The 288358-nt window shown below is 46.0% G+C and overlaps 1 protein-coding gene across 2 annotated transcripts; it reads left to right on the top strand.

The window, feature by feature from the left end:
* The first annotated feature begins 53277 nt into the window (after window positions 1–53277).
* LOC134348978 (Kv channel-interacting protein 1-like) lies at window positions 53278–276202 on the top strand. 2 transcript variants are annotated; one of them, XM_063052795.1, is made up of 8 exons: window positions 53278–53812; window positions 123303–123427; window positions 124939–125008; window positions 166494–166564; window positions 170506–170613; window positions 255301–255405; window positions 257145–257207; window positions 275231–276202. In XM_063052795.1, the coding sequence occupies exons 1-8, from the start codon at window positions 53755–53757 to the stop codon at window positions 275276–275278; spliced, it is 648 nt and encodes a 215-aa protein (XP_062908865.1). In that variant the 5' UTR covers window positions 53278–53754; the 3' UTR covers window positions 275279–276202. The 2 variants fall into 2 exon arrangements, with proteins under 2 accessions (XP_062908865.1, XP_062908864.1); XM_063052794.1 differs by lacking the exons at window positions 255301–255405; window positions 257145–257207; window positions 275231–276202 and adding an exon at window positions 174176–174762.
* The last annotated feature ends 12156 nt before the right edge of the window (window positions 276203–288358 follow it).

The following is a 288358-nucleotide window of genomic DNA, read 5'->3' as shown; positions in this document are numbered from 1 at the left end:
AGGTGGGGTTTTTACACCGTGAGGGGTGGTGTGTGGGTCATATTGCCAGGGTGTACATCAGGTACGGTTTTATACCGTGAGGGGTGGTGTGTGGAACTGGTTGCCGGGGTGTACATCAGGTGGGGGTTTTACAACCTGAGGAGTGCTGTGTGGAACTTGTTACCGGGGTGTACATCAGGTGGGGTTTTTACACTCTGAGGGGTGGTGTGTGGAACATGTTACCAGGGTGTACATCAGGTGGGGTTTTTACACTCTGAGGGGTGGTGTGTGGAACATGTTACCGGGGTATACATCAGGTAGGGTTTTTACACCGTGAGGGGTGGTGTGTGGAACATGTTGTCGGGATGTACATCAGGTGGGGTTTTTACACCGTGAGGGGTGGTGTGTGGAACATGTTGTCGGGATGTACATCAGGTGGGGTTTTTACACCGTGAGGGGTGGTGTGTGGAACTTGTTACCGGGGTGTACATCAGGTGGGGTTTTTACACTCTGAGGGGTGGTGTATGGAACATGTTGCCAGGGTGTACATCAGGTAGGGTTTTTACACCGTGAGGGGTGGTGTGTGGAACATGTTGTCGGGATGTACATCAGGTGGGGTTTTTACACCGTGAGGGGTGGTGTGTGAAACATTTTACCGGGGTGTACATCAGCTGGGGTTTTTACAGCGTGAAGGGTGGTGTGTGGAATATGTTCCCGGGGTGTAAATCAAGTGGTGTTTTTACAGCCTGAGGGGTGGTGTGTGGAACATGTTTTCGTGCTGTACATCAGGTGGGGTTTTTACTCTGTGAGGGCTGGTCTGTGAAACATGTTACTGGGGTATACATCAGGTGGGGATTTTACACTGTGAGAGGTGGTGTATGGAACACGTTACCGCTGGGAATATCAGGTGGGGTTTTTACACCGTGAGGGGTGGAGTGTGGAACATGTTGCAGGGGTGTACATTAGGTGGTGTTTTTACACCGTGAGGGGTGGTGTGTGGAAGATGTTGCCCGGGTGTACAGCAGGTGGGGATCTACACCGTAGGGGGTGGTGTGCGGAACATGTTGCCCGGGTGTACATCAGGTGGGGTTTTTACACCGTGAGGGGTGGTCTGTGGAACATGTTGCCGGGGTGTACATCAGGTGGTTTGTTACAATGTGAGGGGTGCTGTGTGGAACATGTTGCCGGGGTGTACATCAGGTAAGATTTTTACACCGTGAAGGGTTGTCTGTGGAACATGTCACTGGGGTGTGCATCAGGTAGGGTTTTTACACCGTGGGGGCTGGTGTGTGGAACACGTTACCGGGGTGAACATCAGGTGGGATTTTTACACCGTGAGTGGTGGTGTGTGGAACATGTTGCAGGGGTGTACATTAGGTGGTGTTTTTACACCGTGAGGGGTGGTGTGTGGAACATGTTGCAGGGGTGTACATTAGGTGGTGTTTTTACACCGTGAGGGGTGGTGTGTGGAACATGTTATCGGGGTGTACATCATGTGGGGTTTTTACACTCTGAGGAGTGGTGTGTGGGTCAAGTTGCTGGGGTGTACATCAGGTGGGGTTTTTACACCCTGAGGGGTGGTGTGTGGAATATGTTGCCGGGGTGTACATCAGGTGGGGTTTCTACACCGTGGGGGGTGGTGTGCGGAACATGTTGCCGGGGTGTACATCAGGTGGAGTTTCTACACCGTGGGGGGTGGTGTGCAGAACATGTTGCCGGGGTGTACATCAGGTGGTTTGTTACAATGTGAGGGGTGGTGTGTGGAACATGTTGCCGGGGTGTACATCAGGTGGTTTGTTACAATGTGAGGGGTGGTGTGTGGAACACGTTAACAGGGTGTACATCAGGTGGGGTTTTTACACCGTGAGGGGTTGTGTGTGGAACATGTTACCGGGTTTTACATCAGGTGGGGTGTTTACACCGTGAGGGGTGGTGTGTGGAACATGTTACCGGGGCATGAGGGGTGGTGTGTGGAACTGGTTGCCGGGGTGTACATCAGGTGGGGGTTTTACAACCTGAGGGGTGGTGTGTGGAACATGTTACTGGGGTGTACATCATGTGGGGTTTTTACACTCTGAGGAGTGGTGTGTGGGTCAAGTTGCTGGGGTGTACATCAGGTGGGGTTTTTACACCCTGCGGGGTGGTGTGTGGGTCATATTGCCAGGGTGTACATCAGGTAGGGTTTTTACACCGGGAGGGGTGGTGTGTGGAATATGTTGCCGGGGTTTACATCAGGTGGGGTTTCTACACCGTGAGGGGTGGTGTGTGGAATATGTTGCCGGGGTGTACATCAGGTGGGGTTTCTACACCGTGAGGGGTGGTGGGTGGTGTGTGGAATATGTTGCCGGGGTGTACATCAGGTGGGGTTTCTACACCGTGAGGGGTGGTGGGTGGTGTGTGGAATATGTTGCCGGGGTGTACATCAGGTGGGGTTTCTACACCGTGAGGGGTGGTGTGTGGAATATGTTGCCGGGGTGTACATCAGGTGGGGTTTCTACACCGTGAGGGGTGGTGGGTGGTGTGTGGAATATGTTGCCGGGGTGTACATCAGGTGGGGTTTCTACACCGTGAGGGGTGGTGTGTGGAATATGTTGCCGGGGTGTACATCAGGTGGGGTTGCTACACCGGGATGGGTGGTGTGTGGAACATGTAACCCGGGTATACATCAGGTGGGGTTTTTACAATGTGAGGGATGATGTGTGGAACATGTTGCCGGGGTGTACATCAGTTTGGGTTTTTACACCGTGAGGGGTGGTGTGAGGAACATGTTACCGTGGTGAACATCAGGTGGTGTTTTTACACTGTGAGGGCTGGTGTGTGGAACACGTTACCGGGTTTTACATCAGGTGGCGTGTTTGTACCATGAGGGGTGGTGTGTGGAACATGTTACCGGGGTGTACATCATGTGGGGTTTTTACACTCTTAGGGATGGTGTGTGGGTCAAGTTGCCAGGGTGTACATCAGGTACGGTTTTTACACTCTGAGGGGTGGTGTGTGGGTCATATTGCCAGGGTGTACATCAGGTACGGTTTTTACACCGTGAGGGGTGGTGTGTGGAATATGTTGCCGGGGTGTACATCAGGTGGGGGCTTTACAACCTGAGGGGTGGTGTGTGGAACATGTTACCGGGGTGTACATCAGTTAAGATTTTTACACCGTGAAGGATTGTCTGTGGAACAATTAACCGGGCTGAACATCAGTTGGGGTTTTTACACGGTGAGGGGTGGTCTGTGGAACATGTTGCCAGGGTGTACATCAGGTGGGGTTTTTACACCATGATGGGTGGTGTGAGGAACATGTTTCCGGGCTGTACATTAGGTGGTGTTTTTAAACCGGGAGGGCTGATCTGTGGAACATGTTACCGGGGTATACATCAGGTGGGGTTTTTACACTGTGAGAGGTGGTGTGTGGAACATGTTGCAGGGGTGTACATCAGGTGGGGTTTTTACACTGTGAGAGGTGGTGTGTGGAACATGTTATCGGGGTGTACCTCATGTGGGGTTTTTACACTCTGAGGGGTGGTGTGTGGGTCAAGTTGCTGGGGTGTACATCAGATGGAGTTTTTACACCCTGAGGGGTGGTGTGTGGAATATGTTGCCGGGGTGTACATCAGGTGGTTTGTTACAATGTGAGGGGTGCTGTGTGGAACATGTTGCCGGGGTGTACATCAGGTAAGATTTTTACACCGTGAAGGGTTGTCTGTGGAACATGTCACTGGGGTGTGCATCAGGTAAGATTTTTACACCGTGAAGGGTTGTCTGTGGAACATGTCACTGGGGTGTGCATCAGGTAGGGTTTTTACACCGTGGGGGCTGGTGTGTGGAACACGTTACCGGGGTGAACATCAGGTGGGATTTTTACACCGTGAGTGGTGGTGTGTGGAACATGTTGCAGGGGTGTACATTAGGTGGTGTTTTTACACCGTGAGGGGTGGTGTGTGGAACATGTTGCAGGGGTGTACATTAGGTGGGGTTTTTACACCGTGAGGGGTGGTGTGTGGAACATGTTATCGGGGTGTACATCATGTGGGGTTTTTACACTCTGAGGAGTGGTGTGTGGGTCAAGTTGCTGGGGTGTACATCAGGTGGGGTTTTTACACCCTGAGGGGTGGTGTGTGGAATATGTTGCCGGGGTGTACATCAGGTGGGGTTTCTACACCGTGGGGGGTGGTGTGCGGAACATGTTGCCGGGGTGTACATCAGGTGGAGTTTCTACACTGTGGGGGGTGGTGTGCAGAACATGTTGCCGGGGTGTACATCAGGTGGTTTGTTACAATGTGAGGGGTGGTGTGTGGAACATGTTGCCGGGGTGTACATCAGGTGGTTTGTTACAATGTGAGGGGTGGTGTGTGGAACACGTTAACAGGGTGTACATCAGGTGGGGTTTTTACACCGTGAGGGGTTGTGTGTGGAACATGTTACCGGGTTTTACATCAGGTGGGGTGTTTACACCGTGAGGGGTGGTGTGTGGAACATGTTACCGGGGCATGAGGGGTGGTGTGTGGAACATGTTGCCGGGGTGTACATCAGGTGGGGGTTTTACAACCTGAGGGGTGGTGTGTGGAACATGTTACTGGGGTGTACATCATGTGGGGTTTTTACACTCTGAGGAGTGGTGTGTGGGTCAAGTTGCTGGGGTGTACATCAGGTGGGGTTTTTACACCCTGCGGGGTGGTGTGTGGGTCATATTGCCAGGGTGTACATCAGGTAGGGTTTTTACACCGGGAGGGGTGGTGTGTGGAATATGTTGCCGGGGTTTACATCAGGTGGGGTTTCTACACCGTGAGGGGTGGTGTGTGGAATATGTTGCCGGGGTGTACATCAGGTGGGGTTTCTACACCGTGAGGGGTGGTGGGTGGTGTGTGGAATATGTTGCCGGGGTGTACATCAGGTGGGGTTTCTACACCGTGAGGGGTGGTGTGTGGAATATGTTGCCGGGGTGTACATCAGGTGGGGTTGCTACACCGGGATGGGTGGTGTGTGGAACATGTAACCCGGGTATACATCAGGTGGTTTGTTACAATGTGAGGGATGATGTGTGGAACATGTTGCCGGGGTATACATCAGTTTGGGTTTTTATACCGTGAGGGCTAGTGTGTGTGGAACATGTTACCAGGGTGTACATCAGGTAGGGTGTTTACACCGTGAGGGCTGGTGTGTGGAACGTGTTGCCGGGGTGTACATCAGGTGGTGTTTTTACACCGTGAGGGCTGGTGTGTGGAACATGTTACCAGGGTGTACATCAGGTGGGGTTTTTACACCGTGAGGGGTGGTGTGAGGAACATGTTACCGTGGTGAACATCAGGTGGGGTTTTTACACCGGGAGGACTGGTGTGTGGAACACGTTACCGGGTTTTACATCAGGTGGCGTGTTTGTACCATGAGGGGTGGTGTGTGGAACATGTTACCGGGCCGTGAGGGGTGGTGTGTGGAACATGTTACCGGGGTAGTACATCAGGTGGGGTGTTTACACCGTGAGGGGTGGTGTGTGGAACTGGTTGCCGGGGTGTACATCAGGTGGGGGTTTTACAACCTGAGGGGTGGTGTGTGGAACATGTTACTGGGGTGAACATCATGTGGGGTTTTTACACTCTGAGGGGTGGTGTGTGGAACATGTTACCGGGCCGTGAGGGGTGGTGTGTGGAACATGTTACCGGGGTGTACATCAGGTGGGCTTTTTACACCGTGAGGGGTGGTGTGTGGGTCATATTGCCAGGGTGTACATCAGGTACGGTTTTTACACCGTGAGGGGTGGTGTGTGGAACATGTTGCCGGGGTGTACATCAGGTGGGGGCTTTACAACCTGAGGGGTGGTGTGTGGAACATGTTACCGGGGTGTACCTCAGTTAAGATTTTTACACCGTGAAGGATTGTCTGTGGAACAATTAACCGGGCTGAACATCAGTTGGGGTTTTTACACGGTGAGGGGTGGTCTGTGGAACATGTTGCCGGGGTGTACATCAGGTGGGGTTTTTACACCATGATGGGTGGTGTGAGGAACATGTTTCCGGGCTGTACATTAGGTGGTGTTTTTAAACCGGGAGGGCTGATCTGTGGAACATGTTACCGGGGTATACATCAGGTGGGGTTTTTACACTGTGAGAGGTGGTGTGTGGAACATGTTATCGGGGTGTACATCATGTGGGGTTTTTACACTCTGAGGGGTGGTGTGTGGGTCAAGTTGCTGGGGTGTACATCAGATGGAGTTTTTACACCCTGAGGGGTGGTGTGTGGAATATGTTGCCGGGGTGTACATCAGGTGGGGTTTTTACACCGTGAGGGGTGGTGTGTGGAACATGTTACCGGGGTGTACATCAGGTGGGGTTTTACAGCATGAGAGGTGATGTGTGGAACATGTTGCCGGGGTGTAAATCAAGTGGTGTTTTAACACCGTGAGGGCTGGTGTGTGGAACATGTTGCTGGGGTGTACATCTGATGGGGTATTTACACCGTGAGGGGTGGTGAATGGAACACGTTGCCGGGGTGTACATCAGGTAGGGTTTTTACACCGTGAGGGTGGTGTGTGGAACATGTTGCCTGGGTGTGCATCAGGTGGTTTTTTACAATGTTAGGGATGGTGTGTGGAATATGTTGCCGGGGTGTACATCAGGTGGGGTTTTTACAGCGTGAAGGGTGGTGTGTGGAATATGTTGTCGGGATGTACATCACGTGGGGTTTCTACACCGTGGGGGTTGGTGTGCGGAACATGTTGCCGGGGTGTGCATCAGGTGGTTTTTTACAATGTTAGGGGTTGTGTGTGGAATTTGTTGCCGGGGTGTACATCAGGTGGGGTTTTTACAGCGTGAAGGGTGGTGTGTGGAATATGTTCCCGGGGTGTAAATCAAGTGGTGTTTTTACAGCCTGAGGGGTGGTGTGTGGAACATGTTCCCGGGGTGTACATCAGGTGGGGTTTTTACACGGTGAGGGGTGGTCTGTGGAACATGTTGCCGGGGTGTGCATCAGGTGGTTTTTTACAATGTTAGGGGTTGTGTGTGGAATTTGTTGCCGGGGTGTACATCAGGTGGGGTTTTTACAGCGTGAAGGGTGGTGTGTGGAATATGTTCCCGGGGTGTAAATCAAGTGGTGTTTTTACAGCCTGAGGGGTGGTGTGTGGAACATGTTCCCGGGGTGTACATCAGGTGGGGTTTTTACACGGTGAGGGCTGGTCTGTGAAACATGTTACCGGGGTATACATCAGGTGGGGTTTTTAAACTGTGAGAGGTGGTATATGGAACACATTACCGCTGGGAATATCAGGCGGGGTTTTTACACCGTGAGGGGTGGTGTGTGGAACATGTTGCAGGGGTGTACATTAGGTGGTGTTTTTACACCGTGAGGGGTGGTGTGTGGAACATGTTATCGGGGTGTACATCATGTGCAGTTTTTACACTCTGAGGGGTGGTGTGTGGGTCAAGTTGCTGGGGTGTACATCAGGTGGGGTTTTTACACCCTGAGGGGTGGTGTGCGGAACATGTTGCCGGGGTGTAAATCAGGTGGTTTGTTGCAATGTGAGAGGTGGTGTGTGGAACATGTTGCCGGGGTGTACATCAGGTAAGGTTTTCACACCGTGAGGGGTGAGCTGTGGAACATGTCACCGGGGTGTTCATCAGGTAGGGTTTTTACACCGTGAGGGTGGTGTGTGGAACATGTTACCGGGGTGTACATCAGGTGGTTTTTTTACAATTTTAGGGGTGGTGTGTGGAATATGTTGCCGGGGTGTAAATCAGGTGGTTTGTTGCAATGTGAGAGGTGGTGTGTGGAACATGTTGCCGGGGTGTACATCAGGTATGGTTTTCACACCGTGAGGGGTGGGCTGTGGAACATGTCACCGGGCTGTTCATCAGGTAGGGTTTTTACACCGTGTGGGTGGTGCGTGGAACATGTTACCGGGGTGTACATCAGGTGGTTTTTTACAATTTTAGGGGTGGTGTGTGGAATATGTTGCCGGGGTGTACATCAGGTGGTTTTTTACAATGTTAGGGGTGGTGTGTGGAATATGTTGCCGGGGTGTACATCAGGTGGGGTTCTTACAGTGTGTAGGGTGGTGCGTGGAATATGTTCCCGGGGTGTAAATCAAGTGGTGTTTTTACAGCCTGAGGGGTGGTGTGTGGAACATGTTTTCGTGCTGTACATCAGGTGGTGTTTTTACACTGTGAAGGCTGGTGTGTGGAACACATTGCCGGGGTGTACATCAGGTAAGATTTTTACACCGTGAAGGTTTGTCTGTGGAACATTTTACCGGGCTGTACATCAGGTGGGGTTTTTACTCTGTGATGGGTGGTGTGTGGAACATGTTGCCGGGGTGTACATCAGGTGGGGTTTTTACACTGTGAGGGCTGGTGTGTGGAGCATCTTACCGTGGTGTACATCTGGTGGTGTTTTTACACGGTGAGGGGTGGTGTGTGGAACATGTTGCCGGGGTGTACATCAGGTGGGGTTTTTACACGGTGATGGGTGGTGTATGGAACACGTTACCGGGGTGTACATCAGGTGGGGTTTTTACACTGTGAGGGCTGGTCTGTGAAATATGTAAACAACAGGAATTCTGCAGATGCTGGAAATTCAAGGAACACACATCAAAGTTGCCGGTGAATGCAGCAGGCCAGGCAGCATCTCTAGGAAGAGGCGCAGTCGACGTTTCAGGCCGAGACCCTTCGTCCTAGAGATGCTGCCTGGCCTGTGAAATATGTTGCCGGGGTATACATCAGGTGGGGTTTTTACACTGTGAGAGGTGGTGTATGGAACACGTTACCGCTGGGAATATCAGGTGGTGTTTTTACACCGTGAGGGGTGGTGTGTGGAACATGTTGCCGGGGTGTACATCAGGTGGGGTTGCTACACCGGGATGGGTGGTGTGTGGAACATGTAACCCGGGTATACATCAGGTGGTTTGTTACAATGTGAGGGATGATGTGTGGAACATGTTGCCGGGGTATACATCAGTTTGGGTTTTTATACCGTGAGGGCTAGTGTGTGTGGAACATGTTACCAGGGTGTACATCAGGTAGGGTGTTTACACCGTGAGGGCTGGTGTGTGGAACGTGTTGCCGGGGTGTACATCAGGTGGTGTTTTTACACCGTGAGGGCTGGTGTGTGGAACATGTTACCAGGGTGTACATCAGGTGGGGTTTTTACACCGTGAGGGGTGGTGTGAGGAACATGTTACCGTGGTGAACATCAGGTGGGGTTTTTACACCGGGAGGACTGGTGTGTGGAACACGTTACCGGGTTTTACATCAGGTGGCGTGTTTGTGCCATGAGGGGTGGTGTGTGGAACATGTTACCGGGCCGTGAGGGGTGGTGTGTGGAACATGTTACCGGGGTGTACATCAGGTGGGGTGTTTACACCGTGAGGGCTGGTGTGTGGAACGTGTTGCCGGGGTGTACATCAGGTGGTGTTTTTACACCGTGAGGGCTGGTGTGTGGAACATGTTACCAGGGTGTACATCAGGTGGGGTGTTTACACCGTGAGGGGTGGTGTGTGGAACTGGTTGCCGGGGTGTACATCAGGTGGGGGTTTTACAACCTGAGGGGTGGTGTGTGGAACATGTTACTGGGGTGAACATCATGTGGGGTTTTTACACTCTGAGGGGTGGTGTGTGGAACATGTTACCGGGCCGTGAGGGGTGGTGTGTGGAACATGTTACCGGGCCGTGAGGGGTGGTGTGTGGAACATGTTACCGGGGTGTACATCAGGTGGGCTTTTTACACCGTGAGGGGTGGTGTGTGGGTCATATTGCCAGGGTGTACATCAGGTACGGTTTTTACACCGTGAGGGGTGGTGTGTGGAATATGTTGCCGGGGTGTACATCAGGTGGGGGCTTTACAACCTGAGGGGTGGTGTGTGGAACATGTTACCGGGGTGTACATCAGTTAAGATTTTTACACCGTGAAGGATTGTCTGTGGAACAATTAACCGGGGTGTACATCAGGTGGGGTTTTTACACCATGATGGGTGGTGTGAGGAACATGTTTCCGGGCTGTACATTAGGTGGTGTTTTTAAACCGGGAGGGCTGATCTGTGGAACATGTTACCGGGGTATACATCAGGTGGGGTTTTTACACTGTGAGAGGTGGTGTGTGGAACATGTTATCGGGGTGTACATCATGTGGGGTTTTTACACTCTGAGGGGTGGTGTGTGGGTCAAGTTGCTGGGGTGTACATCAGATGGAGTTTTTACACCCTGAGGGGTGGTGTGTGGAATATGTTGCCGGGGTGTACATCAGGTGGGGTTTTTACACCGTGAGGGGTGGTGTGTGGAACATGTTACCGGGGTGTACATCAGGTGGGGTTTTACAGCATGAGAGGTGATGTGTGGAACATGTTGCCGGGGTGTAAATCAAGTGGTGTTTTAACACCGTGAGGGCTGGTGTGTGGAACATGTTGCTGGGGTGTACATCTGATGGGGTATTTACACCGTGAGGGGTGGTGAATGGAACACGTTGCCGGGGTGTACATCAGGTAGGGTTTTTACACCGTGAGGGTGGTGTGTGGAACATGTTGCCTGGGTGTGCATCAGGTGGTTTTTTACAATGTTAGGGATGGTGTGTGGAATATGTTGCCGGGGTGTACATCAGGTGGGGTTTTTACAGCGTGAAGGGTGGTGTGTGGAATATGTTGTCGGGATGTACATCACGTGGGGTTTCTACACCGTGGGGGTTGGTGTGCGGAACATGTTGCCGGGGTGTGCATCAGGTGGTTTTTTACAATGTTAGGGGTTGTGTGTGGAATTTGTTGCCGGGGTGTACATCAGGTGGGGTTTTTACAGCGTGAAGGGTGGTGTGTGGAATATGTTCCCGGGGTGTAAATCAAGTGGTGTTTTTACAGCCTGAGGGGTGGTGTGTGGAACATGTTCCCGGGGTGTACATCAGGTGGGGTTTTTACACGGTGAGGGGTGGTCTGTGGAACATGTTGCCGGGGTGTGCATCAGGTGGTTTTTTACAATGTTAGGGGTTGTGTGTGGAATTTGTTGCCGGGGTGTACATCAGGTGGGGTTTTTACAGCGTGAAGGGTGGTGTGTGGAATATGTTCCCGGGGTGTAAATCAAGTGGTGTTTTTACAGCCTGAGGGGTGGTGTGTGGAACATGTTCCCGGGGTGTACATCAGGTGGGGTTTTTACACGGTGAGGGCTGGTCTGTGAAACATGTTACCGGGGTATACATCAGGTGGGGTTTTTAAACTGTGAGAGGTGGTATATGGAACACATTACCGCTGGGAATATCAGGCGGGGTTTTTACACCGTGAGGGGTGGTGTGTGGAACATGTTGCAGGGGTGTACATTAGGTGGTGTTTTTACACCGTGAGGGGTGGTGTGTGGAACATGTTATCGGGGTGTACATCATGTGCAGTTTTTACACTCTGAGGGGTGGTGTGTGGGTCAAGTTGCTGGGGTGTACATCAGGTGGGGTTTTTACACCCTGAGGGGTGGTGTGCGGAACATGTTGCCGGGGTGTAAATCAGGTGGTTTGTTGCAATGTGAGAGGTGGTGTGTGGAACATGTTGCCGGGGTGTACATCAGGTAAGGTTTTCACACCGTGAGGGGTGAGCTGTGGAACATGTCACCGGGGTGTTCATCAGGTAGGGTTTTTACACCGTGAGGGTGGTGTGTGGAACATGTTACCGGGGTGTACATCAGGTGGTTTTTTTACAATTTTAGGGGTGGTGTGTGGAATATGTTGCCGGGGTGTAAATCAGGTGGTTTGTTGCAATGTGAGAGGTGGTGTGTGGAACATGTTGCCGGGGTGTACATCAGGTATGGTTTTCACACCGTGAGGGGTGGGCTGTGGAACATGTCACCGGGCTGTTCATCAGGTAGGGTTTTTACACCGTGTGGGTGGTGCGTGGAACATGTTACCGGGGTGTACATCAGGTGGTTTTTTACAATTTTAGGGGTGGTGTGTGGAATATGTTGCCGGGGTGTACATCAGGTGGTTTTTTACAATGTTAGGGGTGGTGTGTGGAATATGTTGCCGGGGTGTACATCAGGTGGGGTTCTTACAGTGTGTAGGGTGGTGCGTGGAATATGTTCCCGGGGTGTAAATCAAGTGGTGTTTTTACAGCCTGAGGGGTGGTGTGTGGAACATGTTTTCGTGCTGTACATCAGGTGGTGTTTTTACACTGTGAAGGCTGGTGTGTGGAACACATTGCCGGGGTGTACATCAGGTAAGATTTTTACACCGTGAAGGTTTGTCTGTGGAACATTTTACCGGGCTGTACATCAGGTGGGGTTTTTACTCTGTGATGGGTGGTGTGTGGAACATGTTGCCGGGGTGTACATCAGGTGGGGTTTTTACACTGTGAGGGCTGGTGTGTGGAGCATCTTACCGTGGTGTACATCTGGTGGTGTTTTTACACGGTGAGGGGTGGTGTGTGGAACATGTTGCCGGGGTGTACATTAGGTGGTTTTTTTACACCGTGAGGGGTGGTGTATGGAACATGTTACCGGCGTGTACATCAAGTAGGGTTTTTACACTGTGAAGGCTGGTGTGTGGGACACGTTGCCTGGCTGTACATCAGGTGGGGTTTTTACACCGGGAGGGCTGGTGAATGGAACACGTTGCCGGGGTGTACATCAGGTGGGGTGTTTACACCGTGAGGGGTGGTGTGTGGAACATTTTACCGGGGTGTACATCAGCTGGGGTTTTTACACCGTGAGGGGTGGTGTGTGGAACTGGTTGCCGGGGTGTACATCAGGTGGGGGTTTTACAACCTGAGGAGTGCTGTGTGGAACTTGTTACCGGGGTGTACATCAGGTGGGGTTTTTACACTCTGACGGGTGGTGTGTGGAACATGTTGCCAGGGTGCACATCAGGTAGGGTTTTCACACCGTGAGGGGTGGTGTGTGGAATATGTTTTCGGGATGTACATCAGGTGGGGTTTCTACACCGTGTGGGTTGGTGTGCGGAACATGTTGCCGGGATGTACATCAGGTGGTTTGTTACAATGTGAGGGGTGGTGTGTGGAACATGTTGCCGGGGTATACATCAGGTGGGGTTTTTACACTGTGAGGGATGGTGTATGGAACACGTTACCGGGGTGTACATCAGGTGGGGTTTTTACAGCTTGAGGGGTTGTGTTTGGAACATGTTACCGGGGTGTACATCAGTTGGGGTTTTTACACCGTGAGGGCTGGTGTGTGGAACATGTTGCCGGGGAGTACATCAGGTGGGGTTTTTACACCAGGAGGGCTGGTGTGTGGAACATCTTACCGGGCTGAACATCAGGTGGGGTATTTACACCATGAGGGGAGTTGTGTGGAACTTGTTGCCGGGGTGTACATCAGGTAAGGTTTTCACACCGTTAGGGGTGGTCTGTGGAACATGTTGCCGGGTTGTACATCAGGTAAGATTTTTACACCGTGAAGGGTTGTCTGTGGAACATGTCACTGGGGTGTACATCAGATGGGTTTTTAAACCGTGGGGGCTGGTGTGTGGAACATGTTGCCGGGGTGTAAATCAAGTGGTGTTTTTACAGCTTGAGGGGTGGTGTGTGGAACATGTTACCGGGGTGTACATCAGTTGGGGTTTTTACACCGTGAGGGCTGGTGTGTGGGACATGTTGCCGGGGTGTACATCAGGTGTGGTCTTCACAACGTGAGGGGTGGTGTGTGGAACATGTTACCGGGGTGTACATCAGGTGGGGTTTTTACAACGTGAGGGGTGGTGTGTGGAACATGTTACCGGGGTGAACATCAGGTGGGATTTTTACACCGTGAGGGGTGGTGTGTGGAACATGTTGCCGGGGTGTACATCAGGTGTGGTCTTTACAATGTGAGGGGTGGTGTGTGGAACATGTTGTCGGGGTGTACATCAGGTGGGGTTTTTACAATGTGAGGGGTGGTGTGTGGAACATGTTGCCGGGGTGTACATCAGGTGGGGTTTTTACACCGTGAGGGGTGGTGTGTGGAACATGTTGCCGAGGTGTACATCAGGTGTGGTCTTTACAACGTGAGGGGTTGTGTGTGGAACATGTTGACGGGCTGAACATCATGTGGTGGTTTTGCAACGTGAGGGGTGGTGTGTGCAACATGTTGCCGGAGTGTACATCAGGTAGGATTTTTACACCATGAGGAGTGGTGTGTGGAATATGTTGCCTGGGTGTACATCAAGTGGGGTTTCCACACTGTGAGGGGTGTGTGTGGAACATGTTGCCGGGGTGTATATCAGGTGGTGTTTTTACACTGTGAGGGCTGGTGTGTGGAACATATTGCCGGGGTGTACATCAGGTGGGATTTTTACACCGTGAGGGGTCGTGTGTGGAACATGTTGCAGGGGTCTACATCAGGTAAAGGTTTTTACAACGTGAGCGGTGGTGTGTGGAACATGTTGCCGGGGTGTACATCGGGTGGGGTTTTTACACCGTGAGGGTTGGTGTGTGGAACATGTTGCCGGGATGTACATCGGGTGGGGTTTTTACACCGTGAGGGGTGGTGTGTGGAACTTGTTGCCGGGGTGTACATCAGGTAAGGTTTTCACACCGTTAGGGGTGGTCTGTGGAACATTTTGCCGGGTTGTACATCAGGTAAGATTTTTACACCGTGAAGGATTGTCTGTGGAACATGTCACTGGGGTGTACATCAGATGGGTTTTTACACCGTGAGGGCTGGTGTGTGGAACATGTCACCGGGGTGTACATCAGGTGGGGTTTTTACAACGTGAGGGGTGGTGTGTGGAACATGTTACCGGGGTGAACATCAGGTGGGATTTTTACACCGTTAGGGGTGGTGTGTGGAACATGTTGCCGGGGTGTACATCAGGTGGGGTCTTCACAACGTGAGGGGTGGTGTGTGGAACATGTTACCGGGATGAACATCAGGTGGGATTTTTACACCGTGAGGGGTGGTGTGTGGAACATGTTGCCGGGGTGTTCATCAGGTGTGGTCTTTACAACATGAGGGGTGGTGTGTGGAACATGTTGTCGGGGTGTACATCAGGTGGGGTTTTTACAACGTGAGGGGTGGTGTGTGGAACATGTTGCCGGGGTGTACATCAGGTGGGGTTTTTACACCGTGAGGGGTGGTGTGTGGAACATGTTGCCGAGGTGTACATCAGGTGTTGTCTTTACAACGTGAGGGGTTGTGTGTGGAACATGTTGACGGGGTGAACATCATGTGGTGGTTTTGCAACGTGAGGGGTGGTGTGTGCAACATGTTGCCGGAGTGTACATCAGGTAGGGTTTTTACACCATGAGGAGTGGTGTGTGGAATATGTTGCCTGGGTGTACATCAAGTGGGGTTTCTACACTGTGAGGGGTGTGTGTGGAACATGTTGCCGGGGTGTACATCAGGTGGTGTTTTCACACTGTGAGGGCTGGTGTGTGGAACATGTTGCAGGGGTGTACATCAGGTAAAGGTTTTTACAACGTGAGCGGTGGTGTGTGGAACATGTTGCCGGGGTGTGCATCAGGTGGTGTTTTTACACCGTGAGGGGTTGTGTGTGGAACATGTTACCAGGGTGTACATCAGGTGGGGTTTTTACACCATGAGCGGTTGTGTGTGGAACATGTTACCGGGTTTTACATCAGGTGGGGTGTTTACACTGTGAGGGGTGGTGTGTGGAACATGTTACCGGGTTTTACATCAGGTGGGGTGTTTACACCGTGAGGGGTGGTGTGTGGAACATGTTACCGGGTCCGTGAGGGGTGGTGTCTGGAACTGGTTGCCGGGGTGTACATCAGGTGGGGGTTTTACAACCTTAGGGGTGGTGTGTGGAACATGTTACTGGGGTGTACATCATGTGGGGTTTTTACACTCTGAGGGGTGGTGTGTGGGTCAAGTTGCTGGGGTGTACATCTGGTGGGGTTTTTACACCCTGCGGGGTGGTGTGTCGGTCATATTGCCAGGGTGTACATCAGGTAGGGTTTTTACACCGTGAGGGGTGGTGTGTGGAATATGTTGCCGGGGTGTACATCAGGTGGGGTTTCTACACCGGGATGGGTGGTGTGTGGAACATGTTACCAGGGTGTACATCAGGTGGTTTGTTACAATGTTAGGGGTGGTGTGTGGAATATGTCGCCAGGGTGTCCATCAGGTGGGGTTTTTACAGCGTGAAGGGTGGTGTGTAGAATATGTTCCCGGGTTGTAAATCAAGTGGTGATTTTACAGCCTGAGGGGTGGTGTGTGGAACATGTTTTCGTGCTGTACATCAGGTGGGGTTTTTACTCTGTGAGGGCTGGTCTGTGAAACATGTTACCGGGGTATACATCAGGTGGGGTTTTTACACTGTGAGAGGTGGTGTATGGAACACGTTACCGCTGGGAATATCAGGTGGGGTTCTTACACCGTGAGGGGTGGAGTGTGGAACATGTTGCAGGGGTGTACATTAGGTGGTGTTTTTACACCGTGAGGGGAGGTGTGTGGAACACGTTACCGGGTTTTACATCAGGTGGGGTGTTTGCACCATGAGGGGTGGTGTGTGGAACATGTTACCGGGCCGTGAGGGGTGGTGTGTGGAACATGTTGCCGGGGTGTACATCATGTGGGGTTTTTACACTCTGAGGGATGGTGTGTGGGTCAAGTTGCCGGGGGGTGTACATCATGTGGGGTTTTTACACTCTGAGGGATGGTGTGTGGGTCAAGTTGCCGGGGGGTGTACATCAGGTGGGCTTTTTACACCGTGAGGGGTGGAGTGTGGAACATGTTGCAGGGGTGTACATTAGGTGGTGTTTTTACACCGTGAGGGGAGGTGTGTGGAACACGTTACCGGGTTTTACATCAGGTGGGGTGTTTGCACCGTGAGGGGTGGTGTGTGGAACATGTTACCGGACTGTGAGGGGTGGTGTGTGGAACATGTTACTGGGGTGTACATCATGTGGGGTTTTTACACTCTGAGGGATGGTGTGTGGGTCAAGTTGCCGGGGTGTACATCAGGTGGGCTTTTTACACCGTGAGGGGTGGTGTGTGGGTCATATTGCCAGGGTGTACATCAGGTAGGGTTTTTACACCGTGAGGGGTGGTGTGTGGAATATGTTGCTGGGGTGTACATCAGGTAGGGTTTCTACACCGGAATGGGTGGTGTGTGGAACATGTTGCCGGAGTGTACATCAGGTGGTGTTTTTACACCCTGAGGGGTGGTGTGTGGAACATGTTACCAGGGTGTACATCAGGTGGTTTGTTACAATGTTAGGGGTGGTGTGTGGAATATGTTGCCGGGGTGTACATCAGGTGGGGTTTCTACACCGTGGGGGGTGGTGTGCAGAACATGTTACCGGGGTATACATCAGGTGGGGTTTTTACACCGTGGGGGGATGGTGTGTGGAACATGTTACCAGAGTGTACATCAGGTGGGATTTTTACACCCTGAGGGGTTGTGTGTGGAATATGTTACCAGGGTGTGCATCAGGTAAGGTTTTCACACCGTGAGGGGTGGTGTGAGGAACATGTTACCGTGGTGAACATCAGGTGGGGTTTTTACACCGGGAGGGCTGGTGTGTGGAACATGTTACCAGGGTGTGCATCAGGTAGGGTTTTTACACCATGAGGGCTGGTGTGTGGAACACATTGCTGGAGTGTACATCAGATGGGGTATTTACACCGTGAGGGGTGGTGAATGGAACACGTTACCAGGGTGTACATCAGGTGGGGTTTTTACAATGTGAGGGGTGGTGTGTGGAACATGTTGCCGGGGTGTACATCAGGTGGGGTTTTTACACCGTGAGGGGTGGTGTGTGGAACATGTTGCCGAGGTGTACATCAGGTGTGGTCTTTACAACGTGAGGGGTTGTGTGTGGAACATGTTGACGGGCTGAACATCATGTGGTGGTTTTGCAACGTGAGGGGTGGTGTGTGCAACATGTTGACGGAGTGTACATCAGGTAGGATTTTTACACCATGAGGAGTGGTGTGTGGAATATGTTGCCTGGGTGTACATCAAGTGGGGTTTCCACACTGTGAGGGGTGTGTGTGGAACATGTTGCCGGGGTGTATATCAGGTGGTGTTTTTACACTGTGAGGGCTGGTGTGTGGAACATATTGCCGGGGTGTACATCAGGTGGGATTTTTACACCGTGAGGGGTCGTGTGTGGAACATGTTGCAGGGGTGTACATCAGGTAAAGGTTTTTACAACGTGAGCGGTGGTGTGTGGAACATGTTGCCGGGGTGTGCATCAGGTGGGGTTTTTACAACATGAGCGGTGGTGTGTGGAACATGTTGCTGGGGTGTACATCACGTGGTTTGTTACAATGTGCGGGGTGGTGTGTGGAACATGTTGCCGGGGTGTACATCAGGTGGTTTGTTACAATGTGAGGGGTGGTGTGTGGAACATGTTGCCGGGGTGTACATCGGGTGGGGTTTTTACACCGTGAGGGGTGGTGTGTGGAACATGTTGCCGGGGTGTACATTGGGTGGGGTTTTTACACCATGAGGGGTGGTGTGTGGAACTTGTTGCCGGGGTGTACATCAGGTAAGGTTTTCACACCGTTAGGGGTGGTCTGTGGAACATTTTGCCGGGTTGTACATCAGGTAAGATTTTTACACCGTGAAGGATTGTCTGTGGAACATGTCACTGGGGTGTACATCAGATGGGTTTTTACACCGTGAGGGCTGGTGTGTGGAACATGTCACCGGGGTGTACATCAGGTGGGGTTTTTACACCGTGAGGGGTGGTGTGTGGAACATGTTGCCGGGGTGTACATCAGGTGGTGTTTTCACACTGTGAGGGCTGGTGTGTGGAACATGTTGCAGGGGTGTACATCAGGTAATGGTTTTTACAACGTGAGCGGTGGTGTGTGGAACATGTTGCCGGGGTGTGCATCAGGTGGTGTTTTTACACCGTGAGGGGTTGTGTGTGGAACATGTTACCAGGGTGTACATCAGGTGGGGTATTTACACTGTGAGGGGTGGTGTGTGGAACATGTTACCGGGTTTTACATCAGGTGGGGTTTTTACACTGTGAGAGGTGGTGTATGGAACACGTTACCGCTGGGAATATCAGGTGGGGTTCTTACACCGTGAGGGGTGGAGTGTGGAACATGTTGCAGGGGTGTAAATTAGGTGGTGTTTTTACACCGTGAGGGGTGGTGTGTGGAACATGTTACCGGGTTTTACATCAGGTGGGGTGTTTGCACCGTGAGGGGTGGTGTGTGGAACATGTTACCGGGGTGTACATCAGGTGGGGTTTTTACACTCTGAGGGATGGTGTGTGGGTCAAGTTGCCGGGGTGTACATCAGGTGGGCTTTTTACACCGTGAGGGGTGGTGTGTGGGTCATATTGCCAGGGTGTACATCAGGTAGGGTATTTACACCGTGAGGGGTGGTGTGTGGAATATGTTGCCGGGGTGTACATCAGGTAGGGTTTCTACACCGGAATGGGTGGTGTGTGGAACAGGTTGCCGGAGTGTACATCAGGTGGTGTTTTTACACCCTGAGGGGTGGTGTGTGGAACATGTTACCAGGGCGTACATCAGGTTTTGTTTTTACACCATGAGTGGTGTGTGTGGAACATGTTGCCGGGGTGTACATCAGCTGGGGTTTCTACACCGTGAGGGGTTGTGTGTGGAACTGGTTGCCGGGCTATTCATCAGGTGGTGTTTTTACACCGTGAGGGGTGGTGTGTGGAACATGTTGCCGGGGTGAATATCATGTGGGGGTTTTACAACGTGTGTGGTGGTGTGTGGAACTTGTTACCAGGGTGTATATTAGGTGGTGTTTTTACACCGTGAGGGGTGGTGTGTGGAACAGGTTGCCGGAGTGTACATCAGCTGGTGTTTTTACACCCTGAGGGGTGGTGTGTGGAACTGGTTACCAGGGTGTACATCAGGTGAGGTTTTTACACCATGAGAGGTGGTGTGTGGAACATGTTACCAGGGCGTACATCAGGTGGTATTTTTTCACCATGAGGGGAGGTGTGTGGAACACGTTACCGGGTTTTACATCAGGTGGGAAGTTGCACCGTGAGGGGTGGTGTGTGGAACATGTTACCGGGGTGAACATCAGGTAGGGTTTTTACAACGTGAGGGCTGGTGTGTGGAACATGTTGCCGGGGTGAACATCATGTGGGGGTTTTACAACGTGAGGGTTGTGTGTGGAACATGTTACCAGGGTGTATATTAGGTGGCATTTTTACACCGTGAGGGGTAGGGTGTGGAACAGGTTGCCGGGATGTACATCAGGTGGGGTTTATTACACGGTGAGAGGTGGTGTGGGGAACATTTTACCGGGGTGTATATCAGGTGGGGTTTTTACAATGTGAAGGGTGGTGTGTGGGACACGTTACCAGGGCGTACATCACGTGGTGTTTTTACACCATTATTGGTGATGTGTGCAACATGTTATCGGCGTGTACATCAGGTGGGGTTTATACACCGGGAGGGCTGGTGTGTGGAACATGTTGCCGGGCTGTATATCATGTGGGGGCTTTACAACCTGAGGGGTGGTGTGTGGGTCAAGTTGCCGGGGTGTACTTTAGGAGAGGTTTTTACACCCTGAGGGGTGGTGTGTGGAACACATTGCCGGAGTGTACATCAGGTGGTGTTTTTACACCCTGAGGGGTGGTGTGTGGAACATGTTACCAGGGCATACATCAGGTTTTGTTTTTACACCATGAGTGGTGTGTGTGGAACATGTTGCCGGGGTGTACATCAGGTGGTGTTTTTACAGCGTGTGGGGTGGTGTGTGGAACATGTTACCGGGGTGTACATCAGCTGGGGTTTCTACACCGTGAGGGGTTGTCTGTGGAACTGGTTGCCGGGGTGTACATCAAGTGGTGGTTTTACAACCTCAGGGGTGTTGTGTGGAACATGTTGCCGGGGTGAATATCATGTGGGGGTTTTACAACGTGAGGGGTGGTGTGTGGAACATGTTGCCGGGGTGAATATCATGTGGGGGTTTTACAACGTGTGGGGTGGTGTGTGGAACATGTTGCCGGGGTGTACATCAGGTGTGGTCTTTACAACTTGAGGGGTTGTGTGTGGAACATGTTGCCGGGGTGAATATCATGTGGGGGTTTTACAACGTGAGGGGTGGTGTGTGGAATATGTTGCCGGGGTGAATATCATGTGGGGGTTTTACAACGTGTGGGGTGGTGTGTGGAACATGTTGCCGGGGTGAATATCATGTGGGGGTTTTACAAAGTGTGGGGTGGTGTGTGGAACATGTTGCCGGGGTGTACATCAGGTGTGGTCTTTACAACTTGAGGGGTTGTGTGTGGAACATGTTGCCGGGGTGAACATCATGTGGGGGTTTTACAACGTGTGGGGTGGTGTGTGGAACTTGTTACCAGGGTATATATTAGGTGGTGTTTTTACACCGTGAGGGGTAGGGTGTGGAACACGTTGCCGGGATGTACATCAGGTGGGGTTTATTACACTGTGAGAGGTGGTGTGGGGAATATTTTACCGGGGTGTACATCAGGTGGGGTTTTTACAATGTGAAGGGTGGTGTGTGGGACACGTTACCAGGGCGTACATCACGTGGTGTTTTTACACCATTATTGGTATTGTGTGCAACATGTTATCGGGGTGTACATCAGGTGGGGTTTATTACACGGTGAGAGGTGGTGTGGGGAATATTTTACCGGGGTGTATATCAGGTGGGGTTTTTACAATGTGAAGGGTGGTGTGTGGGACACGTTACCAGGGCGTACATCACGTGGTGTTTTTGCACCATTATTGGTATTGTGTGCAACATGTTATCGGGGTGTACATTAGGTGGTGTTTTTACACCGTGAGGGCTGGTGTGTGGAACACGTTGCTGGAGTGTACATCAGATGGGGTATTTACACCGTGAGGGGTGGTGAATGGAACACGTTACCGGGGTGTACATCAGGTGGGGTTTTTACACCATGAGAGGTGGTGTGTGGAACATGTTACCAGGGCGTACATCAGGTGGTGTTTTTTCACCATGAGGGGAGGTTTGTGGAACACGTTACCGGGTTTTACATCAGGTGGGGTGTTTGCACCATGAGGGGTGGTGTGTGGAACATGTTACCGGGGTGTACATCATGTGGGGTTTTTACACTCTGAGGGATGGTGTGTGGGTCAAGTTGCCGGGGTGTACATCAGGTGGGCTTTTTACACCGTGAGGGGTGGTGTGTGGGTCATATTGCCGGGGTGTACATCAGGTAGGGTTTTTACACCGTGAGGGGTGGTGTGTGGAACATGTTACCGGGGTGAACATCAGGTAGGGTTTTTACACCGTGAGGGGTGGTGTGTGGAACATGTTGCCGGGGTGTACATCAGGTGGTGGTTTTACAACCTCAGGGGTGTTGTGTGGAACATGTTGCCTGGGTGAATATCATGTGGGGGTTTTACAACGTGAGGGGTGGTGTGTGGAACATGTTGCCGGGGTGAATATCATGTGGGGGTTTTACAACGTGTGGGGTGGTGTGTGGAACATGTTGCCGGGGTGTACATCAGGTGTGGTCTTTACAACTTGAGGGGTTGTGTGTGGAACATGTTGCCGGGGTGTACATCAGGTGTGGTCTTTACAACGTGAGGGCTGGTGTGTGGAACATGTTGCCGAGGTGTACATCAGGTGTGGTCTTTACAACGTGAGGGGTTGTGTGTGGAACATGTTGCTGGGGTGAACATCATGTGGGGGTTTTACAACGTGTGGGGTGGTGTGTGGAACATGTTACCAGGGTGTATATTAGGTGGCATTTTTACACCGTGAGGGGTAGGGTGTGGAACACGTTGCCGGGATGTGCATCAGGTGGGGTTTATTACACGGTGAGAGGTGGTGTGGGGAATATTTTACCGGGGTGTATATCAGGTGGGGTTTTTACAATGTGAAGGGTGGTGTGTGGGACACGTTACCAGGGCGTACATCACGTGGTGTTTTTACACCATTATTGGTATTGTGTGCAACATGTTATCGGGGTGTACATCAGGTGGGGTTTATTACACGGTGAGAGGTGGTGTGGGGAATATTTTACCGGGGTGTATATCAGGTGGGGTTTTTACAATGTGAAGGGTGGTGTGTGGGACACGTTACCAGGGCGTACATCACGTGGTGTTTTTGCACCATTATTGGTATTGTGTGCAACATGTTATCGGGGTGTACATCAGGTGGGGTTTTTACACCGGGATGGCTGGTGTGTGGAACATGTTGCCGGGGTGTATATCATGTGGGGGCTTTACAACCTGAGGGGTGGTGTGTGGGTCAAGTTGCCGGGGTGTACTTTAGGAGAGGTTTTTACACCCTGAGGGGTGGTGTGTGGAACACGTTGCTGGAGTGTACATCAGGTGGGGTTTTTACACCGTGAGGGGTGGTGAATGGAACACGTTACCGGGGTGTACATCAGGTGGGGTTTTTACACCATGAGAGGTGGTGTATGGAACATGTTACCGGGGTGTACATCAGGTGGTGTTTTTTCACCATGAGGGGAGGTTTGTGGAACACGTTACCGGGTTTTACATCAGGTGGGGTGTTTGCACCGTGAGGGGTGGTGTGTGGAACATGTTACCGGGCCGTGAGGGGTGGTGTGTGGAACATGTTACTGGGGTGTACATCATGTGGGGTTTTTACACTCTGAGGGATGGTGTGTGGGTCAAGTTACCGGGGTGTACATCAGGTGGGCTTTTTACACCGTGAGGGGTGGTGTGTGGGTCATATTGCCAGGGTGTACATCAGGTAGGGTTTTTACACCGTGAGGGGTGGTGTGTGGAACATGTTACCGGGGTGAACATCAGGTAGGGTTTTTACAACGTGAGGGCTGGTGTGTGGAACATGTTACCGGGGTGAACATCAGGTAGGGTTTTTACAACGTGAGGGCTGGTGTGTGGAACATGTTGCCGAGGTGTACATCAGGTGTGGTCTTTACAACGTGAGGGCTGGTGTGTGGAACATGTTGCCGAGGTGTACATCAGGTGTGGTCTTTACAACGTGAGGGGTTGTGTGTGGAACATGTTGCTGGGGTGAACATCATGTGGGGGTTTTACAACGTGTGGGGTGGTGTGTGGAACATGTTACCAGGGTGTATATTAGGTGGCATTTTTACACCGTGAGGGGTAGGGTGTGGAACACGTTGCCGGGATGTGCATCAGGTGGGGTTTATTACACGGTGAGAGGTGGTGTGGGGAATATTTTACCGGGGTGTATATCAGGTGGGGTTTTTACAATGTGAAGGGTGGTGTGTGGGACACGTTACCAGGGCGTACATCACGTGGTGTTTTTACACCATTATTGGTATTGTGTGCAACATGTTATCGGGGTGTACATCAGGTGGGGTTTATTACACGGTGAGAGGTGGTGTGGGGAATATTTTACCGGGGTGTATATCAGGTGGGGTTTTTACAATGTGAAGGGTGGTGTGTGGGACACGTTACCAGGGCGTACATCACGTGGTGTTTTTGCACCATTATTGGTATTGTGTGCAACATGTTATCGGGGTGTACATCAGGTGCGGTTTTTACACCGGGAGGGCTGGTGTGTGGAACATGTTGCCGGGGTGTATATCATGTGGGGGCTTTACAACCTGAGGGGTGGTGTGTGGGTCAAGTTGCCGGGGTGTACTTTAGGAGAGGTTTTTACACCCTGAGGGGTGGTGTGTGGAACACGTTGCTGGAGTGTACATCAGGTGGGGTTTTTACACCGTGAGGGGTGGTGAATGGAACACGTTACCGGGGTGTACATCAGGTGGGGTTTTTACACCATGAGAGGTGGTATGTGGAACATGTTACCGGGGTGTACATCAGGTGGTGTTTTTTCACCATGAGGGGAGGTTTGTGGAACACGTTACCGGGTTTTACATCAGGTGGGGTGTTTGCACCGTGAGGGGTGGTGTGTGGAACATGTTACCGGGCCGTGAGGGGTGGTGTGTGGAACATGTTACTGGGGTGTACATCATGTGGGGTTTTTACACTCTGAGGGATGGTGTGTGGGTCAAGTTACCGGGGTGTACATCAGGTGGGCTTTTTACACCGTGAGGGGTGGTGTGTGGGTCATATTGCCAGGGTGTACATCAGGTAGGGTTTTTACACCGTGAGGGGTGGTGTGTGGAACATGTTACCGGGGTGAACATCAGGTAGGGTTTTTACAACGTGAGGGCTGGTGTGTGGAACATGTTGCCGAGGTGTACATCAGGTGTGGTCTTTACAACGTGAGGGGTTGTGTGTGGAACATGTTACCAGGGTGTATATTAGGTGGCATTTTTACACCGTGAGGGGTAGGGTGTGGAACACGTTGCCGGGATGTACATCAGGTGGGGTTTATTACACGGTGAGAGGTGGTGTGGGGAATATTTTACCGGGGTGTATATCAGGTGGGGTTTTTACAATGTGGAGGGTGGTGTGTGGGACACGTTACCAGGGCGTACATCACGTGGTGTTTTTACACCATTATTGGTGATGTGTGCAACATGTTATCAGGGTGTACATCAGGTGGGGTTTGTACACCGGGAGGGCTGGTGTGTGGAACATGTTGCCGGGGTGTATATCATGTGGGGGCTTTACAACCTGAGGGGTGGTGGGTGGGTCAAGTTGCCGGGGTGTACGTTCGGAGAGGTTTTTACACCCTGAGGGGTGGTGTGTGGAACACGTTGCTGGAGTGTAATCAGGTGGGGTTTTTACACCGTGAGGGGTGGTGAATGGAACACGTTACCGGGGTGTACATCAGGTGGGGTTTTTACACCCTGAGGGGTGGTGTGTGGAACATGTTCCCGGGGTGTACATCAGGGAAGGTTTTCACACCGTGAAGAGTGGTCTGTAGAACATGTTGCCGGGGTGTACATCAGGTGGGGTTTTTACACCGTGAGGGGTTGTGTGTGGAACACGTTACCGGGTTTTACATCAGGTGGGGTGTTTGCACCATGAGAGGTGGTGTGTGGAACATGTTACCAGGGCGTACATCAGGTGGTATTTTTTCACCATGAGGGGAGGTGTGTGGAACACGTTACCGGGTTTTACATCAGGTGGGAAGTTGCACCATGAGGGGTGTTGTGTGGAACATGTTACCAGGGTGTACATCAGGTGGGGTTTTTACACTCTGAGGGGTGGTGTGTGGAACATGTTACCAGGGTGTACATCAGGTGGGGTTTTTACACTCTGAGGGGTGGTGTGTGTGGGTCTAGTTGCTGGGGTGTACATCAGGTAGGGTTTTCACACCGTGAGGGGTGGTGTGTGGAATATGTTGCCGGGGTGTACATCAGGTGGGGTTTCTACACCGGAATGGGTGGTGTGTGGAACAGGTTGCCGGAGTGTACATCAGCTGGTGTTTTTACACCCTGAGGTGTGGTGTGTGGAACATGTTACCAGGGCGTACATCAGGTTTTGTTTTTACACCATGAGAGGTGTGTGTGGAACATGTTGCCGGGTTGTACATCAGGTGGTGTTTTTACACTGTGAGGGGTGGTGTGTGGAACATGTTGCCGAGGTATACATCAGGTGTGGTCTTTACAACGTGAGGGGTTGTGTGTGGAACATGTTGCCGGGGTGAACATCATGTGGGGGTTTTACAACATGTGCGGTGGTGTGTGGAACTTGTTACCAGGGTGTATATTAGGTGGTGTTTTTTCACCGTGAGGGGTGGTGTGTGGAACATTTTACCGGGGTATACATCAGGTGGGGTTTTTACACCGTGGGGGCTGGTGTGTGGAACACATTGCTGGAGTGTACATTTGATGGGGTATTTACACCGTGAGGGGTGGTGTATGGAACACGTTACCAGGGCGTACATCAGGTGGTGTTTTTCCACCATGAGGGGTGGTGTGTGGAATATGTTACCGGGTTTTACATCAGGTGGGGTGTTTACACCGTGAGGGGTGGTGTGTGGAACTGGTTGCCGGGGTGTACATCAGGTGGGGGATTTACAACCTGAGGGGTGGTGTGTGGAACATGTTACTGGGGTGTACATCATGTGGGGTTTTTACACTCTGAGGGGTGGTGTGTGGGTCAAGTTGCTGGGGTGTACATCAGGTGGGGTTTTTACACCTTGCGTGGTGGTGTGTGGGTCATATTGCCAGGGTGTACATCAGGTGGGGTTTCTACACCGTGGGGGGTGATGTGCAGAACATGTTGCCGGGGTGTACATCAGGTAGTTTGTTACACTGTGAGGGGTGGTGTGTGGAACATGTTACCGGGGTGTACATCAGGTGGTGTTTTTTCACCATGAGGGGAGGTGTGTGGAACACGTTACCGGGTTTTACATCAGGTGGGAAGTTGCACCATGAGGGGTGTTGTGTGGAACATGTTACCAGGGTGTACATCAGGTGGGGTTTTTACACTCTGAGGGGTGGTGTGTGGAACATGTTACCAGGGTGTACATCAGGTGGGGTTTTTACACTCTGAGGGGTGGTGTGTGGGTCTAGTTGCTGGGGTGTACATCAGGTAGGGTTTTCACACCGTGAGGGGTGGTGTGTGGAATATGTTGCCGGGGTGTACATCAGGTGGGGTTTCTACACCGGAATGGGTGGTGTGTGGAACAGGTTGCCGGAGTGTACATCAGCTGGTGTTTTTACACCCTGAGGGGTGGTGTGTGGAACATGTTACCAGGGCGTACATCAGGTTTTGTTTTTACACCATGAGAGGTGTGTGTGGAACATGTTGCCGGGTTGTACATCAGGTGGTGTTTTTACACCGTGAGGGGTGGTGTGTGGAACATGTTGCCGAGGTATACATCAGGTGTGGTCTTTACAATGTGAGGGGTTGTGTGTGGAACATGTTGCCGGGGTGAACATCATGTGGGGGTTTTACAACATGTGCGGTGGTGTGTGGAACTTGTTACCAGGGTGTATATTAGGTGGTGTTTTTACACCGTGAGGGGTGGTGTGTGGAACATTTTACCGGGGTATACATCAGGTGGGGTTTTTACACCGTGGGGGCTGGTGTGTGGAACACATTGCTGGAGTGTACATTTGATGGGGTATTTACACCGTGAGGGGTGGTGTATGGAACACGTTACCAGGGCGTACATCAGGTGGTGTTTTTCCACCATGAGGGGAGGTGTGTGGAATATGTTACCGGGTTTTACATCAGGTGGGGTGTTTACACCGTGAGGGGTGGTGTGTGGAACTGGTTGCCGGGGTGTACATCAGGTGGGGGTTTTACAACCTGAGGGGTGGTGTGTGGAACATGTTACTGGGGTGTACATCATGTGGGGTTTTTACACTCTGAGGGGTGGTGTGTGGGTCAAGTTGCTGGGGTGTACATCAGGTGGGGTTTTTACACCTTGCGTGGTGGTGTGTGGGTCATATTGCCAGGGTGTACATCAGGTGGGGTTTCTACACCGTGGGGGGTGATGTGCAGAACATGTTGCCGGGGTGTACATCAGGTAGTTTGTTACACTGTGAGGGGTGGTGTGTGGAACATGTTCCCGGGGTGTACATCAGGTAAGGTTTTCACACCGTGAAGAGTGGTCTGTAGAACATGTTGCCGGGGTGTACATCAGGTGGGGTTTTTACACCGTGAGGGGTGGTGTGTGGAACATGTTGCCGAGGTATACATCAGGTGTGGTCTTTACAACGTGAGGGGTTGTGTGTGGAACATGTTGCCGGGGTGAACATCATGTGGGGGTTTTACAACATGTGCGGTGGTGTGTGGAACTTGTTACCAGGGTGTATATTAGGTGGTGTTTTTACACCGTGAGGGGTGGTGTGTGGAACATTTTACCGGGGTATACATCAGGTGGGGTTTTTACACCGTGGGGGCTGGTGTGTGGAACACATTGCTGGAGTGTACATTTGATGGGGTATTTACACCGTGAGGGGTGGTGTATGGAACACGTTACCAGGGCGTACATCAGGTGGTGTTTTTCCACCATGAGGGGAGGTGTGTGGAATATGTTACCGGGTTTTACATCAGGTGGGGTGTTTACACCGTGAGGGGTGGTGTGTGGAACTGGTTGCCGGGGTGTACATCAGGTGGGGGTTTTACAACCTGAGGGGTGGTGTGTGGAACATGTTACTGGGGTGTACATCATGTGGGGTTTTTACACTCTGAGGGGTGGTGTGTGGGTCAAGTTGCTGGGGTGTACATCAGGTTGGGTTTTTACACCTTGCGTGGTGGTGTGTGGGTCATATTGCCAGGGTGTACATCAGGTGGGGTTTCTACACCGTGGGGGGTGATGTGCAGAACATGTTGCCGGGGTGTACATCAGGTAGTTTGTTACACTGTGAGGGGTGGTGTGTGGAACATGTTCCCGGGGTGTACATCAGGTAAGGTTTTCACACCGTGAAGAGTGGTCTGTAGAACATGTTGCCGGGGTGTACATCAGGTGGGGTTTTTACACCGTGAGGGGTGGTGTGTGGAACATGTTACCAGGGCGTACATCAGGTGGTATTTTTTCACCATGAGGGGAGGTGTGTGGAACACGTTACCGGGTTTTACATCAGGTGGGGTGTTTGCACCATGAGGGGTGTTGTGTGGAACATGTTACCAGGGTGTACATCAGGTGGGGTTTTTACACTCTGAGGGGTGGTGTGTGGGTCATATTGCCAGGGTGTACATCAGGTAGGGTTTTTACACCGTGAGGGGTGGTGTGTGGAATATGTTGCCGGGGTGTACATCAGGTGGGGTTTCTACACCGGAATGGGTGGTGTGTGGAACAGGTTGCCGGAGTGTACATCAGCTGGTGTTTTTACACCCTGAGGGGTGGTGTGTGGAACTGGTTACCAGGGTGTACATCAGGTGAGGTTTTTACACCATGAGAGGTGGTGTGTGGAACATGTTACCAGGGCGTACATCAGGTGGTATTTTTTCACCATGAGGGGAGGTGTGTGGAACACGTTACCGGGTTTTACATCAGGTGGGAAGTTGCACCGTGAGGGGTGGTGTGTGGAACATGTTACCGGGGTGAACATCAGGTAGGGTTTTTACAACGTGAGGGCTGGTGTGTGGAACATGTTGCCGGGGTGAACATCATGTGGGGGTTTTACAACGTGAGGGTTGTGTGTGGAACATGTTACCAGGGTGTATATTAGGTGGCATTTTTACACCGTGAGGGGTAGGGTGTGGAACACGTTGCCGGGATGTACATCAGGTGGGGTTTATTACACGGTGAGAGGTGGTGTGGGGAATATTTTACCGGGGTGTATATCAGGTGGGGTTTTTACAATGTGAAGGGTGGTGTGTGGGACACGTTACCAGGGCGTATATCACGTGGTGTTTTTACACCATTATTGGTGATGTGTGCAACATGTTATCGGGGTGTACATCAGGTGGGGTTTTTACACCGGGAGGGCTGGTGTGTGGAACATGTTGCCGGGGTGTATATCATGTGGGGGCTTTACAACCTGAGGGGTGGTGGGTGGGTCAAGTTGCCGGGGTGTACGTTAGGAGAGGTTTTTACACCCTGAGGGGTGGTGTGTGGAACACGTTGCTGGAGTGTACATCAGGTGGGGTTTTTACACCGTGAGGGGTGGTGAATGGAACACGTTACCGGGGTGTACATCAGGTGGGGTTTTTACACCCTGAGGGGTGGTGTGTGGAACATGTTGCTGGGGTGTACATCAGGTAAGATTTTTACACCGTGAAGGATTGTCTGTGGAACATTTTACCGGGCTGAACATCAGTTGGGGTTTTTACACTGTGAGGGGTGGTCTGTGGAACATGTTGCCGGGGTGTACATCAGGTAAGGTTTTCACACCGTGAAGAGTGGTCTGTAGAACATGTTGCCGGGGTGTACATCAGGTGGGGTTTTTACACCGTGAGGGGTGGTGTGTGGAACATGTTACCAGGGCGTACATCAGGTGGTATTTTTTCACCATGAGGGGAGGTGTGTGGAACACGTTACCGGGTTTTACATCAGGTGGGGTGTTTGCACCATGAGGGGTGTTGTGTGGAACATGTTACCAGGGTGTACATCAGGTGGGGTTTTTACACTCTGAGGGGTGGTGTGTGGGTCATATTGCCAGGGTGTACATCAGGTAGGGTTTTTACACCGTGAGGGGTGGTGTGTGGAATATGTTGCCGGGGTGTACATCAGGTGGGGTTTCTACACCGGAATGGGTGGTGTGTGGAACAGGTTGCCGGAGTGTACATCAGCTGGTGTTTTTACACCCTGAGGGGTGGTGTGTGGAACTGGTTACCAGGGTGTACATCAGGTGAGGTTTTTACACCATGAGAGGTGGTGTGTGGAACATGTTACCAGGGCGTATATCAGGTGGTATTTTTTCACCATGAGGGGAGGTGTGTGGAACACGTTACCGGGTTTTACATCAGGTGGGAAGTTGCACCGTGAGGGGTGGTGTGTGGAACATGTTACCGGGGTGAACATCAGGTAGGGTTTTTACAACGTGAGGGCTGGTGTGTGGAACATGTTGCCGGGGTGAACATCATGTGGGGGTTTTACAACGTGAGGGTTGTGTGTGGAACATGTTACCAGGGTGTATATTAGGTGGCATTTTTACACCGTGAGGGGTAGGGTGTGGAACACGTTGCCGGGATGTACATCAGGTGGGGTTTATTACACGGTGAGAGGTGGTGTGGGGAATATTTTACCGGGGTGTATATCAGGTGGGGTTTTTACAATGTGAAGGGTGGTGTGTGGGACACGTTACCAGGGCGTATATCACGTGGTGTTTTTACACCATTATTGGTGATGTGTGCAACATGTTATCGGGGTGTACATCAGGTGGGGTTTTTACACCGGGAGGGCTGGTGTGTGGAACATGTTGCCGGGGTGTATATCATGTGGGGGCTTTACAACCTGAGGGGTGGTGGGTGGGTCAAGTTGCCGGGGTGTACGTTAGGAGAGGTTTTTACACCCTGAGGGGTGGTGTGTGGAACACGTTGCTGGAGTGTACATCAGGTGGGGTTTTTACACCGTGAGGGGTGGTGAATGGAACACGTTACCGGGGTGTACATCAGGTGGGGTTTTTACACCCTGAGGGGTGGTGTGTGGAACATGTTGCTGGGGTGTACATCAGGTAAGATTTTTACACCGTGAAGGATTGTCTGTGGAACATTTTACCGGGCTGAACATCAGTTGGGGTTTTTACACTGTGAGGGGTGGTCTGTGGAACATGTTGCCGGGGTGTACATCAGGTAAGGTTTTCACACCGTGAAGAGTGGTCTGTAGAACATGTTGCCGGGGTGTACATCAGGTGGGGTTTTTACACCGTGAGGGGTGGTCTGTGGAACATGTTGCCGGGGTGTACATCAGGTGGGGTTTTTACACCATGAGGGGTGGTGTGAGGAACATATTTCCGGGCTGTACATTAGGTGGTGTTTTTACACCGGGAAGTCTGGTCTGTGGAACATGTTACCGGGGTATACATCAGGTGGTGTTTTTACACTGTGAGGGGTGGTGTGTGGAATATGTTGCCGGGGTGTACATCAGGTGGGGTTTTTACACCGTGAGGGGTGGTGTGTGGAACATTTTACCGGGGTGTACATCAGGTGGGGTTTTTACACCGTGGGGGCTGGTGTGTGGAACACATTGCTGGAGTGTACATTTGATGGGGTATTTACACCGTGAGGGGTGGTGTATGGAACACGTTACCAGGGCGTACATCAGGTGGTGTTTTTCCACCATGAGGGGAGGTGTGTGGAATATGTTACCGGGTTTTACATCAGGTGGGGTGTTTACACCGTGAGGGCTGGTGTGTGGAACTGGTTGCCGGGGTGTACATCATGTGGGGTTTTTACACTCTGAGGGGTGGTGTGTGGGTCAAGTTGCTGAGGTGTACATCAGGTGGGGTTTTTACACCTTGCGTGGTGGTGTGTGGGTCATATTGCCAGGGTGTACATCAGGTAGGGTTTTTACACCGTGAGGGGTGGTGTGTGGAATATGTTGCCGGGGTGTACATCAGGTGGGGTTTCTACACCGTGGGGGGTGATGTGCAGAACATGTTGCCGGGGTGTACATCAGGTAGTTTGTTACACTGTGAGGGGTGGTGTGTGGAACATGTTCCCGGGGTGTACATCAGGTAAGGTTTTCACACCGTGAAGAGTGGTCTGTAGAACATGTTGCCGGGGTGTACATCAGGTGGGGTTTTTACACCGTGAGGGGTGGTGTGTGGAACATGTTACCAGGGCGTACATCAGGTGGTATTTTTTCACCATGAGGGGAGGTGTGTGGAACACGTTACCGGGTTTTACATCAGGTGGGGTGTTTGCACCATGAGGGGTGTTGTGTGGAACATGTTACCAGGGTGTACATCAGGTGGGGTTTTTACACTCTGAGGGGTGGTGTGTGGGTCATATTGCCAGGGTGTACATCAGGTAGGGTTTTTACACCGTGAGGGGTGGTGTGTGGAATATGTTGCCGGGGTGTACATCAGGTGGGGTTTCTACACCGGAATGGGTGGTGTGTGGAACAGGTTGCCGGAGTGTACATCAGCTGGTGTTTTTACACCCTGAGGGGTGGTGTGTGGAGCTGGTTACCGGGGTGTACATCAGGTGAGGTTTTTACACCATGAGAGGTGGTGTGTGGAACATGTTACCAGGGCGTACATCAGGTGGTATTTTTTCACCATGAGGGGAGGTGTGTGGAACACGTTACCGGGTTTTACATCAGGTGGGAAGTTGCACCGTGAGGGGTGGTGTGAGGAACATGTTACCGGGGTGTACATCAGGTGGGGTTTTTACACTCTGAGGGGTGGTGTGTGGAACATGTTACCAGGGTGTACATCAGGTGGGGTTTTTACACTCTGAGGGGTGGTGTGTGGAATATGTTGCCGGGGTGTACATCAGGTGGGGGTTTTACAACCTGAGGGGTGGTGTGTGGAACATGTTACCAGGGTGTACATCAGGTGGGGTTTTTACACTCTGAGGGGTGGTGTGTGGAATATGTTGCCGGGGTGTACATCAGGTGGGGGTTTTACAACCTGAGGGGTGGTGTGTGGAACATGTTACCAGGGTGTACATCAGGTGGGGTTTTTACACTCTGAGGGGTGGTGTGTGGGTCTAGTTGCTGGGGTGTACATCAGGTGGGGTTTTTACACCCTTAGGGGTGGTGTGTGGGTCATATTGCCAGGGTGTATATCAGGTAGGGTTTTCACACCGTGAGTGGTGGTGTGTGGAATATGTTGCCGGGGTGTACATCAGGTGGGGTTTCTACACCGGAATGGGTGGTGTGTGGAACAGGTTGCCGGAGTGTACATCAGCTGGTGTTTTTACACCCTGAGGGGTGGTGTGTGGAACATGTTACCAGGGCGTACATCAGGTTTTGTTTTTACACCATGAGAGGTGTGTGTGGAACATGTTGCCGGGTTGTACATCAGGTGGTGTTTTTACACCGTGAGGGGTGGTGTGTGGAACATGTTGCCGAGGTATACATCAGGTGTGGTCTTTGCAACGTGAGGGGTTGTGTGTGGAACACGTTGCCGGGGTGAACATCATGTGGGGGTTTTACAACATGTGCGGTGGTGTGTGGAACTTGTTACCAGGGTGTATATTAGGTGGTGTTTTTACACCGTGAGGGGTAGGGTGTGGAACAGGTTGCCGGGATGTACATCAGGTGGGGTTTATTATACTGTGAGAGGTGGCGTGGGGAACATTTTACCGGGGTGTAGATCAGTTGGGGTTTTTACAATGTGAAGGGTGGTGTGTGGGACACGTTACCAGGGCGTACATCACGTGGTGTTTTTACACCGTGAGGGGTGGTGTATGGAACATGTTACCAGGGTGAACATCAGGTGGGGTTTTTACACCGGGAGGGCTGGTGTGTGGAACATGTTGCCGGGGTGTACATCAGGTGGGGGCTTTAAAACCTGAGGGGTGGTGTGTGGAACATGTTACTGGGGTGTACATCATGTGGGGTTCTTACACTCTGACGGGTGGTGTGTGGGTCAAGTTGCTGGGGTGTACATCAGGTGGGGTTTTTACATCCTGAGGGGTGGTGTGTGGAAGATGTTGCCGGGGTGTACATCAGGTGGGGTTTCTACACCGTGGGGGGTGGTGTGCAGAACATGATGCCGGGATGTACATCAGGTGGTTTGTTACAATGTGAGGGGTGGTGTGTGGAACGTGTTGCCAGGGTATACATCAGGTGGTGTTTTTACACCGTGAGGGCTGGTGTGTGGAACATGTTACCAGGGTGTACATCAGGTGGGGTTTTTACACCGTGAGGGGTGGTGTATGGAACACGTTGCCGGGGTGTACATCAGGTGGGGTGTTTACAACGTGAGGGGTGGTGTGTGGAACATGTTGCCGAGGTGTAAATCAAGTGGTGTTTTTACACCATGAGGGCTGGTGTGTGGAACATGTTACCAGGGTGTACATCAGGTGGGGTATTTACACTGTGAGGGGTGGTGTATGGAACACGTTGCCGGGGTGTACATCAGGTGGGGTTTTTACAACGTGAGGGGTGGTGTATGGAACATGTTGCCGGGGTGTAAATCAGGTGGTGTTTTTACACCGTGAGGGGTGGTGTGAGGAACATGTTACCGGGGTGTACATCAGGTGGTGTTTTTACACTGTGAGGGCTGGTGTGTGGAACATGTTACCAGGGTGTACATCAGGTAGGGTTTTTACACCGTGAGGGCTGGTGTGTGGAACACGTTGCTGGAGTGTACATCAGATGGGGTATTTACACCGTGAGGGGTGGTAAATGGAACACGTTACCGGGGTGTACATCAGGTGGTGTTTTTACACCATGAGCAGAGGTGTGTGGAACACGTTACCGGGTTTTACATCAGGTGGGGTGTTACCATGAGGGGTGGTGTGTGGAACATGTTACCAGGGTGTACATCATGTGGGGTGTTTACACTCTGAGGGGTGGTGTGTGGGTCAAGTTGCCGGGGGGTGTACATCAGGTGGGCTTTTTACACCGTGAGGGGTGGTGTGTGGAATATGTTGCCGGGGTGTACATCAGGTGGGGTTTCTACACCGGGATTGGTGGTGTGTGGAACAGGTTGCCGGAGTGTACATCAGGTGGGGTTTTTACACCGTGAGGGGTGGTGTGTGGAACATGTTACCGGGGTGTACATCAGGTAGGGTTTTTACACCGTGAGGTGTCGTGTGTGGAACATGTTGCCGGGGTGAACATCATGTGGGGGTTTTACAACGTGAGGGGTGGTGTGTGGAACATGTTGTCGGGGTGTATATTAGGTGGCATTTTTACACCGTGAGGGGTGGTGTGTGGAATATGTTGCCGGGGTGTACATCAGGTGGGGTTTCTACACCGGGTTTGGTGGTGTGTGGAACAGGTTGCCGGAGGGTACATCAGGTGGTGTTTTTACACCCTGAGGGGTGGTGTGTGGAACATGTTACCAGGGCGTACATCAGGTTTTGTTTTTACATCATGAGTGGTGTGTGTGGAACATGTTGCCGGGGTGTACATCAGGTGGTGTTTTTACAGCGTGTGGGGTGGTGTGTGGAACATGTTCCCGGGGTGTACATCAGGTGGTGTTTTTACAGCGTGTGGGGTGGTGTGTGGAACATGTTGTCGGGGTGTATATTAGGTGGCATTTTTACACCGTGAGGGGTGGTGTGTGGAATATGTTGCCGGGGTGTACATCAGGTGGGGTTTTTACACCGTGAGGGGTGGTGTGTGGAACATGTTGCCGAGGTATACATCAGGTGTGGTCTTTACAACGTGAGGGGTTGTGTGTGGAACATGTTGCCGGGGTGAACATCATGTGGGGGTTTTACAACATGTGCGGTGGTGTGTGGAACTTGTTACCAGGGTGTATATTAGGTGGTGTTTTTACACCGTGAGGGGTAGGGTGTGGAACAGGTTGCCGGGATGTACATCAGGTGGGGTTTATTATACTGTGAGAGGTGGCGTGGGGAACATTTTACCGGGGTGTAGATCAGTTGGGGTTTTTACAATGTGAAGGGTGGTGTGTGGGACACGTTACCAGGGCGTACATCACGTGGTGTTTTTACACCGTGAGGGGTGGTGTATGGAACATGTTACCGGGGTGAACATCAGGTGGGGTTTTTACACCGGGAGGGCTGGTGTGTGGAACATGTTGCCGGGGTGTACATCAGGTGGGGGCTTTAAAACCTGAGGGGTGGTGTGTGGAACATGTTACTGGGGTGTACATCATGTGGGGTTCTTACACTCTGACGGGTGGTGTGTGGGTCAAGTTGCTGGGGTGTACATCAGGTGGGGTTTTTACATCCTGAGGGGTGGTGTGTGGAAGATGTTGCCGGGGTGTACATCAGGTGGGGTTTCTACACCGTGGGGGGTGGTGTGCAGAACATGATGCCGGGATGTACATCAGGTGGTTTGTTACAATGTGAGGGGTGGTGTGTGGAACGTGTTGCCAGGGTATACATCAGGTGGTGTTTTTACACCGTGAGGGCTGGTGTGTGGAACATGTTACCCGGGTGTACATCAGATGGGGTATTTACACCGTGAGGGGTGGTGTATGGAACACGTTGCCGGGGTGTACATCAGGTGGGGTGTTTACAACGTGAGGGGTGGTGTGTGGAACATGTTGCCGAGGTGTAAATCAAGTGGTGTTTTTACACCATGAGGGCTGGTGTGTGGAACATGTTACCAGGGTGTACATCAGGTGGGGTATTTACACTGTGAGGGGTGGTGTATGGAACACGTTGCCGGGGTGTACATCAGGTGGGGTTTTTACAACGTGAGGGGTGGTGTATGGAACATGTTGCCGGGGTGTAAATCAGGTGGTGTTTTTACACCGTGAGGGGTGGTGTGAGGAACATGTTACCGGGGTGTACATCAGGTGGTGTTTTTACACTGTGAGGGCTGGTGTGTGGAACATGTTGCCGAGGTATACATCAGGTGGGGTTTTTACACCGTGAGGGCTGGTGTGTGGAACACGTTGCTGGAGTGTACATCAGATGGGGTATTTACACCGTGAGGGGTGGTAAATGGAACACGTTACCGGGGTGTACATCAGGTGGTGTTTTTACACCATGAGCAGAGGTGTGTGGAACACGTTACCGGGTTTTACATCAGGTGGGGTGTTTACACCGGGAGGGGTGGTGTGTGGAACATGTTACCGGGGTGTACATCAGGTGGGGTGTTTACACTCTGAGGGGTGGTGTGTGGGTCAAGTTGCCGGGGGGTGTACATCAGGTGGGCTTTTTACACCGTGAGGGGTGGTGTGTGGAATATGTTGCCGGGGTGTACATCAGGTGGGGTTTCTACACCGGGATTGGTGGTGTGTGGAACAGGTTGCCGGAGTGTACATCAGGTGGGGTTTTTACACCGTAAGGGGTGGTGTGTGGAACATGTTACCGGGGTGTACATCAGGTAGGGTTTTTACACCGTGAGGTGTCGTGTGTGGAACATGTTGCCGGGGTGAACATCATGTGGGGGTTTTACAACGTGAGGGGTGGTGTGTGGAACATGTTGTCGGGGTGTATATTAGGTGGCATTTTTACACCGTGAGGGGTGGTGTGTGGAATATGTTGCCGGGGTGTACATCAGGTGGGGTTTCTACACCGGGATTGGTGGTGTGTGGAACAGGTTGCCGGAGTGTACATCAGGTGGGGTTTTTACACCGTGAGGGGTGGTGTGTGGAACATGTTACCAGGGCGTACATCAGGTTTTGTTTTTACATCATGAGTGGTGTGTGTGGAACATGTTGCCGGGGTGTACATCAGGTGGTGTTTTTACAGCGTGTGGGGTGGTGTGTGGAACATGTTCCCGGGGTGTACATCAGGTGGTGTTTTTACAGCGTGTGGGGTGGTGTGTGGAACATGTTGTCGGGGTGTATATTAGGTGGCATTTTTACACCGTGAGGGGTGGTGTGTGGAATATGTTGCCGGGGTGTACATCAGGTGGGGTTTCTACACCGGGATTGGTGGTGTGTGGAACATGTTCCCGGGGTGTACATCAGGTGGGGTTTTTACACCATGAAGGCTGGTGTGTGCGACATGTTGCTGGGGTATACATCAGGTGGGGTTTTTACAACGTGAGGGGTTGTCTGTGGAACATGTTGCCGGGATGTACATAGATGGGGTATTTACACCATGAGGGGTGGAGTGTGGAACACGTTACCGGGGTGTACATCAGGTGGGGTTTTTACACCGTGAGGTGTCGTGTGTGGAACATGTTGCTGGGGTATACATCAGGTGGTTTGTTACACCGTGGGGGGTGGTGTGCAGAACATGTTGCTGGGGTGTACATCAGGTGGGGTTTTTACAACGTGAGGGGTGGTGTGTGGAACATGTTGTCGGGGTGAACATCATGTGGGGGTTTTACAACATGTGCGGTGGTGTGTGGAACTTGTTACCAGGGTGTATATTAGGTGGTGTTTTTTCACCGTGAGGGGTGGTGTGTGGAACATTTTACCGGGGTATACATCAGGTGGGGTTTTTACACCGTGGGGGCTGGTGTGTGGAACACATTGCTGGACTGTACATTTGATGGGGTATTTACACCGTGAGGGGTGGTGTATGGAACACGTTACCAGGGCGTACATCAGGTGGTGTTTTTCCACCATGAGGGGAGGTGTGTGGAATATGTTACCGGGTTTTACATCAGGTGGGGTGTTTACACCGTGAGGGGTGGTGTGTGGAACTGGTTGCCGGGGTGTACATCAGGTGGGGGTTTTACAACCTGAAGGGTGGTGTGTGGAACATGTTACTGGGGTGTACATCATGTGGGGTTTTTACACTCTGAGGGGTGGTGTGTGGGTCAAGTTGCTGGGGTGTACATCAGGTGGGGTTTTTACACCTTGCGTGGTGGTGTGTGGGTCATATTGCCAGGGTGTACATCAGGTGGGGTTTCTAAACCGTGGGGGGTGATGTGCAGAACATGTTGCCGGGGTGTACATCAGGTAGTTTGTTACACTGTGAGGGGTGGTGTGTGGAACATGTTACCGGGGTGTACATCAGGTGGTGTTTTTTCACCATGAGGGGAGGTGTGTGGAACACGTTACCGGGTTTTACATCAGGTGGGAAGTTGCACCATGAGGGGTGTTGTGTGGAACATGTTACCAGGGTGTACATCAGGTGGGGTTTTTACACTCTGAGGGGTGGTGTGTGGGTCTAGTTGCTGGGGTGTACATCAGGTAGGGTTTTCACACCGTGAGGGGTGGTGTGTGGAATATGTTGCCGGGGTGTACATCAGGTGGGGTTTCTACACCGGAATGGGTGGTGTGTGGAACAGGTTGCCGGAGTGTACATCAGCTGGTGTTTTTACACCCTGAGGGGTGGTGTGTGGAACATGTTACCAGGGCGTACATCAGGTTTTGTTTTTACACCATGAGAGGTGTGTGTGGAACATGTTGCCGGGTTGTACATCAGGTGGTGTTTTTACACCGTGAGGGGTGGTGTGTGGAACATGTTGCCGAGGTATACATCAGGTGTGGTCTTTACAACGTGAGGGGTTGTGTGTGGAACATGTTGCCGGGGTGAACATCATGTGGGGGTTTTACAACATGTGCGGTGGTGTGTGGAACTTGTTACCAGGGTGTATATTAGGTGGTGTTTTTACACCGTGAGGGGTGGTGTGTGGAACATTTTACCGGGGTATACATCAGGTGGGGTTTTTACACCGTGGGGGCTGGTGTGTGGAACACATTGCTGGAGTGTACATTTGATGGGGTATTTACACCGTGAGGGGTGGTGTATGGAACACGTTACCAGGGCGTACATCAGGTGGTGTTTTTCCACCATGAGGGGAGGTGTGTGGAATATGTTACCGGGTTTTACATCAGGTGGGGTGTTTACACCGTGAGGGGTGGTGTGTGGAACTGGTTGCCGGGGTGTACATCAGGTGGGGGTTTTACAACCTGAGGGGTGGTGTGTGGAACATGTTACTGGGGTGTACATCATGTGGGGTTTTTACACTCTGAGGGGTGGTGTGTGGGTCAAGTTGCTGGGGTGTACATCAGGTGGGGTTTTTACACCTTGCGTGGTGGTGTGTGGGTCATATTGCCAGGGTGTACATCAGGTGGGGTTTCTACACCGTGGGGGGTGATGTGCAGAACATGTTGCCGGGGTGTACATCAGGTAGTTTGTTACACTGTGAGGGGTGGTGTGTGGAACATGTTCCCGGGGTGTACATCAGGTAAGGTTTTCACACCGTGAAGAGTGGTCTGTAGAACATGTTGCCGGGGTGTACATCAGGTGGGGTTTTTACACCGTGAGGGGTGGTGTGTGGAACATGTTACCAGGGTGTACATCAGGTGGTATTTTTTCACCATGAGGGGAGGTGTGTGGAACACGTTACCGGGTTTTACATCAGGTGGGGTGTTTGCACCATTAGGGATGTTGTGTGGAACATGTTACCAGGGTGTACATCAGGTGGGGTTTTTACACTCTGAGGGGTGGTGTGTGGGTCATATTGCCAGGGTGTACATCAGGTAGGGTTTTTACACCGTGAGGGGTGGTGTGTGGAATATGTTGCCGGGGTGTACATCAGGTGGGGTTTCTACACCGGAATGGGTGGTGTGTGGAACAGGTTGCCGGAGTGTACATCAGCTGGTGTTTTTACACCCTGAGGGGTTGTGTGTGGAACTGGTTACCAGGGTGTACATCAGGTGAGGTTTTTACACCATGAGAGGTGGTGTGTGGAACATGTTACCAGGGCGTACATCAGGTGGTATTTTTTCACCATGAGGGGGAGGTGTGTGGAACACGTTACCGGGTTTTACATCAGGTGGGAAGTTGCACCGTGAGGGGTGGTGTGTGGAACATGTTACCGGGGTGAACATCAGGTAGGGTTTTTACAACGTGAGGGCTGGTGTGTGGAACATGTTGCCGGGGTGAACATCATGTGGGGGTTTTACAACGTGAGGGTTGTGTGTGGAACATGTTACCAGGGTGTATATTAGGTGGCATTTTTACACCGTGAGGGGTAGGGTGTGGAACACGTTGCCGGGATGTACATCAGGTGGGGTTTATTACACGGTGAGAGGTGGTGTGGGGAATATTTTACCGGGGTGTATATCAGGTGGGGTTTTTACAATGTGAAGGGTGGTGTGTGGGACACGTTACCAGGGCGTATATCACGTGGTGTTTTTACACCATTATTGGTGATGTGTGCAACATGTTATCGGGGTGTACATCAGGTGGGGTTTTTACACCGGGAGGGCTGGTGTGTGGAACATGTTGCCGGGGTGTATATCATGTGGGGGCTTTACAACCTGAGGGGTGGTGGGTGGGTCAAGTTGCCGGGGTGTACGTTAGGAGAGGTTTTTACACCCTGAGGGGTGGTGTGTGGAACACGTTGCTGGAGTGTACATCAGGTGGGGTTTTTACACCGTGAGGGGTGGTGAATGGAACACGTTACCGGGGTGTACATCAGGTGGGGTTTTTACACCCTGAGGGGTGGTGTGTGGAACATGTTGCTGGGGTGTACATCAGGTAGGATTTTTACACCGTGAAGGATTGTCTGTGGAACATTTTACCGGGCTGAACATCAGTTGGGGTTTTTACACGGTGAGGGGTGGTCTGTGGAACATGTTGCCGGGGTGTACATCAGGTAAGGTTTTCACACCGTGAAGAGTGGTCTGTAGAACATGTTGCCGGGGTGTACATCAGGTGGGGTTTTTACACCGTGAGGGGTGGTGTGTGGAACATGTTACCAGGGCGTACATCAGGTGGTATTTTTTCACCATGAGGGGAGGTGTGTGGAACACGTTACCGGGTTTTACATCAGGTGGGGTGTTTGCACCATGAGGGGTGTTGTGTGGAACATGTTACCAGGGTATACATCAGGTGGGGTTTTTACACTCTGAGGGGTGGTGTGTGGGTCATATTGCCAGGGTGTACATCAGGTAGGGTTTTTACACCGTGAGGGGTGGTGTGTGGAATATGTTGCCGGGGTGTACATCAGGTGGGGTTTCTACACCGGAATGGGTGGTGTGTGGAACAGGTTGCCGGAGTGTACATCAGCTGGTGTTTTTACACCCTGAGGGGTGGTGTGGAACTGGTTACCAGGGTGTACATCAGGTGAGGTTTTTACACCATGAGAGGTGGTGTGTGGAACATGTTACCAGGGCGTACATCAGGTGGTATTTTTTCACCATGAGGGGAGGTGTGTGGAACACGTTACCGGGTTTTACATCAGGTGGGAAGTTGCACCGTGAGGGGTGGTGTGAGGAACATGTTACCGGGGTGTACATCAGGTGGGGTTTTTACACTCTGAGGGGTGGTGTGTGGAACATGTTACCAGGGTGTACATCAGGTGGGGTTTTTACACTCTGAGGGGTGGTGTGTGGGTCTAGTTGCTGGGGTGTACATCAGGTGGGGTTTTTACACCCTTAGGGGTGGTGTGTGGGTCATATTGCCAGGGTGTATATCAGGTAGGGTTTTCACACCGTGAGTGGTGGTGTGTGGAATATGTTGCCGGGGTGTACATCAGGTGGGGTTTCTACACCGGAATGGGTGCTGTGTGGAACAGGTTGCCGGTGTGTGGAACACGTTGCCGGGGTGAACATCATGTGGGGGTTTTACAACATGTGCGGTGGTGTGTGGAACTTGTTACCAGGGTGTATATTAGGTGGTGTTTTTACACCGTGAGGGGTAGGGTGTGGAACAGGTTGCCGGGATGTACATCAGGTGGGGTTTATTATACTGTGAGAGGTGGCGTGGGGAACATTTTACCGGGGTGTAGATCAGTTGGGGTTTTTACAATGTGAAGGGTGGTGTGTGGGACACGTTACCAGGGCGTACATCACGTGGTGTTTTTACACCGTGAGGGCTGGTGTGTGGAACATGTTGCCGGGGTGTACATCAGGTGGGGGCTTTAAAACCTGAGGGGTGGTGTGTGGAACATGTTACTGGGGTGTACATCATGTGGGGTTCTTACACTCTGACGGGTGGTGTGTGGGTCAAGTTGCTGGGGTGTACATCAGGTGGGGTTTTTACATCCTGAGGGGTGGTGTGTGGAAGATGTTGCCGGGGTGTACATCAGGTGGGGTTTCTACACCGTGGGGGGTGGTGTGCAGAACATGATGCCGGGATGTACATCAGGTGGTTTGTTACAATGTGAGGGGTGGTGTGTGGAACGTGTTGCCAGGGTATACATCAGGTGGTGTTTTTACACCGTGAGGGCTGGTGTGTGGAACATGTTACCAGGGTGTACATCAGGTGGGGTTTTTACACTGTGAGGGGTGGTGTATGGAACACGTTGCCGGGGTGTACATCAGGTGGGGTGTTTACAACGTGAGGGGTGGTGTGTGGAACATGTTGCCGAGGTGTAAATCAAGTGGTGTTTTTACACCATGAGGGCTGGTGTGTGGAACATGTTACCAGGGTGTACATCAGGTGGGGTATTTACACTGTGAGGGGTGGTGTATGGAACACGTTGCCGGGGTGTACATCAGGTGGGGTTTTTACAACGTGAGTGGTGGTGTATGGAACATGTTGCCGGGGTGTAAATCAGGTGGTGTTTTTACACCGTGAGGGGTGGTGTGAGGAACATGTTACCGGGGTGTACATCAGGTGGTGTTTTTACACTGTGAGGGCTGGTGTGTGGAACATGTTACCAGGGTGTACATCAGGTAGGGTTTTTACACCGTGAGGGGTGGTGTATGGAACACGTTGCCGGGGTGTACATCAGGTGGGGTTTCTACACCGGGTTTGGTGGTGTGTGGAACAGGTTGCCGGAGGGTACATCAGGTGGTGTTTTTACACCCTGAGGGGTGGTGTGTGGAACATGTTACCAGGGCGTACATCAGGTTTTGTTTTTACACCATGAGTGGTGTGTGTGGAACATGTTGCCGAGGTGTACATCAGGTGGGGTTTTTACACCGTGAGGTGTCGTGTGTGGAACATGTTGCCGGGGTGTATATTAGGTGGCATTTTTACACCGTGAGGGGTGGTGTGTGGAATATGTTGCCGGGGTGTACATCAGGTGGGGTTTCTACACCGGGATTGGTGGTGTGTGGAACATGTTCCCGGGGTGTACATCAGGTGGTGTTTTTACAGCGTGTGGGGTGGTGTGTGGAACATGTTACCGGGGTGTACATCAGGTGGGGTTTTTACACCATGAAGGCTGGTGTGTGCGACATGTTGCTGGGGTATACATCAGGTGGGGTTTTTACAACGTGAGGGGTTGTCTGTGGAACATGTTGCCGGGATGTACATAGATGGGGTATTTACACCATGAGGGGTGGAGTGTGGAACACGTTACCGGGGTGTACATCAGGTGGGGTTTTTACACCGTGAGGTGTCGTGTGTGGAACATGTTGCTGGGGTATACATCAGGTGGTTTGTTACACCGTGGGGGGTGGTGTGCAGAACATGTTGCTGGGGTGTACATCAGGTGGGGTTTTTACAACGTGAGGGGTGGTGTGTGGAACATGTTGTCGGGGTGTACATCATGTGGGGTATTTACACCGTGAGGGGTGGAGTGTGGAACATGTTGCCGGGGTGTACATCAGGTGGTGTTTTTACACCGTGAGGGGTGGTGTGTGGAACACATTGTCGGGGTGTACATCAGGTGGGGTCTTTACACCGTGAGGGGTGGTGCGTGGAACAGGTTCCCGGGGTGTACATCAGGTGGGATTTTTACACTGTAATGGGTGGTGTGTGGAACATGTTATCGGGGTGTATATCAAGTAGGGTTTTTACACCGTGAGGGGTGGTGTGTGGAACATGTTGCCGAGGTGGTACAAGAGGCAGATATGTTAAGGACATTACGGCACATGAATGAAAGAAAAATTGAGGATATTTGGGAGTGAGGATTTAATTGATTTTAGAACAGGTTAAAAGGTCAGCACTACATTGTTGGCCGAAGGGGCTGTACTGTTCTGTGTTTTTCTGAGAGTTGGTACCTGTGACAAAGCTGAAGTTTCTCAGTGCTGCAATAAGTAAGAAGGCTGGCGGACTGGTTCAGTGCTGGTGATGGTTTCTTAGCAGCTGGCTGGAGAGATAGAGAGAGTCTCCATTTATTTGGGATAGAAGGAAGGAGGTCTCTCAGCTATAACTCTGACAAGGTTGTCAATGAGGATACGATGTGCAGCAGATGTCCACATTGGCCAGGTCAGAGCTCAGGCACTAGAATCAGTGCTACAGTAATAGGAATGGTGGGCAACATTCACCCTATCCTGGACAGACTGGAAGAAGAGCAGGGGTATATGAGAGGATGTGGGATGAGTAAGAGAGAAGTGGTTCTCTTGCTCTTCCTGGTTTCACAGAGAGAGGATCCAAGAAGCCCCGCTGACCTTCCCAACAAGCTTGCTGTGGCACTGTGTTCTTGATTACCCTGACTGTAGAACCCTCTGTCTCGCTCACTTCATCAGTTCACCAGGGTGGGCCCTGCTGTCTCAGCACAAACCTGGATTTCTTTCAGGCTTATCGCCCATCCTCAGCCCACCAGCAAGGTTCGGACCTAGTGGTCTGGAGATTAGTTGACAGTACAGATCATGGACAGTTGTTGGACATTCCCTTGTGGGTGTGACATTGAACCACAGTGCCTTTGGGAGAAATGACGTATTCTACTGTTAAAATGTAAGGTTGTGTGGAGGTGTCAGTTCCTTTTAAATCCTCTTGTCTGTTCCCCAGCCAGCTTTATATGATGGAGAATAACTAACAGGCAGGGAAGAGGCTTCGATTAACTTGTAATAATTTGTGTGGGGAGGGGGAAGGGAGGAGAAAGAAGTATAACAGAGCTGTGAAAGGAGAAACAGACAGGGAGAAAAGCTGCGGAGGGAGAGGGTGAGATGGGAGAGCCAATGGATGGTCAGAGAGAATGGACAGGCAGAGGACGTGGGGACGGGGAGAAGGAAAACAAGCATGGGCAGGTGGGAAACTAGGAAGAGGGTTAAGAAAGGTAAATATTAGACAGGAGAGTTATGAAGTCATACAGATTGGAAACAGGTCACACTTGTGTCTATTCTGACCAGTGGCCCCCATCAACATTAATCCCATCTCGCAGGCAGTGCTCAATGCTCCCTGAGTTAAAAATAGCCCTCTCAGGTTCCCTCAAAATCCTCTTCCTCGCAGTAAATCTCTAATACATGCCAAGATTTCTGCAGTCTACCCTATCTATATATCTTCTAATTTTAAATACTTCAATCGTGTCTCCTCAAGGTGAAGTGATTCATAAGATAAGTGGGGAGGTGATGATTTGAGAAAAATGGGAGGGGGTGAAGAAAAAGCACAAGGAAGCTGGGACGGGATTGATGAAACAAAAATAGCTGGAGCAGATGGAATAAGAAATCAGAAAACCTGTTGATGGAGGGAGGAGAGAGCAACAGATGAAGACAACAAGGCCACCAAGACCTGCGCATCTGCCTTGTGGGTGAGGAAGTATTCTCGCTCTAGTGAAGGACCACAGTCTGTTAGGATCCACAAGACATCGGTGGAATGAGGTGTCTCTATAGCCTGCCACCCTACTTTTGCACACAGTACATTTAACACACACACATAACACATAGGAAATAGTACCACTAGTAAATTAACAAACAATAAGAAAAGTTTGGGGTCTCTCCGCCTAATAAGTGGATGCCCCTAACTTGTCTCTATCCTGTGCTACTCATTACCTCTCCCTTCCCACTCTTAATCTTAGAATTATCCCAGTGTCACTGCGGTGGATTGAGTGATTTGTTAATGTAAATACTGAAAGTAATTTGCTGATACCTGAGTTGGTGTACCTAAGGTGGGAGATAAGCCTAGGATCAGTGGTCAGTGTTACTGGTGAGTTAGTGGTACTAATCGTTGACAATGGTTACTAATACTAAAAACTTGTTTATGGTTGCAATAACCAATGCTGGGCTCGGAGTGACTCGTGTTACCGCTAGGTTGCTGAGGCAGCTAAAATTGGCGGCAATACTCAAGTGCAATGAATTCAGGGTGTGTGAGAAGTGGTGTCAGTGAAGCTGGAGTTTAGATTAGAATCACTGGACTGGAACATTGGTACCATGTGGCAGTGTATGCTTGACTGACCCAGTACTATCTTCCAGGATCTGAGATATACAGAGATTACAGCTGATTTAGTCACAGTCGAGGACCACATGGGATTGTGGAAATATATCTGTAACCCTGAAGTCTTTATGAATTTGTAACTTTTGTAAAATGTAATGTGACAAAATAGAACCTGTGAGATCCAGAGTGCTTTTCTGGTTTGCTGATTTTGATGGGAAACTTACAAGAAATCTGTATGTGTGTGTTCCATCAAGATGTATGTTTTATGGAATGGGCATATTTTGACAACTGAGAAAAACAGGACACAGCTCTTATGGCGGTGGTGGGGAGACACCTCTAAAGACAAATGGACTGCTTAATAATAGATGCCAGGAACCAGTGACATTTACATATAATGGAGGAATGTCATTATGGAATGGAACAATCTAATTACTGTTCTCCATAAAGTATAAAAGTGTTTGTTTGAGCTGTAAAGGCTGATTTATACTTCTGCGTAGTAGCCTAAGCCGTAGCGTACGCAAGTGGCCTATGCCGTTGTGAGCATTTATACTTGTGCATTGGTATGTCTGCGTCGCTCTGCAATTCACTGCCAAAATGCTAGTTGGCAGTGGGGTTTCTATACCACTGTGTTGAGTTTCTTCACACAACACAAAGAAACTCAAACTTCAAACAATGGCAACTGAAACTGAATGAGGGTGAATTTTCTGTGCTTGTCCGGCCACTGAGAGACATGGACAAGGAAATGCAGTTCAAATATTTTCAGATGTCGGCAGGTAGATTTGACAATTTGGTTCATCGTCTCCAACCATTTATTTTGCATCAGTGTATGCACAGTATACTCAGAGACTGGCAATCACCATTCGACTTGTAGCTTCAGGTGGAAGTCAACAGGCTGTAGCAGCTAGCTACAAACTGGCATCAAGCACAGGGTCCTCCATAATTTTAGAGGTCTGTAAAGCTTCATGGAAAGCATTGTAGCCAGAGTTCCTTCCCTGCCCTTCATTCGCCCAATGGGAAGCTATTGCAGCGTAGGAGGAAATGCAATGCTACCAAGCGGACCAATCACAGTTGTTGCAGTCTGCATCGCTGCGAGGTGTAGTTACATTTTTTGGGGAGGTGCACGTCAGGCTATGGCGTAGGGTATGGTGTAGGGTATGCGGCTATGCAGTACCTATGAGTCGGTTTGACGCAGAAGTATAAATTGGCCTTAAGATTGAAGCTATCTTCCAGACAATGATGTGCAGAAGTAGACTTCCCTTTCAAGTAAATAATAAAATGTGCCGATAATTTGTTGTATATTACAAGACCTAGCTGAATGGTACATGACAGGATGAGGCTCCACTGAGACTGAAAACATTGAAGACTCTGCTTTTTCTTTACTCATTTTTGCCAGAAGGTTGTGTGCAGCACCAGTTTCCTTGGATTTTGCTAGAGAATCATTTGGAAAGACCTTGGGATAAGGAGGAAATTCAATAGGTTTTAAATAGGTCTTCTACGTGATACACATCAAAAACATTTTACCAGGATGACTGCAGAGCAAGTTTGGCCACTGGTTGAGGTAAAGATCTGTCAATCTGCTCAGAGCTGCAGTCAGGTTGAGAACTTTCTTCACTCACTGAAGATACAAATGTTTCTCCTTACAGATCTGAACTGTCCCAGAAAATGGTGGCTATAAAACACAGTTCTGGTGATTAGTGTGAAGTTGTGGGTTGGGGTGATGATAACTTTGTTGTCATTGAGGTGGCTGTGGTATGATATAGGTCCAGAGCATAACTTTAGTCACAGAGAGCAACCACATGGAAACAGACCCTTTAGCTCAGCGTCAGTGCCGAATATTTTCATCAAACCTACATAATTTCATTCTCCTCATATTCCCACCATTTCCCTACAGATTCTATAATGTACCTATATATTAGGGATAATTTATGTTTAACCCATGGCCCACACATCTTTGGCATGTGGGAAGAAACAAGAACCACTCAAGGGAATCCCACGTGGTTACAAGAACTTGCAAAATCCTCAGGACAGCGCTGGACATCAGGATTGAATCCAGGACTCTGAGACCATGAGCAGAGTCCTCTGGGAGGTCAGAGTAGACATGGAGCTGAAAGAGATGGGGAAGATCTTAAATGTCTTTTTCTTGTATCTGTAATTACTCGGAAGATGGACACAGTCTGTAGATGTGAGGCAAAACAGCAGTGACATCATGGACTCTATAAAGATTACAGAGGAGGAACTGCTTGCTGCCTTGTGGTAAATTAGGGTGGATAAATCCCCAGGACCTGACAGGATGTTCCTTTGGATGTTGTGGGAGGTGAGTGAAGTAATTGAGGACCCGAGGGCAAGATTGCTCCATTGGAGAGAAATGAGAGATCGTTGTGTTCTATGTGTAATCAAGACATGGCTTACTCTTAGCACACTTTGTACAGCTATCAGACATGAAAGCCTCTCATTTCACAGGATGGACTGAACTGCTGATTTGGAAAAGGCAAAAGGTGAAGGTGTGTGTTATATGATAAATTCTCAGTGGTGCTCCAATGTGATAATTTTGTTGAACTCGTTTTCCCCCCAACTTTGAACACCTAACAATCAAATGCCATTGATGTACCTGGAGAGTTATCCTCCTTAATCCCGACTGCAGTTTACATTACCACTAGTGGCCGATTATAATCAAGCATTTGTGATACTGCATGATATCGTCTCCAAACAAGAAACAGTCCATCCCGACGCATTACAATTCATTGTTGGGGCTTCATCCAGGCTTGTTTGAAGAAAATCCTGTCCAATTATATCAGCATATAACTTGTAACACCAGAGGTCCAAACATACTATCACTGTTTTACTGAGATAAGGAATGCCTACTGTTCCCTACTCAGACTGTATTTCGGCAAATTGGATCATTTGGCTGTCCTCCTACCTGATACAGGAAGAGGCTGTATTCAAGTTCCATGTCCAAGAAAGTTGCAAGAGGTCATGTACAATCTACAGAAAACCATTTCAGGGGTGAAGTGATAATTATGGACTAAACTTGAATCAATGAAGGAAGCTCAACAGTTGTGGCAAGGTTTAAATGTGATCACCTCTTATTAAGTTAGATTAAAAGACATTGGCAACACCAGGGATTCACTTCCAGATAAGTACAATGCCTTCTATGCTCAGTTTGACCATCAAAATATGGAGGAAGCATCGCAAACTCCCACAGCTCACGATGGTCCTGTTATTTCAGTCTCCGAGGCCAACGTGCAAGCAACCTTCAGGAGGATGAACCCAGGAACAGCCTCCAGCCCAGACAGGGTACCTGGCCGTTAACTGGCTGTTGTGTTCACTGAGATCTTTAACCTCTCACTTCAGCAATCTGAGGCACCCACCTGCTTCAAGCAGACTTCACTTACAGCATACTGGTGCCTAGGAAGAACATGGTAACCTGTCTCAATGAACATCGTCCAGTAGTGATTATATCCACAATGATGAAGTCTTTTGAGAGATTGGTGATGAAACATATCAACTCCTGCCTGAGAGCTCCAATTTGCCTATTGGAGCAACAGCCAGCAGAGGCTATCTCATTGGCTCTTCACTCAACACTGGGATATCTGGTCAGCAATGATGCACAGATCAGGATGCTCTTTATCAACTACAGCTTGGCATTCAGTACCATCATCCCCTCAAAACTTAATCATTAAGTTTCAAGACCTTGGCCTCAACACCTCCTTGTGCAATTTGGGTCCTCAATTTCCTCACTTGCAGACCCCAGTCGGTTCAGATTGACAACTTCTCCTCCACAATCTCCATCAGCACCAGTGCACCACACGGTTGGGGGATTAGTCCTCTACTCTACTCACTTTACATTTATGATTGGGTGGCTAAGCACAGCTCCAATGCCATATTCAAGTTTGCTGATAGCACTACTGTTGTAGGCTGAATCAAAGGTGGTGATGAATCAGCATACAGGAGGGAGATTGAAAATCTGGCTTAGTGGTGTAACAGCAACAACCTCTTACTCAGTGTGAGCAAGACCCAGGAGGAGGAGAATGGAGGTCTATTAGCCAGTCCTCATCGGAGAATCTGAGGTAGAGAAGGCCAGCATTATTATTATTTTTTTTTGTACTTGCACAGTTGTCTTTTGAACACTGGTTTAAAGCCCAAGTTGGTGTGGTATTTCATTGATTCTATTATGATTATTATTCTATTATGGACTTATTGAGTTTGCCCCCAAGAAAATTAATTTCAGAGTTGTATATGGTGACATATATGTACCTTGATAATAAATTTACTTAACATCAAAATTGGAGAAATCCCAGCAAAGTTATTTAAAACATCCTTCACCACAGGTGATGTGCTGGAGGATTGAGGATAACCAATGTAGTAAACTGGATCAGCAAATTTGTGGATGACACCAGATTGGATGTATAATTGACAGCAAGGATGACTATCAATGTTTGCAGCAGGATCTGGACTAGTTGCAAAAATAGGCTGAGAAATGGCATATGGAATTTAATGTAGACATAATGTACGAGGTGTTGCAATTTGGGAGTACAAACCAGAGCAGGACTTACATGGTGAGTGGTAGGGCACTGAGGAATGTGGTAGAACAGAGCGATCAGAGAATACGGAGTAACGATTTATTGAAAGTGAAGTCACAGGTAGATATGACCCTAAAGAGAGCTTTTAGCACATTGGCCTTCATAAATCAGAGTACAGGAGTTGGGATGTATATTGAAGTTGTATAAGTTCTTGGTGAGGCCTGAGCTGGAATATTGTATAAAGTTCTGGTCAACCACACACAGGAAAGATAGCAATAAGATTGAAAGAATGCAGAGAAATTTTACAAGGATGTTTCCAGGACTTGAGGATCTGAGTTATAGACAAAGAATGCACAGGTTGGGACTTTATTCCCTGGAGTGTAGAAGATGGAAGGGAGATTTGATAGGTATACAAAATTATGAAGCAGTATCCATCATAAGGACCCCCACCATCCAGCCAATGCTCTCTTCTTATTGCTATCATTGGGAAGGAGGTGCATGAGCTTCAGTTCCTACAACCACCAGAACATAGAACTTTACAGCACATTAAAGGCCCTTTGGCCCACAGTGTTGTGCCAACCATATAACCCACTCTAAAAACTGCCTAGAATCTCCCTACCACATAGCCCTCTATTTTTCTAAGCTCTATGTACCAGGTTCAGGAACAGTTTATTCAACCTTCATGCTCCTGAACCAAAGTGGGTAACTTCATTCACCTCAACTCAGAACTGATTTCACGTCCTATGGGCTAACTTTCAAGGGCTTTACAACTCATATTCTCAGTGTTATTTAATTTTTTGTTTCCACAGTTTGCCTTCTTTGGCACATTGGCTGTTCGTTAATCTTTGGTAGGGAATGTACCACGGTCAAGGTTGATGAAAGATGGGAGTGGGGTCGCGTGGCATGGCGGTGTTGAGCAATGTATCTCAGGCCGGTGACCCAGGTAACTGGTGTACGACTGTAAGCACTGAAGTGGTGATACTGGGACCCCACGTTTGAGCGTTTCAGCATATGCTCTCAACAGCGGAATGGAAGGCCGTGACCACCCAATCGTCCCCACCAGACCCGGGCCCCAAGGAGAATGAACCCCTCCCCCTGGCCTGTAGTCCCAGACTATCGCTCCGCCCTCACACTCTCACTGGTGGATGCGGAGAGCTACCCAGTACCGGTTCCGTACGTTTCTCTCGTGTCTGGCGGAGTTAACCTGGTGGGGCACCGGAGATCGGGGTGGGCGATTGGGCCACCACCCCTGCCCAAAGACCGGCCAGCAAGACAGCGTGAGGGGCCGGCGGGGGAGCACACGGCGCTCTCTCCCCTGCGTCAACCAGGCGGCGCTGACGGTCGCCCGAGCGGCAGGCGAGAGTTCACCGGGACTGGACCCAGTCTAGGAGCGGTGCGCTTTCGGGTTCATCGCGACCACACGCAGACCCGGACCAGGAAGTGGCGGGAGCTTTTTGGGAGCCGGAGCGCGGGCGGGAGTTCACCGGGTCAGACTCAGTTCTCACCGGGACCAGACGGACACGGACCCGGAGCAGAATAGGTGCGGTGGGCGGGGGTTCACCGTGATAAGACTCGGACCGGACCCGGAGCAGGATTGTGGTGTGTGCAGCTACTGCCGTCGAGGGAGCCGGGACGATGGGAGCGGTGATGGGGACGTTGTCCTTGCCGACCAGACAGAGAAGACGTTGCCGAGGTAGGAGCTCGGTGCCGAAGCCTCATTAGGATGGAGAGCACGTTCTTACTGCCGGGCTCGGTGGGTGAGAACACGCACCCTCCCCTCTCGGAGAGGTATGCCCCGACTCAGTAACTGGACGAGTTTTCCAACCCTATCCTGGACCCAGTGCCGCGCTCACGGGGAGGGAAGGGGAGGGGCGAAGCACCCCCGCCCCAGTGCGCCGTCCACCCCCGGGAGCGGTGGTAGTATGATATGGGCCGTCCGCCTACAACCAGTGGGGTAGCTGTAGCAGCAGAAAGTGGGCGGTCAGCGCCGGGTTGTATTGCAAATGGTACTTATTATAATTCAAAGAGCCCCCCCAAATTATCTAAAGGCAAAATACGGGATATGCTGGAACGTGCTGAGACAGGTCACTGAGTTCAACCCTGAACCCGTTCCTGTGGCTGCCTGACCCACTGAGTGTTTACAATACCTAGTGCTCTGCACTATCCGGGTCGCGGGGCCAAAGTTAATGATTTGTTTTTAAAAAGGACGTCATTCGGAACTTGGCAAAACGCGAGTCTCTATGCTTAGGCGATGTGGGCTCGTTGGATATGTGTAGGGAGCAGAAGCCCTGCCGGCTGAGTGTAGTCACAAGTTAAACACGCTTTCTGCAGTCTCCGTTGTGTCCCGGGGACCATCGTGTTCTGGGCTTAAACACGCAAAGCGGCAGGTGGTACATCGAAGAAAAAGGCCCTTTAGCCCACTGATCACCCTCCCGACCCTTTTACATTAATTTGACATGACATCAAGCAGTTGTGGTTGTTATTAATAAAGAACAACCCGTACCAGTGAGCTTAGCCCACAGGACCTGATCGCTCGCCTGTACTCAGTCCCAGCACCCGATGCCGAGAGTCCAGCCACAACCAAAACTCCAACTTCCCAACTCCCCTTGCTTAGCCCTGGAACACAGAAACGTGCAGCGTAAAACGGTGCAGTCTTTAACCGTGCACTGCAGAAACGTGCAATACTGGATGTTACATTTAAGATTGCACCAGGTTTTGCTGGTCAGGTGCATTTTGTTAAGGTCGAAAGAGCATTTATTTATGGATGTAGTTCTTTCGAGATACAGCTCACCAAGCCTTGCTGCCCAGCATTTTTTTAAAAATCCTGACGATGTTGTGGTGAAATATTTAAAACAAAGAACTTTCACAAGGCCAGCGAGTCGGGTGCAACCTTTGGAATCACTGGGCCTTGTATGGAGGGTGTCAGACATTTGGAGCTGTATTTTAATTTCTCTGTCTATGACTGTTGCTGAATTATTGTGTAGTCAAGTTAGGCCATTATTTAAAGAATAATGGTATATGATCTCTGTTTGATTTGCAGAATTGCATTTTAGAGGGTTGTTTGTGTGTGTGTAATGGTGGGGAGACACTGGGGAAAGTGGTAAACACCAAGGGGAGATGTGAAAGGGAAAGAGCCGAAGGATGATAGGCACTTGAGGAGATATCCCAAGTCCAGAACCAAAGGAAGTACAATGCAGAGGTGTTACTTGGACATGAATGGCGACCTGTAATTAGCTGGACTGCCCATCATCTCTGGGAGATTGTCTAGTGGTGGAATCTGTAATCAGTTTTAATTATGAAACAGCTGGATTACAGGAGTCATAGCACAAGCTACCTGACCTCATCCCATTTGCCCATGTTTGGCCCATAACTCTAAACATTCTATCATGAATCTGCTGAAATATCTTTTAAACATTGTGATTATACTTGCCTCCAACACTTTTTTGGCACCTCATCGCACATACCCAACACCTTCTGCTTGAAGGAGTTGCTCCTCAGTTCCCCTTTTTTTACCTCTCACCTTAAACCTTTGCCTTCTAAGTTGTAGACTCCACTACTCTGTGGAAAACAGTCTTCCACCATATCAATGCCCGTCATGATTTTATAAACCTCTATAAGGTCACCCCCTCAACCTCCTTTGCTCCAGGGGACATCTCCAGTGTTACCAGTCTTCCTTTATGACTCAACCTTCAGTCCCAGTAATGTTCTCATAATTCTTTTCCGCATCCAGTCCAGCTTAATGACGTCCTTCCAATAGCTAGGTGACCAGAGCAGCATTTAATACTCCCAAGTGTAGTCTCACCAATGACTTGTACAGTTGTAGCATTACATCCCAAAACTTGTATTCAGTGCCCTGTCCAATGATAGCAAACTTGCCAGATGCTGTTTTCATCACCATGGATCATATGAGCTTCAGGATAACAGCTGGGTGTGGGAGCTTCAGGACCACATGTGAGTTTTGGAACCAAAAGTGGCTTGATACAGAGAACTGAGAAGCAAAAGGCTATGTTGTGGATTAGGTCAGGCACAGGCAAGATTGAGTGCTGAGAGGTGTTTAAGACTGAAATGTCTGACTTTTGCGGTTTGACCTGAATTTGTTGAGAGACTGAAGCTTCTCTGTGAGATGTCACGGCAGGTGTGAGCCTAACATCAGCTCAGGAATACAGGTGCATGGAAATGGTTTATACTCATATGAAAGTTTCACAAAGGGAGTCTCTTCAAAAAGCCCAGAGTGGAGGAAGTAAGTGTGATTTCCACCAAGAGTTTGTCAGGTGAAGTGCAAGGTGGTGTGAAAGCAAAGGTATGAAGATGGAGAACCTGAAGCAAATAAAAGAGAGATTCTCAAAAATGACCTTGTGGTATCTAGAAATGTCCCCAGTGTCCCAGTATCTAGGTAGGAACTTTGGAGCATAAATTGGTAATGGATCAAGGAAATGCACATTGGAAAAGTGAAGCAACACACATAAAAGTTGCTGGTGAACGCAGCAGGTTAGGCAGCATCTCTAGGAAGAGGTACAGTTGATGTTTTGGGCTGAGACCCTTCATCAGGACTAACTGAAAGAAGAGCTAGTAAGAGATTTGAGAGGGGGAGGGGAAGATCCGAAATGATAGAAGAAGACAGGAGGGAGAGGAATGGAGCCAAGAGCTGGACAGTTGATTGGCAAAATCAAAAACATTAGGATGGATAAGTCTCCAGGTCAGCTGGGATATACCCCAGGTTATTACAGGAAGTGAGGGAAGGGATTGCTGCGTGGTCTTTGCATCTTCACTGGCCACGGGAGTGGTGCCAGAGTGGTTTATTCCTTTGATAAAGAAAGGGAGTTGGTATAACCCTGGGAATTATAGACTAGTGGCCTGTCAATAGTGGGCAAACTTTTGGAGAAGATTCTTAGAGAAAGGATTACAGAGCACTTGGAGAAGCATTGTATGATTACGGTTAGTCAGCATGACTTTGTGAGGGGGAGGTCATGCCCCACCAGCTTCATTGAATTCTTTGAGGATGTGACAAGGCACATTGAAGGTAGAGAAGTGGCTATGGCGTATATGAATTGCAGTAAGGCATTTGATAAAGTTCCCCATGGTAGGCTCATTCAGATAGTAAGGTGAATTGAGATCCAGAGTAACGTCTGTGTGGATCCAGATTTGGTGTAGTGGTTCTAGATGACTGAAGATTGGTGACCATTGGTTTTATGCGGGGATTTGCTCTCAGTGTGAGTTTTATAAATGACTTGAATGAGGAAATGGAAGGGTAATTTTGCAGTTGACATGAAGGTGGTGGTGTTGAAGCTAATGTATAAGGTTATCATAGTTTACAACGGGACATTGATAGGATGCAGAGCTGGGTTGACAAGTAGCAGATGGAGTTCAACCGAGAGAAGTGTGAAATGATTCACACTGGAAGATCAAATTTGAAGGCGGAATACAAGGTTAATGGCATTATTCTTAGCCGGATGGAGGAACAAAGGTATCTTGGGGTACACGTCCATAGATCCCTCAAAGTTGATATGGTTGTAAAGAAGGCAGATGGTGTGGGAATTGGCCTTCATTAGTTGGGAGATTAAGCCCAAGAACCTTGAGGTAATGTAATATAACCGTGCTTTGGCCTTACTTGGAATATTGTGTTCAGTTTTAGCCGCTTCATTTTGGAAGGTTGTAGAAGCTTTAGAAAGGGTGAAGAGAGTACCAGCAAGATGCTCGGATTAAAGACCATAGGTTAAGCAAACTAGGGCTTTTCTCCTTGGAACAAAGGGAGATGTGCGGCAACTTTATAGAGGTGTCCAATATGATAAGAGGCATAGATCAAGTGAATAGCTGGAGACTTTTTCTCGGGGTGAAAATAGCTAATAGTAGGGATATAACTTAAGGTGATTGGAGGGAAGTAGAGGGGCTTTGTCAGAGGTTTTTTTTTTACACAGTGATGAGTGTGTGGTAGCAATGGTGGTACAGGTTGACATATTAGGGACATTTAAGAAACTCTTAGATAGTCAGTTAGATGATAGAAAAATGGAGGGCTATGTAGGAGGGAAGAATTAGATTGATCTTAAAGTAGTTTAAAAGGTTGGCACAATACCATGTACTAAAGTGCCTGTTCTATAATTTTCTATGTCCAATGTTCCACTCTCCCTAATAGAGTGTAATTGTAACTGCTACGTTAGGCAGAAGTGTCAGCCTTGGGTTATATCACCAAATTGTAATGAATTAATAATCTGGAAGGAGGCTATTTGTTCCATCCTCTTCACCATGGTTGACCTAGAATTCCTCAGCCTAACCTAACTCCCTCAATGGGCCTGTAATCCAACAGTTTACACCACTGTTCGGATGTGGACAGGCCTGCACCCTCAGGTAGTGAGTTCTTGATTCCTACCACCTTCAGCTTCCTTTCCTCTCTTCAAAACCTTACACCAATTATTTAAAATCCACAGTAGCAGGTTTCTGATGCTCAAATAGAATCCAACAGGTAATCTACTGTGGAGACACAAGATTGCAATGCTAGAATCTGGAGCATACTGTAGCTGTGTCATCTACTATGTCATGGAGTCAAAACTCACCTTTCAAAGCAGAGAATTTATAGTGTTAAATACAGAAACTTCCTAAGAAAATATGAAAATAGACACACTAATACAGTATATTGACATTTATTTAATATAAAATTGAATTTACACAATAATATGTAAATTTATCCATCAAGTAATGACATTGTAAAATGCCTGTAGTGGTCTAATCATATAAACAGGCTTTCCTACTAAATATTAAAGACGTGAAGGACAATGACCTAGCATGTATGATATTGAGGATCACCTGATAATATAGTATAACTTGTTGACCTGGTAAAAGTTCACCTGAATTTAATCAGAAATCTATACTGAGTGTTGCAGAGGTTAGAGTGATTGGCGACTGAGAGGTCTGCTTTACATTGTTCATCCTGACAGACTGTCGCAGGGTGGGCTGGTCGCAGGGCGGGTTGTTGCAGACGCAGGGTGGGCTGGTCGCATTTGCACCCAGGTGCTCACTTCACTCTGTTCCTGGTTTGTTTCATCTTTGCATCTAATTTCATCTTCAGTCACCTGATTATTTTTACATATTGCTGTAACTGAGGGATAAATAAAAGAAAAACTCATCAATTTTCTGGACTAGATATACTTCCTTTTTATCTTTTTTGTAACTCTTAAAATCCTACTGTCTAAATGGGAAGAGAAGTAATCTACAACATTAGTGGCATCATATTAAATTCTTGATTGGTCAGGATATGAAGGGATATGGGAGAAGGCAGGAGACTGGGGCTGAGAGTAAAAATGGATCAGCCTTGATGAAATGATGTAGCAGACTTGATGGGCCAAATGGCCCAATTCTCCCCTCTATCTTATGGTCTTGTATAACTCATCCTGAATTATGTAAACAATAAAGATTGCTTAATCAAATAATATATGTACAATATTGCTGAAATATTGAATACAGAACAGAAGCACAGTTGCATCCTCCTCTCTATCCCGCAGTGACTTGGTCCCGGCCTGTATTTCACCACCTAGCCCAAAGATGCTCTTGATTCTTCCAAATTGACTGGACACCCAGAGCAATGCAACCTCACACACAGACCAGTTGTATGGGTATCGGAACTCCTCTGCCAGTGTGTGATTATAGGGAGCTTGCTAAAGTGGCCAGGCTGAGAGGCAGAGTTCTTCCTCAATATAGCCAGTCAGCAGGGCCTCCAACAAGTGGAGACCCCCATGGCAGTGAACCAGACACTACTGGGACTGTGCTTTTACCTCGCTCACTTGGGTGCAAACGCTAGGAAGTGCTGATTCATTTGCAGCTTCGACAGTTGTCTTGCCAATAGAGACTTTTGTCATTTGCAGACGTGTGCCATGTGCTGGGGATTGCAATCTGGATATGCAAAGATTGTTGTGGATTACACCCCTGGGCAACAGCCACAGTGTCAGATTATCTCGTTATCTGATGTTCTGATTATTTACTACTATCTATTTACACTTGCAATTACACAGTTGTCTTTTGCATTCTATTTGATCTTTCATTGATCCTGTTATAGCTACTATTCGATAGATTTGCTGCGTATGCCTGCAGGAAAATGAATTTCAGGTTTGTATATAGTGAAATTTGTACTTTGACCTTTGAGAGTGTTGTAACGGCACTCTTCATTCAAAACAGAGGCTGATGTAAGACCATAAAGACATGGGAGCAGAATTAGGCCATTTGGTCCATTGAGTCTGCACTGTCATTCAATCATTGCTGATCCATTTTTCCCCTCCTCAGCCCCACTCCCTGGCCTTCTGAGTAACCAGTGAGATCTAGCAGGACTTAAGCAGTTCAAGAGCCTTATAGGGTAGAGAATTCCTTAGTCTTCAGTCCTGAGCACCTCAACCCTTATCTTGAAAGAGAGTAACTCCTGGCCCTAGCCTCCTCAGGTTTAGGAACATATATAACATAGAACAGAGAATAGTACAGCATAGGACAGGCCCTTCCGCCCACAATGTTGTGCCGACCCTCAAACCCTGCCTCTCATATAAGCCCCCAACTTAAATTTCTCCATATACCTGTCCAGTAGTCTCTTAAACTTCACCAGTGTATCTGCCTCCACCACTGACTCAGGCAGTGCATTCCACGCACCAACCACTCTCTGAGTAAAAAACCTTCCTCTAATATCCCCCTTGAACTTCCCACCCCTTACCTTAAAGCCATGTCCTCTTGTATTGAGCAGTGGTGCCCTGGGGAAGAGGCGCTGGCTATCCACTCTATCTATTCCTCTTATTATCTTGTACACCTCTATCATGTCTCCTCTCATCCTCTTTCTCGCCAAAGAGTAAAGCCCTAGCTCCCTTAATCTCTGATCATAATGCATACTTTCTAAAGCAGGCAGCATTCTGGTAAATCTCCTCTGTACCCTTTCCAATGCTTCCACATCCTTCTTTTAGTAAGGCAACCAGAACTGGACACAGTACTCCAAGTGTGGCCTAACCAGAGTTTTATAGAGCTGCATCATTACATCGCAACTCTTAAACTCTATCCCTCGACTTATGAAAGCTAACACCCCATAAGCTTTCTTAACTACCCTATCCACCTGTGAGTCAACTTTCAGGCATCTGTGGACATGTACTCCCAGATCCCTCTGCTCCTCCACACTACCAAGCATCCTGCCATTTACTTTGTACTCTGCCTTGCAGTTTGTCCTTCCAAAGTGTACCACCTCACACTTCTCCGGGTTGAACTCCATCTGCCACTTCTCAGCCCACTTCTGCATCCTATCAATGTCTCTCTGCAATCTTTGACAATCCTCTACACTATCTACAACACCACCAACCTTTGTGTCATCTGCAAACTTGCAACCCATCCTTCTACCCCCACATCCAGGTCGTTAATAAAAATCACGATAAGTAGAGGTAACAGAACAGATCCTTGTAGGACACCACTAGTCACAACCCTCCAATCCGAATGTACTCCCTCCACCACCACCCTCTGCCTTCTGCAGGCAAGCCAATTCTGAATCCACCTGGCCAAACTTCCCTGGATCCCATGCCTTCTGACTTTCTGAATAAGCCTACCGTGTGGAACCTTGTCAAATGCCTTACTAAAATCCATATAGATCACATCCACTGCACTATCCTCATCTATATGCCTGGTCACCTCCTCAAAGAACTCTATCAGGCTTGTTAGACATGATCTGCCCTTCACAAAGCCATGCTGACTGTCCCTGATCATACCATGATTCTCTAAATGCCCATAGATCCTATCTCTAAGAATCTTTTCCAACAGCTTTCCCACCACAGACATAAGGCTCACTGGTCTATAATTACCCGGACTATCCATACCACCTTTTTTGAACAAGGGGACAACATTCGCCTCCCTCCAATCCTCCGGTACCATTCCCGTGGACAACGAGGACATAAAGATCCTAGCTAGAGGCTCAGCAATCTCTTCTCTCGCCTCGTGGAGCAGCCTGGGGAATATTCCATCAGGCCCCGGGGACTTATCTGTCCTAATGTATTTTAACAACTCCAACACCTCCTCTCCCTTAATATCAACATGCTCCAGAACATCAACATCACTCATATTGTCCTCACCATCATCAAGTTCCCTCTCATTGGTGAATACCGAAGAGAAGTATTCATTGAGGACCTTGCTCACTTCCACAGCCTCCAGGCACATCTTCCCACCTTTATCTCTAATTGGTCCTACCTTCACTCCTGTCATCCTTTTTTTCTTCACATAATTGAAGAATGCCCTGGGGTTTTCTTTTACCCTACTCGCCAAGGCCTTCTCATGCCCCTTTCTTGCTCTTCTCAGCCCCTTCTTAAGCTCCTTTCTTGCTACCCTATATTCCTCAATGGACCCATCTGATCCTTGCTTCCTAAACCTCATGTATGCTGCCTTCTTCCACCTGACTAGATTTTCCACCTCACTTGTCACCCATGTTCCTTCACCCTACCATTCTTTATCTTCCTCACCAGGACAAATTTATCCCTAACATCCTGCAAGAGATCTCTAAACATCGACCACATGTCCATAGTACATTTCCCTGCAAAAACATCATCCCAATTCACACCCACAATTTCTAGCCTTATAGCCTCATAATTTGCCCTTCTCAAATTAAAAATTTTCCTGTCCTCTCTGATTCTATCCTTTTCCGTGATAATGCTAAAGGCCAGGGAGCGGTGGTCACTGTCTCCCAGATGCTCACCCACTGAGAGATCTGTGACCTGACTCAGTTCATTACCTAGTACTAGATCTAGTATGGCATTCCTCCCAGTCGGCCTGTCCACATATTGTGACAGGAATCCGTCCTGGATACACTTAACAAACTCTGCCCCATCTAAACCCTTGGAACTAATCAGGTGCCAATCAATATTTAATGACTTTAATTTAGGGAAATTAAAGTCACCCATGATAACAATCCTGTTACTTTTGCACCTTTCCAAAATCTGCCTCCCAATCTGCTCCTCTGTATCTCTGCTGCTACCAGAGGGCCTATAGAATACTCCCAGTAGAGTAACTGCTCCCTTCCTGTTCCTGACTTCCACCCATATTGACTCAAAGGAGGATCCTGCTACATTACCCACCCTTTCTGTAGCTGTAATAGTATCCCTGACCAGTAATGCCACCCCTCCTCCCCTTTTTCCACCCTCTCTATCCCTTTTAAAGCACTGAAATCCAGGAATATTGAGAATCCATATCCTTTTTTCACCCACCTTTTAACCCCTGTGACAGTTTAAAAAAAATTCAATAAGTTCTTTCATTCTTCCAAACTCTTGAAAATCCAATCAGTCCACTCGCTATGTCCCCATCCCTGGAATCTGCCCAGTGAATCTTAACCGCACCCACCACTGATGTTGGAAGTACTTAGTAACATAGAATCATAGAAAACCTGCAGCACAATACAGGCCCTTCAGCCCACAAAGTTGTGCCAAACACGTCCTTACCTTAGAAATTACTCGGCTTACCTATAGCCCTCTATTTTTCTAAGCTCCATGTACCTGTCCAAAAGTCTCTTAATAGACCCTATCTATCCACCTCCACCACTGTTGCTGGCAGCCCATTCCACGCACTCACCACTCTCTGAATTAAAAACTTACCCTGACATCTCCTCTGTACCTACTCCCCAGCACCTTAATCCTGTGTCATCTTGTGGCAACCATTTCAGCCCAGGGAAAAAGCCTCTGACTATCCATACGATCAATGCCTCTCCATCTTATACACCTCTATTAGGTCACCTCTCATCCTCTGTCGCTTCAAGGAGAAAAGGCCGAGTTCACTCAACCTATTCTCATAAGGCCTGCTCCCCAATCCAGGCAACATCTTTGTAAACCTCCTCTGCACCCTTTTTATGGCTTCCACATCTTACCTGTAGTGAGGCGACCAGATCTGAGCTCAGTGCTCTAAGTGAGGTCTGACCAGGGTCCTATACAGCTGCAACATTACCTCTCGGCTCTTGGGTCGAAAACTTGCACCAGGACAATGATGTATGTACAAGTATACCTGGTCCCTTTGTACATCAACATTGCCTAATCTCTCACCACTATAAAGGAAACATTTGTTTTTGTTTCATTCACCAATTTGGACAACAACATTTACGTAATGTAGCTCCGTCACTGTCTGCAGGTTGTCTGACTCCAATGAAGCCTTGTCATATCCTCACTTAGAAACGCAATCCCACCTAACTTTTTACAGGCTGTTGAAGATGCGAGATCTGATCCCTCAGCAAATCAAGGATAGGTGGTGAATCACTGCAGCCCAAGCTGATCCCACCAGTCACGGCTGCCAATCTGTAAGATGGATAATGGTGGAAAACTTTTCTGTTAACGGCCCACAGCTTCTGAAGGATACCAAGTTCTGAGGCAATAAATCCATTCTCTTCATCCCAAGAAGGTGAAAGGTGTCCACACTGCGGATGACCTTCATACATATGGTGCAGTGGGCACTTTCACGGCCTGTTGAGGACAGATAAATTTCCAAAAGATGTAGCTATATTAGTATAGAGTGTTGAGGAGATTTGGAAGGATGTTGCCTGGGTTGGAGGGCGTACCTTATGAGAATAGGTTGAGTGTACTTCTCCTTGGAGCGATGGAGGATGAGAGTTGAATAAGATAATGAGGGGCATTGATCGAGTGGATAGACAGAGGCTTTTTCCCAGGGCTGAAATGGCTAACACAAGGGGCTTGGAAATAGGTACTGACGGGATGTCATGGGTAAGTTTTTCACACAGAAAGTGGTGGGTATGTGGAATGTACTACTAGTGACGGTGGTGGAAGCGGATACAATAGGGTCTTATAAGAGCCTCTTAGATAGGTACCTGGAGCTTAGAAAAATAGAGGGCTATACACTAGGGAAATTCTAGGCAGTCTCCAGAGTTGGTTTCAGGTGGGTATAACATTGTGGGCCGAAGGGCCTGTAACGTGCTGTAAATTTCTATGCTCTATGTTTTACCCTGCCACTAACCCATTCAGGCAATGTCACTTCAGTGCTGATGCCACCAAGCTCCTCCTGCTGAAGATGTTGATGTATCTACCCAGAGGTCTCTCTGTTACCGCTACTCTGTGGTTCTTTTGTAACTCTTGCTTCACCTAGCGGCTTAATATAGGGGGTAATAACCCCCTGCCCGGCCAAACTGTAGTCTTATAGTCCACACACATGCGTACCTTCCTGTTCTTCTTACGGGCCACCACTATTGGGGACACATAGGGGCTTCAGGACTCAGTGATGATCCCAGCTTCCTTCAACTTCCACAAATGCTGCTGCATGTCCTCCGAGTCTGCAGGGACCAGTCGCCGCGCCCTCTGTCTAAATGGGGTGCCCTTGGTCACCCAGATAGTGTGATGAGTGCTCTTGGAACAACCCACATCAAACTCGTCAATGGAACAGACACCTTCCAGCTTCAACATCTTCTCTACCAGCCTCCTTTTCCAACCCGGTGGCACTGGGGAGTCCCTGAACTTGAATGGCTCAGTGGTCAAACTTCTCCCCCTTTTCCAATAGTTTCTCCCCGGCTTGTCTCACAGGGGCACTATACATTACTGTCACTGGGAACAGATGCGCCAGGGGCAACCCCAGCTTGAAGGAGACCTCCCTCTTCGTAGTGTTCGTGAGGACCACAGCCATCCTATTCGCCTGTACTACCGAGGGCGTCTGCAGTTCAGGCCTCACCAGTACCCCAGCAGGAAATTCCGACTCCCCCTCGTGGTCTTCCAGAGCGTCCACTAAGAGGGCCTCACCCTCAGGCACTCCAGGAAATTTGGTGGTCCCCATCACTCTCGCTACTTCCCTGGACCGTACCACCATTGGCTTCGACTGGGTGAACCACACAGTCCCTTGTTTAAATTCGGTATCCGGCCCAATGCAGCCACGCACTTCCTCAAAGGCAGCTCGAAGCACTGGGTGCACGGACAATGTTCCCAGAAAGCTCTCACCAGCTTTGCAGGCCCCATGAGCCTCCTCACAAGAGGGGTGTTGGTCCCCACCAGAATTGAAACGCCGCCCTTCTCAACGGGGTCTGAACAAACCAGCACCACTGTATCAAGGATCTCAGGCAGTCCCACATCAGCCTCCGAGAACTCCAACTTCACTGACAAATATCTGTCGTATGGATAATCACGAGCGCTAAGCCTCCAGATCTCCAGTGCCCTGAATGGGTGTCAATGGTAGATGCTTCAGATACTGGTTGTAAAACGAACAGAACAACAACGTGACCTGCGACCCGGTGTCGAGTATGGCTTTAGCATAAATATCCTGTATTCGTAGCAACACACTGGAGCGTGGTCCCACTAAGCCTTCAGGAATTGGACCTTTTGCGTTCAGGAGTTCCTTGGTATATTGCTGGGAACGTGTTCCCCCAGAGACACCAGGACATTCCCTCACTGGGTCTCCTCTAAGTTTTCCCAGCGACTCTCTCTGCTTAGATACCCAGGGGCTCATTCTCCTTCTGGTGTGACATCTGCTGCCAGCAGTCCTCCGCATTGTTCGTCCGCTTGGGGAATCCGCCCCCCCCCCCCAATCAGCTCCATCATATGGGGTGTCACACTGGCTGATAACAGCCGACATATCTCCGTTCTCAACTCTGCTGCAATCTCCTCTACCGCTCCCCAGAGTAGGCTATCTGTGGTCACTTAACCGCAGCGGACCACTACCGAGGACTGTACCCTGCTGATGGAGTCCTCCCGCACCTCCAACACGTTCTCCTCTTCCCTTATCTCTCTGATCAGCTCAACAAAAGATGGAGAGGGGGGCGTGTCTTATGAGACTGTCTGAGACCCTACGCAATCAGGTCATGGGACTGGGCGCCCCTGGCTATCTGGCCCACTCTTAACTGATTCACCTCGGCCGCCTGAATGATCCCTCTGTGCCAGAAGCAATTTAGCTGCCTCTGTAGCCGAAAAATAAAAGCAGAAAGCCTCTCCCCCTTCTCCTGATGCATGTTCTGAAACCCCACCATGAGCTCCATTGGGCTTCCTGTTGGGTCAAAAGCATTGTCCAGTGCTTCCATGCAATTGACTGCTGTCGCTACGGGATACCGTAACCTGACGGCTCTCACAACATCAGCGGCCCGCCCACTCAAATTCTCAACCAATCTCTGTCGTTTTACATCATCAGAGCATTGCCACTCATCTGACAACTGAGAGGTCCGCTGGGCCCGAGTCTCATACTCCTCCTCCACTTTAGGGGTGGGTGGTATTCCAGAGAACAGACGGAGCCTACCAAAGCTAGAACTTTGAATCTGATTTTTCCATTTATTCGCCAGAGAAGTAAGGGCAGATACTAACTCAGAATTCTCACTCTTCACCGGGGGACGTGGACTAATTAGACATTTCAAATCTAACCACTCTTTCCCCTCACTCCTCAGAAATGACAGAATCCTGTCTTTGAAATCTCAGAACTACCTCAGTGCTGGTCTGCATTAAAACGAGAGCTGCGCCCAGCATTTTATCAAACCTCCGCTCACAATCGCATCTTTAACAGTACTTAACAGTGGAATTAACAATTCATCCGGAGGACAGATATCTGCCCCACTGGTTCATTGCTCAAGGTAACCACACAGCATCCAACGGAATCAATCCCAGACATAGCTCCCACAGTTGTAACACTCGCTTCGCCTAGTGGCTTCATGTTGGGGGTGATAACCCCCTGCCCGGCCAAAAAAGAAATTTTGTTTGGGTGGATGCTGCACGATGTGTCCCCTGTTACAAATCAGTACCCTGAATTAACAAACAGTACACAATATGTGATTAAATGATTAAGCTTTATAACTCTTACTTGTATGGTTAGTAGAGAAACAAAATTTTAAAAAAGGCCCAATCTTATAAACAGTCTGTGCTCAAAGTTGGAGCTCACTCATAGGCCGATCGGTCCCCATCGACCTCCTCCGATCGTCGCTGCCCTTCGGACCCTCGCTCTGAGTCCACCCCATTCGGCGGTCTACCAACTCTCTCCATTCGCGTCTTCTCTCCTCGTATCTCTCTGTCTCTGGCAGAAGCCTGCGAGATCCACTGCTTCCAGATTCACAAGGCAGGGCAATGAAATCCTGATTGGCTAAGATGCATCCTATAATCCTGTTATCTCCAGCCATAACCCAAACATTGCTGCTACAGAGAAACCGTTACTTTAGCAGTGAACATTACAAAGAAGTCATTACATTAGCAGTGAAACCATACAGTGCATTACACTTTCAAATGTAGTCTGACATGGATAATCACTCACACATCAGCTGGGGTTGTTTGCTGCCCATTTTCACCAAGTGCTGAGAATTAGACATAATGGGCAGCTCTTCCTATGGTTTGACAGTTTCCATTAATGACTCAAGCTTATTATTCAGATTTATATAGGTAACAGTTTAAAATCGTCATCTGTGGTGGGTGGTGCGGAGAGCGGGGGCGGTTTGGGATTCAGGAACCAGATGACTAACCTAGGTCTTGGATTGGCAGTTTTATAACCCAGCTACCATACAAAGATGAACACATAAACTCTTGAAATCACTTGTGATTTCATAGTCTGAAGCTGTGTGTTAGTGTGTGTTCACTTTGTATAAGAGCTTGACAATGCAGTTAATAAACTTATTCATGCTTCCGTGCCCTACTTTCGTTCTGTTTGCTCACCTGATGTATTGCTCTGTTAAAATCCTGACTATTCTGGGCTTTAAGCAGCAAGCAATAAAGTCAAGCTCCCATCCTGTGTAAGCACATTCAACAACAGCCTCCAAACTTTGTGTTCCCAGAGTTTGATGTGAGCAATGAGCTCTGGGAAACAGCATTCCCTGAGGAGTGGCATGTAACAGACTTGTGTTGTGAATCTGGGTCGCTCAGTAGCCACATCATGCCCACTCTCGAGTGTCAGCAGTTGGGGAGTTGTCAATCTTCCCAAAATCAGGATTGCCTCTTCCCATTAAATTTTTTCTGTCACTTTAACCTGTGTTCTCTAGTTCAAGGCTACACTATCCTGAGAAAAGTTTACCCTTCCTAATGTTGGAAATCTCTACAATCTCTACTATCTTTTCAGCCGCCTCCTTTTTAATGAGAAGAGACCCCGCCTATCCAGTCTCTCCTTGTCACTGAAGGTCTCTGTACACAATGATCTATACAACTACAACATGACAACCCAACAGTATTATACCCAATGAAGGCAAGCATACTGTTTGCCATTTTTTTGTCAACCTATCCACCTGTGTTATCATTTTCAAGGACTTGCAATTCAATGTCTCTCAGTACGGTAATGTTCCCAAGTTCCGTACTATTCACCCCAGAATTTGGCCTTCCAAAGTGCATCACTTTATACTTGTCTGAATTTCATCTGACACTGCTTCACATAACTTTCCAGCTCATTTCTGTCCCACAGATTTGTCTAAGAGACAAATGCTTTTGCTTTTACTCTGCTACTTTTCATGTCATTTACAAGATGTATCCTCTGTATTTTTATCCAAGTTATTCATAGTCATAGTAGTACTGTGCCAGGTGGCACAGTACTTACAACAGACTTCCAATCAGAATACAGCCATCCATTACTACCCCGTTTCCCATCATCAAGCTAAATTTGGATCCAGTTCACCAAAATGCCCTGTCTCCCATGTGCTTTAAACTTCTGATCCAGCCTACCATGCGGAAGGTTGTCAAAAGCTTTAATGGCACCCTTTATACTCCAACCCCTACTGCTCTCCTTCACAAATGTTTTAGTTATCTCCAGAAAAAAACTCAAGTCAAATTTGTAAGACATGAACTCCCCAGCAGAAAACCAGCTGTTCTTCAAGAACTTCATGACCACTGGTGGGTTAGATCAGGAGGAAATTGTAAATCTAGCACTGACAAGGATGTGCCTTAACAAAAAAGAACAAGGAGCAGGCCACGAGACATGAATCAACGTTAGGACGATATGCTGCATTCCACAGGTAGGGGCAGAAACAGGCCATTTGGCTCTCAAGTCTGCCCGGGTACTCAATACATCATGGTTGACCTTCTACCTCAATACCTTTTTTCATGCCCCATCTCCAAAAGAAGGAGCTAATAGAAACATAGAAAACCTACAGCACAATACAGGCCCTTTGGCCCACATGTCCCTACCTTAGAGATTACTAGGGTTACCCATAGCCCTCAATTTCTCCAAGCTCCAAGTACCTATCCAAAAGTTTCTTAAAAGACCCTATTGTATCTGCCTCTACCACTATTGCTGGCAGCCCATTCCACGCACTGACCACTTCCTGCGTTTAAAAAAAAAACAACAACAACTTACCCCTGACATCTCCTCTGTACCTACTCCCAAGCACCTTAAACCTGTACCCGCTTGTGGCAGCCAATTCAGCCCTGGGAAAGAGCCTCTGACTATCCACGCGATCAATGCCTCTCATCATCTTATATACTTCTATCAGGTCACCTCTCATCCTCCGTCGTTCCAAGGAGAAAAGGCAGAGTTCACTCAACCTATTCTCATAAGGCATGCTCCCCAATCCAGGCAACATCCTTGTAAATCTCCTCTGCATCCTTTCTATGGTTTCCACATCCTTCCTGTAGTGAGGCAACCAGAACTGAGCACAGTACTCCAAGTGGGATCTGGCCAGGGTCCTATATAGCTGCAGCATTGCCTCTCGGCTCCTAAATTCAATCAATGAAAATGGAGAGCTCCCAATTTGAAATTGCCAGGGATGTGAGAAATGTGCTCACCAAGATTGAGAAAGAAAGGGGGAAGGAATTGGTACTGCTTTTTATTGGAACATGTAGACTGCCAAAAGACATCGTCTACAAAGAACTAGCAACAGGCAAGAGGAACGCTGGTAGACCCCAGCTTCGCTTCAAGGACCTCTGCAAGTGCGACATGAAAGCCTTAAAAATCAACACAGAGTGCTGGAGGATACAGCAGATGACCGCAACAAATGACGAGGTACTCTTCAGCAACACCTAGAACAAGGTAAAAGAGTGATCCTGAGTCAGTTTGAGGAGCGGAGGGCTAAACGGAGAGCACAGTGCACAACAATTCCACGATGCCCTACACATGCAGCAACTGTGGCAGAGCCTGCCGTTCCAGGATCGGCCGCAATAGCCACAGTCGACGCTGCTCAACAAACCAGTGACTACCAGAGACACAGTACCCATGGTCGACCACGATCGACGGAGGCCACGCACTCAGGTACAGTGAAAAGCTTTGTTTTGCATGCCATCCCTACAGATCATTTCATTACATCAGTACATTGACATAGTACAACTTGGACCAGATGGACTACAGCTCAGAGTCCTGAGAGGTAACGGATGCATTTGTCATGATCTTTCAAGAATCACTTGATTCCGGCATGATCCCAGAGGACTGGAAGATTGCAAATGTCACTTCACTCTTTAAAAAGGGAAGAAGGCAAAAGAAGGAAAATTATGGGCAGTGAATGTCATTTACTTGGATTTTCAGAAGGCAGTTTATAAAGTGCCACACATGAGCAAATTAAAGAGACTGGGAGAGAGGAGGTTAGTTCACAAGAGGGGGATGGGAACAAGTGCAGAGAGACAGAGGGGTGTAAAATGAGGGTAGAACCAAAAAGTAGTAAGGTGAAAAGTAAAAGTGGCAGGCCGGCAAATCCAGGGCAAAAATCAAAAAGGGCCACTTTTCAACATAATTGTATAAGGGCTAAGAGTGTTGTAAAAGCAAGCCTGAAGGCTTTGTGTGTCAATGCAAGGAGCATTCGTAACAAGGCGGATGAATTAAAAGTGCAGATTGTTATTAATGAATATAATATAGTTGGGATCACAGAGACATGGCTCCAGGTTGACCAGGGATGGGAGCTCAACATTCAGGGATATTCAATATTCAGGAGGGATAGACATGAAAGAAAAGGAGGTGGGGTAGCATTGCTGGTTAGAGAGGAGATTAACGCAGTAGAAAGGAAGGACATTAGCCGGGAGGATGTGGAATCGATATGGGTAGAGCTGCATAACACTAAGGGGCAGAAAACGCTGGTGGGCGTTGTGTACAGGCCACCTAACAGTAGTAGTAAGGTTGGGGATGGTATTAAACAGGAAATTAGAAAAGTGTGCAACAAAGGAACAGCGGTTATAATGGGTGACTTCAATCTACATATAGATTGGGTGAACCAAATTGGTAAGGGTGCTAAGGAAGAGGATTTCTTGGAATGTATGCGGGATGGTTTTTTGATCCAACATGTCGACGAACTAACTAGAGAGCAGGCTATTGTAGACTGGGTATTGAGCAATGAGGAAGGGTTAATTAGAAATCTTGTCGTGAGAGGCCCCTTGGGTAAGAGTGACCATAATATGGTGGAATTCTTTATTAAGATGGAGAGTGGCATAGTTAATTCAGAAACAAAGGTTCTGAACTTAAAGAAGGGTAACTTTGAAGGTATGAGACGTGAATTAGCTAAGATAGACTGGCAAATGATACTTAAAGGGTTGACGGTGGATATGCAATGGCAAGCATTTAAAGATCACATGGATGAACTACAACAATTGTTCATCCCAGTTTGGCAAAAGAATAAACCAAGGAAGGTAGTGCACCCGTGGCTGACAAGAGAAATTAGGGATAGTATCAATTCCAAAGAAGAAGCACACAAATTAGCCAGAGAAAGTGGCTCACCTGAGGACTGGGAGAAATTCAGAGTCCAGCAGAGGAGGACAAAGGGCTTAATTAGGAAGGGGAAAAAAGATTATGAGAGAAAACTGGCAGGGAACATAAAAACTGACTGTAAAAGCTTTTATAGATATGTGAAAAGAAAAAGATTGGTTAAGACAAATGTAGGTCTCCTACAGACAGAAACAGCTGAATTGATTATGGGGAGCAAGGACATGGCAGACCAATTGAATAACTACTTTGGTTCTGTCTTCACTAAGGAGGACATAAATAATCTTCCGGAAATAGTAGGGGACAGAGGGTCCAGTGAGATGGAGGAACTGAGGGAAATACATGTTAGGAGGGAAGTGGTGTTAGGTAAATTGAAGGGATTAAATGCAGATAAATCCCCAGGGCCAGATGGTCTGCATCCCAGAGTGCTTAAGGAAGTAGCCTAAGAAATAGTGGATGCATTAGTGATAATTTTTCAAAACTCTTTAGATTCTGGACTAGTTCCTGCGGATTGGAGGGTGGCTAATGTAACCCAACTTTTTAAAAAAGGAGGGAGAGAGAAACCGGGGAATTATAGACCGGTTAGCCTGACTTCGGTGGTGGAGAAAATGCTAGAGTCAGTCATCAAAGATGTGATAATAGCACATTTGGAAAGCGGTGAAATCATCGGACAAAGTCAGCATGGATTTGTGAAAGGAAAATCATGTCTGACGAATCTCATAGAATTTTTTGAGGATGTGACTAGCAGAGTGGATAGGGGAGAACCAGTGGATGTGGTATATTTGGATTTTCAAAAGGCTCTTGACAAGGTCCCACACAGGAGATTAGTGTGCAAACTTAAAGCACCCAGTATTGGGGGTAAGATATTGATGTGGATAGAGAATTGCTTGGCAGACAGGAAGCAAAGAGTGGGAGTAAACGGGACCTTTTCAGAATGGCAGGCAGTGATGGGTGGGGTACCGCAAGGCTCAGTGCTGGGACCCCAGTTGTTTACAATATATATTAATGACTTAGATGAGGGAATTAAATGCAGCATCTCCAAGTTTGCGGATGACACGAAGCTGGGCGGCAGTATTAGCTGTGAGGAGGATGCTAAGGGGATGCAGGGTGACTTGGATAGGTTAGGTGAGTGGGCAAATTCATGGCAGATGCAATTTAATGTGGATAAATGTGGGGTTATCCACTTTGGTGGCAAAAACAGGAAAACAGATTATTATCTGAATGGTGGCCGATTAGGAAAAGGGGAGGTGCAACGAGACCTGGGTGTCAGTATACACCAGTCATTGAAAGTGGGCATGCAGGTACAGTAGGCGGTGAAAAAGGCGAATTGTATGCTGGCATTCATAGCAAGGGGATTCGAGTACAGGAGCAGGGAGGTACTACTGCAGTTGTACAAGGCCTTGGTGAGACCATACCTGGAGTATTGTGTGCAGTTTTGGTCCCCTAATCTTAGGAAAGACATCCTTGCCATAGAGGGAGTACAAAGAAGGTTCACCAGATTGATTCCTGGGATGGCAGGACTTTCATATGATGAAAGACTGGATCGACTGGACTTATACTCGTTGGAATTTAGAAGATTGAGGGGGAATCTTATTGAAACATATAAAATCCTAAAGGGATTGGGCAGGCTAGATGCAGGAAGATTGTTCCCGATGTTGGGGAAGTCCAGAACGAAGGGTCAAAGTTTGAGGATAAAGGGGAAGCCTTTTAGGACTGAGATTAGGAAAAACTTCTTCACACAGAGTGGTGAATCTGTGGAATTCTTTGCCACAGGAAACAGTTGAGGCCAGTTCATTGGCTATATTTAAGAGGGAGTTAGATATGGCCCTTCTGGCTAAAGGGATCAGCGGGTATGGGGGGAAGGCTGGTACAGGGTTCTGAGTTGGAGGATCAGCCATGATCATACTGAATGGCGGTGCAGGCTTAAAGGGCCGAATGGCCTACTCCTGCACCTATTTTCTGTGTCTGTGTCTATGTCTATGAGTCTGCTTAACAAGACAAAATCTTATGGTGTTACAGGAAAGACACCAACATAGATAGTAGAATGGCTGACAGGGGTAATGATTTGGAATAAAGGAGGCCTTTTCTGGTTGGCTGCCAGTGACTAGTGGTGTTCCTCACGGGGGCAGTATTGGGACTGCTACTATTCACATTGTTTGTCGGTGATTTAAACAATGGAATTTATGACTTTGTGGCAAAGTTTGCGGATGATACGAACGTCGGTGGAGGGGTAGGCAATTTGGAAGAATGGGCAAAAAGGATGGAGTACAGTGTTGGGAAATGTATGATAATGCACTTTGGTAAAAGGAACAATAGTGCAGACTATTATCTAAATGGGGAGAAGAAAGTTCAAACAACAGAGGTACGGAGAGACTTCGGAGTCCTCATGCAAGACTCCCAGAAGGTTAATTTGCAGATTGAGTTTGTGTAGGCAAATACAATGTTGGCATTTATTTCAAAGGGAATAGAATATAAAAACAAGGAGATAATGCTGAGGCTTTATATGACACTAGTCAGGCTGCACTTGGAGTGTTGTCAACAGTTTTGGGCCCTATACCTCAGAAAGGATGTTTTGTCATTGGGAGACCAAAGGAGGTTCACAAAGGTGATTCTGGTCATAAAGAGGTTAACATAACCATATAACAATTACAGCACGGAAACAGGGCATCTCGGCCCTTCATATGAGGAACGTTTGGCGGCTTTGGGCCTGTACTTGCTAGAATTTAGAAGAATACATGGGGATCTCATTGAAACCTACTGTATGTTGAAAGGGCTATATAGGGTTGATGTTTCCTCTGGTGGGAGTATCCAGAGCTCGAGGGCACAGCCTCAAAATTGAAGGGTGACCTTTTAGAATGGAGGTAAGGAAGAGTTTTTTTAGTCAGAGAGTAGTGAATCTGTGGCATGCTCTACCACAGACAGCGGTGGAGGCCAAGTCCATGGGTATATTTAAGGCGGAAGTCAATAGTTTCCTGATCGGTCAGGGCATCAAAGGATGTGGCGAGAAGGCAGGTGTATGGGGTTGGGTGGGATCCGGGATCAGCCATGATAGAATGGCAGAGCAGAGTTGATGGGCTGAATGACCTAATTCTATGTCTTTTGATCTTCTGGTCTACAAGAGGAAAGTGGAATTGAATGCTGAATAAAATGCTACCCCTTAGAAAGGGTGCAGAGGAGATTTACAAGGATGTTGCCTGGATTGGGGAGCATGCCTTATGAGAATAGGTTAAGTGAACTCGGCCTTTTCTCCTTGGAGCGATGGAGGATACGAGGTGACCTGATAGAGGTGTATAAGATGATGAGAGACATTGATCGTGTGGATAGTCAGAGGCTTTTCCCCAGGGCTGAAATGGCTAGCACAAGAGGGCATAGTTTTAAGGTGCTTTGAAGTAGGTACAGAGGAGATGTCAGGGATAAGTTTTTTACGCAGAGAGTAGTGAGTCCGTGGAATGGGCTGCCGGCGGCGGTGGTGGAAGCGGATACGATAGGTTCTTTTAAGAGACTCCTGGATGGCTACATGGAGCTTAGAAAAATAGAGAGCTATGGGTAAAGCCTAGGTAGTTTTAAGGTAGGGACATGTTCGGCACAACTTTGTGGGCCGAAGGGCCTGTATTGTGCTGTATGTTTTCTATGTTCTATGTTTTCTAGTTATAGAGGAAGTGCAGTGAAGGCAGACAGGAAAGTACAAGCACATAATGAAGTTGACTGTGAGAAGAGTCTGTCTAGTCATATTAGAAGACTATTAAACAGTCTTGTAACAGCAGGATAGAGCTGTCCTTGAACTTTCAGTCTTTTTTATCTACTGACTGATGGAAGGGAGGAAAAGAGAAAGTGCCCAGTGTGGGTGGGGTTTTCGATTATGTTAGGGGCTTTACCAAAGCAATGAGAAATATAGAAACAGCCCATGAAGAGGAGGCTAGTTTCCACGTGCTGAGCTAGCTATGTCCACAACGCTGCAGTTTCTTGTAGTCTAGTAAAACATTCAGCCATACCAACCTGTGATGCATCTGGATAGGATTTTTCTATGGTACATCAGAAAAAAATTATTAAGAAACAAAGAGAATATGCCAAATTTCTTCAGCCTCCTGAGGAAGTAGAGGCCCTGGTGCATTTTTTTTTGTCCACGGTATCTACGTGGTATGACCAGGACAAACTATTGGAGTTGTTCACTGAAGCTTTCAACCCCCTCAATCTCGGCACTATCAATGTGAAGAGGACCGTGTGCATCACTCTTCTTTCTGAAGTTAATGACCAGTTCTTTTGCTGTTATTGAGGGAATGGTGTTGTCATTGTACGTCATGAGTTTCTCTTTGCGTCTCATTGTTATTTGAGTTCTGGCCCAATGCAGTGGACTGCAAACATGTCGAGCAGAATATGGCCAGCAGCTTGAGGGTCCAAGGAGTACAACCTTGTGGGGTACTAGTGTTGAAGTTAATCGTCACAGAGCTGTTGTTTCCTCTCCTTACTGATTGTGGTCAGTTTATCAGAAAGTCAAGAATCCAGCTGCAGAGGAAGTTACTGAGTCACAGATTACGGAGTCTGGAGATGAGTTTGCCTGGGAGTATAGTACTAAAGACAGAGCTGTATTCAATAATTGAAAGTGTAAAATGTGTGCCTTTACTGACCAGATGCTTCAGAGATTCATGCAGGGCTGGAAAGATGGCATCTCCTGTTGACAAGATCTGATGGTAGGTGAAGTGCAGTGGTAAATGTTTCCAACATCGGCCTCTCAAAGCACTTCATGATGTTGACACTAGGTACTGAGCGCACAGCATTGTAGAAACCTAGAAAGAACTGAGAATACATGAGAGTAAGAGAGTTAAAGAAGAAATTAGAGATGTGAGTTTTGTGTCTGAAAAATACTAGAAGTTAAGGATATGAAAAGCCCGATGCCTTAATGAATGTAGGGAAGGTAGATTAGAAAGTAAAGAGCATGTTTCACTGGACATCAAAGGCCTGATGTGTGGAATCCTGAGTGGACATTTTGCCCTTTCCTCTTCAGGAAATTTCATCATTAGCTGCTGGGCATAAGTGTGTGAAATGTTAGAAATGAGGGGCTAAGAAATGGGGTAAATGGAGGTATAACAGCAGGTCTGGATGATTACAAGTTGCAATAGCAATAAGAAGTGTGAAATTAGGTGATCAGATACTCACCTTGTGGCTACAGAAGTGGTGCTCAAAGACTACGTCAGTGTTGTTTTATGACTCTGGAAAGTTGTGGAGCTCGTATGAGGTCAGGAGCAGATGGTGGTGTAGGCAGTGAAGTTTAGTGTAGAAGAGAGATTGAGCAGGGGCAGCTTAGAAATAGTTGTAAAAGGGGTGCAGGAGCAGGATGTGGGTTGAGAACACAAATGCTTGTAACTGGCAGAGCAATTAGGAAAGTGGTTAAGAAGGCAGGTTGAATTTTGGACTTTGCCGATAGTGGCGTAAAGAGTAAAAGCAAAATGGTAAAACAGTGATCATGCCTCAGCTGGAATATTGAATTCAATTCTGGTTACTTCATTAGAGAAAAGACATGAAGGTTCTGTGGGGAGTCCAGAGGAGAATGATGCAAATTGTTCCTAGGAAGAAGGACCATTACAGGGGTAGACTGGAAGAGTTTCTCCAAATCATGACTGTTCTCTTCAGTGAAGTCAAGCGGAGATTTAAGACGTGTAAAGTAATGGGTATGAACAGAGTGGGCAGTCAATAGAGGGGAAGAAAATTCAGAGGGATGGGCCAAAATGTGTTGTGGAATCGGGAATGCGCTGTTTAGAGAAGTGGGGCAGGTTCAATTGTGGACTTCAGGACGGAAGAAAATTATTTGAGAGAGAGGACCAGTGATTGGAACTAAAGAGTTAGTCTGGTGGAGAAATGGCATGTATATCATGCTGTGATTCAGAACTGGGGAAGGATCAGGGCACAGTGCAATTGAGGGAAGTCAATTTGGAGTCAGCATGGTGTAAGTGGAGGCTCTTCAGCAGTGATGCCAGCACTAGGGATGTGACTCACTATGTGGAGGAAAGCTTAGAGTGCAAGTGTACATCAAAGGCAGGGTGTGTATAATCCAGCAGAACAAATTCAACTGAAGTTATTGTGTGTTGCTGCTTTAGTAATGCTGAGCAAGGAGAGGAAATTGCTGATGAATAAGGAGTGATGGGTAATGTGGAGTTGTGCTGCAGTTTGCTTGAAATTAGGGACAGGGAGATAAATAGGTTAAGAGGCAGTTGTTGAGGTGTCAAGTACACAGGGAGGTCATGGAAGAAATGTGTATAAGGCTGTGACAGTGAATTATGTATAAAATGGAGGCCTGGACAGAGTGAATGGAAAGATCTCTACCCTTGTCAAATATAGAATACAACTCCTTTGTAAGTTTTAGAGGAGAGATGAAGGAAGCTTTTCTCACTTGAATATTATTAATGGGGCTGTGGGACTCGTGTCATAAGTGCAGTGAAGGTCCTTGCCTTTTCTGGCTGCCATGGACTCAATGGGCCAATTGGGTTCCTGATGATTTGGTGATGCTCTTCCCATTTCTCCTGCTGCATGAACTGTATGCCAGCATTTGTCAAATCTGAGATCTTTGAGGAGGAAACTATCAGAACAGCGATGAAAACCGAGTGGTAGACATGGTTTACATGAACTTCAGAAAGGATTTTGATCAGGTCCTCCGTGGTAGACTGGTCCAGAAGGTTGACATAGAAGGGAGCCAAAGTATGTTGGTGAACTAAATCCAAAATTGATTTTTGGTGTTTTGAGGTAGAAAGTACTAGTTGGAGGGCATTCTTCCAATGAGAAATCTGTAAGGAGTGGTGTTCCACAACAGTCTGTGACTTTTGTTGTTTGTAATATGCTGTATATAAATGATGGTTGAAAACATGGGTGGTCTGATTAGTTAGTCTGAAATTAATTAAGCTGTAGATATTGAAGAGGTTTCTGTAAGGATACATAGAGAGTTGGATGATGTAAGTACAGATGGAATTTAATCCAGACAATTAGAGGTAAACAATGAACTGCTGGAGGAACTCAGCAGGATAGGCAGCGTTTATGTAGGGAAATGTACAGTGACATTTTGGGTCAAGACCTTTCATCTGGACTGAAAGATTCAGCGAAGACAGTATAAAGAAGTGAAGGGAAAGGGTAAGGCAAAATCTGGCAAATAAGTGGAACCCATTGAGGAAGATGATAGGCAGATGGAGGAGGGAAGAGTAGAAACAGAGCTGCAGGTAATGAAATGTGAAATGAAGGTAGAGATACGGGGGATGGGGAGGATAGTGAGTGAGGGAAACCAGAGGGAGAAGTGGACAGATGGGTGATGTGCAGATGTAGTATGTGGGGGCAGGGGAAAGTAGCAGGGTATTGGGGGCTGGGAGGTGTGCAGGTGAAAGAACAACTGGATAGAAGTGCGTTGATGCATATTAGGAAGTCAAATTTTGACAGAACATGGAGTAAATTGCGGAGACCTAAGAGGGATCTTGGGTTACATTCTTAACCCACTGAAAGAGGCAAGACAGTGAAGAAGGCATTTTGTATGCCTGACTTCATTGCTGAGGCTTTGAGTATAAGAGTTGTGATGTCATTTTGCAGCTGTTCATAGGTTAGACCATACTTGGAAGTATTGCATACAGCTTCGGCCGATGCATTAACTGGAGAGATGTGGTAACAAAAGTGCAGAAGAGATCCACCTGGATGTTGCCTGGATGGAGGGCTGTATCTATCACAGGAGATTAAACAGCTCTTACTGCAATATAGGAGGCTGACTTTATAGAAGAATATGAAATTATTTGGGGAATAAATAGTCTGAATCTTTTCTTTCTTATGTAGGAGTATCTAAAGTTAAGATAAGAGGAGAGAAATTTGAAGGAGATCTAATGCATACATTTTTCCAGCTCTTGGGGATTTATCCAGACCTATCTTTTCCTGTATTTACTTTGAAATTAATAGCTTTGTTGGCTGGTGACCAATCAATAGAGAGGGATTCATTAGGAAAGGCGAATAAAAATAATGCAAATACGAGTGAGTGGCCATTCTTTTGAATGTGCCGGTCTTTCTAGTGACTTCGGCTCATCAGGCTTGGACAAACTGAAGTGTCTGGCAACTTATACATTTTGTTCTTATTTCTTCATTCCTTGTCTGGTGGGGCATAGTAGTGTAATGGGAATAGCTGCGGGGACAGTGATTTGTACTGCGTGTGGGATGTGGGAAGTCAGAGTCTGCAGTCTTCCAGATAAACACATCTGCACCAGGTGTACTGAGCTGCAGCTCGATGACCTTCGACTCATTTGGGAGAAAGCGGAGGTGATAGATAGGAGCTACAGGGAGGTAGTCACCCCTCGATTACAGGAGACAGGTAACTGGGTGACTGTCAGGAGAAGGAAGGGAAATACACAGCCAGTACCTGTGGCCGTTCTCCTCAAAAACAAGTAGACAACTTTAGATACTGTTGAGGGGGATGATCTGCTGGGGGGTGGGGGGGGAGCCAGAGTGACTGGGTCTCTGGCACTGAGTCTGGTGCTGTGGCTCAGAAAAGCAGAGAGGTGAAGAGGACTGCAGTGTTGATAAGAGATTCCATAGTCAGAGGAACAGAGACGAGATTCTGTGTGTGTGACAGAGACACCCAGATAGTATGTTGCCTCCCTGGTGCCACAATCAGGGATGTCCTGGATCGTGTCCAGGGCATTCACAAGGGTGAGGGTGAGCAGCCAGAATTCTTGGTACAAATTGGCGTCAATGATGTAGTGAGACAAGGTGAGGAGGTCCTGAAGAGAGATTTTAAGGAGCTAGGTGGAAAGCTGAAAAACAGGATCTCCAGAGTAGTAATTGCTGGATTGCTGCCTGTGCCACGTGCTAGTGAGGGTAACATTAGGATGACCTGGCAGGTGAATGTGTGGCTGAGGAACTAGTGGAGGGGGCAGGGGTTTAGATTTCTGGATCATTGGGATATCTTCTGGGGAAGGTATGGCTTGTACAAAAGGGATAGTTACACATAAACCTGAGGGGGCCTAGTATCCTTGCGGGCAGGTTGCTAGAGTTGTTTGGGAGGGTTTAAACTAATTTGGCAGGAGGATAGGAACCGGAGTGATAGTGCTGAGGATGAGGTGAGGTAGTTGGTTTACAAACAACGGGAATGTGTAGTGAGACTCCTTGTAGAGGGAAGCTGATGATGGGGCAAAATTGCAGTCAACAGGAAGAGTTGCAAAGTAAAAGGCAGACAAAAGTGAAAAGGGTAAATACAGGACTGGAGATCTTGTATTTGAATGCATGCAGTATATGGAATAAGATAGATGAACTTGTAGCACAGTTACAGATGGGCATATATGATGCTGTAAGCATCACTGAATCATGGGGTGGCATGGCTCTGATGGTCAAAGATGAAATTAAATCATTAGAAAGAGGTGACAAGGGGACTTCCGGGTCATCAAGGGAATGGCGGCGTAAAGAAAAGGTCTCTCGACAAAAAAGAAGGTAAACTGCCCTAAAATCGAATTTAGACAAATACTTAATATTGCATAACTATATTAATAAAAGGGGCAAGGATGATGTCTAAGAACAAGAATAAAAAGTCCGCTTCGAAGGCTGATAAACATAAAGAGATGCAGCAAGGCGAAGGGCCTAGCTCCCCCACGGCAAGCCAGGACGGAGATAATGAGGGGGAATCGGTGACTCTGTCTTTGATTCTCGGAGAGATTCGCGAGTTCCGACAAGATAACAGCAAACAGCTGGAAGATATTAAAGGAGAAATAGTAAAAACTAACTCGTGGATAGATGAAGCCGAAGCGAGGATTGTTGGAATTGAAGAGAAGCTACAAAACGCCGAGGAAGTGATAGCAGAAATGCTGAAGCTACAAGACCAGCTCCAGTGGAAACTAATAGATCGAGAAGGGAAAATGTGAGGATCTACGGAGTTCCCGAAGGAACCGAAGGTAAACCCGGATTGATGATTCCCTTCGTGGAGAAGCTGCTTAGAGAGAATCTTGATATACCGGCCGCAAAAGACCTACAGATAGAAAGGGCTCACCGCGCGTTGGCACCACAGCCTCCGGCAGGCGTCCAGCCCAGATCGATTCTGATCAGATTTCTCAGTTACAGAACGAAGGAAGAGGTGCTTAAAAGAGCATGGCAAAAGAAAGGTTTCATGTGGAACAACTGCAAAATCAGTTTAGACCACGACTACGCACCAGGGATTCTTGCCAGATGGAAGGAATATACGGAAACACGGAGAGTCCTGAAGGAAAACAACATCAGATTCCAGACCCTGTATCCAGCTCGGCTGAGAGTCTTTTACGACGAAGGGACAAAAACTTACGCTACGGTGGAGGAGGCAACGTTGGACCTGGCGGACCGGGGACTACCTATTAAAGTTATCACCCAACCGGAGTCGCTACTGGAGAGGATTCGACAGAAGTCGTGGAAGCCAGTGTGGCGAGGACGCTCCACACGAACCAGAGTGTCAAACTACAAGGAAAAGCTGTAAATATTCAGACGCGAATGTACAGAGAATACAGATTAATTAAGAGAAATGACTGAAAAGAGTAAATCGGACTTAAAAGTAAAATGAAAACTGGTAACTGAAAATAAACTAGGCGGAATAACTTGAATGATAGCAATATGGTCGAGACATAAATAGGAGAAAATTCTCTATGATTATTCAAACTGCTGAGGGCCCTCTAACACAGGGTGAAGATAGAGGTTATCCCTCTGAACTGAGGCGGGTCGGTGCTCAGGCCTCACTGTGGGAAGTCGGGAAAAATTTTCAAATGTTATACGTTCAGAAATGTCTAGGGTGTGGTTATATGTCTTGGTTTACTGTTGAGAAGGGATTGCTTACTGTTTGGTTAGAAAAGGAGAGTGCTTTTTTTCTACTAGAGAAAAATGCAAACTGAATTGGTAAAAATAATTTCCTATAATGTTAATGGGGTTTTGAATCCAATTAAAAGAAATAAGATTATGTCTAAATTGAAAAAAGAGAGGGCACAAATAGCTTTCCTCCAGGAAACACATATGAGCCAATCTGAACATGGAAAATTAAAAAGAATGGGCTTTAAGCATATATTTTATTCATCATATAAATTGAGTCACAAAAGAGGGGTAGCTACATTAATATCAAGTACTCTTAATTATGAACACATTTCAGAGACTAGAGACAAAGAAGGACGGTTTGTAAAAATCACAGGAAGAATAGAAGGTACAGAAATAACATTGCTGAATGTTTATGCTCCTCCAGGTAGTGAATGGTCATTTTATAGACACATTTTTGACCTAATGGTCAGTTCTCGAGGGGTAGTAATTTGTGGGGGGGATTTTAATATTAGATTAAATCCTATATTAGATTCTTCAAGAATAGTTACTCAGAATAAACCTCTGACTCGGAAAGTGAATTCATTGATGGAGGAGTTGGGAATTATAGATGTCTGGAGGGAATTACACCCTACTAGTAAAGATTATACATATTACTCTTTCCCTCATTCAGCCTATTCAAGGATAGACTATTTCTTTATCTTTAATACAGATAGACTCAGGATAAAAAACTGTAATATTGCAACAATTGATCTGTTGGATCATAGCCCAGTCTCTATGTCTCTAATCCGGGAAAGGAAAATGAGGAAAACACTATGGAGGCTAAACTCACATATACTCAATAACCCGAAAGTAATGGAGAGATTAAGGGGAGAAATCAAAGAATATCTAGACCTTAATGACACGGGAGAAACATCACCAGTGATTTTATGGGATACATTGAAAGCTGTACTGAGAGGGAAAATTATTTCCATTACTACTCACATGAAAAAAATCAATGCACAAAAATTAGCAGACCTTCAAGGAAAATTAAAACAACTTCAAGTTGTAGATAGCAACAAAAGTAATTCAAATCGAAAACAGGAAATTAGGAAATTGCAAAGTGAAATTGATGATATTTATACGTTGGAAACTCAAAGAAATTTTCTTTACCTGAGACAAAAGAATTATGAAGTAGGAGGTAAATCAGCTAGATTATTAGCATATAAATTACGAAAACAACAAGCAGACAATACAATTCATAAAATAAAGAATCCAAAGACAAAGCTTGTGGAGAGTACAATAGGGAAAATTCAAGAGAGTTTTGAAACATATTATCGAGAGCTGTACTCCCAACCCCGGGCCCCCAATGAGCCCTATATAGACAGTGTATTGAATTTTTTAGATCTACCTAAACTTACAGATTTACAAAATGAAAGTTTATTAGAACCAGTAACTATCAAAGAACTGAACGTGGCCATCTCTAGGTTAAAGGCTGGAAAGTCCCCGGGTTCTGATGGGTTTACCTCAGAGTGGTACAAGTCCCTGAAGACACAGTTAGCCCCATTACTACTTAACACCTTTAATTGGATCTTGCAGAGAGGAGAAACTCCACCTTCCTGGAGAGAAGCGATTATTTCAGTTATTCCTAAAGAGGGTAAAGATAAACTAGAATGTGGCAATTATCGGCCAATTAGTGTTCTTAATTTAGATTACAAACTATTTACATCTATATTAGCGCGCAGATTGGAAAAGCTTTTACCTGGCCTAATCCATTTAGACCAGACTGGATTTATTCAACAAAGACAAACACAGGACAACATAAGGAGAACTCTGCACATATTAGAACAGGTTAATAAGAATGAGACAGAGACAATGGTAGTAGGATTGGACGCTGAGAAAGCTTTTGATTCGGTTAGTTGGGCATTCCTATACAGAGTGTTAGGAAGATTCGGCTTTCAAGAAAGGTTTATTAAAGTAATTCAGACTCTATATGACAGCCCTACAGCCCGAATTAAGATAAATGGGGACCTCTCTGACTCCTTCATTTTAGAGAGAGGCACTAGACAGGGATGCCCAATTTCTCCTCTCCTTTTTGCGCTATATATTGAACCACTTGCCCAACTAATAAGACAGAGCGAAATCGTAAAAGGTATCAAGGTGGCAGGGATTGAACAGAAAGTGGCGTTATTCGCAGATGATGTTTTGGTCTATCTGAGTGAACCAGAAAAGTCATTTATAGGATTGTTTACACTGTTGGATGACTTTGGGAAAATATCAGGTTATAAAATAAATGTAAAGAAAACGCAGGTTATGTCCCTAAATTATACACCATCCAAAAAATTGCAGGATACATACGATCTTAAGTGGGAAGCTAAATCATTAAAATATTTAGGAATAACACTGCCGAAGGATCTTTCAACACTGTCACACGTAAATTATGGGCCATTAATCTCAGAGATAAAAGCAGATATGCATAGATGGAATCTTACCCCCTTTTTAAGTTTAAATTCAAGGATAAATACTATAAAAATGAATATTCTTCCTCGGTTATTATATCTTTTCCGTACTTTACCAGTGGAGGTGGATGATAATCAATTCAGGGAATGGGACAAATGGATTTCCGGCTTCATTTGGCAAGGAAGGAAACCTAGAATTCGATATAACACCTTACAGTTAGGGAAGGAAGGAGGAGGTATGGTTCTTCCTTGCCTGAGAAATTATTTTTATGCCTCACAGATAACCCCTCTGTTATATTGGTGTAATAGGGAATATAAGGCTAGATGGAAGGAAATAGAATTTGGATTAGTTGACAGTTTTCCTCTTCAGGCCTCAATAGCTGACAAAGGATTGCTGGCCCAGTTGGAAAAATTTAATAATGCTTGGATAAATCTTACATTAAAAGTATGGCAGAAGGTGGTTAATTCATGTGGAATTAATAACATGTTAAAACTCTTTAGATGGTGTGCATATGATACCGAATTCCTTCCCAACAGAGGAGATAAAAGATTTGAGCTATGGATAAAGAAAGGTCTTACAACCTACCTCTCATTTATAGATAAAAGAGTATTACAAAGTTTCCAAATCCTGCAGGACAAACATGGCCTAGAACATAATGACTTTTTTAGGTACCTTCAAATACGAAACTATGTTAACCAGAGTTGTAGATATACAGACCTATCAACAGTAGAATTAGAATTTTTCAAGATTCTGAATTCGGCTTGCAGTTCAATACCTAGTAAATCAGTTTCTCGCCTATATAATGCACTCTCCCATGCTAAAAATGTAAATACACTGTATATTAAAGAGAAGTGGGAGAAAGAAGCGGGGTTGGTACTTTCAGAGGAGGCTTGGGGGAAAATCTGCAGCTTTCAAGGGTCCTCGACTAATTCTTTGACTTGGAGAGAACATTGTTGGAAAAACATTATAAGATACTTCAAGACGCCATATCAGGAAAAATATAAAGATACAAGTGTGATGTGTTGGAGAAGGTGCGGCTCCAAGGAGGCAAATCATTTTCATATTTTCTGGGATTGCCCTAAATTAAGTCTATTTTGGGAAGGTATTCATAGAATATTAGTTAAGGTACTTAGGTCCCAGATACCTCTGAACTTTGAGACGCTCTATTTGGGGCATGTATTGTTCCTTGAACAGAAGGAAGATATAAAGTTGCTGCAGGCCCTCTTAGCGGCAAGTAAGAAATCAATCACTAGAAAATGGCTAAATCCAATACCACCTACATTAGAAGATTGGTACGAAATTATCTTGGAAATATTTAAAATGGAAAAGTTGACTTACTCCCTGAGAACTCAAAAAGAAACATTTTATCAAATCTGGAATAAATGGATTGAATATATAACCCCAATGCGAGCAGACTTTAGATGACTCTCCTAATGATTTATATTGCTCTTCTCATCACACAGTAATATTGCTAACGTAAGCACCCCTAGTCTAAATGTTTGTTTTTTTTTTGGAAAATAGAGAATTAACACAAGTAAAGGGAAAGATTTGGGAAAGGGATAAAAAAAAATGAAAAAATTAAGTAAATAAGTACATAGGGATTGGATAATTATGTCTGCGGGCAGGAACAAGCACAAACAAATTGGGATATAAACACCTACAATGGTTGGTATATAGGCTTGTATGCAACATTTTGGACCAGTGGAAATGGTCTAGAAGGGTTGTATGGAAACTATTATTACCATTTTTCTTAACAACTAATTTCATTACTTAACCTAATAGGTTAGATTTACCACAGTACATAATTATCTATTTAAATGTTTATTTTCCTTTTATATCATCTCAATGTGTACTTAAGAATGTATAAATAATTGTAGTTTTATACATATAAAAAAATGGAAAAGGTTATATGTGTGAAAAAAGTACATGATAATTGTGAATTCCTTATCCAAATAAAAATAAAATTAAAAAAAAAGAAAGAGGTGACATAGGGTCAGAAGCTGTTGAAACATTGTCAATAGAGCTAAGGCACTGCTAAAGGAAGGTTAATAAGATCCTGATAGGAGTTGAATACAGACACCCTAACAGTCATAAGGATGTGGTGTACAGATTACAATGGGAAATAGAAAATGCATACCAAAAGTGCAATGCTACAATAGTCATGGGGGATTTCAATATGCAGGTAGATTGAGAAAATCAGATTAGTGCTGGATCCCAAGAGGAGGAATTTCTAGAATGCCTGCAAGATGGCTTTTTAGAGCAGCTCATGGTTGAGCCCACGAAGCGACCAACTATTCTGGATGCGCTGTTGTGCAATGAACAGGAACTGATTACAGAGTTTAAGGTAAAAGAACACTGGCAGGGATGACAGTGGAGCAACAAAGGCTGAAATTCCTGGGAGCAATTTGCAAGGCACAGGATATACACAACCCAAAGAGGAAGAAGTATTCTAAAGGCAAGATGACATAACCGTGGTTAACAAGAGAAGTCAAAGCCAACATAAACACCAAAGAGAGGGCATATAACAGAGCAAAAATTACTGGGAAGTTAAAGGACTGGGACACCTTTAAAAACCAACAGAAGACAACCAAAATAAGTCATTATGAAGGAAAAGATGGAATACGAATGTAAGCAATCTAATTATATTAAAAAGTGTATCAAACATTTCTTCAAATGCATAAAGTGTAAAAGAGGTGATACCGGACCACTGGAAAATGATGCTGGAGAGGTAGCAATGGGGAAAAGGAAATGGCAGATGAACTGAATAAGTATTTTGCATCAGTCTTCACTGTGGAAAGCACCAGCAGCATGGTGGAAGTTCTAGAGTATCAAATTGCCATTACTAGGGGAAAAAGTTCTTGGGAAACTGAAAAGTCTGAAGGTAGATAAGTCACCTGGACCAGATGGTGTACACCCAGAATTCTGAAAAAGGTAGCTGAAGAGATCATGGAGGCATTAATAATGATCTTTCAATGGTTGTGGAAGAATGGAAGATTGCAAATGTCACTCCACTCTTCAAGAAGGAAGAGAGACAGAACAAAGGAAATTATAGTAACACGCATAAAGTGCTGGAGGAACTCAGCAGGCCAGGCAGCATCTATGGAAAAGAGTACAGTCAACGTTTCGGGCCAAGACTCTTCAGCAGGACTGGAATAAAAAAGATGAGGAGTAGAGTTATAAGGAAAATATTTAAAGATTGCTTCCACTGTCTCTTGACAAAGAGCTTCATGACAATATTCACTTTATCTTAAGTGGGCAACTCCTTATTTTCACACATTACTTTTGTACATTGTGACATGAGTGCCTAAACAGCGTTTGTCATGAATCTCTTTGTCAAGGGGCGGTGGAAGCAATCTTTAAATATTTTCCTTTTATCTCTACTCCTCATCTTTCTAGCATCTGCAGATTTTGTCTTGTTTGTGAAAAGAAATTATAGGCCAGATAGTCTGACCTCAGTGGTTGGGAAGATGTTGGAATTGATTGTCAAGGATGTGGTTTTGAGATACTTGGAGGAACTTGATAAATAGGCTGTAGTCAGCATGGTTTCCTCAAGGGAAAATCTTGCCTGACAAATCTTGGAATTCTCTGAAGAAATAACAATCAGGACAATCAAAGGGGAATTGGTTGTGACAAGGTTACACACATGAGGCTGCTTAACAAGTTAAGAGACCATGGTATTGCAGGGAAGATACTAGCATGGTTAAAGCAGTGGCTGGCAGGCAGGCAGGAGGCAAAGAGTGGGAATAAAGGGAGCCCTTCCTGACTGGTTGTCTCTCAGTGACTAGTGCTGTTCCACAGGGGTCTCTGCTGGGACCAGCTCTTTTCACATTATATGTCAATGACTTGGATGATGGAATTGATGGCTTTGTGGCCAAGTTTGCGGACATTATGAAGATAAGTAGAAGAGCAGATAGTTTGCAGAAGTAGAGAGGTTGCAGAAGGACAGACAGAATAGGAGAATGGGCAAAGAAGTGGCAGATGGAATATAGTGTTGGGAAATGTATGGTCATTCACTTTGTTAGAAGACATAAAAGGGTAGACTGTTCAGTAAATGGAGAGAAAATTCAAAACTCTGAGGTGCAAAGGGACTTGGGAGTTCTGCAGAATTCCCTGGTTTAATTTGCAGGTTGAGTCTACAGTGAGGAAAGCAAATGCAATGTTAGTATTCATTCCAAGAGGACTAGGATATAAAAGCAAGGATGTGAGGTTAAGGCTCTATAAAGCACAGGTGAGGCCTCACTTGAAGTATTGTGAGCAGTTTTGGGCCCCTTATCTTTGAAAGGATGTTTTGAAACTGGAGAGGGTTCAAAGGAGATTCACAAAAATGATCCCAGGATTGAATGGTTTGTCATATGAAGAGCAGTTGATGTCTTTGGGCCTGTACTCTCTGGAATTCAGAATAATGAAGAGTGACCTCATTGAAAACTATCGAATGGTGAGAGCTCTTGATAGAGTGGATGTGGAGAGAAAGTTTCCTTGTGGGGGAGAGTGCAAGATCAGAGGATAGGAGTGTTGTTTCAGAATGGAGAGGAGCAGGAATTTCTTTAGCCAGAGAGAAGTGAATCTGTGGAATCTGCTGCCACAGGCAACTGTGGTGGTCAAGTCCTTATGAATATCTAAGGCAACGGTTGATATATTCTTGATTGCTGAAGGCATGAAGAGATGCAGCAGATTGGGGCTGAGAGGAATAATGCATCAGCTTTAGACCACCTGGACAATACAAACACCTATGTCAGGATGCTGTTCATCGACTGCAGCTCAGCATTTAATACCATCATTCCCACAATCCTGATTGAGAAGTTACAGAACCTGGACCTCTGTACTTTCCTTTGCAATTGAATCCTCTACTTCCTAACCGAAAGACCGCAATCTGTGCAGATTGGTGTTAACGCTGATGATCAACACTGGTGCACCTCAGGGGTGTCCACTCTCTCTATACCCATGACTGTGTGGCTGGCATACCTCAAATATCACCTATAAATTTGTGGATGATACAATCATTGTTGGTAAAATCTCAGACGGTGATGAGAGGGTGTACAGGAGCGAGATATGCCAACAAGTGGAGTGGTGTCACAGCGACAACCTTGCAGTCAACGTCAGTAAGACGAAAGAGCTGATTGTTGACTTCAGGAAGGGTAAAATGAAGGAACATGCACCAACCGTCATAGAGGGATCAGAAGTGGAGAGAGTGAGCAGTTTCAGGTTCCTGGATGTCAAGATCTCTGAGGACTTAACCTGGTCCCAACATATCGATGCAGCTATAAAGGCAAGACAGCAGCTATACTTCATTAGGAGATGGAAGAGATTTGGTATGTCAGCAAATACACTCAAAAACTTCTATTGAATATTCTGACAGGCCGCATCACTGTCTGGTATGGGGGTGGGGGCTACTGCATAGGACTGAAAGAAGCTGTAGAAGGTTGTAAATCTAGTCAGCTCCATCTTGAGTACTAGCCTACAAAGTACCCAGAACATCTTTAAGGAGCAATGTCTCAGAAAAGCAGCATCCATTATTAAGGACCTCTAGCATCCAGGACATGCCCTTTTTTCACTGTTACCATCAGGTAGGAGATACAGAAGCCTGAAGGCACACACTCAGCGATTCAGGAACAGCTTCTGCCCCTCTGCCATCCATTTCCTAAATGGACATTGAACCCATGAACACTACCTCGCTTTTTAAAAATGCAATTGCTGTTTTTGCACGATTTTAATCTATTCAATAAGCTTGTACTGTAAATTGATTTACTTATTTATTATGATTTTTTTCTTCTATATTATGTATTACATTGAACTGCTGCTGCTAAGTTAACAAACTTCTCGACACATGCCAGTGGTAACAAACCCGATTCTGATTCAGAAGAATGAGGGTTGACCTCATTGAAACCTATCGAATGGTGAAAGGCCTTGATCGAGTTGTGGATGTGGAGAGGATGGTTCCTATTGAGGGAGAGTAAGACCAGAGGACTTAGCTTCAGAATAGAGGGGCATCCTTTTAGAATGGAGATTAGGAGGAATTTCTTTACCAGAGGGTGGTGAATTGGTGGAATTCTTGGCCACAGGCAGCTGTGGAGACCAAATCTTTTTGTATATTTAAGGCAGAAGTTGATAGATTCTTGATTGGTCAGGGCATGAAGGATATGGGGAGAAGGCAGGAGATTAGGGCTGAGAGAAAAATGCCATGATGAAATAGCAGACAGACTCGATGAGGCAAATAGCCTAATTCTACTCCTATATTTTATGACCTTAAAATTAACCAAGTTTCAAGTGCTGCTTACTTTTGGGAAGCTCATGGGCTCCTGAGAAATTTGACTGATGTTCTAGGACACACCTGTACTGTCTCAGGAATTTCCCCTTGCCAATGACTTTCTGAGGCTCCAGGATTAGTCTGCCTCGTTCATTGATAGTGGTAGATCAGGCAATCTGGATCTCAATCGTGACTCCAGGATTAGTCTGACCCTGGTCATTGACTGGCAATGGGCTTGAGTGTGGAAAGCAGAATTGCTGACCCCAGGTAATGTTTGAATCAGAAGTCAGCCATCAGCGCAATAATGTTTGTTGTTTGATGGGAATCACCATTAACATGCAGTGAGCAGCCTAGCAACTGGTGGTTACCATGCAACAGCTAGCCCTGCAACACTTGTTGTTATGGAAACAGAGTCTGGACACGGTATTCTCTATTCTGTTGTGCTGTTTGTTCAGCATGGTAGGGAGGATGTTCAGGGAGTGAGGTTTGCAGTGATCGTAAAGTGCAGACGTGGAGCACTGTAAGAATTAAACAAGACTTCCTCTTGTTCTTGCCGACCACTCCGTGAGTCTCTGCATCCAACACATTGTTCTCCACAACTTCTGCCATCTTCAACAGGATCTTTCCATCAACACAGTTTTACTTCTCCCCCCCCCCACCCACACACACACTTTGCTTTCCACAGAATTGCTCCCTATGTATTTCCCTAGTCCATTCTTCCCTCCCTGCCAATCTCCCTCCTGGCACATATCCCTGCAAGTGAGAGAAATGCTACATCTGCCCACTCACCTCCTTTCAGGGCCCCAAACAGTCCTTCCAGGTAAGGCAGCACTTCACCTGCAAATCTGTAGGGGTCTTCTATTGTATTTGGTGCCCCTGATGCAGCCTCCTCTACAGTGGTGAGACCTGATGTAAATTGGGGAACCGCTTTGTCAAGCACCTCCGCTCCATCTGCCAAAACTGGTATTTGCTAGTGGACAACCATTTTAATTGTAACCCCATTTCCATTTTGATATGTCAGTCCTTGGCCTTCCTTTCTGCTACCTTTCTCAGTAACACTTCATATTCCATCTAGGTAGCCACCAACCTAATGGCATGAAAATCAATTTATTTTTTTTTCTCCTTCAGTTTCTCCTTCCGGTATTTTTTTTTTCCTTTTCCCCATCCTCTTCCCTCTCATTCCCCACTTGGCCTCTTACCTCTTCTCCTCATCTGCTTAATACCTCCCCCTGGTGCCCCTCCTTCCTGTGAACCCTTTCTCCCATGATCCATTCTCCTCTCCTATCAGATTCCTTCTCCGGCCCCATACCTTTTCAATCCACCTGGCTTTACCTATCATATTCCAGCTTATTTTCCTTTCTCTCCCACCACTTCTTTATTCTGGCATCTTCCCCCTTCCTTTCCAGTCCCAATTAAGGGTCTTGGCCCAAAATGTCAACTATTTCATCATTTTCATAGATACTGCCTGACTTGTTGAGTTCCTCCAGTGTTTTTGTGTGTTGCTGTCTAATTCCAGAATCTTCAGAATCTCTCGTGTTTAAAATTTCATGACTTATTTCACTGTTAAAAATTTTAAAAATACACGTGGACTAAGATGTTAACTGTCCTGTGCTATCACCAGTGGGATCATCAGTTGATCTGCCACCTGTCTTCAGGAGTTTCGGCCTGCTTATGATCATGACCTCCTCGAGGTGGTGGGCCAGCAGTGCTAAAGCACCACCTCCCACTGGTGAGCTTAAAAACTTGGCATCTGCCTCTATCAGTCACTTCCATCCAACAGATAGTCTGCTCTTCAGGTATCTATGCAACTACTGAAGGGTTTGCAAGATATGTATACACTGTCTGACTATCTGCCCCTCTGGACGTACTTGGTCCACACCCATGCTGATCCTTTCTCTGCTGCCTCTGCTGCAGCCCTGCTGGTTGACTTGATCTCTCTTCTAGTGAAGCCAAGGTCACGCAGCCACTTCTGGAAAGTGAACGCAATAAACCCACGGCAGCCTACTTCGAATGGATAGCATTAGACCTTCCACCCTCTGTCTCTGTACTCTGATCTTAATTCTGCATACTCGGTTAACTTGCACGCATGGCTTCATCGATGTTGTCTTCCCAGGGGACTGTGAGTTCACTAATAACTACTTCTCTACTGGTGTCAGACCATATGATTATATCCGGACGCAATGTCGTGAAAGCTATTTGCTCCGGGAAACTGCCTTTCCTGTCCAGGTCGGCCTTGACACACCAATCATTGGCTGAGGGAAGTATGCTTGATCGTGAGCCTGCGCTGTACACCCTTGACCTGGAGCCTTCTTTCACAAATGATATGCAGCATGGGGCATGAGATAAGTTGTGCTGCAGTACTCTCTGCTGAACTGCTTCTGTTACAACTTTGAGAATGTTGTTATGTCTCCAGGAGTACATGCCGCTGGAGAGATTGACTCTGCATGGACTCAAAATATGCTGAAGTGTTCTCTTCTCGCCTCAAGCAGCACACCTGCCTGTCTTATCCTCATACCAGGTGCTGAGGTTGGCAGGTGTTGGGAGCAGATTGTACGCTGCTTTGCATGGAAAAGAAATGCGGAGCGGTTCCATCTGCCACAGAATATTCCAAGATAGCTGTCGTTGTTCAATGCTTTCCCACCAGGTCCAAGCCCCTTTTTTGGCCAAGCCAGCTGTTTAAGTTAACCTCTTCTCCTCTTCTACCTCTTGTACTTCTTGTGTTCTCAATCAGAACATGGGGAACAGAACCATACGCATTTGCCAGATCAAGCCAAACTACAGCCGGATTTCTTCTCAACCTTTTTGACTCCTGGATGGTATGCTATATCATACTAGAGTGTTCAAGGCATCCTGGAAAGCGTGGTATTCCTGCTTTCTGCACAGATGTATTTACTAATCCACTCTCTATCACAAATGAAGATAGTCTTTCTGCCAGAATGCCAAACACAATCTTCCCCTCTACATTCAGGAGTGAAATTGGTCGGAACTGATTCAATGTAGAAGAATTCTCTTCCTTCGGGATGTATACTCCTTCAGCCTCACTCCATGACAAAGGAACAACACCTTGTCTCCACACCACCTTTAACAATCTCTACAAGTATTTCCTCAGCTCTTCACACTTCTTGAACATCTTATACGGCACTCCATTAGGTCCTGGCACTGAGCCTGACCTTGCCTTTTTGATGAACCATTTGACTTCTGCCAATTTGGGTTCTGACAGATTGAACTTCACTCCTGGCTTGGTAGGCTTCACAAGCCCTGAAATGTCAAGCAACGGAACCTCCCGCTGTTCATTAGAGTAAGTGCTTTCCAGGTGATCCTCAAGTTCTTGTTGAGAGATGTTAAGCTGCCCGCTCTTACTTTGTTCAAACAGTTTCTTTGTGAACTCGTGAGGGTTCTCAAAGAACGACTTTCTTGCCTTCTCTCTCTTCTTTCTCTTTTTACGTTGTGACTCTGCACGATGGAGTGATGCTAACTTTATTCGAAAATGCTCTCGGAGATCAGCAAGCCCTGGCTTGTCACCCTCACTTGCTACTTTCCACCTCTGTCTCAACAACCTAAGATCTCTCCTCAACCTACTCATCTCCTTCTGCTTGGTTGCTGTGTAGGCTTTGCTTTCTTCAACTCAACCAAACCAAACCTGTACTTTCCAACATCGTAAATCATATCGCCCATCACTTCCAACATTCTCTTTGATGTTCCCCTGAGAGTGTTCTCCAACATCATACTGCTATCCTCATCAAACACATGCCAAGCCTTCTTATCTACCATTGCTCGCCACTTGACCTTCCTCTTCTTCTCTACCTCCACACCATCACCATCATGCGAAGGACCTACCTGGGTACTGTGATCTGAAACCTGACCTGGGTTATCTCCCGTCTGACCTGGAGTATGATCACTCTCTCCAGAATGAATCGCTGTTGCTCGAGAATCAGTGGTTGAAAAGACCACATCATCTGTGCTTAGTGAAGTAATCTCATCTTCATCCACTGGGATGGAATAGCACCTCAACTTTGCTTGGTAGACTCGTAAACCTTTAATGCTGGAAAACGCTCTCCCACACCAACACACTGGACACTCAGAGCCTCTCATCCTAGTTCTTGGTCGTAGTCGTTCCTTGTAATTAACTGTATCCGTCCGATTGGGTCCATGATATTAAACTTGATTCTGATTCTGAATTCCTCTCTCTCTCTCCCACCAACTGTTTTGAAGTTGCATAGAAGTTGGGTTTCCAAATAATTTTGGTGCATAAAAACCAAGAGTTTTGCTGCAAAGGTCAAAACTGAGATTACTAACACAAATTGTGAACTTGCCTTTGTGATTTTCTTGTTCATAAGGTGGCAGCTTACATAATTTGTACTCTGCTCACTGACAACAGGTTCATGCTATTAAAGAAATTATAGACGAGACACACCTAGAGTACAGACAGTAGACGGGTGACCAACAGGAGAGGTAATGGGGTTAAGAAGTCAGCACAGGGTTCCTCTGTTGCCATTTCCCTCAGCAACAAGTATACCTCGTTGGATACTGCTGTGGGAAGGGGGATGACCCATCAGATCATGGCAGCAACAGCCAGACTGGTGCACTGTGGCCAGCTCTGAGGCTCGACACAGACGGGTAAAGTCAAGTAGGGGATTCAATAGTTAGGGGGACAGAAAGGTGCTTCTGTAGCCGCAAAAGAAACAAAAGAGTGTTGTCTCCCAGGTGCTAGGGTCCATGATATACCGGTGCAGCTGCAGGATATTCTCAATGGGGAGGGGGAACAGCCAGAGGTTGTGGTGCATATTGGCACCAATTACATTAGCAGAAAAGGGGAAGAGGTCACATGCAGTGAGTATATAGAGTTAGGAAAGAGACTGAAGAGAATGACTTCCAAGGTTATAATCTCCAAATTACTCCATATGAAATGGGCTAGTGCAAGTAGGTATGGGGTGATACCTGAAGTATTGTGTGCAGTTTTGGTCCACCTGGAGTATTGTGTGCAGTTTTGGTCCCCTAATCTGAGGAAAGACATCCTTGCCATAGAGAGAGTGCAAAGAAGGTTCACCAGATTGATTCCTGGGATGGCAGGACTTTCATATGATGAAAGACCAGATCAACTAGGCTTATATTTGTTGGAATTTAGAAGATTGAGGGGGGATCTTGTTGAAACGTATAAAATCCTAAAGGGATTGGACAGGCTAGATGCAGGAAGATTGTTCCCGATGTTGGAGAAGTCCAGAACGAGGGGTCACAGTTTGAGGATAAAGGGGAAGCCTTTTGGGACCGAGATTAGGAAAAACTTCTTCACACAGAGAGTGGTGAATCTGTGGAATTCTCTGCCACAGGAAACAGTTGAGGCCAGTTCATTGGCTATATTTAAGAGGGAGTTAGATATGGCCCTTGTGGCTAAAGGGATCAGGGGGTATGGAGGGAAGGCTGGTACAGGGTTCTGAGTTGGATGATCAGCCATGATCATACTGAATGGCGGTGCAGGCTCAAAGGGCCGAATGGCCTACTCCTGCACCTATTTTCTATGTTTCTATGTGATGGCATGGATGAATGAGTGGCTCCGGAAATGGTTCAGGGGACAGGGTTTCAAGTTCTTGGAACATTGGAGCCTTCTCTGGGGGAGAAGTTGACCTGTACAAGAGGGGTGGGTTGCACTGAACTGGAGGGGAACCAATATCCTGGCTTGCAGTTTTGCTGATGTTACTCGGGAGAGTTTAAGCTAGTTTTGCAGGGGGCTGGGCATTGGAGCACCAAATCAGTAAGTAAAGGATTGGAGCAGAAGGTAGATGTCATGGAAAGTAGTGAAAGACAACATTGAAATAAAAAATATGATGAGTCCGATAGTTTGAAGTGTGTATTTTAATGCTAGGAGTATTATGGGTAAGGGTGAAGAACTTAGAGCGTGGATCAGTACATGGAACTACGATGTAGTGGCCATTACAGAGACTTGGTTGAGAGAGGGGCAGGAATAGGTGATTATTGTGCTGTACCAGGTTTTCAAAATTTTAGAAAAGATAGAGGAGGAGATAAAAGAGAGAGTGGAGTTGTACTACTGATCAGGGACAATATCACAGCTGCACCCAGTGGAGTTGGACACAGAGTTTATTTGGGTGGAACTCAGGAATAGGAAAGATGCAATCACACTGATGGGATTGTACAACAGATCCCACCCCCCCCCCCCAAAGCCTGTGGGACATTGAGGAACAAACATGTAATCAGATAAAGGAAGTATGTAAAATAATAAGGTTGTTGTCACAGGGGTTTTCAACTTCCCAAATATAAATTGATCCCTTTTTAGTGTAAAGGGTTTAGAAGGTGCAGAATTTAAGTGTATCCAGGAATGTTTGTTAAGTGAATATGTGGATGGTTCAACTGGGATGAAACTATACTGGACCTGGTTAATAAGCCTGCCCAGGTGTCTGACCTTTCCGTTGCTGAGCAGTAAAGGAACAGTGACGACAACTCCTTAACTTTCAGGATAATTATAGATAAGGATAGGTATGGTCTTTGTGGGAGAGTTTTAAATTGGAATAGGGAACATTATGAGGGCACTGGGCAGGGACTAAGAAGTGTTAATTGGGAATATCTTTTCTTTGGCAAGTCCACATCAGACACGTGGCGGGTGTTTAAAGTTCAATTGCACAGAGTACAGGAAAGGTCTGTTCCTGTCAGAAGGAGGAACAGGGATGGATAGATAAGAGAACCTTGGATGTCCAGAGAGGTGAAGAAATTTAGTCAGGAAGGAAAAGCAGAAGTATGTAAAGCTTTGGAAGTTGGGATCAAATGAAGTTGGGATCTTTTGAGTCAGTATGGGTGGAAGTCAGGAACAGGAAGGGAGCAGTTACTCTATTGGGAGTATTCTATAGGCCCCTGGTAGCAGCAGAGATACCGAGGAGCAGATTGGGAGGCAGGTTTTGGAAAGGTGCAAAAATAACAGGGTTGTTATCATGGGTGACTTTAACTTCCCTAATATTGTTTGGCAACTGATTAGTTCCAAGGGTTTAGATAGGGCAGAGTTTGTTAAGTGTGTTCAGGATGGATTCCTATCACAGTTCCGCTAATGCCCCACCTCCTCCTCGTACCCCATCCGCTATTTATTTTTATACACACATTCTTTCTCTCACTCTCCTTTTTCTCCCTCTGTCCTTCTCTCTATACCCCTTGTCCATCCTCTGGGTCCCCCCCCCCCACCCTCTTCCTTCTCCCTGGGCCTCCTGTCCCATGATCCTCTTAGATCCCCTTTGCTAATCACCTGTCCAGCTCTTGGCTCCATCCCTCCCCCTCCTGTCTTCTCCTATCATTTTGGATCTCCCCCTCCCACTCCCACTTTCAAATCTCTTACTAGCTGTTCCTTCAGTTAGACCTGACGAAGGGTCTTGGCCTGAAATGTCGACTGTACCTCTTCCTAGAGATGCTGCCTGGCCTGCTGCGTTGACCAGCAACTTTGATGTGTGTGGCAGGATACTTGGTAGTGTGGAGGAGCAGAGGGATCTGGGGGTACATGTCCACAGATCCCTGAAAGTTGCCTCAGAGGTGGATAGGGTAGTTAAGAAAGTTTATGGGGTGTTAGCTTTCATACGTCGAGGGATAGAGTTTAAGAGTCGCGATGTAATGATGCAGCTGTATAAAACTCTGGTTAGGCCACACTTGGAATACTGTGTCCAGTTCTGGTTGCCTCACAATAGGAAGGATGTGGAAGCATTGGAAAGGGTACAGAGGAGATTTACCAGGATGCTGCCTGGTTTAGAGAGTATGGATTATGATCAGAGATTAAGGGGGCTAGGGCTTTACTCTTTGGAGAAAAGGAGGATGAGAGGAGACATGATAGAGGTGTACAAGATATTGAAAGGAATAGATAGAGTGGATAGCCAGCGCCTCTTCCCCAGGGCATCACCGCTCAATACAAGAGGACACGGCTTTAAGGTAAGGGGTGGGAAGTTCAAGGGGGATATTAGAGGAAGGTTTTTTACTCAGAGAGTGGTTGGTGTATGGAATGCACTGCCTGAGTCAGTGGTGGAGGCAGATACACTAGTGAAATTTAAGAGACTACTAGACAGGTAAATGGAGGAATTTAAGGTGGGGGGTTATATGGGAGGCAGGGTTTGAGGGTCGGCACAATGTGGGCCGAAGGGTCTGTACTGTGCTGTACTATTCTATGTTCTATGTTCTCTGAAGCACGTGAGTATAAAGCCCAAAAAGAACTAAACAAGGGAATTAGGAAAGCCAAGGGAGGCCATGAAAAGTCCTTGCAAGTAGGATTAAGGTGAAACCCAAGGCATTCTGTACATACATCAAGAGCAAGAGGATAACTCGGGAGAGGGTGGGAATTCTCAAGGATCAAGGGGGGAACATTTGCTTGGATGTGGAGAATGTGAGTGAGATATTTAATGAGTACTTTAGTATTTACCCAGAAAAAAAATATGAAGGCCAAGAGACCAGTGTATAAGTATGTTAGGGCATTTAAAGGGCAAGAAGGAGGAAGTGTTGGGCTTCCTAAGGAGCATTAAGGTGGATTGGTCTGCAGGGCCTGATGGAATTTACCCCGGGTTATCGAAGGAGACAAGAGGCAAGATTGCTGGGCCCTTCACTGGTTGTTCATGTCTTCTCTAGCCATATGTGAGGTCCCAGAGGATTGGCAAGTGGCTATTTAAGAAGGGAACAAGGAAAAATCCTGGCAACTGTAGACTGGTGAGCCTCACGTCAGTTGTTGGGAAATTGCTGGAGAAGATTCTTAGGGATAGGATATATGAGAATTTGGAAACCAGTGAACTAAACAGGGAGAGCCAGCGTGGTTTTGTGCATGGCAGATTGTGCCTTACCAACTTGATTGAGTTTTTGGACAAGGTAACGAGAGATTGATGAGGGAAGGGAAGTGAATGTTGTCTACATGGATTTTAGTAAAACAGTTGACAAAGTCCCTATGGATCAGGAAGGCAAGTGCGATGTTAGCATTCATTTCAAGAGGACTAGAATACAAAAACAAGGATTTAATGTTGAAACTTTATAAAGCACCTGTGAGGCCTCGCTTGGAGTATTGTGAGCAGTTTTGGGACCCTTATCTTGGAAAGGATGTGCTGAAACTGAAGAGGGTTTAAAAGAGGTTCACAAAAATGATTCCAGGATTAAACTGCTCGTCGTATGAAGAGTATTTGATGGCTCTGGGCCTGTATTTACTAGAATTTAGAAGAATGAGAGGTGACCTCATTGAAACCTATCGAATGGTGAAAGGCCTTGGTAGACTCTCCCACCATAGGAAACATCCTTTCCACATCCATTCTAAGACCCAGAGGACACAACCTCAAAATAGAGAGGCATCCTTTTAGAATGGAGGAGGAATTTCATTAGTCCAAGAGCGGAGAATCTGTGAAATTCTTATCTACAGGCAGCTGTGGAGATCAAGTCTTTATGTATATTTAAAGCAGGGATTGGTAGATTCTTGATGGGTCAAGGCATGAAGGGATACGAGGCGGAAAACAGGAGATTGAAGCTGAGAGGAAAATTGGATCAGCCATGATAAAATGATGATCAGACTTCATGGGCCAAATGATCTAATTCTGCTCCAATTTCTTATGGTCTTTTGATCTACCTGGTGCAAACACTCAGACTACACAGTACCTGGTGCAGACACTCAAAACATATGACCTGGTGCAAACACTCAGAACGCACAGTACCTTGTGCAAACACACAGAATACGCAGTACCTGGTGCAAACACACGGAATACGCAGTACCTGGTGCAATCACTCAGAACGCGCAGTACCTGGTGCAAACACTCAGAACGCGCAGTATCTGGTGCAAACACTCAGAACGCGCAGTATCTGGTGCAAACACTCAGAACGCGCAGTATCAGGTGCAAACACTCAGAACGCGCAGTATCTGGTGCAAACACTCAGAACGCGCAGTATCTGGTGCAAACACTCAGAACGCGCAGTATCTGGTGCAAACACTCAGAACGCGCAGTACCTGGTGCAATCACTCAGAATACGCAGTACCTGGTGCAAACACACACTCAGAATGCGCAGTACCTGGTGCAATCACTCGGAACGCGCAGTACCTGGTGCAAACACTCGGAACGCGCAGTACCTGGTGCAAACACTCACTCAGAACGTGCAGTACCTGGTGCAATCACTCAGAACACGCAGTACCTGGTGTAAACACTCAAAAATGCAGAACCTGGTGCAAACAAACACTCAGAATGCGCAGTATCTGGTGCAAACACTCAGAATACGCAGTACCTGGTGCAAACACTCAGAACGTGCAGTATCTGGTGCAAACACTCAGAACGCGCAGTACCTGGTGCAATCACTCAGAATACGCAGTACCTGGTGCAAACACACACTCAGAATGCGCAGTACCTGGTGCAATCACTCGGAACGCGCAGTACCTGGTGCAAACACTCGGAACGCGCAGTACCTGGTGCAAACACTCACTCAGAACGTGCAGTACCTGGTGCAATCACTCAGAACACGCAGTACCTGGTGTAAACACTCAAAAAATGCAGAACCTGGTGCAAACAAACACTCAGAATGCGCAGTATCTGGTGCAAACACTCAGAATACGCAGTACATGGTGCAAACTCTCAGAATGTGCAGTACCTGGTGCAAACACACACTCAGAACGCGCAGTACCTGTGCAAACACACACTCAGAGCGCACAGTACCTGTGCAAACACACGCTCAGAGCGCGCAGTACCTGTGCAAACACACACTCAGAGCGCGCAGTACCTGTGCAAACACACACTCAGCGCGCAGTACCTGTGCAAACACACACTCAGAGCGCGCAGTACCTGGTGCAAACACACACTCAGAGCGCGCAGTACCTGGTGCAATCACTCGGAACGCGCAGTACCTGGTGCAAACACTCGGAACGCACAGTACCTGGTGCAAACACTCGGAACGCGCTGTACCTGGTGCAAACACTCGGAACGCACTGTACCTGGTGCAAACACACACTCAGAACGCGCAGTACCTGGTGCAAGCACACACAGAATGCGCAGTACCTGGTGCAATCACTCGGAACACGCAGTACCTGGTGCAAACACTCACGCAGAACGCGCAGTACCTGGTGCAAACACACACTCAGAATGCGCAGTACCTGGTGCAAACACTCAGAATGCGCAGTACCTGGTACAAACACACATCAAATACGCAGTACCTGGTGCAGACACACATCGAATACACAGTTTCTGGTACAAACACACAGAATACACAGCACCTGGTGCAAACAGGCAAGTACACATTGAATACGCAGTACCTGGTGCAAACACTCAGAATGCACAGCACCTGGTGCAAACAGGCAAGCACACATCGAATACGCAGTACCTGGTGCAAACACTCAGAATGCACAGCACCTGGTGCAAACACTCAGAATACACAGCACCTGGTGCAAACAGGCAAGCACACATCGAATACGCAGTACCTGGTGCAAACACTCAGAATGCACAACACCTGGTGCAAACACTCAGAATACACAGCACCTGGTGCAAACACTCAGAATACACAGCACCTGGTGCAAACACGCAAACACACATCGAATATGCAGTACCTGGTGCAAACTCTCAGAATACAGAGTACCTGGTGCAAACACACATCGAATGCACAGCACCTGGTGCAAACACTCAGATCACACAGTACCTGGTGCAAACACACAAAACAATTAAAAAGGTGGACATGTGCAGGAAACACAGAAGTGGGTGTAAATTCATAGGACCAGGTAAAACCTCCACATTTCCATTAAACATTTCAATGACTACATCTGTTCCCAGTTTGCGTTTCCTTGTTCCTGCCTAATAGCATCATAATTTGCCCTCCACTCCCTACCTAAGGCTATGGTAAAGGTCTATGAGTTGTAGTCAGTGTCTCCCAATTCTCACTCACTAAGGGACCTGTCACTGGGCCAAGTTCATTGCCTTGTATTAGATCCAGTTTGGCCTCCCCTCTAGTCAGCCTGTCGCATCTTTCCTGGAAATCATTCCTGGACATACCTGATAAGTTCTGCCCCATATAAACATTTTGCACTAACCATGTGGAAAAACACAGGACCAGGTAAAAGCTCTGAGATTCATGAAAAAACTGTTTTGGGAGAAGTTGCTGAGGGAAGCACCATGGGCAGCAGTGACCCTGATACCCACCACATTCCATGCACCTGAAGCTGACTGCTCATCTGCCCAGTACTCCAAAGGTTTTGTTCCCAGATTTGCACAGATGTACTGTGAAGTGCATCCTAACTGGTCACATCACTGGATTGGAGAATGCTGCAGAGATTGTTAGCTCTGCCAGCTCACTCTATCATGGGCAGCAGCCTCCACACAATTGAAGACATCGGACATCCATCACTAAGGGCGCCCAGCACCCAGAACATCAGGGAGGAGGTACGGGAGCCTGAAAGCAAACATCAGTATACTTCCTCCTCCATCATCACTTGTTATTTATTTATTTTTGCAATTTATGTATTTTTATGTGTTGCATGGTACTGTTGCCACAAAATAACAAATTTCATGATGTATGGGTCAGTAATAATAAACCTCATCTCCACTCTTATTAAAAGGATATCCTCTGGTATTAGCCACTGCTGCCTGTGCTCTGGGAATAAGTTGCTGTCTCTGCACTCTACCTATGCCTCATATAATCTTATATACCTCTATCAAGCCTGTCATCCTTCTTCATTCTAAAGAGAAAAGTCTTTGCTTGCTCGATCTGTCCATATGAGACGTTTTATAATTCAGGAACATCTTGGTAATTTTTGTCTGCACCTTCTCTAAAGGTTCCACATCCTTCCTATAATGAGAACAGAATACTCTGTGTGGTCTAACCAGAGTTTTATGGAGCTGCAAGTTTACCTCATGGCTTTAAAAATTCAATCCCCCAATAAATGAATATCAGCATACCATGTAACTTCTTAACTACCATCACCCAGTCCTCGTTGGAGGATCAGAGGAGGACAAGGTCAGCAAATTTAAATTCCTGAATGTTACTGCTTCTGAGGACGGAGCACTTAAGTGCAATTGTGAAGAAACCATAGCAACATTTCTACTTGGCAGCCCTCTCAACCATCATGAAACGCTGTCGTAGGAAAGCAGCATCTATCATCAGACATACCCACCTCCCAGGTCATGCTCTCTTCTCACTGCTGCCATAAGGTACAGAAACCTCAGGATTCACACCACTTGGTTCAAGAAGAGTTGGTACCCCTCAACCATCAGACTCTTGAATAAAAAAAGGATAATTACACTCAACTTCACTTGCCTCATTGAAATGTTCCCACACCAATGATCTCACTTTTGAGAATTCTATCTCATTATCTCATGTTCTCTTTATTTGCATTTGCAGTTTGTTGTCTTCTGCATTCTGGTTGATCTTTATTTGATCCTGTTATAGTTACTACTCTGTAGATATTCCGAGTATACCCACAGGAAGATGAATCTCAAGGTTACTTTGAAATTTGAACTTGAGCGGCAGCTTTGAGGGATTTATGGGCTTGAGCCCCAAGATGCCTCTTCCTCCACCCTACTAAGAATCATGCCATTAACCTTAAACGGAGGAAATGTGTGCTGAATACTCCAGGTAAGGGCTCAGCAATGCCATGTACGACAGAACTGCCTATTTTTAAGTTCCATTCCCTTTACAATAAAGACCAAAATACCATTTGCTGCCTTAACTATTTTTTGGACCTGCTTGCTAACTTTGTTATTTGTGCATTAGAACATCTGGATCCCTCTAAACCATTCACTTTAATTCTCTCTCCATTGAGATGATAACTTGCCTTCTGATACCTCTTGCCAAAGTACACCACATAATACTTCACAAAATTAAACTTTATTTGCAGTCATGAAGATGGTGTTTAATGGCCCTATGGCGCTTTCTTAAAGGGAGCTTTTTGAAAAATGCGGTTTGCAGTGTAAATAGAATTTGCAATAATTTTTCTCACCTGCTACTTTGTCCTGGACACACATAAGTCCTGTAGTGATGGTAGATTGCAGGCAATGGCTTTCCTGCTGACCTGAGAGTTCGCTATAGTTTTTGTATATTGTGAGAGAATGCTGCACCAAACCAGATGTGATGGCAGTGTAGAATTGCACCAGTAAGTTCTGGGGAAGATGGAATTTTACCAACTGCTCCAAGAAGTACATCCTCTGCCAAGCCTTTTTGTTAATGAAGGAGATATGGTTCTCTGACATGAGGTCCTCCTACGCTCTGCAGCTCATCCCATACTCCTGTGAGTTAATTATATTCCCCTCAGGTTCCTCTTGTATATGTCACTTTCCATCCTTAATCTACGACCTATTGTAGTCTCACCCACCCTCAATAGAAAAAGCTACTTGCATTAACCTTATCTATATCCTTCATAATTTTGTATACAGTGTCTATAAAAAGTATTCACCGCCTTGGAAGTTTTCTTATTTTATTGTTCTGCAGCATCGAATCACAGTAGATTTAATTTGCCTTATTTTGACACTGATCAACAGAAAAAGACTTTCATCTCAAAGAACTCTACAAAGTGATCTAAAATAATTACAAATATAAACACAAAATAATTGATTGCATTAATATTCACCCGCTTTAATATGACACACCAAATCATCACTGGTGCAGCCAATTGGTGTTAGAAGTCACATAATTAGTTAAATGGAGATCGCCATGTGCAGTCAAGGTGTTTCAATTGATGTTAGTAAAAATACACTGGTATCTGGAAGGACCAAGTGTTGGGTAGTCAGTATCCTGGCAAAAACTACACCAGGAAGTCAAAAGAACACTCCAAAATTTCTGCAAAAAGGTTATTGAAAAGCACAAATCAGGAGGTGGATACAAGGAAGTTTTCAAGTCAATGAATATCCCTTAGAGTACAGTTAGTCGATCATCAAGAAATGGAAATAATATGGCACTTATAAATCTGCCTAGAGCAGGCCATCCTCACTGTGTGACTATGTAAGAAGGGTTTAGTGAGAGAGGGTACCAAGAGACTAATGGGAACTTTGGAGGAGTTGCAAGCTTCAGCGGCTGAGATGGGAGAGACTGTGCATACAACTGTTGCCCAGGTGCTTCACCAGTCGCAGCTTTATGGGAGAGTGGCAATAAGAAAGCCACTGTTGAAAAAACTCATGAACTCTCAGCTAGAGTTTTCCAGAAGGCATGTGAGAGACTCTGAAGTCAGCTGGAAGAAGGTTCTATGGTCTGATGAAACCAAAATTGAGCTTTTTTGGCCATCAGACTAAACACTATGTTTGGCGTAAGCTAAACACAGCACATCATCAAAAACACACCATCCCTACTGTGAAGCATGGTGGTGGCTGCATCATGCTGTGGGGATACTTCACTGCAGCAGGCCCTGGAAGGCTTGTGAAGGTACAGGGTAAATTGAATGCAGCAAAATACAGGGAAATCCTGAAGGAAAACCTAATGCAGTCTGCAAGAGAACTGCAACTTGGGAGATTTGTTTTCCAGCAAGAAAATGACCCAAGTATAAAGCCAAAGCTACTCAAAAATAGCTTGAAAACAACAAAGTTAATGTCCTGGAGTGGCCAAGTCAGAGTCCAGACCTCAATCCAATTGAGAATTTGTGGCTGGACTTGAAAAGGGCTGTTCACTCACGATCCCTCTGCAATCTGACAGAGCTTGAGCAGTTTGTGAAGAAGAATGGGAGAAAAATTGCAGTGTCCAGATGTGCAAAGCTATATATCCACACAGAATCAAGGCTGTAATTGCTGCCAAAGGTGCATCTACTAAAAGCTATATATCAACTTGAACAGGGTGAATCAATTATTTTGTGTTTTACATTTGTACTTAATTTAGATCACTGTGGAGATTTGTTTTCATCTTCCCATGAAAGAGTCTTTTTTTCTGTTGATTAGTGTCAAAAAAGCCAAATTAAATCCACTGTGATTAAATTTGTAAAACAATGAAATATGAAAGCTTCCAAGGAGCTGAATACTTCTGAAGCATTGTACTTCTATCAAGTCTCTTCTTACTCTCCTACACTCCATGAAATAAAGTCCAATACCATTCACCTTTCCCTATAAGTCAGGTTCTCAAGTCCTGGCAATGGCAACATCATTGTCAATTTTCTTGGTACTTTCAATCTTATTGAAAACTCCTGACTGTTAGTACATGGTGTGACCTGCCTCACTGGTAGTTGATCCTGACCTCAGGAGCTATCTGTCTGGAGTTTCCATGTTCTCCCTGTGACTATTTCCCTTGAGTGCTCTATTTAACCTCACCTGTCAACGACATGCAGGATCAGTGGGTTAATTGACCAATGTGAATTCTGTGTAGGACCAGAGATCAGGAGAATGGACTGAGGAGGTAGTGTTGAGGGATAGGACATCTACACGCTTAGCTGGGACCAAGAGAAGACCTTTGACAGGTTATCGTACATATACATGATCAACACGCTCTCTAAAATGAGCTTCAGCAAAGGAATTGGGAATATGATTCATCTGCTTCACACTGACATCATTAGCACAGTTCATTAATCTGCGGGAAACAGCAAGCTTCCATCGAACCCAGAGTCTGGCTCTCCTTTGTCCTGTGTGAACTGCTTGTGTGTTGCATGAAATCCTTTGCCAAGTCCATCAGGAAGGACAAGAGAATGACAACACCTGGTGAGGAGCTCTTGGATCAAATCCTCCCTGTCCATGGAAATGTCACCATCTTCTGGTCAGACCTATTGTTGGTCCACAGGTTGGCCTGTAACAAGTATAAATTGGACTCAGGGTTAGAGTCACTTGCAGTAGGAGTGAAACCATGTTCTTTGGTAACTGGTCCTACCGATGCTCTACTTCCTTCACATTACATTTGATCACCCAAGGGTGCAGGGGACTTGATTCGGAGAAGCTGGAGCAAGTGGCAAGAGCTGGCTAGAGTGGATATCCAAAGGAGAATGAAGGTTGAAAATTTGGAAGTTAAGTGAGGTATATTGTGTGGCTCGTGCCAACTGCCGGTCCGTGTCACTCACTCCAAGTCATCTGGAGATGCAAAGCAGAGGGTGACCATCAAGCCTCCAGTGGAATGGAGACATACACCCAACATCACTCCTGTCCTGTTGGCCACCTCTGTGTGTGACTGCTTCAGTCTGTGTGTGCACAGATACCAGAGTGTCCCAGTTACAATGTTCTAGATCCCAGTGTTATGAAGGAAGAGACAATCCCTTTGGCATACACTTTGTTCCATTCATACACTGACACTCATAGCCCTGCATACTGATTCTATTTGCGCACCCAGCTCTGTATGCTGATCTTGTCAGCATATAGAGCCCTATACATGTATCTTGTCCACACGCAGCCCCAAGTTCTGGCACTGTCTCCACCTTATCCCATGCACTGTTCCTGCCCTATAATGACTCTCTACACTGCTGTACAGTGTACTCTCCTGTACACTGATTCCGGAGTCTTAGATGTGTCTCTGAGTCATTGGACTGAGGATCTACTGGGGTCATGGCTGAGGAGAGGTGATGATGCTGGCTCACCCTGACCATCCAATGGGAGACCTTGAGTTGAGGCTGTGGTTTCAAGCCTAGCTCAATTAGCTGAGCATGACCTGTGTGGTTCTTTCAACAGCAAGCTCGAGCTGTTGGTGGCTGCCTGTCCTCACAAGCTACTTTGAAGACCGCACAGCAGCTTCTAACGAGCACTAGCAGTTCCAAATAACCTTTCTCCCCATTAATGTTACTAGAAATAAAATGTAATTACTGACATGGTTGTGGGATCCCATTGTGCATCAACTCATCGCAGCAATGATTGTTTGAGTTGCTTTATCATGGGAAAGATGTGTTGTATAGATCTCTTATCTGTTCTGTTATAGCAAAGCATTGTGTGGTGAGGGTGTTGTCACTGAGCTGAAAGGAGAGGTGAGTGGACAGTTTGTTCCTGCCATTCTGTGGCTGACCTACAGAACAGGTTGGCACATGGGTCTACTGTCCCACTCACAATGAATTGCTAGTACATACATTGGCACATGGTGTCAGGGCTAGGAACCTAGGAAAGCAGCCATTTCTGGGTACAGGATAAAGTCTGTGGTGAAGAAAGAAGTGGCTCAAGGAATGGTAAGGAGGAAGATATAAAGAGATAGGTATGGTTACAAATAGCATTAGAAGCTATGTGCTGGATTTGTGTTCGCTGGTTAACCTGGGGCAGTGCACACACAGCATTTGTTTTCTGACCGTTGCCTGGGTGAGTGCAGCTCTACAGATCTTGACATGCTGAACACCAACCAGGGCAAAGCAGCTATTTTGAACAGTACCCTATCCACCCTGAATATTTCCTCCCTCCGCCACCAGTGGCTGTAGTGTTTATTACCTATGGAATGATGCAGTTAATAAGGCTACACTAACAACACTTCCCAAGCCTGTGACCTCCACTACCACCGGGGTAGAGGACTAGGGAAGCATTACCACTTACAGGTTCCCCTTCAAATCACACACCATTCTGACTAGGAAATACATCATTGGAAATTCATTGCGGCCGAGTCTAAACCCTGGAACTCCCTCCTCAACAACACTACAGGAGAATTCTTACCACCCTCCACCTTCTCGATGGCGGTTAGAGTTACGCAGTAAATGCTGGCCATCTCAGCAATCCCACTTTCCAGGGAATGAGGAAGTAAAGGAACAGAGGAACAGACTGAAGAGAAAGAGGGAGGAGAGGAAGTCTGCAGTACAGAGGGGAGTAGGATCCATGCACATCAGAGGTAATCAGAATCAGGGTGAGTGTGCAGTGGAGACATTGTCTCAGTATAAGAGATTGGACATTTAGACAAATCCTTTCTTTCTCTGCTCTCAAACAGTTGTACAGCACAAAGCAACAGGAACAGGCCTTTTGTCTATTGACAAATACACGGACTATTCTCCTCATTTACACAAATCCCACTTCTCTGCTTTACAGTTGTATTCTTTCCTGCCTTGTCCATTTCAATGCCTGCTTAAAGTTGTCACTGTACGTCATAATTGTGGAGACAGAAGAAATTGCAGATGCTGGAATCTGGAGTAAAAAACAAACTCAACAAGTCAGGCAGCATCTGTAGAGGGAACTGGACAGTCAAGGTTCTTGACCCAAAACATCGATCGTCCATTTCTTTGCGCAGCTACTGAGTTCCTCCAGTAGTTTGCTTTATATATAGTATTTGTATGTGACTCCTTCACCTCTGGCAGCAAACTCCAGATATCACCTTATGTCCACGCCCTCTTGCTTTGGATATTTCTACAATGGGAAAAACATCTTGACTATCTTCCCTATCTACTATATGTCACTTATATACTTCTTTCCTTGGATTCCTTCACTCTAAGAAAAAACAGTCCAGCCTCTCCAAGAGAAAATCTGCAGATGCTGGAAACATCTTTTTCTCCAGTCCTGCTGAAGGGTCTCAGCCCGTAACGTTGACTGTACTCACTTCCATAGATGCTGCCTGGCCTGCTGAGTTCCTCCAGCATTTTGTGTGTGTCGTCAGCCTATTCGATATCACCACTTTACTAAAATCTTCCAATCCAGGCAACACCCTGATGAATCAACTTTACATTCTCTCCAGTGTAACCACATCCTTCTTACAGTTTCACACCTTACTAAAAGGTATTGGTCCATGATATTAAAAAGGTTGGGGAGTCCTGCTGCAGAGTGATAACCAAAAATGCACACAGTACTCTGTGGCCTAAACCAGCATTTTGTAACATTGCAACATCACATCTGAACTCATAAATTCTATGCCTTAGTCTCTAAAAGTCAGCATCTCTTCTTCACCATTCCATCCTTGCTATCACTTTTAGGGAACTTTGGGCCTATTCATCAAAATTCGCTAGTTTAATGACATTTACCCTTTCCTACCCTTATTAGACTTCCAAAAGTACATCACTTAACACTTGTCAGTATTCCTTTTGTCAATACCCCACCCAACTTTACCTCTCAGCTGTATCCTGCAGTTGCCTTACATAAACTTTCTCACTATCTACAACACCAATTTTCATTTAATCTGCAAATTTACAGATCGTAATTGAGAAAAATATACCTAAGATCAGTTCTTGGTTAAAAAGTACACAGATTACCAGAGAGTCAGTTGTGTTGAGACGTCCCTGTCCCCATCCCCATCCCAGTCCCCGTCCCCGTCCCCATCCCCATCCCAGTCCCTGTCCCCGTCCCCATCCCAGGCCCCGACCCGTCCCTGTCCCCGTCCCCATCCCAGTCCCCGACCCAGTCCCCGTCCCGTCCCAGGCCCCGACCCGTCCCAGTCCCCGACCCGTCCCCGTCCCAGGCCCCGACCCATCCCCGTCCCCATCCCCATCCCAGGCCCCAACCCGTCCCTGTCCCCGTCCCCATCCCAGTCCCCGTCCCCGTCCCAGGCCCCGACCCGTCCCCGTTCCCGTCCCAGGCCCCGACCCGTCCCCGTTCCCATCCCACTCCCTGTCCCCGTCCCAGTCCCCGACCCGTCCCCGTCCCTGTCTCCGTCCCAGTCCCCGACCCGTCCCTGTCCCCATCCCCATCCCAGTCCCCAACACAGTCCCCGACCCGTCCCCGTCCCCATCCCAGTCCCCCTCCCCGTCCCCGTCCCAGGCCCCGACCCGTCACTGTCCCCGTCCCCATCCCAGTCCCCGTCCCCGTCCCCATCCCCATCCCAGGCCCCGACCCATCCCTGTCCCCGTCCCCATCCCAGTCCCTGACCCAATCCCCGTCCCCGTCCCAGGCCCTGACCCATCCCAGTCCCCGAGCCATCCCAGTCCCTGTCCACGTCCCCATCCCCATCCCAGGCCCCAACCCGTCCCAGTCCCAGTCCCCATCCCAGTCCCCGACCCAGTCCCCGTCCCCGTCCCAGGCCCCGACCCGTCCCCATCCCAGTCCCTGTCCCTGTCCCAGTCCCCGACCCGTCCCCGTCCCTGTCCCTGTCCCCGTCTCCGTCCCAGTCACCGACCCGTCCCTGTCCCCATCCCCATCACAGTCCCCGACCCGTCCCCGTCCCCATCCCAGTCCCAGACCCAGTCCCCGTCCCCGTCCCCGTCCCAGGCCCCGACCCGGCCCTGTCCCCGTCCCCATCCCAGTCCCCGTCCCCGACCCATCCCCATCCCCATCCCCATCCCAGGCCCCGACCCGTCCCAGTCCCCGACCCGTCCCCGTCCCCATCCCCGACCCGTCCCCATCCCCATCCCAGTCCCTGTCCCCATCCCCGTACCCATCCCAGTCCCCGTCCACGTCCCAGGTCCCGTCCCAGGCCCCCCGTCCCTGTCCCCGTCCCCGTCCCAGGCCCCGACCCATCCCCATCCCAGGCCCCGACCCGTCCCTGTCCCCGTCCCCATCCCAGACCCCGTCGCCGTCCCAGGCCCCGACCCGTCCCGGTCCCCGTCCCCATCCCAGTCCCCGTCCCTGTCCCCGTCCCCATCCCAGTCCCCGTCCCCGTCCCAGGCCCCGACCCGTCCCAGTCCCTGACCCCGTCTCCGTCCCCATCCCAGTCCCCGTCCCTGTCCCAGGCCCCGACCCGTCCCTGTCCCCATCCCCGTCCCCGTCCCTGTCCCAGTCCCTGACCCGTCCCTGTCCCCATCCCCGTCCCCGTCCCTGTCCCCATCCCCGTCCCCGTCCCCATCCCAGTCCCCGTCCCCGTCCCCGACCCAGTCCCCGTCCCCGTCCCAGCCCCGACCCATCCCAGTCCCCGACCCATCCCCGTCCCCGTTTCCGTCCCAGTCCCCGACCCGTCCTCATCTCCGTCCCAGTCCCTGACCCATCCCCGTCCCATCCCTGGCATCGTCCCAGTCCCCGACCGGTCCCAGTCCCCGTCCCATCCCTGACCCCGTCCCAGGCCCCGACCCGTCCCCGTCCCCATCCCCATCCCAGGCCCCGACCCCGTCCCTGTCCCCGTCCCCATCCCAGTCCCCAACCCAGTCCCCGTCCCCGTCCCAGGCCCCGACCCGTCCCAGTCCCCGACTCGTCCCAGTCCCCGACCCGTCCCCGTCCCCATCCCAGTCCCTGTCCCCGTCCCCATCCCAGTCCCCATCCCCATCCCAGGCCCCAACCCGTCCCTGTCCCCGTCCCCATCCCAGTCCCCGTCCCAGGCCCCGACCCGTCCCCGTCCCCATCCCAGTCCCTGTCCTCGTCCCAGTCCCCGACCCGTCCCCGTCTCCGTCCCATTCCCCGACCTGTCCCCGTCCCCATCCCCATCCCAGGCCCCGACCCGTCCCTGATCCCATCCCCGTCCCCGTCCTCATCCCAGTCCCCGTCCCCGTCCCAGGCCCCGACCCAGTCCCCGTCCCCGTCCCAGGCCCCGACCCATCCCAGTCCCCGACCCATCCCCGTCCCTGTCCCCGTCCCCGTTTCCGTCCCAGTCCCCGACCCGTCCTCATCTCCGTCCCAGTCCCTGACCCATCCCCGTCCCATCCCTGGCATCGTCCCAGTCCCCGACCGGTCCCAGTCCCCGTCCCATCCCTGACCCCGTCCCAGGACCCGACCCGTCCCCGTCCCCGTCCCCATCCCCATCCCAGGCCCCAACCCCGTCCCTGTCCCCGTCCCCATCCCAGTCCCCGACCCAGTCCCCGTCCCAGGCCCCGACCCGTCCCAGTCCCCTCCCCGTCCCCATCCCAGTCCCTGTCCCCGTCCCCATCCCAGTCCCCATCCCCATCCCAGGCCCCAACCCGTCCCTGTCCCCGTCCCCATCCCAGTCCCCGACCCAGTCCCCATCCCCGTCCCAGGCCCCAACCCGTCCCTGTCCCCGTCCCCATCCCAGTCCCCGTCCCCGTCCCCGTCCCCGTCCCAGGCCCCGACCCGTCCCAGTCCCCGACTCGTCCCAGTCCCCGACCCGTCCCCGTCCCCATCCCAGTCCCTGTCCCCGTCCCCATCCCAGTCCCCATCCCCATCCCAGGCCCCAACCCGTCCCTGTCCCCGTCCCCATCCCAGTCCCCGACCCAGTCCCCATCCCCGTCCCAGGCCCCGACCCGTCCCCGTCCCCATCCCAGTCCCTGTCCTCGTCCCAGTCCCTGACCCGTCCCCGTCTCCGTCCCATTCCCCGACCTGTCCCCGTCCCCATCCCCATCCCAGGCCCCGACCCATCCCTGTCCCCATCCCCGTCCCCGTCCCCATCCCAGTCCCCGACCCAGTCCCCGTCCCCGTCCCAGGCCCCGACCCAGTCCCCGTCCCCGTCCCAGGCCCCGACCCATCCCCGTCCCTGTCCCCGTCCCCGTTTCCGTCCCAGTCCCCGACCCGTCCTCATCTCCGTCCCAGTCCCTGACCCATCCCCGTCCCATCCCTGGCATCGTCCCAGTCCCCGACCGGTCCCCGTCCCCGTCCCATCCCTGACCCCGTCCCAGGCCCCGACCCGTCCCCGTCCCCATCCCCATCCCAGGCCCCGACCCCGTCCCTGTCCCCGTCCCCATCCCAGTCCCCGACCCAGTCCCCGTCCCAGGCCCCGACCCGTCCCAGTCCCCGACTCGTCCTAGTCCCCGACCCGTCCCCGTCCCCGTCCCCATCCCAGTCCCCATCCCCATCCCAGGCCCCAACCCGTCCCTGTCCCCGTCCCCATCCCAGTCCCCGACCCAGTCCCCATCCCCGTCCCAGGCCCCGACCCGTCCCCGTCCCCATCCCAGTCCCTGTCCTCGTCCCAGTCCCCGACCCGTCCCCGTCTCCGTCCCAGTCCCCGACCCGTCCCTGTCCCCATCCCCATCCCAGTCCCCAACCCGTCCCTGTCCCCGTCCCAGTCCCCGACCCAGTCCCCGTCCCCGTCCCCATCCCAGGCCCCGACCCGTCCTAGTCCCCGACCCGTCCCTGTCCCCGTACCCGTCCCAGGCCCCGACCCATCCCATTCCCCGACCTGTCCCCGTCGCCATCCCCATCCCAGGCCTCGACCCGTCCCTGTCCCCATCCCCGTCCCAGTCCCCGACCCAGTTCCCGTCCCCGTCCCAGGCCCCGACCCAGTCCCCGTCCCCGTCCCAGGCCCCGACCCATCCCAGTCCCCGACCCATCCCCGTCCCCATCCCCATCCCAGGCCCCAACCCGTCCCTGTCCCCGTCCCCATCCCAGTCCCCGACCCAGGCCCCGACCCGTCCCCGTTCCCATCCCAGTCCCTGTCCCCGTCCCAGTCCCCGACCCGTCCCTGTCTCCGTCCCAGTCCCCGACCCATCCCTGTCCCCATCCCCATCCCAGTCCCCAACACAGTCCCCGACCCGTCCCCGTCCCCATCCCAGTCCCAGACCCAGTCCCCGTCCCCGTCCCCGTCCCAGTCCCAGGCCCCGACCCGTCACTGTCCCCGTCCCCATCCCAGTCCCCGTCCCCGACCCGTCCCCATCCCCATCCCCATCCCAGGCCCCGACCCGTCCCTGTCCCCGTCCCCATCCCAGTCCCCGTCCCAGGCCCCGAGCCGTCCCAGTCCCTGTCCCCGTCCCTATCCCAGTCCCCATCCCCATCCCAGGCCCCAACCCGTCCCTGTCCCTGTCCCCATCCCAGTCCCCGTCCCCGTCCCAGGCCCCGACCTGTCCCCATCCCAGTCCCTGTCCCCGTCCCAGTCCCCGACCCGTCCCCGTCCCTGTCCCCGTCTCCGTCCCAGTCCCCGACCCGTCCCTGTCCCCATCCCCATCCCAGTCCCCGACACAGTCCCCGTCCCAGTCCCCGACCCGTCCCCGTCCCCATCCCAGTCCCAGACCCAGTCCCCGTCCCCGTCCCAGGCCCTGTCCCCGTCCCCATCCCAGTCCCCGTCCCCATCCCCATCCCAGGCCCCGACCTGTCCCTGTCCCCATCCCCGACCCGTCCCAGTCCCCGACCCGTCTCCGTCCCCATCCCCGACCCGTCCCCATCCCCATCCCAGCCCCTGTCCCCGTCCCCGTACCCATCCCAGTCCCCGTCCATGTCCCAGGCCCCGACCCGTCCCTGTCCCCGTTCCCGTCCCAGTCCCCGACCCGTCCCAGGCCCCGACCCATCCCCGTCCCCATCCCCATCCCAGGCCCCGACCTGTCCCTGTCCCCGTCCCCATCCCAGTCCCCGTCACCGTCCCAGGCCCCGACCCGTCCCGGTCCCCGTCCCCATCCCAGGCCCCAACCCGTCCCTGTCCCCGTCCCCATCCCAGTCCCCGACCCAGTCCCCGTCCCCGTCCCAGGCCCCGACCCGTCCCCGTTCCCATCCCAGTCCCTGTCCCCGTCCCTGTCTCCGTCCCAGTCCCCGACCCGTCCCTGTCCCCATCCCCATCCCAGTCCCCAACACAGTCCCCGACCCGTCCCCGTCCCCATCCCAGTCCCAGACCCAGTCCCCGTCCCCGTCCCCGTCCCCGTCCCCGTCCCAGGCCCCGACCCGTCACTGTCCCCGTCCCCATCCCAGTCCCTGTCCCCGTCCCCATCCCCATCCCAGGCCCCGACCCGTCCCTGTCCCCGTCCCCATCCCAGTCCCCGTCCCAGGCCCCGACCCGTCCCAGTCCCCGAGCCATCCCAGTCCCTGTCCCCGTCCCTATCCCATCCCAGGCCCCAACCCATCCCTGTCCCTGTCCCCATCCCAGTCCCCGACCCAGTCCCCGTCCCCGTCCCAGGCCCCGACCCGTCCCCATCCCAGTCCCTGTCCCCGTCCCAGTCCCCGACCCGTCCCCGTCCCTGTCCCCGTCTCCATCCCAGTCCCCGACCAGTCCCTGTCCCCAATCCCAGTCCCCAACACAGTCCCCGACCCGTCCCCGTCCCCATCCCAGTCCCAGACCCAGTCCCCGTCCCCGTCCCCGTCCCCGTCCCCGTCCCAGTCCCAGGCCCCGACCCGTCACTGTCCCCGTCCCCATCCCAGTCCCCGTCCCCGACCCGTCCCCATCCCCATCCCCATCCCAGGCCCCGACCCGTCCCTGTCCCCGTCCCCATCCCAGTCCCCGTCCCAGGCCCCGAGCCATCCCAGTCCCTGTCCCCGTCCCTATCCCAGTCCCCATCCCCATCCCAGGCCCCAACCCGTCCCTGTCCCTGTCCCCATCCCAGTCCCCGACCCAGTCCCCGTCCCCGTCCCAGGCCCCGACCTGTCCCCATCCCAGTCCCTGTCCCCGTCCCAGTCCCCGACCCGTCCCCGTCCCTGTCCCCGTCTCCGTCCCAGTCCCCGACCCGTCCCTGTCCCCATCCCCATCCCAGTCCCCGACACAGTCCCCGTCCCAGTCCCCGACCCGTCCCCGTCCCCATCCCAGTCCCAGACCCAGTCCCCGTCCCCGTCCCAGGCCCCGTCCCCGTCCCCATCCCAGTCCCCGTCCCCATCCCCATCCCAGGCCCCGACCTGTCCCTGTCCCCGTCCCCGACCCGTCCCAGTCCCCGACCCGTCTCCGTCCCCATCCCCGACCCGTCCCCATCCCCATCCCAGCCCCTGTCCCCGTCCCCGTACCCATCCCAGTCCCCGTCCATGTCCCAGGCCCCGACCCGTCCCTGTCCCCGTTCCCGTCCCAGTCCCCGACCCGTCCCAGGCCCCGACCCATCCCCGTCCCCATCCCCATCCCAGGCCCCGACCCGTCCCTGTCCCCGTCCCCATCCCAGTCCCCGTCACCGTCCCAGGCCCCGACCCGTCCCGGTCCCCGTCCCCATCCCAGGCCCCAACCCGTCCCTGTCCCCGTCCCCATCCCAGTCCCCGACCCAGTCCCCGTCCCCGTCCCAGGCCCCGACCCGTCCCCGTTCCCATCCCAGTCCCTGTCCCCGTCCCAGTCCCCGACCCGTCCCTGTCTCCGTCCCAGTCCCCGACCCGTCCCTGTCCCCATCCCCATCCCAGTCCCCAACACAGTCCCCGACCCGTCCCCGTCCCCATCCCAGTCCCAGACCCAGTCCCCGTCCCCGTCCCCGTCCCAGGCCCCGACCCGTCACTGTCCCCGTCCCCATCCCAGTCCCTGTCCCCGTCCCCATCCCCATCCCAGGCCCCGACCCGTCCCTGTCCCCGTCCCCATCCCAGTCCCCGTCCCAGGCCCCGACCCGTCCCAGTCCCCGAGCCATCCCAGTCCCTGTCCCCGTCCCTATCCCAGTCCCCATCCCCATCCCAGGCCCCAACCCGTCCCTGTCCCTGTCCCCATCCCAGTCCCCGACCCAGTCCCCGTCCCCGTCCCAGGCCCCGACCCGTCCCCATCCCAGTCCCTGTCCCCGTCCCAGTCCCCGACCCGTCCCCGTCCCTGTCCCCGTCTCCGTCCCAGTCCCCGACCAGTCCCTGTCCCCATCCCCATCCCAGTCCCCGACACAGTCCCCGTCCCAGTCCCCGACCCGTCCCCGTCCCCATCCCAGTCCCAGACCCAGTCCCCGTCCCCGTCCCAGGCCCCGACCCGGCCCTGTCCCAGTCCCCGTCCCCGACCCATCCCCGTCCCCATCCCCATCCCAGGCCCCGACCCGTCCCTGTCCCCGTCCCCGACCCGTCCCGGTCCCCAACCCGTCTCCGTCCCCATCCCCGACCCGTCCCCATCCCCATCCCAGCCCCTGTCCCCGTCCCCGTACCCATCCCAGTCCCCGTCCATGTCCCAGGCCCCGACCCGTCCCTGTCCCCGTCCCCGTCCCCGTCCCAGTCCCCGACCCGTCCCAGGCCCCGACCCATCCCCGTCCCCATCCCCATCCCAGGCCCCGACCCGTCCCTGTCCCCGTCCCCATCCCAGTCCCCGTCGCCGTCCCAGGCCACGACCCGTCCCGGTCCCCGTCCCCATCCCAGTCCCTGTCCCTGTCCCCGTCCCCATCCCAGTCCCCGTCCCCGTCCCAGGCCCCGACTCGTCCCTGTCCCCATCCCCGTCCCAGTCCCCGACCCGTCCCCGGCCCCGACCCATCCCCGTCCCCATCCCCATCCCAGGCCCCGACCCGTCCCTGTCCCCGTCCCCATCCCAGTCTCCGTCTCCATCCCAGTCCCCGTCCCCGTCCCAGGCCCCGACTCGTCCCAGTCCCCGACCCCGTCTCCGTCCCCATCCCAGTCCCCGTCCCTGTCCCAGGCCCCGACCCATCCCATTCCCCGACCTGTCCCCGTCGCCATCCCCATCCCAGGCCCCGACCTGTCCCTGTCCCCATCCCCGTCCCCGTCCCCATCCCAGTCCCCGACCCAGTCCCCGTCCCCGTCCCAGGCCCCGACCCAGTCCCCGTCCCCGTCCCAGGCCCCGACCCATCCCAGTCCCCGACCCATCCCCGTCCCTGTCCCCGTCCCCGTTTCCGTCCCCGTCCCCATCTCCGTCCCAGTCCCTGACCCATCCCCGTCCCATCCCTGGCACCGTCCCAGTCCCCGACCGGTCCCAGTCCCCGTCCCATCCCTGACCCCGTCCCAGGCCCCGACCCGTCCCCGTCCCCATCCCCATCCCAGGCCCCGACCCCGTCCCTGTCCCCGTCCCCATCCCAGTCCCCGACCCAGTCCCCGTCCCAGGCCCCGACCCATCCCAGTCCCCGACCCGTCCCCGTCCCCATCCCAGTCCCTGTCTCCATCCCCATCCCAGGCCCCATCCCCATCCCAGGCCCCAACCCGTCCCCGTCCCCGTCCCCATCCCAGTCCCCGACCCAGTCCCCATCCCCGTCCCAGGCCCCGACCTGTCCCCGTCCCCATCCCAGTCCCTGTCCTCGTCCCAGTCCCCGACCCGTCCCCGTCCCTGTCCCCGTCCCCGTCTCCGTCCCAGTCCCCGACCCGTCCCTGTCCCCATCCCCATCCCAGTCCCCAACCCGTCCCTGTCCCCGTCCCCATCCCAGTCCCCGTCCCCGTCCCCGTCCCTGTCCCCGTCCCCATCCCAGTCCCCGACCCGTCCCCGTCCCCGTCCCAGGCCCCGACCTGTCCTAGTCCCCGACCCGTCCTAGTCCCCGACCCGTCCCTGTCCCCGTCCCCATCCCTGTCCCCGTCCCCATCCCAGTCCCCGACCCCGTCCCTGTCCCCATCCCAGTCCCCGACCCAGTCCCCGTCCCCGTCCCCGTTCCAGTCCCCGACCCATCCCCATCCCTGTCCCCGTCCCCATCCCAGGCCCCGACCCGTCCTTGTCCCCGTCCCCATCCCAGGCCCCGACCCGTCCCATTCCCCAACCTGTCCCCGTCCCCATCCCCATCCCCATCCCAGGCCCCGACCCGTCCCTGTCCCCGTCCCCGACCCGTCCTCGTCCCTGTCCCGGTCCCCGTCTCCGTCCCAGTCCCCGACCCGTCCCTGTCCCCATCCCCATCCCAGGCCCCGACCCGTCCCTGTCCCCGTCCCCATCACAGTCCCCATCCCCATCCCAGGCCCCGATCCATCCCCATCCCACAGTCCCTGTCCCCGTCCCCATCCCAGTCCCCGTCCCCGTCCCAGGCCCCGACCCGTCCCTGTCCCCGTCCCCGTCCCAGGCCCCGACCCATCCCTGTCCCCGTCCCCATCCCAGGCCCCGACCCGTCCCTGTCCCCGTCCCCATCCCAGGCCCCGACCCGACCCCGTCTCCGTCCCCAACCCAGTCCCCGACCCAGTCCCCGTCCCTGTCCCAGGCCCCGACCCGTCCCATTCCCCAACCTGTCCCCGTCCCCATCCCCATCCCAGGCCCCGACCCGTCCCTGTCCCCGTCCCCATCCCAGTCCCCGTCCCCGTCCCCATCCCAGCCCCCGACCCAGTCCCCGTCCCCGTCCCAGGCCCCGACCCGTCCCAGTCCCCGACCCATCCCCGTCCCTGTCCCCGTCCCCGTTTCCGTCACAGTCCCCGACCTGTCCCCGTCTCCGTCCCAGTCCCCGACCCATCCCCGTCCCATCCCTGGCCCCGACCCATCCCAGTCCCTGTCCCATCCCTGGCCCCGTCCCAGGCCCCGACCCGTCCCTGTCCCCGTCCCAGTCCCCGTCCCCGTCCCTGTCCCCTTCCCAGTCCCCGTCCCCGTCCCCGTCTCCGTCCCAGTCCCCGACCCATCCCTGTCCCTGTCCCCTTCCCAGTCCCCGTCCCCGTCCCCGTCTGCAAACAAGCTCTTCAGCCCAACTCACCCATGCCGTTCCAGATTCCTAGCTATACTATGTTTGACCCATATCTCTCTGAAACCCTTCCTATCTATGTACCTGCTGGTGAGCAACAAGATATTTGAAGGCAATTTAATAGAAGTATATAAGCTCTGGAAACACTTAGCAAATCAGGCAGCATCTGTGGAAAGAAAAACAATTAATATTTTTGACTTAGGATTGTTCACTAGAACTGATTTCCCTTATTTGCAACCTGTTAATTTATTGAACGACCTATTCTTGGTAGAAAGGAGCAGCTCATCCATCTCCCTAAACACTCACTGGTACACAGTGGCTACTGTCTGTACAATCTACAAAACACGCTGTGGTTATTCACAGGTACTCTTAACAGCTGTCCCCAAACCAATGAGCTCTAATACTACAGCATTCGCTGGAGAACACCACTACTGCAGGTTCCCCTCCATCACACACCACCCTAACTTTGAACTATATCACTGGTCCTTCAATTTTGCTGGGCCTAAATCTTGGAAATTCCCTCCCCCCACCCCCCAACCTCCATAACCTCCATCTTCCAACCCAGTAACCCAGTAGAACTGCTTTATTGGCTTATCACCACCTTCTCATTGGAAGTCAAGACAGGCGATAAATGCTAGCTTAGCCAGTGAGTGAAAATGTTGCCCACTTACCATTCAGCTCATTCCCCCTGCTGTGGATCAATTTCCACTGTAGGATAGGCCATGATCTGTGACCTGTGAACTGTCTTTGGCTGATCCAGCCCAGAGTGTGATCTGTGAGCCCGTGACCTGTGAACTGTCTTTGGCTGATCCAGCCCAGAGTGTGATCTGTGAGCCCGTGACCTGTGAACTGTCTTTGGCTGATCCAGCCCAGAGTGTGATATGTGAGCCCGTGACCTGTGAACTGTCTTTGGCTGATCCAGCCCAGAGTGTGATCTGTGAGCCCGTGACCTGTGAACTGTCTTTGGCTGATCCAGCCCAGAGTGTGATCTGTGTGCCCGTGACCTGTGAACTGTCTTTGGCTGATCCAGCCCAGAGTGTGATATGTGAGCCCGTGACCTGTGAACTGTCTTTGGCTGATCCAGCCCAGAGTGTGATCTGTGAGCCCGTGACCTGTGAACTGTCTTTGGCTGATCCAGCCCAGAGTGTGATCTGTGAGCCCGTGACCTGTGAACTGTCTTTGGCTGATCCAGCCCAGAGTGTGATCTGTGAGCCCGTGACCTGTGAACTGTCTTTGGCTGATCCAGCCCAGAGTGTGATCTGTGAGCCCGTGACCTGTCTTGGGTGGTCAAGTCAGAATGTGACACGCGACCTGTGTTTGGGCACTCCCCTTTCTCTGGATATCCAGCCTACTTGTGTTTTTTTTTCTCACAGTTTCTTTATCTTCTTACAGACAAAGTAGAAGATGAGCTGGAAATGGCCACAGTTTGCCATCGGCCTGAAGGTCTAGGACAACTGCAGGCACAGACCAACTTCACCAGGAGAGAGATCCAGGTGCTGTACAGAGGATTCAAGAATGTAAGTGACCCTCATCCACTCGTCAGCAACCACCGTCACCACCTGGGTTTGGGCGATGCACAGCAGCCACTGTGTGCCACTGCTAAAGACACTGAGTATTTAGGGAGTTGGATGGACTGCTCCTTTCTACCAAGATCAGGTTGTTCATTAAAAGTAAAGTTAAATGAAACCCAAACACTATCTGCCACACAGGCAGCGCATTCCTGGGGAGCATGAGGAGATCTTGAGGTTCTGTACGGGAGATTTCAGTGACAGGGGGATGGTTTCACTGAGAACAACCAGAGGATGGGGATCAGATCACAGTGCTGCATACAGCCCAAGCCAAGATCAATGATGCTGTTAGTGCACATACTGAGGTAAACAGAGAGAAAATGCATGTGTCTCAGTGTGAACATTCACCAGAGACTGACAGTGATCTAACTCCAGAGTGAGTCCTGAGTCAAAGCACTGGCTGCTGAGTTTTCTTCCCTTCCCAACTCTCTGCCCATGAGTCATTGTCACAGACTGAGACTTGAGCACGGAAACAACCCATCAAGACTCTGCTGACCATTGAATTCCCATTTACACTAATCCCATTTTACTCTCCCCAAATTCCCACCTATTCCTCACAGATTGTACCATTCTAGGGAAATTTACAGCAACTACATTAATCCACTCATATGTCTTTTAGACATAGGAGGGAACCAGAGCACCTAGGGAAACTTGCATTGTTGAAGGAGACCATGCAAACTCTACACAGACAGCACCTGAGCTATGACGCAACTCTACTTGCTGTTGCTGCCCACTTCAGAGACCCTACTTCAGCCCTGATTACAGTCCTAACTTTGTGGAGTTTGCAAGTTTTCCTGCAGTAGTGTAGCTTTTTTCAAATGTTCTGGTTTCTCCCCACATCCCAAATAAACGTGTGTATGTTAATTGGGGCAAAGGCGGGTTACTGGTACCTTAAAACCAGTTGTTCAGGCAGATGGGGCTCATCAACCGAGGTTGGAAGTTCATCTAGGAGAAGGAAAACTGACCTCAGACCTCCACTGCCTTGCAGTAAGACCCAGTCATGGGGAAGGCTTGGGTAGTAAACTCCGAGGGGAAAGTCTGCAGCTGGGATCCCTAAGGTAGTCCTACATTGAACTCAGTGCTGACTAGCAACTCCTGTGATGATTCTGGTACCAAACTATATTGGTCTCTGATGTTCCTTTGGGTTCATCAGATATGTGGAGAGGGGCTTGCTACATGAACAACAGCTTGCTCTCCATATTGTACTGCCCAAGCTTGCGTATCTAGACAGCTAGCATGCAATATCCATGGTCAACTCTGACCGATGAGTCCTCAGACTCAGACTCAGACAGGTTGATTGGTTGGTAACTCTAGACTGCCACTCCTGGTGTATTTTTGATGTGGTTTCAGTACTTGTGTCACTGTGTATTTTTATTATTGAGGTGGGTGAATTCCCACCCTCAAGGGAATGGGATGGTGGATCCACCAGAGCTCCACTCTTAACTTTCTTCTGTTTCCAGGAATGCCCCAGTGGTGTTGTTAACGAGGACACTTTCAAACAAATCTACTCTCAGTTCTTCCCACATGGAGGTGAGTGGCAGAAGTTGGGTCATCCCTGTCTGCTGGGGGGGGGGGGGTGTGGGGCGGTGTCATGGACATTTAGACACTGTGATTGGTGAAGATTGGTAGACTGACCTGTGATTGCTCTAGGGTCATATAGATAGTCCAACGATAAGTCTGTGGTGAAAAAGTCTGATCTGTGATGGAACTGTTATGGTAGAAAATGAACTGTGATAAGTCCATTTGGGTAGAGACTAAACTGTGATTTGTCTCTGGTGGTATAGACTGAACTGTGTTGATTTGTAGTAGTAGAGATTGACCCATGGTCTGTTGTGGTAGAGACTGAAACGTGATTGGTCTGTTGTTGCAGAGATTAAACTGTGATTGGTCGGTCTATTGTGTTAGAGAGTGAAATGTGATAGAGACCATGATTGGCCTGTGGCGATAGAAACTGACCAGTGTATTGTCTGTGGTGATCTGACATGTGATCTGTCTACTTTTTTAGTTAGAAACACAGCTTGGCAAAAGGCCAGCCCAAGGAAACTGCTATCCAATCACACCCATGTGACCAATTAACCTGCTAACCAATACAGCTTTGGAATGGGGAGGAAACAGGAACACCCAGAGGAAACCCACACGATCATGGTGAGAATGTAGAAACTTCTTACAGACAGCAGCGGAATTCAACCCGGGCCACGGCGTTGTTATGCTGTTATACAAACTGCTATACTACCATGCTCTAGATGCTGACCATCAATTAATTCTGTCGTGGTAGAGACTAGCCTGAGTGCTGCTTGAGTCTGACCTCAGTGGAAAGCCTGTTTACATTAACGCTTTCTATCCCCTCATAATTTTGTATACCTTTATCAAATCTCCCCTTGTGCTCCTACGCACCAGGGATTAAAGTCCGAGCCTATTCAATCTTTCCCTATAACTCAGGTCATCAAGTGCCACAAAAATCATAGTAAATTTTCTCTGTACTCATTGATCTTATTGTAAACCTTCCTGTAAGTAGTAACCAGAACTGCACACAATATCCAAATTTGACCTCACTGATGACTTATATAACATCAACATAGCATCCTAACTTCTGTGCTCAGTACTTTGATCTATAAAGGCCAATGTGCCAAAATCTTTTTATGACCCTATCTACCTGTTATAGCTGTTCAAGGAATTATGGGTCTGTACTCCCAGCTTCCTTAGTTCTAGCACACTCCTCAGTGCCTTACTGTGTACTGTGTAAGTCCGAACCCGGCTTTTCCTCCCAAAGTGCCACACCTGTCCACATTAACTTCCATCTGCCACTTTACAGACCATTTTTGCAATTGATCCAAACTCTGCTGCAAGCTTTGATAGCCTGCCTCGCTGTTCACTAGACCTTCAATCTTGGTATCATCAACCAAATTGTTGATGTAGTTTACCACATCCAGTTTTCCAAATCATTGATATAGTTGTCAAACAACAGCACTGATCTCGGCAGAATTCCAGTAGTCAGAGGCTTCTAGTCAAAGAGGCTATCATCTACTATCTGGCTTCTCATGCAAAACTAATGTTGAATGCCAAATAACTGAACCTTTTTGGACTAGTCTGCCACGTGGGACTTTCTCAAAGGCCTTGCTAAAGTCCACGCTGTCTTGCCTTCATCAACCTTCCTGGTAACATTCTTGAAGAACTCTATAGGATTAGTTAGACATGACCTACCACACACAAAGCTATGCTGACTATCCTTAATTAGTCCAAGTCTATCCAAATACTTATGTATCTGGTCCCTTAGAATACCTTCCAATAATTTACCCACTACTGATGTCAGGCTCACAGGGCTATATTTACACATCTTATTTTTAGATCCTTTCTTGAATAATGGAACATTACCAGTCCTGCAGCCTTCTGGCCCTCAGTAGTGGCTAAGGAAGTTTTAAATACCTTGGCCAGATATTTCTGCGCTAGCATTTCATAAGGTCCAAGGGGCCACCTTGTGTGGCATTTGGGGATTTATCCACCCGAATTTGCTTCGTTTTCTTCATTTGCTCGCTGCTGTTTTGCCTCAGTTCTCTTGATTCTGTGCGCACCTCCCAAGAAAATCCAGATACAAAAAAAATATATTTATGATCTCCTGCAGCTCCTTCGGCTCCACACATAAGACCATAAGACATAGGTGCTGAATTAGGCCATCTGGCCCATCGAGTCTGCTCCACTATTCAATCATGACTGATCCCTTTTTTCTATCTCCTCCTCAGCCCCAGTCCCTGGCCTTCTCCCCGTAACCTTTGATGCCATGTCCAGTCAAGAACCTATCAATCTCCACCTTAAATACACCCAATGACCTGGCCTCCACAGCTGCATGTGGCAACAAATTCCACAAATTCACCACCCTTTGGCTAAAGAAATTTTCTCGCATCTGTTTTGAAAGGGCACCCCTCTATCCTGAGGCTGTTCCCTCTTGTCCTAGACTCTCCCACTATGGGAAACATCCTTTTCACATCTACTCTGAAACCTTTCGAATGTTGAAAGGCTTAGCCAATGAGATCCCCCCTCATCCTTCTGAAATTCAGCGAGTACAGACCCAGGGCCTCGTATGATAACCCTTTCATTCCTGGAATCATCCTTCTGTACCTCTTCTGGACCCTCTCCAATGCGAACACATCATTTCTAAGATGAGGGGCCCAAAACAGTTCACAATACTCAAGGTGAGGCCTCACCAGTGCCTGATAAAGCTGCAGTATCCCATCCTTGCTCTTGTGTTCTAGACCTCTTGAAATGAATGCTAAAATGGCATTTGCCTTCCTTCCCACTGACTCACCTTACACAAGGGGCTCCCAAGTCCCTCTGCATCACAGGTTCCTAGATTTTCTCCCCATTTAGAAAATAGTCTGCACATTTATTTCTACTACCAAAGTGCATGACCATGCATTTTCCAACATTGTGTTTCATTTACTACTCTCTTGCCCATTCTCCTAATCTGTCTAAATCCTTCTGCATCCTACCTGCTTCTTCAACACCTCCTGCCCCTCCACCAATCTTCATATCATCTGCAAACTTGGCAACAAAGCCATCTATTCCATCATCTAACTCATTTATCTACAACATAAAAAGAACTGGTCCCAACACCGACCCCAGCAGAATACCTCTAGTCACTGGCAGCCAACCAGAAAAGGATCCTTTTATCCCCATTCCTACCAATCAGACAATATTCTAACCATGTCAGTAACTTTCCTGTAATGCCATGGGCTCTTAACATGGTAAGCAGCCTCATGTGTGTCTCCTTGTCAAAGGCCTTCTGAAGGTCCAAATATACAACATCCACCACATCCCCTTTATCTATCCTACTTGTAATCTCCTCAAAGAATTCCAACAGGTTCGTCAGGCAGGACTTTCCCTGAAGGAAACCATGCTGACTTCGTACTATTTTGTCCTATGTCACCAGTACTCCATCACCTCATCCTTAACAATTGACTCTTGACATCTTCCCAACCACTAAGATCAGTCTAACTGGTCTATAATTTCCTTTCTGCTGCCTTCCTCCTTTTGTGACGAAAAACCACGTTATCAGAAGATTGAGGCTAATGAGAGAGAGATAAGTGAGACAATGGAGAAACATTCAAAATGCTAATAAGAGAGAAGAGAGATATTAACGAGAAAGAAACACATTTCAGAATATTGACAGACCGGTTGCTTTGAACCTGAACTGTTTGAAGTTTGATGGACAGGCGATACCCCAGCAGGGGGATAAAAAGAACAGGTTCGCTAAGGCACGATACACACCACGAGATCACGAGTTAACGAGACCCTGGAAGAGCAGTGTGCCCCCACAAGTTGGTAAGAGTTGGAGGTCTGGTTCGAGGGAACCGACCATAGACTGACAGGGTGAAAAGGGACGATCGGCGGGAACCTGGTGTGTGTCCGCCCTTGCCTGGGTGCCCGGTTCACCGCGGAAGAACGGTCATATCCGGAACGGAGGGGTCACAGTCGGTGACCACAGAAGACATAAAAGGGTTCACCCGAAAGCTAACTGCGAAGAACATCAAAGGTCTGTTTGAATCAAAATTTGCATTCTCTCTCTCTCTCCAACGGCACAACAGCGATTACTGTGAACTGTACTAAGCTGAACTGAACTCTGTGTCACTTGAGACTGATCATTTTACCCCTAGACTGCGATAGAGCTTGATTGATTCCTATTACCCTAGTTCTGTGTACATGTGTGTATTATCATTGCTAACCTGTTGCATTTACATCCTTACGATTACAGTACTGTGTTACTTATTTCTTTAATAAAACTTTATTAGTTTCTGTTAAACCAGACTCCAACTAGTGGTCCATTTCTGCTGGTTTGGCAACCCAGTTACGGAGTACGTAACACTTCCTTAAAAAGTGGAGTAACATTTGCAATTTTCCAGTCTTCTGGCACCATGCCAGAGTCCAGTGATTTTTGAAAGATAATTTCTAATGCCACCATAATCTCTAATGCTACCTCTTTCAGAACCCTAGGGTGCAGTTCCTCTGGTCCAGGTGACTTATATACCTTTAGGTCTTCCAGCTTTTTGAGCACCTTCTCTCTTGTAACAGTAACTGCACCCACTTCTCTTCCTTCACACACTACAACATCAGGCATACTGCTAGTGTCTTCCACAGGGAAGATTGATGCAAAGTACTCATTTAGTTCATCAGTCATCACCTTGTCCCTGTTATTATTTCTCCTGCCTCATTTTCTAGCAGTCCTATATCCAATCTCATTTCTCTTTTATTTTTAACATCCTTGAACAAAACATTTACTATCCACTTTGATATTATTTGTGAGCTTGCTTTCATATTTCGTCTTTTCCCTCCTAATGATTCTTTTAGTTGCTATCTGTAGGTTTTTAAAAACTTCCCAATCCTCACTCTTCCCACATTTTTTCGCTTTGTTGTACGCCCTTTCTTTTGCTTTTACAATGCTTTTGACTTCCCTTGTCAGCCAAGATTGTACTATTTTACCATTTGAGTATTTCTTCATTTTTGGAATACATGTGTCCTGCACTATCCTCATTTTTCCCAGAAACGCACGCCATTGCTGCTCTGCTGACATCCCTGCCAGCAGCTCCTTCCAATTTACTTTGGCCAACTCCTCTCTCATACAACTGTAATTTCCCTTACTCCTCTGAAATACTGCTAATTCAGACTTTACTTTCTTCCTATCAAATTTCAAGTTGAACGGAATCATATTGTGATCACTGGTTCCTGAGAGTTCTTTTTACCAAAGTTCTCTAATCGCCTCTGGTTCATTACATTACAGCCAATCCAGTATAACTGATCCCCTAGTAGGCTTCACAACAAACTGCTATAAAATGCTATCTTTTAGGCATTCAACAAACTCACTCTCTTGAGATCCATTACCAACCTGATTTTCCCAATCGACCTGCATTTTAAAATCTCCCATGACTACCATAACATTGCCCTTCTGACTCGCATTTTCTATTTCCTGTTGTAATCTGTGGTCCACCTCCCAGCCACTGTTGGGAGGCCTGTATATAACTGTCATCAGGGTCCTTTTACCCTTACAGTTTCTTAACTCAAGACATAGGATTTTTCTTCCGATCCTATGTCACATCTTCCTGCTGATTTGATGCCGTTCTTTACCAGTAGAGCCACATCATCCCCTTTGCCTACCTTCCTATCCCTCTGATATAATGTGTAACCTTGGAATTCAGCTCCCAACTATAACCATTCTTCAGCCACGATTCAGTGATGGCCACAACATCATACTTGGCAATCTGTAATATTGCAACAAGATCATCCACCTTATTTCTTATACTATGTGCATTTAGATACAACACCTTGAGTACCGTCTTTGCTATCCTTTCTGACTCTGCATCCCTAATGATTTCATACTCAGCCTGTTGGTTACAACTGAGTCCCATCACCTGCCTGCCCTTCCTGACAGTCTGACTGCACACCGTTTTACTATCTTTTTACCTTTTTACTATCCGTCCTTTCCTGAGTCCCTTCACTCCAGTTCCCACCCCACTGCCAAGTTAATTTAAACCCTCCCCAAAAGCTGTAACAAACCTGCCGGCGAGGATATTAGTCCCCCTTGGGTTCAGGTGAACAGGTCATAGCTAACCCAGAAGAGATCCCAATGACCCAAGAACCTGAAGCCTTGCCCCCTGCACCAGCTTCTCAGCCACGCATTTATTAGATTATTAGATTATGAGGACACGTAGTCCTCTTTTATTGTCATTTAGTAATGCATATATTAAGAAATGATACAATGTTTCTCCAGAATGATATCACAGAAACACATAACAAACCGACTTAAAAACTGACAGAACCCACATAATTATAACATATAGTTACAACAGTGCAAAACAATACCGTAATTTGAATGGTAAAAAGTCTCGAAGTCTCTCATAAGTCCCATCATCTCACGCAGATGGTGAACCTCCAGCGCTGCAAACTTGCCGATGCAGCACTCTGGAAGCATCCGATCACAGTCCGACTCCGAGTCCGTCCGAAAACTCTGAGCCTCCGACCAGCTCTCCGACACCGAGCACCGAGCACCATCTCTGCCAAGCACTTCAACCCCGGGCCCGGCAACAGGCAATAGGCAAAGCCGAGGATTTGGGTCCTTCCCCTCCGGAGATTCTTGATCGCACAGTAGCAGCAGCAGTGAAGCGGGCATTTCAGAAGTTTCTCCAGGTGTTCCTCCATGCTTCTTATGGCTGTCTCCATCAAATCAGGATTGTGCATGGCCCCTAGTTAACACATACGATATCATTCGGAACAGCCGTGCGCTCTGCGTCGCGCCGCCATCTTCTCCTCCCTCCTCTGCCAAATCATCCTGTTTCTGCCCTCACTGGCGTGTGGCACAGGTAGCAATCCAGAAATTACTACCCAGGAGGTCCTGCTTCTCAGCTTTCTACCTAGCTCTCTAAATTCTTTTTAGGACCTCATTTTATTAACGACCTGGATGTGGGTGTAGAAGGGTGGGTTGGCAAGTTTGCAGACAACACAAAGGTTGGTGGTGTTGTAGATAGTGTAGAGGATTGTCAAAGATTGCAGAGAGACATTGATAGGATGCAGAAGTAGGCTGAGAAGTGGCAGATGGAGTTCAACCCGGAGAAGTGTGAGGTGGTACACTTTGGAAGGACAAACTCCAAGGCAGAGTACAAAGTAAATGGCAGGATACTCGGTAGTGTGGAGGAGCAGAGGGATCTGGGGGTACATGTCCACAGATCCCTGAAAGTTGCCTCAGAGGTGGATAGGGTAGTTAAGAAAGCTTATGGGGTGTTAGCTTTCATAAGTCGAGGGATAGAGTTTAAGAGTCGCGATGTAATGATGCAGCTGTATAAAACTCTGGTTAGGCCACACGTGGAGTATTGTGTCCAGTTCTGGTCGCCTCACTATAGGAAGGATGTGGAAGCTTTGGAAAGGGTACAGAGGAGATTTACCAGAATGCTGGCTGGTTTAGAGAGTATGCATTATGATCAGAGATTAAGGGAGCGAGGGCTTTACTCTTTGGAGAGAAGGAGGATGAGAGGAGACATGATAGAGGTGTACAAGATAATAAGAGGAATAGATAGAGTGGATAGCCAGCATCTCTTCCCCAGGGCACCACTGCTCAATACAAGAGGACATGGCTTTAAGGTAAGGGGTGGGAAGTTCAAGGGGGATATTAGTGGAAGGTTTTTTACTCAGAGAGTGGTTGGTGTGTGAAATGCACTGCCTGAGCCAGTGGTGGAGGCAGATACACTGGTGAAGTTTAAGAGACTACTGGACAGGCATATGGAGGAATTTAAGGTAGGAGCTTATATGAGAGGCAGGGTTTGAGGGTCGGCACAACATTGTGGACTGAAGGGCCTGTACTGTGCTGTACTATTCTATGTTCTATATTCTTTTGTTTTCCCTTCCTTTGTCATTGGTACCAATATGAACCAAGACATCTGGCTGCTCCCCCTTCCTCTCCAAAATGTTGTGGACGTGATCTGAGACATCCCTGATGCATAGATGACCAATCTGATCTTCATGTTGACAGATTTTATCCCCTGTAATTCTTCTGCTCTTAACATACCTATAGATGCCAGTAACAATAGGAATAGGATTATTCAGAGGACGAATGCATGGCTGAGGAATTGGTGCATGGGGCAGTATTTCAGATTTCTGGATCATTTGGAATCTCTTGTGGGGGAGGTATGACTTGCACAGAAAGGATGGGTTACACCTGAACTTGAAAGGTCCAATAAGATGTATCAGTATTACAGTGGAATAAAGGGAATCACAGAGGCATGAGAGGGGAATTGATTGGAAGGGGACACTGTCAGAGATGACGGCAGAATGGCAATGGTTAGAATTTCAGCGAGCACTTTGTTAGGCACAGGATAGATACATCCCAAAGAAGAAGGTGTATTAAAAAATGAGGATATGCAACCATGGCTGACAAGGGAAGTCAAAGACGTCATTAAAGGAAAAGAGAGAACATATAATATTGCAAAAATGAATGGGAACTTTTTAAATGCCAACAGAAAGCAACTAATAAGCCATAAGGAGAAGCTGCTTGGGAAGCTGAAAGGTCTGAGGTACATAAGTTACCCCAGGACCAGATTGACTACAGCCAAGGATTCTGAAAGAGCTAGTTGAAGAGATGGAAACATTAGTAGTGATCTTTCAAGAACACCAGATTCTGGAATGGATACAGAGGATTGGAAAATTGCAAATGTCACTCCACTCTGTAAGAAGGGAGGGAGGGAGATGAAAGTAAATTATAAGCCAGTTAGCCTGACTTCAGTTCAGGGAGGATATTGGAGTCCATTATTAAGGATGATGTTTCAGGGTACTTAGAAGCAAATGATAAAATAGGTCAAAATTAGCATGGTTTCCTTAAGGGGAAATCTGTCTGACAAGTCTTTTGGAATTCTTTGAAGAAGTAACAGGCAGGATGGACAAAGGAGTCAGTGAATGTTGTTTACTGGGATTTTCAGAAGGCCTTTGACATTTTTGACACGTATGCAGGAAACAACTTTTTAGCTACCCCCATAGTCATTTCCCAGCAACAGTGGTATTTTGAGACAAAGACCTCTTGATTACTTTAAAAGGCCATCAAACTCAGACAACCGGGACAATCTGCACAATGAGGTAATTCCTCATTTTTCAACCGTTGTTCCACATTTTTGGAGACAGAATATAATTAGATGACCACATCATTACCACCGCAGGTGCAAAAGCCAGCGACTGTTAGCTTGACATCTAATTTTTACATGTCAGCAGAACAAACTAGCCCCTTACCATCTCAATCCCTCCTTTTATCATTCCATGATAACACAATTAAATTGGGGCTGAAAACAGTGCCACTAATTTGGTAGCGAAAGCCTTGCAGCAAGTGTTTAAACAGGTCAACAGTACACAACACACAATGATAATCACGACAAGAATGATTAGCTCATGCAGGAGATAAGAGCCCCATGATCCCCCTAGCAACCACCTGAGCCACCCTTCTCCTCTGGCAGACCCTTGCCTAAAACTATCTAACTGCTCCTACTAACTTGCCTAAAACTTTCTAGTCTCTAGAATTGCATGAGAGACGTTATAGGACTCGTCCCTGACATGAGTGATGCACTTATCCCCAACTATGGCACACACCCCTCCTTGCTGAGCTAACTGGTAGTCCACGGCATACTGGGTCTGCAGAGTGTAAAGCCAAAGTTCTGCCATTTCTTGGTTGATTGCCTCCAGGCCCTCCATTGTGCTGTTCCCCAATGCCGTCAGCCCACAGATGAGGTAGTTTCGATTTCGATTCCTGGCAGATATGGCCTCTGCAGATCCCCCAAGGGAGAACGTGCTGTAGCCTACCGCTGATCCCAGAGTATCTTGTAATCTGCACAAAATACTTTACTGATGGGTCGAGCCACCAGTCATCGTCAGACGTGAGCTTCCTGCGGGCAAGGAACGGTGAGAGGGCTAATCGTTCCTACTGCGAACAGTGGAGGCAGATATTGGTAACTGTAGTATAGGTTCCGTTAAGGAGGAACACATATCCGCTCTTTGCCCGGTAGCATGTAGAACTACCAGAAGAAAATATTTTCTGCTACCAGGTATGTTCAGAGTGGTATATTGAGGCCAAAGCCAGTGACATTGTCCCTCTAGAAACGTGGGTCCCATTACAATGACCACATACATACTGACTCCCTTTGGGTAGGGAAACACACCTTTCTCGAGTACAGGTACATGAAAACTTCCCTCGTTTTATTCTGCAATCTTGATTCAGACACTGCTTTTCAATGCAGGGGATGTTCTTAGGGACTTTGGCAATTACACACCTTCATCCTAATCCCCGGAAACAGAAAGGGTAGCTCTGGATGCCCGTACAGTTAGAGTTTGTGACCCAACGTCCCTCTTCCCAATCATCATTTCGTTGCATTCGTGCCTTTAGCCAGGACTGAGCTCCCCAGCACTTGGATTGCCAATTCTCAGAGGTCCACCCAGAGGTACCGTTCAGACTTTCCACACACCGTCCCCTACTCCCTCTTTGTAAACCTTCCCTTATCACCTTTACAATCTCTGCCTGACCTATCCTCTTCCACTAAATCCTCCCACCTCCTTTCAGATGGGTTAGCCACAAATAGTGCCTCCACAGATTGAGCTAAGGGGTAACATACAGTTCTATTACCATATAATCGCTTATGCGTTTCATAAAAGAGATTACTTTCCAAAGTATCAGTCAGTACAAACATAAAGAGTCCAAGTCCAACAACAATCACTTTTCATCTGGTGACCATCGCTTACAATCGCTCAGGTGAATCCAACGGTCGTGGCCTTGTACTTTTACTGCTGTGGGCGTTTGGAGAAGGATCTGAAAAGCTCCTTTCCACCGGGGTCCAAGCTTGGGGCGCTCCCAATCCTTTATCAGTACCGAATCTCCAATTTTCAAATCCGGCCACTCTGCCTCTGGGTTTTCCTGTGGCTTAAACTTCTCCTGCACCTGAGAATGAAGAAACTTTAGAGAGGATGTTAATTGCTTGAAATACCTTTGCAATTCATCCCCCATAACATTAAGGTCAACTTGGGTGGGAGGCTACGTGTTAGCATCCCATGGGGTCCCTCCAGGACGTCCATGAACAATTTCAGCTGCTGATACTCCAGTAGTGGAATGGGGAATAATCCTCATATGGTACAAAGCTAACTGAAGGACCTTCAGCCAGTTCAGTCCGGTTTCGGACATTAACTTAGCCAGCCTATTTTTCAGGGTGCCGTCAGCCCGCTCCACTACTCCTGCAGCCCTCAGGTGGTAGGCAGAATGAAACTGCTGTTAGTGGGCAGCACCTTGCACAGCTCTTTTATTCATTTTTCCCACAAAATGAGGACCATTGTCCGAACTTATCTGTCTGGGTAGCCCCAATCTTGGTATAATCTCTGTAAGTAACAACCTTACCACCGTAGAAGCTTTATTATTGGTGGTCGGAAAGGCTCCGATCCATCTACTGAACACAACTACAATCACTAAATAATACTTATAACAGCATACCCGTGGTAGTTCGATAAAATTAAGCTGTATGCATTCAAAAGGACCACTTGGCAAGGGGGTTTTCCCTGGGGCACATTCTACTCCTTTTCCTGCGTTTGTTTGTTGGCATGTCAGACATGATCGTATTTTCTCTTGTGCCGTCTCTTCCAATCTAGGGTGCCACCAGGTGCGTACTAAAATGTTCCCTCCTTGCCAAGGTGCGTGTCAGTATGCAGGCAATCGATAAGCATTGGGAACAAAGCATCAGGTATACATACTTGGCCAACTGCAGTGAGCCAGAGGCTCTCCGACGCAGAGTGCGAACACCCACGCGTCTTCCAGATTAGTTTTTCTGAATCAGGGGTGTCCCCCTGTAGTTGTTGTACAGTGCCCATGTCTGGAATACCCCTCGTTGTTGTGGTCGGCTCGCAGGCCAAGGCCAATTTCTCTGCCGTGGAGACAATATAAATGGCAGTCTGTGCCGCTAATTTGGCTTCCCCGTCCTCCCAATTATTACCTTGGGTAACTGTAGAGGAGTCGGACAGATGCGCTGAGCACTTAGTGATAGCCAATTGTTTTGGGAGGAGGATGGCACTGAGGAGGTTCTTTACCTACGAGGCATTCTGGATAGGGGTCCCTGTGGAAGTGAGGGATCCCCGGTGGGCCCACAGTTGCCCGAAGTCATGAGCCACACCGAAAGTGTAATGGGGGTCAGTAAAAATATTGGCCACTTTATCCTTGGCCAATATACAGGCTCTCGTCAAGGCAAATAGTTCCGCCTTTTGTGCTGAAACAGGAGGTTGTAAGGATGCTGACTACCACAACCGAGTCATTCACAATGGCATAGCCGTGAAGGTGGGTCTGAAAACGCCTGTTAATTCTTGTGATTGTCCAGCTCCTTGCACCATTTGGTCCGTTCATCTTGAGTGAGAGCCATACAACATAGACTGAAAAGATCTTGGGGAGCAGCTTGATACATTTGAATAGTATCTATTACAGGTGTCCCCCGCTTTTCGAACGTTCGCTTTACAAAACCTCACTGTTACGAAAGACCTACATTAGTACCCTGTTTTCACTTTCAGAAGGTGTTTTCACTGTTACAAAAAAAAATTCAGCTCACGATAAAAGGCAGCGCGCCCCGAGCAGCCGCTCTCCCCCGGATTGGGAACTGCTTTGCTTTAACACGTGCCTGTGAGCAGCCGTTTGCAAGATGAGTTCTATGGTATCGGAAAAGCCTGATAGAGCTCGTAAGGGTGTTACACTTACGGTAAAACTAGACATAATTAAGCATTTTGACCGTGGTGAACGAAGTAAGGACAACGTGAGTTTGGCTTGTGGAAGCTGACGAACATGATGTTGAAGAGGTTTTGGCATCCCATCACCAAGAACTGACAGATGAAGACCTGATGCAATTGGAAGAAAAAAGGATAACAATCGAAACCGAATGAGTAATGATAAAGTACGACTTTAATTTTGAAAGGGTACGTCAGTTTAGGAGATATTTGCAGGATGGTTTGAGTCTTTATTAAAGAATTGTGTTATAGAAAAATGCGCGAGGCTCAGCAGTCAAGCAAGCCTCCCACATCAGCCACAGAAGACGACGAACCCGACCTTCGACATGGAGGCGGACAGAGATAGAAGAAGATGAGCTGCCTGCTCTAATGGAAACTGACGACAAAATGACACCCCAACCTCCAGGCTACAGGCAGATATCGATTCATGGAAAATGCAATGGTAGCCGGGATGCAAACAGCGCATCTTTAAGAAAAAAGCCGAAATAAACAAGCGTAACTAATTAGGTAACTAATTAGGAAACCTGTATATAGTCTATAAAATCGTCAAGATTCATCTTACGATTAGGTGCCTTGCTCATAATCATGTACATTTCATGTGGTTTCCAGGGGGTATAAACCTGCAGAGTAGGAGCCTTGGCGTTTCCATGGGGATTGGGAACATTTCGGGTCAGGAGCAAACGTGGAGTGCTTGCATTCGGGACCGCAGGTCCAAAGGGGTCATCATCATCATATTCCTCACCTGGGTCTATCAAGGGGCCATCCCCTACTAGGCAGTTTCTTTTTTGGGCATGGGTTTTAGGTACTGGCAGCTGGGAGGGTTTTTTCTTTGACTGCTGCTTAGTTTGACTTCTAGTTCTGGCTGCTATAGGGTCACAAAACTGCTCCAGTCCCTGTCCCTGCTCCTGTCCATTAGATCTCTGAGATGAGTAAGGAGGTGGTAGTTGGGACACTTGTGTCTGAGGGAGTGGAGGGTAAACTGGGGCCGTGGGGCGCACTAGCCAATCCTCCTCAGTTTCATCTGTATCATCAGTCTCATTTTCGAACATCATGGGTAGCTCAGACATGTCCGGAGGTACCTCAGTTTTACCTGGGTAATTAACACCCTCACGTCCCCGTCCAGTTCCTTCTCCCGTTTTCTCCCTCCTTTTCTGCTCCTCACACTGATACTTCAATACTTCCCATGGCTTGGGGTTGCCTTCCCCTGTCACATACACTAATCCCTCTTCTACGTGCATTGTGTTCCCAACTACTTTGTCTAGATTTACTGGTTAATTCCTCGGCCATTTTTCTCCATGTTGACATTAAAATTTTCTAGTTTTCCCTTGAATTTCGTTTCCACATTGCCTCCTCTGCTTGAATGCATCTTTCCACATCCCTGGTCACTCCTAATGGCCACATTCCATTTCCCAGTTTCTTTTTTAATGAGGCAAATAATTTACGGAAATCAGTTTCGTTCCTGGGATTCTCCTTACAAATTGTGAACAAGGGGGTGTCCAGTCCTGACTTATCAAGGGTCTGACCCATTTTCCTATAGTCCGTTAGTTTTGTGCCATGTCTCTCTCCACCCACTTCAGGGTCCTGACCTTCGCGTGGGGGATTTCCCCTCTTAACAACTGGTCTAAGGCAGGGTGTCCGAGACAGGCAAATTATTGTAAGCTTACTCCAGTGAACCCTCTAACTATTATCCCAGTGAATCCTCTAACTATTATCCGGGGTGAGTCCTCAAACCCACTCTTCTTGTCCCAGGGCGAATCCTCAAGCCCACACTGCTTACCGTAGTACTTGGGTAATCTTAATGGTTCTTCGGGAGTCCGTCAGAGGATTACCCGCCAGACGAAGGGGTTGTCAAGGTGGACAATTAATGAGAGAGATCAAGGTAAATCTTACCTTGTGGGCCCATCTGTCTCAGGTCATTGCCATTGAGCCGATCGCTGACACCGTCTCACGGGGATGCCTCGCCTTGGACTCCTGGCTGGCTCGCAAATTGTTAAACCTTACTCCTAATTATTACCCGTTACCCGATGCAAGAACACACAGTACTACGGAGGATAAAGCAACAGCATGTTTATTAGTAGCTCGCTACTAGAGAGAGAGCCCTCCTTAGGCACGCACAGGGCCCATACCAGAGGTCTCTCTCCCAAAGCGCAGAGATACAGAGCTTTTATACCATTTTTGTCACGTATGCAGGAAACAAGTTTTTAGCTACCCCCATAGTCACACGGCCCAGCAACAGTGGTATTTTGAGACAAAGACCTCTTGATTACCTTAAAAGGCCATCAAACTCAGGCAACCGGGACAATGTGCACAATGAAGTAATTCCTCATTTTTCAACCATTGTTCTGCATTTTTGGAGACAGAATATAATTAGGTTACCACATCCTATCCTGCAGGTGCGAAAGCCAGCGGCTCTTAGCTTGACATCTAATTTTTATGTTAGCAGAACAAACTAGCCCTTTACTCATTCCAACATTGTATTTCATAGAAACATAGAAAACCTACAGCACAATACAGGCCCTTCGGCCCATAAAGTTGTGCCGAACATGCCCCTACCTTAGAAATTACTAGGCTTATCCATAGCCCTCTATTTTTCTAAGCTCCATGTACCTATCCAAAAGTCTCTTAAAACAGTGGTCCCCAACCACCATGGAAATGATATGATTTGGCAATATGAAACGATATGAGTCAGCTGCACCTTTCCTCATTCCCTGTCACACACTGTTGAACTTGAACACCTCCCGCCCCCATCCGTCAGCCGGTCCGCAAGAATATCGTCAATATTAAACCAGTCAGCGATGCGCAAAAGGTTGAGATCCCTGTCTTAAAAGACCCTATTGTATCCACCTCCACCACAGTTGCCGGCAGCCCATTCCACGCACTCACCACTCTCTGCGTAAAAAACTTAACCCCTGACATCTCCTCTGTACCTGCTCCCCAGCACCTGAAACCTGTGTCCTCTTGTGGCAACCATTTCAGCCCTGGGAAAAAGCCTCTGGCTATCTACACGATCAATGCCTCTCATCACCTTATACACCTCTATCAGGTCACCTCTCATCCTCCATTGCCCCTGTCATTTGTCACTTCTTTGCTCATTCCCCCAAACCATCTCTGCAGGCTCTCTGTATCCTCAACACTACCCACTCCTCCACCTATGTTTGTATCAATGACAAACTTAGCCACAAATCCATTAAAACCATAGTTCAAATCATTGACATACATTGTAAAAAGCAGCAGTCTCAATACCGACCCCTGTGGAACTCCATTGGTAACCGGCAGCCAGCCAGAATCAATGTTCCCTCTAATTTATAGTGTTAGTGTGTGCAAAAATCTTATATTGTGCAAATTTTTTTCCTGTGACAAAAATATGTGCCCACTGAATGCACACATGGGACAGTTTACGTAGGTTTACAAAATATTTGTCATAAAATTGCACAGAATAACAACAAAATAACATACATATTTAAGTCACACACACAAAAAATGCTGGTGAACACAGCAGGCCAGGCAGCATCTATAGGAAGGGGTACAGTCAACGTTTCAGCCGAGACCCTTCGTCAGTACTAACTGAAAGAAGAGATAGTAAGAGATTTGAAAGTGGGAGGGGGAGGGGGAGATCCGAAATGATAGGAGAAGACAGGAGGGGGAGGGATGGAGCTAAGAGTTGGAAAGTGGATTGGCAAAAGGGATACAAAGCTGGAGAAGGGAGAGGATCATGGGACAGGAGGCCCAGGGAGAAAGAAAGGGTGGGGGAAGCCCAGAGGATGGGCTTATAGTGAGAGGGATAGAGGGAGTGAAAAAGAGAGAAAAAAAGGGGGAAAGAAAAAAAAAATCAATAATAAATAAATAAATAAGGGATGGGCTACGAAGGGGAGGAGGGGCATTAACAGAAGTTAGAGAAGTCGATGTTCATGCCATCAGGTTGGAGATATTTAATTTTTATCATATTTAAGTCACTTAGTTATTTTTTCTCTCTCCTGTCTTTGGCATTTGTAAACTCTATCTCGACTGATAGAATTGATAGCTTTTGATTCTCATTAACATATCCAAATGACATTGACCTAAATGGTTTCTCAGCTTGTTCTTGAGTTGATTCATCAGGCTAAAACCTCGTTCACAGTCCGCACTAGATGCAAGAAAGGTTCCCCCAGTGTCCATCGACTGTGCAAGGTCGCAAAACTGTTCATTTTGAAGTACAAATGCCACCATTTGAGCAAAGTTTGAAATCGGTTTGGATTTTATTTTTTCTTGCATGGAAAATTTGAAATCATTAAACTGTCTAACTATTACAATATTTTCAGCCAGAAAATCATGATATTTTAGACATAAGGCATTAACTTGTTCATCGCCAAATGTGAAGTCACAATCGGCAATTGCAGAGAAATCAAAAGCTGACCATTCTTGTACCTCAACTTTGATCTCCTCTGGGTTTGATGGTTTTCGCTCTCGCTCATCTGCACTCAACTGTAACATGCGTAGCATTCCTGTAACAGGTAATGACGGGTTCTATTGCCTGAGCTTTTGTACACCGTCCAAATGCGATTTACTTACTAAATGACGCTTCAAAAAGTCAAGTTTCCAAATATCATCCCACTTCTTTCCACTAGCAAATTCTCCAGCAACTTCCGCATCATGACAGTACAAACAGATAACTCCAGTTTCCAAATCATACAGAAATATTTCTCGTAGCTGAACGTTCATGACCTCTTGAGCTTTTCGTGTAACAGTTTCTACTATCTTGTTAAGCCATTCAACTTTAAACAAATTTGCTGTTCTTTTGTGCTTCACGCCCTTCGCTTCTTTTGAATTCGACATAGTGAATCAATATTTTTTCCAATAAAAACTTAGTAAGCCATCCACAGGATTTGAAACAGAGCTTTGTAAACTTCACTATATGAACATTGTCCGCCAAACATGGCTGCCGCCGTGATGCAGCTGTACAAACCGGAACAGGATAGGTGCGGTGATGTAAATTGGTGACGTGCATTGTGGTATTTGAAAAACAAATGCAGAAACAGTTAACAGAAACAATTAGCTAAAAGATTATTTTCAGTAAGTATAATTATTAACTACTACATTATTTTAGGTAACTAACCTTTTGTGCGCACATTAATTTCCTTTGTGCGCTGGTTGAAAAACGTATGTGCGTGCACACGTGCACAGTTTAGAGGGAACTATGGCCAGAATAGGATCCCTTTATTCCCACTCTCTGTTTTCAGCCGATCAGCCAGTGCTCCACCCATGCTAATAACTTCCCTGTAATTCCATGAGCTCTTATCTTGCTAAGCTGCCTCATGTGCGGCACCTTGTCAAAGGCCTTCTGAAAATCCAAGTACACCACATCTGCTGCATCTCTTTTGTTTACCCTGCTTGTAATTTCCTCAAAAAATTGTAGTAGGTTAGTCAGGCAGGCTTTTCCTTTCAGGAAGCTATGCTGGCTTCGGCCTATCTTGTCATGTGCCTCCAGGTACTCCATAAACTCATCCCTATCAATCAATTCCAACAACTTCCCAACCACTGATGTCAGGCTAACAGGTCTATAGTTTCCTTTCTGCAGCCTTCCACCCTTCTTAAATAGCGGAATAACATTTGCAATTTTCCAGTCATTCGGTACAATGCCAGATTCTATCGATTCTTGAAAGATTATTGTTAATGACGGGTCATGTGATGTCGTGCCATTGATTGGGCGCTTCCCTGAATAACTCCTACAAAAACTATTTTACAACCTGCTTATAAGGCTCTCATATAACCTTAATAAAAGCAATGGTTAAAAGGAGAAATTGTGGAAATCCTACTGGCACTGTCGCTGCCGGTCTTGCACTCCCGGGACCGTCTGGAGTTGAGGGACGCAGGAGAAATGGAGATGAGGCCTGCTCATCAGATAGTTCCTCTGAGCCTGCAGAGGGCCCGAGGACGGTGGCGGTGCGGCGCGGTGTCAGCTCAGGTAGTGACCTCGTGACTGCAATTCATAGTTGGTCAATGCAGTCTGAACTTTAACCGGTAGGATGGACAAATTCGAGAGTGATTTAGACCTTACCATGCAAGAATCTAAGGAAATGAAGCAGACTTTGGAATCTTTAAATTTGTGAACCCAGGATTTAGAAAATAATACGAAGGATGTTGTGAATAGATTACAAAGCCTGGAAAAAGAAAACGATTCCTGGAGGACTGAGAAAGTAAAAATAATGAATAAACTAAACTCCCTTGAAAACTATAGCAGAAGAAATAATATCAAAATAGTGGGTTTAAAAGAGGGATTGGAAGGAAGAGACACAGTAGCTTTCTTTCAAGAATGGATCCCCAAAGTTCTGGGGAAAAAGCATTTTGACAAAGAATTAATTATGGAAAGAGCCCACAGGACTTTAACCCGCCGACCACCTCCAGAACAAAGGCCGCGCTCTATACTTATACGCTTTTTGAAGTATCAAGATAAATAAGAAGTATTACGAGCTGCAGCAATAGAGGCCAGAGAGAGAAATGGCCTACTAGAGTTTGAAGGGGGAAAGATATATTCTTCTTTCCAGCTATTAGTGTGGCCTTGTTAAGAAAAAGGAAAGACTTTGACTTAACAAGGAGGTTATTAAAGAATAAAGGTCTTCAATATTCTCTATTATATCCAGCAAAACTGAGAATTACTCTGTTGGATGGAGGGAGGACATTTTTTTACTAGCCCCCAAGAGGCGATAAACTTTATTCAAAAAATATCTGAGACATTGTGATTCAGAATATTCTTCTGGAACAAGAGGCCTAGAAAGATGTATTTTGGACAAAATGTATGAAGAAAATTATTTGATTTTGTTTATTAATATAGGTTAATTTCAAAAAAATTTCAACATTATGATCTTGAACTTCAAATCTATATGATTATGGATGAAGACTTATGATTTAAATATTGATTATGGATGGTCTTTTTGAATTATACTACTTAGGAACTATATAGTTCATCTAATTTTGTTATAACTAGTATGAATAGCTTTGATTATATAGATGTTATGATATTATGATATGTTTAATTTTTGGTATGCTGGATATGTATTAAGTTACAATATTTAGGGTTATATTTAGTAAGTTCTTTTTGAATTTTCTTCTTTATTCAGATATATTGCTATATTAATGATATTTACTTTCAATGTTATAGATTATGTTAGAAATTTAGTAATATCAGGTGTGGAATATAATTTATTTTTACAGATGTTTAATTAAAGAGTTATTGGGGGAGTGGATAATTTTTTCATCTCTTTTTTTTAAAAAAAGGATTAATTATGTTATATGTTAAAGAATGCCCATCTTTAGTGCAATGTTTATCGGACCCCACAGTAAGAGGGGTTAAGGCGCTGTGGTCTTGGAGTGCCAGTTGGGAGAGTTTTTCTCCCCTTTCTTTTTCTTTTATTTTCTTTCCTCTTTGGTTTCCTCTCTATCTTCTATACTCTATTGAGAATGGCACCAAATATCTCAGAGTCACTCAAAGAAATGGGATTAATTTATACTTCTTTTGTGGGCAGGATTTATCAACCAATAAAATCTGATAACTATGAATAGAGCAATTAAATTTTTAAGTCTTAATGTTAATGGGATAAATGGACCGATAAAAAGGAAAAAGGTCCTGGCATATCTTTAAAAAAATCATATTGATATTACCTTTCTTCAAGAAACTTATCTTACAGTGACAGAACATAACAAATTAAAGAGAGGATGGGTTGGCCAAGTAATAGCGTCCTCTTTTAATTCTAAAGCCAGAGGAGTGGCAGTATTGATAGGGAAGAATTTGCCAGTGAAGGTGGAGGGTGCTATCATAGATCCGGCTGGGAGATTTGTTATGGTCAATTGTCAAATTTACTCAGAATCCTGGACACTTTTGAATTTATATGCCCCCAATTATGACGACGAGAAATTTATCCAAAATATTTTTTTGAAAATTGTTCAAGGATATGAAAATATCTTAATTGGAGGGGATTTCAATTTTTGTTTGGATCCAATTTTAGATAGATCATTTAAGAAAGTCGTGAAGGTCAGGGCAGCAAAAACCACCCTGGCCTTCATGAAGGACTTGAATATAATAGATGCTTGGAGATGGCAGCATCCAAGGGAAAGAGACTACTCTTTCTATTCAAAACAATATGATTCCTACTCTAGAATTGACGTATTTCTAATATCAGCTAAATTAGAAAGTAGGATCATTCAAACAAAATATGCCGCTAGACTACCATCGGATCATTCACCTTTAATTTTATCAATTCAGATGCCTGATAAACAAAAAACATTATATAGATAGCGGTTTAATCCTTTGCTGTTGAAAAGACCAGAGTTTTGCAGTTTTATTAGAGCTCAAATAGAATTGTTCTGTGAGACAAACTGACTCTCTACTGCCAATAATTTCTTATTGTGGGACACATTTAAGAGGACAGATAATTAGATATGTTGAAGGTATAAAAAATAAATATGTAACAGAATTAAATGAATTGGAGAAAGAAATAACACAATTAGAAAAAGATTGTCAGAATTTAACAACCGAGGAAAATTATTAAAAAATTAATAAATAAAAAATTAGAGTATAACACAAAACAAACCTATAGAATAGAAAAAATGATACTAAAATCAAAACAACAATATTATGAATTAAGAGAGAGAACCCATAAAGTACTATCTTGGCAATTGAGGGTGGAAGAAACCTCCAGAACAATAAATGCGATTCAAACAGGGGAAGATAAGATTTCATATAAGCCAAAAGAAATAAATGATACTTTTAAGCAGTTCTATTCGGAACTATATACATCAGAATCAGTGGGTGATTGAGGATTTCTTGTCTAATTTACAACTTCCCAAATTGAGTCAACAAGATCAGGAAGGATTGAATGCCCCCTTTTCTAGGGATGAAATTGAAAGAGCCCTAGGCTTATTACAGGCTAATAAATCGCTGGGAGATGATGGTTTTCCCCCTTGATTTTATAGAGAATTTAAGGATGAATTAATGCCCCTTTGTATGAGGGTTGTGACTCAGGCTGAGGAGACCCATACTCTACCAGAATCCTTTTCAACAGCAATTATTACGTTAATTCTTAAGAAGGATAAGGATCCGCTAAAACCAGCATCCTATAGGCCTATCTGACTTTTAAATGCGGACTATAAAATTATAGCAAAGGCATTGACTAATAGATTAGCTCGATATCTGCCAAAATTGTTTAAATCTGATCAAACAGGATTTATTAAAAATAGACAATTATCTGATAATATTGGCAGACTATTGACTATATTACATTTAGCTAGGACGATGGTGGATACGACTGTAGCAGTGGCTTTAGATGCTGAGAAGGCCTTTGATAGACTTGAATGGGATTTTTTATTTAAAATAATGGACAAATTTGGTCTAGGCCAAATATTCATAAATTGGATAAGAGCACTTTACCATCAGTCTAAGGCCAAAATAATTACGAACGGGCAGATTTCACCAGTTTTCTCTCTACATAGATCTAGTAGACAAGGTTGCCCACTATCTCCAGCTCTATTTGTTCAGGCAATAGAGCCATTGGCTGAGGCTGTTAGATGGGATCCAAACGTAAAGGGGTTTAAAGTGGCCCAGGAAGAATATAAAATTAACTTATTTGCCGATGACATTTTAGTATATTTGTCTGACCCGGTGGCTCTTTGGTAAGACTTAAGGCCTTGCTGGACAATTATGGTATAGTCTCGGGATATAAAATAAATTGGAATAAAAGTGAAATTTTACCTTTAGGCTCTATCTATCTATCTATCTATTTATCTACCTATCTATCTATCTATCTATCTATCTATCTATCTATCTATTTATTTATTTATGCATGCATGCATGCATGCCCAATATCAATATGGCACTCAGTTTAGATGGGTTAAATACAACATGAAATATCTGGGGATTAAGTTTAATCGTAATTTGGATGACCTTTATAAACTTAATTATCTCCCCTTGCTGCAGAATGTCGAGGAGGACCTACGTAAGTGGTTAAACCTTCCCATCACACTGATGGGCAGGGTAAACTGTATAAAAAATGAAGATAATGTCAAGACTTCAGTATTTTTTTCAGTCTTTACCTATCCCATTATCTCAGTGGACATATTCGTCTATTTTTATGGTCAGGTAAAATATCTAGAATCTCCATGGAAAAATTGTCCTGGGACTATAAATTGGGAGGGTTAAAATAACCAGATTTTTAAAAATATTATTTAGCTGCACAAGCACATTTTATTGCTTCTCCCTCATCCTGGAATGAAAAGCCTCATCCTTTTTTAAAGATGTCCTCCTTTTTTAAAGAAAGGGGCTTCCCTTCCTCCACCATCAACTCTGCTCTCAAACGCATCTCCCCCATTTCACACACATCTGCTCACTTCATCCTCCCGCCACCCCACTAGGAATAGGGTTCCCCTTGTCCTCACCTACCTCCCCACCAGCCTCCACTAATGCCCACCTCCCCCTTGTACCCCATCCGTTATTTATTTATATACACACATTCTTTCTCTCTTTCTCCTTTTTCTCCCTCTGTCCCTCTCACTATACCCCTTCCCCATCCTCCCCCTTTTCTTTCTCCCTGGGCCTCCTGTCCCATGATTCTCTCGTATCCTTTTTGCCAATCAACTGTCCAGCTCTTGGCTCCATCCTCCCCCTCCAGTCTTCTCCTATCATTTTGGATCTCCCCCTCCCCCTCCCACTTTCAAATCTCTTACTAGCTCTTCTTTCAGTTAGTCCTGATGAAGGGTCTCAGCCCGAAACGTCGACTGTACCTCTTCCTAGAGATGCTGCTTGGCCTGCTGCGTTCACCAGCAACTTTGATGTGCGTTGCTTGAATTTCCAGCATCTGCAGAATTGCTCGTGTTTGCGTTTTTAAATCCTCTACTGAGACATGTAATTTATATCTGGGAAAAAAATTAAATAATTTATGGGTCCAAAAAAAAGGAATATCCTCAAAGACGCCTCTATCTCAGAACAGATTAATACCTATGACTCTGGGTAATAAATTTCTAGTCACCTGGTATCAGGCGCATTGAAGATTGTTATAATCAGCAGAAGCAGTTTATGTCTTTTGAGGGACTTAAAAATAAATATAATTTATCTAATAACACATTCTTCTGCTATCTCCAATTACAACCTTTTTTGAGGGACTCTTTGGGTCCATCACTGGCCCTACCAAGGTGCTCAGACATGGACATTCTAATTGGAAATGGAAATACAACTATATTTATTTCTAACATGTATTCTTTATTCCAAGACCAATGCCCAAAGCTTGGTATATACAGATCGAGGGAGAGATGGGAGTCGGATTTGGGCATTGTAATTGATCATCAATATTGGTCATATCTATGTTTGGATAGTGTTATCACTCTTATCAACTCTAGATACAGAATGATACATTTTAATTTTTTACGTCAGTTGTATCTCACACCTGAAAAAATACATAAAAATAAACCAGAAATTTCTGACAAGTGTTTCAGGTGTGGCATAGATGTTGGTACCTTTTTGCATTCCACCTGGCTATGCACAAAACTGAGATCTTTTTGGATAGATCTGGGGGAGGTACTGGGAAAGATTCTGGGGATGGATTTCCCTCTAGACCCAGAATTGTTTCTTCTGGGGAACTTAGCAGATTTGAAAGTTAACCTCCCCGGGAATAAATCCACAATTTATTAAAATTGCATTGTCAGTGGCCAGGAAATGCATAGCGGTAACATGGAAATCCGATTCCCTTGTACATATTGATTGTTGGAATAAAGAAATGCGAAGTTGTAGATCCCTTAAGAAGATTACTTATACCCTTAGGAATGGATACACTATGTTCATTGAGATTTGGCAACCATATTTGGGTTACTTAAATGCCCAGATTGTTTAATCTATTTATTTTTTTAAATTAATATATCCCTTATTATAAGCTAGATTCTTTAATTTGTATTTTAAACTGACTCCGAGAGCTGGATGCCTACTCTTCTTTTTCCTTCTTTTTTTTCTCTTTTCTTCTCTCCTTTCTTTCCTCTGTCTTTAATGCTTTTTTTTTCTCCCTCCTTTTTTCTAAGTGCGTGGAGATGGTGTTGGGATAGGTGTTTTTTTTTCTCTTGGACTTATTAACGTATTTAAATTAATTTTTTTCAATATAAATTGTTGTATTAGTTGAGTCCTTATATTTCTTCTTTAAAAAATTAAATAAAATATTTAAAAAAAGATCATTATTAATGCTTCCGCAATTTCTTCAGCTACTTCCTTCAGAACCTGAGGGTTCATTCCATCAGATTTACCCACCCTCAGACCATTAAGCTTCGTGAGGACCTTCTCAGTCATAATTTTCACTGCACATACTTCACTTCCCTGACACTCTTGAACGTCCAGTGTACTGCAGATGTCTTCCACTGTGGAGACTGATGCAAAATACGCATTCAGTTCCTCTGCCATCTCTGTGTCTCTCATTACAATATCTCCAGAGTCATTTTCTATTGGTCCTATATCTACCCTCAACTCTCTTTCACCCTTTGTATACTTTAAAAAGCTTTTAGTATCTTCTTTGATATTAGTTGCAAGCTTCCTTTCATAATTAATCTTTTCCTTCCTAATGACCTTCTTAGTTTCCTTCTGCACGGTTTTAAAATCTTCCCACTAGCTTTGGCTTCCTTGTATGTCCTCTCTTTTACTTTGGCTCTGACTTCACTGGTCAGCCATGGTAGTGTCCTTCTTCCATTCAAAAATTTCTTCTTATTTGGAATATATCTGTCTTGCACTTCCTTCATTTTTTGCAGAAACTCCAGCCATTGCTGCTCTGCTGCCCTTCCTGCTAGTGTCCTTTTCTAGTCAACTTTGGCCAGTTGCCCTCTCATGCCATTGTAATTTTCTTTATTCCACTGAAATACTGACACATCGGAATTTAGTTTCTCCTCACATTTCAAAGTGAACTCGATGATATTGTGATCACTGTTCCCTAAGGATTCCTTAACCTTAAACTCTCTTATCATCTCCGAATCATTGCACAACGCCCAATCCTGCACAGACGATCCCCTAGTTGGCTCAACAACAAGCCGTTCTAAAAACCTAACCCTTAGATCTTCTACAAATTCTCTCTCTTGAAGTCCAGTACTGGCCTTGTTTTCCCAATCCACTTTCATGTTAAAATCCCCAACACTTATCATGACATTACCCTTCTGACATGCCTTTTCTATCTCCTGCTGTAATTTGTAATCCTGGCTGCTGTTTGGAGGACTGTATACAATTTCCAAGAAGGTCCTTTTACACTTGCTATTTCTTAACTCCGCCCATAGAGACTCTACACCTTCCGATCCCTGGTCATCCCTTTCTAATGATTTAAAATTATTTCTTATACACAGGGCCATACCACCCCCTCTGCCTACTAACCTATCTTTTTGATAAACCGTATTTCCTTGGACGTTCAGCTCCCAATGGCAGCCATCCTTTAGCCAAGTTTCAGAGATGGCCACAACATCATACTTGCCAATATGTAGCTGAATTTGAAGTTCATCCATTTTATTTCTTGTGCTGCGTGCATTATGTGTTTAATTGCATAATGGCACTGACGCTTTGCAATAGTTAAACTAAGCTAAAAATGTTTTGTGAAAATTTTTATTTGTACTCAGTATCTGAGGCTTTTTGCTTAAGTGTCCAATAATAATCAGCCAGCATTGATGGATTCCATAAAACCACAAAGCCTTTGACCATGCTTATCACTGACAGTGACAAAATTTGCAGGGAAGAAGTCTAAATGGGAATTTTTAGTGACATGTTGCACTTCATGGTTTTGTATGCTTGAAGCATGTTGTCAACCAGCTACATGTAGTTTGGTGCTCTGTAGTTGCCAAGAAATTTTTCAACATCCTTTAACGCCTTCCATGCGATTTTCTCCGGTCCCACTAAAAGTTCTTTGAACTGCTTGTCATTGATGACCTGTTAAATTTGTGGACCAACAAAGATGCCTTCTTTAATTCTGGCAATAGATAATCTGACTTGAATTATGAATTGAAATAACAAATATAAGCAATTTGAAAGAAAGTGCATGATAGGGAAATTTCATAAGATATAACCAAAAATAATCAGAAAGCTAATTATTTGTTGTCCAGTGTATTTGAAAAGTTTCAATGAAATCCTCCTCATTCTTCTGAACTTCAGAATCCAGAGCCATCAAACACTCCTCATACATTAACCTTTTCATTCCCAGAATCATTCTTGTGCAACTCCTCTGCACCTTCTCCAATGCCAGCACGCTTTTTCTTAGATAAGGGGCCAAAAACTATACACAATAGTTTGTGGTCTGAGCAATGCCTTATAAAGTCTCAGCATTACATCTTTGCTGTTATACTGCAGTTCTCTCAAAATGAATGCCAACATTGCATTTGCCTTTCTTACCACAGACTCAATCTACAAGTTAACCTTTAGGGAATCCTGCACAAGGACTCTAATTCTTGAATTTTAGTCCCATTTAGAAAATAATCTACACCTTTATTCCTTCTACCAATGTGCATTTTCTGACAATATGTTCCATCTGCCACATCTTTGCTCATTCTCCTAGTCTATGTCCTTCTGCAGACCCCCAGCTTCCTCAACACTACCTGCCCCTCTACCTTTCTTTGTATCATACACAAACTTGATCACAAAGCCATCAATTCCATCATCCAAATCATGGACGTATAATGTTAAAAGAACACAGATCGCTGCGGAACCCCACTAGTCACCATGTAGAAGTCTCTTGTGTGGAAGAATCAGTGGATGTTGTGTTCTGGGATTTTCAGAAGGCCTTTGACAAGGTGCTGCACGTGAGGCTGCTTAACAAGTTAAGAGCCCATAGAATTACAGGAAAGATACAAGCATGGATAGAGCATTGGCTGATTGGCAGGACACAGATACTGGGATAAAGGGTGATTTTTCTAATTGACTGCCATTGATGAGTGGTGTTCCACAGTAGTCTGTGTTGGGACAGCTTTTTATATTATATGCCAATGACTTGGATGATGTAATTGATGGCTTTGTGGTCAAGTTTGATGATATTATAAAGATACGTGGAGGGGCAGATAGTTTTGAAGAAGTAGGGAGGCTACAGAAGGACTTAGACAGATTAGGAGAATAGTCAAAGAAGTGTCAGATGGAATAGAGTGTTGGCAAGTATATGGTCTTGCACTTTGTAGGAAGAAATAAAATGAGAGGTGCAAGGGGACTTGGCAGTCTTCGTGCAGGGTTCTTTAAAGGTTAAGTTGCAGGTTGAGTTGGTGGTGAGGAAGGCAAAAGCAATGTTAGCATTCATTTTGAGAAGTCTAGAATATAAAAGCAAACGAAACACCCTGGTTTCCTTGCAAGTCCAGGGAAGACAACCTCCAGCCTCACCAAACTCATGGGATTGAGGTGCGCTTGATCTCACCCCAAGCCCCGGTGTGTGTGGATGCTGTGTCCTTTGCTACCCTGTTACAAATTAATGCCAGGAAGTAACAGACGTGCACTGCATACGATAAATGAGAAATCTTCTCCCAAGTTGCATTTCTCTTGCAGATTGCATCAGGTTTTCCTCCAGGATTTCACTGTATTTTGCTGCATTTATTTTACCCTCTACCTTCACAAGCCTTCCAGGGCCTGCTGCAGTGAAGTATCCCCACAGCATGATGCAGCCACCACCATGTTTCACGTCGGGATGGTGTGTTTTTGATGATGTGCTGTGTTTGGCTTACGCCGAACGTAGCATTTAGTCTGATGGCCAAAAAACTCAATTTTGGTTTCATCAGACCATAGAACCTTTTTCCAGCTGACTTCAGAGTTCCCCACATGCCTTCTGGCAAATTCTAGCCAAGATTTCACGTGAGTTTTTTCAACAGTGGCTTTCTTGTTGCCACTCTCCCATAAAGCTGCGACTGGTGAAGCACCCGGGCAACAGTTGTATATAGTCTCTCCCATCTCAGCCATTGAAGCTTGTAGCTCCTCCAAAGTTGTCATAGGTCTCTTGGTGGCCTCCCTCACTAGTCCCCTTCTTGCACGGTCACTCAGTTTTTGAGGACGTCCTGCTCTAGGCAGATTTACAGCTGTGACATATTCTTTCCATTTCCTGTTGATTGACTTAATTGTACTCCAAGGGATATTTAGTGACTTGGAAATTTTATTGTATCCATCTTCGGATTTGTGCTTTTCAATAACCTTTTTGTGGAGTTGCTTGGAGTGTTCTTTTGTCTCCATGGTGTAGTTTTTGCCAGGATACTAACTCACCAACAGTTGGACCTTCCAGATACAGGCACGTTTTTACTACAATCAATTGAAACACTTTGACTGCACCAGGTGATCTCCAATTTATTAATTATGTGACTTCTAAAACCAGTTGGCTGCTCCAGTGATGATTTGGCGTGTCATATTAAGGGAGGGGGGGAGGGTTGAATACTTATGCAATCAATTATTTTGAGTTTTATATTTGTAATTAATTTGGATCACTTTGTAGAGATCTGTTTTCACTTTGACATAAAAGTTTTTTTTTTCTGTTGATCAGTGTCAAAAAAGTCAAATTAAATCCACTGTGAATCAATGTTGTAAAACAACAAAACATGAAAACTTCCAGGAGGGGGAAGGTGTGAATACTTTTTAAGGGCACTGTACTCAGGAGACAGACACAGAAGTTATAGAAGTGAGGCAAAGCAGCAAAGAAGTTATGGACTACGTACAGATCACAGAGGAGGAGGTGTTTGCTGTCTTGAGGCAAATTAAGGTGGATAAATCCCCAGGACCTGAAAAGGTGTTCCCTTGGACCCTGTGGGAGGCAAGTACAGAAATTGCAGGGGCCCTATCTGAGATATTTAAATCATGCTTAGAGACAGGTGCGGTACTGGAAGATTGGAGGATCACCAATGTTGTTCTGCTGTTTAAGAAAGGTTCTAAGAATAAATCAAGAAGTTATAGGTCAGTGAGTCTGGAATTAGTCATGGGAAAGTCATTGGAAGGTATTCTAAGGGACCAGATATATATGTATTTGGATAGACAAGTATTGATTAGGGATAGTCAGCATGACTCCGTGTGTGGTAGGTCGTGTCTAACCAGTCTTAGAGAATTGTTAAAGCATGTCACCAGGGAAGTTGATGATGGCAAGCAGTGGATGCTGTCTACATTGACTTTAGCAAGGCCTTTGACAAGGTCTCCATAGTAGGTTAGTCAAGAAAGTTTAGTCATTTGGCATTCAAAATGACCTAGAAAATTGGATTATAAATTGGCTTTGTGGGAGAAGCCAAAGATGGTAGTACAGTAGAGGGTTGCCTCTCTGACTGGAGGCCTGTGACTAGTGGAGTGGCGAATTGATCAGTGCTGGGTCTGTTGTTTGCCATCTATATCAACAATTATGGTGATAATGCTGTTAACTGGATCAGTAAATTTCCAGATGGCACCAAGACTGAAGGTGTAGTTTACAGTAAGGAGGACTATCAAACCTTGCAATGGGACCTAGACCAGCTGGAAAACTAGGTTCAAAAACGGCAGATGGCACTTAGTGCAGACAAGTGTGAGGTGTTGCACTTTGGGAGGACCAAACAGGGTAGATCTTACACATTGAGGAGCGCAGTAGAGCAAATGGATCTGGGAATACAGGTGCATAATTCACTGAAATTGGCGCTGCAGATAAAGTCATAAAGAAAGCTTTTGGCATATTAATTTACATACATCAAAGTACTGAGTTCAGGAATTGGGATGTTCTGTTGAAGTTGTATAAGACATTGGGGAGGCCTGATATGGAGTATTGTATGCAGTTTTGGTCACCTACCTAACAGGAAAGATGTAAATAAGATTGAAAGAGTAAAGAGAAAATTTATGAGGATGTTGCTGGGATTAGAGAACCTGAGTTATAAGGAAATATTGTAAAGGTTAGAACTTTATTTTCTAGAATGTAGAAGATTGAGGGGAGATTTGATAGGGGTATAAAAAATTAGCAGGGGTATAGATAGGATAAATGCGGACATGCGTTTTCCACTGATTATTTGGCGAGGTTATGTAAGAGGTCATGGGTTGAGGGTGAAAAGTAAAATGTTTAAGGGGAACATGAGGGGCAACATCTTCAATCAGAGGGTGGTGGAAGTGGAATTAGCTGCTAGTACAAAAAGTAGTTGTGATTTAAATTTCAATGTTTTAGAGAATTTTGGATAGGTAGTAGATGAGAGGGTTAGGGAAGGCTGTGGTCTGAGTACATGTCAATGTGACGAGGCAGTTTACATGATTCAGCATTGACTAAATGGTTGAAGGGCCTGTCTCTGAGCTGTAGTTTTCGATGACTCAAAGATGAAGTATGGAGCTAAGTTAGCCAATAATATAAAAGTGGATACCAAAAGTTTTTTCAAGTATTTAAATAGCAAAAGAGACTGGTGTGGATATCAGACCACTGGAAATGACTCTGGAGATGTAATAATGGGGGAGAAATCAATTGCATTCACTGAGTATTTTGTATCAGTCTTTGCTATGGAAGGCACCAGCAGTCTGACAGAAATTCAAGAATGCAGGAGGCAGGAGTATACTCACTATTATTAAGCAGGTGCTTGAGAAACTGAAAAGTCTGAAGGTAGATAAGTCATGTAGCTCAAGATGGACTTCACTACCATAGGGTTTTGAAAGAGCGAGCTTAAGAGATTGTGGAGGTGTTAGTAGTGATCTTTCAAGAATCAGTAGCTTCTAGAATTGTTCTGGAGGACTGGAAAATCACGAATGTCAATCTACTCTTTAAGAAAAGAGGGAAGCATAAGACAGGATATTATAGGCCAGTTAGCATGATTTCAGTTATTATGTATCAATATTATGTAACAGTCAAATGTATCAGTATTAGAGTGGAGTAAAGGGAATTACAGAGGCGTGAGAGAGGAGTTGGCCAGAACTTACTGGAAAAGAACACTGGCAAGGATGACAGTCGAGCAGTAATGGCTGGAATTTCTGTAAACAAATCAGAAGGTGCAGGATATATACATCCCAAAAAGGATAAAGTATTCTAAAGGCAAGATGACACAACTGTAGCGAACAAGAGATGACAAAGCCAACATAAAAGCCAAAGAGTGGGCATATAATAGTGTAAAAATTAGTGGGAAGTTAGAGGATTGGGAAGCCTTTAAAAAACCAACAGAAGGCAACTAAAAAAGTCATTAACATAGAAACATAGAAAATAGGTGCAGGAGTAGGCCATTCGGCCTTTCGAGCCTGCACCGCCATTCAGTATGATCATGGCTGATCCTCCAACTCAGAAATCTGCACCTGCCTTCTCTCCATACCCCCTGATCCCTTTAGCCACAAGGGTCATATCTAACTCCCTCTTAAATATAGCCAACTGTTTCCTGTGGCAGAGAATTCCATAGATTCACCACTCTCTGTGTGAAGAAGTTTTTCTTCATCTCAGTCCTAAAAGACTTCCCCTTTATCCTTAAACTGTGACCCCTCGTTCTGGACTTCCTCAACATCGGGAACAATCTTCTTGCATCTAGCCTGTCCAATCCCTTTAGGATTTTTTACGTTTCAATAAGATCCCCCCTCAATCTTCTAAATTCCAGCGAGTATAAGCCTAGTCAATCCAGTCTTTCATCATATGAAAGTCCTGCCATCCCAGGAATCAATCTGGTGAACCTTCTTTGTACTCCCTCTATGGCAAGAATGTCTTTCCTCAGATTAGCAGACCAAAACTGCACACAATACTCCAGGTGTGGTCTCACCAAGGCCTTGTACAACTGCAGTAGTACCTCCCTGCTCCTGTATTCGAATCCTCTTGCTATGAATGCCAGCATACCATTCGCCTTTTTCACCCCCTGCTTTACCTGCATGCCCACTTTCAATGACTGGTATATAATGACACCCAGGTCTCGTTGCACCTCCCCTTTTCCTAATCAGCCACCATTCAAATAATAATCTGTTTTCCTGTTTTTGCCACCAAAGTGGATAACATCACATTTATCCACATTAAATTGCATCTGCCATGAATTTGCCCACTCACCTAACCTATCCAAGTCACCCTGCATCCTCTTAACATCCTCCTCACAGCTAACACTGCCACCCAGCTTTGTGTCATCCGCAAACTTGGAGATGCTGCAATTAATTCCCTCATCTAAGTCTACAATATATATTGTAAACAACTGGGGTCCCAGCACTGAGTCTTGCAGTACCCCACTAGTCACTGCCTGCCATTCTGAAAAGGTCCCGTTTATTCCCACTCTTTGCTTCCTGTCTGCCAACCAATTCTCTATCCACATCAATACCATATGCCCAATACCGTGTGCTTTAAGTTTGCACACTAATCTCCTGTGTGGGACCTTGTCAAAAGCCTTTTGAAAATCCAAATATACCACATCCACTGGTTCTCCCCTATCCACTCTACTAGTTACATCCTCAAAAAATTCTATGAGATTCGTCAGACATGATTTTCCTTTCACAAATCCATGCTGACTTTGTCCGATGATTTCACCGCTTTCCAAATGTGCTGTTATCACATCTTTGATAACTGACTCTAGCATTTTCCCACCACCGATGTTAGACTAACCGGTCTATAATTCCCCGGTTTCTCTCTCCCTCCTTTTTTAAAAAGTGGGGTTATATTAGCCACCCTCCAATCCTCAGGAACTAGTCCAGAATCTAAAGAGTTTTGAAAAATTATCACTAATGCATCCACTATTTCTTAGGCTACTTCCTTAAGCACTCTGGGATGCAGACCATCTGGCCCTGGGGATTTATCTGCCTTTAATCCCTTCAATTTACCTAACACCACTTCCCTACTAACATGTATTTCCCTCATTTCCTCCATCTCACTAGACCTTCGGTCCCCTACTATTTCCGGAAGATTATTTATGTCCTCCTTAGTGAAGACAGAACCAAAGTAGTTATTCAATTGGTCTGCCATGTCCTTGCTCCCCATAATCAATTCACCTGTTTCTGACTGTAAGGGACCTACATTTGTCTTAACCAATCTTTTTCTTTCCACATATCTATAAAAGCTTTTACAGTCAGTTTTTATGTTCCCCTGCCAGTTTTCTCTCATAATCTTTTTTCCATAGAAACCATAGAAACTACAGCACAGAAACAGGCCTTTTGGCCCTTCTTGGCTGTGCCGAACCATTTTCTGCCTCGTCCCACTGACCTGCACACGGACCATATCCCTCCATACACCTCCCATCCATGTATCTGTCCAATTTATTCTTAAATGTTAAAAAAGAACCCACATTTACCACCTCGTCTGGCAGCTCATTCCATACTCCCACCACTCTCTGTGTGAAGAAGCCCCCCTGAATGTTCCCTTTAAACTTTTTCCCCCTCACCCTTAACCCATGTCCTCTGGTTTTTTTCTCCCCTTGCCTCAGTGGAAAAAGCCTGCTTGCATTCACTCTATCTATACCCATCATAATTTTATATACCTCTATCAAATCTCCCCTCATTCTTCTACGCTCCAGGGAATAAAGTCCTAACCTATTCAACCTTTCTCTGTAATTGAGTTTCTCAAGTCCCGGCAACATCCTTGTAAACCTTCTCTGCACTCTTTCAACCTTATTTATATCCTTCCTGTAATTTGGTGACCAAAGCTGAACACAATTCTCCAGATTCGGCCTCACCAATGCCTTATACAACCTCATCATAACATTCCAGCTCTTATACTCAATGCTTTGATTAATAAAGGCCAATGTACCAAAAGCTCTCTTTACGACCCGATCTACCTGTGACACCACTTTTAGGGAATTTTGTATCTGTATTCCCAGATCCCTCTGTTCCACTGCACTCTTCAGTGCCTTACCATTAACCCTGTACGTTCTACCTTGGTTTGTCCTTCCAACGTGCAATACCTCACACTTGTCTGTATTAAACTCCATCTGCCATTTTTCAGCCCATTTTTCCAGCTGGTCCAAGTCCCTCTGCAGTCTCTGAAAACCTTCCTCACTGTCTACTACACCTCCAATCTTTGTATCATCAGCAAATTTGCTGATCCAATTTACCACATTATCATCCAGATCATTGATATAGATGACAAATAACAATGGACCCAGCACTGATCCCTGTGGCACACCACTAGTCACAGGCCTCCACTCGGAGAAGCAATTCTCCACTACCAGTCTTTGGCTTCTTCCATTGAGCCAATGTCTAATCCAATTTACCACTTCTCCATGTATACCGAGCGACTGAATTTTCCTAACTAACCTCCCATGCGGGACCTTGTCAAAGGCCTTACTGAAGTCCATGTAGACAATATCCAGTGCCTTCCCTTCATCCACTTTCCTGGTAACCTCCTCGAAAAACTCCAATAGATTGGTCAAACATGACCTACCACGCACAAAGCCATGTTGACTCTCCCTAATAAGTCCCTGTCTATCCAAATGCTTGTAGATTCTGTCTCTTAGTACTCCCTCCAATAACTTAACTGCTACCGATGTTAAACTTACCGGCCTATAATTTCCCGGATTACTTTTCAATCCTTTTTTAAACAACGGAACAACATGAGCCACTCTCCAATCCTCCGGCATCTCACCTGTAGACAGCGACATTTTAAATATTTCTGCCAGGGCCCCTGCAATTTCAACACTAGTCTCCTTCAAGGTCCGAGGGATCACCCTGTCAGGTTCTGAGGATTTATCCACTTTAATTTTCCTCAAGACAGCAAGGACCTCCTCCTTTTTTGATCTGTACAGTTTCCATGATCTCACTACTTGTTTCCCTTAATTCCATAGACTTCATGCCAGTTTCCTTAGTAAATACAGACGCAAAAAACCTATTTAAGATCTCCCCCATTTCCTTTGGTTCCGCACATAGCCGACCACCCTGATCTTCAAGAGGACCAATTTTATCCCTTACAATCATTTTGCTCTTAATATACCTGTAAAAGCTCTTTGGATTATCCTTCACTTTGACTGCCAAGGCAACCTCATGTCTTCTTTTAGCCCTTCTGATTTCTTTCTTAAGTATTTTCTTGCACTTCTTATACTCCTCAAGCAAATTATTTACTCCCTGCTTCCTATACATGTCATACAACTCCCTCTTCTTCTTTATCAGAGTTGCAATTTCCCTTGAGAACCAAGGTTCCTTATTCCTATTCAGTTTGCCTTTAATCCTGACAGGAACATACAAATTCTGCACTCTCAAAATTTCTCCTTTGAAGGCTTCCCAACTACCGATCACATCCTTGCCAGAGAACAACCTGTCCCAATCCATGCTTTTTAGATCCTTTCTCATTTCTTCAAATTTGGCCTTCTTCCAGTTAAGAACCTCAACCCTAGGACCAGATCTATCCTTCCCTTTCCTAATTAAGCCCATTGTCCTCCTCTGCTGGACTCTGAATTTCTCCCAGTCCTCAGGTGAGCCGCTTTTTCTATGTAATTTGTATGTTTCTTCTTTGGAATTGATACTATCCTTAATTTCCCTTGTCAGCCATGGGTGCACTACCTTCCCTGGTTTATTCTTTTGCCAAACTGAGATGAACAATTGTTGTAGTTCGTCCATGTGATCTTTAAATGCTTGCCATTGCATATCCACTGTCAACCCTTTAAGTATCATTTGCCAGTCTATCTTAGCTAATTCACGTCTCATACCTTCAAAGTTACCCTTCTTTAAGTTCGGAACCTTTGTTTCTGAATTAACTATGTCACCCTCCATCTTAATGAAGAATTCCACCATATTATGGTCACTCTTATCCAAGGAGCCTCTCACGACAAGATTGCTAATTAACCCTTCCTCATTGCTCAATACCCAGTCTAGAATGGCCTGCTCTCTAGTTGGTTCCTCGACATGTTGGTTCAGAAAACTATCCCGCATACATTCCAAGAAATCCTCTTCCTCAGCACCCTTACCAATTTGGTTCGCCCAATCTATATGTAGATTGAAGTCACCCATTATAACTGCTGTTCCTTTATTGCATGCATTTCTAATTCCCTGTTTAATGCCATCCCCAACCTCACTACTACTGTTAGGTGGCCTGTACACAACTCCCACCAGTGTTTTCTGCCCCTTAGTGTTATGCAGCTCTACCCATATCGATTCCACATCCTCCTGGCTAATGTCCTTCCTTTCTATTGCTTTAATCTCCTCTCTAACCAGCAATGCTACTCCACCTCCTTTTCTTTCATGTCTATCCCCCCTGAATATTGAATATCCCTGAATGTTGAGCTCCCATCCTTGGTCACCCTGGAGCCATGTGTCTGTGATCCCAACTATATCATAGTCATTAATAACTATCTGCACTTTCAATTCATCCACCTTGTTACGAATGCTCTTTGCATTGCCACACAAAGCCTTCAGGCTTGCTTTTACAACACTCTTAGCCCTTATACAATTATGTTGAAAAGTGGCCCTTTTTGATTTTTGCCCTGGATTTGCCTGCCTGCCACTTGTACTTTTCACCTTAATACTTTTTGCTTCTACCCTCATTTTACACCCCTCTGTCTCTCTGCGCTTGTTCCCATCCCTCCGCCACATTAGTTTAAATCCTCCTGAACAATAGTAGCGAATGCTCCCCCTAGGACATTGGTTCCAGTCCAGCCCAGGTGCAGACCATCCTGTTTGTACTGGTCCCACTTCCTCCAGAACTGGTTCCAATGCCCCAGAAATTTGAATCCCTCCCCCTTGCACCATTTTTCAAGCCACGTATTCATCTGATATATCCTCCTATTTCTACTCTGACTAGCACGTGGCACTGGTAGTAATCCAGAGATTATTACCTTTGTGGTCCTACTTTTTAGTTTATCTCCTAACTCCCTAAATTCACCTTGTAGGAGCTCATCCCGTTTTTTACCTATATTGTTGGTACTTATGTGCACCACGACCACTGGCTGTTCACACTCCCACTCCAGAATGTCCTGCAGCCACTCAGAGACATCCTTGACCCTTGCACCAGGGAGGCAACATACCCTCCTGGAGTCTCGTTTGCGGCTGCAGAAACACCTATCTATTCCCCTTACAATCGAATCCCCTATCACTGTAGCTCTCCCACTCCTTTTCCTTCCCTCCTGTTCCACAGAGCCACCCATGGTGCCATGAACTCGGCTGCTGCTGCCTTCCCCTGATGAGACATCTCCCCCCAACAGTATCCAAAACAGTATATCTGTTTAGGAGGGAGATGACCTCAGGGGACTCCTGCACTACCTGCCTACTGCTACGCTGTTTAGTGGCCACCCTTTCCCTTTCTGCCTGTGTAGCCTTTACCTGCGGTGTGGCCAACTCACTGAACGGGCTATTCACGACTTTCTCAGCATCGCGGATGTTCCAGTATGAATCCAATTGCAGCTCCAGCTGCTCAATGCGGTCTGCCAGAAGCTGCAGCTGGACACATTTCCTGCACACATAGTCGTCAGGGACACTGGGAGTGTCCCTGATTTCCCACATGCTGCAGGATGGACAAACCACGGGGCCGATCTCAGCTATCATAACCTACCCAATACGCTACAGCCTCGCCGCCTTCCCTGCTTCAAATAAAATACCACTGCAGACCATTCTCCTTTGAAAGGAACTTACCCGGCCTTACCTCACTTGGAGTGAAGCTCGTCCTCATCCTCTGCTCACCGAAGCCTCTCGAGATAAAGCCGTCCTACTCTGTCTCCCTCTACTTCGTCGCCCGCTACAACATCGCCCATATATTATAAAACATATAGTAAAAGCGGGAATGATATGATAAAAACACAGCCTATATGAAATAGAAATACTTTTCTACAATCATTGCCGCACTGTTCTCCGTAGCGAAGATCTCACGCAAGCGCTCTCGGCAGAAACACTCTCTCGAGTAACCTTTAAGCTATGAAGCTGCCAAATCATACCAAATAACATAAAAATACACAGCCTATATAAAGTTGAAATGTATGTACAGTGTAATATCACTTAACGGAATACGGAAGACAGCGCTGAGCGCACTGATGATGATGTGTTAGGCTGAGTCCTCAGAGGTTTAGGGTGGTGCGGTGGTCCCCAACCTCCAGGCAGCGAACCGATACCGATCCCCGGAGAATGCAGTGGTAGCCGGGATGCACCCAGCACATCTTTAAGAAAAAAGCCAAAATAAACAAGCTAATTAATTAGGTGCCGCCCGGCACGTAAATGTCAGCCCAGATCAGAGGCGACGCAATCCTTACTTTAAATCCTTACTTCGTTCGCCACGATCGAAACGCTTAATTATGTCTAGTTTTATGCTAAGTGTAACACCCTTACGAGCTCTTTTAGGCTTTTTGGATACTTAGAACTCATCTTGCTAACGGCTGCTCACAGGCACGTGTTTAAGCAATGCCGGCTAGAATGCAGTTCGGGGGGAGGAGCTTGGCTGCTCAGGGCACACGCTGCCTTTTATCACACACTGCTTTTTTCGCGCGCTGCCTTTTTTCGTAACAGTGAGAACACCGTAACTAATGTAAGTCTTTCGTAACAGCGAGGTTTCATAAAGCAAACATTCGAAAAGCGAAGGACACCTGTACAGAAAAAATAGTGATGGTTAACCGTAGGGCATATGAAAATACGAGGTCTGTGGTCAAGATGAAAAGTCGGATTGCCAAAAGGCAGGTTGAGAAGGATATTGCTGATAATACTAAGATTGACCCAAAGATTTTTTTCAATACTTTAATAGGAAAAGAAAACTGAGAGAGGAAGTTAAGTGTATTAGGAATAATAGTGGGGTGATAACTTATGCAAAGAAGGGCATAGCAGATAATCGTAGCTCATATTTTGCTAAAGTATTCATCTGTGAAGATGTTCGCAATATGCCAGTAAGTTTAGAGAAAAGTAAGGTTGTTTTAAGTGACTTAGGGATCTTAGAGAGTGAGGTGCTGCTTCAGCTGAAAGTTAATAAGTCTCCAGGGCCAGACAACATATATCCAAGGGTACATAAAGAGCTCTATGATTATCTACGCAAAAGTCTAACATATATTTTTCAAAAGTCATTGAAGACTGGTGAAATCCCTCAGGACTGGAAATGGGCTAACGTTGTCCCGGTGTATAAGAAGGGTGACCGCACTGACCCTGGTAACCTGTAAGCTTAATGTGTACCGCAGGCAAGATAATGGAAACAATCATAAAGAATGAGCTGGAAAAGCAAATGATAAGAATAGGCATGTTAGCTGAAAGCCAGCATAGGTTCAGAAAAGTGGAATCATGTTTTACTAATATGCTGAAGTTCTATGAATAGGCAACTGAAAGTTATGATAACAATACAGCGATTGATATCATTTACTTGGACTTTCAGTAGGCTTTTGACAAGATACCCCATGAGAGGTTAATAATCAAATTACAGGAGGTGGGGATTCAGGGTAAGACCAGAAGACCAGTCTGCTCCACCATTCAATCATGGGCTGATCCAATTCTTCCAGTCATCCCCACTCCCCTGCCTTCACCCCATACCTTTTGATACCCTGGCTAATCAAGAACCTATCTATCTCTGCCATAAATGCACCCAATGACTTGGCCTTCACAGCCACTCATGGCAACAAGTTCCACAGATTTACCACCCTCTGACTAAAGTAATTTCTCCACATCTCTGTTCTAAATGGACGTCCTTCAATCTTGAAGTCCTGCCCTCTTGTCCTAGAGTCCCCTACCATGGGAAATAACTTTGCCATATCTAATCTGTTCAGGCCTTTAAACATTCAGAACGGGTAAGGTGTGCAAATGGGTGCAGAATTGGCTCAGAAACAGAACAGAACATTTAAGGTGAGAGGATCATTTCCACACATCGACGATGTTAAAAGTGGGATTCCGCAGACTGGTCTTGGGGCTGCTGCTGTTTTTAATTTACATTAATGATTTGGATAAGCACATTACAAATAAACTAGTAAAATTTGCAAATGACACAAAATTTGGGGGACAGGCAGCAGAATCAATACAGTTATATCTAAACAAAATCCAGATGTGGACAGATAAATGGCAGATAACATTTAATGTAAGTAAATGTAAAGTATTACATAAAGGGAATAGAAATATTAAATATGAATATACAGTGGCAGGGTCTTGAGTTAGACAGTGCACTGTATGAGAAGGATTTGGGTGTCTTGGTAGACGTCATTATCAACAGCTAGACAATGCATAGAAGCGATTAGGAAAGCCAGTAGAATGTTGGGCTATACAATGTGCTCAGTAAGTTCAAGTCAACAGATGTTCTCCTTCAGCTGTATAATGTGCTTGTGAGGCCACACCTTGAATACGGTATACAATCTTGGTCTCCATATTGTGTGAGGGATGCAAAGGCACTGGAGAGAGTTTGGAGAAGGGTGACTAGACGCAGTCCAGATCTACAGGGTATGAGCTATGAAGAAAGGTTGAAAGAATTAAATCTTTTTAGCCTAAGTAGATGTAGAATGAGAGGAAACATGATGGAAGTGTCTGAAAGCATTTCTTTAAACAATGGACACATGGAGCAAACTACCTAGTTGTGCAGTTGAGAGTAGTTCCATAGAGACTTTCTAAAGATAGTTATTTCAACACACGATGTGACTAGGAATTTAGCAAGCTTTGTTGGGCGTATGACCTGTTCTTGTCAAAACCTTTCTAATGTTCTACATGTATAGAGCACTGGTGAGACCACACCTGGAGCATGGTACACAGTTCTGGTTTCCATACTCAGGATGTATTCGGGAGTTAGTGCAGGTTCTCCGGGTCAGTTCCTGGATGAAGGGTGTGACATAAGAACAAGATTGAGCAGGTTGGGCTGATACTCATTGGAATGCAGAGGAATGAGAGGGGATTTCATTGAAATGTTGAAGATTTTGAGGGGGTTGTCACAGGCACACTGAGGGGATGTTCCCCTTGTGGAGGTATCAGGACCGTTGACTAGTTTACAAACCACTGATTCATATCTGTTTCTTCTCCTAGATGCCAGTATGTACGCCCACTACCTGTTCAATGCATTCGACAGTGCACACAATGGATCCATCAAATTCGAGGTATCACCCAATGAATGAATAACATCTATGTCTGTCTCCAGAACACACACCCCTCAAACTTTTTCAATTAGTATCACTGAAAAGATGATTTAATGTTTTTCATGAACTCTGTTTTAGACAGAGACAGAATATGCCAGACAGGGAAGTAAAGGAGCTCTAGACCCACAGGTGCTGATACAAGCAAGAAAAAATCTGCAGGTGCTGGAAACACAAACAAAATGCCAGAGTAACTGAGCAGGTCAGGCAGCATCTATTGAAAAGTGTAAACAGTCAACCTGTCGGGTGAGATCGAGATGTACAACAGGATAGCCTAGGTCATAGTTCCTGTGTTACTTTCGCCTTTCTGTCATATTAGCTGATTAGGTATTTTATTAACGAGCAGCTGATTGGTATCACAGCGTGATCTGCTTCATAGTCTGAGCAATCTCGCTCTGTGAACACATTCACAGTGTGAGCATTCTTAGAGTAGAGCAAGCAAACCTCACAGCAAGTCTTGTTAATTATTAGTTTAATTTTACGGGAGACAGGGGTGAAGGTGAGCCTGTGAAACTTTAAAAAGTCAAGTCTCATTGATTTCTAATTGCAGGTGACTTTAATCAATAAAAGGAAGGTAAGGTTAAGTGGAGCAGATATTGTGATAGTGGGCCAGTCAGGGTTTACCTTGAGAGGAGTGAACTAGTGTAAGAGTGGGGAGTTGAGGCTTTGGCATCAGAAGTTTCAGCAAGAGGAAGCTGTGAAGAGACTATAAGCTGTTGTATGTTTTGCATTTCAACGTTACTCTTAGAATGAGTGCAGTGGGGAGCTTTGTCAGGGCAGTGGCATGCTCCTCAGTGGGTATAGGAGATGGTAGAGATTCCAGTGTCTGAGGAAAGTGGATCAGTGGAAAGTGTGCCCAGCTCCAGCTCCTCCATAAGTGCCTTATGACATTAAAGCTGCTATTACAGGTAGTGGATAGTTGATTGACCAAAAATAAGGAAGTACTGTTGTTCTCTGATGATTTTGTTCTACAGACTTCAAAATAGCTATTGGGACACCGAGGATCACCAGGCAAATCAGGGAAAGGAGCACAAACAACAGAATTCAACTTCTGCAACATGGACTGAAAAATAATTAGTCAGCTGGAAATTGAAGAGCTGGTGTCTAGAGAAATTGTTCATAGTTGTGGGAATAGTAGGGTTGTAGTAGTGGGAGATTTTAATTTCCCTGATATTAACTGGGCCACACAGACTGTTAAGGGTCTGGATAGGGTAGAACTTGGGGAAATTGAGTCAATGTAGTAGAACAGATGGATTGGGGAATACAGATTCATAATTCTTTGAAAGTGGCATCACAAGTACATAGGGTCACTTTTGACACATTGGCCTTCATAAATCAAAGTACTGAGTATAGGAGTTGGGATGTTATGCTGAAGTTGTATAAGATGTCGGTGAGCCCTAATTTGGAGTATATTGTGCGGATCTGATCACCCACCCAGAGGAAAGATTAGTGTGTGTGTCCTCCTGACTTCCCTTTCCTGAAGTCAACAATCAATTCCTTGGTCTTGCTGATACTTGGTGTAAGATAGACCACTCGACCAGCTGATCTGCTTTGCTTGTGAATGCCTCTTTGTCAGCCTGTGAGTTTCTGCCAACAAGAATGGTGTCATCAGCAAATTTATAGATAGCTTTTCAACTATGTCTAGCCACACAGATATTTACCACGTGGAGTTCTTAGCGCAGTGAGTGTATTCACACTGTGGTATTGTTTACTCGGTGGTTCTTTTCACACCATGGTGGTGTTCAGAACGTGAGGGTGTTCAAACTGTGAAGGAGTTCACTCTGTGGAAGGGTTGGCACTTTGGTTGTGTTCACACAGTGAGGTTCTTCATACTGAGGATATTACGCTTACAATGGATGTGTTGTACTGTGATGGTAATCACACTATGTGAATGTGTGCACACAGTGAGCTTGTTCATATTGTCAGAATATTCACACACTGGTTTCACACTGTGAAGTTGTTCCTGAACACATTCAGTAGTAGTTTCAGTCACCAGTTGTCGAAGTCTGTGCCTACACCCATTGCTTCTCTCTCAGTTGACATAGAAGCCTCTGGAAGCATTCAGCAGCCAACATTTGACTTGTGGGTCTCGAGGTCAGAACTCGCTGATCAGGTTTTCTCCATCAGTGCTTCCTGACCTGCTGAGTGTTTCCAGCACTTTTGGTTTTATCTCAGATTCCCATTGCCTTCAGTTTATTGAATTGCCATTTCAGGGCCCAGTGCAGAATTAAAATCACCACCTTTTCTCCTTTCCTATATGGTGGGCTGTCATGTGGGAGGGTTGACTTATTTGCTGATCAAAAATCATTTCTGCGATGTCGATTGTTGATTGGCTTATTTAAAGGATGAGGCCACTCTTTGCCATTTGTTGGTTTGGATGCCACAGCACTGGTTTCTGGTTTTGGGCACTTTGCGGGTATAAGAATAGCATGTATGGGAAACTCAAACACGAGGAATTCTGCAGATGCTGGAATTTCAAGCAACACACATCAAAGTTGCTGGTGAACGCAGCAGGCTAGGTAGCATCTCTAGGAAGAGGTACAGTCGACGTTTCAGGCCGAGACCCTTCGTCAGGACTAACTGAAGGAAGAGTTAGTAAGAGATTTGAAAGTGGGAGGGGGAGCGGAGATCCAAAATGATAGGAGAAGACAGGAGGGGGTGGGATGGAGCCAAGAGCTGGACAGGCGATTGGCAAAAGGGATATGGGAGGATCATGGGACAGGAGGCCCGGGGAGAAGGAAAAGGGGGAGGGGGGAAACCCAGAGAATGGGCAAGGGGTATAGTGAGAGGGACAGAGGGAGAAAAAGGAGAGAGAGAGAAAGAATGTGTGTATAAAAATAAATAACGGATGGGGTATGAGGGGGAGGTGGGGCATTAGCAGAAGTTTGAGAAGTCAATGATCATGCCATCAGGTTGGAGGCTACCCAGATGGAATATAAGGTGTTGTTCCTCCAACCTGAGTGTGGCTTCATCTTTACAGTAAAGGAGACCGTGGATAGACATATCAGAATAGGAATGGGACCTGGAATTAAAATGTGTGGCCACTGGGAGATCCTGCTTTCTCTGGCGGACAGAGTGTAGGTGTTCAGTGAAACGATCTCCCAGTCTGCGTCGGGTCTCGCCAATATATAGAAGGCCATATCGGGAGCACCGGACGTAGTATATCACCCCAGCCAACTCACAGGTGAAGTGTCGCCTCACCTGGAAGGACTGTCTGGGGCCCTGGATGGTGGTAAAGGAGGAAGTGTAAGGGCATGTGTAGCACTTGTTCCGCTTACACGGATAAGTGGCAGGAGGGAGATCGGTGGGGAGGGATGGGGGGGACGAATGGACAAGGGAGTCACGTAGGGAGTGATCCCTGCGGAAAGCGGGGGGAGGGAGGGAAAGATGTGCTTAGTGGTGGGATCCCGTTGGAGGTGGCAGAAGTTACAGAGAATAATATGTTGGACCCGGAGGCTGGTGGGGTGGTAGGTGAGGACCAGGGGAACCCTATTCTTAGTGGTGTGGTGGGAGGATGAAGTGAGTTAAAGGGTGACTGAATGTTCAGCATTGTAGTTTTGTGCAATTTACGGTAGTTTAGATGAGCACTAGTTTAGCTGGATGCTCAGTTTAGTATTTCACTATTCAATTTCAAATAAACAGTGCTCATTTGCAATCTGTGTCCTCTGTTTCACACACTGGACCCTTGAATCTCCCTCCACCTTACTTGGGCTTTCATTGGAGGGCAATGTGAGCTGGCAGCTACACCATACTGAGGGCGGGTCTCTGGATGTTGGTTATAGGTTGTGGTCACTGACGGCTACAGGGGGTTAAGGAGAGGTGAGAAACCAAAGGTAGTCACTAACAGTTGGCTACAGCAGGTGACTTTTGGGGGAGTGAATCATTTGCTGCTTTTGTATCCTCAGGACTTTGTGATGGCCCTTTCAGTGTTACTGAGAGGAACCGTTCATGAGAAGCTGACGTGGATATTTAACCTATATGACATTAACAAGGATGGATTCATCAGTAAAGAGGTAAGCAGCTTGAATTGATCAGCTCACACATGACAACTGCCTTATGTTGCTTTGTACTGTAGCCAACTTCATGAGGAGGAGACACTGCATTCAGGGTGGACAGTTGGGATGAGAATGTGCCTGAGAAATGGACTTCATCCAGAGGAGATTCAAACGAGAGCTTCAGTGGACAGTTAGAACATCAGGACGTGCACTCACTAGTGTGGGGGGTGGCTTGTTTGCATTGGGAGGTTCAGTTGGTTAGTTCTGAGTGAATGTTGTTGTAATACTACAAAAGATTTTAGTGACCAGATCAGCAGTCGGCAAGGCTGAGAAAGCAGTGATGCTCCCTGGAACTGACATGAGGGATGGGCGATAGCGGAGGAGTTTGTATGCTACCGATTTGGACTTTGATGTGAAGGAGCATGCACCAACTCGGCTGCAATGCAGCAGAGAGATTGCATCACAGTTGTGGAGAATACAATTGGGTTCGGGGAAGTGGAAGTGCGCGTGTGTTTGAGTCTGTTCTGAAACCTCTTGTAATGTAATGTTTAGACAAGAAGAGGGGACCGAACAAATCCAGCCTTTGCTGCCTAGTCCTGTTTGGCAATGGGAAGTGGTGGCCTGTGGTGACACCTGTGGATGAAACCACAACCACAGTGGAGTTCAATCATGTTGACAGAATCTTGACCCAGCAATGCAGAAAGATAACAAATGGATGTGTAAATCAGGAAGGTGTATGTTGTAGGGTACAACTTGTTGATAGTTATCATCTATTTGCTACATTCATAGAGTTTGAAGATTTAGCAAGTGCCTCACAAAAACCTTGCTCAGTTGCTGCATGCATCTTATCAGTTATGTACACTGCAGCATGGTGCACCTGTGATAGAGAGAGTGCTAATTCAGTGGACTGCCATTCCCTGGATGGTTGAAAAGCAAAAATATCTACAGATCTTAAATAAAATCATTCAGTAGAGTCTGTGGAGAGAGCTGGTTCATCACCTTAAAACCCTATCTCCCTCCTTCCCCCAGCCCCTGTATTACACCCATCCCGCATTCCTGGATTTGACACCACAATTGGCCATTTCAGACACAAACTGGAATGGTTGGTTATCTGAAATTATTGAACACAGAGTTCTGAGGGTGTAGTATGTACGGGCAGAGGCTAAGGGTCCGCAAATTTATACTCACTTTCATTGGAACAGTGAACAGGTCTAAACCAGAAAGTGAATGGGCTGGGGAAATTAAAGTGTCCAGCAACTTGGAGCTCCGTATCATCATGAGTAGAGGAGTTCATCCAATCTATGTTTAGGTATCCAGGGAAAGGCCATGTCATAAGCACTGAATGCAATGCATGAAGCGAATGGCTGCTTCATCTGGATAGACTGGGGAACTCTGTCCTCATTCTCTGCACATTTTCTCTTGTCTGTCTTCATTCTTGCTGAGTAAGAGCAGCAGTGTGGAATATCATCAGTGCTTTTAGAGCACAGCTGGACGTTGTGTGTAGTACTGGTCTCCACAGTGAATGTGAATATACTGTGAGCAGTTTGGGAAATGTTAACCGAAATGGACAGGTTGTCTTGTTGGACAGGCTGGAATGCAAAAGGAATTGTGGTTTTTCAATCAATAACTTAAAAACCCAAGCCAACTTGACAGGGTAGAAGTGAAGAGGATGTGTCTTCATGGGGGAGAATCAAGAGATAGAGGTTAACTCAATGCTTGCCCATTTAAGACAGGACTGTTGCAAAATGTTTCCGCTGAGGGAGCTGAGTCTCTCCCTCAGTACAATGGAGCGGTCTTGTGAATGGTTTTAAACCAGAGGTACTGCAGATACGTAAAACATTGAGCATAGAACTGTTGCAAAATGTTTCCGCTGAGGGAGCTAAGTCTCTCTGAGCCTCACAGTACAATGGAGCCATCTTGTGAACAGTTTTAAACCAGAGGATCTGCAGATATGTAAAACATTGAGCTTAGAATGGGCAGTACAGGGGCATGCCCTTTGATCCACAGTGTTGTACCAAACCAATTAAATTAATAATCAAATGGTGAACTAAACTAATCCTTTATGACTACACAACATCATAAACACTTACATCTACTGTGATGAAGTGCATTGCGAGTTTGGTGATGAAATATATCAACTCCTACCTGAGTAGCGAATTGAACCCGCTCCAATTTGCCTACCAGCACAACAGGTCTGTAGCAGCTGGAATATCTGAACAGCAAAAATGCAAACATCAGGATGCTCTTTGTTGACTACAGGGCATTTGAAACTAGCATCCCCTCAAAACTAACAACTAAACTCCAAGACCTCTGCCTCAGTATTTCCTTGTACAATTATATCCTCAATTTCCTCACTTGCAGCCCCCAGTCAGTTCAGAGTGGCAACATCTCCTCACATTCTCCATCAGCATAGGTGCACCACAAGGTTGTGTGCTTAGCCCCTGCTCCACTTGCTTTATACTTCTGACTGTGTAGCCAAGTACAGCTCCAATACCATATTCAAGTTTGTTAATAAAACTACTCTCACTAGTTGAATCAAAGGTGGTGATGAATCAGCATGTAGGAAGGAGATTGAAAATCTGGCTGAGTGGAACCACAACAGCAACGTTTCGCTCGATGTCAGCGAGACCAAGGAGCTGATTATTGACTTTAGGGGGGAGAAAACTGGAGGTCCATGAGCCCGTCCTCATCGGGGGATGAGACGTGGAGAGGGTCAGCAACTTTAAATTCTTGTGTTGCCATTTCCGAGGATCTGTCCTGGGCCCAACACCTAAGTGCAGTTGTGAAGAAAGCTCAGAAGCACCTCTACTTCCTAAAAGTTTTCTTAGACTTGGCATTACATCTAAAACTTTGACAAATCTATAGGTATGTGGTGGAGAGCATACTGACTGGTCACATCAAGGCCTGTATGGAAACACCATTGCCCTTGAATGGAAAATGAGGCAGTACAGTAGCACAGTGGTTAACACAACACTTTACAGTACCAGCGACCCAGATTCAATTCCCGCTGTTGTCCATAAAGAGTTTCTATGTTCGCCCCGTGGCCATAAAGAGTTTGTACGTTCTCGCCGTGGTCATGTGGGTCTCCTCCCACAGCCCGAAGATGTATCGTTGGTAGGTTAATTGGTCCTTGTAAATTGTCCAGTGATTAGACTAGGATTAATTTGGGGGATTGATGGGAGGTGTGGTTTGAAGGGCCAGAAGGGCTGTATCTCAATAAATAAATAAATGCTGATATGATCCAGTCCATCATGGGTAAAGCCCTCCCCACCATTGAGCGCATCTACACGGAGTGTTGTTGCAGGGAAGCAGCATCTATCATCAGGGACCCTCACCACACAGGCCATGCTCTCTTCTCACTGCTGCCTTCAAGAAGAAGATAAAGGAACTTTAGGACCCACACCACCAGATTCAGGAACAGTTATTACCTCTCAACTATCAGGCTCTTGAACCAGAGAGGACAACTTAATTCACTTCATTACTGAACTGTTCCCTACAACTTTCAATTTCAAAGACTTCATCTCATGTTCTCAATATTTATTGCTGATTTACATATTATTATTACATATTACATATACAGAATATTGACAGACCGGTTGCTTTGAACCTGAACTGGTTGAAGTTTGATGGACAGGTGATACTCCAGCGAGGGGATAAAAAGAACAGGTTCGCCAAGACACGGGACACCACGAGATCACAAGATACCGAGACCCTGGAAGAGCGGTGTGCCCCCACAAGTTGGTGGGAGTGTGGAGGTCCGGTTCGAGGGACCGACCATAGACTCACAGGGTGTAAAGATACGATCGGTGGAAACCTGGTGTGTGTGTCCGCCCTTGCCTGGGTGCTGGGTTCACCGCGGAAGAACGGTCGTATCCAGAATGAAGGGGTCACAGTCGGTGACCGCAGCGGGATAGAAGACATAAGAGGGTCCACCCGAAACCAACTACGAAGACACCAAAGGTCTGCCTGAATCAAACTACAATCCCCCCCCCCGCCCTGCTCTCTCTCTCTCTCTCTCTCTCTCTCTCCAATGGCACAACAGCGATTACTGCGAACTGTACTAAGCTGAACTGAACTCTGTGTCGCTTAAGACTGATCATTTTACCCCTAGACTGCGATAGAGCTTGGTTTGATTCCTATTATCCTAGTTCTGTGTACATGTGTGTATTATCATTGCTAACCTGTTGCATTTATATCCTTACGATTACAGTACTGTGTTACTTAGTTCTTTAATAAAACTTTATTAGTTCCTAGTAATCCAGACTCCAACGAGTGGTCTATTTCTGCTGGTTTGGCAACCCAGTTATGGGGTGTGTAACATAAGTGGGGATCTCATCTGCGATTTTGAACGCCAAATTTGGGACTGGGTAAATTGATTGGGTTAAAATTCCCGAAAGAAAGAGGCATGAATACATGAATACATCTTTTGTTTTTATTTTTATTTTTCATAGTGGCCAAAAACACTAATGGGTTGAGATGAGTGTAAATGACCAGTGGTTTCCGTGCCGGGCAAATATAAACCTCAAAATGTTGTAATGCTAGTATGATGGCCAGTAACTCTTTCGCCACAGTGGAATAATTTCTCTGATGGACATTAAACTTCTTAGAAAAATAAGCGACTGGGTGATCAACCCCCTCCTTGTCTGTCTGTAACAGCACCGCCCCTGCTGCTTTGTCGCTAGCATCTGTTGCTAGGGAGAAGGGTTTTGAAAAGTCAGGCGCATTCAGCACAGGATAGTGACACAAAATCGCCTTCAGACTCTCGAAGGCTTGTTGACAAAGATCGTTCCACACAAACTTCGCATTCTTTGGCAAGAGCTTAGTAAGAGGGAGGGTAATATCCGCAAAGTTTTTGCAAAACTTCCTATAGTACCCCACCATCCCCAAGAACCTTCTTGGGGCTCTCTTGTTGTTGGGGTGGGGACCTTAGCCTGCATCGGTGCCAGCTGATCCTGTCTTCCCTCAAATCCCAGATAAGTGATCTTTCCGTGGCTGAATTCACTTTTTGCGAGGTTCACTGTCAGGCTGGCTTCAAACAGCTTTTTAAACAGCTCCTCCCACGTGTCACTCCAAACTACTACATTGCCAATATACGCTTCTGCGTTCTTTAGCCCTTTTGTCACTGAATTAATCATCCTATAGGGGTGTTGCTCACTAGGCTGACCTGATGCGACAACAACACCATGTCCCGGCTCTTTGCATCGCCTCGAGACATCTGGACATACATGTGCGTGCCGTTTAATTAGCTGTCTCAGCGGCTCGCTCTGTTCGGGGGTTAAGGGAGAGACCTTATCAGCAAAGCTGGCCAGAACAATAGAGTTCTCCCGTCTGGTCGGCACCATACTTATCTTTTCGAAATGGGTTTTCCCCTTATCAGGTGGCACCCTAGCCTCATTAGTTTTCGTGATAACACCGACTAGGTCTGTTCGCCTATCGTGGCAAGCTGTTAGCATATCAAAAGCCTGTAACTGTGTCAGCTCACATCTGCAATAGTCAATAACATCCTTCCTCCTGTGCAGCCAGTAAAACTCTTTCATGATTCTATCTCTCACCACAACCCTCCCCTCTCCACTGACACCCCCAGCCTCCCCCCTCCCCCCTCTGATCCCAGCTCTCATCCGTGCCGGGTCTTTACCATCCCCTCCGACCTTCAACTGTCGGAGGCAGAACGCTCTGTTCTCAGTAAGGGCCTCACGTTTGTCCCCCTTCGCCCACACCTCAGCGAGTTCCGTGTTCGCCACGATGCGGAACTTTTCTTCCGCCGTCTCCGTCTCCGAGCCTACTTCTTCGGCAAGGACTCTTCCACCCCCACCGATGACCCCTTCTCCCGTCTTCAACCGTCCTCTTCTTCATGGACACCCCGCTCTGGTCTTCTGCCTGCTCTGGATCTCTTTATCGCTAACTGCCGACGGGACATAACTGTCTCGACTTCACCGCACCTTGTCCCCATTCCAACCTCACTCCTTCAGAACGCTCTGCTCTCCACTCCCTCCGCACTAATCCTAACATTATTATTAAACCCGCTGATAAAGGGGGTGCTGTTGTAGTCTGGCGTACTGACCTCTACCTTGCCGAGGCACAGCGACAACTCGCGGATACCTCCTCTTATTTAGCCCTCGATCGTGACCCCACTAAGGAGCACCAGGCCATTGTCTCCCACACCATCACCGACTTTATCCGTTCAGGGGATCTCCCATCCACTGCTACCAACCTTATAGTTCCCACACCCCGCACTTCCTGTTTCTACCTCCTACCCAAGATCCACAAACCTGCCTGTCCTGGCCGACCTATTGTCTCAGCTTGCTCCTGCCCCACCGAACTCGTTTCTGCATACCTCGACACTGTTTTATCACCCCTTGTTCAATCCCTTCCGACCTATGTTCGTGACACTTCTCACGCTCTTAAACTTTTCGATGATTTTAAGTTCCCTGGCCCCCACCGCTTTATTTTCACCATGGATGTCCAGTCCTTATATACTTCCATCCCCCATCAGGAAGGTCTTAAAGCTCTACGCTTCTTTTTGGATTCCAGACCTAATCAGTTCCCCTCTACCACCACTCTGCTCCGTCTAGCGGAATTAGTCCTTACTCTTAATAATTTCTCCTTTTGCTCCTCCCATTTCCTCCAAACTAAAGGTGTAGCTATGGGCACCCGTATGGGTCCTAGCTATGCCTGCCTTTTTGTTGGGTTTGTGGAACAATCTATGTTCCGTGCCTATTCTGGTATCTGTCCCCCACTTTTCCTTCGCTACATCGACGACTGCATTGGCGCTGCTTCCTGCATGCATGCAGAACTCGTTGACTTTATTAACTTTGCCTCCAACTTTCACCCTGCCCTCAAGTTTACATGGTCCATTTCCGACACCTCCCTCCCCTTTCTAGATCTTTCTGTCTCTGTCTCTGGAGACAGCTTATCCGCTGATGTCTACTATAAGCCTACTGACTCTCACAGCTATCTGGACTATTCCTCTTCTCACCCTGTCTCTTGCAAAAACGTCATCCTCTTCTCGCAATTCCTCCGTCTCCGCCGCATCTGCTCTCAGGATGAGGCTTTTCATTCTAGGACGAGGGAGATGTCTTCATTTTTTAAAGAAAGGGGCTTCCCTTCCTCCACTATCAACTCTGCTCTTAAACGCATCTCCCCCATTTCACGTACATCTGCTCTCACTCCATCCTCCCACCACTCCACTAGGAATAGGGTTCCCCTGGTCCTCACCTACCACCCCACCAGCCTCCGGGTCCAACATATTATTCTCCGTAACTTCCGCCACCTCCAACGGGATCCCACCACTAAGCACATCTTTCCCTCCCCCCCCCTCTGCATTCCGCAGGGATTGCTCCCTACACAACTCCCTTGTCCATTCGTCCCCCCCATCCCTCCCCACTGATCTCCCTCCTGGCACTTATCCGTGTAAGCGGAACAAGTGCTACACATGCCCTTACACTTCCTCCCTCACCACCATTCAGGGCCCCAAACAGTCCTTCCAGGTGAGGCATCACTTCACCTGTGAGTCGACTGGGGTGATATACTGCGTCCGGTGCTCCCGATGTGGCCTCTTATATATTGGTGAGACCCGACGCAGACTGGGAGACCGCTTTGCTGAACATCTACGCTCTGTCCGCCAGAGAAAGCAGGATCTCCCAGTGGCCACACATTTTAATTCCACATCCCATTCCCATTCTGACATGTCTATCCACCGCCTCCTCTACTGTAAAGATGAAGCCACACTCAGGTTGGAGGAACAACACCTTATATTCCGTCTGGGTAGCCTCCAACCTGATGGCATGAACATTGACTTCTCTAACTTCCGCTAGGCCCCACCTCCCCCTCGTACCCCATCTGTTACTCATTTTTATGCACACATTCTTTCTCTCACTCTCCTTTTTCTCCCTCTGTCCCTCTGAATATACCTCTTGCCCATCCTCTGGGTCACCCCCCCCCCATCTTTCTTCCCGGACCTCCTGTCCCATGATCCTCTCGTATCCCCTTTTGCCTATCACCTGTCCAGCTCTCGGCTCTATCCCTCCCCCTCCTGTCTTCTCCTATCATTTTGCATCTCCCCCTCCCCCTCCAGCTTTCAAATCCCTTACTCACTCTTCCTTCAGTTAGTCCTGACGAAGGGTCTCGGCCTGAAACGTCGACTACGCCTCTTCCTATAGATGCTGCTTGGCCTGCTGCGTTCACCAGCAACTTTGATGTGTGTTGCATGATTCTATCGACTGTCTTCCTCCCCCCAAAATGTCCATCGAGGGGTATCTGTGGGCCAGGTTAAGAATCTCATCCCCATAAATTTTCGGCACCACCCCCCGTTCCTCATCTGTGGGCACAGTACTTGGTCCCTACTTCCTCCTTAGTACTCTCTCCTTCACATAATAGCTCACTGGCTCCCTTTTTAATTCTGCTTCAGAGAGAGCTGTCTCCGCCAAAACCATCAGCTCCTCATCTCGCTCCTGTGCCCGTACAAATTCCTTCCTTGCTAATGATAAGTCTACCTTAACTTCCGTTTCACTACGCCCCTTCTTTTCACTTTCCAACCCCTCCTGGTACAAGGCTGGTAAAAACGTCTCCGCTAAATCTACATTCGCTTCGGCAGCCTTTCTGGACATGCGCCGAGTCACTGCGCAAACGGGATAAACCTGTGAGTCCATGGGCGGGGCCTCAATCCTGGCAGGCTGGCTTGTCAATCTTACTGCTGGGTACACCTCTCCGCCGGCGAGGTCATTACCAAGTAAGACCTCCACGTCTTCCATCAGTAGTTCGGGCCTCACCCCTATCGTTACTGGTCCGGAGACCAAGTCACTTTTTAGGTGTATCTGGTGCAAAGGTACTGCTTCAGTCCCTTTCCCAATGCCTTTTATCACCCTGACCTCCCCAGTCTGGGTCTCTGAACTAAAGTCTAACACACTCTTTAATATCAATGACTGACAAGCTCCAGTGTCTCTCCAGATCCGTACTGGAACTGGGTTTAACCCCTCATTCACCGACACCAATCCGGCCGAGATAAACCTCTCGCGTCCTTCCTGAACTTTATCGGACCTCTTCTTCCCTAGCGGTTTGTTTACCAGCTCAATACAGCCAGTTGGAACCGTCGTTTTTCCTTTCCCCGTCTCCTTCTTTGGGGCAAAGCACCTGGACGCAAAGTGTCCGACTTTCCCACAATTATAGCATACGACCCCAGAAGACTTCCTATCAAACTGCTCCCGGTCTACCTTATCCTTCTCACTAGTCCCCGGCTTACTTTCTGACTTTTCTGGCGGACTTTCTCCGCCGTCCTGACTACCCTTCTGGTAGCCTTTACTCGGGGTAAACTTTGTTTTATGTGTCAATGCGTACTCATCCGCTAACTTAGCAGTTGCGGCTAAGGTGTCTGCCTCTTTCTCATCGAGGTAGGGTCTCATACCCTCAGGGACACAACCTTTAAACTGCTCAATCAGGATTAGCTGTAGCAGTCTGTCATAATCCCCATTGACCCCTTTCGAGGCACACCAACGCTCACAATACATCTGCATCTCACGGGCAAACTCTAAATACGTGCGGCCCCACTGCTTCCTCACATTCCGGAACCTCTGCCCGTATGCCTCCGGGACCAACTCATAAATCCTGAGGATGGCCTCTTTTACCACCTCATACCTCTGGGCATCTTCAGAGACCGAGACTGGGGAGGTCAGTGTGATAAAAGGCATTGGGAAAGGGACTGAAGCAGTACCTTTGCACCAGATACACCTAAAAAGCGAATTGGTCTCCGGATCAGTCACGATAGGGGTAAGGCCCAAACTACCAATGGAAGACGTGGAGGTCTTACACGGTAACGACCTCGCCGGTGGAGAGGTGTATCCAGCAGTAAAACTAACAAGCAAACCTGCCAGGATTGAAGACCCACCCATTGACTCACAGGTTTATCCCGTTTGCACAGTGACTCGGCGCATGTCCAGAAAGGCTACCGAAGCGAATGTAGATTTAGCTGAGACGTTTTTACCAGCCTTGTACCAGGAGGGGTTAGAAAGTGAGAAGAAGGAGCATACTGTAACGGAAGGAAGTGAGGGAGTTGAGGTAGACTTATCATTAGCAAGGAAGAAATTTATACAGGCACAGGAACGAGATGAGGAGCTAATGGTTTTGATGGAGACAGCTCTCTCTGAAGCAGAATTAAAAAGGGAGCCAGTGGGCTATTATGTGAAGGAAGGAGTACTAATGAGGAAATGGAGACCAAGTACCATGCCTGCAGATGAGGAATAGGGGGTGGTGCACCAGGTGGTAGTGCCGAAAATTCATAGGGGCGAGATTTTTAACCTGGCCCACAAGATACCCTTCGGTGGACATTTTAGGGTGAGGAAAACAGTCGATAAAATCAAGAAAGAGTTTTATTGGCGGAACATGAGGAAGGGTGCTACTGAGTATTGTAGCCGTGAGCCGACACAGTTACAGCCTATTGATATGTAAACAGCTTGCCACCATAAGCGAGCAGACCTAGTCGGTGTTATCACGAAAATTAATGAGGCTAGGGTGCCACCTGATAAGGGGAAAACCCATTTTGAAAAGATAAGTATGATGCCGACCAGATGGGAGAACTCTATCGTTTTGGCCAACTTTGCTGACAAGGTCTCTCCCTTAATCCCCGAACAGAGCGAGCCGCTGAGAAAGCTAATTAACCGGAACGCAGACATACATCCAGATGTACCGAGGCGATGCAAAGAGCCGGTACATGGTGTTGTTGACACATCAGGTCAGCCTAGTAAGCAACACCCCTATAGGATGATTAATTCAGTGACAAAAGGGGTTTTTTGTATTTTCTCTCCATTTAGAAAATAGTCAACCCTTACATTTCTTCTACCATACACTTCCCCACACTGTATTCCATCTGTGATTTTTTTTTGCCAATTCTCCTAATCTGTCTCAGCCCTATTGTAGCCTCTCTACTTCCTCAGAACTACCTGCCCTTTCACTTATCTTCATATTGTCTGCAAACTTTGCAACAAAGCCATCAATTCCATCATCCAAATCATTAACATATAATGTAAAAGAATCTTTCCCAACACAGACTGCTGTGGGAACACCACCAGTCACCAGCAGCCAGCCAGAAAGGCACCCTTTATTCCCACTCTTTGCCTCCTGCCAATCAACCACTGCTAGAGTCTTTCCTATATACCATGGGCTTGTAGTTTGTTAGGCAGCCTCATGTTTGGCACCTTACAAAAGCCTCCTGAAAATCCAAGTACACAATATCAACTGATTCTCTTTTGTCTATCCTGCTTGTTACTTCTTCAGAGAATTCCAACAAATTTGTTGGACAAGATTTACCCTTGAGGAAACCATGCTGACTATAGCTATTTTATCATGTGCCTCCAAGTACCCTGAGACCTCATCCTTAATAGTCGACCCTTTCCCTTCTTGAAGAGTAGTGTGACATTTGTAATTTTCCAATCTTCCAGAACCCTTCCAGAATCTCGTATTTATTGAAAGATCATTACTAATGCCTCCACGATCTCTTCAGCCACGTCTTTCAGAATGCAGGGTGTATGCCATCTAGTCCTTCAGACATTTCAGTTTCCAAAAAACTTCTCTCTAGTTATGGTAACTTCACACACTTCATGACCCCCAAGCAACTGGAACTTCCACTATACTGCTTGTGTCTTCCACAATGAAGACTGATGCAAATACTTATTCAGTTTGTCCGCCATTTTGTTGTCCCCCATTACTACCTCTCCGCAGTGGTCCGATATCCACTCTCGCCTCTCTTTTACTCTTAATGTAGCCGAAGAAATTTATGGTATCCTCTTTATTATTATTGGCTGGTTTATTTTTGTAGTCCATCTTTACCTTCTTAATGACTTTTTAGTTGCCCTCTGTTGGTTTTTAAAAGCTTCCCACTAATCTTCACTCTATTATATGCCTTCTCTTTAACTTTTATGTTGGGTTTGACTTCTCTTTTTAGCCACGGTTGTGTTATCTTTCCTTTAGAATACTTCTTCCTCTCTGGGATGTTTCTATCCTTTGCCTTCAAATTGCTTCCAGAAATTCCAGCCATTGCTGTTCTGCTGTCATCCCTGCAAATGTTCTTTTACCTTAAGTTCTGTCATAATCTTATAAGCCTTATGGTTCTTATAACCTATATAAACCTCGATCAGATCTCCCCTTAGCCTCCACCGCTCCAGAAAAAAACAACCTAAATTTGTCCAACCTCTTATTACAGCACATGTCCTGTAAACCAGGGAACATCCTGGTAAACCTCTTCTGCACCCTCTTCAGAGCCTTAACATCCTCTCAATAATGGTGCAAACAGAACTGGATGCAATACTCCATATGCAGCCTTACTAGATTTTTGTAAAGCTGCAACATATTTTCCCGAGTTTTGATCTTAATGCGTGGCTACTAAGGTGAGCATGCCATTTGCCTTCTTAACCATCCTATCAACCTGTGTATCCACTTTCAAGGAGTGATGAATTTGGACCCCAAGATCCCTGGGCTCATCAACACTGTTAAGGTTTTTGACCTTAACAGCGTACTCTGTCTTTACATTTGACCCTCCAAGGTGCAATACTTCATATTTGTCTCGGTTCAACTCCATCTGCCATTTCTTCGGCCATATCTGGAACTGATCTACATCCCACTGTACTCTTTACCAGTCTTCTGCGCTATCCACAATACCATCAATCTTCATATCATCTCCTAAATTACATTTTCATCCATTTGATTTATATATATCACAAGCAGCAGAAGTCCCAGTCCGTTCTCCATAAATGAGAAGTGAAAGGTTGGAGAGGATTACAGAGCAGACTGGCCTTTTATTAAGTGGAAGGATCAAGAGCAGATTCCTGCTCTGAATACTCTTATGTGTTTTGGTGGAAGCCTTGCAAATATGGTGGAACGGAAATAACAGGTTCAGCAAAAACAAGGGCATCTCAGGGCTCTAGAAGTTTCAAATGTGACTAATAGAGGATGTAAAAGATGAGGAGTAATCGCATTACTGATCAGGGAGAATATCACTACAGTAGATATAGCACAGGGAGAATGAATGAGTAGAACCCAAGAGTAAGACAGGAACAATCAATTAGCTGGGGTTAAACTTCACAGACATGGTGACCAAAGGGCCTGTCCCTGTTCTGTATACTTCTGTGTTCTAACACTGGAATTGCCTTTGTGTAAGGGGCATAGGTGGACTGATCTTTGTTAAGTATGTCCAAGAGAGCTTTTGAAGACAATATCTAGATAGTCCTATTAGATAGTAGTACTGAGGAAATGAAATCAGTCAGGTGGTGGGGAACACTCTAGAAGCGAAAGCCATAATTCTGTAAGTTTCAGGACAGTTGTGGAAAGAGATAAGGTTGGTCCTTGTGTGAAGGTGTGGAATTAGGGAGAAAACTGATGGCGATAGTCTGTGGCTTCTGGTGATTTTTCAATCCCCAGGTTCTTTTAGGAGTCCAAGAATGAGTGAAAACTTGTTGCTTCACAATCATTTATTTTGAAGTTTAAACAAAGGAACAGATAGAGAGCACTTGAACTAAAGAGAAGAAGAACTGAGATGAAAACAAAAGGCAAGATGGCGATTTTTACAGAGCTTGTTACTTCTATGCTTAAGAAAAGGCAAATCCCTGAGATAAGCAAAGGGCCACTTAAAAACTACACATTCCCAGCATGTGAGTTATGTGCTAATATTTAGCCAATGAAAAATGAGGTGATAAACCATTATGTAGTTGCCCTACCACTTTTCCGCTGGTAGGTGGAGACAAACACCATGTATTGTGTATATATATATATATATATATATATATATACGTTAAAAACTACAAATTGTGTGTCAGTAAAACTACAATTTTAGTCTTGCATTAATTAATACCTTATTAATCAACCAATACCTTATTAAAAGCATGAACAACAAATGATTTCAATAAGTCCAAGAGAGGGGCACGTGGCCAAGTGGTTAAGGCATTCGTCTAGTTACCTCAAGGTCACTAGTTCGAGGCTCAGCTGTGGCAGAGTGTTTGTGCCCTTGAGCAAGGCACTTAATCACACATTGCTCTAGGCTGTGCGAGGAGTGGCGCCCCACACAGACTTCCAATCTGCGCCTTGTAAGGCATGAAAAGGCCCGACGCAGGCCTCTCATGGTCTGAGTCGATGTCCCCCCCCCCCCCCGATAAATGGGACTCTCTCTTAAAAAAGAACAGACAAGTACTCATATCAGCATGTTCTGGGAAGGATAAATGCCAAAAAAAATTGCAAGATTAGGGATCATTACAAGATAAAGACAAAGGCTTTTGAAGATTATTTTAGGAAAAGAACAAAGCAACTGGAATTGTGGGAATCCCTTGAGAAATATAGAAGGTGCAGGAGAGAAGAAAGGATTTGAAAGAAGAAAAAGAGGCTATGAAATATCAGGACCGAGAGGATAGCCAGGGAAGGAGTGAGTTCTCTCAGTAACCAATGAGTTATTCTATGCATGGAGCCAGTGGATGTAGGTGAGGTCCCTAATATTTGTATCAGAATCTTATCACTGTAATATATGATAGAAATTCATTGTTTGCAGCAACAGTACAGTGCAAAGATACAAAATTACTATAAATTACAAAATAAAGAGATAGTTCAAAGAAAAGGAATAGTAAGGTAATATTCAAGGGTTCATGGGCCATTCACAAAACTGATGGCAGAAGAAATAAAAGCTGTTTCTAAATCATTGAGTGAGAGTCTTCAGAATCTTGTACCTCTTCGCTAATGTTTCACATAGTGAGGGTTCTTAGTGCTGGATGCTGCCTTCTCGAAGTACTGCTTCTTGATGATGTCATTTTTGGTGGAGATGATTGTGCATGTGCTGAGTCTACATCCTCTTGCAATCCTGTTCATTGGCAGGGTGCAGAACAACTGGCAGAGTGTTCAAAGTACATTTATTATTGAAGAATGTATACAACCTTGAGATTTGTTGCTTTGCAGGCAGCCACAAAACATAGAAACCCAGCAGAACCCATTAAAAAAGAAGACAGTAAAACACCTAACATGCAGAAAAAAACAAATTGTGCAAATAATAAAAAGTAAGCAAATACATTCAGAACTGAAGTTCACAAAAGTGAGTTCACACCCATGAAGCAAGTCATCACTGCCTCAGTTCAGCAGAGAGATGAGTAAACCATGCCCAGCGGCAAGCTGAACACAACTCATTCCTCACCTTTAGCCCTGATACATCAACCTTTTCAATCTGGCCTAGCTCGTACCTTGATTTCAGATCCAGGCCCTTTCTACTTAGCTATACTCTCAGACCCAGGCCCTGATGTCTCAATTTGGCTCATACCCAAGCTTTCCAATCTTGCCCTGTGTTTCAAATCGGTGAAACATCAGCTCATTCTTCACTCTCAGCCCTGGGCCCTGTCACCTCGACTCTGCTGTGCCTCAATTCACCTCGGATGTGCCACTTCAAATGGCTCCGTCTGATCCAGCAATGGCCAAACCTTGGCTCATTCCTTGATCTTGGGCCTGGCCCTAACACAGCACCTCCCAACTGTCCTGCACCTTCGAGATTTCAGTTTACACCGCAAAACTGCCAGGTTATATAGGTGGTTCAGAAACTCCAAAAGTGAAGTTACAGTTATTGATTACAGAGATCATTTTCCAGAAAGAGTGTGATTAATAAAGTAGTTAATAGTTTTGTGTGCTAGCAGTATGGCATCGCTGTGTTTCGCCAATGCCATCTTATACCAATCTCAAGGACGTCAGTCAAACTAGTGACCAAAACTAGTGAACTGCTTCAATGATTATCGCCCAGTGGCACTTGCCTCTACTGTGATAAAGTACTTTGAGAGGTTGGTCATGGCTCAAATTAACTCTTGCCTGAGCAAGGACATAGACCCACTGCAATTTGTCTATCACCATAACAAGTCTACATTGGACACAATCTCACTGACTTTCCACTTGGCCTTGGTCCACCTGATTATCGATACATCAAGCTGCAGTTTATCGATTACAGCTTGGCATTTGACACCATCATCCAGACACAGCTAATCAACAAGCTTCAAATCCTAGGCTCTACTTGCTCTGCACATATGACTGTCTGGCTAGTCAAAGCTCAAACGCCAATATAAATACAGCAATTACGACGCTATTGTTTGCAGAATCTCAGATGAGGAGGTATACAAGAGTGCAAACTTCAAACTGTATTTATTATCAAAGGTAGGAGAGAGAAGTCAAAAGAATCCATGAAAAACTGCACACAAATAAACACTGACAACCAATGTGAAAAAAAGACAAACTGTAAATACAAAATAAATAATATAATACTGAGAACATTGAGTGGTGTCGCAACAAATTCCGCACACTCAACAGAAGCAAGGCAAAGAGTTGATAGAGGACCTTAGGAAGAGAAAGATGGGAGAATGCACACCAATCTTCATTGAGTTGTGGAAAGGCTGAGCAGCTTCAAATTCCTGGGTGTCAAGATCTCAGAAGATTTATCTTGAGCCCAACACATGGATGCAATTATGAAGAGAGCATAGCAGTGACTATATTTCATTAGGAGTTTGAGGAGATTTGATATGTCACCAAGAACTTCAGAAAACTTCTGCAGAAGTACGTACCATCAAGAGTATTTTGACTGGCTGCACCACTGCCTGATCTGGAAGCTCCAGTGTGCAGTATCAACAGCGGCTGACAAGGGTTGCAGACTCAACCAGCTTCATGAAGAGAAGAAGTCTCCCTAGTATTGAGGACATCTTCAAAAGGCTCATGAAGGCAGCATCCATCATTAAGGACCCTCACCACTTGGGACATGCCCTTTCTTATTACCACCTTCAGAAACCTTCACATCAGTGTTTAGGAGTTTTCTTCCCCCATGCCATCAGAATTCTAAACAGTCCATGAACCTATGAACATTACCTCTTGGGCTTTATGTATTTATTTGCTTATTTATTATTGTAATGGATAACAACTTGAACTGTACTGCTACTGAAAAACAACACATTTCATGTCATGCATCAATAATAGTAAACCTGATTCTAATTCTGAGCATTAGGGAAGGTATTAATGGGGATTCTTGTGGATAGGATTTATGAGCATTTGGAACAACCTGACCTAGTTGCAGGTAGTCAGAATGGCTTTGTGAGGGACAGGTCATAGTTTTTGGAGAAGATGATGGATGAAGGTAGAGCTGTGGATGTTGTCAACATGAACTTCAGTAAAGCATTTTACAAAGTCCCTCATGATTGTTTCATCTAGAAGATTTGAATTCATGAATGGCTTGCGTCTTGAAGATAGTTGTGGTTGATGGGACCTGTATTGGCTGTATGTCCATAGCTAGTGGTACAGTATTCCACAAGGATACATATTGGAACCTCTGCTGTTTGTGGTCTTCATGGTAAATTACAGTGCCTATAAAAAGTATTCACCCCCTTGGAAGTTTTCATGTTTTATTGTTTTACAACATTGAATCACAGTGGATTTAATTTGGCTTTTTTTTGACACTGATCAACAGAAAAGACTCTTTCATGTCAAAGTGAAAACAAATTTCTACAAATTGGTCTAAATTTATTGCAACGATTTAACACAGAATAAATGATTGCATAATTATTCACTCCCTTCAAGTCAGTATTTAGTAGATGCACCTTTTGCAGCAATTAGAGCTTTGAGTCTGTGTGGATCGGTCTCTATCAGCTTTGCACATCTGGACACCTCAAATTTTCACCATTCTTCTTTACAAAACTACTCAAGCTCTGTCAAATTGCATGAGGATTGTTAGTGAACAGCCCTTTTCAAGTCTAGCCACAAATTCTCAACTGGATTGAAGTCTGGACTCTGACTTGGCCACTCCAGGACATTAACTTTGTTGTTTTTAAGCCATTTCTATGTAGCTTTGTTTCTATGCTTGTGGTCATTGTCTTACTGGAAAACAAATCTTCTCCCAAGTCACAGTTCTCTTGCAGACTACATCAGATTTTCCTCCAGGATTTCCCTGTATTTTGCTGCATTCACTTTACCCTCTACCTTCACAAGCCTTCCAGGAGTTGTGACAGTGAAGTATCCTCACAGCATGATGCAGCCACCACCATGCTTCACTGTAGGGATGATGTGCATGGTTTGACTTCTGCCAAACATAGCCATTAGTCTGATGGCCAAAAGGTTCAATTTTGGTTTCCTCAGACTATAGAACCTTTTTCCAGCAGACTTCAGAGTCTCCCACATGTCTTCTGGCAAACTCTAGCTGAAGTTTCATGAGAGTTTTTTTCAGCAATGGCTTTTTCTTTGCCACTCTCCCATAAAGCTGTTACTGATGAAGCACCTGGGCAACTGTTATTGTATGCATAGTCTTTCCCATCTCAGCCACTGAAGCTTGTAACTCCTCCAGAGTTGTCATTGGTGGCTTCCCTCACTAGACAACTTCTCGAGGACGGTTTTTGAGGGAGAGTCTGCTCTAGGCAGATTTTCAGCTATGCCATATTCTTTCCTTTTTTTTATGATTGACTTAACTGTACTCCAAGGGATATTCAGTGACTTGGAGATTTTCTTGTATCCATCTCCTGATTTGTGCTTTTCAGTAACCTTTTTGCGGAGTTGCTTGGAATGTTCTTTTGTCTTCATGGTGTAGTTTTTGCCAGGATACTGATTCAGCAGCAGTTGGACTTTCCAGATACAGGTGTATTTTTACTAACATCAATTGAAACATTGACTGCACATGGTGATCTCTGTTTAATTAATTATGTGACAATTATGTGACTTCTAAAACCAATTGGCTGCTCCAGTGATGATTCGGTGTGTCATATTAGAGGGCGTGAATACTTATGCAATCAATTATTTTGTGTTTCATATTTGTAATTAGTTTAGATGGCTTTGTAGAGCTCTGTTTTCTCTTTGACATAAAAGAGTCGTTTTCCGTTGATCAGTGTCACAGAAAGCCAAATTAAATCCACTATGATTCAATGTTGTAAAACAATAAAACATGAAACTTCCAAGGGGATGAATACTTTTTATAGGCACTGTACTTAGATGAAACATGGATGGTTATTAAGTTAGCAAATAGTACCAACATTGATGGCATTGTGGATAGTGTCCGAGATTTCCAAAGTATACAGCAGGATATCGATCAGTTGCAGATATGGAAGAATAATGGTGGATGGAACTTACTCCAGCCAAGTGTGAGGACTTGTACTTTGGGAGATCAAGTGAGAATGGATAGTACACTTCAAATAGCAGGATCCTTAACCCATATAAATGTACAGAGTGATCTCTGGGTCCAAGTCCATTGCTCTACAAAAGTGGCTGCACAGGTTGATAGGATGATAAAGAAGGCATTTAGCATGCTTGGTTTTATTAGTCGAAAGGGATTGAGGTTAAGAGTCAGGAAGTTGTGTTACAGATTTATAGAACTTTGATTAGGCCATCTCTGGTTAGGTATCTCTGGAGTACTGTATTCATTTCTGGTTGCCCCATCTTAGGAAGGACTTGGACGCCATGGAGAAGGTGCAGAACAGATTTACCAGGATGCTACCTGAATTAGAGGCCGTTTGTTATCAGGGCCAAGAGCACTTTTTTCCCTTCTTCCTTCAGGTTCTCTTGCATGTCACTTTTGATTTAAATGCATGTGCTACAGCTCTGTTTCATGCAACACACCAAGTGGGATCCTGACAGGAAAACCATGGCAAAGAGATAATAACTGAAGAAAGGAAAGTGCACCTCACCCATTGAAGTAAGGAACCGGACCTTCTGCCGTCTAAAATTATCAAATGGCAGAAGGCACACAGGGTATCATGGATGTATATCTCAAGAAACTGGACAAGGAGAAAAGGAATAGAACCAAAACAAATGAGGAGTCGACTTTCCCAAAGCCAACATTCTGTTGAGGGACTGTCTGGGAGAAGATGTTTAATGGTCAAAGACCACTTGAGAATGAAGGAAGTAAAAAATTTAGATTCATTTAGATGTCCAAGAACTTAGAGGCATATGAGTGTATATGGATTAGCATAATAGTTAATCTTGCTGCTCACATCTCAGTAATCTTATTTTGTTCACAGTAAAAAAGTGCTTCAGCTCTGTGCACCCTCCACCCAACACCATGACAATGCCGATCAACAGGTAACTACACACGTTAATCCAATTCTCTGGCATTTCCCTGCCCTCCTATGTCTTGGAGATTCAAAGTACTCATCCAGATGTTTCTTAAATGTTCTGAGAGTTCCTGATTCCATCACCTACAGATTGCATACGTCCGTGTGAAAAATTATAGAACATAAAGTAGTGCACTGCAAGTTGTGTGATCACTCGATCGAGTATGATGTTCTCCTAGGGGATTGTCTAGTGGTGGATCCTCAGGTGACTGTGAAAGCTGATCCAGGATCCACATATTCTGGTGCAGTGAGGCCAAGTGTAAGCAGTGGCTGTGGTTACTGGTGGCTCTTTTCATTGTGTGTTCTCTCCTTTCACAACTGCCACTTCTTCTCTGTGGCAGAGTGGAGATTGTTCTCATGTAGCACAGCTTCCTCTTAAACAGGTTTCCTCCAGGTGTATCTATTGAGTGCAATGTCTTTGATGTTTATAGCTGTAAGCTTCAATTTCTTCAGACTGATGTTATCTTTGAAGTGTTTCCTTTGCCCACCAGGGGCCACTGATCTTCCTTCAACTGGGAGTAAAGGATCTGTTAAGGAAATTGGTGTTGCTTTATCGTGGTGGAGATAGTCTTCATGTTGGTCTTTAAAATACATTTGTCCTTCCAACTGAACCTAAAATTTTTCATAAGGATCTTTGGTGGCCTTGTTTCAGGTTTCAGTTGCTTTCTGTAGGTGATCCATGATTCAGATCCATAGAAAGGACCAAAAGGACACTATAGAAAAAGCAGCAAGTTTTTCAATGGGAGTCATTGATTGGAGTAATGCACAGGTGCAACTGGAGCGATCCCGTACAGGTCTGACAAAGAGCTTTTTAAAACCCTGTCTCTCTAAAAGAGAGGTAATGCCTAGCGGAGCAGTTGTTGTGGGAGCGCGTTGTCGTTGGAGTAGTCTTGAGTCAGAATAGTAAGGCTTTGGCTCAACAAGACTTCAACGAGAACAGGTGGAGGCTAGGTTAAGTTTATTCCTTATTTTGTATTTACTCTGGAGAGAATAGGGATACTTTGACAGAGCCAGTGTTCTGTTCTGAGTGTCAGATGTGGAATTTCCAGGAGACTATCAACCTCCCCGATGGCCGCACCTGCACCAAGTGCATCGAGATGCAGCTCCTTAGAGACTATGTTAGGGAACTGGAGCTACAGTTCGATGACCTTCGGCTTGTTAGGAAAAATGAAGGAGTGGTAAGCAGGAGCTACAGGGAGGCAGTCATCCCAGTGCTACAGGAGACAGATAAATGAGTGACTCGCAGGAGAGGAAAGGGAGAATATGAGATAGTGCAGAGAACCCCTGTGGCCATCCCCTTCAACAATATGTACTCCATTTTGAGTACTGTTGGGGGGGGGGGAACCTCCCTGGGGGAAGCAAAAGGAGCCGTGCCTTTGGCACTGAGTTGGGCTCTGTGGCTCAGAAGGGTAGGGTACTGAAAAGGAGGGAGGCAGTAATAGGGGACTCTACAGTTAAGGGGACAGATAGTCGATTCTGTGGATATGAAAAGGAAACACTGATGATGGTTTGCCTCTGAGGTGCCAGGGTCCAAGATGTTTCTGGATGTGTGCACAATATCCTGAAAAGGGACGGTGAGCAGCCAGAAATCGTGGTACATATTGGTACCAACAACATGGATAGAAAAAGGAAGGAGGCCCTGAGAAAAGAATACAGGGAAACAGGAAGGCAGCAGAGAATCAGGACCTCAAATGTGTAATCTCAGGATTGCTGCCTGTGCCACACGACAGTGAGGATAGGAATAGAATGAGGTGGCAGATAAATACATGGCTGAAGAATTGGAGCAGGGGACAGGGATTCAGAATTCTGGATAATTGGGACCCCTTCTGGGTCAGGTGTGACCTGAATAAAAGGGAGGGGTTGCACCTGAATCCAAGAGGGACCAATATTCCTGCGATTTACTAGAGCTGTTGGGAATGGTTTAAACTAATATGGCAGGGGGATGGGAATGAGTATGATAGAGCTGAGGATGAACCAGTAGCTTTACAACTAGATGATGAATGAAAGGAAGGACAAACCAATGATTGGGTACAACTGCAAACAGAGCAAAGTGTTAAATCATAGCACAGAGGCAAAATTCCAAAGGGCAATGAATGCAGGACTGAAGGTGCTGAATTTAAATGTGCATAGCATTTGGAATAAAGTGGGCGAACTCCTGGCGTAATTAGAGATTGGTCAGTAATATGTTGTATCCTCACTTCCTTTGTCTTTGAGTAAGTTAACTGATAATCTGGTAGATAAACACACTATGAGGATATGGATACAATTCCAAAAATATTTTGGCTTATTAAGATTTTCTCTTTCCAGTCCCATTTTTTCTAATTATTTTTTTAAACCCTCTATGATTGATGTGGGCTTTTAAAGAATGGGATAGATTAGGTATTAAATGCTTTCAGGACTTGTTTGTAGAGGACAGTCTTTTTTCGTTTGAACAAATGTCAACTAAATATAGTTTACCCAAAACTCATTTTTTCGATGTCTACAAATAAGAGATTTTTTATGGTCTCAAATAAGTACATTTCCTAAAAGTCCTGATAAGAATCTACTAGATGTAATTTTTAATATGAAACCTTTTTATGATGGATCTATATCTAATATTTATAATATGCTGTTGGGAATGAGAAGTGTTCCTTTAGATAAAATTAAAAATCTTTGGGAACAAGATTTACAGACTTCAATTTCTGAGGAAACTTGGAATCAATTTTTTAAATTGATCAACACTTCATCGTTATGTGCCCGCCACTCTCTCCTACAATTTAAAGTGGTCTATAGGGCCCATATGACTAAGGATAAGTTGTTTCCATATTGTAATAATAGAGAAGCTTCACTCATTCATATGTTTTGGACATGTCCAAGTCTTGGAAAATATTGGAAATAAGTATTTCAAACCTTTTCGATACTTTTTAAAGTAAATCTCAAGCCTAATCCTTTGACTGCTTTATTTGGTATTGTTGGAGGAAAGGATATTATTTTGGAGCCATCTGACTTGCACATTTTGGCTTTTATGTCTCTTCTGGCCATAAGGACACTTTTGCTTAAATAGAAAGATGTGGCCCCTCCTATTCACGCCCAATGGTTACGTGATATGATGTCATGTTTAAATTTAGAGAAGATTCAATGTTCAATCTTTGAACCTAATCAAGACTTTCAAACATTGTGGGGGCCTTTTCTGAATTATTTTGGAAACCTTTCATTTGCTGTTAAAGCACAGATGATGATTAACAATCTTTTTTCTTTTTTTTCTACTAATCAGCTTTGGTCTTGGTAATGGGTTAGATTTTTTTATATAATAAAATTACGATTTTTCAATGTTATGAACTAATTGACTTGTACGACTATAGGGTAAGGAGTCTTTATATGTGATTTAGCTTAATGTATTGACATATATATTTTTTTCCTGTACTCTGTATTCTTATATATAAGTTAATAAAAATATTGGAAAAAGGTAAAAATATTGGAAAGAATAATATGTCGTGGCTGAAAGAAGGCCATAGTTGGGACCTTAAGATCAAAGGATATACTTTGTATCAAAAGAACAGGCAGGAAGGCATAGGCGGTGGTGTGGCTCTGTTGGTAAGAGATAGAATTACCTCTTTAGAAAGACATGACAGAACGTAAGAGAATGGTGAATATTTGTGGGTGGAGTTAAGAAATTGCAAGGGTGAAAAACCATTATAGGAATCAGAATCAGAATCAAGTTTATTATCACTGGCATGTGACATGAAATTTGTTAACTTTAGCAGTTCAATGCAATACATAATCTAGAGAGAGAAAAAAATAATAATAAATAAACAAGTAAATCAATTATGTATATTGAATAGATTTTTAAAAACGTGCAAAAACGGAAATAATGTATATTAGAAAAAAAGTGAGGTAGTGTCCAAAGCTTCAATGTCCATTTAGGAATCGAATGGCAGAGGGGAAGAAGCTGTTCCTGAATCGCCTAGTGTGTGCCTTCAGGCTTCTGTACCTCCTACCTGGTGGTAACTGTGAGAAAAGGGCATGCCCTGGGTGCTGGAGATCCTTAATAATGGACGCTACCTTTCTGAGACATCGCTCCTTGAAGATATCCTGGGTACTTTGTAGGGTCGTACCCAAGATGGAGCCAACTAAATTTACAACCCTCTGTAGCTTCTTCTGGTCCTATGCAGTAGCCTCCCCTTACCAAACAGTAATGCAGCCTCTCACTATGCTCTCCACGGTACAACTATAGAAGTTTTTGAGTGTATTTGTTGACATGCCACATCTCTTCAAACTCCTAATAATGTATAGACGCTGTCTTGCCTTCTTTATAGCTACATCGATATGTTGGGACTCCATATATAGGCCTCCAAATAGTCGCCAAGATGTGGGGTTGAGATTACAAAGGGAACTGGAAAAGACATAATGACACAATTGTAGTGGGGGACCTCAATATGCAAGGGGATTGGGAAAGTTGGGTTGGTGTCGGATCGGAAGAGAGGGAATTTGTTGAAAGCCTCTGAGATGGCTTTTTGGAGCAGCTTGTGCTTGACCCTACTTGGGGAAAGGCTATCTTAGGTTGGATGTTGTGTAATAACCCAGATTTGTTTGGGGAACTTAATGTAAAGGAACCCTTAGGAGGCAGTGATCGTAATATGATTGAATTCATACTGCAAATTGAGAGGAAGAAGCATAGCTCATATATATCACAATGGAATAAAGGGAATTATTGAGGCATGAGAGAGGAACTTGTCCAGGATGATTAGAAGAGGATACTGGTGGGGATGATGGCAAAGCAGAGATAGCTGAAGTTTCTGGGAATAGTTCTCAAGGCACGAGATAGATATATCCCACAGAGGAAGAAGTTCTCAAATGGCAGGGATAGGCTGACAAAGGAAGTTAAGAACTGCATAAAAGCCAAGGAAAGGGCATATAAGTAGCAAACATAGAAACATAGAAAATAGGTGCAGGAGTAGGCCATTCGGCCCTTCGAGCCTGCACCGCCATTCATTATGATCATGGCTGATCATCCAACTCAGAACCCTGTACCAACCTTCCCTCCATACCCCCTGATCCCTTTAGCCACAAGGGCCATATCTAACTCCCTCTTAAATATAGCCAATGAACTGGCCTCAACTGTTTCCTGTGGCAGAGAATTCCACAGATTCACCACTCTCTGAGTGAAGAAGTTTTTCCTAATCTCGGTCCTAAAAGGCTTCCCCTTTATCCTCAAACTGTGACCCCTCATTCTGGACTTCCCCAACATCGGGAACAATCTTCCTGCATCTAGCCTGTCCAATCCCTTTAGGATTTTATCCGTTTCAATCAGATCCCCCCTCAATCTTCTAAATTCCAACAAGTCTGAGTCTAGTTCATCCAGTCTTTCATCATATGAAAGTCCTGCCATCCCAGGAATCAATCTGGTGAACCTTCTTTGTACTCCCTCTATGGCAAGGATGTCTTTCCTCAGATTAGGGGACCAAAACTGCACACAATACTCCAGGTGTGGTCTCACCAAGACCTTGTACAACTGCAGTAGTACCTCCCTGCTCCTGTACTCGAATCCTCTTGCTATAAACATTCGCCTTTTTCACCACCTGCTGTACCTGCATGCCCACTCAAAGGTGAGTAGGAAGTTGGATGATTGGGGAGCTTTTAAAATCCAACAAAGGCAACTAAAAAAGCTATAAGAAGGGAAAAGATGAAATATGAGGGCAGGCTTGCCAATAATATAAAGCAGAATACCAAAAATTTTTTCAGTCATCTAAAGAGTGAAAGGGAGATGAGAATTGATATTGGACCACTGGAAAATGATGCTGGTGAGGTCGTAATGGGGGACAAAGAAATGGTAGATGAGCTTAATAAGTACTTGGCATTTATCTTCACTGTGGAAGACACCAGTAGTGTGCCAATGGTCTGCGATGTCAGGGAGCAAGAGTGAGTGCCATTGCTATTACAAAGGAAAAATTGCAAGGCAAACTGAAAGGTCTACAGGTGGTTAAGTCACCTGGACCAGGTGGATTACATCTCAGAGTCCTGACAGAGGTTACTGAAGAGTTAACAGATGCATTGGTCATGATCTTTCAAGAATCACTTGATTCTGGCATGGTCCTGGAGGACTGGAAGATTGCAAATGTCACTCCACTCTGTAAGAAGGGAGGAAGGCAAAAGAAAGGAAATTACAGGCCAGTTAGCCTAACCTCAGTGGTTGGGAATGTGATGGAGTCTGTTATTAAGGATGAGGTGTCAGGTACTTGGAGACTAATGATAAAATAAGTCAAAGTCAGCATGGTTTCTGTCAAGAGGTATCTAGCCTGACAAATCTGTTGAAGTTCTTCAAGGAAGTAATAAGCAGGGTGGACAAGGGAGAGGTAGTAGATGTCATTTACTTGGATTTTCAGAAGGCATTTGATAAGGTGCCACTTATGAGGCTGCTTAACAAGATAAAATCCTATGGTGTTATAGGAAAGATACTGGCATGGATAGTGGAATGGCACACAGGCAGGAGGCAGTGAGTGAGAATAAAGCGGGCCTTTTCTGTTTGTCTGCCGGTGACTAGTGGTGTTCCTCAGGGGTCAGTGTTGGGACCAGTACTTTTCATATTGTTTGTCAATGAATTAGATAATGGAATTGATGGCTTTGTGGCAAAATTTGCAGATGATACCAAGATAGGTGGAGGGGTTGATAGTGCTGAGGAAGCAATACAATTGCAACAAGACTTAAACAAATTGGAAGAATGGGCAAAAAAGTGGCAGATGGAATACAGTGTTGGGAAATGTATGATAATGCATTTTGGTAAAAGGAGCAATAGTGTGGACTATTATCTAAATGGAGAGAAATTTCAAACATCAAAGGGACATAAGAGTCCTCCTACAAGTCTTCCAGAAGGTTAATTTACATGTTGAGTCTGTGGTAAAGAAGGCAAATGCAATGTTGGTATTTATTTCAAGGGGAATAGAATGTAAAGGCAAGGAGATAATGCTGAGGCTTTATAATTCACTAGTCAGGCCACACCTGGAGTATTGTCAACAGCTTTGTGCCCTATATCTCAGAAAGGATGTGTTGTCATCAGAGAGAGTTCAGAGGAGGTTCCCAAGGATGATTCAGGGAATGAAGGGGTTAACATGTGAGGAGTGTTTGGCAGCTTTGGGCCTGTACTCACTGGAATTTAGAAGAATGCAGGGGATCTCTTTGAAACCTACCGAGTGTTGGAAGGATGAGATAGCGTGGACGTGGAGAGGATGCTTCCTAAGGTGGAGTATCCAGAACTCGAGGGCACAGCCTCAAAATTGAGAGGCAACCCTTTAGAACAGAGGTAAGGAGGAATTATTTTAGCCAGAGAATGCTCTGCCACAGTCTGCCGTTGAGACCAAGTCCGTGGGTATATTTAAGGCGGAAGTTGATAGTTCCCTGATTGGTGAGGGCATCAAAGGATATAGCAAGAAGGCAGGTGTATGGGGTTGGGTGGGATCCAGGAGTAGACTCAATAGGCAGAATGACCTAATACTGCTTATGATGAAATGGTGTTATAGACCAAAAGTTTTGTTTTGAGCTGTTTGATTCTTTCCTTTAATTTTGTATAGGCTCCACCACTACTCAGGCGGTGGGTGATCTCTGAGTCGAAGTCACCTTTTGAAGAGAGCATTATGCCAAGGCAGGGGAAGTGGTCTAGATTTTCAAGGTGATATTGTCAACTTTTATGGAAGGCTGGGTAAATGGCTGTTTGGACGGTGGCTGATTTCGGACCTGTGTCTTTTTTTATATTCAAAATGGTAGCATGGTGGTTGGCACCATGTTTTACAGTACAGGCGACCAAGGTTCAATTCCCAGCATTGCCTGTAAGGAGCTTGTACCTTCTCTCCATGACCGCATGACTTTCCTCCAGGTGCTTCAGTTTACTGTTGCTGAGTACTGTGGCTGACATGCCATTATGCAGTAGCCCCGGTGTTCGTATTTGTCAGGGCAGCCATGTCTTGATAGTATACACCAGGGAGCCTGATGGCCTACTGTATCAAGTGCCCTCCACTCTCTGTAAATAAAACTTGCTCTACACATCTCTTTTGAACCCTCCCCCACCTTAAATGCCCTCTCATGTTACACTTAGTGAGCCTAGGAATAATATGTTGTAGTTGTTCAGTTGTTAAGCCGAGTCCGACTCTTTGTGGCCTCATGGACTCCAGCACACAAATCCCTCTTGTTGGAAGCTTCCTCTCTAAAATCCCCCAAGGTTATGCGCATTGTCTGAGTAATATTATCTACCCATCTTAGCCTCTGTCATCCTTTCCTTCTTTTACCTTCTGTTTTACCTAAGGGGGGGAGGGAACATCGACTCAGACCATGAGAGGTCTGCGTTGGGCATTTTCATGCCTTACAAGGCGCAGATTGGAAGTCTGTGTGGGGCGCCACTCCTCGTACAGACTAGAGCAATGTGTGATTAAGTGCCTTGTTCAAGGACACAAACACGCTACCACAGCTGAGGCTCAAACTAGCGACCTTGAGATCACTAGACAAACACCTTAACCACCTGGCCACTTGCCCAAAATGAGAGTCTTCTGCAAGGAATCCTGTTTTCTCATGACGTGGCCAAAATGTTTGAGCTTTTATCAGGTAATTCTTCAGGTATTGACTTGTTGGATCTTCTTGCTGTCCAACGAACTCTTCACACTTTCCTCCAGCATCCACGTTCACAGGCGTTGATTCTTTTGTACTCAGCCTTACTGATAGTCCAGCTCTCACAGCCACACATCATAATGGAAATACCATAGACTTGACTATACCGATCTTCGTAGACAATGTTATGTCCCTGCTCTTCAGTATTTTATTTAAATTTGCCATTGCTGTCCTCCCTTGAAGTAAGCACCATTTAATTTTGTGGCTGCAGTTACCATCTATAGAAATCTTTGAACCAAGGAAGACAAAAGCCATCACTGCTTCCACTTCCTTTCCATTTATTTCCACGGAGTTAATAGGACTAGTTGACATAGTCTTGATTTTCTTGATATTGAGCAACAAGCCAGCTTTTGCAATTTCTTCTTTCACTTTGATTAAAAGCTTCCTCAGATCCTCCTCACTTTCCCCTGTTAGAGTAGTGTCATCTGTATATCTGAGGTTGTTAATATTTCTTCCGGCAATTTTGAGTCCTCTAGACCAGCATTGCTCATGATGTGTTCAGCATATAGATTAAATAAGTAGAGTGGCAGTATGCAGCCTTGTCGTACTCCTTTCCCAATCTTGAACCAGTTTGTTGTTCCATGGTCAGTTCTAACTGTTGCTTCTTGATCTTCATACGAGTTTCTCACAAGGTAGATCAGATGTCCAGGTATCCTCATTTCTTTAAAGATTTGCCATAGTTTATTATGGTCCACACTGTTGAAGGCTTTAGAGTAGTCAATAAAACATAGATAAATACAGAGGCAAGCAAAAGTTTGGGCACCCGGGTCAAAATTTCGGTTATTGTGAATAGTTAAGTGAGTAGAAGATAAACTGATCTCCAAAAGTCATAAAGTTAAAGATGAAACATTCTTTTCAACATTTTAAGCAAGATTAGTGTGTTATTTTTGTTTTGTACAATTTTAGAGTGAAAAAAAGGAAAGGAGCACCATGCAAAAGTTTGGGCATCCAAGAGATTTCATCTCTCAGATAACTTTTACCAAGGTCTCAGACCTTAATTAGCTTGTTAGGGCTATGGCTTGTTCACAGTCATCATTAGGAAGGGCCAGGTGATGCAAATTTCAAAGCTTTATAAGTACCCTGACTCCTCAAACCTTGTCCCAACAATCAGCAGCCATGGGCTCCTCTAAGCAGCTGCCTAGCAGTCTGAAAGTTAAAATAAATGATGCCCACAAAGCAGGAGAAGGCTATAAGAAGATAGCAAAGTGTTTTCAGGTAGCCGTTTCCTCAGTTCATTATGTAATTAAGAAATGGCAGTTAACAGGAACGGTGGAGGTCAAGTTGAGGTCTGGAAGACCAAGACAACTTTCTGAGAGAACTGCTCATAGGATTGCTAGAAAGGCAAATCAAAACATCCGTTTGACTGCAAAAGACCTTCAGGAAGATTTAGCAGACTCTGGAGTGGTGGTGCACTGTTCTACTGTGCAGCGACACCTGCACAAATATGACCTTCATGGAAGAGTCATCAGAAGAAAACCTTTCCTGCATCCTCACCACAAAATTCAGTGTCAGAAGTTTGCAAAGGAGCATCTAAACAAGCCTGATGCATTTTGGAAACAAGTCCTGTGGACTGATGAAGTTAAAATAGAACTTTTTGGCCGCAATGAGCAAAGGTATGTTTGGAGAAAAAAGGGTGCAGAATTTCATTAAAAGAACCCCTTTCCAACTGATAAGCACGGGGGTGGATCGATCATGCTTTGGGCTTATGTTGCAGCCAGTGGCATGGGGAACATTTCACTGGTAGGGAAGAATGAATTAAATTAAATACCAGAAAATTCTGGAAGCAAACATCACACTGTCTGTAAAAAAGTGGGAGATGAAAAGAGGATGGCTTCTACAACAGGATAATGATCCTAAGCACACCTCAAAATCCACAATGGACTACCTCAAGAGGCGCAAGCTGAAGGTTTTGCCCTGGCCCTCACAGTCCCCCAACCTAAACATCATTGAGAATCTGTGGATAGACCTCAAAAGAGCAGTGCATGCAAGACTGCTCAAGAATCTCACTGAACTAGAAGGCTTTTGCAAGGAAGAATGGGTGAAAATCCCCCAAACAAGAATTGAAAGACTCTTAGCTGGCTGCAGAAAGTGTTTACATGCTGTGATACTTGCCAAAGGGGGTGTTACTAAGTACTGACCATGCAGGGTGCCCAAACTTTTGCTTCGGGCCCTTCTCCTTTTTTGTTATTTTGAAACTGTAAAAGATGGAAATAAAAAAGTAATCTTGCTTAAAGTATTAAAGAGATGTGTCATCTTTAACTTTATGCCTTTTGGAAATCAGGTCATCTTTTATTCGCTTAGCTATTCACAGTAACAGAAATTTTGACTGGGGTACCCAAGTACTTTTGCATGCCACTGTAATTTGCTGGAATTCCCTCGATCTTTCCGTTATCCAGCGTGGGTCAGCAATTTGGTCTCTGGTGCCTCTCCCTGCCTCTTCTGAAACCAGCTTGTATAGCTGACAGTTTTCATTCCATATATTGCTGGGGTCTTCCTTGTATGATCTTTAGCTTTACCTTGCTAGCATGTGAGATTAGTGAAATTGTTCAGTAATTTGAACATTCCTTTACATTTTCCTTCTTGGGGATTGGGATAAAAACGGATCTTTTCCAGTCTTAAGGCCATTGTTGGGTTTTCCAGATCTGCTGGCAAATTGCATGCAACTTTTACAGCATCACCTTTTAAAGTTTAAACAATTCAACTGGAATCCTGTCACATCCTGCAGCCATATTAATGGCAATGTTTTCTATCACCCATTTGATTTCACTTTCCAGAATATCCGGCTCTAGATCGATGAGGGAGTCTTTGCAGGTGTCTTCGCTGTTGGGATTTTTCCTGTACAGTTCTTTTGTGTATTCCTGCCATCCCTTTTTGATGTCTTCTGCTTCTGTAATGTCCTTTCCTTCTTTGTATTTTACTATACTCATTTTTGCATGAGATGTTCCTTTGATTTCTCTAATCTTCCTGAATAGATCTCTGTTGGCTTCTTCAGCTTCTTTGCATTGCTCCTTTAAGTAAGTTTCCTTATCTTTCCTTGTTATCTTCTTGAACTTTGCGTTCAGTTGGAGGTATTTGTTCCAATCTCCATTGGCCATCACTTCTCTTCGCTGCTCAATCACCACGTGTAGAGCCCTTGCAGAAAGCCATTTTGTTTTCCTAGTCTTCTTTTTGTTTGCAATATTTTTTGTTGCTACCTCTTGTATGATGCTCCTTATTTTTATCCATTGTTCTTCTGCTTTTCTCTCTACCAGGTTTAATCCATTAAATCTGTTCTTCACCTGCACGGCATATTCCTGAGAAAAGCTATCAACATCAAACTTTGCTGGTACGTTGGTATTCAGATGCTCTTCAGTTTCATTCTGAATATTGCAACAAGCAGCTCATAGTCTGATCCACAATCTGCTCCTGATCTTGTTTTAGCTGACTGTATAGAGCTCTTCCATCTCTGATTGCAAAGTATATAACCATATAACAATTACAGCACGGAAACAGGCCATCTTGGCCCTTCTAGTCCATGCCGAACGCTTACTCTCACCTAGTCCCACCTACCTGCACTCGGCCCATAACCCTCCATTCCTTTCCTGTCCATATACCTTTCCAATTTTTTTTTAAATGACAAAATTGAACCTGCCCCTACCACTTCTACTGGAAGCTCATTCCACACAGCTGCCACTCTCTGAGTAAGAAGTTCCCCCTCATCTTACCCCTAAACTTTTGCCCTTTAACCAGATATAGTCAATCTGGTTTTGGTGTTGACCGTCTGGTGATGTCCATGAATAGAGCTGCCTCTTAGGCTGTTGGAAGAGAGTATTTGCTATAACCAGAGAGTTAATTTGGCAAAATTCTATAAGTCTATATCCTGCTTCATCTGTACTCCAAGGACAAAGTTGCCCGTTACTCCAGATGCTCTGTAATTTCCAACTTTGGCATTTCAGTCTCCAATGATAAATGTAACATCCTTTTTTTGGTGTCATATCCAGGAGGTGCTGCAGTTCTTCATAAAATTGGATAATTTCATCCTCTTTGGCATCTATGATTGGAGCATAAACTTGGATCGTTGTGATGTTGAAAGGCTTGCCTTGAAGTCGTATTGCAATCATTCTGTAATTTCTGAGGTTGTATCCAATCACTGATTTTGATACTCTTTTTTTTAACTATTAAAGCTACTCCATTCTTTCTTCAGGTTTCCTGCCCACAGTAGAATATCTGGTCATTGTCTGATGTAAAGTGACCCATTTCAGTCCACTTTGGTTTGCTACTTCTCAATATGTCAATGTTTAGTCATGCCATCTTGTTTTTGACCACATCTAGTTTACCTTGGTAAATTTATAAAATCATGAGAGGTATGGAGAAATCATATACCAGCTATTTACTCCATACCTGTCATGATTTTATAAACTTATCCTCCCCTGAGCTTCTGCTGCTCCAGAAAAACAACCCTTGTTTGTCCAACTTGTGATGTAACCAGTAAGAATGCTCTCCACCATTCCCCTGTAGAAATTTGCAAGTACCTTTGGTAACACCAAATCTCCTCAGTCTCCTAATGAAGTAGAGACACTGGAATTCCTTCTTTGTGATTGCATCAATGGGTTCAACCCAGGATAAACCTCTGACGGCCGAGAACTTAAAGCTGCTCACCTTTGCATCCCTGATCCCTCCATGAGGACAGGTGTGTGTTCTTCAGACATCCCCTCCTGATGTCAGTTCCTTTTTCTAGCTGATATTGAGTGCAAGGTTATCATTGCAACACTAGTCAACCAGGTAATCTATCTCACTCCTGTATGCTTCCTCATTGCTATGAGATTTTAACTACAACTGGCGTGAAAAAGGATCTAATGCTTTCCCGGCGTCTATGACAAACTCTTCTCAGGCTTTCAGCTGGTTACAGGTATCGATTATAACTGATGTCTTGATGACAAACTCCACCATCTTCATGAAGTTTATTTGTTACAACTGTCATGTTAGCTGCAAATTTATGGGTGGTATTTGAGTTGTACTGAGCTGCAAAAGCGTGAGTGTAGAGAGATGGCTAGTTGGTTCAGCATACGTCCTTCCAGTGCAACTGTGTTGATTGTCAGTGAGGAGGAAATATTATGACTGATCCATTCTGAATGTGGTCTCCCAGTGAGGATGCTGAGGATCCAGCTGCTGGGAGGAACAGAATTCTTGGTTTAGAAGCTTTGTGATTAATATTGAAGGGACAGTGGTGTTGAATACAAAGGTGTAATTGATAAACAGCAGCCTTACACATTTTGCTGTTGTTCAGGTGCTCCGAAGTAGTGAAAAGGCAGTGAGGTTGCATCTACTGAAGATATACTGTATTGTGACTATAGGCAAATAGCAGTTAGTCCAGGTCTTGCTTAGGCATGTGTTAATTATAGCCACGACTAACCGTTTTAAGTACTTCATTACAGTAGCTATGAGTGCTACTGGCTGATGCTTCTACACCTAATTTCTCAGGGGACTCACCCTACATTTCCAGTGCAGTGGTATGATTGCTTCCCTTTTGAAGCAGCTAGGAACCTCTGATTGCAGCAAAATTTGAAGATGTCCTTGCACATTCCAGCCAGCTGCTCTGTATGTGTTGCTTTGGATTTCCAGCATCTGTATAATTTCTCATGTTTGTGTCAGCACAGATTTTCAGTGCCTGATCAGGTTAGGACCTGACGGCTTACAACCTCTTAAAGGATTTTCTGACTTGGCTTCCAAGGCAGAGATCACAGGGCTGTTAGTTGCTGGGGGACTTGCACAGATATAGTGTTATTCTCTCTTTCAAAGCCTACGTAAAAGATTTTGAGTTCATTGGGAAGTAAAGCATCACTGCCATTTATGCTGTTAATTTTTCCCTGTTGGAAGTAATGTCATGCAAACACTGCCACAACTGATTGTGTCTCTAACTTCACATGGAATTGCCTCTTCATTATCTTAATGGCCTCTGTAGGTTGTACCTGGGCTTCTTGTCAGGTTCTGCATTGCCTCTCCTAAGTCTATAAATGTAGTCCGAAGCAAACTGGGAATCTCCTGGTTCATCCAGGGTTTCTGCTTTGGGAAAACTTCAGTTTTGATGAATTGGTGAAGGCTGTGACTTAATCATTCAGATCCAAAGATGAATTCCTGAATATGGTCCATTCCACCTGTGCTGTTAATGCTGTTCCAGCTCCATTGACCATAACTTTGTGATTCTCAACACTGACGCTGCAAACCTCAGTCTCTGCCTATGTTTCTGGCATAGAAGTACAGACAGGTGATCAGACTTGCCAAAGTGTGGGTGTGGGATGACATGGTCAGCATCCTTAATGTGGGGTAACAGTGATCTGGTTGAAGCCCCGTAACGATCATGAAGGAATCTTGGTGCACTACTTGGTGACTGTGTCATGGTGCTCAGCTCCTCCAGCGTCAGCTTGACATTTGCCAGGGATGGAGTGTACTCTGCTACCAGAATGATAGTGGAGAGCTCCCTTAGTAGATAGAAAGGACAGCAATTGACTGCCACATGTTCCTGGTTGGGGGAATATTACTGAGACAAGTCTACCTTGTCTGTGCAATCATGAATCAAGTGGTACTGAATCTGCCTTTACCTGATGTTGCCATCCATGTGGTGGGTGCTGAAGTCCTCAGACTGAAGCACTGTGCACTGGGTGTGAGCCATGTTTCTGTGAAGCAGAGTACACAATAGTCCCTGATGTCCTTCTGGTACTGCAGTCTTGCTCTGATATCACCAATTTTATTTCCATAGACAGTGTATTACCAAGAGGATAGTGGGGTGGGGGCTTCCTCAGACCCTGCATTTCATTTTTACCTGTAGCTGTCCCTGGCAGCCTCATTTTTCTGAAACAATGGAGACCTCTCCTAAGCTTCCAGGTGCTGCACTCATTCCCTGGGTTTATTCCCATCTGTATTAACCCAAGGCAGAATGAGAGATCAGAGAGAGGTACATCGAATGTTGGTTAGTATTTAGAAAGTGGAGGTGTTAGATGTCTTAGAATGCACATGTGTGGATAATCTCCACAGTGCCAAATGAGATCCTGCTCAAAATGCTACTGAAACAAGGAGGAAGGTAGATGGGGCCCTGAAGGAGATTTTTAACAATTTCATTAGTCACCAGAGGACTGCAAGATGTTGTTCCTTGATTAAATAAGAACAGCAGGGATAAGCCAGGTAACTGCAGGTCATAGTGTTGTACAACAGAGGAAAGAGGCCTTTTGGTCCAACTGATCTGTGCTGACAAAGTTGACCCATTTCCCTCTAGACCTTACCTGCCCATCAACATTTCCTCTAAATTTTTTTTACAACTTTGTGGGCCAACCATTGCTCTGAGCAGGAAATTTTTACGTGAAAACTACACGGTATTTTAAATGTTCTTTTTTGTAATATGATGACTATGGATATTTAGAATGAAAACTGAATTATTAATTGAAGGGTATGATGAAATATAGAACAACAAAAAAAATCTTTCATATTTCATATACTTTTTCTCATCTGTCTTTTTAAAAATCCCTTGTCTATAAACACTATCTAGATTAATTTCACATCCAAATGAAAGATGCATCTTAATCCTCATTAGATCATCCAAGTGTTCCACTTCCAGTCTGTCTCTGGATTTACATTCATTGATTTCATAAAATTGAATCTATGTTCGCAGTCAGCACTAGAATCTGGCTGGCAGTTTATTAACAACGAGCTACCAACTTCCATTCTGTGTTTATTGCTACCATTTATAACAGTATTGTAACTTGAAACATTAACAATGTAAGTAAGTTGAAGCTCTAAACATTTTCAAAGTAAAGGTTGTGGTACATTTATTATTAAGAAAGTTTATCGGTTATATTTATTAACACATAATTCATTACAGGGTATTTCACAATTATATTAACATTATATAAAAGAAAATTCCAGCTGCACAGCTACAAAGGCTATGTTCAAGGGAACATTTCAGTTACACCCATGAAGCTTAGAGGGAATAGTGCTGCCCAAATACCTGTTGAAATGCCTTTTAAGAATTGTAATTGTAATTGCACCTGCCCCAATCACTTCTTCTTGTAACTCGTTCCATGTATCAACCCACCTCTGGAGAAAGAATTTGCCACTCAGATCCCCTTTAAATGTTTCCTCTTTCACTTTAAACTATGCCCTCTAATTTTAGACTCCCTTACCCTAGGCAAAAAAGTGTAAGCATTCAACCTCAAAATTAATCAATAAAGCCTCCTACTCCAGAAGGTTGGTTAGCCTCAGATTTGTGGTAGGGAAATTATTAGAGAAAATGCCAAGGAACAATCTATGTACATTTGAAAGTTGGGAACTGATCAGGGATAGTCAGCGTTGTTGTGTGTGGGAGAGAGTGGTGGGTGGAATCCTTTCTCAGGACTGTCCTGATGAAGGGTCTTGGCCTGAGATGTCAACTGTGTACTCATTTCCATAGATGCTGCCTGGCCTGCTGAATTCCTCCAGTGGATTGTGTGTGTTGCTTTGGATTTCCAATATCTGCAGATATTCTCGTGCTTGTGACCTTAGATGTGAATGAGGCTGGTTTTGTGGATAGCAAGGAAGGTCATTTAAGGATACAGTAGGATATAGATCAGATGGAAAGCTGGGCAAAGCACTGGCATATGGAATTTAATCCTGACAAGTGTGAGGTAATCTACTTTAGGAAGTCACATAGGTGTAAGACATATACAGTAAATGGCAAGGCACTAAGTTATGTTGATGACTTGGGGTTCAAGTCCAATATTCCCTGAAGGTGACAACACAGGTAGGTTGGTGAAGAAAGTATGTGGTATTCTCATCTTCATGGGCTGGGGCATAAAATATACAAGTCAGAATGTTAGGTTTCAACTTTACAAAATGCAGAATAGACCATAGTCAGAGTACTTAGCGGCCTTTCTGGTCACCACACTGTGCAAGGATTGTGGTTACATGGAAGATGCAAAGAATAGATACAATCAGCTGCACTAGACTCTATCAATGAGAGGTCTCGGCATTGGAGTCATGTCCAATCTATGGACTAGAATCATTGTTTGGTCCAGTCATTGTAACGGTATGTTTGCAGTGTAGTGTTCCAACTCTAAGACTCTTTGGAGACTTAGTCCTGCCTTCAAGGACAGACAAGCCAGTCCCAGCCTGGGACTGTGCATGTCCCAGATCTGTCTAGTCGGGGCCTCATGGGAACTAGAGAAAGGGAGTCTCTAGTTCAGGAGAAAACCAAGGCGGTACCTGAGCAGTCTGGAATTATTGCAGCTACACCTAAGGGATCCAACCGCCAGGTCCCAAGGAAAGGAAAGACTCCTATACACAGACACACACAAAATGCTGGAGGAACTCAGCAGGCCAGGCAGCATCAATGGAAAAGAGTACAGGCAACGTTTCGGGTTAGACAGGTCCTGCTGAAGGGTCTCAGCCTGAAATGTCTACTGTACTCTTTTCCATAGATGCTGCCTGGCTTGCTGAGTTCCTCCAGTATGTTGTGTGTGTTGCTTGGATTTCCAACATCTACAGACTTCCTCTTCTTTGTGATTAGATCCTATACACAGACCCTCGGAACCTATTCCTGGGGGCGCAAGGACCATTTGTAACACCTTGGTGTCATCGCCTGAGGATTTGGATTGTGATTTGGCTACTGTTTCCATGAATGAGTTTTGGGAACCTAGGGAGGAGACACTGCCACCGAAGGAGTCATCCTTGAAGCAGTGTTCAGAGGAACTTGCAACACCCAGTCTAGTCGAAGTTCCTTCCGTATACAGGTCATCGAATCTTAATCTTCCCCGATTACACCACGGAGGTTATGGAGCAACGGCGGAGTTTCCGTGAGGTGCTGCAACTGCTGAGAGAGAAGGAGGTTCAGCATTTGCTACGTTTCCCAGCCAGGCTCCATGTTCATCACCAAGGTCAAGTGGAAGTATTCAGCAACCTGGTTGAAGCCAAGACTTTTGTAGACCAAAAACTTTGAAAGGCTATTTTTCATAACATAAATGAAGAGAGTCTAAACGTGCTCTGTGCAGACTTTAATCATGGCAGTTCTCTTTTCTATCCTCAATTTGTTCTTTATTATGCGTGCTAATGAGGGGCAGTTAATTGGAGGTGTTTTTCTCCTCTTTTGTCCGGTGGTCCCAGATTAGGATGAGGGCAACTTTGCTTCGTTTGGGGAAGCAATGGGCGGGGGTTTTGTTCACATATTTGTTAACTGTTCATATTATTTTTTGTTGGTTCTTGCTGGCTGTGAGTTTGTGTGTTTCATTACAATGCAAAAGGTACCACAAGTGAATAATACTCTTGACTCCATAACCTTGGTGCCTTGGAATGTGCGTAGTTTAGGTCACCCAATAAAGCGAGGTAAAGTTTTTGCACATTTGAAATCATTGAAATCTGACATTATATTCTTACAAGAAACTCAGGTTAAAGTCACTCAGCATAGGAAACTCAGGGCTAATTGGATTTCACAGGTTTATCAGGCACCTTTCACATCTAAAGCCAGAGGCGTTGCCATTCTCTTTCGTAAGACTGTGCCTTTTTGTTTTCATTCATCCATAATTGATCCAAATGGCAGGTTTATAATTTTAACTGGGCATATCAATTTACTTCCCATTGTACTGGTAAACGTTTACGGGCCGAACTCGGACGATCCGGGTTTTTTCCACAAGGTGTTTGACTTGATCCCAGATAAAGATTCAAGCTACATATTGATCATGGGTGACTTAAATTGCGACCTGGACCCGTATTTAGATAGGCTGTCCTCTGCCCCCCCCCCACCTAATATTCTTGCTGTGCAAACTCTTAACAGTTTGATGAAATCGAAGAAGGAGGTGGATATTTGGAGACTACAACACCCGTCTGACAGTGATTATTCTTTTTATTCTCATGTACACAGATCATATACACGGATCGATTATTTTTTAGTCGACTCCAGATTAATCTTTAATATTAACCACACCAAATATCACAGCATAATAATACCTGCCCATAGTCCTGTCAATCTCAATCTTCAGCTGTCCCTCCCTAAGCAAGCCTATAACTGGCGCTTCAATTCCTTTTCGCTCAAGGATCAGGCATTTAAAGAATACATTACGATGCACATCTCATAGTTCCTTGAGACCAACAACAACAGCGAGGTGAATTACTCAACACTGTGGGAAACACTTAAAGTGTATATCAGAGGACAAATTATTTCTTATGAAGCAGAAAAGGGCTAAGCAAGGTCGATTGGAAGTGATTGAGAAAGAATTACTAGTGGCTGAACAGGCTTACAAAAACTCTTTGCTCCAATCAGATTATAATAACATTCTCAAATTAAAATACAAATACAACTCCATTCTAGGGAAACAAATTGGCAACATACTACTTAAACAGCAACATTTTGAGTTTGGTGACAAACCACAGAAGTTATTGGCAAGGCAGTTAAAAGGAGAACAAGCAAAACGAGCCATTTACAAAATAAAATCCAAATCTGGCCTGATGTTTATGGACTTAAAGGATATTAACAAATGACTTAGTGAGTTCTATTCAGAAATTTACACCTCCAAATCAACAGCTACACGGGAAGATTTTGGTAAGTTTTTTTATCTGCTTCACTTCCCACAATTAGATGCAGCTTTCAGGGAGAATTTGGATTTGGGTTTTTCGCTATCTGAGTTACAGGATGCCATCAAAGCATTTCCAACCGGTAAGGCGGCTGGACCAGACGGTTTCGGGCTAGAGTTCTATAAAGCCTTCCGAGATATCCTTTCACCGACTTTGCTGAGAATGGTTCGGGATACCTTTAAAAACAAGAGGCTCCCACCCTCTCTCAGTGAAGCAAATATCTGTGTTTTATTAAAAAAAAGGTAAAGACGAAACGGACCCTGGAAGCTATAGGCCCATTGCACTACTAAATTATGATCTGAAAATAATTACAAAAGTGTTAGCAAATCGGCTTGGTAAGTGTATAGCAACTATCATTCACCCGGACCAAACGGGATTTATCCCGGGCAGGTACTCCTTCTGTAATGTCCGTAAAATTCTCAGTATTTTGTATGCCGATTATGGGAAAGATGATAGAGCTGCTATACTGTCTCTAGATGCCCACAAGGCATTTGATATGATAGAGTGGCCCTATCTAATTGCAACACTCAAGAAGTTTGGATTCAGCGACACTTTTATAGAATGGGTCAAAATATTATATACTAATCCAAAATCCTTCATTCTCACAAATGGGGATAAATCCAATCTGTTCTGTCTGCAATGTGGTGTTCGCCAAGGGGACCCATTGTCCCCCCTGCTGTTTAACATAGCACTGGAGCCCCTGGCAATTGGCATTAGGGGCCACACACATATTAAAGGTATTAAGTTGGGCAATATTGAGACCCTTCCACTCAGGAATACTGCCTTCGAGATTCCCCAAGACGTAAGAGTATTCACGAAGCTGGACCTGAAGAATGCGTACAATCTGGTCCATATAAAGGAAGGTGATGAGTGGAAAACTGCATTCAATACCCCACTGGGCCACTACGAGTACCTGGTTATTCCCTTTGGTCTTGTGAGCACTCCAGCAGTCTTTCAGGCCTTTATAAACAATGTGCTCCGGGAACTCTCCATAAGTATGTCTTAGTTTACTTGGAGGCTGATATCCTAATCTTCTCAAAGTCATGAAGGAGCTCATCGTTCATGTCAGGGATATTTTAAAGAAGTTTCTAATCCATGGACTTTATGTCAAGCTGGAGGTGCAAATTTCATGTGACCACCATTTCATTTTTGGGTTTCATCATCTCCAATGGCAATCTCAAAATGGACCCTACAAAGAGATAGGCTGTCAGATTTGGCCACAACCATCCAGTGTCCAACAAGTCCAACAATTCCTGGGGTTTGCTAACTTTTACTGGAAGTTCATCAGGAAGTCCAGCTCCGTGGCAGCTCCGCTGACGGCGCTAACTAAGATGGGCGCCTTTGTCTGGGCTACTGAAGCCGAGGCTGTTTTGCAGAGGCCAAACACTGGTTCACATCAGCTCCTATCTTGGTTTCACCTAACCAGGCCCTTCCCTTCATGGTGGAAGTGGATGTCTCAGACATCAGTGTGGGTGCAGTGTTGTCTCAATGGTCACCTTTGGACAGTAAACTGCACCATGTGCGTTCTTTCTCAGGCGGCTATTCCTGGCAGAGAGAAACTATGACATCGTGAATTGGGAGCTACAGCAATTAAGTTGGTATTGGAGGAATGGTGTCACTGGCTTGAGAGGTCCAAGAAATCTTTTATTGGGACACCAAGTGTCTGAATTCCAGACAAGTCAGGTGGTCTCTTTTCTTTAAACATTTTAACTTTGTCCTGACCTATCGACTGAGGTCAAAGAATCAAAAACCAGATGCTTTGTCTTGTCAGTTCAATGAACCCAAAGGAGAGGAGCAGCTTACTACCATTTTGCCCCAAGCTAAGGTGATAGCTCCAAACCATTGGGGAATTGATAAACTTGTTCGCAATGTCCAAGCACAAGGGGACACTTCGAAGGATGTTCTGTTTGTTCCACTCCGTCAAGTCACAGGTACTCCAGTGGGGACATTCTTTGAGAATATCCACTCACCTAGGGATTGCCAGGACCCTTGACTTCATCAAGAGAAGGTACTGGAGGCCTGGAATGGCAAAAGATGTTTGACAGCACATGCATGCATGCAAGGTGTGCACCCAGCATGGAACACTGTACACAACCTCAAGGTCTCCTCCATCCTCTACCTGTTCCAGACTGACCATGGGTGCACATCTCCATGGACCTTGTCATAGGTCTTCTGCCTTCCAATGGGATGACTGTCATCATGGTAATTGTTGACTGGTTTTCAAAGGCCTGCAGGTTCAGTGCCTTGGACAAGCTACCATCTGCAGAGGAGACAATCAAAATTGTTGTTGACCAAGTCTTCAGAATCCATGGTTTTCCGGTGGATCATATCCCACTTCTGGAGGGCATTCTCAAACTAATCGGTGGACATAGTTATGAATCATATCCCGTTTCTGGAGGGCAGATTGGGGCAACAGCAGCCTCTCCTCTGGGTTTCACCCACAGTCTAACAGCCAGATTGAGCGGGTCAACAAAGATCTGAAATGAACCCTAAGATGCCTGGCCTCAGAAAGACCTGACAAGTGGTGTGACCATTGACGTGGGCAGAGGTCGAGCACAACATCTTACAGCAGTGATTCCCAGTGGGGGTGGTTCTGCCTCCTAAGAGGGTGGTTATGTGTCCTAAGAGGGCATTAGGGGAATAACCCATTTCTTTGCAAGGTAGAAGAACAGGAAGTGAGCTTGCAAGAAGAAATTACTGAAATTCAGAATGATGAAGAAGTAAAAATGCTTTTCAAAAACATTGGTTATTCTGGTATGTGGCTACGCTGTCATACAAAGTTTCCTGGTCTTTGAAGAGCTAAAGTGCTCTTCATTGCATTTCAATCTTCCTACCTTGTTGAAAAAGGCTTCAATGCAGTGAACCACATACTCACAAAAAACAGAAACTGCTTGGACATTGTTGGGGAGGGGAGGGGAACGTCAACTCAGACCATGAGAGGCCTGCGTCGGGTATTTTCATGCCTTACAAGGCACAGATTGGAGTCTGTGAGGGGCGCCACTCCTCACACAGACACTAGAGCAATGTGTGGTTAAGTGCCTTGCTCAAGGACACAAACATGCTGCCACAGCTGGGGCTCAAGCTAGTGATCTTCAGATCACTAGACAAACGCCTTAACCACTTGGCCACGTCCACACACATTGGACATTGTTACGTGTGGGGATTTAAGGCTTTTGCTGTCACAACTTGAACCAGTTATTTCAACTCTTGCTAAACCCCATCAAGCTCAAGGATCACATTGATCACTTGCCTAAGAGATCAAGGATCACATTGGTATGGAAGCTGCTGTACAGGCACAGGTACTGTGTAAGCTAGGTTTAAAGATAAATAAAAATTTAAAGCTGAATCATTATTCCCATGTTAGCAAATAGCATGTTTTTACACTACGGGGACGTCGGAGAGTATATTATTTCTAAGAGGGGTATTGACAAGTATGAAGTTGTCAAATATGAAAGTGCTTTGAGGGGTGTTGGTGTAAAAAGGTTGGGAAACACTGCCTTACAACATTCGGCAAATGGGATTTCACCATTTGACAGACAGGAGCCTTGGGGCGACCACCTCCCTGTAGCACCATTTGAGAGCCAATTTGGCCACGCTTCCTTGAGCAAGAGGCTGAGTTTGGGGTTCCTGGAGAACAGGTCTTCACGGTGAGCTGAGTTTTGGACTCACAAATTGTTCGATGTGTTCGGGCCTGAGGAATAAAGCTCAGTGCCTGAAAACGACATCCAGTTCTCATCCATGACTTCAACTTCACCTTCACCTTGGCTCCTTAGAGACTGTTAGGAAACTGGAGCTGCAGCTCGATGACCTTTGGCTTGTTTGGGATAGTGAGGATGTGATAGACAGGAGCTACAAGCAGGTAGCTCCACCGGGGCCACAGGAGACAGATAAGTGGGAAGGAGAGGGAAGGAAGGGTGTCAGGTAGTGGAGAACACCCCTGTGACAGTCCCCCTAACAATAAGTACTGCATTTTGAGTACTGTTAGGGTTGGTGATCTACCTGGAGGAAGCAACAGTGGCCGTGCCTCTGGCACTGAGTCTGGCCCTGTGGCTTAGAAGGGTAGAGAGCGGAAAAGGATGGCAGTAGTAATAAGGGACAGTAAGTTAGTAAGTTAGGGGGACAGATAGTAAGTAGTTAGTAAGTAAGTTAGTAAGTAGTAAGTTAGGGGGACAGATAGGTGATTCTGTGAGCACGAAAAAGAAACGCAAGTGGTATTTTGTCTCTCAGGCGCCAGGGTTCATGATGTTTCTGAGCACGTTCACAATATCTTGAAATGGGAGGGTGAGCAGCCAGAGGTCATGGTACATATCGATACTGATGACACAGGTAGACAAAGGGAGGAGGTTCTGAATACAGAATACAGGGAGTTAGGAAGGAAGCTGAGAAGCAGGACCTCAAGGGTAGTAATCTCGGGATTGTTGCCTATGCCACGTGGCAGTGAGTATGGGAATAGAATGAGGTGGCAGACAAATGCATGACTGAAGGATTAAAGGAAGGGGCAGGGATCAGATTTCTGGATTATTATGACTTCTACCGGAGCAGGTGTGACCTGTACGAAAAGGACAGGTTGCAATTGAATCCGAGGGGGACCAATATCCTGGTGGGAAGGTTTGCTAATGCTATTGGGGTACTGCAGAAGGGTAGGAACCAAAGTGAAGAGGCAGAGGATGGGGCAGTTGGTGCACAAATAGAGACAGCTTGCAGGGAGTTTGTGAGGAAGGACAGGCAGATGTTAGAGCAAAGATACACTCAGCCTGATGGTTTGAGATGTGTCTATTTTAATACAAGAAGTATCATAAACAAGGTGGAAGAACTTAGAGCGTGGATCAATATGACATTGTGGCCATTATAGAGACATGGATGTCTCAGGGGCAGGAATGGCTGCTGAGTGTGCCGGCCTTTAGATGTTTCAGAAAGGACAGGGAGGGAGGCAAAAGAGGGGGGGGGCATGGCATTGCTAATCAGTGATAGTATCACGGCTGCAGAAAAGGAGAAAGTCATGGAGGGATTATCTATTGAGTCAGTGTGGGTGTAAGTCAGAAACAGGAAGCGGGCAATAACTACTAGGTGTGTTTTATAGAACCCTCAACAGTGACAGGGACATCAAGGAGCAGATAGGAGGGCAGAATCTGGTGCAATAATAATAGAATTGCTGTGATGGGAGATTTTAACTTTCCTCCTATTGACTGCCATCTCCTTAAAGCAAGGAGCTTAGATGGGGTGGAGTTTGTTAGGTGTTATTAGGAAAGGTTTCCTGATGCAATCTGTAGATAAACCAGCTAGAAGAGAGGCTGTACTTGATCTGCTGTTGGGAAGTGAACCAAGTCAGGGGTCAGATCTCTCAGTGGGAGAGCATTTTGGAGATAGTGATCACAAATGTATCTCCTTTACCATAGAACTGTAGGGGGATAGGAGCAGATAATCTGGAAAACCATTTAATTGGGGTTGGGGGAAATATGATGCTATTAGGCAGGAACTTGGGAACATAAATTGGGAGCAGATGTTCTTGGAAATGCATGATATTCTGCATAGGTATGTTCCATTGAGGTGGGGAAAGGATGGTAGGGTAAAAGAACCATGGTGTACAAAGGATGGAGAAACTCTAGTTAAGAAGAAAAGAAAATCTTATGAAAGGTTCGAGAAACTAGGTACAGTTAGATATAGAAACATAGAAAACCTACAGCACAATACAGGCCCTTCGGCCCACAAAGCTGTGCCAAACATGTCCCTACCTTAGAAATTACTAGGTTTACCTATAGCCCTCTAAGCTCCATGTACCTATCCAAAAGTCTCTTAAGAGACCCTATTGTATCCGCCTCTACCACCGTTGCGGGCAGCCCATTCCACGCACTCACCACTCTATGAGTAAAAAACTTACCCCTGACATCTCCTCTGTACCTACTCCCCAGCACCTTAAACCTGTGTCCTCTTGTGGCAACCATTTCAGCCCTGGGAAAAAAGCCTCTGACTATCCACAAAATCAATGCCTCTCATAATCTTATACACCTCTATCAGGTCACCTCTCATCCTCTGTCACTCCAATCTGACCAATCTCTAATTGCTCCATAAGTTCGTCCACCTTATTCCAAGTACTACAGACATGTAAATACCGCACCTTCAGTCCTGCATTCTTCACCCTTTTGAATTTTGCCTCTGTGGTACCATTTAACTCTTTCTTCTGTCTGCATTTGTACCCAATTATTGGCTTGTCCTTCCTTACATCCAGATTTACTTGTAAATCTGCTGGCTCATCCTCAGCTCTTCATACTGGTTTCCACCCCCCTGCCATATTAGTTTAAACCACTCCCAACAGCTCTAGTAAACCTGCCCGCAAGAATATTGGTCCCCTTCAAATTCAAGTGCAACCTGTCCCACCTGCCCCAGACGAGCTCCCAATTATCCAGAAATCTGAATTCCTGCACCCTGCTCCAATTCTTCAGCCACGCACCTATCTGCCACCTCATTCTATTCCTTTCCTCACTGTCGCATGGCACAGGCAGTAATCCCAAGATTGCTACCCTTGAGGTCCTGCTTCTCAGCTTCCTTCCTAACTCCCTGTATTCTTTTTTTAAGACCCTTCTTCCTTTTTCTACCTATGTTGTCGGTACCAATATGTACCATTTCTGGCTGCTCACCCTCCCTTTTCAGGATATTATGGATGTTCAGAAGCATTGCAGTCCCTGGCACCTGGGAGTCAAACTATCTTCTGTGTTTCCTTTTCATGTCCACAGAGTCACCTATCTGTGCTCCTGACCCTATTACTGCTGCCCTCCTCTTCAGTTCCCTACCCTTCGGCCTTCGGAAGCTACAGGGCCAGACTCAGTGCCAGAGGCACAACTGCTGTTGCTTCTCCAAAGTAGGTCAGTCTCCCCCAGCAGTACTCAAAATGGAGTACTTATTGTTGAATGGGACAGCCACAGGGGTGCTCTCCACTATCTGATGTTCTGTCTTCCTTCTTCAGAAAGTCACATATTCGTCTGTGTCCTGTAGCCTTGGGGTGACCACCTCCCTGTAGCTTCTGTGTATCACTGCTTCAATTTCCCTAACAAGCCAAAAGTCATCGAGGTGCAGCTCCAGTTCCCTAACACTGTTTATAAAGAGCTGCATCTTGATGCACCTGGTTAGAGAGGCTGGAAGTCTCTTGTAAATTCTACAGAACAGAACTCTGGCTCTATAGACATACTCCCTATTCTCTCAGGAGTTAATTTAGGGGAAAAAAATGAAATAAATAAGGATTGAATTTATCTTCTTACCTTACTTCCACCTGTTTTCGCTGAAGCCTTGTTGAGCCAAGGCCTTACTACTCTGACAATGACCGCTCTCATGATACTGCTCCGTTACGCAGTACCCCTCTTTTATAGAGACTGGGTTTTTAAAGCTCTTGGCTGGACCTGCGTGGGAAGACTTCAGTTGCGTCTGCACAGTGCTCCAATCAACGACTCCCATCGAAAAACTTCCTGCTTTTTAAAGCTCTTTGCTGGACCTGAGCAGGAACGCTTCTGTTGCGTCAGGATTTAGCACTGTAGCCGATTGATTCTGGAACCAATTGTAATGGATGACTGGTCCTATAACCGTATCACATTTTGGGAATGTGGGGTTCCTTTCAGGCTTTCATTTTGTGCTCCTGTGGATGGAGACCTCTTTGTCGACTTTGAAGCCTGGGTAATAGAGAGAGTCAGCCAAAGACGTTTATATATCCTTCTTTAGAGTAAAGCCAACCTCCTCTAAACAAGAAAGTACTCTGTTCAATGTCGCAGATGGATGGGTCTCTGATGTCCCCATTACTACACTATCATCACGATAGACACAGACATGAGGGATACCTTTGACCAACTTATCAATAAGCATTGGAAAATACCAGGGGACAAACTCACCCAAGTGGCAACCACTTCTATCAAAAAAGGCCTGTGTGCATGTTCATTATTATAACTTCCCAATAGTCTTTGTTCAGAATCACCTGATTGTTGCCGTGTTTAAGTCTAGTGTTGAGAACTGTTGGCCTCCAGGTGGGATTGCATGCAAGATATGCATTCAGTTTCATCGTAGGGTTTGCAGTCAATTTGTAGTCGCCTCGGATGTAAATTGACCCATGAGATTTGAGAACAGGTACAATCAGATCTGACCACACTGAGTGTATTTAGATTGGGAAAATCAGGTTGGTGTAGGATCTACAAAGAAGGAATTAATAGAGGGCTACTAGATGGCTTTATAGAGCAGCTTGTGGCTGAGCCCACTAAGGAAAAGGCAATTCTGGATTTGGTGTTGTGTCTTGAACCAGATTTAATTAGGGAGTTTACAGTAAAGGAATACTTAAGAGGCAGTGATCATAATATGATAGACTTCATTCTGTAATTTAAAAAGGAGAAGCTAAAATCAGATGTATCAGTATTACGGTGGAGTAAGTCGAAATAGGGATGATGACAGAACAGCAATGGCTGGACTTTCCGGGAGCAATTTGGAAAACACCAGGTAAATGCATTCCAGAGAAGAAGTATTCTATGCGGCAACCGTAGCTGAAAAGGGAAGTCAAAGACAGCATAAAAAGGATTGTGATGCTTTCAAAAACCAACAGAAGGCAACTAAAAAGCAATAAGGAGAGAAATGAAGGTACGCTTGCCACTAATATAAAAGAAGATACATTTTTTTTTTACTTTAAAGAGTAAAACAGGGGTAAGAATGGTATCGGTCCACTGGAAAACTAGACTGAAGAAGTAGCAATGGAGGACAAGGAAATAGCAGAATAATGTATTAAGTATTTTGCTTCAGTCTTCACTGTGGAAGGCACCAGCAGCATACCAGAAATTCGAGAGTGTCTGGGGACAAAAGTGAGTGCGATTGATATTACTAAGGAGAAGGTGCTTTGGAAGCTGAAAGATCTGAAAGTTGATAATTCACTTACACCAGATGGCCTACGCTGCCAAGATTCTGAAAGAGGTAACTGAAGAGATTGTGTAAGTATTAGTTGTGATCTTTTTGGCTACCAGTGACTTGTGTTCAATAGAGGTCTGTGTCGGGTGCATTCCTTGGAGATGGAGTGCAAAGTAAATAAGTGTTATGCGGGGTCATTATATCATTACATAAATGGACATGAGTGCCTGATAAAAATAAATCAAACCCGAGATATATGATATATTATATGTAATGCTCTGTAGGGTTTCACTGCTAATGTAATGGTTTCTCTGTAGCAGTAATGTTTGGGTTATGACTAGAGATAGTGGGGGCTTTGGAATGTGGGGCTATCCAATGAGAGGGATGTTGTTCTTTCTTGTGGGTCTGAGAGAAGGGATTTTGTGGTCTTTTGTCGAGGAGAGATGAATCGAGAAGACGCAAATGGAGAGAGTTGGTAGACTGCCGGACGGAGTGGACTTGGAGCGAGGGTCCAGGGGTCAGCTACGCTCGGAGAAGGTCAAGAGGGAACCAGTGGACTGAACCGTGAGCTCTAACGTTGTGCATTAGACTGTTTCATGAGAATGGGCCCTTTTCTTTTTCTTTGTTTCTTTACTAACAATATAGTCAAATAAAGAATTATAAAACTCAAACGTTTAATCGCATATTGTGTACAGTTTATTATGTCATGGTACGGATTTGTAACAGGGGAACACATCACACAGCATCCACCCAAACAAGATTTCTTAAGTTTGGCTGGGCCGAGGGCTGTCTTCCCCTAGATGAAGCTGCTAGCCGAACTGAAAGTTACATATATATAACATGAATTCGTGGAGTAAAAATCATGCAAATAGGCATAATCTGTACATCAGTGGAGCAGCAGCAGGAGGTACGGGTGTTGGTTACCTCTTAAAGGAGAGATCAGGCTGTGGGGCCTCTTCCAACTTTGGTTTCTTTTTCAAGTATGCATTGAGATTTGACTGCTTTTTCTTAAGTTTCCTATCATGAAGCAGTTCTTGGTAGCAGGAAATCATGTCGAGAACACCTCTCTTTCCCATTTCAGGGTCATTATCGATGAATATCGCAAATTTCAAAGAGGCACCAACATACCCTGATTCTCACCAGCTTCCAAACACTGTGTCACTTGCAGTTTCACATCCATGCTAATGCTATTCCTAGACATCTTAAAATGTACTACCCTCACTGAAGATGCAGGCTGTTTCCCAGACATTATGAGTGAAAAAAATGGAATAAATTGGCAAGGGACCAAGAATGTTTACACACGCGTGGGAGGCAGAGCGTGATTGGCTGTGGGTGGCTCAGAGCGTATGTAAAGTGCTCTCATTGGTAGATTGATTGTTTAATGTAATGGCAGCCACTCTTGAGAAGTTTTAAGTGGTGTTCAGAATGTATTTATTGTCATTTAAAAAAATTTCATTGAAGAATTAAATAACTGCGTTGTAACGAATATGCGGGGTCTGAGTGTTTTAATAATTTGGATGACGGAATTGATGGTTTTGTGGCCAGGTTTGTGGATGATACAAAGAGGTGGAAGGATGGGTACTGTTGAGGAATCAGGGAGTCTGCAGAAGGATTTAGACAGATTAGGAAAATGGGCAAGGAAGTGGCAGATGGGATGTAGTATGGTCATGCACTTTGGTCAAAGGAATGAAGACTTAGACTATTTTCTAAACAGAGAGAAAATTCAGAAATCAGGGGTAAAAATGGACTTGGGAGTCCTTGTGCAGCATTCCTAAGTTAACTGCTGTAGTTTAACTTGTGGGTTGAATCAGTGGTAAGGAAGGGAAATGCAATGTCAAGGATGTAATACCGAGGCTTTATTCGCCATTTGTCAGACTGCACTTGGAGTATTGTGAGCAGTTTTGGGCCCCTTATCTCAGAAAGGATGGGCTCTTTATATAATCAAAATGCGGGATACACATACCAGTCATAATTAACAATTGTTAACTAGAACCGTTAAGCCTTTGAGTTTATGGTTTAATCTTGTCAAGATTACGATTATTAAGTAGAGGTGCTCAAAAACCCTAGAAGCTGACACTCTATGGCAAGCCTCAGGGCTCATGACAAACCTATGAGGAGCATTGGTTGCTCTGGACCTGTACTGACTGGATTTTAGAAGAATAAAGAATGAAAAACTGAAACTTGTCAAATATTGAAAGGCTAAGATAGAGTAGACGTAGGGAAAATGTTTCCTGCGATGGGGAAGTCAAGGACCAGAGGGTGCAGCCTCAGAATACAGGGTGTCCTTTTAGAACAGAGATCAGTCGGAACTCCTTTAGCCAGAGGGTGGTGAATCTGTGGACTACAGATGGCTGAGGAGGCCGCCATTGAGTATATTTAAAGCAGAGGTTGATAGGTTCCTATTAGTAAGGGTGTCAAAGGTTATAGGGAGAAGGCAGGAAAATGGGGTTGATGAATCAGCAATGCTGGAATGGTCAAATAAACTACTGGCGTAATTCTGCTCCTATGTCTTATGGTCTGATACACCAACTCTATCACATATGCTCTGTGTAGTCAGCTAAGTTCTTTAGGTCCACCTCATATGGCACTGGGCAGACCTGAAACATCCAGTTTGTTGCTTTTGTAATAGAGAATTAATTGCAGTGTTCCCTCTAATCCAGTTCTTGCAATATAACGCAATGTTTTCTATGGTGGGAGACTCCAAGTCCAGAGGACACAAACTCAGAATAGAGGTGTGTCCTTTTAGAATGGAAATGAGGAGGAATTTCTTTAGCCAGAGAGTGGTGAGTCTGTTGAATTCTTTGCCACAGGCAGCTGTGGAGGCCAAGTCTTTATGTATATTTAAGGCAGAGGTTGATAGATTCTTGAATGATCAGGGCATGAAGGGATATGGGTAGAAGGCAGGAGATTGAGGCTGAGAGGGAAAATGGATCTACCATGATGAAATGGAAGAGCACTCGGGCCAAATGGCCTAATTCTGCTTCTATATTTTATGGTCTTATGATAGCATCTTTTTAATCCAATTTCTGACAAATTAGGCCATTAGCCTCCCCTGACCACATGTAAGTGAAACAGGTCCCCCTGGTGAACTATTTTGCCATATAAACACCACACACATCCACACTATCTCCAGTGTAGTTGTGGAACATCATGTTCAACAGTCATAATTTTGGAATCTGGTGTAGTAAATGTAAGGGGTTTCTTCTTTTATGTTATTGCGAATGCTAACAAAATAGCTTCTTTGTTATATTATAATTAAAATGGCTTTTCTGCAATAATAACTGCGATATAAGGAGTTCTCTCTCTCTCTCTCTCTCTCTATGTTTGTTTGGGTTATATTATTGATAAGAGAGTGAACAAACCAATTGGGATAGATGTTATTCTTTCTTGTGTGTCTGTAAGCTGTTGTTTTTTTGCGGGCTTTGGGGCAGAAGGCGCGATGGGGACAAGGAGAGGAGAAGCGATGAAGACAGACTCGTGTGGAGCGTCTGGCCGACCACCGTGGTTGGTCCCAGGCGGGGGGTCGAGGGGGTCAGAGGGGATCGAATGGTGGAAAGAAGACTCCGTTAATTGAGCTCCAACTGTGTGCACGAAGTGGTTGAACTTTGATAAATTTGGTGTCTTTTACTTTCCTTTTATATTTTATCTCTATTAGTTACCTATTTCCAGCAAGATCTATAAAGTGTAATCATTTAATCGCCTATGGTGTATTGTCTGTTATTTGGTGGGGTGGGGTACATCACGCAGCATCTACACAAACTTGATTACCCAATTTGGAGGGGCCGAAGGCTGCTCCCCCTAGACGACAGCGAGCTGAGCGAGCCTGAGGATTACCAGGGGACTTCGTCCAAGATTTGATTCAGTGGGGTGCTGTGTAATTGCCCTGTTCAAATCAGTGCTGCTGTGTCTCTGTGGGATTGCGGTTAGTAATGTGTGTCTCTGTGGAATTGCTGGTTATTACTGCATGCGTGTTGGGTGGGGTGGCTGTTAGTACCCCGGAGGCCTTTGTTCGAGTTCAGACTAGCGCTGACGAGTTGGTGGTGGGACTGCCAGTGTCCCGGGTGAGGCGGGACCATGGGCTGTCCATACAGTTAGGAGAGAGAGGAAAGAGTGGTCTGATTCAGAGGTAGTGTCTGTGAATAAATGTTCCAGCTATGGCAGGCTCCGCCTGGATTTTGGGATAATGTCCACCCTAAAGGAGCGGAGGCGTACGAGATGTGGGCGGAGCGGATCTCTCAGTTGTTAGATGAGTGGCAGTGCTCAGTTGAGGGAGAGCGACAGGGATTGGTTGAAAGTTTGAGTTGGCGGGCTGTTGACGGTGTTAGAGCTGTCAGGTTCAATTACTCTGTAGTGACAGCTACCGGTTATCTGAAAGCGGGGGAAAATGCATCTGGATCAACTGGAAGTAAAATGCAGCGCCTGGAGGCTTTCCATACCTGTGTCAGGAGATTGGGATAGAGCTTTCAGTGTATCTTCTTTGGCTAGGAGGGCAGCTAAATTGCTTGCAGTGCCAGGGGGATCATTTAAGGGGATCAGCCCCTCCCTCAGTTGTTCAGCTGATCAGAGAGGTGTCGGGAAACTTAATGGAGGCCCAGTGGGGGAACGGCTTGGGGTGTGTGGGGGAGCACGTTCCCAGCAATGTACCAAGGAACTTCCGATAGGAAAAGACCCTATTCCTGAAGGCTTAGAGGGACCACGCCCCCGTGTGTCGTTATGGATAGATGGAAGCTATGCTAAAGCCATCCTCGACACCGGGGAGCAGGCCAAGTTGTTGTATAATTCATTTTACGACCGGTTTTTGAAGCATTTACCCTTAACAACATTAAGGGCACTGGAGATTTGGGGTACCAGTGCCAGTGATTATCCAGAAGACGATTATTGGTCAGTGAAACTGGAGTTCATTGGGGTATTGTCTGTGCACCCAGTGTTTCGAGCTGCTTGTGAGGACGTGTGTAGCAGCCTTGGGCCAGTACCGAATTTAAACAAGAGCCGATTGTGTTACGGCCTGGGGGACGTATCTGAGGGTGAGACCCTCTTAGTAAACGCTCCAAAATGCCACGAGGGAGGGGAGTTGACCGCTGAAGACACCTCGGTGAGAGAGAGGTCGCGGCGACTGGCCCCTGCAGCCATGGAAGACGTAGGCAGCGTGTGTGTGGATTATAGGACTCCGAACAGGCGCAGTGTTATTGACCAGAATATGGCCCTGAGGGCTGAAGACGCTATGGTTTGTTTGTGTGGTGCGACGTGGTTTAATGTGCTAGATCTGAGGAGTGGATTTTGCCAGATCCCAATGAGTGAGGCCGACAAGGAGAAGACGGCCATTATAGGTCCCCTAGGATTCTTCCAATCCGAAAAGATGCCACAGGGCATATCTGGAGCCCCTGCAACCTTCCCGCAGGGCATGAGGAAGACCATGGGGGATGTGGAGGTGTTTGGAGTTTTGGCGTATGTGGATGATCGCCTAGGGTTTGGATTCGCCTTGGGGGAGGATGATGTGAGGTAAGTGCCGGAGCCCCAGACAACCATTGAAGAATTGGAGTTCACGCTCGTCAAAGTGGAGACAGGGAAACAGGATTCCGAACTGAAACTGAGGTCATTTACTGATGAATTAATCCAGAGAGACGAAACAATGTCCAACCTTCGAAAGGATCAGCAGAAACTCAAGAAATCGATCCAGAACAGATTGGAAGACGCTGGTGGTGTAATTGCATCCCAGATGGAGATGGACATGAAGCGTGGGTCAGAACTGCTGAGACTGGGGCGAGAGTTGGAGGAGTCGGAGAAGAAGCTGACGTCTCGATTGCAGGAGGCTGAAGAGGCTGCCCAGGCAGCCCAGGCTAAGTGCCTCAGTTTGGAGAAAATCAAACAGCAGCTACCGATCAAGGGAATGAGGAAGAATGCGGATTCGAAAGATGATGTGCTGGATGTGCGGTACATGCTGCCTTTCGCTAATTTCCCCTTGATTGAGGAAGAGACTTTTGGCCCTTCTCCCACTGAGTCAGGTGTAGTGGGGAGGGCTATCTGTGGGCAGCCCGGGTTACTGCAGGACCCTGAAGGGGCCCCGGACACGGGACAGGGGGCTCCGAGTTGCAGTGGGGGCATGAGTGAGAGATTGAGAGAGGAGATGGTAAGCAGACCTGAGGTATCCCCAATAGTGTCCGAGCCGGAAGGGTTTAGGTGAGGAAGTACGGAGGTCTCAGAGGATTAGGAAACTCCCAGGTAGGTTGGCTTATGTAGCGCCTGAGGAAGAGGGCGTAAGGTCTCTGTACCTGGATTGGGTTTTTGTGTCTGCAGGAAGGGTTGGCGAGTTATTTAGAAGTCATGAGGACATGACTTTATTTGGGCGGGGGGAAAAGTGGAAGAGGTTTCTTCTTTTATGTTACTGCGAAGGCTAACAAAATGGCTTCTTTGTTATGTTATAATTTAAATGGCTTTTCTGTAATAATAACTGCGATGTAAGGACTTCTCTCTCTCTCTTTCTCTCTCTGCTTGTTTGGGTTATATTATTGAGAAGAGAGAATACGAACCAATTGGGATAGATGTTATTCTTTCTTGTGTGTCTGTAAGCTATTGTTTTTGCGGGCTTTGGGCAGAAGGCGCGATGGGGACAGAGAGGGGAGACGCGATGCTGTAAGCTGGGCAGCAGAACGGACCCCGAGCGGGAGTCCGTGGCCCAGGGTCTTCGGCAAGGAGAGGAAATTAAGACAGACTCGCGTGGAGCGTCTGGTCGACCACCATGGTTGGTCCCAGGTGGCGGGTCGAGGGGGTCGGAGGATCGGATGGTGGAAAGAAGACCCCGTTAATTGAGCTCCAACTGTTGTGCACGAAGTGGTTGAACTTTGATAAGTTTGGCTCCTTTTACTTTCCTTTTATATTTTATCTCTATTAATTACCTAGTTCCAGTAAGATCTATAAAGTGTAATCATTTAATCGCATATGGTGTATTGTCTGTTATTTGGTGGGGTGGGGTACATCACACAGCATCCACACAAACTTGATTAACCAGTTTGGAGGGGCCGAAGGCTGCTCCCCCTAGACGACAGCGAGCTGAGGGAGCCTAAGGCTTACCAGGGGGCTACATGAACAATTTGCTTAGGTTCAAGGTGATGGCTAACTTGGTATCTAGCTCAAATTTCACAGGCCAATCATGGAAAATAATGCTCACTTCTTTGCTCCAGCTGTGTCCTTGTACAGAGCTGATGATCAAATTCTGATATTTTCTCATGGCACGTTGCTTGGTGAAGCACACCTTCTCAAGGTGCCCAACCTTCTGACAGAATTGACAGATTGTCTTTTTTAATGCTTGCAACTGGACCGTTGGAGACTACTCCTACACAGCGAAGTTATCTCCATGTAGGCTTGCTTGATGTTGACTATGGGCTACAGGTCAGTATCCACTGGCAAACATTGACATTCTCAGCAGGGGTCTCTTGCTCCAGTACTGCCTGAACAAGTGGTGATGGGGGTGGCTGAATCTATGTAAGTGCCTCTCGGTAGCAAACTGTGGAATGTACTTTGTCCCAGAATAAACAGTGTTTTGCAGACAGGAGGCTGTCCTGTCTCCTCTCACCATTTACTACAATAATCAATGCTTGGAAAAGCATCACTTGCTCTAATTTGTTTGGGCAAATATCTTTGTATTTGCATTTTTGTGGCGCTAGGATCGATCTGGTTATGAAATCATCTACATTTTCATTGTGGGGTCTGAACCAGCTGTGAGAATATGAAACATGACGTAAAAACATTGTTCTGTGTCCCCAACATTGTTGAAAGCTTCAAACATATCGGTCAATTTAGATTGATTCTGTAGTTGAAGAATTTCGATATATTTCTGCCCAAGTTCTCCCAAGTGCGTGCAGAGTACCCTGAGTTTCATTGCTTCCTCCAGCTTTGCCATTGATTTTTAAAACTGGTAGGTATGCAGTGTAGTCCAGAAAGGGTTTTTCCCACTGGAACCAGAAATTTCAGAAATTGGTTCTGCCATGGCTGCGGCACAAAGTAGATTGGGTGCCTGGAGTAGAGAGGACATTCTCGTTTTTATCCTTGTTGCCAACTGTTACATATGCACAAAGCAATAACAAAAATGGAGCTGTAGAATTAATGTTTTTACTGAGTCAGTAAGCCACAGTGCATGCTAGGCAACTTGCAGTGCAGGAGAGACTAACCAGGCCCATCAAGATGAAAACATGTAACTCAGAAACCCGTGATAGCATTCCGAATGTTCCATCAAATGAACATTAACTGCGTACACACTTGCCTCATTCTGGCAGTCAATCCCATGTGGTTCAAAGGGTGCAAAATGAAGAGAAGTGACCCCTCAGCTGTACTTACATCTATTCTTGCCTCACAGACTCACCCTCAGCTCTTTGACCACAAAGAGACCAGTTTAATTCACAGTCACGCTCAGTCAGGCTGCACCATAACGTCTGTTCTTCTATAGCCTTTTATTCACTTCCAGAGTCTGTGACTTAACCGATCTTTCTTAAATATCTTTGCTCCTCCTTGCTTATTTGCTCAAACATACTTTACTGACACATACAAGGTCATAGCTGTCCTTTTTTAGCCTTATTGCCTTAGCTTTTTAAAGAAATAGAGGTGCTGGTGTATTTTTTCAGTATGGGATCTGCATGGCTGGACCAAGACAATTTGTTGATGATGCTTGCACCAAGGAACCCAAAACTCTCAACCATCGCCACCTCAGAACCACTGATACATACAGAGGCATGTGCTCCACCTCTCTCCCTGAAGTGAATGATGAGCTCTTTTGTCCTGCTGACTTGACACCATGCCACTAGACTGCTTGATATGTGAGCTCTGTCTCTGGCCCACAACTGTAATCTCAATGACAAAATTGTAAATGGTGTTCGAGCAGCGTCTGGCCACCCAGTCATGAATATATACGTTGTAGATTAGAGTCTTAGGATGCAGCCTTGTGAGGTGAGGAATACAGTTACAGCTGCAGAAAGGGTGGGTAATGTAGCAGGATCCTCTTTTGAGTCAGTATGGGTGGAAGTCAGGAACAGGAAGGGAGCAGTTACTCTGTTGGGGGTATTTTATAGGCCCCCTGGTAGCAGCAGAGATACCGAGGAGCAGATTGGAAGACAGATTTTGAAAAGGTGCAAAAGTAACAGGGTTGTTATCTTGGGTGACTTTAACTTCCCTAATATTGATTGGCATCTGATTAGTTCCAAGGGTTTGGCTGGGGCAGAGTTTGTTAAGTGTGTCCAGGATGGATTCCTGTCACAGTATGTTGACAGGCCGACTAGGGGGAATGCCATACTAGATCTCGTATTAGGTAACTGACTGGGTCAGGTCACAGATCTGTCAGTGGGTGAGCATCTGGGGGACAGTGACCACCGCTCCCTGGCCTTTAGCATTATCATAGAAAAGGATAGAATCAGAGAGGACAGGAAAATTTTTAATTGGGGAAAAGCAAATTATGAGGCTATAAGGCTAGAACTTGCGGGTGTGAATTGGGGTGATGTTTTTGCAGGGAAATGTATATGTGGTCGATGTTTAGGGATCTCTTGCAGGATGTTGGGGATAAAATTGTCCCAGTGAGGAAGATAAAGAATGGTAGGGTGAAGGAACCATAGGTGACAAGTGAGGTGGAAAATCTAGTCAGGTGGAAGAAGGCACCATACATGAGGTTTAGGAAGCAAGGATCAGATGGGTCTATTGAGGAATATAGGGTAGCAAGAAAGGAGCTTAAGAAGGGGCTGAGAAGAGCAAGAAGGGGGCATGAGAAGGCCTTGGCGAGTAGGGTAAAGGAAAACCCCAAGGCATTCTTCAATTATGTGAAGAACAAAAGGATTACAGGAGTGAAGATAGGACCAATTAAAGATAAAGATGGGAAGATGTGCCTGGAGGCTGTGGAAGTGAGTGAGGTCCTCAATGAATACTTCTCTTTGGTATTCACCAATGAGAGGGAACTTAATGACGATGAGGACAATATTAGTGAGGTTGATGATGCTCTCGAGTATGTTGATATTAAGGGAGAGGAGGTGTTGGAGTTGTTACATTAGGAGGGATAAGTCCCCGGGGCTTAATGGAATATTCCCCAGGCTGCTCCACGAGGCAAGGGAAGAGATTGCTGAGCCTCTGGCTAGGATCGTTATGTCGTCATTGTCTACGAGAATGGTACCGGAGGATTGGAGGGAGGCGAATGTTGTCCCCTTGTTCAAAAAAGGTAGTTGGGATAGTCTGGGTAATTATAGACCAGTGAGCCTTACGTCTGTGGTGGGAAAGCTGTTGGAAAAGATTCTTAGAGATAGGATCTATGGGCATTTAGAGAATCATGGTCTGATCAGGGATAGTCAGCATGGCTTTGTGAAGGGCAGATCATGTATGACAAGCCTGATAGAGTTCTTTGAGGAGGTGACCAGCATATAGATGAGGGTAGTGCAGTGGATGTGATCTATATGGATTTTCGTAAGGCGTTTGACAAGGTTCCACACGGTAGGCTTATTCAGAAAGTCAGAAGGCGTGTGATCCAGGGAAGTTTGGCCAGGTGGATTCAGAATTGGCTTGCCTGCAGAAGGCAGAGGGTGGTGGTGGAGGGAGTACATTCAGATTGGAGGGTTGTGACTAGTGGTGTCCCACAAGGATCTGTTCTGGGACCTCTACTTTTCGTGATTTTTATTAACAACCTGGATGTGGGGGTAGAAGGGTGGGTTGGCAAGTTTGCAGACAACGCAAAGGTTGGTGTGTTGTAGATAGTGTAGAGGATTGTCAAAGATTGCAGAGAGACATGGATAGGATACAGAAGTGGGCTGAGAAGTGGCAGATGGAGTTCAACCTGGAGAAGTGTGAGGTGGTACACTTTGGAAGGACAAACTGCAAGGCAGAGTACAAAGTAAATGGCAGGATACTTGGTAGTGTGGAGGAGCAGAGGGATCTCGGGGTACATGTCCACAGATCCCTGAAAGTTACCTCACAGGTGGATTGGGTAGTTAAGAAAGCTTATGGGGTGTTAGCTTTTATAAGTCGAGGGATAGAGTTTAAGAGTCGCGAGGTAATGATGCAACTCTATAAAACTCTGGTTAGGTCATACTTGGAGTACTGTGTCTAGTTCTGGTCGCCTCACTAAAGGAAGGATGTGGAAGCAGTGGAAAGGGTACAGAGGTGATTTACCAGGATGCTGCCTGGTTTAGAGAGTATGGATTATGATCAGAGATTAAGGGAGCTAGGGCTTTACTCTTTGGAGAGAAGGAGGACAAGAGGAGACATGATAGAGGTATACAAGATATTAAGAGGAATAGATAGAGTGGATAGCCAGCGCCTCTTCCCCAGGGCTCCACTGCTCAATACAAGAGGACATGGCTTTAAGGTAAGGGGTGGGAAGTTCAAGGGGGATATTAGAGGAAGGATTTTTACCCAGAGAGTGGTTGGTGCATGGAATACACTGCCTGAGTCAGTGGTGGAGGCAGATACACTAGTGAAATTTAAGAGACTACTAGACAAGTATATGGAGGAATTTAAGGTGGGGGGTTATATGGGAGGCAGGGTTTGAGGGTCGGCACAACATTGTGGGCCGGAGGGCCTGTTCTGTGCTGTACTATTCTATGTTCTATGGGTGTAAAGTGTTATCATGGTGGAGGTGCTGCTGACTATCCTTCCTGATAACGATCTGTTGGTCAAGACATCAAGAATCCAGTTGCAAGGGCAGGTGCCAGGTTTGGGGATGATTGTATTTGCAGTTCTGGTGCTGAAGACCATAAGAACATAAAACCATAGGATATTGGAGAATAATTTGGCCATTTGCACCATTGAATCTTCTTGTTATTCTATCATGGCTGACTTTTAATCCCTCTCAACCCCATTCTCTTGCCTTCTCCTTAAAAATCCTTTACTAAGCAAGAACCTGATCAACACTGCTTTAAATACACCAAATGACTTGACCTCCACAGTGACTTTGGCATTGAATTTCATATATTCATCACCCTCTGGCTAAAGAAATACACCTTCATCTCTGTTCTAAAGGGACATCTTGTTTTCTGAGGCTGTGTCCTGTAGTCCTAAACTCTGCCACTATAGGAAACATCCTCTCGATGTCCTCACTATCTAGATATTTCAATATTTGTATGGTATGAGCAGTGTCTTATAAAGCCAAGGCATTGCATCCTGGCTTAACATCTTTGTCCACCTGAAATTAATACTAACATTTAATTTGCCTTCCTTACCACTGACTGAAGCTACAAGTTAACTTTTCGGGAATACTGCATGAGGACCCCCAAGTCCTTTTGCACCTGTGATTTCTGAGTTTGCTCCCTGTTCACAAAGTAGTCCTCATCATTATTACTTCCACTATTATATGACCATATACTTCCATACCTTGGATTCCATTTGCCACTTCTTTGCCCATTCTCATAATCTTCCAAAGTCCTTCTGCAGACTTCATGCCTTCACAACACTACCTGCCCCTCCACCTATCTTTGTATCATCCACAAACTTTGCCGCAAAGCCATCTCTTCTGTCATCCAAATCGTTGATTTATAATATGAAAAGAAGCTGTTCCAAAACTGATCCCTGTGGAACACCACTACTCACCAGCAGCCAACTGGAAAGGGCCCACTTTATTGATCTGCCTCTTGACAGTCAGCCAATCGTCTATCTATGCTAGTATCTTTCCTGTACTCTTATCATGTTTCACAACCTTCTTCTCCAAGGCCATCTGAAAAGCGTAGTAAACAACATCCACTGACTCTTCTTTGTCTAAACTGACTGTTACTTACTTAAAGAATTCCAACAGATTGTCAGGCAAGATTTCCCCATTCATCTATTATATCATGTACCTCCAAGTACCCTGAATCCTTGACATTAAGTACTGATATGATTTGCAGAGGGCTATTTCTTTTCTTTTGTAATTTATTTTTTATTGCATTTCATCATCAAACAAACATTTCCATAAGATGTATTTCAGATACTGTACATATATATCATATAATCGTATTTGTCACAAATCTCCACATAATATTTATCTGAGGTATACACTTATAGAAAGGAGAGGAAAGAAAGAACAATCGAAAGAAGAAAACTATGTACAGAGTAGGGAGTGATTTTTTTACAACATATTCATTGACTTGTGAGAATAAAATCAGGCCTCTGAGGTGTTATGTAGTTAAACCATTTTTTCCAGTATGAATAAAATTGTTCCAATTTATGATTAACAGAAGCTGTTATCTTCTCCATTTTGTAAATGCCCATTGTAATTTCCATTCATATATTTAAAGTTGAGCTCTCCTGTGATAACCATTTCCTGGTAAGGGTCTTTTTACCAGCCACCAGCAGTACATTCATTAAATATTTATCTCTTTTCAACCATTCTTGAGGTATATATCCAAAATATATGGTCTTACTTTCTAAGGGTATTTCACATTTAAAGATGTCTTGTAGGGCATTATGTATCCCACTCCAATAGTCTTTGATAACGGGGCATTCCCAGAAAATATGATAATGGTTTGTACTTTGATTTCCACAATTTCTCCAGCAAGCAGGGGAGTTACTATTATAATGGGATTTCTGAGAGGGTGTAATAAAATATCTTATCAAGTTTTTCCACCCAAACTCCCTCCATTTCTGTGAACTGGTACACTTCCATTGATACCTCCACATTATTGTCCAGTCTTCCTCAGATATTATTATCCCTCCTTCCTTCTCCCATTTTGTTTTAATGTGTGAAGTCGAATGTTTTTTAAGATTTGACAAACCCTTAAAAACGCTTGAAATTATTCTACTACCATTGTCTGAATTATATGCTTTTCTAAGTAGCTCTATCAGACATGTACTTACCTTGGTTACACTTTTAACCGTCCTATTAACATATTAACATCTCTAAGTACCGGTAAAAGTCTTGTTTTCCTAATAAGTGTTTTTATTTGAGCATTTCAAAGCTGAACAGTGTTTCTTCTTTCATTATATTACAAAGAACTGTTATTCCTTTAGCTGTCCAGTCCTTAAATCTAGCATCCAGTTTATTCGGCGTAAAATCCGAGTCATATGCACACCATTTAAGAATTGCAATATCTCGCTCTAGTTTATATTCTTTTATAATAGTTTTCCATATTTTAAGAGTCCATTTCACCCACAGGTTGTCAATATTATTTATATAACTTTGTAGGTTGTTAGCAGCCAAAATTGCCTGTATAGGGATGGAAAGAATCCTCTCCTCAATGTTTTTCCATTGAGCACCATATGATGGGTTGCACCAGCATATCACGGCTCTCAACTGTGCTGAAAAATAATAATCTCTAAGAGAAGGTAGGCCCCAACCCCCCTTTTCCTTGGCTAATTGAAAAGTTTTGAGATGAACCCTAGGCCTTTTACCTTGCCATACATATCTTGATAGCATCTTGTTCCATTCATTGAACTGATTTTGGTTAATCTCCATTGGTAGGGTCTGAAAGAGATAACCATATTACCATATAACAATTACAGCACGGAAACAGGCCATCTCAGCCCTTCTAGACCATGCTGAACTCTTACTCTCACCTAGTCCCACCGACCTGCACTCAGCCCATAACCCTCCATTCTTTTCCTGTCCATATATCTATCCAATTTAACTTTAAACGACAATATCAAACCTGCCTCAACCACTTCTGCTGGAAGCTCGTTCCACACAGCTACCACTCTCCGAGTAAAGAAGTTCCCCTCATGTTACCCCTAAACTTTTGTCCTTTAACTCTCAACTCATGTCCTCTTGTTTGAATCTCCCCCACTCTCATGGAAAAAGCCTATCCACGTCAACTCTATCAATCCCCCTCATAATTTTAAACACCTCTATCAAGTCCCCCCTCAACCTTCTACGCTCCAAAGAATAAAGACCTAACTTGTTCAACCTTTCTCTGTAACTTAGGAGATGAAACCCAGGCAACATTTTAGTAAACCTCCTCTGTACTCTCTCAATTTTATTGACATCTTTCCTGTAATTCGGTGACCAGAACTGTACACAATACTCCAAATTTGGCCTTACCAATGCTTTATATAATTTCAATATTACATCCCAACTCCTATACTCAATGCTCTGATTAATAAAGGCCAGCATACCAAAAGCTTTCTTCACCACCCTATCCACATGAGATTCCACCTTCAGGGAACTATGCACCATTATTCCTAGATCCCTCTGTTCTACAGCATTTTTCAATGCCCTACCATTTCCCAGGTACGTCCTATTTTGATTAGTCCTACCAAAATGTAGCACCTCACATTTTTCAGCATTAAGCTCCATCTGCCATCTTTCAGCCCACTCTTCTAACTGGCCAAAATCTCTCTGCAAGCTTTGAAAACCTACTTCATTATCCACAACGCCACCTATCTTAGTATTATCTGCATACTTACTCATCCAATTTACCACCCCATCATCCAGATCATTAATATATATGACAAACAACATTGGACCCAGTACAAATCCCTGAGGCACACCGCTACACACCACCCTCCAATCTGACACACAGTTATCCACCACCACTCTCTGGCGTCTCCCATCTAGCCACTGCTGAATCCATTTTACTACTTCGATATTAATGCCTAACGATTGAACCTTCCTGACTAACCTTCCGTGTGGAACCTTGTCAAAGGCCTTACTGAAGTCCATATAGACCCACCACAATCCCGAAGACCTGCAGTCTACTACCGTGCCGGAGAGCTCGGAGACGCGGCCCATTCCGACCAGCACCTCGCCGGAGCAGATGACCACACAGAAGTGACAGCGGAGACCTCAAGGTGCCCCAGACACCTCCCCGGAGTGACCACCGTATAGCCCCGTTGGTGGACATCCACAGCTGCCGAAGTGAGGCCTCCGCCGCCGACCTCGGAATTCAAGCCTGAGGCTCGGCTGGAGCGGAGGCCTCCACAACCCTGACTCAGCTTACGGTCTTATTTCAGCCAGGAGCCTGGCCCTCCAGGATTAAGTGTCGGCTTCGGGGCCCGACCCAATCCGAATCAAATGCCTTTTCAGCGTCCACGCTTATCACTATTGCTTCAATTTCATTTTTTTAATTTGATCCATAATGTGAAGTGTCCTTCATATATTGTCTTGTGTTTGGTGTTGTTGTATAAAACCTGTCTGATCATTATGTATCTGTGTGGGTAGAAACTCTTCCAATCGTTTGAGATATAGTAGTCTGGGCAGTATATTCATTTTAATAGATTCAATCCTTGAACTGAGACCAAGAAAAGGAATTAGGAACCATCTTGTTATATCTTCCTTAAATTTTTTATATATAGGCTGATAATTGCATTCTGATAATTTTGCCAAATCTTTTGGCATAATGATGCCCAAATATTTGACGGACTCTGTTTGCCATGCCCAAGGATATCTACTTTCAATTTCTCTTAGTGGGCTATAGTTATTTGAAAGTAGTTGGGTTTTATCTATGTTGATCTTGTATCCTGATAATTGGCCATATTGTTCAAAGGATTGCATCAATTTAGGTAAAGAGTATGTTGGTTGCCCTAGATAGATCAAAATGTCATCCGCCTAACAGGCCAATTTATGCTCTGTCCCTTTAATAGTAATTCCCCTGATATCTTCATTTTGTCTGATATATTAAGCTAATGGTTCCAGATATATTGCGAAGAGTAGCGGTGACCATGCACAACCCTGTCTCGTGCCACTTTCTAGGGTAAAACTATTAGATAAATATCCATTGATTTTAATCCTGGCAGTAGGATTGTCGTATAGTGCCTGTATAGTTTTAATAATTGTGTCCTGTAGGCCAAATCTATGTAAAACTCTGTAAAGAAAATTCCAGTTAACCGAATCAAATGCCTTTTCAGCATCCACGCTTATCATTATTGCTTCAATTTCATTTTTTTAGAATATGATCCATAATGTGAAGTGTTCTTCGTATATTGTGCAACACACATCAAAGTTGCTGGTGAACGCAGCAGGCCAGGCAGCATCTCTAGGAGGAGGTACACTTCGTTAGTCCTGACGAAAGGTCTCGGCCTGAAACGTCAACTGTACCTCCTCCTAGAGATGCTGCCTGGCCTGCCACGTTCACCAGCAACTTTGATGTGTGTTGCTTGAATTTCCAGCATCTGCAGAATTCCTGGTGCCTTCGTATACTGTCCTGTGTTTGGCATTGTTGTATAAAACCTGTCTGATCATTATGTATCTGTGTGAGTAGAAACTCTTGTAATCGTTGGCCATGATGGAGGTAAATATTCTATAATCCACATTAAGAGCAGATATTGGTCTAAATGACCCACATTCCATTTTATCCTTACCTTCTTTCGGTATAGCTGAGATTATCGCCTCCTTCCAGCTGGGTGGCATTTGTGCCTTTCTCAGGGTCCAGTTCAGTGTGGAGAGTAAAATAGGAATTAACTCACTTCTAAACTCTTTATCGTCGTCGTCGTGGCTATCCCTCGAGGTTGAGGATGATGGTCTTCATTCTGTTGATCTACTTATGGGCTCTGAAGTGGCTTATGAGTCCAATCTTTGGGTTTGAAAGTTCTTCCTCGTTCAGGACAGGTAGTTCCAGATGGCAGATCGGGCTTTAGTTGTTGCTGCCTCTCTTTCCATTTTCTTCTCTTTTCTTCTAATTCTGCACATCTGTTGGCTTCGAAAGTTGCTGTTCCTTCTCGGATGATGGCTTGCCAGAGTTTCCTGTCCTTGGCATTGGTTTCTCAATTGTTGATGTCAATGTTACATTTCTTCATGTTGGCTTTTAAAACGTCTTTGAATCTCTTCTGTTGTCCGCCTCTTTTACATTTGCCTTCTTTAAGCTGGGAGTAGAAGATTTGTTTCGGCAGACGTTCGTCCTTCATCCGAACAACATGACCGCTCCATCTTAGTTGGTTCTTGATGACGTAGGCTTCAATGCTTTTTGTTTTTGCTTCATTTAGCACGCTGACGTTGGTTCTTCTATCTTCCCAGCTGATATTTAAGATGTTTCGAAGACAGCGTTGATGGAACTTTTCAAGTGCCTTCAGATGTCGTTAGTATGTTGTTCAGGTTTCTGATGCATACAGGAGCATTGGGATTACCACTGCTTTGTACACTAACATTTTGGTGTCTGTTCGGATGTCACGATCATGAAAGACTCTTGTTCGGAGACGTCCAAAAGCTGTTACAGCACATTTAAGACGATGTTGGATCTCATCATTAAGGTCGACATTGGAGGAGAGGTGACTTCCAAGATACGGAAAGTGGTCCACGAGAGCAATGCCGTCTGGATCTATGCTCCTGGTAGGGTCACCCATGGCGGTAAGGTCGAGGGTGAGTTCCCTGACAAAGGACAAAGCAACCAAGACCTCAGCGGTGGAACAGGCGGACGAAGTTACTTCGAACTCAACGGCTGTGAAGGCGGATGAAGGCTGCAACAAATCCATCAGCTCCAGTCATCGTGGTTTCCATTCCTTTGGAATCAGTTGGTTGATTTGTGAAGTATCGTGTGCTTCTTGGAGTGCAACATCAAGTACATGTTAAACAAATACACGCACAGGCGTCTTCGCTCTGTGGGACACTTCTTCAGGTCTTTCGGCGATCGGGGGAGGGCCAGGAGCAGGCAATGTGATGGCTGGAAGCTGCTAGTCAAGAACCTGCACGAAAGTGGTGAATACTTGATTCAGTCGCTCAACTTTTGGACAGAAGCAGGAAAGTTGTTCAGCAGCAGTATTCACGTCTGAGTAGCCTTATTTAGGATCCATTCTGCTCACCCTGAACTGGGAAGGGGCTAGAAAAGGTGCCCTAAAAATAGTCTGCTTCACCCTGTCTGGAAAGCTGCGTCCAGAGGGATCACCATCATGCGGTCGAAAAACATCAAGAAGTGAAACTATGAAATTTGGAACCTGGAATATACGAACTCTGATGGATAACCCAAACTCAGACCAACCAGACAGGAGAACTGCCTTTGTTGCCTGGGAACCCCAAAAATTCAACTTTGACATTGTTGTTCTGAGTGAGACCCACAGAGCTGGAGAAGGGTAACTGAAGTCTTTATACCACTCTGCTGTATATCCACCTGATCCCGGTGACTTGCTTAATTTAAGCCTACTAATTGCAGTTTTTAGTTCAGCTTCAGTTATGTCAGCAATCATCGTTCTATTTTGTTCTTTGTTTAAAGTGGGTAACTCTAAAGAATTCAGGAAGGTGTCAATTTGGGTTATGCTTCCCCCTGGAACTTTGGAATATGGAGTTTTGTAAAACATTTCAAAAGCTTCTTGAATTTCACTTAGCTTATTTTTTATGACTTTTGTTCTTGGATCCTTTATTCTATGAATTGTATTTTCTGCTATCTTTTTTTCAGTTTCCACACAGTATTTTCATAGATTTAGTTCCATTTTCACTAGTGTCTCTGTTTCAGAAACACTAATTTTTTTTCTAATTTCTTGTGTAGCCAAACTATTAATTTCATTCCTAATTTTTTAAATTCCTCTAGTGTATCCTGTGCCAAACTCAATTTGTGTTTTTTTCTGGTTCCTTCAGCTTATTTTGTAATTCCTCTAATGTTCTATTCCTTATTTCTTATATGAAGATATCGCTATAATTTTCCGTCTTAAGACAGCCTTCAGAGTATCCCATAGAATGGGAGGGTGAAACCTCTCCATTATCATTGAATTCTAAGTAAACACCAATTTCTTTTTTAATTTGTTCCTTAAAATAGGGATCATTGAGTAGACTTGAATTTAGTTTCCAAATAGTATTCTTTGGTTGTAGGTCAAAATCAACATATAAATGTACAGGTGCATGGTCACTTATATCTATTGTCCCAATTCCACAGGTGTTTATTCTGTCTTTATCTTTTCCAAATGTCATGAAATAGTCTATTCTTGTATATACGGAATGGGGGGCAGAATAATGAGTGTAATCCATTCTGTCGGGGAGAAGATCCCTCCATATACAATTAGACCAACATCCTCAAAAAGAGTGTTAACTTTCTTACGTAAGGACTTTGTTTCATAAGTTCTTCTATTGGAAGAGTCTAACTTTGGTTGTAATTATAAATTTTATGTCTCCCCCACATATCAAGAGACCTTCTGTTTACGTTACCATAATATTAGTAATTTTCTGGAAGAAACTAATATCACTTCCTGGGGGTGCGTATATATTCAATAAAGTAACTGGATTTCCATCTATATTCCCCCTTACCAGAATATATCTGCCCTCCTTATCTCCTATTTCGAATACTTTTTCAAAATTTAGCTTACTTGAGATGAGAATAGCAACTCCTCCTCTATGTCCTGATTTATATGAGGAGAAAAACAAATTAGTGAAACCCATTCCCTTCAATTTTCCATGCTCATGATCACTTAAGTGAGTTTCCTGTAAATATACTACATGGGCTTGTTCTTTTTTCATTTTTGATAGCATTTTACTGCGCTTGACTGGATTCAACAGCCCATTGACATTAAAAGAAATGAATTTTACTTTTTCCTTAGCCATGTGTATTTATCTGTTAGTATATCATTGAAATTTGCAGAATATAACTTGATCTACTCCCTGAACAAATAAGAGCCAAGAAACGCAAATAATTTAAAAAAAGGTAATGAAGGTGTGATTCCAAGGCTGGGGTCTCTAGATGACCCTGGGTTGGGCTGGAAGAAAAGTCTATCCGTGAGGGATAACCCTTCCTACCTGTGGGTTGAGGGCCCCCGTTGCAGTACCTATAAAAGTAAGTAAAAAAAAACTATGTCCATTACACAGAAATGATTTCCCTGTGTATTCCTCCCATGTATATATTCTCATTTAGGTGGGGGAAAAGAAATGAATAAATGAATTTTTAAAAATTGAGTAATATGAGATCCACATTATAACACATATTTCTCGAGATAGGTATGTCACCGTCTATATTCGCTTCCGTTTAGTTTATCAGCACTTTTAAAGTTAACCAAACCTTATGGCTCTTCTGGAGGAGGTGAAGGCTGCCCTCGGAGAACTGACAGTCTCTTCCTAATATCCTCCTCTCATCCTGTTCCCATCCCCCGCTTTCTAGGTTCTCTTATTATTTCCCAAGCAGATCGGGATAACTGCTCAGCCAGAGTTTCCCTTGGTTTGACCACGCTAACGGTCAGTCCTCTGTTGTTCATGTCTGTAGTCGCCTCCTCCACCGTCTGGTACAGTCACATCCCTTCTTGGTAAAATACCCTCAGTTTAGCCGGGTATGGGGTTTGGAATTTAATCTTTTCTTGCTTTAATATTTGTTTCGCTTCTGAATATTCCTTCCGTTTCTGTAGGACCACCGGAGGGTAATCATGATCGAAGTATATTAACTTCCCGTTCCAAAAAACCCTCTTCTTACCCCAGGCCCTTCGTAGAATCTCTGCCTTGCTCTTGAATGGAAGAAATTTAAGTACTATTGAGGGCGGTTTACTTTGTCTGTCTCTGGGAGGCTGTTGGACAAGTGAACGATGCGTCCTCTCAATTTCAATCTCCATAGTCTGGGCAATCTGTAGCAGCTTGTCTACAAAGCCCATCATCGACAATCCCATCCACTCCTTCGGGAACATTATAAATCCTGATATTTTTCCGTCGCGATCTTCCCTCCTGGTCAAGCAATTTATTTTCCTATTGATTTAATATCTTTATCGTCTTACTTAGTATCTGTTCCACGTTTTGCACGCGATCTTCCACCTTCTCAATTCGAGTCTCTGCCACCGCTATCTTCTGATTGATGTTGTCGAGCTCTGACTTTATATCATTGAGTTGCTGCTTTACATCTTTTTGGACTTCCCTTATCTCTTCCAGAATCCTTATCATATTTGCCGCTTCTCCTGCACAAGGCCCCGCGTCAGCCTCGCTGCCACACGCACATGTGGGAGAGCCGCATGTTGTACCTCTCTCTTCCATAGGCTCCGCAGTGATGCTTTTTTTATCTCCATTCTTTTTCCCCATTCTTGCCCCCCCTTATCAATTCAGATATTTTTGAAAGATCTTATACTTGATGGATTATCGGGGCAAAATTTGTGTTTTTCCAGAGGAGCTGTTGATTTAAGCTGCCATTCTGAACAATGACATCACCGGAACCTCAATCGCAGAGGGCTATTTCAAGGGCGAAGAGACAATTTTGAAAGAGGTTGGAGGCGACATCAGACATCAGATTTACGACAACTCTGGCAGGGTTTGCAAGACATTACTTCCTACAAAGCGAAACCCAATAGCATGAATGGCAGCGATTCTTCACTACCAGATGAACTCAACGCCTTCTATGCTGACTTTGAAGGGGAGAATGTAACTACAGCTGTGAAGATCCCTGCTGCATCCAGTGACCCTGTGATCTCTGTCTCAATGGCCAATGTTAGGCTGTCTTTAAAGAGGATGAACCCTTGCAAGGCAGAAGGCCCTGATGGAGTACCTGGTAAGGCTCTGAAAAGTAACCAATTGGCGGGAGTATTCAAGGACATTTTCAACCTCTCACTGCTATGGTTGGAAGTTCCAACTTGCTTCAAAAAGGCAACAATTATACCAGTGCCTAAGAAGAATAATGTGAGCTGCCTTAATGACTATCACCCAGTAGCACTCACATCTACAGTGATGAAATGCTTTGAGAAGTTGGTCATGACTAGACTGAACTCCTGCCTCAGCAAGGACCTGGACCCATTGCAGTTTGCCTATTACCATGATAGGTCAATGGCAGATGCAATCTCAATGGCTAGTTATATGGCCTTAGACCACCTGGACAACGCAAACACCTATGTCAGGATGTTGTTCATTGACTTTAGCTCAGCATTTAACATCATCGTTCCCACTATCCTGATTGAGAAGTTACGGAATCTGGGCCTCTGTACCTCCCTGTGCAATTGGATCCTTGGCTTCCTAACCAGAAGACCACAATCTGTGCGGATTGGCAATAATATCTCCTCCTCGCTGACGACCAACACTGGCGCACCTCAGGGGTGTGTGCTTAGCCCACTGCTCTACTCATTCTATACCCATGACTGTGTGGCTAGGCTTAGCTCAAATACCATCTATAAATTTGCTGATGATACAACCATTGTTCATAGAATCTCAGGTGGTGACGAGAGGGCATACAGGAGCGAGGTATGCCAACTAGTGGAATGGTGTCGCAGCAACAACCTGGCACTCAATGTCAGTAAGATGAAAGAGCTGATTATGGACTTCAGGAAGAGTAAGACAAAGAAACACATACCAATCCTCATAGAGGGATCAGAAGTGGAGAGACTGAGCAGTTTCAAGTTCCTGGGTGTCAAGATCTCTGAGGATCTAACCTGGTCCCAACATATCGATGCAGTTATAAAGAAGACAAGGCAGCAACTGTACTTCATTAGGGGTTTGAAGAGGTTTGGTATATCAACAAGTACACTCAAAAACTTTTATAGATATACTGTGGAGAGCATTCTGACAGGCTGCATCATTGTTTGGTACGGAGGGGCTACTGCACAGGACCGAAAGAAGCTGCAGAGGGTTGTAAATCGAGTCAGCTCCATCTTGGGTATGAGCCTACGAAGTACCCAGGACATCTTCAAGGTGCAGTGTCTCAGAAAGGCAACATCCATTATTAAGGCCTCCAACATCCAGAGCATGCCCTTTTCTCACTGTTACCATCAGGTAGGAGGTGCAGAAGCCTGAAGGCACACACTTAGCGATTCAGGAACAGCTTTTTCCCCTCTGCCATCCGATTTCTAAATGGACATTGAACTTGTGAACACTACCTCACTTTTTAATATACAATTATTTCTGCTTTTGCACTATTTTATCTATTCCAAATACATATACTGTAAATGATTTACTTATATATTTATTACTATTATTACTTTATTTTTTTCTTTGTTTTTGATATTATGTATTGTATTGAACTGCTGCTGCTAAGTTAACAAATTTCATGACACATGCCGGTGATAATAAATCTGATTCAGATTCTGATTGTGATTCTGGATTCCAGCATCTTCCCAACCACTGATGTCAGGCTAACTGGACTATAATTTTCTACCTTTTGCCTCCCTCCCATCTTAAAGAGTGGAGTTGCAATTGCAATTTTCCAGTCCTCTGGAACCATTCATCAGTGGTGGACCAATCAATTCCGAGAGAGAGAGCTTCGCACAGGTCGGGGAGAAGAGTTTAAAAAAAGGAGCATTTTGCAGGGTTCGGTGCTTTAGAATAGTGGGTATGACTGCGAGGCCAGTTTTCTGTTCTGGGTGTCAGATGTAGGGTGTCCGGGAGACTTCCAGCTGCCTGATGGCCACATCTGCACCAGTGCATCGAGCTCCAGCTCCTCAGAGACTGAATTAGGGAACTGGAGCTGCAGCTCGATGACCTTCAGCTTGTTGGGGAGAGTGAGGAGGTGACAGACAGAAGCTATGGGCAGGTAGTCACCCCGGAACCACAGGAGACAGATAAGTGGGTGACCATGAAGAGAGGGAAGGGAGGGCATCTGTTAGTGGAGAGCACCCCTGTGGCTGTCCCCCTTAACAATAAGTACTCCATTTTGAGTGCTGTTGGGGGGGGAACGACCTACCTGGGGGAAGCAACAGCGTCCGTGCCTCTGGCACTGAGTCTGGCCCTGTGGCTCAGAAGGGTAGGGAACGGAAGAGGAGGGCAGCGGTAATAGGGGACAGATAGGCGATTCTGTTGGTGCGAAAAAGAAACAAGGATGGTAGTTTGCCTCCCAGGTGCCAGGGTTCATGATGTTTCTAAGCACTTCCACAGTATCCTGAAATGGAAGGGTGAGCAGCCAGAGGTTGTGGTACATATTGGTACCAACGACATAGGTAGAAAAAGGGTGGAGGTCCTGAAAGCAGAATACAGGGAGTTAGGAAGGAAACTGAGAAGCAGGACCTCAAAGGTAGTAATCTTGGGATTGCTGCCTGTGCCATGCAACAGTGAGTATAGGAACAGAATGAGGTGGAGGATAAATGTGTGGCTGAAGGATTGGAGCAGGGGGCAGGGATTCAGATCTTTGGATCATTGGGACCTCTTCTGGGGCAGGTGTGACCTGTACAAAAAGGATAGGTTGCACTTGAATCCGAGGAGGACCAATATCCTGCCGGGGTGATTTGCTAATGCTGTTGGGGAGGGTTTAGACTAGATATGCAAGGGGTTGGGAACCGAAGCAAAGAGGCAGAGGATGGGGAGGTTGGAGCACAAGTAGCGACAATTTGTGAGGAGGGGTAGGCAGATGTTAGAGCAAAGGGGCGCTCAGCCTGATGGATTGAGGTGTGTCTATTTTAAAGCAAGGAGTATCATAAACAAGGCAGATGAAGCTACCCAGGTGTCAGAGAACATTTCGGGAGTGCAGTGTTATGTGTTTCACTGGAACAGGGCTGCACAAGGACATACCCGATCAAGACTTTTCATGGACGGCTTCCAGACCATTGGGGCTGACCAGAAGTGCACTGAGAGTGGTAAGCGTGAAGGAGTTGGGTGCTTACTGTTCTGTTTAACAACAGATGGTGCAATCCGGGTCATATTACGATCGAGGAACGTGTTTGTAGACCGGATATTGAACTTTTTACTGTTGGACTTCGGCCATATTCCACCGAGATACAACACTGGGCGGCACGGGAGGTCGTTCCTGCCTGTGGCCATCGAACTTGCAGCTCCTGCCGTGGAGGGTCAGACGCCCTGAGCCAATAGGCTGGTCCTGGACTTATTTTCCATCTGGCATAGTTTGCATTTTGTTGTTTGATTGTTTGTGATTTTTGTATTGCTGTATTTATACTCTATTCTTGGTTGGTGCGACTGTAACGAAACCCAATTTCCCTAGGGATCAATAAAGTATATCTATCTATCTATCTATCTGAACTTTGAGTGTGGATCAATACGTGGAACTGTGACATTGTGGCCATTACAGAGACTTGGATGTCTCAGGAGTAGGAATGGCTGCTGAGTATGCAGGGGTTTAGATGTTTCAAAAAGGACAGGGAGGGAGGCAAAAGAGGTGGGGGCATGGCATTGCTAATCAGGGATAGTGTAACGGCTGCAGAAAAGGAGAAAGTCACTGAGAAATGGTCTACTGAGTCAATGGGGGTGAAAGTCAGAAATAGGAAAGGGGCAATAACTCTACCGGGTTTTTTTTATAGACCCCCCCCCCCCCCAATAGTAACAGGGATTTCCAGGAACAGATAGGGAGGCAGACTCTAGAATGTTGCAATAATAATAGGGTTGTAATGGGAGATTTTAACTTCCCTAATATTAATTGGCATCTCCTTCCAATGACTTCCACCCAGTTGCACTCACCCCCATCATTGCAAAGTGCTTTGAGAAACTGGTTCTATCACATCTGAAATCCTGTCTGCCCACTACCCTGGACCCCCATAAATTTGCCTATCACACCAACAAGTCAACAGAGGATGCCATCCCCACGGCACTTCACTCTGCCCTGACCCATTTGGACAGCCCCAACTCTTACGTCAGAATACTGTTCATTGACTTTAATTTGGCATTCGATACTGTGATCACCTCCAAGCTGATCGCCAAACTTCGCCAGCTTGGTATCAGCTCATCCCTCTGCAATTGGACATTAGACTTTCTGACTGACAGACCCCAATCAGTTAAGTTAGACAACCTCTCCTCCTCCACTCTCATCCTGAACACCGGTGTGCCTCAAGGCTGTGTGCTGAGCCCTCTTCTGTACTGCCTTTTCACCTATGACTGCATTCCTGTACACGGTTCTAACTCCATAATCAAGTTCATAGACGACACCACAGTGGTTGACCTGATCAGAGGGGATGACGAGACAGCCTACAGGGATGAGGTCCAGCACCTGGCTGCGTGGTGCGCCGACAACAACCTGGCCCTCAACACCCAGAAGACCAAGGAGATCATTGTGGACTTCAGGCATGCTAGGAGCCACAGTCACGTCCCCATGGTGGAAAATGCTAGAGTCAGTTATGAAAGATGTGATAACAGCACATTTGGAAAGCGGTGAAATCATCGGACAGAGCATGGATTTGTGAAAGGAAAATCATGTCTGACGAATCTCATAGAATTTTTTGAGGATGTAACTAGTAGAGTGGATAGGGGAGAACCAGTGGATGTGGTATATTTGGATTTTCAAAAGGCTTTTGACAAGCTCCCACACAGGAGGTTAGTGTGCAAACTTAAAGCACACAGTATTGGGGGTAAGGTATTGAAGTGGATAGAGAATTGGTTGACAGACAGGAAGCAAAGAGTGGGAATAAACGGGACCTTTTCAGAATGGCAGGCAGTGCCTAATGGGGTAATGCAAGGCTCAGTGCTGGGACCCCAGTTGTTTACAATATATATTAATGACTTGGATGAGGGAATTAAATGCAGCATCTCCAAGTTTGCGGATGACACGAAGCTGGGTGGCAGTGTTAGCTGTGAAGAGGATGCTAAGAGGATGCAGGGTGACTTGGATAGGTTAGGTGAGTGGGCAAATTCATGGCAGATGCAATTTAATGTGGATAAATGTGAGGTTATCCACTTTGGTGGCAAAAACAGGAAAACAGATTATTATCTGAATGGTGGCCGATTAGGAAAAGGGGAGTTGCAACGAGACCTGGGTGTCATTATACACCAGTCATTGAAAGTGGGCATGCAGGTACAGCAGGCGGTGAAAAAGGCGAATGGTATGCTGGCATTTATAGCGAGAGGATTCGAGTACAGGAGCAGGGAGGTACTACTGCAGTTGTACAAGGCCTTGGTGAGACCACACCTGGAGTATTGTGTGCAGTTTTGGTCCCCAAATCTGAGGAAAGACATTCTTGCCATAGAGGGAGTACAAAGAAGGTTCACTAGATTGATTCCTGGGATGGCAGGACTTTCATATGAAGAAAGACTGGATGAACTGGGCTTGTACTCGTTGGAATTTAGAAGATTGAGGGGGGATCTTATTGAAATGTATAAAATCCTAAAGGGATTGGACAGGCTAGATGCAGGAAGATTGTTCCTGATGTTGGGGAAGTCCAGAATGAGGGGTCACAGTGTGAGGATAAAGGGGAAGCCTTTTAGGACCGAGATTAGGAAAAACTTCTTCACACAGAGAGTGGTGAATCTGTGGAATTCTCTGCCACAGGAAACAGTTGAGGCCAGTTCATTGGCTATATTTAAGAGGGAGTTAGATATGGCCCTTGTGGCTAAAGGGATCAGGGGATATGGGGGGAAGGCTGGTACAGGGTTCTGAGTTGGATGATCAGCCATGATCATACTGAATGGCGGTGCAGGCCTACTCCTGCACCCATTTTCTATGTTTCTATGTATCAACGGAGCTGTTGTGGAGCATGTATCAAGCTTCAAATTCCTTGGTGTCCACCTTTCCAAGGATCTCACCTGGTCCCTGAACTCCTCTATCCTGGTCAGAAAGGCGTAACAGCACCTTTATTTCCTGCGGAGCATGAAGAAAGCTCACCTCTGTCCCAGGTTACTGACGGACTTTTACCGCTGTACCATTGAGAGCATACTCACCAACTGCATCTCAGTCTGATATGGCAATTGTCCCTAATCGGACCGCAAAGCACTCCAGCGGGTGGTGAAAACTGCCCAGCGGATTATCGGCACCCAATTGCCCACCATTGGGAACATCTACCATAAACGCTGCCTGGGCAAGGTGAAAAGCATTATCAAGGATGCATCTCACCCTAACCATGGACTTTTTACTCTCCTCCCAGGTAGGCATTACAGGAGCCTCGGTTCCTGCACCAGCAGGCACAGGAAGAGCTTCTTCCCTGAGGCTGTGACCCTGCTGAACTGCGCATCACAGCACTAAGAAATATTGCACCCTTATTGTACTTTCTCAGTACTTTAATATTTGTATGCTGTAGCACTTACTTTTTATTCACAGTTATTTTGTAAATAACACTATTCTTTGCATTTCTGGTTGGATGCTAACTACATTTCACTGGCTTGAATCTGTACTCAGCATAATGATAATAAAGTTGAATCTAATCTAATCTTAGCGCCAGGGGTTTAGATGGGGTGGAGTTTATTAGGTGTGTTCAGGAAGATTTCCTGGTGCAATATGCAGGTAAGTCAACTGGAGGAGAAGCTGTACTTGATCTTTTATTGAGAAATGAACCTGGTCAAGTGTCAGATCTCTCAGTGGGAGAGCATTTTGCAGGTAGTGACCACAGCTCTATCTCCTTCACCATAGCGCTAGAGAGGGATAGGAACAGACAATTTGGGAAAACTGTCAGTACCTCCAGTTGAACTTTGTCCTTTTGTGTGTTTTCCCCCTAGCTGTCAGTCTGTGGTTTTGTATTGCCATGTGCACTTGTTTGTTTTCATGCCCCATGTGCTCCTCTGCTTGCTCCTGCTCTACTCCAGCCTCTGTATTCCTGAGTACTCCGCCCTCACCTGTTTCTCATTATTACCTGTCTTGCTGTGACTTCTGTCTCATTGTGCTCCACCTATCATCTGCCTCTCTGTTTATTGCTCAGTGTATTTCAGTCCTGTGTTTTCACCCGTTTGTTGCCAGATTGTGCCAGTGAATTTTCCTGAGTCTTTCCAGCATTTGTATCTGTACTCTGTCTGTCTGTCTGTCTGTCTGAATATTGACTCTGCCTGTTTCTCGATTCTGTTTTTTGGATTTCTCTGGATGTTTTAATCTCTGCCTGAACTTTGCCAATGACTTTGTTTGCACCTCGGGATTTGTTACTCAATTATATCACTGTATGCACAGTACTGGGTCTGCAATTGGATCCCTGCTCCTGCGTTCTGACAGAACATTTAATTGGGGAAGGGGGAAATATGATGCCATTAGGCAGGAACTTGTGAGCATAAATTGGGAGCAGATGTTCTCAGGAAAATGCGTGGCAGAAATGTGACAAATATTTAGGAAACATTTGCATGGAGTTCTGCATAGGTATGTTCCATTGAGGCAGTGAAAGGATGGTAGGGTTAAAGAACCATGGTGTACAAAGGATGTAGAAAATCTAGTTAAGAAGAAAAGAAAAGTTTACGAAAGGTTCAAGAAACTAGGCATTGTTAGAACTGTAAAAAATTACAAGGTTGCTAGAAAGGAGCTTAAGAAAGGAATTAGGAGAGCCAGAAGGGGCCATGAGAAGGCCATGGTGAGCAGGATTAAGGAAATCCCCAAGGCAATCTAGAAGTATGTGAAGAGCAAGAGGATGAGCCGTGTGAGAATAGGACCAATCAGATGTGATAGTGGAAACGTGTGCACAGAGTGGGAGGAGGTAGCAGAGGTACTTAATGAATACTTTGCTTCATTATTCACCAGGCAAAAAGACCTTGGCAGTTGTGGAGATGACTTTCATCAGACTGAAACGCTTGAGCATATAGACATTAAGGACGAGGATGTGCTGGAGCTTTTGAAAAGCATTAAGTTAGACAAGTCACCAGGACCGAATGAAATATGCCCCAGGCTACTGTGGGAAGCATGGGAGGAGATCGCTGAACCTCTTGCATCATCAATAGGGATGGGAGATGGGAGAAATACCGGAAGATTGGAGGGTTGCAAATGTTGGATCCTTATTCAAGAAAGGGAGTAGAGATAACCCAGGAAATTAACCCAGACCCAGTGAGTCTGACTTAAGTGGTGGGCAAGTTGTTGGAGAAGATCCTGAGAGGCAAGATTTACGAGCATTTGGAGAGACATAATCTGATTAAGGTTGGTCAGCATGGCTTTGTCAAGGTCAGGTCGTACCTTACGAGCCTGATTGAGGTCTTTGAGGATCCAACAAAACACACTGATGAAGGTACCGCAGTGGATGTAGTGTATATGGATTTCATTAAGGCATTTGATAAGGTTCCCCATGCAAGGCTCCTTCAGAAAGTAATGAGGCATAGGATCCAGGGAGACCTTGCTTTGTGGATCCAGAATTGGCTTGCCAACAGAAGGTAGATAGTTCGTATTCTGCATGGAGGTTGGTGACCAGTGGTGTTCCATAAGGATCTGTTCTGGGACCCCTCCTCTTTATGATTTTTGTAAATGACCTAGATGAAGAAGTAGAAGGGTGGGTTAGTGAATTTGTTGATGACACAAAGGGTGTTGTGGGTAGTCTGGAGAGTTGTCAGAGGTTACAGCGGGACATCAATAGGATGCAGAACTGCGCTGAGAAGTGGCAGATGGAGTTCAACCCAGATAAGTGTGAAGTGGTTCAGTTTGGTAGGTCCAATTTGAAGAATATAATATAAATAGTAAGACTCTTGGCAGTGTGGAAGATCTGAGAGATCTTGGGGTGTATGTTGATAGTACACTCAAAGTTGCTGCGCAGGTTGACAGTGTTGATAAGAAGGCGTAGGGTGTGTTGGCATTCATCAACTGTGGGACTGAGTTCAAGAGCCGTGAGTAATGTTACAGCTATATAAGGTTTTGGTCGACCCCACTTGGAGTACTGTGTTCAGTTCTGGTCACCTCACTACAGGAAGGATATGGATACTATAGAGAGATTGGAGAGGAGATTTACAAGGATGTTGCCTGGATTAGAGGGCATACCTGATGAGAATAGGTTGCGTGTACTTGGCCTTTTCTCCTTGGAGCGACGGAGGACCTAATTGAGGTGTATAAGATGATGAGGGGCAATGATTGTGTGTATAGTCAGAGGCTTTTACCCAGGGCTGAAATGGCTAACACGAGGGGGCATAGTTTTAAGGTGTTTGGAAATAGGTACCGAGGGGATGTCGGGGGTAAGATTTTCACACAGAGAGTGGTGAGCGCATGGAATACACTGCTGGTGGCAGTGGTGGAAGTGGATACAATAGGGTATTTTAAGAGCCTCTTAGATAGGTACATGGAGCTTAGAAAAATAGAGGGCTATGCGCTAGAGAAATTCTCGACACTTTCTAGAGTAGGTTACATGATCGGCACAACATTGTGAGCCAATGAGCCTGTAATGTGCTGTAAATTTCTATATACTATGTTCTATGTATACCAAATTCTAGTGATTCTTGAAACTAATGCTTCCTCAATCTCTTCAGTTACCTTTTTGAGAAACCTGGTCTGTATCCATCTGTTCCAGGTGACATCCAACTTCAGACCTGTCGGCCTCCCAAGCGACTTCTCCCTAGTAATAGCAACTGCCTTAGTTCTACCCTTAACATTCTGAAATTCAGGCATTTGCAGTGTCTTCCACAATAAAAACAGATGCAAAATACTTAATAAGTTCATCCACCAGCTTTTCGTCCCCCATCACTATCTTTCAAGCGTTATTTTCTAGTGGTTCAATATCCACTCTCACCTCACTTTTACTCTTTATGTATCTGAAAATAATTTTGGTATCCTCTTTTAAATTATTGGTCAGCTAACATTCATAGTTCATCTTTTCTTTCCCTGTGGCTTTTTTAGTTGCCTTTTGTTGGTTTTTGAAATCTTCTCAATCATCGAGACTCCCACTATTTTTGCTATATTATATGTCCCCTCTTTTGTTTTTATACAGTCATTGACTTTCCTTGTCAGCTATGGTTGCCTTATCCTCTGTAGAGAATACTTCTTTGGGATAAATCTATCCTGTACCTTAATTGTTCCCAGAAACTCTAGCCATTGTTGTTCTACCATCCTCCCTGCTAATGTCTCCTTCGAATCAATTTTGTCTAATTCCTCTCTCATGCCTCTGTAGTTTTCTTTACTCCACCATAATACTGAACCTTCCAATTTTAGCTTCTCCCTCTCAAACTGCAGGGTGAATTCTATCGCATTATGATCACTGGCTCGTAAGGGTTCCCTTAACCAAATCTGGTTCATTTCACAACAGCCAATTCAGAATTGCATTTTCCTAATGAGCTCCATCACAAGCTGCTCTAAAAAAATCTCTTATATAATCTACAAATTCATTTTCATGGGATCCAGCACAACCAGATTTTCCTAATCTACCTGCTTGACTATCGTGACATTGCCCTTTACATATGCTTTTCCAATCTCCTGTTGTAATTTGTACACCACATCCCAGCTACTGTACGAAGGCCAGTATATAACTCCCATCAGGTCTTTTTACCATTGCATTTTCTTAACTCTACACATAATGATGCTATGTCCTCCTCTTTCTAAAGATTTATTTTATTTTATTGTTTTTTTACCAACAAAGCCACCCCACGTCCTCTACCTGCCTTTCAATACAATGTGTATCCTTAGATGATAAACTCCCAACTGTGATCCTTTAGCCACGACTCCGTGATGCCAATGTGTAACTGTGCTTCATAATCTTATTCTATATGCATTCAAATATAACACTTTTTCCAATTTTCCCCCTTGTTACTGGAAGTTAAATTTTTATCCCTTTGTAAACTTTTTGTTTTCTTTACTCTGGAGACTTTTGTAACCTTTCCTGCACTCTCCTTCCCTTTTACTTTATCCTCACTGTTTCAACCTATTGAACTGCGCAAACCTTCCACCCATCCCACTGACCACAATTTTGCCCTGTCAACTGCCTATCCATGCTCACAGTCTCAGTAAACACTTTACCTACCTGTATATCAACTGACCCATTCTCTGCCTTATCACTCTGGTTCCTATTTCCTTGTCAAATTAGTTTAAACCCTCCTTAACAGCTTGAGCAGACCTGCCCACAAGGATATTAGTCCCCCCCTTGAGTTTAGGTCTAACCCATCCTTTTTGTGCAGGTCATGTCTTCCCCAGAAGAGATCTCAGTGATCCATAAATCTAAAATCTTGACTCCATACCAATTCTAAACTCCTATTCTTAACTTCACTGGCTCATGGTACCTGCAGCAATCCAGAGATTACTTACCTTGAGGTCATGCTGCTCAGCTTTCTACCTAGCTCCCTATATTCTCTCTTCAGGACCTTATTCTTTTTCCTACTCATGTCATTGGACCAATATATACCACAACTTCTGGTTGTTCACCTTCTGCCTTTAGAATGCTGTGAACCCGAACTCTGATTCTGGCACCAGGGAGACAACATATTATTTGTATATCTCTTTCATATCCACAAACCATCTGTCTTGTCCTCTAACTATCGAATCCCTATCACCACTGCACTCTTCTTTGCATCCCACAGAGCCAAACTCGGGTCACTGTGGCTTTCCCTTCGTCGGTCATCGCTCCCCCAATTGTATCAAACAGTATGCTTATTATTGAGGGGAGTAGTCACAGATGTTTTAAAAAATATGTAAGGGTCTTTGCCCCACTGACCCCCTGTTGCCTAGGGTGAATAGCCATCAACCCCGCCAAACAGTGCAATTGCTTTGGTGCAGATAAGGTGTGAGTCGCCCAATGATCAGCCACGACACAAATATGAAACAATATACAAAGTGCGAGTAAAGAATGATACTTTATAGCAAATTTTTGGTGTTGGGTTAGTAAAAACAACTACAACAAAAGGCGCCACATGAGTAACTTATCAGTCTTGTGCACATAATATTTTAATACTTCGGAGCTCCCGCCTCCGATTCCATCCACAACGTCCTTCCGAGACTCCGGCCACCATTCAAACCCCCGAGGTCTGGTGTCCGCTGCCTGGGAGCCGCCATCTGTTCCTCACTCGTCCATCCTCTCTGCTCGCCTCCCGAAAAAGCCCGCGCTCCTCAACTCAGCACACATATACAAGATAACAGAACATGACTTCCATTGGCTAACAAATGAATACAGTTTCCATTATCTCCCTGTATAACCCAAATATTGCTGTTACAGAGAACCCCTTGCTCAGCAGTTAACATTACAGGAAGCCATTTTAATATAACACTTCAGAGAAGCCATTTTGGTAATAAGCGATCAACAGTTAACAGTCCACTGAGAGCCCGACAAATATTTTGCGGAACAGGCTATTTCGGTCCTTCTAGCCACACTACACGACAACCCTAATCATGGAACAATTTACACTGACCAATCAATCTACTGGACTGTGGAAGGAAATGAGAGCACCCAGAGGAAACCCACATGCACATGGGAAGGAACGTACAAACCTGCTTATAGAGAAACCAGAATTTAACTCTGAACTCCAATGCCCGAGCTGTAATAGCTTTGGTCCCATGGCATCCCTACACTACCACAGTGCCCTCTGAATTCACTGCACTATTTGCCTATCCCTTTTCCATCTTGTGACGGTCATTCAGCTACCTGCCTCCTGCAACCTAGGTCTGACTACCTCCCTGTAGGTCTTGTCTATCAGCTGCTAATTCTCCTGAATAAGCCGAAGGTCATCGCACTGCAACTCCATTTCCTAATTCAGTTCATAAGGAGCTGCAGCTGGTTGCACGTCCCACATCTCACAGGAAAAGCACGTAACTGACCCTGGGCTGATTGGTTGGTGAAGATGTTGCTAAAGTCAACGAGTAGGAATGTGACGTACAGTAGGTGCCTTTATAATCCAGACTGTCCAGAGGTGAATGTATAGCCAGGGAGATGGGATCTACCGCGTGTGGTCTGGTATACTGATATACTGTGCAAGGTGTACAGTGGGTGGTTGATATATTGATACAGGGTATACAAGGGGCAAGTTCATGTACAGGCGATATAGAAGTTAAAGAGAAGCAAGGACTGGATAAGCCCAGAATGGGGGCTGTGTGGAGACTGGTAGCAGCGTGATGAAGGCAGGATGAATCAGTAGAGTACAGGCAGTCTGTGGTGATGGAAATGCGGGGCAGTGTGCTTATGTAGCTGTTTGTTGTTGGGGATGGGGAAGGCAGCAAGGCCTTGTGAGGTGTTCGGGCACTCGGTGCTTGGGGTGTGTGGAGGGTCTGTATGAGGAGGTGGTGAGCTGTTTGTGTTGCTGACTCTGCAGGAGATGACAGACATTGTGAGGGCCATCTACGACATGATGGGGAAGTACACCTACCCTGTGCTGAAGGACGATGCTCCCAGGCATCACGTGGATGTCTTCTTTCAGGTAGGACCTGTTTCTGAAGTTTTTGCAGAGAAACCCTCAGTTTTTGGGAGGAGTGCAATGCCAAGGTCTGCCATGAGGGAGCACAGCTGAGCGTGTTGATTATTCACCTTGAACATGCTGATCTTGGATTGGTTTAGTACATGTCATGTATTGGGGCTGGGTCAGGTGGGAAGGAGGCAACCAGAAGCACACACCCTGTATTCACACTGAACACCATCAGGGCACTGGTTTCAGCAGGTGGTGTCAGATTGTGGCAGGAGCTGAGTATTCACCCACCATGGACATTTTAGGACATCCCAAGGTCACAAGCTGTCAAGATGTCTGGCCACACACTTCAAAGTTGCTGGTGAATGCAGCAGGCCAGGCAGCATCTCTAGGAAGAGGTACAGTGGACGTTTCGGGCCGAGACCCTTCGTCAGGACTGCCCCACCTCCCCCTCGTACCCCATCCACCATTCATCCACATACACACATTCTTTCTCTCCCTCTCCCCACCCCCCCACCGTCTGTCTGACCACACCCCCGGCCCATCCCCTGGGCCCTTCTCCCCACCTCCCCCTCCCCGGCCATTGGGTCTTCTGCTTCATCCAGCAGTGATCAGCTAACTGTGCTAGGGCTTTGTCATCAGACATTGCCCATGGGATAGTGTAACACCCCTTCAATATGGTGTGAGTTTATACCAGACTGCCTTCTAATTCAGAAGAAGCAACAGCATCTGCTGCTGAACGCGGTTGGTACTAAGGAGGATTTGGCTTCTTGTACATAGAGCCCAAATAAACTGTTGGCCCATATTTGACCATATCCAATGCTGCTGGGTGGATCCCAGAGCCACAGAGCAATACAGCGCAGATGCCAGCCCTTTATACCAATCACAGTGCCTACCCAGCGAGTCCAAATTTCCCGCAGTCAGCCAATATCCCTCCAAGCCCCACCCCTCCATGTACATTATCAAGTGCTTCTTAAATTATACTATTGTACTTGCCCCAACCACCTCCTCAATTTACTCACCAGCCTCTCATGAAAAGGTTGCCCCTCAGTTTCCTTTTTAAATCTTTCATTCTCACATATATCTATGCCCGCAGATTTTGGACTCCCCTGCCCTGGGGGAAACACTGTTACCATACACCTTATCATTTTAATCATATCTATAAGGTTGTCCCTCATTCTCCATGTTCCAAGGACTAAAGATCCAACCTCTCTCTCTATAACTCAGGCCTACAAGCCCATGGGTCTGTAGTTCAGCCACCTGGCTGGTGGTTCTAGTATCTGACCTGTCCCGGCCTGTTTCTGTTTGGCCTATTCCAGTCTGTGTGTCTTGTCTGTAGTTGCCTGTAGCTTTCTGCTTGTTCAGATGCTTCTCAAATGAGGCAGGAAGACCTTCCCTCAACAGTTTGCAGTGTGTTACAGATTGCAACCATTGTCATTGACAAGGAACAGCAGCAAACCCTTGGGAAGTGATGTGGACTGTCCATTGGAGGTTGCATATTGTCCTGAGGGGAGGTCTGGCATCTTAAGCAATTGTTTGTGAGTGGATTGGAGTTCATATACCTTTGGTCCTTAACATTCCATTGGTGGCTATGGACATGAGGAGATGGAAATTCTCAAATAATTTCGGTATGCATTTGATCATGACTTTAAAATTGACTGTGGCTGCTTCTTGCTTGGAACAGACTATTGCTAATTCTTAGTGAACCTTATAGAGGCAGCTCTTCATGAACATTAATATTTTTCCTTCTACAGAAAATGGACCAAAACAAAGATGGCGTGGTGACTCTGGATGAATTTATAGAATCCTGCCTACAGGTAGATGGCTTGTCACTCTGACCACTGGTCACATCTGCATACGTCAGCCTCACTACCTGGGGAACCATTGGCCAATAACAACAGGCACTGACCAAGGAGATCAAGGCCCGATGTAGTCAGTGAAGCAAGATAATTGGAAATAAAGCACAGTCCTTCATCAACATCACCAACATCATCATCATCGAGTTATAGAGTAATACAGCGTAGAAACAGGCCCAACTGGTCCATGCTGGCCAAGCACCTAAGAACAGAGAAGAGTAGAGCACAGTATAAGCCCTTTGGCCCACGATGTTGTGCCAATCTTTTAAACTGCTCTAAGATCAGTCTAACCCTTCCTTCCCAGAGAAGCCTCCATTTTTTTCTATGATCCATATGCTTGTCAATGAGTTTCTTAGGTGCCCCCAATGTATCTACCTCTGCCACTACACCGGACAGGACACTCACCTCTCTGTGTAAAGAACTTAACTCTGACATCCCCCTAATACTTTCCTCCAATCACCTTAAACTTGTGCCCCCTTGTATTAGCCACTTCTGCCCTGTGAGTAAGTCTCTGCTAGCCACTCTATCTATGCCTCTTGTACACCTTTTTCAAGTCACATCACATCCTCCAAAGAGAAAACCCCTTGCTCGCTCATCCTGTCTTCTTAAGACATGCTGGGAGTGGTTTAACCTAATCTGACAGGGAGATGGGAAGCAGTATGATAGAGCTGAGGATGAGCAGCAGGTTTACAAGTAGCTGATGGGTGTAACATGAATGTAAGGAAGAACACGCCAATAATTGGGTACAAATGCAGACAGAGCAAAGAGTTAAATTGTACCAAAGAAGCAAAATTCAAGATTACAGGAGCTGTACTTAATTGCATGTAGCATTCGGAATAAGGTGGACAAACCCGTGGCGCAATTAGAGATTGGTCGGTGTGACGTTTTGGGCATTACTGAGTCGTGACTGAAAGAAGGCCATAGCTGGCAGCTTAACATCAAAGGATATACTTTATATTGAAAGGGCAGGCAAGAAGGAATAGGTGGTGGTGTAGCTCTGTTGGTAAGAGATGGAATTACATCTTTAGAAAGAGGTGACATAGGGTCAGAGAATGTTGAATTTTTGTGGGTAGAGTTAAAAAATTGCAAGGGTGAAAAAAACCATTATGAGAATCATCTATGGTCCTCCAAATAGTAGCCAAGATGTGGGGCTTGAGATTGCAAAGGGAGCTGGAAAAAGCATGTAATAACGGTAATGACACAGTTATAATGGGTTCTTCAATATGCAAAGGGAGTAGGAAAATCAGGTTGGTTTTAGACTGCAAGAGAGGGAATTTGTTGAATGCCTATACAGGCTTTTTAGAGCAGCCTGTGCTTAAGCCTATTCTGGGAAAGGCTATCTTAGATTGGGTGTGGTGTAATAACCCAGATCTTATTAGGGAGCTTAATGTAAAGGAGCCTTTAGGAGGTAGTGATCATAATATGATTGAATTCATACTGCAATTTGAAAGGGAGAAGCATAAGTCAGATGTGTCAGTACCGCAGTGGAATAAAGGGAATTACAGAGGCATCAGAGAAGTGCCTGCCCAGGGGGATTGAAGGAGGATGCGGGTGGGGATAATGGCAGAGCAGAGATGGTTGACGTTTCTGGCAATAGTTCACAAGACACAAGATAGATATATCCCACAGAAGAAGATAATCTCAAATGGCAGGGGTAGGCAACTGTGGCTGACAAGGGAAGCTAAGGACTGCATAAAAAGGCAAGGAAAGGGTATGTCAGGTAGCAAAAGTGATGGGAAGTTGGATGATTGGGAAGCTTTTAAAATCCAACAAAAAGCAACTACAAACAGCTATAAGGGAAAAGCTGAAATATGTGGACAAACCAGCCAATAATATAAAGCAGGATACCAGAAGTTTTTTAGTTATGTAAAGAGTAAAAGGGAAGTGAGAGTTGATATTGGACCACTGGAAAATGATACTGGGGAGGTGGTAATAGGGGACAAAGAAATGGCAGATTACCTTAATAAATAATATTACAGCTATATAAGAACCAGGTTAGATCCCACTTGGAGTACTATGCTCAGTTCTAGTCACCTCATTACAGGAAGGATGTGGATACTATAGAAAGAGTGCAGAGGAGATTTATAAGGCTGTTGCCTGGATTGGAGAGCATGCCTTATCAGAATAGGTTGAGTGTACTTGGCCTTTTCTTCTTGGAGTGATGGAGGATGAGAGGTGATCTGATAGAGGTGTATAAGATAATGAGAGGCATAGATCATGTGGATAGTCAGAGGCTTTTCCCCAGGGATGAAATGGCTAACACGAGGTGGCATAGTTTTAAGGTGCTTGGAAGTAGGTACAAGGTGGATGTCAGAGGTAAATTTTTCACATAGAAGGTGGTGGGTTCATGGAATGCACTGCCGGCAACAGTGGTGGAGGGATATTCAATAGGATCTTTTAAGAGACTCTTAGATAGGTACATGGAGCTTGGAAAAGTAGAGTGCTATGTGGTAGGGTAATTCTAGGCAGTTTCTAGAGCAGGTTACGTGGTTGGCACAACATTGTGGGCCGAAGGACCTGTAATGTGATGGAGGTTTCTATGTTCTATGGATGGCACTTCAAAATTGAGGGGCAACTTTTTAGATCAAAGGTAAGGATGAATTTTTTTAACTAGGGAGTAGTGAATGTGTGGAGTGCTCTGCTGCAGACTGTGGTAGAGGCCATGTCCATGGGTATATTTAAGGTGGAAGTTGAGAGTTTTCTGATCGGTCAGAGTATCAAAGGATCTGGTGAGAAGGCAGGCAAATGGAGTTGAGTGAGATCCGGGATCATCCAAGTTGGAATGGAGAGCAGACTCGATAGGCTGAATGGCCTAATTCTGTTCCTATGTCTCATGGTCTTATGAACTCTAGTCCCGGCAGCATGCAGATAAATCTCCTCTGCACCCCCTCTAAAGCTTCCACATCCTTCCTATAATGAGGTGACAAAAGCTAAGCACAATATTTCAAACGTGGTCTAACCTGAGTTGTATAGTGCTGCAACATTGTCTCACGACTTTTGAGCTCAATCCCCCAACTAATGAAGGCCAACTCACCATTCACCTTCTCAACAACCCTATCAGCATGCAGCCACTCTGAGGGATCTATGGAACTGGACCCCAAGATCCCTCTACTCCTCCACGCAGCCAATAATCCAGCCATTGACCCCATATTCTCCCTTCAAATTTGACCTTCCAAAACGAATCACTTCACACTGTTCCAGATTGAACTCCATTTGCCACTTCTCAGCCCAGCTTTGCATCCTGTCACTGGCCCACTGCAAACTTACCAATGCACCCTTCACTTTCTGTCCAACTCACTTATGAAAACGGCAAAGAGCAGAGGTCCCAGAACAGGTATCTATAAAACACCGTGGTCACCAACTTCCAGGCAGAATACTCTCCATCTACCATCCTCTGCCTTTTTTGTGCAAGCCAATTCTGTACCCACGCAGCCAGGTTTCCCTGAATCCGATGCCTGCTGACTTTCTGAATGAGCCTACTTTGAGGAACCTTATCAAATGCCTTACTAAAATTGATGTACAGCACATCCATTGCTCCACCTCTACCAATACATCCTCAATAAATTCCTTAACATACTGACACTTACAGCTATCTCGACTATATCAATTCCCACCTGTCACATGTATAAATGCCATTCCCCTTCCTCTGTCTCTGTTACATCTGTTCTCAGGATGAGACTTTCCTTTTGTTAGCACCTGAGATGTTGTCCTCCTTCAAAGAACATGGTTTCCCTTCCTCTACCATTGATACTTCCCTCACTCGCATCTCTTCCATTTCCCAAACATCTGCCCTCATCCGTCTTCCCACCACTTTAACACATCATTCTCTGCAACTTCCAACCACCAAAAGATCTTTATCTTCTCCCCCTCCCACTCTCCTCTTTCTGCAGAGATTGTTTTCTCCACGATTCTCGTGTCCATTCAACCCTCCCCAAGCAGAACAAATACTGCACCTGCCCATTCACCTCCTCCCTCACGATCATTCAGGCCTCAAACAGTTCTCCTAAGTGAGGCTTCTCTTTACCTGAAAGTCTTTCTGGGTTAACTGCTGTATCCAGTGCTACCGTCGAGGCCTCCTCTACATCAGTGAGACCTGACATAGATTGGGACCGCTTTGTTGAGCATCTTTGCTTCGTCTGCACAAGCAGCTTTTCCCAGTGGCCAAAAAATTTAATTCCACTCTCCAGTCCCATTATGATGTGTCAATCCATGACCTCTACTACTGCCACAGTGAAGCCACTCTCAGGTTGGAGGAGCAACAGCTCATATTTTATTTGGCAGCCTCCAAGCTGATGGCAATAACATTGATTTCTCCAGGTATTTTTCCTTCCTTCTTATGCTCCCCTTTTCCATTTCCCATTCTGACTTCTTTATAACCCTTTCGCATCTCCTCACCTGACAATCACCTCACTCTGGTGTCCCTCCTCCTTCCATTTCTTCCATGTTTCACTCTTCTCTCCAATCAGATTACTTCTTCTTTAGCCCTTTACCTTTACCACCTATCACCTCCCAGCTCCCCTACCCAGCTACCTTCCCACTCACCTGCCTTTACCTATCACCTCTCAGTTTGTATCCCTTCCCCTTTCCCATACCTTCTGGCTTCTACCCGCTTTCCTTTCAAAGAAATTAATCGTGCTCATAAGGCATAACCTGCCTTTCAAAAAGTCATGCTGACTATCCTAAATCAGATGGTACACCTCCATATACTCATAAATTCTGTCTCTAAGAATCCTCTCCAATAATTTTCCCACCACTGAAGAAAGGCTGACTGGTCTATAATCATCTGGGTTAACTGTACTCTCTTTCTTGAAGAAAGGAATAACATTTGCCACTCAATCATCTGGGACTACTCCAGTGGCTAGTAACGATGCCAAAATCATTGCCAAAGGTGCAACAATCTCTTCCCTCACTTCCCATAGTAACCTGGAGTGCATCCCATCTTCAGGACACTTACAAAGATAGGTGTGTAAAAAAGGCCTGAAGGATCACTGGGGACCCAAGTCACCCCAGTCACAAACTGTACCAGCTGCTACCATCCGGGAAATGGTACCGCAGCATAAAAGCCAGGACCAACAGGCTCCGGGACAGCTTCTTCCACTAGGCCATCAGACTGCTTAATTCATGCTGATGCAACTGTATTTCTATGTTAAATTGACTATCCTGTTGTACATAATACCTATTATAAATTACTATAAATTGTACATTGCACATTTAGACGGAGACGTAATGTAAAGATTTTTACTCCTCATGTATGTAGGAAATAAAGTCAATTCAATTCATATGGGAGAATGTGGAGGTGAGAGATTGGAACTACAGAGAGGTAGTCATCACCAAGTTGCAGCAGGCATGTAGCTGTGTGATTGTTAGGAGAGGGAAAGGGACTAGGTAGACAGTGCAGACCCTGTCTCAATAATAAGTACATGTATAATACTTTAGATACTGTTGGGGGGGACATCCTACAAGTGGATATCTCCAACAACCAGGTCTTGGGCACTGAGTCTAGTTCTGTGGTTCAGAGAGGAACAGGAAGAAAGAGGAGTGCTATGGTGACAGGAGCAGAGAGGAGAGGCGGGGGATGTGAAAGAAACACCAAGATGGTATGTGGCCTCCCAAGTAACAGGGTCAGGACCTTCTCAGACTGAGTCCACTGCATTGTAAAGAGCAGCCAGAAGTCATGGTACATAGTGACACCTACGATATAGGTAGGTAAAGTGATGAGGTCCTGAAGAGAAAATATAGAAAGCTATGTTGAAAGCTTAAAAGAGGACCTCAAGGGTAATAATCTGTGGATTGCTGCCTGCGCCATGTACCAGTGAGGGTAAGAACAGCATGAATAAGTAACCATAAGACATAGGAACAGAATTAGGCCATTCACCCCATCGAGTCCTCTCTGCCATTTCATCATGGCTGATCCTGGATTCCATTCAACCCTATATGCCGGCACTCTTACTGTATCCCTTGATACCCCAACCAATCAGGAATCTAACATGTTCCACTTTAAATATACCCACGGACTTGGTCTCCACCCCAGTCTGTGGCAGAGCATTCCCCAGATTCACTATACTTTGGCTAAAAAAATTCCTCCTTCCTTCTGTTCTAAAAGGCCGCCCCTCAATTTTGAGGCTGTGCCTTCGAGCTCTGGATACCTCCACCAGAGGAAACAGCCACTGTACATCCACCTTAACTAGTCCATTCAATATTCACAAAATGCTGGTGGAACACAGCAGGCCAGGCAGCATCTATAGCATCTATAGGAAGAAGTACAGTCAACATTTCGGGTCACGACCCTTCGTCAGGACGAACGGTAAAAATGAAGTAGTAGGAGATTTGAAAATGGGGGGGGGGGGGGAGATCCGAAATGATAGAAGAAGGAAAGAGGGGGAGGGATGGAGCTAAGAGCTGGGAAGTTGATTGGCAAAAAGGATGCAAGGCTGGAGAAGAGCGAGTATCATGGGATGGAAGGCCTTGGAAGAAAGAAAGGGGGAGGAGAGCACCAGAGGAAGATGGAAAATAGGCAAGGAGTTATTGTAAGAGGGAAAGAAAAGGGGGGGGGAATAAATAAATAATAAATTGGGGATGGGGTAAGAAGGGGAGGAGGGTTATTAACAGAAGTTAGAGAAATCAATATTCATGCCATCAGTTTGGAGGTTACCCAGACGGAATATAAGGTGTTGTTCCTCCAACCTGAGCGTGGCTTCATCCTAACAGTAGAGGAGGCCATGGATTGACATATCGGAATGAGAATGGGATGTGGAATTAAAATGTGTGGCCACTGGGAAATCCTGCTTCCTCTGGCAGACAGAGCATAGTTGTTCAGCGAAACGGTCTCCCAAACTGCTTCAGGTCTCACCAATATATAGAAGGCCACACCGGGAGCATTTCCATTCCCATTCCGATATGTTCTCCCAGTGGCCAAACATTTTAATTCCACGTCCCATTCCCATTCCGATATGTCAATCCATAGCCTCCTCTACTGTCAAGATGTAGCCACACTCAGGTTGAAGGAACAACACCATATATTCCACCTTGGTAGCCTCCAACCTGATGGCATGAACATTGATTTCTCTGACTTCCTTTAATGCCCCCCTCCCCTTCTTACCCCATCCCTAATTTATTATTTATTCCCCCCCCTCTCTTTCTCTCTCACAATAACTCCTTGCCTGTTCTCCATCTTTCTCTGGTGCTCACCTCCCCCGCTCTTTCTTCCAAGGCCTTCATGCCATCAGGTTGGAGGCTACCCAGTGGGAATATAAGGTGTTGTTCCTCCAACCTGAGTGTGGCTTCATCTTGACAGTAGGGGAGGCCATGGATTGACATATCAGAATGGATACTCCTCCTTCTCCAGTCTTGTATCCCTTTTGCCAATCTACTTCCCAGTTCTTGGCTCCATCCGTCCCCCTCCTGTCTTCTCCTATCATTTCGGGTCTCCCCCTCCCCCTCTCCCTTTCAAATCTCTTACTATCTCTTTTTTCCGATAGTCCTGACGAAGGGTCGTGACCCAAAACGTCAACTGTACCTCTTCCTATAGATGCTGCCTGGCCTGCTGTGATCCACCAGCATTTTGTGTGTGCTGCTTGAATTTCCAGCATCTGCAGATTTTCTCGTGTTTACCATTCAATATTCAGTAGGTTTCAATGAGCTCCCCACACATTCTTTAAATTCCAGTGAGTACAGGCCCAAAATGCTAAACACTGCTGATATGTTAAGCCCTTCATTCTCAGACTCATCCTTGTGAACTTGCACTGGACTCTCTCCAATGACAACTCATCCATTCTGAGATATGGGGCCCAAAACTGCTGACAATACTCCAAGGACGGCCTGACTAGTGTCTTATAAAGCCTCAACATCATCACCTTGTTTTTATATTCTATTCCCCTTGAGATAAATGTCAACATTGGATTTGTCTTCTTTACCACAGACTCATCCTGTGAATTAACCTTCTGAGACTTTTACATGAGGGCTCCTAAGGCAAGGCCCTTTGCACCTCTGGTGTTTCAATTTTCTCCCCATTTAGATAATAGCCTGTACTATTGTTCCTTTTACCAAAATGCATTTTCATACATTTCCCAACACTGTATTCCATCTGCCATCTTTTTGCCCATTCTTCCAATTTGTCTAAGTCCTGTTGCAAACATACTGCTTCCTTGGCACTACCTACCCCTCCACCTATCTTCATATCATCCGCAAACTTTGCCACAAAGCCATCAATTCCATTATCCAAATCACTGACAATCAATTTGAAAAATAGCGGTCCCAGTACTGACCCCTGAGGAACATCACTAGACACTGGCAGCCAACCAGAAAAGGCCCCCTTTATTTCCACTCGCTTCCTCCTACCTGTCAGCCATTCCTCTATCCATTCCAGCCATAGGATTTTATCTTGTTAAGCAGCCTCATGTGTGGCACCTTATCAAATGCCTTCTGAAAGTCCAAGTAAATAACATCCATCGCCTCTCCTTTGTCCACCCTGCTTGTTGTTTCCCGAAGAATTCTAACAGATTTTTCATGGCAAGATTTCCCTTTACAGAAACTATGCTGACTTTGACTTATTTTATCATTATTCTCCAAGTACCCCAAAACTTGTCCTTAATAATGGACTCCAACACTTTCGCAACCACTGAGGTTAGGTTAACTGGCTATGATGTCTTTTCTTTTGCCTTCCTCCCTTCTTAAAGAATGGAGTGGCCTTTGCAATCTTCCAGTCCTCCAGGACCATGCAGAATCAAAGATCATGACCAATTAGCAACCTCTTTCAGGACTCTGAGATGTAGTCCAGCTGACCCAGGTAACTTATCCATCTTGAGACCTTTGAGTTTGCCTTGCACTTTTTCCTTTATAATAGCAAGGGCACTCACTCCTGCTCCCTGACACTCACAGACCACTGGCACCCTGCTAGTGTCTTCCACAGTGAAAACAAATGCAAGGTACCCACTAAGTTCATCTGCCATTTCTTTGTCCCCCATTACTACCTCACCAACATCATTTTCCAGTGGTCCAATGTCAACTCTCAACTCCCCTTCCACTCTTTATATAACTGAAAAACTTTTTGTATCCTGCTTTATATTATTGGCTAGTTTGCCTTCAGATTTCATCTTTTCCCCTCTTCTAGCTTTTTTAGCTGCCTTTTGTTGGACTTAAAAAGCTTCCCAATCATCCAACTTCCCACTCACTTTTGCTACATTGTATGCCCTTTACTTGGCTGTTATGCAATCCTTAACTTAATGAGGTCCCCCTTGGATTCAAGTGCAACCCATCCTTTTTGTACAGGTCCCACCTGCCCCAGAAGAGTCCCAATTATCCAGACATCTGAATCCCTGTGCCCTGCTCCAATTCTTCAGCCATGCATCTATCTGCCACCTCATTCTATTCCTATCCTCACTGTCGTGTGGCACAGCCAGCAATCCCAAGATTACTACCTTGAGGTCCTTCTTCTCACCTTCCTTTCCAACTCCCTGTATTCTTTTTTCAGGACTTCCTCCATTTTTCTTCCTATGTCGTTGGTACCAATATGTATTTGAATGCATGCAGTATATCAAATTAGATAATCTTAGACACAGAAAAAGTACAGCACAGTAAACAACAGGCCTCTCAGACCATTTAATGTATGCCAAAACTTTTTAAACTGCCTACTCCCATCAATATGCACAGGTACTCCTACCATCCAAACTTCACTTAAACATTGAAATTGAGCTTGTATACACAACTTTTTCTGGCAGCTCATTCCACACCTCACAACCCTCTGAGTGAAGAAGTTTCCCCTCATGTTCCCCATAAACAGAATCAAAATCAGGTTTATTATCACCAGCATGTGTCATGAAATTTCTTAACTTAGCAGCAGCGGTTCAATGCATAATATAGAAGAAGAAAAATCAATCAATCAATTACAGTATACGTATATTGAATAGATTTAAAAGCATGCAAAAAAAAAACTAGAAATAATATATGTTTAAAAAGTGAGGTAGCGTTCAAGGGTTCAATGTCCATTTAGGAATCGGATGGCAGAGGGGAAGAAGCTGTTCCTGAATCTAGTGTGTGCCTTCAGGCTCCTGTACTTCCTACCTGAAGGTAACTGTGAGAAAAGGGCATGGCCTGGGTGATGGAGGTCCTTAATAATGGATGCTACCTTTCTGAGACATCGCTCCTTGAAGATATCCTGGGTACTTTGTAGGGTGGTACCCAAGATGGAGTCAACTAAATTTACAACCCTCTGTAGCTTCTTCTGGTCCTGTGCAGTAGCCTCCCCATACCAGACAGTGATGCAGCCTGTCAGAATGATCTCCACAGTACATCTATAGAAGTTTTTGAGTGTATTTGTTGACATACCAAATCTCTTCAAACTCCTAATGAAGTACAGTTGCTCACCTTTCACCCATAACCCATGACCTATATATGTTGTCCCACCCAACCACAGTGGAAAAAACCTGCTTGCATTTACTGTATCTATACCTCTCATAATTTTGCATATCCCTATCAAATGTCCTCTCAGTCTTCTACAAACTAAGAAAAATCCACTCAATCTTACTGTATAACTCAGGTCCTCCAGACCAGGAAACATTTTTGTAAATTTTCTCTGTATTTGTTCCACCTTATTTACATCTTTCCTGTAGGTAGGTGACCAAACCTGCACACAATACTCCAAATTAGGCCTCGCCAACATCAACATAACATTCCATCTCTCGTACTCGGTACTTTGATTTATGAAGGCCATGTGCCTAAAGCTTTTTTCACAACTTGTGACACCACTTTCAAGAAATTATCGATCTGTATTACCAGGTCCCTTTGATTTACCACACACCTCAGTGTCTAACTGTTCTCTCTGCAAGTCCTACCCTGGTTAGTCCTACATGAGTACAAGACCTTGCACTTGTCTGAATCTGCTATTTTTCAGCCCATTTTCCTAGCTGATCCAGATCACTGCAAACCTTCCTCATCGTCCACTACACCCCCAATCTTGGTGTCATCCACAAAGTTGCTGATCCAGTTAACCACATTGTCATCCAGATCGTTGATACAGATGACAAACATCAATGGACCCAGCCCCGATCCCTGCGGCACTCCATTAGTTACAGGCCTCCAGTCAGAGAGGCAACTATCTACTACCACTTGCTTCTCCCACAAAGTCAATGTCTACTCCAATTTATTACCTCATCCTGAATGCTGCAGTTTTACAGTTTTTAGATTTTTAGATTTGAAGCAAGAAGCCTGCGAGTGGAACGTCTGAAGGGATTTTTGGAGCGAAAGTATTTTACTACTCGGTGTTAAGAGAGGCAAGATTGCGCAAGCGCGTGATATCAGCCAGTAGGGAGTGGGAAGAGTTTAAAAAGGCAAGGATTCTTCAGCGGTTTTAGATTCGAAGCAAGAAGCCTGCGAGTGGAACGTCTGAAGGGATTTTCGGAGCAAAGGCATTTTACTACTCGGGGTTAAGAGAGGTAAGACTGTGCAGGTGCGTGATGTCAGCCAGTAGAGAGCGGGAAGAGTTTCAAAAGAAGACCGCCATATGCAGCGGGTAGCATTCGGAGCGGGCAGCAGAGTGAGAGGGCTTTGGCTCAAATGGGGCTTCGGCGAAGAAGAGTCAAGGCGAAGATCTGATTCGCAGAGACTCACAGGTAACAGTCTTCGACCTCTCCAGTGGACTTTTCCTTTTCTCCTGTGGTCCTCTTCTGCTAACATCCATTGCTCTGACATGGCAGGTGAGCTCAGACCCATGCCATGCTCCTCCTGTGCCATGTGGGAACTCAGGGAGGCTGACAATGTCCCTGAAGACTATGTGTGCGGGAAGTGTGTCCAGCTGCAGCTCCTGATAGACCGCATAGCGGCACTGGAGCTGCGCGTGGACTCACTTTGGAGCATCCAAGATGCTGAGAATGTTGTGGATAGCACATTTAGTGAGTTGGTCACACCGCAGTTTAAGGATCTATGGAAAGATAGGGAATGGGTGACAACAGGAAGAGTAGTAGCAGGAAGGTAGTACAGGAGTCTCCTGCGGTCATCTCCCTCCAAAACAGATATACCGCTCTGGAGACTGTTGGGGGGAGATGGCTCATCAGGTGAAGGCAGCAGTAGCCAGGATCATGGCAATGTGGGTGGCTCAGCTGCGCACGAGGGCAAGGAAAAGAGTGGCGGAGCTGTTGTGGTAGGGGATTCCATGGTAAGGGGAATAGAGGGGAGCTTCTGTGGCTGCAAACAGGACTCCTGTATGGTGTGTTGCCTCCCGGATGCAAGGGTCAGAGATGTCTCGGAGAGGCTGCAGGGCATTCTGAAAGGGGAGGGTGAGCAGCCAGCTGTCGTGGGGCATGTAGGTACTAACGATATAGGAAGAGAGCAGGATGAGGTCCTACAAGCTGAATTCAGGGAGCTAGGAGATAATTAAAAATAAGACCTCAAAGGATTATTACCGGTGCCACATGCTAGCCAGAGTTGGAATAGTAGGATAGCTAGAATGAATATGTGGTTTGAGCAGTGGCGCAGGAGGGAGGGATTCAGATTCTTGGGGCATTGGAAACGCTTCTGGGGGAGGTGGGACGAGTACCGTCCGGACGGTCTACATCTGGGCAGGGCCGGAATCAATGTCCTCGGGAGATTGCTTGCTAGTGCTGTTGGGGAGGCTTTAAACTAATCTGGCAGGGGGATGGGAACCCACACAGAAAAGTAGAGGGAAGTGATGCAGAGACCAAAGCTAGAGTTAGTGAAGAAAAAAGTAAGAGTAGAGTGCATAAAAAGCAAAAATCGCATAGGTCACTAGATTCTAAAAGGACAATGAGTATAAGGGCACTTTATCTAAATGCCCATAGTATTAGAAACAAGGTTAGTGAACTTGTGGCACAGATCAGTACCAAGGCATATGATTTAGTGGCCATTACAGAAACCTAGTTGCAAGGTGGAGATGACTGGGAATTAAATATCCAGGGGTATCAGGTAATATGGAAAGATAGGCAGGAAGGCAGAGGAGGTGGGGTGGCACTCTTAATTAAGGATGAAATCAGGGTGATTGTGAGAGACGATATAAGATCTACGGAACAGAATGTTGAGTCCATCTGGGTAGAGATTAAGAATAGTAAAGGGAAAAAAAAAATCACTGGTGGGTGTTGTCTATAGGCCACCTAATAAAAATATTGCAGTGGCAGAGGCGTTTAACCAAGAAATAACTGAGGGTTGTAAGAACAGAACGGCAATTGTCATGGGGGATTTTAACTTCCACATAGATTGGGTGAATCAGGTTGGTCAAGGAAGTCTTGAGGAAGACTTCATAGAATGCATCGTGATGTATTGAGCAGCGTGTTAGTGAACCTACAAGGGAAAATACTATCTTAGATCTAGTCCTGTGCAATGAGACAGGTAAGATTAACGATCTTGTAGTCAAGGATCCTCTTGGAAAGAGTGATTATAGTATGATTGAATTTCGCATTCAGATGGAAGATGAAATAGATCTAAAACTAGTGTATTATGCTTGAACAAGGGAGACTACAATGGGATGAGGGAGGAGTTGGCTAATGTGGATTGGGAGCACAGGCTATTTGGTAGGACAGTTGAGGAACAGTGGAATACTTTCAAAGAGATTTTTCACAGTGCTCAACAAAAGTAAGGACAGTAAGTGTGGGGAGAGCCAGCCTTGGATAACTAAGGAAATAAAAGATAGTATCAAATTAAAAGCTCGTGTACAAAGTCGCAAAGAGTAGTGGGAGACTGGAGGATTGGGAAAACGTTAAAAAGCAACAGAGAACAACTAAACAAGAAATAAGGAAAGGGAAGATAGAGTATGAAAGTAAATTAGCACAAAATATAAAAACAGATAGCAAAAGTTTTTATAAATATATCAAGCAGAAGTGGATGGCTAAAGTCAACATAGGTCCCTTGGTAGACGATAAGGGGAAATTGACATTGGGTGATAAGGAAATGGCTAAGGCATTGAACGACTGTTTTGTGTCGGTCTTCATGGTGGAGGACACGTCTAATATGCCAAAGAATGATGTTATGGACGAAATGGGAGGTGAGAACCTCGATAAAATCACTGTCACTAAAAAGATAGTGATGAAAAAACTCAAGGGCTTGAAGGTAGATAAGTCCCCTGGTCCTGATGGGATGCATCCCAGGGTGCTGAAGGAATTGGCAGAGGTTATAGTAGACGCTTTGGTAATCATTTATCAAAAGTCTCTAGACTCTTGGCAGGTCCCAGCAGATTGGAAGATAGCAAATGTCATGCCACATTTTAAAAAAGGATTTAGGCAAAAGACAGGCAACTATAGGCCAGTTAGCTTAATGTCTGTAGTCGGGAAAATGCTTGAAGCTGTCGTTAAGGAAGAAATAGCGAAACATTTAGAAAGGAGTTGTTCCATTAGACAGACACAGCATGGGTTCAGAAAGGGCAGGTTTGACAAACTTACTGGAGCTCTTTGAGGACATAATGAGTGCAGTGGATAGAGGGGAATAGGTGGATGTCGTATATAGTACTTGGATTTCCAGAAGGTGTTCAGTAAGGTGCTGCACAAGAGACTTAATAAATAAAATACGGATGCATGGAGTTGAAGGAAGTGTATTGGCATGGATAGTGGATTGGTTAACCAATAGAAGGCAGAGAGTTGGTATAAATGCGTGTCTCTCCGGTTGGCAGTCAGTGGTGAGTGGGGTGCCGCAGGGGTCGGTGCTGGGCCCGCAGCTGCTGACCATTTACATTGATTATTTGGAAGAGGGGACTGAGTGTAGCGTAGCAAAATTTGATGATGACACTAAACTGAGTGGAACAGCAAATTGTACAGAGGATGTGGAGAGTCTGTAGAGGGATATAGATAGGTTAAATGAGTGGGCCAAGGTCTGGCAGATGGAATACAATGTTGGTAAATGCGAGATCATCCACTTTGGAAAGAATAATAAAAGAGCAGATCATTATTTAAATGGTGAAATATTGCAGCATGCTGTTGTACAGAGGGACTTGGGAGTGCTTATTTATGAATCGCAAAAAGTTGGCTTGCAGGTACAACGTGTTATTAAGAAGGCAACTGGAATGTTGGCCTTCATTGCTAGAGGGATTGAATTCAAGAGCAGAGAGGTCATGCTGCAACTATACAGGACACTGGTGAGGCCGCACCTGGAGTACTGTGTGCAGTTCTGGTCTCCATACTTGAGGAAGGATGTACTGGCTTTGGAGGCAGTGCAGAGGAGGTTCACCAGGTTGATTCCAGGGATAAAGGGATTAACCTATGAGGAGAGATTGAGTCACCTGGGACTATACTCTCTGGAGTTCAGAAGAAGTGAGAGGGGATCTTATAGAAACATACAAAATTTTGAAAGGGATAGATCAAATAGAAGTAGGAAAGTTGTTTCCATTGGTAGGTGAGACTAGAACTAGGGGACGTTGCCTCAAGATTCAGGGGAGAAGATTTAGGACGAAGATGAGAAGAAACTGTTTTTCCCAGAGAGTGGTAAATCTGTGGAATTCTCTGCCCAGGGAAGCAGTTGAGGCTTCCTCACCAAATATATTTAAGAAACAGTTAGATATGTTTTTACATAGTAAGGGGATTAAGGGTTATGGGGAAAAGGCAGGTAGATGGAGCTGAGTTTATGGACACATCAGCCATGATCTTATTAAATGGAGGGGGAGGCTCAATGGGTCGGATGGCCTACTCCTGCTCCTATTTCTTAAAAAAAATAACTTTTTTGACCAACTTCCCGTGTGGGACCTTGTCAACTGTGCAGGGGCCTTAGCAGAGACATTTAAATCATCCTTAGCAACAGGAGAGGTACCAGAGGATTAGAAGATAGCCAATGTTGTTCCACTGTTTAAGAAAGGCTGTAAACATAAACCTGGTAATTACAGGCTGGTGAGCCTGACATCAGTAGTGGGAAAGTTACTGGAAGATATTCCAAGGGATGGGATATGTGAGTACATGGACTGATTTGGGATAGCTTCGTATGTGATAGCTCATCTAAAAGGGATTTTTGAGGAAGTTACCATGAAAAGTAGATGAAGGCAAGGCAGTGGATGTTACAGGCCACATCTGGAGGATTGCACACAGTGCTGGTCGCCCCATATAGGAAGGATGGTGAGGTTTTGAAGAGGTTGCCGAGGAGGTTCACCAGGATGCTGCCTGGTTTAGAGGGCATGTACTATCACAAGAGGCTGGATAAACTTGGGTTGTTTTCTCTGGAGTGTTGGAGGACAAGGGGAGATCTAATAGAAGTTTATAGGATTATGAGAGTCGTAGATAGAGTGGACAGAGAATATCTGTTTCCCAGGATTGAAATGTCTAATACCAGATGGCATGCATTGTAAGTGAGAGGGGGTAGGTTCAGTGGGGACATGAGGGTAAGTTTTGTACTCAGGGAGTTGTGGATATTTGGAATGCACTGCCTGGTGGTAGAAGCCAGTACATTAGAGGCTTTTGAGAGACATTTGTATGGGCACATAGGTATAAAGAGGATGCAGGGATTATGGATGTGGTGTAGGTAGGAAGGATTAATGTTTTGATGTTTTTGATTTGCTTTTTAGCTGGTTCGGCACAACATTGTGGCTAAATGGCCTGTTCTGTGCTGTACTCTCCATGTTCTATGTTAAAATCGATATATACCACATCCACTGCTCTACCATCAATTTACTTTGTACCTCCTCAAAAACCTCAACCAGACTTTGAAAGAGTGCAGAGAAAATGTAAAAGAATGTTTCTGGGACTTGCAGACCTGAGCTGTAGGGAAAGGTTGTGTACATTTGGACTTCATTCCCTGGAGTTTAGGAGAACGAGGGCGAGGGGAGATTGGATTGAGGTAGACAACATTTTCAGGGGTATTGATAGGGTAAATGGAAGCAGGCTTTTTCTACTGAAGTAGGGTGAGAGAGAACCAGAGATCAGGCGTTAGGTTCATGATTCAAGATCCAAGGTTATTTAACCTTATTTCCAGTATAAGAGTAAAAGAGCCTGAACTAATTGTTACTGAGCATGATAATTAATATAAATACACAAGATAGCTTATATACAGAGATTGATTGTGTATCCATAAAACGATGCTGGGCACAAGCTAACTCTAACAGAGAATAGCAAATAGTGGTGGAGAGAGTGGAGGGGTGGGTTAGTGAATGCAGCTGTTAATCAGACTTGCTGCTTGGGGTAAGTAACTGTTTTTGAGTTTTGTAGACATTGCATGGATACTACATAGCTGTCTTCCTGATGTGAGTAGAACAAACAATCCTTAAGCATGGTGGGTGGGATTCTTCATTCTTTTAGCACCTTTCTATGTATACTGTATGTCCTCAAAGGCACCATTGATGTTTTGGGCAGTTTTGACAAACCATTGTAGAGCCTTCCTATCCACTGCAATGCAGTTTCCAAGCCATGCTGTAGGATGCTCTCTGCTGTGCATCTGTTGGAGGATGATTGTATGGATATGCATAGCTCAGTTCTAGTTAAGGGTGAAAGGTGAAATGTTTAAGGGAACATACAGGGGAATTGTTTCACTCAGATGGTGGTGAGCTTGTGAAATGAGCTGCTATTGAAAGTAGTTGATCCAGGTTCAATTTCAAAGTTTAAGAGAAATTTGGATAAGTGGAAGGGAGGAGTCTGAGAGGCTCTGGATCAGGTGCAGGTCGATGGGACTAGACGGAATAATAGCTCAGCATGGACTAGATAAGCCAAAGAGCCTGTTTCTGTGCTGTACTGTTTTATGACTGTATGACTCATATGACTCATGAGGCACGACCTGCCCCTCACAAAGTGATGCTGATTATCCCTCACTAGCACGTGGCACTAGGAATAATCCAGAGATTACAACCGATGGTTCTGTTCTCTTAATCTCTCCTTTCTTCCCATAATCATTGTGCAGTACTTCATTCCTTTCTCTACCCATGTTATTTGTACCAAAGTGCACAAGTTCTGGTCACTCACCCTCTCCCTTGAGAATCAACAAACTCTTCCTTGTCCTTCCTCTCATTGCTCTCCTTCTATTTACGTTCTCTGTAGAGTTTAATTATCACTTTTTCTGCCTCTGCTTTGTTGTAGGATGGAAACATCATGAGATCCCTGCAGCTCTTTGAAAATGTCATGTAGTCACTCAGATGCAGCAGAAGTTCAAACTCGCAAAAAAAAACACAATCTGAAACAACTTGGTGTTGTCCAATCTTTATCTGGTGCATGTGTTGGAGCCGAGTGTGGAAGTGATTTCTAGACAATGATTTTCTATTATAGTGCTAAGAAGTGTCAACAACCTCTTAAAGTGCCATTTCTCATTTTGTCAAGTATGCTTCACTGTGGAATTATAATGATCTGTGATCACTTGCACAGCTGATGTGCAAGAGTCTGACCAGTTTGCTTCAAAGTTCACTGCATGCTTGCCGTTCCTTACCTTTTGTCTCTGTTCAATGTTACTTCCTACTTTGGTTTCAATTTTAATTCTCATTTCTCTTGTTTCTACACTCTTTTTGTTCAATTGGTTTTACATTTTCCCCACTTCATGCAGACCCCTTCAGTTTCTCCCCCACCTACCTTTGCTTTATTCTCCCCTCAGCCCCGTACTTTCAATATCTGACCTCTGCCAGTCTCCTCTCCTCCACAGTTACTGCCCTCCATCTCCACACTCATTGCTCATTATCTTCATATTCATTGCACTCCACAGTGAATGCCCTCTACCTCCACACTCATTGTTCACTGTCTTCACATTCATTGCTCTCCACACTGACCCACCACTTCACAGTTACTGCTCTCCAGCTGCAATGTCATTGCCTCCCCAGCCTTGTGTCTCTCAACTTGCCCTGGAAGTAGCCTTGTGGCTAGTTCCTGGTTTAAATGCTTTATTTCTGGTTTAGAGGCCTAGTTTAGTCACTTGAACACTTCGTGTAAACCCACCTGTCCAGCCAGACTGAAACAGTGTTACTGCTGGGAATTAGCATGTGACCCAGGGACTTGGCTGTAGACCAAACCCTGCTCAAAGTGGGCCTGCCCCACATGCAAAATAAGGGTGGATTAGGAAGTGCTATGGATGTTGTGGTGTCAGTAATTACCGGTAAATGTATCATTAAATGAAAAAAAATCTCTCAGCCAGCATATTGATTGGAGAGGACAGCATTAACTTTTTAAAAATGCAGTTTTGTGGTAGGGGTGAGGATTTTGGGAAAACATTTATAACTCAGAGTATGGATCAACACATGGAATTATGATACTGTAGCCATTAGTGAGATTTGGTTGCAGGAGGGGCAGGGCTAGCCGCTCAGTATTCCAGGGATCTGTTGTTTTAGACGTGACAGTGTGGGAGGGAAAATATCACAGCAGTGCTCAAACAAGACAACATTTGCAGATGCGGGAAATCTGAGCAACCCACACAAAGTGATGGAGGAACTCAGCATGCCAGGCAGCACCTAGGAAAAGAGCACGGTCAACATTTCAGGATGAAACCCTTCGGTAGTGCTGAGTCAGGACAGACTGGAGAACTCGTCTAGTGAGGCTTTATGGGTGGACTGAAGAATAAGAAAGGTATGACCACGTTAATGGGGTTGTATTATAGACCATCCAATAGTCCATACGATTTAGAGGAGCAAATTTGTAGAGAGATTGCTGACTGTTACAAGAAACATAAGTTTATTATAGTAGATCATTTTATTTTGCATAGATTGACTGGGACATTCATAATGTAAAAGGACTAGATGGGATTGAGTTTGTCAAATGTGTTCAGCAAAGTTTCGTTAATCGGTACTTAGAAGTCCCAACAAGAGAGTGTGCAATACTTGATTGCTATTATGGAATGAGACGGGGCAGGTGACAGAAGTTTGTGTAGGTGAACACTTTGCATCTAGTGATCTTAGCTTCAAAGGAGATATGGAAAAAGAGAAGTCTGATCTGCAGGCTGAGATTTTAAATTGGAGAAAGGCCAGTTTTGATGGTATCAGAAAGGATCTGGCAAATGTGGATTGGGAGAGCCTGTTTACTGACGAAAGTAAGTGGGAGGCCTTCAAAAGAGGAAGCAAAGTGATTGCAGCAGGTCTTTTTACATTGTTTTTTAATGATTTAGATAATGGAATTGATGACTTTGGGGAAAAGTTTGCAGATGATACGAAGATAGGAGGAGGGGTAGATAGCACTGAGGGAGCAAAGTGATTGCAGCAGGATTCAGACAAATTGGAAGAATGGGCAAAAAGGAGGCAGATGGAATACAGTGTTGGGAAATGTATGATAATACATTTTGATAAAAGGAACAAAATGTGGACTAGACTATTATCTCAATGGGGATAAGGTTCAAACATCAGAGGTGCAGAGAGACTTAGGAGTCCTCATGCAAGACTCCCAGAAGGTTAATTTACAGGTTAAGTATGTGGTAAAGAAGGCAAATGCAATGTTAGCATTTATTTCAAGGGGAATAGAATATAAAAACAAGGTGATAATGCTGAGGCCTTATAAGACACTAGTCAGGCCACGCTTGGAGTGTTGTCAACAGTTTTGGGTCCCATATCTCAAAAACGATGTGTTTTCATTGGAGAGAATCCAGAGGAGGTTCATGAAGATGATTCTGGATATGAAGAGATTAACATATGAGGAGTGTTTGATAGCTTTGGGCCTGTACTCACTGGAATTTATTTTTAAATCTTTTTATTAATATAATTTTCTACAGCTATAAAATACAGAGATTCAACAAATTAATATATATATAATTAATAAAGCTGAAGGTAAAAACCATATATATGTTAATGAAAAAAAATTTTATAAAAGAAAAAGAAGGAAAAAAGAGAACCCCAGCTAACTAAAAAAAAACCCACTAACTATAAAACAAAAAACAGAGAAAAAAAACCCCATTAGGAACCAACTCCCGGAGTAAATTGATTCAAATTAAATGATAATATTTAGCAAAACAGCCACACCTTCTCTCAAAATCAAATCGGGGATCAAAAGTTCTACTCCTAATTTTTTCCAAACTAAGACATAACATTACTTGGGAAAACCATTGAGTTAGTGTAGGAGCAGAGGTATCTTTCCACTTCAATAAAACAGCTCTTCTTGCCAACTATGTAACGAATGCAATTACATGTTGGTTTGAAATTGAAATACCCTGAATATGATGCGGAACTATTCCAAATAGAACAGTCAATGAGTCAATGTATTAGGTTGTAAATTAATTTTCAAAGCTTTAAAAGTTGTAGAAGATAAAGATTTCCAAAAAGATTTCAACAAGGGACATGACCAGAACATATGTGACAATGTAGCTACTTCATTTTTGCACGTATCACAGTAATTATCTATATTAGGAAATATTTTGGATAGCCTCTCCTGTGTTAAATAATAGTGGTGAACAATTTTAAACTGAATTAAACAATGATTGGCACATATTGAAGAAGAATTAACCATTTTCAAAACTCGCGCCCAGTCTTCATTAACAAAAGTCATATTAAGTTCTCTCTCCCAGTCTTGTTTAACCTTTAGTGAGAGGTTATCTTTTTGTAGTAAAATTAAATTATAAATTCTACCAATGGAACCTCTCACTAAGGGATTCATATTCAAAATAGTCTCCAACAAATCAGATTCTTGCACATATGGAAATGTAGAAACATATTTTTGTAAAAAATGTCTGACCTGTAAATATTGCAAGCAATGTGTATGAGAGAGAGAATATTTACTAATTAATGCTTCAAAGACATCAATCGACCATCACTAAATAAATCTGCAAAAGAACAAATACCCTTATTTCTCCATAAAAGAAAAATAGGATCAGTAATTGAAGATTTAAATAGCAAATTTTGAAATACAGGACTAGACAATTTAAATTGTTTGAAGTTAAAAAAGTTGCGAAACTGAAACCAAATCCGTAAGGACTCTTTAATAACGGTAGAAATTTAGGTTAGAGATTTTAGCAAGTTGTAAAGGTAATGGAGCTCCTAATATGTGTGCATGCACCGGTCGTGCATGCAGCCTGTTACAGTTGCTCCGTAGTTTCTTACTTTTAAACTTTTTAACTTAGTTATTTATTTTTTCTCACGGTAACACGTTGAAGCTGCACCCTCTCTAACATGCTGGTGGAGAGAGTTTTACTTATTTTTTTAGTGCTGGAATTAGTTACATTCGGACACGTCTCGTTAGCGTGGCAGCAGGATGGCCGCATTGTGTATTCCAGGGACCAATTGATTACGCTCATACCCGCCGGTTTAGCAAACAGAGCAGCGGACATCCCGGCTGAAAGCTGGAGGAAAACACACAGAGGATGCAGAGGGAGATCAAAAAGGCGAGGGAAGAGGACCGGGTCAAGACAACAGAGGCTTATGGAGAAGAGAAGTTATAAGCCGTGTCTCCCCTCTCTCATCATGGGCAATGTGAGATCGCTGGGGAATAAAATGGACGAACTGACGGTGCTTGTCAGGAGTCAGAGAACATTTCGGGAGAGCGGTGTCATGTACTTCACTGAGACGTGGCTGCACAAGGACATACCCGATCAAAGCGTTTCCATAGCGGGCTTCCAGACCGTTCGAGCTGTCCGGAATTGCACTGAGAGCGGTAAGCATAAAGGAGGGGGCTGGCGGTTCTGGTAAACAACAGATGGTGCAATCCTGGGCATATTATGATCAAGGAACGTCTTTGTAGCCTGAATATTGAACGTTTTACTGTTGGACTCCGGCCATATTATTTGCCAAGGGAAATCTCACATGCAATTGTGGTTGTTGTGTACATCCCTCCCTCGGCCAACCCGACGTCGGCGTGTAACATCATTTACACCGTCATAGCCAGATTACAAATCCAGCACCCGAGTGCCCTCATTACCATCTCCAGTGACTTCAACCATGTTACCATGGCTGGAACACTGCCCAACTTCACGCAGTATGTGAGCTGTACAACTAGAGGGGAGAGGACTCTGGATTTGATGTACGCTAACGTTAAGGATGCATACAGCTCCTCTCCCCTTCCCCCACTGGGAAGGTCAGATCACAACCTGGTGCATCTAAAACCCTGCTACGTGCCTCTGGTGAAGAGTAAACCTGCAACCTCGAGGACAGTGAGAAAATGGTCGGAGGAGGCTTATGAGGCGCTCCAGGGTTGTTTCGAGGTGACAAACTGGCAGGCACTCTGTGAGCCACATGGAGAGGATATTGATGGGCTCACAGAGTGCATCACTGATTACATCAACTTCTGTGTGGACTGCAATGTTCCGACAAGAACTGTCCTTTGTTATTCAAATAACAAGCCATGGGTAACAAAGGACATTAAGGACATCCTGAACACTAAAAAGAGGGTGTTTAAAGATGGAAATAGGGAGGAGCTGAGGGCAATACAGAGGGACCTGAAAGCCAGGATCAGGGAGGCTAAAGACAGGTGTAGGAGGAAGCTTGAGTGGAAACTCCAGCAGAACAACATGAGAGAGGTCTGAAGGGGGATGAGGTCCATCACTGGGTTCCGGCAAACTAGCAACAGAGGAGCTGAAGGCAGTGTGGACAGGGCCAATGAACTTAACTTGTTCTTTAACAGATTTGACATTGTGGCCCCTGCCCATCCCCCACATGAGCCATCTGTTGTCAGCCCCCAACCAACACATATTCCACTCTCCCCTCCTACCCCTCCTCACAGTCCCCCACCCTGCTCTCATGACTATACCCCTTCCCACACGAAACCACCACGGTGGGCTTCACGGCTGAACAGGTGAGATGACAGCTGAAACGTCTCAACCCAAGCAAGGCTGCAGGACCGGATGGTGCCAGTACCAGGGTGCTCAAAGCCTGTACCCCCCAGCTATGTGGAGTACTTCGCCATGTATTCAACCTGAGCCTGAGGCTCTGGAGGGTTCCTGTACTGTGGAAGACACCCTGCCTTGTCCCTGTGCCGAAGACACCGCGCCCCAGCGGCCTCAATGACTACAGACCGGTGGCATTGACCTCCCACATCATGAAGACCTTGGAGAGACTTGTTCTGGAGCTGCTCCGGCCTATGGTCAGGCCACACTTAGATCTCCTCCAGTTCGCCTACCAGCCCTAACTAGGAGTTGAGGATGCCATCGTCTACCTGCTGAACCGTGTCTACTCCCACCTGGACAAGCCAGCGAGCACTGTGAGGGTCATGTTTTTTGACTTCTCCAGTGCGTTCAACACCATCCGCCCTACTCTGCTGGGGGAGAAGCTGACAGCAATGCAAGTGGATGCTTCCCTGGTATCATGGATTCTTGATTACCTGACTGGCAGACCACAGTACGTGTGCTTGCAACACTGTGTGTCCGACAGAGTGATCAGCAGCACCGGGGCTCCACAGGGGACTGTCTTGTCTCCCTTTCTCTTCACTATTTACACCTTGGACTTCAACTACTGCACAGAGTCTTGTCATCTTCAGAGGTTTTCGGATGACTCTGCCATAGTTGGATGCATCAGCAAGGGAGATGAGGCTGAGTACAGGGCTATGGTAGGAAACTTTGTCACATGGTGTGAGCAGAATTATCTGCAGCTTAATGTGAAAAAGACTAAGGAGCTGGTGGTGGACCTGAGGAGGGCTAAGGCACCGGTGACCCCTGTTTCCATCCAGGGGGTCAGTGTGGACATGGTGGAGGATTACAAATACCTGGGGATACGAATTGACAATAAACTGGACTGGTCAAAGAACACTGAGGCTGTCTACAAGAAGGGTCAGAGCCGTCTCTATTTCCTGAGGAGACTGAGGTCCTTTAACATCTGCCGGACGATGCTAAGGGTGTTCTACGAGTCTGTGGTGGCCAGTGCGATCATGTTTGCTGTTGTGAGCTGGGGCAGCAGGCTGAGGGTAGCAGACACCAACAGAATCAACAAACTCATTTATAAGGCCAGTGATGTTGTGGGGATGGAACTGGACTCTCTCACAGTGGTGTCTGAAAAGAGGATGCTGTCTAAGTTGCATGCCATCTTGTTCAATGTCTCCCATCCTCTACATAATGTACTGGGTGGGCACAGGAGTACATTCAGCCAGAGACTCATTCCACCGCGATGCAACACAGAGCGTCATAGGAAGTCATTCCTGCCTGTGGCCATCAAACTTTACAACCCCTCCCTTGGAAGGTCAGACACCCTGAGCCAATAGGCTGGTCCTGGACTTATTTCATAATTTACTGGCATAATTTACATATTACTATTAACTATTTATGGTTCTATTACTATTTATTATTTATGGTGCAACTGTAACGAAAACCAATTTCCCCCAGGATCAATAAAATATGACTACTACTACTACTACTACTAGTGAAGTTAAATGAAATTGATTAATAGCTTTAAATTCTAAATCAATCCAAGCTGGTTTTTGGTTCTTATCGAGCCAATATAACCAAAAACATAATTGTCGAATATTAACAGTCCAATAATACAATCTTAAATTAGGTAGCGCGAGTCCACCTTTTTTAGATTTTTGTAAATGAAACTTATTAACTCTTGGTCTTTTATTATTCCAAATAAAGGACGAAATAGTAGAATCAATTTGATCAAAAAATTTTTTGGTTAGAAAGATAGGTATATTTTGAAAAATATATAAAAATCTAGGTGAAATCATCATTTTCACGGCATGAATACGACCTATTAAAGAAAGTGTAAGAGGATTCCATCTAGAAAATAATTGTTTCATAGAGTCCAATAAAGGAACTACATTAGCTTTATAAAGATCTTTTTTTTTGTAATGATAATACCCAAATATTTAAAAGAATTCACAATTCTAAATGGAATATCCTTATATATAAAAACAGGGACATCTAAAGGGAACAATTCACTTTTATTTAAATTAAGTTTATATCCTGAAAATTTTCCAAAATCATTCAATAATTCCAAAAGATTAGGAATAGATTCTTCAGAATTTGAGATATAAACCAAAAGATCATCTGCATAAACAGAAACCTTATGTATGGTCCCATTTATAGAAATACCATGAATATTTTTAGCTTCGTGAATTGTTATAGCCAAAGGCTCCAATGCGAGATTAAATAATAAAGGACTTAATGGGCACCCTTGTCAAGTACCTCGTGAAAGTAAAAAAAAGGGAGACCTTGTAGCGATGTGCTACACACAGAGCTAGAAATAACGACACGCAGTCTGTAAGTCACACTCAAGACTCGTTTATTCAAACTTCATGGCACTGGCTTTTAAGCAGTTCCCTTCCAGCCCTCTCCGGGCGGAAATGACATCAGAGGTGCGTTACAAAAGTCTCTCACCGCGCGCGGGCTATTTTGTGAGCCGGTTCGCTTGTGTAGAAAGTGGGTCGCCACATAACCCCCCACCCCCAGAACTGGCGATACATCCCCAATGTCCACAGTCTGGGTCAGTCTCTGTTTGGGCGGTCTGCCTCTGCGTCGCGGTACCTGAGCCTCGACCGTCTGCGCCAAGCCCACATGGGCCAGTTTGAATCGGTCCACCATGAAAACCTCCTCTTTCCCCCCAATGTCCAGAACGTATGTGGACCCATTGTTACTGATCACCTTGAACGGCCCCTCGTACAGCCGCTGTAGCGGTGCCCGGTGTCCGCCCCGTCGTACGAATACAAACTTACAGTTCTACAGGTCGGGATCTGTCCGCGCTGTGAAGTCGGTACGGGGGCCAGGTTGCCGAGCCTTTCGCGTAGTCTGTCCAGGACTGCTGTGGGTTCTTCCTCTTGCCCCCTTGAGGCTGGTATGAACTCTCCTGGGACGACCAGGGGTGTGCCATACACCAGCTCGGCCGACGAGGTGTGCAGCTCCTCTTTGGGTGCTGTGCGGATTCCAGGCAGGACCCAGGGAAGCTCATTAACCCAGTTAGGCCCTTTCAGGCGGGCCATGAGAGCCGACTTTAAGTGACGGTGGAAGCATTCCACTAGTCTGTTCGACTGTGTGTGGTAGGCAGTTGTGTGGTGTAACTGTGTTCCCAACAGGCTGGCCACAGCTGACCACAGGCTGGAGGTGAACTGGGCGCTTCTGTCGGAGGTAATGTGGGCCGGTATCCCGAAGTGTGCTACCCAGTTTGCAATCAGCGCTTGGGCACAGGAATCGGCGGTGGTGTGTTGAGCAGGACTGCCTCTGGCCATCTCGTGAACTGGTCTATCATAGTTAGGAGGTACCACGCTCCTTGCGACACTGGAAGGGGCCCCAGGATATCCACATAAATGTGGTCGAACCTCCGGCGGGTGGGTTCGAACTGCTGCGGCGGAGCCTTGGTGTGCCGCTGCACCTTGGCCGTTTGGCACTGCGTGCACATTTGGGCCCATTCGCTGACCTGTTTGCGAAGTCCATGCCACAGGAACCTGCTGGAGACCAGCCAGACGGTTGTCCTGATAGATGAGTGCCCCAAGCTGTGTATGGAGTTGAAAACTCGCCGCCACCAGGCTGCCGGGATGATGGGGCAAGGTTGGCCGGTAGCCACGTCACACAGGAGGGTCTTCTCACCTGGGCCTACGAGGAAGTCTTGCAGCTGAAAACCTGAGACTGCGGTCCTGTAGCTGGGCATCTCGTCGTCTGCCTGCTGCGCTTCCGCCAGTGCTGCATAGTCCACCCCCTGGGACAGCGCCTGGATAGCTGGTCTGGAGAGTGCGTCCGCCACGACGTTGTCCCTTCCCGAGACATGCTGGATGTCCGTCATGTACTCGGAGATGTAGGACAGATGTCGCTGCTGGCGGGCTGACCAGAGATTGGGCACCTTTGTGAACGCGAAGGTCAACGGTTTGTGGTCCGTGAACGCTGTGAACGGCCTGCCTTCGAAGAAGTACCTGAAATGCCGGATTGCCAGATATAGTGCCAACAGCTCCCGGTTGAAGGCACTGTACTTGAGTTCGGATGGCCATAGGTGCCTGCTGAAGAATGCCAGGGGTTGCCAGCGCCACTCGATGAGTTGCTCTAGCACCCCACCGACTGCTGTGTTGGATGCGTCCACTGTGAGGGCAGTTGGAACGTCCGTTCTGGGGTGCACCAGCATCGCGTGTCTGCCAAGGCTTCCTTGACTTTAATGAAAGCGGCCGCGGCCTCTTCGTCCCAAGTAATGTCCTTGCCTTTACCTGACATCAGGGTGAACAAAGGGCACAGGATACAGGCTGCTGAGGGGAGGAAGCGGTGGTAGAAGTTCACCATACCAACGAACCCCTGCAGGCCTTTGACTGTGTGGGGCTGGGCGAAGTGGCGGATTGTGTCTACCTTGGCGGGCAGAGGTGTTGCCCCGTCTTTGGTAATCCTGTGGCCCAGGAAGTCGATGGTGTCGAGTCGGAACTGACATTTGGCTGGGTTGATCGTGAGGCCAAAATCACTCAGGCGGGAGTAGAGCTGGCGGAGGTGGGACAGATGCTCCTGACGACTATTGCTGGCTATGAGGATGATGTCCAAATAGATGAACGCAAAGTCCAGGTCGCGTCCCACTGCATCCATTAGTCGCTGGAACGTCTGTGCGGCATTCTTCAGGCCGAACGGCATTCAGAGGAATTCGAACAGGCCGAACGGGGTGATGAGTGCTGTTTTGGGGATGTCTTCAGGGTGTACCAGGATTTGATGGTAACCCCAGATGAGGTCTACTTTGGAAAAGATGCTTGCCCTATGCAGGTTTGCTGCAAAGTCCTGTATGTGTGGCATGGGGTAGTGGTCTGGAGTTGTAGCCTCGTTCAGTCTGCGGTAGTTGCCACATGGTCTCCAGCCCCCGGCTGCTTTGGGCACCATGTAAAAGGGGGAGGCCTATGGGCTATCGGACTGCCGTATGATCCCCAATTCCTCCATCCTCTTGAACTCCTCCTTTGCCAGGCGGAGCTTGTCTGAGGGGAGCCTTCGTGCATGGGCATGGAGAGGTGGTCCCTGGGTCGGAATGTGGTGCTGTACTCCGTGTCTGGGCATGGCTGCCGTGAACTGCGGTGCCAGAACCGATGGAAATTCCACCAGGATTCTGGTGAATTCCTTGTCAGACAGCGTGATGGAGTCCAGGTGAGGGGCCAGCAACTTGGCTTCACCCAGGGAGAACGTCTGGAAAGTCTTAGCATGGATCAGTCTTTTCCCTTGCAAGTCGACCAGTAGGCTGTGGGCTCGCAAGAAGTCCACCCCCAGGAGTGGTTGGGCCACGGCGGCCAGTGTGAAGTCCCACGTGAACCGGCTGGCGCCGAACTGTAGCTGCACTGTGCGGGTGCCGTAGGTCTGAATTGTGCTGCCATTTGCGGCCCTCGTGTGGGTCCTGTCGCCCTGTTGCGGGTGTCATACCCCATCGGGGGTAACACGCTGATCTCCACTCCGGTGTCGACCAAGAAGCGGCGTCCCGACTGTTTGTCCCAGACGTACAGGAAGCTGTCCTGGTGGCCAGCCGCCGTAACCATTAGCGGCGGCTGGCCCAGGAACTTGCAGGGCGGGCGACAACGGCGGGCTTCTGTGCCCCACTGCTGGTGGTAGAAACACCACTGTTCATTGGCCTCCTCACTCCTGCCGCTGGGATGTGTGCGCTCCGTTGCCGGGCCTGGTCTGGCCTGCTGTTGGGCGCATGGCTTGGTAATCTGTCCGACGGATGCCCTGCTCTCCCTCTTGTCTGCCCAGGCCACCACCTTCCGGGGGTCACTGAAATCTACGTCAGCCAGCAGCAGATGTATGTCGGGCAGTTGCTCTAGGAACACCTGCTCAAACGTGAGGCAGGGCTTGTGTCCTTCAGCCAGGGCCAGCATCTCGTTCATTAATGCTGACAGTGGCCTGTCTCCCAAACCGCCCAGGTGCAGCAAGCGGGCACCTTGCTCACGCTGTGAGAGGCCAAAGGTCTCTAAGAGTAGTGCTTTGAATGCTGCATATTTGAATTCTTCGGGGGGTGACTGTATGAAATCCCCAACCTGTCCAGCTGTCTCCTGGTCAAGGGAGCTCACCACGTAATAGTAACGTGTGGAATCCGAACATATCTGCCGAATCTGGAACTAGGCTTCTGCTTGGTCAAACCACACGCGTGGTCGCAGCATCAAGAAAGTTGGCAGTTTTAGCGAAACTGCGTGAACAGATGAAGAGTCGATCATCTTTGGTCCAAATCCCGTTTGGACTTGTCGGGGTCACCAATGTAGTGATGTGCTACACACAGAGCTAGAAATAACGACACGCAGTCTGTAAGTCGCACGCGAGACTTGTTTATTTAAACTTTTAGCGGCACTGGGTTTTAAGCAGTTCCCTTCCAGCCCTCTCCGGGCGGAAATGACGTAAGAGGTGCATTACAAAAGTCTCTCCCCACGCGCGGGCTATTTTGTGAGCCGGTTCGCTTGTGTAGAAAGTGGGTCGCCACAACCTAAGATTATTAGTAATAATGGTAGCGATAGGGTTCTTATAGATCATTTGAATCCACTTATTAAAATTATTACCAAAGCCAAACCTTTCTAATACATTGAACAAATAAGTCCATTCAACTCTTATCAAATGCCTTTTCTGTATCCAGAGAAATAAGACATTGGGGTGTTTTAGATAATGGTAAATATATAATATTCATCAATCTCCAAACATTAGAAAAAGAGTAACGGCCTCTAATAAAGCCAGTTTGATCCATAGAGATAATTTTAGATAAAATGTTTTCCAAAAAGTTAGCCATTATCTTGGAAAGAATTTTAGCATCCACATTTAATAGCAAAATAGGTCTATAAGATGAGCATGCAGTAGGATCTTTATCTTTCTTAAGGATTAAAGAAACAGAAGCTTCATAAAAAGAAGGTAAATTACCTTTCTCAAAAGATTCATGAAATATTTCCAAAAGATATGGAGAAAGTAATTTTTCAATTTTTTTGTAAAATCCTACCAAATAACCATCGAGTCCAGGAGCTTTACTGATTGCATTGACCATATAGCTTTCTGAATTTTATGTTCAACAATTGGAGCATCAAAGGTCTGTTGATCTTCAGCAGTAATTTGAGGAAATTTAATCTTATATAAAAAAGCTTTCATTTTAGAGGAATCTGCTGGAAACTGAGATTTATAGAGATCGGAATAAAAATCCTGCAAGATATTATTAATATCATCATAATTACTTACTATATCTCCATGATCTTTACGAATCTTTAAAATTTGTCATTTAGCTTTAGCAGCCCTTAATTGGGAAGCTAATAGCCTATTATTTTTATCCCCAAAAATATAAAACTGACTTTTTAATTTAAGCAAATAACCTTCAATAGGATAAGTTAATAATAAATTATATTGTGATTGTAGTTCCACTCTTCTTTTAAACAATTCAACATTTGGAAAGATTGCATTGAGATTATCTAATTCTTTAA

This window comes from Mobula hypostoma, chromosome 7 (assembly GCF_963921235.1).
Source record: "Mobula hypostoma chromosome 7, sMobHyp1.1, whole genome shotgun sequence".
NCBI lineage: Eukaryota > Metazoa > Chordata > Chondrichthyes > Myliobatiformes > Myliobatidae > Mobula > Mobula hypostoma.
Note: the sequence above shows the minus strand (reverse complement) of the source record. Positions and strands in the feature narration are given on the sequence as shown.

Bases quoted from the DNA above. Each gene is read 5' to 3' on its own strand.
- LOC134348978 (XM_063052794.1), top strand. From the start codon at position 53,755: ATGGGAGCGGTGATGGGGACGTTGTCCTTGCCGACCAGACAGAGAAGA. The intron at 53,813-123,302 runs GTAGGAGCTCGG...ATCTTCTTACAG, and splicing joins ACAGAGAAGACGTTGCCGAG to ACAAAGTAGAAGATGAGCTG. The intron at 166,565-170,505 runs GTATCACCCAAT...TTGTATCCTCAG, and splicing joins ATGGATCCATCAAATTCGAG to GACTTTGTGATGGCCCTTTC.